The sequence below is a fragment of the Schistosoma haematobium genome, chromosome 6 (genome assembly GCF_000699445.3).
Source record: "Schistosoma haematobium chromosome 6, whole genome shotgun sequence".
Classification (NCBI taxonomy): domain Eukaryota; kingdom Metazoa; phylum Platyhelminthes; class Trematoda; order Strigeidida; family Schistosomatidae; genus Schistosoma; species Schistosoma haematobium.
In genome coordinates this window covers 22,203,598-22,491,955 of record NC_067201.1, presented here as the reverse complement: position 1 = coordinate 22,491,955, position 288,358 = coordinate 22,203,598, and the positions used below count along the sequence as shown (strand labels likewise).

At 36.4% G+C, this 288,358-nt stretch overlaps 10 protein-coding genes across 10 annotated transcripts; 1 reads left to right on the top strand and 9 right to left on the bottom strand.

Annotated features, from left to right (window-relative positions):
- Positions 1–900: 900 nt before the first annotated feature.
- Positions 901–2,876, bottom strand: MS3_00000635 (uncharacterized protein). The gene is made up of 2 exons (XM_051208329.1): positions 2,563–2,876; positions 901–1,472 (listed from the first exon to the last, which is right to left on the bottom strand). Exons 1-2 carry the CDS (start codon positions 2,800–2,802, stop codon positions 1,026–1,028), a joined length of 687 nt encoding a protein of 228 aa, XP_051065784.1. The 5' UTR covers positions 2,803–2,876; the 3' UTR covers positions 901–1,025.
- Positions 2,877–18,461: 15,585 nt separating this feature from the next.
- Positions 18,462–31,750, bottom strand: MS3_00008804 (uncharacterized protein; the record flags this gene model as incomplete). The annotated part of the gene is made up of 7 exons (XM_035733041.2): positions 18,462–19,010; positions 19,414–19,729; positions 24,699–24,763; positions 25,479–25,780; positions 29,765–30,167; positions 31,392–31,693; positions 31,744–31,750. 7 exons carry the CDS (start codon positions 31,748–31,750, stop codon positions 18,564–18,566), a joined length of 1,842 nt encoding a protein of 613 aa, XP_035589859.1. The 3' UTR covers positions 18,462–18,563.
- A 24,678-nt stretch (positions 31,751–56,428) lies between these two features.
- On the bottom strand, positions 56,429–66,857 carry ARL2BP (ADP-ribosylation factor-like protein 2-binding protein). The gene is made up of 7 exons (XM_051217146.1): positions 66,377–66,857; positions 65,037–65,088; positions 64,937–65,003; positions 63,194–63,300; positions 63,020–63,105; positions 61,092–61,188; positions 56,429–56,751 (listed from the first exon to the last, which is right to left on the bottom strand). The coding sequence occupies exons 3-7, from the start codon at positions 64,941–64,943 to the stop codon at positions 56,569–56,571; spliced, it is 480 nt and encodes a 159-aa protein (XP_051065783.1). The 5' UTR covers positions 64,944–65,003; positions 65,037–65,088; positions 66,377–66,857; the 3' UTR covers positions 56,429–56,568.
- Positions 66,858–74,353: 7,496 nt separating this feature from the next.
- MAT1A (S-adenosylmethionine synthase) lies at positions 74,354–97,751 on the bottom strand. Its single transcript, XM_051217145.1, has 8 exons — positions 97,593–97,751; positions 97,478–97,555; positions 97,208–97,443; positions 94,889–95,032; positions 91,318–91,555; positions 89,549–89,712; positions 82,704–82,837; positions 74,354–82,609 (listed from the first exon to the last, which is right to left on the bottom strand). Exons 1-8 carry the CDS (start codon positions 97,672–97,674, stop codon positions 82,507–82,509), a joined length of 1,179 nt encoding a protein of 392 aa, XP_051065782.1. The 5' UTR covers positions 97,675–97,751; the 3' UTR covers positions 74,354–82,506.
- Positions 97,752–141,353: 43,602 nt separating this feature from the next.
- On the top strand, positions 141,354–215,784 carry MS3_00011072 (uncharacterized protein; the record flags this gene model as incomplete). Its single annotated transcript, XM_051219475.1, has 15 exons — positions 141,354–141,433; positions 161,496–161,734; positions 164,506–164,691; positions 173,023–173,372; positions 179,403–179,565; positions 181,167–181,345; positions 186,325–186,630; positions 188,877–189,154; positions 196,723–196,753; positions 200,439–200,705; positions 202,648–202,979; positions 205,301–205,455; positions 207,237–207,443; positions 210,258–210,647; positions 214,949–215,784. 15 exons carry the CDS (start codon positions 141,354–141,356, stop codon positions 215,782–215,784), a joined length of 3,999 nt encoding a protein of 1,332 aa, XP_051065781.1.
- Positions 215,785–225,573: 9,789 nt separating this feature from the next.
- Positions 225,574–226,056, bottom strand: MS3_00011071 (uncharacterized protein; the record flags this gene model as incomplete). The annotated part of the gene is made up of 1 exon (XM_051219474.1): positions 225,574–226,056. One exon carries the CDS (start codon positions 226,054–226,056, stop codon positions 225,574–225,576), a length of 483 nt encoding a protein of 160 aa, XP_051065780.1.
- Positions 226,057–231,810: 5,754 nt separating this feature from the next.
- On the bottom strand, positions 231,811–232,797 carry MS3_00008799 (uncharacterized protein). The gene is made up of 2 exons (XM_051217144.1): positions 232,644–232,797; positions 231,811–232,605 (listed from the first exon to the last, which is right to left on the bottom strand). The coding sequence occupies exons 1-2, from the start codon at positions 232,759–232,761 to the stop codon at positions 232,394–232,396; spliced, it is 330 nt and encodes a 109-aa protein (XP_051065779.1). The 5' UTR covers positions 232,762–232,797; the 3' UTR covers positions 231,811–232,393.
- A 12,119-nt stretch (positions 232,798–244,916) lies between these two features.
- Positions 244,917–245,382, bottom strand: MS3_00008797 (uncharacterized protein). The gene is made up of 2 exons (XM_051217143.1): positions 245,206–245,382; positions 244,917–245,166 (listed from the first exon to the last, which is right to left on the bottom strand). Exons 1-2 carry the CDS (start codon positions 245,321–245,323, stop codon positions 244,970–244,972), a joined length of 315 nt encoding a protein of 104 aa, XP_051065778.1. The 5' UTR covers positions 245,324–245,382; the 3' UTR covers positions 244,917–244,969.
- Positions 245,383–251,847: 6,465 nt separating this feature from the next.
- On the bottom strand, positions 251,848–252,993 carry MS3_00000632 (uncharacterized protein). Its single transcript, XM_051208328.1, has one exon. The coding sequence runs from the start codon at positions 252,878–252,880 to the stop codon at positions 252,503–252,505; it is 378 nt and encodes a 125-aa protein (XP_051065777.1). The 5' UTR covers positions 252,881–252,993; the 3' UTR covers positions 251,848–252,502.
- A 12,553-nt stretch (positions 252,994–265,546) lies between these two features.
- MS3_00008796 (uncharacterized protein) lies at positions 265,547–273,691 on the bottom strand (the record flags this gene model as incomplete). The annotated part of the gene is made up of 2 exons (XM_012937654.3): positions 265,547–266,549; positions 273,496–273,691. The coding sequence occupies 2 exons, from the start codon at positions 273,689–273,691 to the stop codon at positions 265,633–265,635; spliced, it is 1,113 nt and encodes a 370-aa protein (XP_012793108.1). The 3' UTR covers positions 265,547–265,632.
- Positions 273,692–288,358: the final 14,667 nt, after the last annotated feature.

The following is a 288,358-nucleotide window of genomic DNA, read 5'->3' as shown; positions in this document are numbered from 1 at the left end:
ATGCAAGAGCATTCTAAACGCCTACCGAGTTGTTATCTCATATTGCTCTTTTTTATTTCTATTTGGTGGTTCCAAGATTCGAACCAGTAGAAACGTAAGACCTGACATCTGAAGCTCAGGCAGATAACAAACTCTTCATGTTTTTAATCCAGTAGCTTAAGGTGCACCGTGAATGATTTGAGTAATGATGCGCTTGTGTTTCAATTTTTAAATATTTCGTCAACCTATGATCTGACTTCACACTTACATCTCTGCTGCCACTGAGGTTTAGAAATTTTACTGGAACGCCCAACAATGAGTTCATTTCATTATCATATCTCATCTGTTTATTGCAAATAATTTCACAATATGCCGGAGAACCATGACTTTAATGTTACTGTCAAGCCCATGCACCAGGAAACTCCACCAACCTTACGTATAAACGGAGAAATGTAGCAGTCAGAGCTTAACAACGAATTGAAGACGCTGAAATTTCCAGTCAGCGAGTTGATAGCAACAGTGAAAGTCATTTATCCAATGGACGCAAAGTTAGCTCGTAATTAGTGCTATCTATATTCAGCTGATTTACCCAAGTGCTTCAATCTACAATATGAGTCAGTAAATGTTTCGTCTAGTGAGACTAAGTTCATATGGCAAAATTTATAGAATCAATTGTACATGACCATACCAGTTCAGCTTTAAGTTCCAATTTCCATTACCAACAAGTACCGGGTTTGAATAGGTGATGTTCTCTAAATACTACTTTCTGCTCAAGACACTCAAACGTAGTTCAAAAACCTCCTTCTCGTCGTACCTTTATCACATCATTACCACATTCAGTTGTTTGACTGTTATAAACTAACTGGTTTGATGAGCATTATTATGTGTGACAAAAAATAATGAGGAAATTCAAAAGTTATAGTTTATTATACTGACTATATGTTTCACCAATATTACCATGGCTGTCAACAACAAGTAAGAATTCAAAGCTTGATGACAATTTATTTCTTATCTGATAATAATAATAATTTGTGTTTTCTTCAATTTTACATAATTCCTGGATGCATTCTTGCGACTTCCTCAATCGATCCAAATTTAGTTATCAAATCCCTTAGCTTCATCATGTCAGACAGTTGATTCATCTTAGGGTATGGTATGTTAGCTGGTATATCCACATTCAAGAATCTACACAATGGTTCCCAACCATCTCCAAGTCGATGTACCAGAAGACGTGTAGGTGGTATATTTTCTTGAAGAGTTGCAATATGTTTTTCGTAACATTCAAGTAACATTGCATCATCATCAAAATCAATATCTTCCTTCTGAAATGCTAGTTTTAGTGAATCAGTAAGAAGCTTATCCCATTCAATTGGGACTCCTGCAAGTCTTTTCGCCTCCTCAAATTGCTTTTTACTCGGGTCATCTGATTTTGGCATTATAACTTGCCTGAAGCTGTTCAACCAATCGTCCTTATCGCGTACGGTTAGTACAACCTGTATTAAACGAAATATGTAGTGTGTGAAAGTATTGTCGTTATAGAAATAACTCATTTCAAAAGTCATTCAAAGATGTATACCGAAACAGTATTTTGGTCAGTTTTAAATATCACGTTTGTTTTAGCTATTGAGTAACCATTCGTATTAACTTCACTCTTGAACTTCAGTGTTATAAGTCCTTAAATATTAACTCGCAGCACACGAGTAAAAATATCTATCACAGTTTTACAGAGTTAAGACATTCGTGAATTTCGCAGTGTTTAGCTTACAAATAGAGTTGCGTCAGTGCGGTGTCAGTGAGCCCTAGAAATATCACTCACGAGGCTGAATATTTTCGGTACCGATTATCGTCCAAGTTAGTGAAGACTGACACAGATTAATCGGTCATACACAATGAATTGACGTGTGCGGTTGTGCATCTTCCATTCAGTTCTTATATCTTTTCCTATAACACATTGCTCAAGCAATACTCAGCTTGTTCTATACAGTCATCAAAGTAACCTCTGCACCTCGATATCACAGTAGGCTAATTAAGGTCAGGTATCAACCTGAGGTGGAAATTTGGCGTCATATAAGTCACACCATTCCTGTATGACCCTAGATACCTCAACATTGACATAGATCACCGACATTGATGGGTGAAGAGGCTGTTGAGAAGTGAGGAGAATGATATTTGTCAATTCAGGAAGCTCAAAAGTCCTATAACTAATAACTTAATTAACAAGTTATATCTTAGTTGACTTAGATCACGCAACTTCGTTTGCTAAATGACGAAGTAATTGAATTTCCCTGTACTTTGAAGTAAAATACTGTGTGGATAAGTAGGTGGCTACGGTATAGAAAAAATATCAGATGACTGATACCTGTTCTCAAACGTTGTGGTATATATCCATGTAACAAATAAGAGTTTCAGAAATATCAATAACTTGAATTAATGAAATCCAGAAATTATAAGCATCCATATGATCAAAAATCAACCCACCTTTGCATGAGGATATGCAGTAATAATTGTCTTGTATGATCAAAATACGTGTGTATTGAACCATTATCAACAAAAGAACATGTAACAATATAACCGTTATCTTACCTTCGCATATGGATGTATATTCATCAGCTCTCTGTAGAATGCACATGATGGAACATCAGTCACAGCTACATAACAATCCAATATCTCACTCAAATATCTGTGTATTTTCTCCTCACAATGTGTCGTTCGTACCTCGTCGACAAGCATTTGCCATTTAGGAATGTCACATTGTTTTCCGGTCATAATTTCAAAACCATGATAACAAGGTTGAGAGAAAATTGTTTCCAATGCTTTCTTCATACTCATTGTTCCAGTTCTCGGTAGACCAGCTCCAATAATCAACAATGATGTTGGAGTTTCACACATAATTTCAACTGTGAAAGTAGATAGAATTTAAAAACAAATAGACAACGATCAGTGCATCATCATGTTATATTTCAGTTAGAACATCAATCTCATTTTACCGATTAGTGAAACTTATTTTAAACTATCCTTGTAAACAAAGAAACATTCCACACAAAGCAAATGGTTATATACGTTCAACCATGATCACTGTTTATCTATATAATCTGTAATTCATGGCGAACATTTCATGACACTTATTCATAAGAGTGGAGAACAAAAATAACCAGAAAACATTGCAAAATAAGAACGTTCATTATTTCTAGGATATCTATCAGCATATTACTTTGCAACTAAATATCTGACTACGCAATCGCTTGTTGAGAAACTTATATATGAAGAATAATGGCCAAACTAGACTAATTTTTATTTAACTTGAGGGCGTTACTGACGAAAATGAATGAAAGAAGTGTTGATAATAAATCACGGTAACTTCAAAGTGAGAAAAAGCTATTTTTGAACACAATGAGTTATTTTGAGTCTTTTGATATCTGAAACGTAAACAAAGCAATGGATTTGACCCAGACAGCCACAACGTACTTATGTGCTCGGATGACAATACAAAAGGATGACCAAAGTTTATCGAAATGTAAGAATGAGAAATCGGTACCACGTCTACTACTCCTACAATTATTATTATTACTACTACTACTACACTACTACTACTACTACTACTACTACTACTGATCAAAATACGAACAAATCTCTTCTCAATGATAATGATGAAAATTTATTTCAATTTTACTGTGACAATTACGTATCAAATTGACCATCTTTAAAACTTTCTGTATTTGTGATAGAAGCCCTACTACTTGGATCTAATTTCTCCGTCGTACATGACACGATTTCTGATTTATCGATAGATGATCAATTCGGAAGTCTCTATGATCGGTTGCTCCTTGTTGTCTCAATCACTACAGATAAGCGAAATCGGTTTAAGATGAAGTAAATGGTTATTGCACACCACTTCCACGATTCTCGAATACCGGAACATTTTGACTTCTAAACATTTCACCGCTGTTCTCCCAAATGCACAGTGGTAGTCTCTTAATCCATTACGACCGATATTATCTATGCGTGCTTCTCATTCACATTAAGTAGCTGAATGCTTAGTAAAATTTTTAAGCTCGATTCTTAACAAACGATGAAATTTTCCTTAAAAGATACATTTCTAGTAACTGATATTATTGGAGACATTAATATCGAAGATAAGGCTTTGCATTTCTTTGATGTAAACTCTCCTTCTACGAACGTATCGTTAACATAGATTGTGGACTACATTTCTGATCATACATCTGTAGCAGAATAGGTACTTCCTCAAATATTCCTGTTTCACTTTCTCACACTTTTATCTCACAAACAAGTAGCAAACCATCAGCGATAGTTGTAGAAGAAATTGCATGCTACAAAATCAGATGACAAGCCAATTAATGAACAGACATGCATGGACTGTCGTCGATTGCTGACAGTGTTAGTGGTCATTGATTGTAATTCAAAGCGTGAGCGGGTTGGAAATTCCCCTTGAGCTGCTTCAACAGAACTAAGGTGTCTTCGACAGGTAGGTTAATCGAGCCGTTGTTCCTATGGAGGTCAATTCTAGGTGGAAGCTCATGTAACAGCTTAGGTTGATTGGTTAAGAAATGACCTCAAACAACTAAGTATACATCGAAACAATAGAGTTCGAGCATTCATTCACTCCCTTATTTTCTATAGACATCATATTTCCGATTATCTTATATTGAATGTTGAGAAGCTCTGTTCGTCTGAACGGAGAATCTCTTATTTGGTCATCATTGTCGAAATAATCACTTTCGATATGTACTGCAAATGCTCAGTTCATGTTTTAAGGTGGATATTTCTGACAAGTTGCTCTGGGTAGCACTTTAAGGCATATCTAACCTGATGCACATATGTCATAGATTGAAAATATGACGAGTACGCTCATAAGCGAAGGAACTTTGTACAGAATATGCATGGATGATATACAACTTATCTGTGATAGAGATGTTGAGGTTTCTCAGTTTATTGATAAAATCAACGGTGTTCAAAACAATGTCGTCATAACTTACAAAGCAGAAAATAATGATCAAGCGTTTTTTAAAGACATACTTTCGAGCCTGAGAAAAGATGTTATTATAGGACAGTCAGTTTACTGGAAAATAATTTGGATGGGGCGGTACTTACATTTCCACAGTTTCTGCACATTGTATTACAAGTAATGCTTGATTGCGTGTCTCTTTATCAGGATTCAAATAATTTGCACTGAAGATACTGTTGAAAAGGATGAAAAGTTGCTGACTAGCGCATTAATATCATATGATTATTCACTTAAGTTTGTTAATATGTGCAAAAGTCGATGAACGCCATTACCTCTTGTTTATTCGGTTGCAAGGAAATCATTTATAACTATCTACCATGTACATTTAAATTCAATAGTACAGTTTTAAGACAGCAATTAAAAGCAGTCATCGAGTAGATCTATTATGCCGCTCAATTAGTTGTGATCGGAAAGTCTAAGACCATGGTTCCGAATAGACCTAGATAATCCATAAATGATTACGTCACATCCCATTGTATTTGCCAATGTACATGCTTGTGTGGACACGCATACATAGAGCGGAGTAATCGAACAATGCAATCACGGGGCATTGAACATGTGCCTAGATGGCTTCAGAGCTAATTAGTGTCAAATGATCCGATCAACGTGAATGGTGGAAAACCATGTTCATCGATAGCGAAACATATAATTGAAACGGCGTACAAAGTTGACATAGCTAGGGCTTTGAAAACGTTATCAAGTACAGACTCGTAAATTTGAACCTCTGTTATGTCCAAATGCAATTTGTCGCGAAATATTTTTACACAGTGGTCACCAAGTTGATTTATTCTGCAACTGATTTACGTTAATCCTTGAAGTGTTTGTAAATCACATCAGGTTACTTTTAATTATTCTTATAAATAAGTGTTGTCTTAACCTTGTAAGTGTCGATGCATTCGAAATTTACGATTTTTAGTGATCAAGATCATTTCTGGAATTCGGTTATTGTTTTTGTCATCCATCCATTGAAATGGCTTTGTTCTGTCTTACGATCCTCATTCGAACATTTAAACATCGTTGTCGCATAATTAAGTAAATTCTGATGATCTGACTGAGCACAGTACCGTTTGTCTAGACGTCTTATTTTACTAGTCATGTTCATGATTTACTACAAGCTGCATCGACATTGATAACCTGAGGTCATAGTAGGGCAGATTCGTCCATGTATGGTCCTCTCCTGCACTGTGCACACACAATCCAGCGAGTGGGGCTCAAACCTCGTGTGTCCGGTCTTGAATGCGAACGCTTACTCTCCAGACTAATGAGTAAGCATGCTAATGTCCAAATTAAACCAATGAATCCCCGCTCGACCGTGAATACACACAGCTCAGAAGGTTGAGTGAAAGTTATTTTCAATGGCCTCTTCACATTCAATATCCCGGTTCTTTGTAGACCAGCTCCAATAACTAAGGATCAGTGCATCATCATGTTATATTTCAGTTAGAACATCAATCTCATTTTACCGATTAGTGAAACTTATTTTAAACTATCCTTGTAAACAAAGAAACATTCCACACAAAGCAAATGGTTATATACGTTCAGCCATGATCACTGTTTACCCATATAATCTGTAATTCATGGCGAACATTTCATGACACTTATTCATGAGAGTGGAGAATAAAAACAACCAGAGAACATAACAAAATAAGAACGTTCATTATTTCTGGGATATTCATCTGCATAAGTTTTGTCTTTCTCTAATGTATGTCCGTACACCGAAAATTTGCTATTTTTACTGATAAATCCTATTCATGTTATCTCGTTGTGATTGTTGTCATTAACACAATAGAATGGCCTCCTTTCGTCTTACCATTTTCATTCATTCATTCATCCTAACACCACTGTCACATGAATAATCAAATCTCCTTCGTGAAATTTTTTGTTATTTTTATCATTGACCTACTGGAGAAAACTGGTGTTGTCGTACGATTTGCATTCATTCATTTAAACATCACATTCGCATAATTGTGTGAAACAAAATAATGGCCTAAGTGAGAAAATAATATTTGTCTAGATGTATTATTCTTTGAGTGAAATTCATGATTTAATCTAAGCTACATCGCCTTTGAAAACCTGGGGATATTGATGTGCGGTTTTCTCTACGTATGTGTCTCTCAAGAAATGTGCACCGACAAAACAGCATACAGGGCTCAAACGCAGGGGCCCGGAATCACGTGCGATTGCTTAGCTTCTAGGCCACTATGCCGAAATATAAATCTCCCTCTTCACTGTCTCTTTCTTTTTGCGGTAGATTGGATTATGACGACCTCCATAATCAAGAGGAAGCACGAATAGAATGGACAGCTTTGAATAGGCAAAACGATTCGATCTGCGCATATAGCCTAGCTTCTCTATCCCGAATGCAGTGGCTAGTGTAGACTGGGTCAGTCAGTTTATCAGCCGGCCCTTTAGCATCCAGCCTCAATGTCTATGAGGGAAAACCGGGACTGCACCAACTTGAGCAAATCTTGTAAAAAAGCTCTGAAAATGTCGGAAAAATTGAAGTAGCCGGTCAGCATTGTCGATAAACAAGGAGCATCTGATGCACGTGAATACACGAATCGGTAAAGCAAGAACAGCATACCCACATTCGATGAACACATTAGACTCAAATTCACTGTCAGCCAATATCAATCTTCATTACGGCCGTCGAGGTGATTGTAAATGACGGAGTCAAAACTTGAACAACCAATTCATTCATCATCAAACAGGCACACGTATTTATAAGCGAAATAACTCTTAGCTCACAAGGAAATTAGGAAAAGACTCTAGCTGTTGAAAGAACATCAAACCAAACTGCATCATGAGGTAATCACTAGCTAGTATTCCAGAAGACGGAAGTATTGGGGGAACATTCAAGGGCACATTGGGTCGGAAATCGCTGGCACACACCAAATGAGTCGATAACAACCGAAAACAGCAAGAAATGAGAGCTCAGTTTTGATATAGTTGGGGAATCCTGGTCGGCGGCGTATTTTTCTTCGTGAGGGTCGATTTTGGTAAATATCACGCACGATATGTTTATTTAATACAGTTTTGCGTGCTACGTCTATTGCCTAACTCAGGTTGAAGTCCCTGTGTTAATGTATTTATCACATCTCATCCTACAGTCAATAAGTAGTTTATTCATTCTCACAGTTTATATTGGAGTAGTCATTCATATGGTTTGACGGAACAAGTTTTGCTCATAATACTTTATCTAAAATTGTTTGATCAATCTAAGTGTGGTGTATTGCCTCTCAGTTTTGCTGAGCTTCAGACATAGCCTCCTGTCCATACATTAGAATATACAAATATTGCAAATAATAAAGTATTTCTTAGGTTTTGTAAATTCGTTCGTTGTACTTACAAATTCGGCCTGCTTTTGTGTTTAGTCAACCTAGTTTTATGTGTATCGCACTATATTACTCGCTAATTATAAGTAGATTGAGTCAATTTTAAGCATGTAGCTATCTGCGAATGTGTTCTTTGTGATATGTCATATAATTGTGTATTTACATGAATCTATTTCATTCAAATCACTTGTTGATACAATTGAATTCTAATAATGGTTTGATAGTTATTTTATGTTTTGTAAAGTCCTTCAGTGAAGTGCTCGACTCGGCCAGTTTAATGGCTTATACGAACTGGTTTTGTCTGTATCGCTATATTCTACATACACACACTGACAAAATCGATGGGAGAATGTATTAGAGGAATGTGCGACTAAGTGTTCCAGATAAAATTTTCACATAAAGAAGGCTCCACCAGACATATTGAACTTAGTAAATAATGTGAAACTCGAAGATCGATCAAGACACATTAATTTTTCGTGCCTTAAGGTAACCCTCGTGCTATTGATAGAAGAAACCAGACAAGTAGTGAATAGGTCTTTATTTCGATTTTCGCGCAGTCACAGCTGAGCGTGGGATTATCTGTTCAGACAAACAAAGACTCTCAACATTCAATATAAGATAATAGGGAATATGACGCTTATACAAAATAAGGAAGTGAATGAATACTTGAACAATACTGTTTTGGCATATGCTTGGTTGTTTGGGGTCAACTCTTAGCCAACCAACCCAAGCTGTTACAAATTCAAGCCTAAAATTCTTACTAATCTCTGTGTATGCCGAACGTCATTTATAGATAAAGTACAGTAATGTACAGCAAACAAGTCGATATTTTTATCTTTTGTTTACTATATCTAACTGAAGTGTTTCCTACTCCCTATGAATGTCTGGTGCTTAGGAGATAGATGAAACGAAATATTAGAAACATAGTCAACACATTAATTTGACAATCCAAGTATATAGCAGAAAAGAGTGAATGTCTGTTCTGCATACTCACCAATAATTGGCACTGCAAGCAAAGATTTTGAGAGAACAGTTTGTTTCTAACTTCAGTTGAGCAAGTGTACACGAAAATCAATTATTTATTTTATGTGATTATGGTTTTCTGTTGTTTTACGACAATAATTGCTTATCTGACGAGTAGTGTCACGCTTATTAAAAGAAATACCAGCTGAGTTATTCACTAAGTAGTTTACAACTAATTAGATGTAATCTACATTTTAAACTGAAGTTGCTCAGTGAAGATCATAAATTAAGATTTATAAGACATTCGTTTCATCCTGATAAGGAATTTCTCGTAAAGGCCAATCCACATGGTGATCAGTGGTCTAATCGAAACCTTCAGGATTCGATCCGAGTGTAAATTATTTAAACCAATGATTCGATAGGTAGATCCTTGCGTTTTTGCCACCAGTGATACTAATATGCTTTCATGAGGCGGTACTTTCCAGATATCTTTGTTGAAAGTATAACTCGGAAATGTAAATAATTTCGAACATAAATCCACACACCACCTGTCTATCGGTCAACATTTAAGGATATCAGGGATGAGATTGATGACAGAATTCACATGCAATCGTACGATACTAGTTATTGCACGAGTTTTACATCAAACTTTCCAATTATCCAGACAGTGTTAAGACAAACAACTTTTACAATATGTGTAGGGTGTACGACTGTGAATTATAACTGCAACGGGTATACCGAAAGTGTGTGCGGTTGGTATTTAGTACTTCGTAAATGCTTTATCACAAACTTGTATCATGATTACACAAGGTTATTTAAAATTTATAGTCTGTTAGTAATTTTGTGTCATATGTAAACGTAGTTAAGATATTTTGCTGTTTTGAATGACCACAGGAAACATGTGTATGATTCTTCATTTCGAGATTGCTTTCTTCAACAATTCCATCATTTCTTTCATACGCTCGCGATCATTATTATGAGTATAAGAGGTTCCATTTAGTATAACCATACTCATAAATTCACACAATGGTTCCCAATCATCTTGAAGTTGAGATACTTGTTATAACTTGTGAATCGAATGGCTATTGTCTTGGCTCTCTTAGTGATACTTTTTATATCTGGTCATCGCTGATTGTTGTAACGGGAATGCTTATCACTTATACTCGGAACGAGGGATCTCCGCAATTCCCACGACGCGAAAGTAAGAACACATAAACTGGTAAAAGTGAAAAATATACTCATTTATATATTGATTCGTACACCCATTTTGATTAATCATTAGGATGAAATCACATATACAAAAAATACTTAGAGTTATAACAAATCACATACTGAGTACAGTTCATGTCAATTTTCAATACACGAGTATCGTATGTTATACAGAATAAAATATCATGCGAGAAAGGAAAACAGGTACTACAATGAGTAATCATCACATTGAATCAAAACGGAAGTAATCTTGAACAAAACTCATAATTAGTAAATCAATTGAACTTTGACATTCCATCTCATCTCCTCCCCTTCTTTTTTTGAAGACTGAAAGTTGAGATCCATCGTTAAGTTTTATGACTACAACCTTCTCCACGAAATAACGTTGGGTCTTCATATTCTCAAGATACAGTTAGTTTGACTCTATTAAAAACATATTTTCCGCACTGAGAAGAAAGTCCAGTAGAACGGATTAGATGGTAAGGACAAGCGAAACTTGATATCATGTCAATAATGTTTGATTCTTGTGAAACATTTTTACCAAATCTCTTGAAAATCTCATTGAGAGATAATAACTCACCACAATAACCAGCATCTATCAAAATCTTATCAGGTTCTTGATCACCGTTTAATGCATCCGACGACGTTTCCTCATTTTTGGTAGAAATTTAATCAAAAGCATGTGAGTGATTGAGATAACCCATATCTGGTTAAACAATTAGAGGACCCCGATAAGTACGTTCATCAGAAACTTTTGTCGGAGAATAATGGGCTCCAACTAATCCAACTGTCTTCATTATGCTGCTTTATTCATTTTCTGTTTCTTCGTGGGCGGGTACTGCAGTAATTTCATAAGCATTTAATGAGATATCGTCTTTCTGTGAGCTGGACAAATCCGTGGACATTTATGAACTACTTCTCTGCTGTTTTTAAATTCACTAACTTCACTAATTTAGTATAGCACGATCATGGAATCTGTATGGAAGTTTACTTTGCAGAAAAAATTGTGCAGACTTCTCCGTAAGACTTCACTAAGCCCCACACTTAACACCGCTGCCGCCATCTCAAGCCTTGGTATAGTAACTTGTTTGATAGGTGCTACCCTAGACTTGCTGTACAACAAGATGCAGTATGGTGGTTCCTTCAAACAACTAACTCGCGCGTAAGCAACTGCTCCATAATCAATCTGTGAAGCATCACTGAACAAGTGTAGTTCTACTTTTGCCTCAGCTTCGTCGATTCTCTTCTTGATCCCTTGAGCCATAGTAACATGACCTAGCCGACTCATATAATTCATCCAATTTAGTCACGTGGACGTGTATGGCTTATTGAGAGTCTGATCCCAGCCTATTTGGGACTTACAAGAGAAGTTTGACTGTAAGGCATACTGGGGCAATTAGACCCAATGGATCGAATCGAGAAGAAACAACGGATAGAGTCCCTCTGCTTGTCAAAGGCCTTTCCGGTGCATCAAGGTAAAACTTAAATACATGCCTTTTGAAATCACATTCTACACCTTGAGTTCGATGAGCGGTATAGTAGGTCGTTGACATTTTTACCAAAGATCCTTTTTTACATACATCAGGTAAGATAATCCTTACTTTTTCGGAGTTGGAGATCCATTTCTTCAAATTAAAATATCCTCTACGTAATAACTCAGCTATCTGTTTAACAAACGTGTTTGCCGGATCACAAGTAGAAACGCGTGTCAAAAGATCATCAACATTAAAATTGTTCTTGAAAGCATCCACGATATAACGATCATAACCATCAGAGAATGTTTGGGCAAGGTTCGCGTAAAACGGCGATGACGTGACACCATAAGGATGGAAGGTCATTTGGAATCCGGGTGGTTCCTCTAACGTCTGTACCTTGCTAGTATGATTAACAATTCTTTTCCTAAATTCCAGGTATTTGTTAACAGCGTGGTCATCAGAACACATGCTGCATTTAGTTTTCTCTGTCGAATTACCCCCCTGCTCCGATTGCAAGTGACAATTCGTCTTCAAGTTGTGTCCCTTTCTTGAACGATTCGCTAACCGTCCAAATCTACTATGAGCTACTCTCGCACGAGATGCTATAAACTGAGTGAGCTTGTCAAACGTCGGTTCTCTATTGTCTTCAGTCAATTCATCCACCCAGTCCGCTCACTGGGCTTGCATAGATTGAGGCAAAACCCTGACTATTCTCTCTCAAGTAATTAGGGAATTTAAATCGGCTGTATAATTCATCTGTTTCAAGACCATGGAACAATTTTTCATCCTTAAAGCTAGGTTTGAAAGCTGTAATCAAGATTTGCAGTTTTGAATAAGTCCCCTAAAGTTTCTCGAGCAATTACATGTGTCTGTCCGAACAACCGTTTTAGAACTTCTTTGGCCTACTTGTAGCCAACAGAGGCATCCAACATAACACAACCCTCGATAGCTGTTTTCGCTCTACCCTTACATTAATGTATCAAATAAAGCAGGCGTTGTCTATCATCCATGACCCTTGATTCTACATTGGTCTCAAACTCCCTTAAAACCTTTCAGTAACCTCTCGGTTGTCCGTCAAAATAACTTAATTCAACCTTTGGTAACTCTAGACCTACAAAAGGCACCATGAACACTACTCGTTCTTTGCTTGCTTCACATCTAAACTAAGATTGTCTACGCTATCTGCCATTACATCACAACTACATTCACTATCATGACAGTTGTCCCTATTGGAAATTGAACCATGACACATAAACGCATCAAAGGGCACTTGCTTTGTTTGAGGGGATCCATTTTTTGTCCATCTCTCTTAACATCCACGAGCCTTGACCTTAATTTCCTTCGACGATTGTTTTGCATCACAAGCAAGCGACCAAATATTCCTAGAAACGATAATTGGGATCCGCGAAACGAAAGCCAAACGACTTTGACCAATTGATATTTGTTTAGAACAAACCGTAGTTTGGACTGAAGAATAGCCGTTCAGGTAGGTTAGACAAGCACCCTTGCCGGTCAAAATTAAAACAAGTAATCGGGTAAATAGCAGTTCTGTAATTCATCATAAATTCAAATGTACATTGTTACCTAAACAAATATTACCACCCGGCTATCCAGCCAACAATTGTTCAATCAATCAAATCTAAATTACAATAAATAAGGAATTTGATAAAAGATGCAGGAAAAATTACCAGTCACAACAAATGAACGCTATCCTATCCTGACAGGATAGAACACGCACCGCAGGAGGAGGAGCAAATCAATATGGCTGCCGTCAAGAACAAGTATCAAGTAAAACAACATGGACGCAGTTTGGGAAGAAACACAAAAACTTAGTGAAGGCGTAAGAAAAATAAAAACTATGATAAAATACAAATATTAACAACTCAAATGGAATCAAAAAAACTAAAAATGTACAACTACGGGAAACAATAGGGACAAAGTGTGAGTGTATATATGGAGGGATTATCACACACACATACACACAAAACATTCAAAAAGGATCTTACATGTACTATAATGGCTAACCAATTCCGTGAACGATCTCACAGCTTTAATGTTCTCAGAATCTGGTCGTCTTCCATCTTTATCTGTTATGAACCCAAAACACAGTACTTGCTGCATTTAAGAAGCGCGAGAGTCTTAAAATATCACAGTCATGGTCATTCAAAAGACAGTCAGACTAATATCTATGGATATTGATCATGTGATGAATAAATAGAAAACTGGATTAAAGTCCTTGAAAGAGGCAATGGATAAATTCAGACTACATTTGAACTTCAGTTGTTCAGGTATCGTTCTGATAAGCTTACATAAGTAATTCATGAGTAAGGAAAGAATATGCTATCCACTATCCGAACTTCATGAAACCTGTCTTAGTTCATGAAATAAATTTGACCGAATCCACTCTATTCTTAAATTATCGGCATGATTACAATGAAGTGATGAATAACTATTACACGTACTGTACAACAAAGAATTTGATTTTGTGTTTAAAGATATTGATCCTTGTTAACGGTATTTCATCAATCATTCAAACTGACTCAGTACAGATTATTACGATTTAAATGTTAGTTTATGAAATGTCAATTTGAGGCCCACGTTTCTCATGACACCTTTCTCAAAATCACGTTGAATCGATATCTAGATAAGTGTTTGTAGGCGTACATTGTGTCAAATTTGATTTATTGTACTCAATCAAATGAAATGGAATTGTTTCAATAATCATGATGAAGCCTGCGTGATACTTTGATGTAATTCAGAACACGGATGAGTATAAAGGATTTCAAATGCTTTCGTCATGCTCTTTGTTCCATTTCTTTGAAGACCGGCTCCATTCACTTGAATTAATGTCTGCATTTCAGTCATTATTCTAATCGCTAATCATTCATAAGTCACAGAGATAACTGATATTTATACCTCTGATTTAAGTATTATTTCAAATCAAAAGTGCAGTGGAGAATGAATAGTTCAGAATGCATTATGAATGTGTATTAGGACAGATAACTTTCCTGATTGGTCTTATGTAAGTGTGTGTGCGCGCTTTTCTTATATGACTCATCACATATCTGTAACTAATTTTATGTGACTAGAAATGTCAACTAATGCTTGGTTAAGTGAGGTTGGCTTAACCGCCTTCTCCATTGTGTATCATTTTGTCTAACTTTGCATTCCGACCAACGATTGAACAGAATTTGTGTATCCAATATCCGTTCTCGAATTGAGCTTACTTAATTCAATTATTTATTTCACTCAGAAAATATATTCGAGGTTTTGTGACATGCATTTCAATAACAATCCGTCATACCACCTAAAAGGAGTGAGATTTGGGGCCGCTAAAACATTCTGAATAGTTATTAGTCAGTAACGCATGTTACAGCACGTGAATTTTATACGGGAATGGTGACTGTATACCACTAATCGAAGGTAAAATCAGTGTTACTTTTGAAATTTCGCGATAGTTTAAATTGTTTATTGCGATTCATAAATCATAATGTAAATAATGAAACTATTACAACGTCTCTTTGCGTTAAATGCATGGTTATTTGTAATACATTAACTGGTTTACCATATTTGAATAGAATACGTCATCTGCCAAAATTACTCCATTTTCATGTATCAGAAAAGGCATTCCTCAGTGATTAGACAAGAGTCACACGAATATGTGGCAAAGTAATGTTTCATCTTTGCATTTCAGGTGAATACTTGTGGTGTTTTTAAGTCCTATGAGCATAATACTTCAATGGATTATCTCAAATGTTGGTCCGCAAAGCGTCATCCACGCTTACTTCATGTGGTAGTGAACATCTCAGTTGTTCCACTGTTCTTATATCAGTTCGTTCTGGTGAGCTGAACTGATATTTAGTGATTTTCGCGTAGACTAAATGAAAGATGACTGATAAAGTCATTGGACTCTTGAATATATACTTGCTTAGTCAAATGTTGACGAGTACATTAATCTAAGAAATCTATTCATATTGTTAATAACATGAACATAGCATGAGATAGTGTACTGCTTCAAATGTGGTCAGTATTAGATACTGTTATCTTGACACTGTAATCTGTGCAAATTGCATGAATCGAAAGGACAGAAATTCTTTCACGCGAAGTCGTCCATATTCGGACCACTGTGCTTGAATGGTTCCAATCTCTAGTATGAGATTTGGCACGGTTTGTGGAAGTGGCGTTACGACAAGCAATTGATGGTCGATAATGAATGTTGGTTAATTCCAGAGCAGTCAATCAAAGACGTTAACATGAACGTATAAATTTGTCCTCCTCGAAAGTGATCTCACATAATTTCTAGAGGTACAAGCGATAGTGCAGCACAAAGTCGTATGTCCCACAAATGTTTCCGTTGATATAGAATGAGGGTGCTGAAAACGTAAAGAGCCAGGATCGAGACGGACAATGTTCGTGAATAGTGAAGTTTGATCATTTATAGGGGAACAATTACAGTATGACCTCTTAGACATTCATGGGTCCAAGAGCATAATTCGATTTGCTTGTGATATCCCACTTAGCCGTAGGGATCATTAACGTCAGAAACATTACTATCCCTTCTGCTGTGATGTTAGGCTCTCTTACATTAGTGGTATACATCAATTTTGTTTTTATCTGCTTCCAATGCTACACAGCGACTTGAAATACTCTGACACTACCAACTTCATGCTACAAGCAAATCAGACGGCTGAAGCCTTTTTAATGTCGGTCGAACATTGATTAAGTAAATCTTAGTGCCATGAAGCTAACTAATGGTATCAGTTATGAGGTAGCGGTCAGAGTATGCGTGATATAAATTTGATAACAGATCAAAGAATATGAAAGTGGAGCTTAGGGTTGCAAATGTCATGAATAAGACAAGTATATCTGTGTTCAACTGTTTGTTTATGGTACTTTGATGCATTTTTCGATATAAGAAGGACCACGTAATGGCCCATATATGTATTCACTGAACAAGCGGCATTTGGCTGACAATAGATGCAACGTATTAAGAAATGCTGAAGGGCGAAAATATCTATGGTGAATAAAATAGCATCGTCTAACAACTTAAAACCTTCTGGAGAAATTATAGTGTAAACAGTACCTGATTGCACATATATTATTCAGCCCCTAACCTTAAAAATACATTTTGTAGTCATCAATACAGTCTTAAATAAAAAATATCAGGTATGCACTTAGTTTCAGTAATTTCAATACATCATGGATAGACCAGACCAGCTAGAGATCTGAGATTACCCATCTTATTGCCGAAAGAGAGTGAATTGAATAAAACAGTGGAAAGCTGTAAAGGGATAATCACACTAGATAAATCTCCTACCGATTTCCCTTTCGAAAGGTTATTTCGTTCAATGTTGATGTGATTGCGATTTACGGATGATTCTTTATAATAAGTCACTTGTCTTCTGTTGAGAAATATGGTATTCGTTGTAAGGAATAGGGATTCTTCATCCCTAAAATCCACAGGAACAGGTGTAGTAGAACGGGGCGAATGAGCGGATGATTTATTCGCTAATTGTTCGTAAGAGTCAGGCACAGAGCTAAAACAACTGTGAAGGAGCGACAGCAATGTTCTTAAAGCGACGGGATGTTTGTTCCTCGATAGTTTATTTCGCTGAGAACATTAGTTGGGGAAAAACTTAAATGGGCCGGTGTAGTTGTTTGAAGAGATTATTCAGCAAGTAAGGGCGGAAATGCTCTTTAAAATATTTTCTATCCTAGAGTAACTACAATTGTAATCCCGAAGAATAGAAAAAAGTTTGGAAGTGATAAACCTGTTAATATAATATTTATTACTATTTCCTACGCATTTTGAGGGAGAGTGAAGTGACTAGTACTCTGGTAACTTTTGTTAGTTTGAGTGGAAGAAAGGTTGTGACACGAAGTCAGGCAGTGATGGAGATATTTGTGGATAAGATGCGTATGACACTGTCATGTACTGAATCGTCAGAAATAGGGGGTTGCAGGATTTGACCTTTTAGTTGGCCTAGAATTTGGTGAAAATTCTCTTTTACTGGAGCCACTGGACATATTGTGAAGCTGAGTGAGAAGTCCACAGATAAATACGTATGAATGCCAAAGTTTCGTACACAGTAACGAATGCAGATTAGGACAGCCAGTGTATCGGTCACCTCTTTAGCAATTACCACCTACGAACAGAACATCGTCAAACAGATCAGATAATTTTATTTGTAGAATAAACGACTGAATACCTTCGAGATCTATCTTGTTCTGTATAACTTTAATCGATATTTTCATGTCTTTGCTCAAAAACATCCACTGTACCCGCAAATGCTATCAAAATATTTCCTCACAAACCTGAATCTTTTGGTGACGACCTTCATAACATCATTCCTACATTCAGTTATTTGACTGCTATAAACAAGGTGTTTCGATGTACATAGTGATGTGTGACAAGAAAATAATGAATTAATTCAAAATTATAGTATATTATACTGACTACATATTTCACTAACATTGCTATGATTGTCAATAAGAAGATAGATGTCAAAGCTTTATGACAATTTATTTGTTAGCTGATAATAACATCAGGGTTTAACACATTAGGCGTTTAATTCAATTTCATATAATTCTTGGATGCATTCTAGCTACTTCCTTAATCGATCCACACTTTTTTATTAATTCCCGTAGCCTTTGCAAGTCAGACTGATTATTAGCCTCGGGGTATGATATGTTAGCTGGTACATCCACATTCAAGAATCTACACAATGGTTCCCAACCATCTCCAAATCGATGTACTAGAAGGCGTTCGGATGGTATATTTTCCTGAAGAGCTTTGATATATTTTTCATAACATTCAAGTAACATTGCATCATCATCAAAATCAATATCTTCCTTCTGAAATGCTAGTTTCAATGAATCAGTAAGCAGTATGTCCAATTCAATGGGGATCCCTGCACGTCTTTTCCCCTCATCCATGTGTATTTTACGTGGATCATCTGATTTAGGCATGACCACTTGTCGGAAACTAGCCAACCAATCGTTTTTATCGCGAACCGTTAGTACAACCTATATAAAAAGAAATCTGTGATATAATAAGGTATTATAAATATAGAAATAGCACATTTCAAAAATCATTCAAAGATGTATACCAAAACATTATTTTGGTCTGTTTTAGGAATCACGTTTGTTTGAGCAATTGAGTAAATTTTCGGGATAACTTCAATGTTATAAGTGCATAAATAATAACCTTCAGCAGCCGAGTTAAACCATTCATTACAGTTTTATAACGAATAGTCATACACGACTTTCACAATGTTTATAGCTTAGAAATGGAGTAGATTCAGTGCAGTGTCAATGTGCCTTAGTCATAACATTCATTAGGCTGAACATACAGGATTCGTCTCCTCCAACAAACATGAGTATTAACTCTCAAAAATCGTAAATCATAATAGTATACCAATTACCGTACCTTTGAATCAGGATATGTACTCATCAGCTCCCTGTAGAATGCACATGATTGAGCATCAGTCACACCCACATAACAATCCAATATCTCACTCAAACATTTATGTATCTTCCCCTCACTACGTGTCGTTCGTACTTCATCGACAAGCATTTGCCATTTAGCAATGTCACATTGTTTTCTGGTCACAAGTTCATAACCATGATAACAAGGTTGATTGTAAATTATTTCCAATGCCTTTTTCATACTGGTCGTTCCGGTTCTTGGCAGACCAGCTCCAATAACTAATAATGATGTTAGAGTTTCCGACATAATTTCAACTCTGAAGGAAGACATGAAAAAAACAAATAAACAGGAATCAGTGCATTACAATGTTTAATTTCAGTGAAAACATTAATCTTATTTTATCGATCGGTATCACGTATTTCAAAATTTCTTTGTAAACAAACGAGCGTTCCACAAATATGAAGTGATTATGTCCGTTTAACCGTGATCATTGTTTATCTATATAATGTGTAATTCATGGTGAACGTTTTATGGACACTGACACATTCATGGAAGTGGAGAATTAAAATAACACGAGAACAAAGCAAGATAAGAACTTTCAATATCTCTGAGATATTCGTTAGCCCATTACATTACAAATAAATATCTGACTACACAGTCGCTTATTAAGATATTTATACATGAAGAATAGCAGTTGAACTAGACTAATTTGTATCAAAATAATGAGCACAACCGACGAATACGAAATTACTGTAGATAATGAATCAAGGTAGCTTCAATGTGGCTAACTGATCTAGTTTGAATATTTTCATCTCTTTAATTTAAACACACAAAGCATTTGACCCAGACAGCCAGAACTAGAATACGCGCTCAGACGATACTACAAACGGACAACAAAAATTTATTAAAACTATTCAATGAGAAATCGATTAGCAACTCCATTCTATCACAAATTTTTATCAACATTAGTCATTCAAGGAACAACGTATTCCCGATTATCCAAATGATACATTCACAATTTCTCATCAGGGTTTATTTCGTCCCTTGGTTAATCATGTTGGCAAACTTGGCGTTGTGTTAAAACTGGTTCATATATCTCAGTTAGTTCGTTGGTTAGAAGATAAATGACAGACGACAAGACAAACTAGTTCTGTCGTTTTTCGTCTATTTTCACTCATTGATGATGGTCTACATTCCTAAACTGACTAGACATATATTTTATATGAAACATATTTTTACACAACGGTCATTAGGTTCATTTATTCTACAATTGATTTACATTACTCGTCGAAATGTTTGTGAATTTTATCAAGCTATTCTTAATTATTCTTATCATTAGGTATAGTCGTAATGTAAAAAGTGTCAGTGAAGAGAAAATTTACGATTTTTGCTGATAAAACCCACTCATTAAATCCTTTTGTCATTATCATCATTAACACACTGAGATGACCTTGTTTTGTCGTACGATTTGGATTCATTCATTCATTCATTCATTTAAACATCTTTGTCGCATAATTAAATAAAGTCTGATGATGATCTAGCTGAGAACAGTAATATTTTACTAGATGTATAATTTAATTAGTCGAATTCATAATTTTATGTAAGCTGCATCGCCAGTGAAAACTTGGAGACATTGGATAGCCGTTTCGTCCTCTTTTAGAACTCCCCAGCAGTGTGCACCCACAATCCTGCGTGTGAGTCTCAAACACAGAAACCTCGGTTTCGCGCGCAAGCACTCAACCTCTTGACCACTTAGCCGGCATTTTGATGTCGAACTTCGATCAACTCATGCACTCGATATCGTGGATGCGCACTGCTGAGGAGTCCTATACTTGCTTGAAACGACCGGCTAGTGCCTTCACGTTTCCACTTTCTCCTTTTTCTCGTGGTCGTGTTTTGTCAAGATCGATAGAGCGGAAGCAAGATTATAATGGACAGATTGGAAGAGGCGTGAAGATTTGAACTACACATATGACCTAGCTCTGCTATCCCATAAACACCGACAAATACAGCACTTATCCTCAACACGCTTAGGAGAAAAGACGAGATCCTGGAATACAACACAGAAAGCACCAACTACAGCAAATATGGTGAACAAGCTCCGAAATAGTCGAAAAGTCTTAAGTACTTGAGCAGGGTCATCGATAAACAAAGGGTATCTAATGCTGACGTAAAGGCACGTATTGGCAAGGCAAGAACAGCATATACATATTCGAAGAACATATGAGACTGAAATCCACTGTCAGCCAACATCAAAGTCGGAAATTTCATTACAGACGTCGAGTTGGTTGTAATTTACTGATACGAAACTTGCAGAACCACTCCAATCATCATCAAACAAGCAGATGTATTTATAAACAATTGTCTACTCATGACACTACCGATCTGTTGGTCGGATATCGTCAGCAACAACCTAGTAAGCTCTTAGCTCGGAAGGAAATTGTAAAAAGACACTGGCGCTCGACGGGACACACATGGTAGGGTTCAAACTGCATTATGAGGTAATCCTCAGCTTGGAATCCTGGAGTCCTAAGGAATAGAGGAAGACTCAAGGACATATTAGATGGGGAAAAGCAGGTGCACATCAAAACACTGAATAGCAAATGGAAACAGCTAGAAATGAGAGCTCAGTAGAAATTTAATAAGAGAATCTCTGTCGGCGGCTTTTTCTCCTACATGAGGGGCAGTTTCAGTAAATACTATTTACGATAAAAATTCGCCCGAATCCCCCTAAGGTTGTTGCGAATATCAAGACAGTCCTACTGTATGGAGCGAAATCTGGAGAACAGCGAAAGCTATCATCCAGAAGATACAAGTGTTTTTAATAGTTGTCTACACAAAATACCTCGGTCCGCTGGTCAGACGCTATAAGCAACAATCTAATGTGGGAGAGAAGAAACAAGATTCCAGAGGAGGAAGTAATCAGGAATAGGCTCTGTAAGTGCATAGAACAGATATTTAGGAAATCACCCAACTGCGTCACAAGGCAAGCTGTCACCTGGAATCTTCAAGGTTAATCGAGAAGTGGGAGACCAAAGGACAGAATACGCCAAGAAATGGAGACAGACATGAGAAGAATGAACAACAATTGTATAGAACTAGAATGAAAGGCCTAGAACAGAGTGGTTTGAAGAATGCCGGTCAGCGGCATATTCTCCACTGTTGGTAACAGGCGTAAGTAAGTAAGTAAGTAAGTAAAGGTTTCGACTGTAACAAAACTGAACACATCAAGCTGATCCATAGGACAACCGTTCGTTTTGCCACTAGGGATATAACTCCTTGTAATTAGAATCTTAATAATAATAAATTCGATACTTCTATTATTCAGATATAATATATTTGGGGGCCGATATATCCCCCAAACTCATATTTTGTAATTTTATCATATCGATTAAATGTTTAAATATTTGAACGGCAGTCAGTTGATGAATTTATCGATTAAATTTTTAAATAGCAGACAATTGATGACTCATTGATTATTGTTTAAAAAATTTCCTATGACAAAATCGATATATATTTGTATAAATACGCTTGACTTGTATGCTTGATCTGATCTGCCTGACCTGACTTGGTATCTGCTGTTGCTTGTAGAATACACTTTCTACGCCTTACCAAGACTTATTGATCAAGTTAGCTGAGTCGAAGACAACGGACCAGAATAGTCTATTGAGTCTCTAAATCCTGAGCCTTCGTCCCGTTCCGAATAAGTCGAATCAGTAGTATCCTCAAGGTTAACGAACCTAACAAAAGAACACAATTTCGGGTGTTACGTCTGTTGGGTAATCCAGGTTCAACTCTCTATAATAATGTGCTTTAACATATTTCATCGTATAGTCAATAAGTACTTAATTCATTCACACAGTTTGTATTGGAGTAATCAGTCATATGGTTTGACTGAAAATTATTTTGTTTAGAAAACATTTCTTAAACATTGATCAATCTCAATGTGCATTATTGTCTATCACTTGTGCTGAGCTTCAGAAATCGCCTTTCCTCGATACCTTTGGGAAGGACAGAAAACTTGCACATATTAGTTTGTTTTTTATGTTTTGTAAGTTTATTAAATGTACTTGTTAATTGGGTCAGATTTAGTGTTTAACAGATCTCATTTTTTTTGCGTATCCCACCATATTACTTGTTAATATTAAGTAGATTGGATCAATTTTAAGCATATAGCCAACTCTGAGCCTCTTCATTGTGATATGCGCTACTTTTATGTATACAAATGAGTCTATTACATTTGAAACATTTATTAGTGAATTATTACTGACCCATATCCCGAAACACAATGGTGAGAGGAAGATAATCAGAATCACTGTCCTCATATCGATTAACTGTGTATTTCACACAGTCAACATTAACGTATTCTCATGAATTCTGTTTGTGTAAGGGTATTTAGTTATTTTATTCTCAATGTATCTTCCTTTACATTTGTTGTATTCAGTGATATTTACTCGTTAAATCAGAACCTAAACAACTGTGGACGATTTTGCCTCATCTTACTGTGCTTAGCGATCTATATATATATGTTTCAAGACAACATATGTACCTATATGACATATGATCTTGTTTCATATTTAAAATCAAAATAATACATATAATCAAATTTAACTGTTCTCGGTTAGATCATCATCGGACTTTTCATAATTCTGCGACAGTGATTTTAAATGAATGAATGAAGATCGCAAAACCACTCAAGATCATTTTAGCGGGCTACTGATAACCAGCGTTATTGTGTTAGTTGATCATCAGATATCAGTGTTAAATCGGTAGTATACCCAGCATTCTGTATTTGGTTTTAAGATATTCGAAAACGTATTGAATTTAGCTTATTGAACATGGATGCGGATGAGTTGGGATGTCAGCACTTGTAAAAATAAGACCACTATAATGAAATTCTCGACCGAATCAATACGTATGTGTGTTCTTTGACACAGTGCTTACAGAACGTCACAAACACAAACGGATCGTATCTAAATGAATTATTATCATTGTGCCTATGAGTCAGTTAATCACTAATGAGTTAACATGAACAACTGCGAGGTTTTCAACATGGGGGAATGGAGGTCCAATTTTCACTAAAGAAAAAACACTGGGTGAGTGATAAAGAGGTTATCCAGTGTGTTATTCAAAAGGCAGCGGCCAGAACTTCATCGATATCAATGTTCAGATCATTTTTTTGAAAAGCATATTTCAGTGAATCCACGACCATTTTGTTTTTCTCGTCAATAAAATGCAATGCCTGAGTCGCTTTATCTAGTTTCTGATAGTGTGGATCGTTTGACCTTGGCAATACCGACCGTCGTCCACTAGAGAACCAAGCATTTTTATCGCATACAGTCAATATGACCTGAAACAGGCAAAATACCAATACAAAAGTCATAGGCATGTAATTTGCTGTGTATGTAATTTGCTGAATATACAGATATACATAAACATCGACAAACCAAGTATATGTACGTAAGACGTAGTGAAATTATGTTGTCTCACGTCACTGATATTCAGTTATTAATATCAACGGTGGTGGATAACAAAAAACTTACTAATTCCCTCATACCCGTTAACAAGTTAATCTCCAAAACTTTGGAGTTTTGTGACAACTGTCTATAACTACACAATAAGATAAACAATAACTTTTGTAAATTAAGTTAATAGTCGAATGTTGGAGATTTCGACAATCTTTATTTAGCATAATCGACGTATTCATTCGAAAAACACAAATCTGACGGTTCGACAACAATTTGAAAATAAGAAACAGGTCAATCAATCTCTCAAATGGCAAACGAGTGCCCGATTTTCATCGTACTTTCAAAGTTCAATTCAGTGACGGATGTGTGAAGTGTACTGCTGATTCATGGGAGGAAACACAAACAAATCATAAGTTTGTGTGATTGGCAAATCCGTATCATCCAGTTTGTGATTATTTCAGATCGGAATTAAGTCACTCTTGAATGAGACGGTCACACTGAATTGAAATGATAGTATAAAATAAAGAGTCTTTGCTTGTAAATTTGTCATAAATCATTGGATAATCAAACACTTCTCAAAAATACCACTGATCCTACCTTTGCATTCAGATATATAATCATCAGCTCTCTGTAGAACGCACATGCCGAAACACCGCTCAAAGCTACATAACCATCCAACATTTCACCCAAACCTCTGTGTATCATTGTTTCATCGAACGTCGTGTTGAAAGCTTCATCGAATTGTGTCTGCCACTTGCTAACATCACAATGCTTCTTGGTCACAATTTCAGTCACATGATCACATGGTTGAGAGTGACTTATTTCCAGTGCTTCTTCCATACTCGTCGTTCCTGTTCTGGGTAGATCAGCTCCAATAAACAACAGTGATGTTGAATTGTCTGATATCATTTCAGCCACAAAATGTGTTTATTACATGAAACTGATAGCTGATATTTATATACAATCAGAACACTGATGATCACTGAGGACAGATCAAATGCCAAAAACGTGTTATCACAGAGTGAAAACATTCTGAGAGAGAATTATCTGATATACATGTAATTTCCGTTGCGATATCACTATGTATAGATGGATGATGGTCAGTATTGAAGATTAGAAATTTGAATATGCAGCAACTGTACTTTTGTGATCTGCCGATAAACATTATTCAAACTATTACGTAGGTGTAAATAAAGCATTCTATTCAACCAAGATAAATTATCATTATCATGTCAAAGTGTTGAATCACTTGCCAGTCTATCGTCCAGTCAATCGCCATTTCAAAGCAAAAAGTAGTTTTACGTATTTTGATGTTTATTGATAGTACAGTAATTGAATTTTTTTATTTCACCCACTAATTTACAAGTCCCAACCACCATCCATCTGCTTCGAATTACACATTCGTGTACTATAACTTGGCCAAAAATGAATCATGCATCTTAAAATCAGATAAACTAGTCTGTAGATCGTTAATGAATTAATAATTGTGAAAGGTATTTATCTCGACTTATATTGCTAGATATCTACAATTCCCTCTGGTTGATCGTTTGACATTTTTATCTAGATAAGTGATTGGACATAGTTATCAGAAGACATTTAACTCAGGACTAGTCCTATTCAGCAGTCATCAACAAAGGAAGTGATCACAAATCAGTAATCAGTCAACTGTAGGTTCACCATATTGTTCATCACATTTTCTATCCATTTTTTTCAGTTCTGCTTAGAAATCAAATCACATTTTCATCTATTTTTTTCCAAACATGGGATAATCGTTACAACTATGTGTATATGTTGAGGTGATGGACATTGTGCAATTGGTTAAGAAATACGCTTTACCGAAATTTTTTCTAAACTTTCTTTTTCATTTCATTACTATGATCACTCAATGTAATGTTTGTTTTAATTTCAATATAAGTCTGGATCATATCAGTGGGATGTTTATTGAAAATACCAAATTTTCCGAAGTAAATTAACGTGAACGATGTTCAGCATAACATCCATGATCTGACTTTGTTGAAGTTCTTAATATTTTTCATATGTTTCTTAGTAAAAGACTTGCAGTCATTTATATCATAGACTATGATTATATCAAAGATCAGCTTCCCTCCGCTTTATTACATCCTACATGTACACTAGCCAATTTATAGTGCTAAGGTGAATGATAGTGACAAAATGTCAATAAACTACGTCTAACAATCCAATATTCTCATTTGATATCCTACTCACAAGAACAACAAGAACATCAATAAATGATGAACTGACGAGTAATATCAAACCACTTATAAGAAATACTAGCTGAATTATTCATTAGGTTGATTACAATTGATTATATGTAATCTACACTTTAAACTAAAGTTGTCTGCATACCGATCATAAATCAAAACTATTAGACAGTCTTTTTATCTTGGTAAGGAATACCCCGTAAATTTCAAGCCACAAGTTAGTCAGTAGTCAAATTGGAACCTTCGAGATTTGATCTGAGTGTATATTATTTAAACCGATGATTCGACACCTAGCTCACTTCATTTTTGACGTCAGTGATGTTATGGACGTATAAAACACTATCGACTAACCTACTATATACTTATTGGGCGGTGGTTTACTAATATCATGGTTGAATGCATAACTCAGATTTGCAAATAATTTCAAACCACAATCGATAAAACATATGTCTATTGATCAACATTCAAGAATATCCTCTTGTTTTGTGCTTCACTCATAAGAGGCTGTCAATCATGGTATCCGACCAACGGATACTGGGTATCTTGCGTAGACCATTGTTGATAAATACGTGCGCTCGCTTGATGATGGTTGAAGTTGCTCTCCACGTTTCAGCCCAGTTCGAGAGAACTATATTGATGATCGTATTGAAGATATCAACTTTGATACTGGTTAACAGTTGTTTTCAGTCCCACACGTTCTTCATTTGTAGTGATATGGCCCTTACTTTGTCAAAACCTCGCCCGTATGTCTGTAACTGATTCTCCTTGTTCGTCGATGATGCTTCCCAGATACGTGAAGCATTCCAAGTCTTCCAGAGCATTATCATCAAATGTGATTGCGTTGGTGTTCTTCATGTTGCATTTGAGGATCTTGTTTTTTCTTTTGTGTATGTTGAGGCTTACTGATGCAGAAACTGTTGCTACATCAGTTTTCTTCATCTGCACTTGGTGTGTATGAGATAGAAGGGCTAGGTCCAAATCTTCTAACTGGTTCTGAATTGTCAGTCGTATTCCGTGCTTCTCCTCATATGTCGAGGTCTTCATAATCCAGTCGACTACCATAATAAAGAGGAAGGAGGAGAGTAGGCAGACGAAATCCCTTAGATTTATTCAATTAACCAGCCATATGGACTGCAAATTGACAAAGGACATGATGATAGTCAGTAATCTCCAATATTTGGATTGTATCCAGATGGAATAATAAATTCACGTACTGAAAGCATTTGTCAAGCTGATGAACTCTATGAACGACAATCTGTGAGGATCCTTCAGAAATGCGAACAAAAGATCCATAATGATCGAAACGAAATTGTGAAAGATCAATAATTGGTCAGCACAGTAATCCATTACAGATCAAATGACTTTAACATGTTATTGCTTTTCTGAAGATTCATTTTATGAGAAGATAACATTCAGCATAGCGATTAACTGATTCATAATTTTCAGTGTCACTTCAACAGACGTCAAACTTAGAGAAGCTGTAGTCATGTACTCATCTTTCACCTGAGCACATTTTGTTTCCTAAAACTGTGTAATGTAGTCATCACTTGTCTCATTCGGGTATTTTCGTAGTGTAACAATCACCTTACATGACATTTGGTGGTCGTCGTTTACTTAACTTACCGTTATACTTCGAATTCATAAGCTAGTCTCCAGTTAAGTTAAAAGTGTACATTCCAAAGGGGACTTACATTCGAAAAAACATTTTAAGTTCAGTTTTGTAATTTCGTGACAGTTCGTGTCTGGTGAAGTTTACATTTTCCAAAATTCATATTTTGTAACCGAAATCGGTTAGCATGTCAAATATGAAGCACCGTCCAACAAATGAGTTCGTTGTCGAAAATAATCAAACGAAATGTATTCACTGAAATTCTTATGAGCAGTACAAAGTGAAGCCTAATTCCACGTTTCACGATGTCTATTCCACTGCAACTGGTTAATTCTCAAAGTAACTGCAGCAGTTATAAATACTAAGTGTTTGTTGTGTGACTTATAAATGACATGTATAGGTGATTTAGCAAACGAAGTGAACTTTGCAACTAACACACCCAGTGGTGAGTGTGTAGTGGTATTGGGCTCAAACCACACAATCCTCATTGCTGAACACGAGACGACCAGGAAGATAGGTATTCAACATTTATCGCGGAGAAAAACTCAACGATGGAGAACTTGGGAAGAATAAATTCGATTAATTCGAATTGATCGGATAGCATGGGTCGGCATTGCAGGCGTGTTCATACTTAAGTAACAGTTTTTTATCCATATCGAATATACGGTTCTATCTCCAGCCTAAACGTGTTTTTCATCATATATTGATGATTGTTGCAATAAGATGATTCAGGGCAGACAATGCTGTGACTGTCAAGTAAGATCTTATAGATTAGGCAGTTAAATCATGGCAAGTCTACAATTTAAGGATTAAGTCTATTGTTAGAGCAGTACTGATATCGAGGTATACCATTATTCTACAAATGCAATCTTCGTGAATATTTCCGAATGATATTCCGTAATTATACAAAACAAGTAAGATCTCAATGTTATTCAGTCTTTTATTCGTTAAATAAATTTATCTGATCTGTTCGATTATATTCTACAAACGTCTGATAATCAGACCCCACGACTTCTTCTAAGACAACGTGGTCTAATGGTCCCAGAGGATACCAATGTCTTTGAGCAAATCAACACGCTTCTGTGTTTCGTTCCGATCATTGACATGAGGATATGGTACACAGCGAGGTACATTCACATTCAAGAACTTACACAAGGGCTCCCAACCATCTCCAAGTTTATGTATTAGAAGGCGACTTGATGGTATACTCTCAACTACCAATTCGTTATATTCATCGAAACATTCTAATAGCACCGCATCATCATCAAAGTCAATTTCACCTTTACGAAATGCGAATGTCAGTGAATCAAATGCCATTTTAACGAATCGCGCATCAAGTCCCAGTATATGCTTGACTTTTTCCACCACTAGTGTGTGTGAATGACTGGTTTTCGGCAATATTGTTTGTCGTAGACTTGACAGCCAGTCGTTTTTATCACGAATCGTCAATACAAACTGCAGCATTGAATAAAATTCAAGTGAAATAATCATTTAATAGTGTGATATGCAGTAATAAGAGAATAAACGGTTTTAAATTCTTGCGAGCTGCCTAGTTTGTATGCTTATGCATATGAACTGCGTGTGTCTCGGTTTGTTTGGTTCACGTGTGTGGGTATATGCAAAGCGAACGCGCTTGGGTAAGCACAAGAAACTGACAAAATGTTTGCCCTATGTCTAATGAAATTGGCGACCCAGTTTATCAGGTTGAAAACATAAAAAAATTATGGTTGGAAATACTGGGATGAGGTAATTATCAGCCTTCCGAGAAAGAGTGCTAATGCTGATATATATATGTCACAAACTTCAGGGGGCAATGGCTATGTAACAGCGATATCCGTGTGATGAGTAAGTGACAGCCAGATACAGTAAATATGTTCGAAGCGAGAAGTCATCATCCACCCTCTCAAGTGGGTGAATATACTTGTTTGTACCCTCTAAAATAAAACAGTGTGTGTTATTGAGAAAACGAGGAGATAGCTTCGATTAATGTACTCATTGGCAGTTGGGCAAGTGTATATCTTTCCAAGGTTTTGATGCTTTCATCAGTTATCTTTCGTTTAGTCTAGTCAGAAATCATCAAATATCATTCCAGTTCACTAGAACAACTATGAGGTTCACCACTGGTTGAAGTAAGCATGAATGATGTTGTCTTGATAAACATTTACGACTAATCCACTTAAATATTATGCTCATAGGACTCAAGAATATCACCAGTATTCACTTGGACTGGGAATCTTTACCGCCGTTACAACAAACAGCATCGAAACCTGGTGACACCTGGGTTGGCAACAAACTGTTCAATCACGATGGTTTGGAGTTTCAAACGTAGGAATACTGATTACTTCATAATTTTGAAGTCTACTATGATCGATAAATCAATAATGTAGTTCAACGCTTAGGCGCGAAACTCATAAATGCTTCCTAATTTACAAATATGTTGTAAACAAATCAATGAGAACAGTTGACCGAAGGAAAGAAAGGAAGAAAAAGATTCACTCCAAAAATATGAGAGTATTTTTAAAATAATTTTGTAAGTAAACTATTGTATCCATCCAAATGTGATCGACCAGTTGATTTAATACAACACATACAGACTTTGACATAGTCTCATTATTTACATTATGTTACAATAAACAATTCACACATATCATGAAATTTCATAAATAACACTGAATATACCTTCGAGTAAGGGTATACAGTCATTAGTTCCCTATAAAATCCACATGCTGGAATATCTGTCACTGACGCATAACCATTCAGTATTTCATTCAAACCTCTGTGTATCACCATTTCATTTGGGTTTGTCTTTCGAGCTTCATTGAACAATTTTTGCCATCTATCAACATCATACTGATTTTTCGTCATCGTTTCAATTATATGATAACATGGTTGAGAGAGAAGTATTTCCAATGCAGTTTTCAAACTACTCGTTCCTGTTCTTGGAAGACCAACTCCAATAACATTGATTGTTGTTGATGATTCTGACATTAATTTAATTGATAAAAAGGATTTGTGGATTGAATATATTTACTGTTCATATATTTATTAGATTTCTAATGAAATGAATCGATCTGAAAACTCATTGATTACAGTAATAGTTAACGTAGGTTAGTATAGATTACTAAACAACAACATCATTAGAGGATAAATGAAAGTTATTTGTCTTATTGAACATTCATAATATATACTGAATTATTCATTCTACATACATGATACATTTGTGATAACATGTAATCAATTAGATATCAGATTTATTGTATTTCGATAAGGTATACATCAGCTGCTTTTCCACTGAACTTTTGAAATGAAATATTACCATCAACGAGATCATAAATATCAGTTAACAGTATAGCTTATAAATCAATATCGATTGTAAAAATGACTGGAATACAGACATTAATTCGAATTATTTGAGCTGATCTTCCAAGAACTGGAACAGAGAGAATGTAGAGGGCATTGGAAATACTTTAAAGTCAACCGTCGTTTCACACGGCAGAAATCGATTTGAATAAAATTTGTGATGTTGATAAATATCAGAAACTATAAGATAAAACTCAAAAGACAACACTTGATGAAACGATGACACATAGATGTCTGAATGAGATACTGGATTGTTACATAGCTGTAACAGACTCTCCATCATGTGGTTTCTATAGAGAACTGAAGACTGTTTATCGCCATGCTAATGTGAGCAATATAATTGTTGTGAATTTTGTGGCAAACGAACAGTGATGAATGGTCATATTTGATTGCGATAAACACAATGTTCACCCAAGAATTTCCATCGATAGGACTCATTGTCTGAATTTTCGCGAAATGAACACGTACTTCATTAAATTTTCTAAAGGATACCATAGGATATTACATCAACATTTGATGTCGTATGAGATTAGTTCAGGTCGAGTTGCCCTATAACTCACGAGAAACTGGATCGTTACTTTTTTGTTGACTCTCTCCTCTCCCTCCATTTTCAAGATGGTTCACTTAGAAGTAGAGCAAAAATCGGGATTGCTTTATTAGTACTATAATGTGATTAACGGACGACTGTGTTCCACCATAAGAAATTCAAGCAACAAGTGCTTTCCATAGAATTTGAATACCGGAATATCTGATTCATGTTATTTCTAGATGATTTTGGTTCTTTTGAATGAGCGGATCAGATTGTCACCCAGATTATCCACTTCATTCACATACTTGTTCACGCTTGTCAGGTGGATGACAATGGGTAGTTCACTGTTTAGTTGATACATGATGAATTATTTTGCATAAGATTATTCAAGTCTGATTATATATTGTGAAAATACATGACCACTCAATTAATTTGCCGTCTTTTAGCCAACTACAAACAACTTGAAACTGTGCATTTCCAATTATTTGCCGAGTACTACTGATCACATGGAGTGTTTCAATCTGTCGACCAAATGTCGGAGATAAAGAGGTTTGGAAGAACAATGAAATATCACATATGTTCCATCAGTATAATCGATTCCATTCCATTTAAGTTGAGTGATCACGAGGCAACAAAGTTGACACAACGCATTCCAATAAACACTCATATAAATATCAATTCAACGTGATTTTGAGTAAAGTATCATAGAAAACGTGGGCCTCACTTTTACATTTCATAAACCAACTTCAAATCAAAATTATCTGTACTATGAATCAGTTTGAATGATTGAAGAATTACTGTTAACGTTTTTCAATAGTGTTCGGCAATCTCATATGACGAAATACAATCAAAGTAAATCATTTGTGAATTTGAAATAATCTAACGAAATACTTCTAATTCCAACAAGACACAAGCAAATAGTCGAATCTGAATTATGCCGTAAGAGATTTTATTGAAGGATGAGTGCAATAGTTTCTCATCATTTCATTGTAATCATCCTTGTAATTTATGAATAGAATGAATTTGGTCAGATTTAATTCATGATCTAGGATACATTTCGTGAAAATAGAGCGACGGATAGTATAATTTTTAATAAATTATGAATTACTTATATGAGCTTATTAGAATGATACTTGACAAACTGTATTTCAAATATATTCTGAAGTGTTACATTGAATATTTTCATGAATTTTAACCAGTTTCACATTTACTCATCACACGATCGATATTTATGAACTATCGTTTGAATGACGACGACTATAGTATCTTAAAACTCTCACGTTCTTTAAATGATGTTTTGCATACTCAGCGATTAGGGTGAATTTTCAGCTTGAATGAATTTGCCTTGATCGATCAATGAGCTTCACATTATTTACTTAGTTCATTGTGATTGGTAGAGCCTTCCTTTTGTGAACTGTTTAACTAAACACGTAGTCGCTCGTTTCCCTACTATGGACTAATATATGGTTTTCTAATTTGTGCACTACTGTGAACACAAATTAATACTAACTACTTGAAAATCATTGTTCTGTTTGCTTGTTTGTTATCTTATTTAGTTGAATTGATTATACGTGATAAAAATCAGATGATCCATTAAAGTAAGTAGTGAACGGACAGGATTAGATCCGTAATGGGATAATTTTATTATCAGTTCACTGGTGATTGCATTTCTGGAGGATGGTATTGATTTCCATCATCATACTAATAATAATCCAATGCTTTTGCACGTTTCGAAGAATGCCTTCTGATATATCATCTTGAAGATAATTGTGAACAGTTGTGTAGATTTTTGAATGTGCATATACCACGTGACATAGTCTACCACTATATGAATAAACACTTTCAGATGAAATAAGTGATGGAAACCATCATTAAAAAAAGGATCGATTGATCAAAACAGTTGAACAAATGTTTCCAGAACTTATACACAGCGATTGTATTAGAGATGGAAGAAATGACTTTAAACTATATGGTAAAATGCTGTTAAGCTTCCTTAATTCATCGTATTCAAACTCGACCCATTTGATGTGATATCATATATTGAACCCTAGAGTTCAAAATATTTATTATTGCACCGGTTACATTGTAGTTACGTAGAAATATCTACATCATATTGATTACTTGATTCCTACTAATTTAAATATGTTGATTCACTACAAATGGTCTTCACAGATAACACCACTTAGATATTGATTATCTCAAATAAATACTGTTTATTAATAATATATTGAATGAAGAGAGTTGGTTGGTGAGGTTCGCATTGTGAATAACGCTAGTAGTTGATCAACCCACTATTCTACATGTAATTAGACAAAATGATGTTGGATAGATGATTAGTGCTGCATAACTTAAACAGATAGACTTGATGATCAACTTCGAGTGAATACACGATCCTTCATCAATCACATTTCGTACTTGAATATGTTACAGGATGTTCATAAGTTGACGTTAACAAGCATATAAATATTATAAAGAAACGAAGATGTAATGAGTGTATGTTGTTCATCTGTTGTCAGATAGAGAGATAACCAATAACTGATATATGAATGATTTATGGGACTATTGATTTACAGTAACAATCAATTCAATTATGAAGATCAGTGTTTAGTAATCTCTAGATTTGACTTAGTGTATACGTAAGTCCGGATTTGCCTTGAATATTTCATTCAGAAAATGTTTTATACTACTTATTTCATCAGTTTATTGTTCTATGACCTGAGAAAATAATCATCTGAATAATGTTCATTCTTATTGAATACATATTGCCCGCCAGCAACCACGATGTTCATGAATGTACTTTGTAGAGAGAAGGGTCAAAAACTTGTCATAAACAAGCCTGGTTAGATAATGTTATTAAAAGATATGATGATATATCCATATAAACAAAAATAGATAACTTGACGAAATGCCTTGATGTTATGAACAGGTAGCCCATATATTCAAACAGGCCGCCAAACCTTACAGTTCTTACTATGCAAACCGTTATCAAGGAATCTTGACTTATGAAATGACATTATTTGATCCATTTGTTCTATTCAATAGAAGCAAACTGTATCAAACAGGTGGTGATCTATATTTTGTTTGTTATGAATACAATTTTATACAAGATTCATCATAAATAAAAAGATTTAATAGGGATACAGTTTTTCTCTGCATCATCTGAGAATCATTCATATCATGGTTTCAATCCAATATGACGGCACTCCACTCCATATATGGATCATTAACATCGAATAATGCATTCAAAATGAATGATCTGATAATGATGTTGATCCGGTTAGAAGTAGAGGACGACATGTGTCAAATAAAACAGTGGGAATCACAGTCACTGTCTACTAACTACAATAATTTTCAACACAACGATTTCTTGAACATCTTACACGATACAATTCAATCCAGAAGTTTCGCAATAGACACCTCAATCGTTGGTAAAACTACGCTTTAACCAATACCTAGTATAAAAGTAACATCTATGCTTAACCATCGATGATAACTATCCGCATAATTTACAAACACAGAACAATTTACACACCAAAGTATTTCTGTATTTTTTAAATAATACTAGTAATGTAACATAAAATATGATCCTCTGTAATCAACAATTCTCATATTCTAGATGATGAATCTTCTTAAATGACCACTGATCAGTCCAATCACTATCATAGAGATTGATGAAATGGTTATCCAAGACACATTCAGAGAGCCTAAAATGTTCGAGAGAAATAAAACATTTACTGGTAAATAATGAATTTAAAACAAACATTTGGATTAATCAAAGTACAATTAGTTAGATGAATGGCTTTGTAGACTAACAGAGGTTATTCATATTGGCCGGAGTAAACTGTTGATCTTCATGGAAATAACTTCTACTGAAATGAATCTAAAGCTTTTTAATAACTGAGATCATGAGTCAAATGAAGGTAAACCATCATGGAAAACCTGAAAGCACTGGACGGCCGTTACTTCATATTGTGTGACTCCTCAGTAGTGCGCATACACGATCCCGCCTCTTGATATTCCAATCCAGGATCTATCAGTCTTGCGCGCGAACTCTTAACCTCTAGACCAGTGAACTGGCCGGCATTCAAAGGTAATAGTGTCTTACTTCACCTAATCCACGAAATTGTGCCACCGTCGTCAATTGTCAACAGTGAGTTATTACCTCACAACAGACCCGGTTGAAATCCACTGGTCATTGCTTCTCACTAGAAATCCAGGTATAATCTCTTGAAACCAATTACTAGTGAGCATATGTCGAACAGTGATTTTAACAGTTGAGTTCATGAGTCAATTAAAGCTAGACCATCATGGAAAACCTTGAAGCACTGATATTAATCCACAGCTGTTCGCTATGTAATATTTGGGTGATCAACTACTAATCTACTGATGGGTTTGTATACATTCAAAGTGTTCACAAAAGTTATTTCTAAACACGGGATAGTGTAATGAATTGAACAGATAGATTAAATGATCAACTGAATAATTTCTGACATAATCACTTACTGGCTGCAGCCGTAGCTGTGAATAGAGTTGTATGAAGAACAAGGTGAGTTTATACATAATTCATGCTTTGAAAACTTTTCATGAAACTTCAAATTGTATAAAATGAGTATTGATCCATATGTATGAAATGTGTATGATTCTCTGGGCTGTTAATCTCAAAATGGAAGATACACTGTATGTTCTATTTGACAATTGTCTGTTAGATATATGTACTTGTTGATGTCCGTATTCACACAATAGGATTCGAACGCAGTGTCTTTCACTTCAAACACCAGTGAGTTGTGTATTCACTGTTCTACTCAGTTCAGTTAGTCACTTACTTGTTTCGAAACTATCATGTTTATGTCATCCTTCACCGAAGGTGTGAATTCTTCGATTTGTATTATTGAGGATTGAATACTGATCGATCAACTCATACCTTTACCAATAGTGAAATGAGTGAAGATTGACTGATTTACATATAGATTATTCAATTGAGCATTCATTTTGCACACACAAACATACATGTACCCATCTAACTGTTTCATCAATCAAGAAAGACTAGTCTGGAATAACCTTTTCACTTAGCAGAGGGAAAATCACAGGATCCCCATTCGTGTAATAGTTCAAAATACTTGCTTTATGATGTCCTGAATACAAACAACACAAGATCAGATCTCATTGTTAACTTTTCATTTAAAACTTTTCATCAATAACTCCAATCTTGATTAACTAAACAGAACATAAACAATTTCCATAAGTATAATTGGTAACGGCTTAAAACTTACTCGTTGTTGAGGCTGTAATTAAAATAGACTTTCGCTTTTTACTCTATTAATCATAAATAAATGTTGAGTAATTATGTAATTTATTCAAAACTGTGGTAAATACAGATATCACGTTAAATGCATCATGAATGGTACAGAGAGATCATTGACAAGATCTGCATCACTCGACATTATTCCAGAATATGATCCGTTTCAAATGTCTACTTATACGGGAAAACTTTAATGATTAGTAGTCGTAGGAACTTCATCTATGTCAGTAATCTTCTGGGTTAACAGTCTAAAATGTGGTATTATCACATAATGAAAACTCGAATATTCAGTTCGGATCTAAGTCACCATCATACTCGCTCTTCGAGATGAAAGTGTTTCATAAATCATTCTAATACACATGTGCCATCAGTTCCCTGAAAACGTATGTTGGTTAAGAATTCTATTTGTTGTCTGTCAGTGATATGTTCTCTCAAATTCAATGATGCAGTGAAATTCTTCAGTCGAGACAATCTCTGTCCTAGTGATAATCATTCAGCAGCCTTATAAATCGATCCAGCACAACTGTCATCTGTCATAGACAGTTCTTGTAATGCGTTAACTTGGTTATTCATGTTCATCTCAAAATGTTATCCAACATTGTCATATTGATTTACAGAAAATTGAAGTAGACTGTTAGTTATTGACAAGTTAACTTATCAATGATTCCATCTTCTGTGAAATGACAACTTGATTTGTTCAGGGATTTAATCGAATCCAAACGACTGATAAATCAGTCATGTAAGAATCTCATCATAAATAATCAGTTATAAAACACATTCACATTAGAACTCACTTGTAGCTGAAACACAATTTCAATTATCATGTTTATTAGTAGTTAATCTAACAATGATCAAATGTTATGTGAAAGACAACTACAAAGTACCATTCTTGAAAAATTGTCAATCGCAATGTACGTTTCATTATGAAGTGAACTATAGATATGTGTGTGTTAGAATATTTTCTGTGATAGAAATATAAATGGATTAGGAATTGATGAGTTCCTTCTTTGTCACTGAAGATTATATGGACTAATTACTGATAGATGTTGATCAATCTACACAATCATGATTTTGTTTTACAGGGATACTTGTTTAAGTTAGGAAAGCTGTAAAATGAATTATGGGCGTATCCGAGTACGAGAAGGTATGAAACAAGACTATCTGATTACGCTGTTAGAGATAATTCAACTTCACTAAAACTCGTATTCAAATAACAATGACTAAGCACTGAATAATTAGTAGACACATAGAAGAATATCTTTCATATGTTTGAAGTCATTTAGGAAGTACCGATCATTGTTCAAACTAACTTTTCAAAGGTTTATTTTCATCAAGTATTTACAACTACACTTAAGTGTACAATGTGACAATGTAGTAAACATATCTTTGTCATGATGGGCAATTGTAATCTGAAAGTGTTGATATCCACCAAATGTTATTTGTTATTTATCGACTGTAGTTCCATTGTACCTCACTTAACTTATTCGAACTTCGCTAACCAATGACACAATCATCTCCTTTAAATATAATTATTGACCAATACGACTCATTGTTCAGACTTCATCTTACTAGATTGCTCAACATATCATACTTGATGTCCACTTCCTCTTGTTATGAAGTTTTGTCACACATAGAACATCCAGCTGGATGTTCTATGTAACTCTTTGCAACGAAAACAACAATAATAACAGCAATAACTGAATGAAGAGATTTGACGTGAAATGATGAATTAAGCAGTGATCAGTAGAGTTCAACCGGGTTTGTTGTGATAACGTAACTGATGGAAGACAATGGTGGACGGCGGCCGGCTCAGTAGTCTAGAGGTTAGGCGTCCACGCCCGAGACTGATATATTCTGTGTTCGAATCCAGCTGGGTGGAGTCGTGGATGCTCACTGATGAATAGTCCCAAAATAGGACGAAACGGCTGTCCAGTGCATCCAGGTTTTTCATGATGGTTGAGCTTCAACTCATTCATGAACTCAGCAATTAATTTACTATATTATGCACAAAAGCCCTTCTGATACGAACTAATCTTTGTTTTTGTGTAAGGATATGGACAAATGAAAATAAAAATAATCTTAATTACTTTGTGTATAGTATCGATAGAAAATAAATCTCAGTCAAGCTTAGGAAGACTGTAAAATAAATTATAAGTGGATCGACTAGCTTTTGTCAACTTACGTTATTTATGGCGCAGACGAAATATCCGTCTACCAACTAAAGGACGTGTTTACTGACGCAGTAGTTTGTTCCGTCGTACTTTATGGCTGTGAAACATGGCCGGTAGGAGTAGAGGATATTTGTAGGTTACTATTATTTGGTCACAGATGTCTTAGAAATATTGCTCGTATATCCTGAGACCACCCAGTAAGTAACTCAGTTGTTAAGAAACGGGTATTAGGTAAGGATGGCAAATCAATTCGTGAAGTAGCGTAATTTATCATTTGAGATGGCTGCAACATGTGTTACGTATGCCCAATCATCAACTGCCCAGATGAGCGATTTTTTGTGGTGTAGGAGAAGGTTAGAAGAAAGCTAGTGGCGATCACATGAAAACATGGAACAAATCCATGAAGTCACTGACAAGTAGACTGAGCCATGTTGGTAAGTGTAGACTACCTGGTTGGGGACCGCGAGATGATAGCAACCGATGGTTAGAGACCCTGAGTGACATGATTCAAAATCGTTTGCAATAGCGCAAGTGCATCCACTCTTTATGTTCTCTCAAGTTCTAACCTTCTGAATTCTTCGGGTCTTTTTATTTCCCCTTCCAAATTTATTTCAGTGGATTATACTCGTTGAATAACATCTTCAGACCCTAATGTTTCCGATTACTGCTTATACTTTTAGTACCTCTACCACTATGGGATTTGAATCGACAATTGTATCACTGTGCTAATGTGGTATGATAACTCGAACCCATAAACGTATGTATGAATTTCTACGTTGCTGCTGACTGACTGACTGACTAAATCTATTTGACGAGTTCGGAAAGGTACGAAACGAGACTCCGATTAAACCGTTCAACACAATTCAACCTCACTAGAGCTCGTGTGGAAACGACAATACCAAGGTGATTTATTCAAAATGTACAAAAGAAACAAATGTCAGTCAAGCTTACTAGTTTCCTCATCGAATAAACCAGAACCTGAATGTTAGAAAACAGAAATATTCACAATTACAATAACTGTCATTATTCTTCTCCTTCAATGTATTTACATTAACAATAAAACATTCATATTATTCATTAGATGATACATAATTACCTGTTACATCATGTACAATTGTCAGTAATACAATTGTACTGATAAACGTTCCAAGACATTGATGATAATGCATGATTGTTGTGTATATGAATCTCTTATCTTCGAATGGATAGTTCGTTAGTAGTTTTAAATGTTCGTTTATTTACTTTTTATAATGAAAAAAAAGGATATTCGAATTGTTTACTTTTGTTATGTAATCTCTATGTAAATAAAATGAAGGAGAAGAGAAAAAAGCGATTGTAATATGATGTAATGAGATGAATGTAAAACTGATTAATTAAGTTTACATTTCAACTTACATTTACACTGACACTTTATATACTACTTAAATTAGTATAATCACCCTATTAATGCCTCTATGATGCTTTGACGAGCTAACAAACTTTAAAGAATACTGAAAAGAAAAGCTAAATGAATGATGTCAAATAAGAGTGTTCTTTTTTTCAACAAGGAATGTTGTAGAGATTTAGTGGGCCCAGGATCTGACTACCACTCGATTGTATGCTGATTGTCATCGAAATACCCATATTGCCTAACCTCGTTATATTTCATAGGCTTAAATTGTTTTGGTGTGAATAGTGGAATTAAATAAATTGAATTTGAGAATGGATTTATGAGTACACATATTTTTTACGCAGGTTGATCTGGACAGACAATCACAGGGATGAAGCGAAGACAGCGAAACGAGATTACGCGTAGTGGAGATGGCATGATAACCAACTTTATTTGACCAAGCGTTAATCAATATTTATAGCCAAATAATGATAAGTTACAGATATGTAAACAATACGATCATAAGTATACACACACATACGCTCATACAACAACAGTCAGGGTTGATAAGTTGATAATCAACAAGGTTGAAACGTGACTCAAGAAGAATGGATAAATTGGACTGTCCAGAAGCCAGAATAAGGTAAATGGGCTTAACACAGCATCGGGCACTACAGATTAGATACTATTTAGACTTAATTCAGTTTAGACACCACAACAGCAATAACAAATTTCACATATATATAGGGTACTTTGAAACAGTTGCCAACATGATGTGATGGTTGAGTTCACCAATCGTGATAACTCAAATGAGTTATATTAGCTGGAACAGATATTCTTTTAGGTCCCATCTTGCCAGGCAGATTAATTTAAGAATAGTTAGGCTTAAAGCTACCACTGTAGTGTCGGTTATTATGTTAAGCCCATATACCTTATTCTAGCTTTCGGATAGCCTAATCTATTCATTCTACTTCAGTCACATTCTGACCTTGTTATTTATTCACTTATCAGTCTTGACTGTTTTAATATGAGCGCATAGGTGTATGTACATTTCTTATCCCATTACTCATCACATGTCTGTAACTTACTTTTGTGTAACTATAATTATTGATTAACGCTTGGTTGAATGGGTGTTAGCTTACCAGCCATCTCCACTCTCCGCCGCCTCTCTTCTCTCCATTTCATCCGCTTTATATACAAAATGTATGTATTCACAAGTCCATTCTCGTTATTTGACTTATTTACTTCCGTTACTGACTAACGCGATTTAAGTCGATGATGGTATACGAAGATAGGCGACAAAAAAACATTCATATGATCCGACACTAAAAGTCGTGCTGCTGACTGTGGAGGGTTGTGACAACATTAAGTTGTTTCCCTTGTACAACCAGTATCTGCCCTCTCATAACAGAAAGAAAATGCTAGAAAAGATCAACCCTAAACCTGTTACAACTCACCCTACCCTACGGATTTCTGTTTCCGGCGTAAAAGCCTCTTGAACTGTAGAGCCAGCACATGAAAAAATTCCCATGAAAAGTTCGTGTAACAGGCCTCAAGTAGCTGTTTCTTGGGCTCTGTCGCCATGCTCCCTGGTCTCTAGGACCACCACTAACCCAGTTTCGTTTTCAGGTCTCGCATGAATTAATATCTTTCCAGGGTATAAGTAGTTGTGAAGTAACAATCACCATCGTACCTCTGACGGCACTCGAGATCATCTTCCTCACGATCAAATCCCACCCTTTCTTTTTATTATTTATCTCATCCATACGACTAACCCTGCGTGTATACCTTCATCACCACGTGCTACCAATGCCTATGATTTGAGCTCATGAATTGTTATCCTTGATGCTTGAAACCATGTTATAAGTTACATGTTGAGGCTTTTAATGTTCATACCTTTTGTCAAATAAGACAACAGGATTCTTTAGCTATGACTCTTGAATTTAGGGTCGTTGATGTACTTTCCATCACCAAAATACTCATACAAGATCCAAGTACAGTCACTCATTTAACCTCACCTTATCAATACAATGAAACTGGAACGATTTACTCCTCGAGTGTCTAGAGAAACCGCTTCTACTTCTCTTCATCCTGTTGGTGTAAGCTAAACATTAAGTTCAGAACCAGAACAGGCTCTGTTAGACTAGATTCTAATTGACAGTCACTTGCACGCTGTCCGACTAAACACGACCATGAAAACTCGAAAAGATAGGGACACATACCGTTGCTTTTTAGTTTCCTTTACCTACTCTCCCATTGATCCTACCTCATGAGGAATTAAAGATGAATTTTGATAGAAGGCTATCCAACCTCCTACAAAAACCTAAACGCTCTGATATAGTAATCATGATGGATGATTTTAATGCTCAAATAAATCAACTATACCAAACCGAAAGAATCTTAGGCGAATCTTGTAGTGTTTTAGCTCAGCAGACAGATAATAGTCACCACCTTTTGTAACTATACTCAGAAAACCAACTTTAAACATAAAGAAAAACATTGTCTACAGATCGATGGACTCAAATTGACCACATTGCTATTGGTCACAGTTGGAAGGGCTTAACTAAAGTATGTTGTTCATTCTGGAATACATGTTTAGCATTAGATCATACCCTAGTTTGAGCACATAGTTTCTTTTTCTGTGTTTTACTGGACATAATAAAGTCACAACCAGAAAACCATTTTATAATGAAAAAGTTATGAATATATTCCAAGGACTTCTGTACAGTCCCATACTAGAACTAAATGGTTATTCATTACTTTTAGCTTTTCAGTTTCAGTTTGAAAAGGACAGGAGGCTTGATGGCCTGTGTTAGTCCTGGCAATGGTGGTCTCTTAGTTGATCCAACTTTCTTTTAAAAGAATCGACGGATTGAGCCTCAACCACGTGCTGAGATAATGAATTCCACTAGTTGATGATTCGATGGGAAAGTCAATAGTCAGCTGACAAGTAATTTGTTCTAGGCTTGTGAACCTTTTTGAAGTGTCCTCGTAAATTCTCTGTTTTGGAAGACAAGAAAAAAGAGGGCATATCACGTGTAAATTTATCACTAAGCAACTTGAAAACTATAATCAAGTCGCCTCTAGTTCTACGATATGATAACGGGAAAAGGTTTAGCTTGGCCAGTCGTGCATCATACGAAAGCTTCGCTATTCTGGGAATCAGCTTAGTTGCTGTTCTCTGAACCTTTTCCAGAAGTTCACTATCTTTTTTTAAGCAAGGGCTAACCGCTTGTATGCAGTACTCAAGTTTAGGACATACGAACACTGTATACAAAGTCAAAAACGTTTTAGCGTCGACATAACTAAAATCCCTATGTATTAACCATAAGGTTCTAAAACCTTTGACGGTTATTGCACAACAGTACGCAGTAGTCTTTCCAATGATAATCTAACTTAGATCGACTCATAAATTCAACTAGTATAAATATCAGTAAACAAAAATGTAACTCAATATTTACTTTATTTCTTTAAAGTAAAAAAAAATCGTACGTTATGTTTTCTTTTTATCATGAATATATCTATACCCTCATACATTCGAGTATGTGTACATCCATCCATCCATCCATCCATATACACATGCATACATACATACATACATACATACATACATCTAAGATACATCCCTGTATAAACATAAATGTAAACCCGCCAACCCACCCACACACACACACATTCCTATATGAACATGAATACAAATCCAAACGCACACCCACCAACCCACCCAAACACACATTCCTATATGAACATGAATACAAATCCAAACTCACACCCACCAACCCACCCAAACACACACATATCCCTATATAAACATGAATACAAATCCAACCTGCCACCCACCCACCAACCCACACACACACAAACATACATACATAAATTTGTTAGTTTGTACTATAATGAATTAAACAATGAAATGGTTTCTGACGGTGCCAGAATATGTTCCATTTTACCGATCATTCATATCTTAGATTCAACGATTCAAATGTTTATTGACATAAGGATTAAATAACAAAATAAATAAATAAATAAATCGAATAAGTAAACAAACAATCGAAAATATTTAAGAGAAAAAAAGAAAAAAAAAAGAAATTTGTTTCACTTTTTTTTGTATCAACGTAATTGGAAAATGTATTCGATTGATCAAATTAGAAGTACATTGATATCAGTAGTATTATTAAGTAGTATGATTATATATCATGTTTCAGGTATGTTCATTTTCTTTTCTTTTTTTTAAAAAAAATATTGTTTTATTATAATCAATGATGAAACATCAACTCTGAAATGTAGGTCACATCCAGCTGATGAGTCTGAAATAGGACGAAACATGCTTTTTGAATTGTACTGCTAGAAACTATCCATCTTTGCTCATAATGTTTATAAAATAAGGCAATATCGAGACAGACCGGACAGGATGTATAGATGCCAACAAGAGACTGACCGATTAGAGTTCTAAACAACAATGGGAAGATACAAGTGAAACAATAACAAGTGAATTTAAACTTCACCCCACTGCGCAATTAATTAGCTATTTGGACTCAATAGCTTAGTGAATAACATAATGACATTTGAAGTGAACAATACTATAGTTTGAATCATGGAGTGAATATCAATTATAAGATAGAGGTACATATAACTGATAAGTCCCAAATAGAATGAAATGATCATTTAATGCTTCCAAATTTAATTATTAAATTATACTGTTTTGTTAACTATTTTCATTCAGACCACTGAGCTGGCCAGCATCCAACGGTGTTAATGTCTAACTTCAACCATTCCACGAAATTGAGCCATCGTACACTATTGTCTTCAGTGAGTTGATATCTTACAACAGAGCTGACTGAACTATACTGATAACGTCTTCTCACTAGAACTTCAGGAGTATCTCTTGAAGTCACTCACTAGTGAGTGGATGATTATTATCAGAATGGGTTTTGTGGAAAGTTTTAGAAATTTCACTAGTTGAAATCATGAGTCAATTAAAGCTAAACCATCATGAAAAAGCTGAAAGCACTGAATGACCGTTTCGTCCTAGTATGGGGCTCTTCAGAAGTGTGCATCCACGATCCCATCTCTCGACGAGATTTTCATTTAAATGATAATCATTTATTTGTATTTATCAATGTTACATGATTAATTCTTAATATCATATGTTTTATTGAACTTATGTAACACTATTAATTGACTTATATCCTCTTTATATTTTGTACATAGGTGGTTTCTTATTTGACGATGATCATGTAACTAGTATGTGATAGTTCTTTTACAATCTATATATCATATTGGTTAATTATATAATATAATGTATGGAATATAAAGAAATGATATATTTTACTTACTTACTTACTTACTTACGCTTGTTACTCCTCGTGAAGGAGCATAGGCCGCTCACCAGCATTCTCCATCCAACCCTGTACTGGGCGATTCTTTCCAGCTCTTTCCAGTTGTTATTCATCCTTTTCATATCTGCTTCTATTTCCCGATGTAATGTGTTCTTTGGCCTTCCTCTTTTTCGCTTCCCTTCAGGATTCCAAGTTAGGGGGGATTTTGTTAAGATTTTAGTCATTTTAGTAGTTAAATTCATGAGTCAATCAATTTTAGACTATCATTGAATACCTGGAAACAATAAACCGACCATTTCGTTTTAGTATGATATCTGTCAACAATGTTCATTTATGATCTCACATATGAGATTCGAACGTAGAACTTATCGGATGAGCACTATTGAAGAGTGCAATACTGGGACAAAACAGCTTTCCAGTGTTTTATTCGGATTTTCCATGGTGGTCTAACTTTAATTCATTCATGAATTCATCTATTAAATGATTAATGTTTTACAGAAATTGATTAATATCAGATGGGTTTTGTGGATATTATAATAATTTCAATGGTTAAAATCATGGGTTAGTTGAAGCTAGACCACCAGGGAAAACCTGAAAGTACTGGACGGCCATTTCGTCCTATTGTGGGACTCCTCAGCAGTGCACATCTACGACCTCGCCTCCTGCGAGATTCCGACCCAGGACCTATTGGTTTCGCGAGCGAGCACTTAACCATTAGATCACTGACTCGGCATCCAGCAGTGTCAACCATCATTTATTTAGTATCGATTTCAGTAATAATTGTAAAAACGTATATATATGTATATATAGTCAATTAATTTTGTCAACATATTTAATCCTTTTATTTTTGTTACCATAGAACCAAGTGAGTTTCCTACTTTGAACAGTTATTTAACTTATCATTATACTTAACCACCATACTCTTATAATTGATAAATAAGAACAATTCATTTTGATTTCAATAGTTGAGATCATGAGTCAATTGAAGCTAGACTATCATGGAAAACCTGGAAGTACTGAATGATCATTTCATCCTATTGTAGAACTTCTCCTTGGCAGTGTACATCTATAATTCAAACCCAAGATCTATTGATCTTGCGTGCAAACTCTCAACCTTAATTTTGACGAAAAGATTCACATCATATATTGACAATATTCATAAAATAATTCCTCTTGTTAATATGTATCTATTATTCTTTATTCTTCATAATTCAAAGACTGTAATGAAAGAGTGAAAATAATTTAGATTCAAACCAATCAGACTTAAGATAAACAATCTTGAATTTCAGTGTGAGATTCATTCATCTATATAGGAAATTATCATGTTGATCTGAAAGCTTTAAATCCTAATTCTGATTTCTTTCATTCATTTATTACCCTCTTTAAACCACACTAAGTTGGTAGATTTTCTCAAGCTTTCAATAACTACTAATTACTATTTAAGTAGTCTCACTTTCTTATACTAAAATGTTCATCATCATTCGAGACAAATGTTACAATTGTATATTACAAGATCAATTGTAATCAATTCCTCTTAATGGTTAAGAAGATTACGATATGATAATATAATTCCATTCGAAATTATAAACCAAGTCTTGATCTTCATTCAAGAAACCGATATTTCAATTCTGTATTCAATGTATCAATTCCCACCTATGAATGTTGTTGTTATAACGCTCGGTTTTACTTTGTCTACATATATGGGAAGTTAATTTACTTACCTTAGACGGATTTTATTATCTACAAAAGATTCCATCTCCCAATGTCTATTATTCTACAGGACTTCAATACAACTCAGTTCAAGAACAAGTGATTAGCCTGACTAGAGTGTAAATACATTTCCACACCAAAAACCAACATCAATCTGACACAATCCAATAATGTTAAGGATAGAAGAATATATAACTCAACTAACTCCTGCCAGACTATCTACTAATCTGACTAAGCAAACAATCAATCGTTATCATCTTCGTCTACACATCAAATGTAAATATAGAAAGTTCAGAAAATAATTAAGTTAAGTACTATGACAACTATAATTGAGCTTCATAAAAACTGAACTTAAGATCTATGGTTGAACAAATTTCTGATATTCATATGAGCAATTTCAACAAAGCTGACAACATTCAATAATAGCTCCTGTCTGAATTATAGTTTAATAAATACTTGGTAAATATATAGTTCCTTACTAAGTGATTGATTGTGAAGTTGTATGCCCATAACAAACAGTGTAGTGTCCATTGATATATTCAGCTCAGACAGCTTATTCTAGCTTCTGGATAAGCTGATCTATTCATTCTTCTTGAGTCACGTTTTGACCTTATTGATTATTCAATTATCAACCCTGACTATTGTAGTGTGAGTGTATATATGTGTGTATACTTCTTATCTTATTCATCACATGTATATAGTTCATTTTTGTATGACTATAAATATCGATTAACACGTAACCGAATGGATTTGGCTCATACTCCTTCTTCACATCTCACCATCTTCTTCAATAACTTAAATGATCATTTCTTAAAGAAATTTGTCAAATTTGTTACATTTTACTCTCAGTTACTACTAACCACTAAATAAGTAGTTTGGTTTCTCTTGTTAAAATATTAACGGTTATTTTAATCAATTCTGATACTTCTGACACTTTCTAGTGGTTTTGATGACCTATTCATTTCCTTATAATATTTCTTAGTCTGAAGTAGCTTAGCCTCAACGCATTTCACAATTGAACAGCATCATTTATATAGCTATTGAATAGGTGAAAAGCATTCAGTTTCACATATAACACAATATCTCGTGTTAGTCATCTTCAAACTTAATACAAAATTTGGCTCCAAAGTAAATTAAAAGTGAATGCATCATCTAACCCTTAAATGCCTCATGAATAGTAACATTTCAAGCAGTTTAGAAGATAACTTTTCAACAATTGAGATCATGAGTCAATTGAAGCTAGACCATCATGGAAAACCTGGAAGTATTGAACGGCTGTTTCGTCATAGTATGGGACTCCTCAGCAGTGCGCATCCACGAACCTATCAGTCTCGCGCGAGAGCGCTTAACCACTAGACCACTGAGTCAACAGTCATCCAACGGTGTTAATGTCTAACTTCAATTGATACATGAAGTCGCGCCACCGTCCACCATTGTCTTCAGTGAGTTACTACCTCACAACACACCCGGTTGAACACCACTGGTCACTGCTTCTTATTGGAACTCCTGGAAATACCACTTGGAGACCGTCACTAGTGAGCATATAATGTTTATAATCAGAGAGTTGTGTGGATATTATCGATTCATGAATTCAACTACTACATTACTATATTATCCACAAAACCTCCTTTTGATTATCATTTTGTATCTTCTTAATCTTTTATTACACCGCCTCATCTTCATTCACCTTTTTGGTGATTGTTTTCTCCTAGCTCTTGAACGTAAAATGATGCAAAGTAAATCATAGAAAATTTGTATTACATGTTAATCATACTGTTTAATGCATGGCTTATTGATCTATCCTAAAAAAGTGTATACGAATCTTGGTGAAATGTACATCAGTCATCAGAGTGTCACCATCCTTGGAAGTCTTCAGACGTAATGGTTCTAGACTATTGTTATAACGTATACTATTCCGATTGTTGTGACATCATTCTAATGCTTCTTAAAGAACAAATTAGAATTGTTAGAAGTTAAATCTATTGAATAAAGAGGTTTATCTGATGAAATAGTTGAACTGGAAATTATAAGCAATCACTGTGGAATGAGCAGTCTAATTGTTGTCTATTAGACAGACTACTAAATTGATGAAACATATTGGATAATTTCACAACAAAATCTATTATAACTTGTGCCCTGTGTCCTACTAATATATAACGCAATGATACCGGCAATTACAAAACAGTGAATCATCTACCGGATCAATGACACATAAAACAAGTACGAACAGTCTAAAGTCGTTATCGGTCCTGCTCTCCACCTAGCCCAGCCAGTTAAGTCCAGAACATCAATCTCAGCCTTTACAATATCAATCATTTACTTCAAGCATGCGGGGTTTATATACCAACCAGACAGACCACATCGTACCATAATATATGAAATAACATTTGTACAAGATTTGGCTAAATGTGGCTGTGAATGAGGGAGATAGTAATTAATATACTGGGTATAATTCAAGAATAGTAAATCGTATAATAGTAGTTTATAGGTCAAATTAAAGCTTATAATAAGGGGGACACGAATATAAATAGCTTAGTTACTGAACAATTATATGATAAAAATATACGTATAGTATTGGTCCATAAATGGATCCTAAAGGTTACAATTTATTATTCTTATCCGGATATAACAAAATCATTTGGATTTTCAGATAATTGAGAAGATTTATAGCTCAAGTGGTGGATTTAGATGGAGTTTTGTTATTTGAGCTGAATAGTTTGGTTGTGGAGCTTTCATTGTTCATCTGAATAACATCATCACTAGCATAAACTTCAGGTAGAAATGATGTATTCAAAGTTTGTGCTACTGATGATGTCGTTCAGTAGTACAATGAAAGCTCCACAACCAAACTATTTAGCTCATAAAACAAAACTTCATTATAATCATTTGAATTATCCTAATATAATTATTTAAGTAATATAGTAAAACATTTCTTTCATATACTAAATTTAAAATCATATATTTTTCTTCTTTCCAGAACATAACAATTTAGCAGGTCAAAGATTGGCAAAACTATAACTTTCTTAAGTTAATTATATTCTGAGATTTTATTTCCTAAGTTCTTATTTTCAGTTACATAATTCAGCTTTCTAATGTAGTTTCAATTAATGACATTGTCGATAATCTGAGATTCAAGATAATGGCTAGTAGTATGAATATAAGTAAAATTGATTAGTGTGGATGTTCTCTCAGAAGAATTAGGTTAAACACAATTAGATAGATAGATACATAGATAGATAGATAGATTGATTGACTGATTGATTGATTGATTGATTGATTGATTGATTGATTGATTGATTGATTGATAGATTGATTGATTGATTGATTGATTGATTGATTGATTGATTGATTGATATCAACTCAGAGATATACATACATCCATTTGACGTATCCTAAATAAGACAAAATATGCATCCCATATTCCACTGCTAACCATCATCTATCTATGGTTACAATACTTACAACATTAAGACAATCCTAACAAGATTCATATCTGTCAATAATAGAGAGAGACTTCTCAATGAAGGTCGTAAACATGAATGATTAGATTGAAGCAAAACAATATCAACTGAATTTCTTATTCACATTTCTAACCTAATTCATAACTGATAATCAATTATAGATTTAATCTTTCTTTCAGGTTCATTAACTGTATCATGGATCACAATTATATTATATATAGTAACTATTATAAAAATTCCTAATCTATTCATAAGATGGAATATATTCTAATACAATGAAACATAATGAATTATTGAATGCTTAAACATGAAATGTTGATTACATCCATTGAATGAATAGGATGAATTCAATTTGAATTCTACTATAGATAATATAGAGTATATTGTTCATTGTTCTTTCGTATCCACACCAAACATTCTCTGTTCTCGTTCTATTCCATTTGAACTTCTTAACCTTCTGTTGACAGGTATTTCACTTTCGAATGATGATATATTACATACATACATACATACATACATACATACATACATACATACATACATACATACATACATACATACATACATACATACATACATACATACATACATACATACATACATACATACATACATACTTGCTTACTTACTTACTTACTTACTTGCCTACGCCTGTTACTCCTCGTCGGGAAGCATAGGCCGTCCAATGCACTCATCAACCAACGCTGTCATGGGCAATCCTTTCCAGTTCTTTCCAATTGTTATTCATCTTTTTCATATCTGCTTCTCTTTCCCGATATAATGTTTTCTTTGATCTTCCTCTTTTCCGCTTTTATTCAGCATTCCAAGTTAGGGCTTGCCTCATGATGCAGTTTAGAGATTTTCATAATGTATGTCCTATCCACTTTCAACGTCTTTTCCTAATTTCCTCTTCAATTGGAAACTGATTTGTGCTCTCCCACAGTAGGCTGTTACTGATGGTATCCGGTCAATAGATGTTAAGTATCTTGCGTAGACAACTATTTATTAAACCTTATACCTTCTGGATGATGGTTGTAGTAGTTCTTCTCCACGTTTCACCTCCGTAGAGTAGAACTATCTTGACATTCGTATTGAAAGTTCTTCTTTTGATATTGGTTGACAAACAGTTGTTTTGAGTTCCATATGTTCATTGTTGTAAATGTAATGGAGTAGTTATAGTATGACTATAATAAATTATTGTGATTTTTATACTTACTTACTTACTAACGCCTCTTACTCCTCGTGAAGGAGCATAGGTCGCTCACAAGCATTCTCTATCCAACCCTGTCCTGGGAAATCCTTTCCACCTCCTTCCAGTTGTAATTCATCCTTTTCATATCTACTCCTACTTTCCAATGTAATGTGTTCTTTGGCCTTCCACTTTTCCGCCCTCCTTCAGAATTCCAAGTTAGAATTTGCATCGTGATGCAGTTTAGTGATTTTCTTAATGAGTGTCCTGTCAATTTCCATTGTCTTTTCCTGATTTCCTCTGCAGCTGGAAGTTGGGTTATACTAATCAGCAAATCATACTTTTGTACTGACCTACTTTTATCAAGAACGCGATTAATTTAATGAAAACAATTATTATTATAATCAATTGTACCAATGATTTTTTTACTGTGCTCGTTTGTTTAACTGTGCTAAAGACAGCCATATTGCTCTTCCGTTATTTTCCATTACTGTTTCGCGGTTCGTCACCTTGTTCGCACATACTTTCTTCTACCGATTCCGCTTGTACCTTTTCTTGGCACGATCTCAGTATTCATTCGATACCACGAGATCGCCAACGAAATAAACTTGGTTCCAATCCGCATTCGCCTTCTGATTTATTTGGCACGTGTTTCTTTTTAGTGGTGTTCATACTCAACTGCGACTCGACAGCACGCTACACTTTCATTCCTAAGGAAATTGTTGCTACCTAGCTGACTTGAATGTATCACTTGGTTCTACAGTCTAAGAAGTCATCAGTAAAGTATTTAGGTCACTAATACTATTTATAAAATCCCAAGAAATTCGACCTCACATCGTGAACTTACTTGAGTTAGAAAAGTAAACAATTGAATTTACAACTTACTAATTGAAAATATACGCGATACCTGTGATACTAAAGCATCCTGTATCTAAACTCACGCAGGATTTCCGCAGTTCACTTTTAAAGAGCTTGAAACTACAATGAAATACTTGTCTTGTGTCCTATGATTCTCCATCCTTCCAAAGATAATGCGTTCATCTGATAAAATCTCTATTTACAAATAACATTTCTTCTTAAAACAGCATTGATCTCATGGACAGTAGAGTTCTATACTATGACTAAGCAAATCCAGTCAGTCAGTAACAACGTAGAACTTCGTTCGTACGTACGTACATCAGTTCGCGCTGCCATACCACATTAGCACAGACATGCAGTTGTCAATTCGAATCCCGTACTGGTAGAGGTGGTAAGAGTATGAGCAGTAATCGGAAACATTAGGGTTTAAAGATGTTATTCAACGAGTATAATCCAGTGAAATAAATTTGGAAAGAGAAAAAAGAAAGGGAAATGAAGAATTCAGAAGATTGGAATTTGGGCGAACATAAAGAGTGGATGCACCTGCGCCATTGCAAACCATTTTGAGCCATGTCACTCAAAGTCTCTAACCATCGAATGCTATCGTCTCGCGGTCCCCGACCAAGTAGTCTACACCTACGAACATGATCCAGTCCACTTGTCAGTGACTTCATGGACTTGTGCCATGTTTTGGTCTGGCCACCCCTAGCTTTCTTTCAACTTTCTACTACACCATAAAACATCGCTCGTCGGGGCAGTCAGTGGTTGAGCATACGTAACACGTGTCCCAGCCATCTCAACTGATGATGTTTCACTACGTCATCAATGGATTTGCCATCCTTACCTAGTACCCGTTTCCTAACAACTGCGTTACTTACTCGACGGTCTCAGGATATACGAGCAATATTTCGAAGACACCTATGGTCAAATAATAGTAACCTACGAATATCCTCTACCCTTACCGGTCATGTTTCACTGCCATAAAGTAGGACGGAACGAGCTGCTGTGCAATAAACCCGTCCTTTGGTTGATAGACGGATATCTCGCCTACGCCATAAATGACGTAAGTTGGTGAAAGCTAGTCGAGCCTTCTGTATTCGTGCTGAGATTCCGTCACATACCAGACCACAATGGCTGATGAGACTTCCAAGATAAGTGAAGCGATCGACACGCTCAATTACTTCACTCCCTATCATTAGTTCGGGTGTCAACGCAACCCAATCCTGAAGCAACATTTTGCATTTCGAGGGGGAGAATCGCATCCCGAACATGCTTGCATTATTGCTTAGAGTGGTTATAAGACTCTGCATTTTGTCAGCGTCTTCACCAAATAAACTATGCAATCGGCATGTTCTAGGTCAAAAAGTGAATCTCCCGGTAGAAGTTCAAATTTTAGTAAATATCTAAGCTAAAATCAGTCTACCAAATAAAATACAAACAAAAAACAACATACTACTATGGAAAACCTAGAAGCACTGGATGTCTGTTTCATCCCAGTATGAAACTCCTCAACGATGCACACTCACAATCCCACACAACAAGATTCGAACCCAAGACTTATCAATCTCTCAATTATTAGATTACTACAATCTGTCTACGAACTAATCTTTTCTTCCTGTACTGTGTCCTTATATGCAGTCTTTCTTTTACATATTACTACCATTGAATTAACTACTTCCATGAATCCAATTGTTAAGTTTGTCTGACATTCTTCCACTCGCTCCCTTTCCACTCTTTTGTATATTGTCTTACACTACTTACTTATATTCAGTAAGCAGTTGTATTTCGAACAATTTTTACACATATGTTGTGATGCAAGTTGTAGTGTAATATTCTGAAATGTTCACATATACTTAGAACGTTTATTATACTTAGCGTTGTATTTATCATTTTAATTACTGTACCTTAATCGCTGTGGCGGTTATCCACAGTTTCGTGCACTTGTTTAAACGCAACAGTTTCCATATTGTTTCGCTCTTGGTTCGCTTTTCGGTTGCTCATAAACTGTTATCAAATATAGACACAGCTACCAGCTGTCATTTGTACTATCGTATGTTATAATTATTCTTTATGTTACTGTTACAGGAAGCCTTTGTTATTTTCATTCTTGAAGGACGCGTTTAAACTCCCCAGACACCTTACAAGTTGAGGTTTGTAACTAAATTTTGTGTATTATTTAATAAAGAACCGCTTTTGTAGACAAATCGTTGTTTTGGAAACTTCGGTTTTGCGCATATCTCAATCGGATGACTTAGACGCTTCGATAGATCTAACATCAATGTTCATCTTGTTGTGCTAATAAGGTATGGCAACTTAGATCGATGCACATATATGCCTGGTCCTACGTTGTAGCTGACTGACTAACTAACTAATTGACCACAAAACCCTTGACTAAATATATTACTTAATAAGTTTAAAAGTAGTACATATTGAAGTTAAGAATAAATTCATGCAATATAATGAAAAATCATTCAAATAACACAAATGGAAATGAATTTATCAACAAATGCAATCAGTTTAATGAATATGATGTAATTCATTTCACAGATAGGTAAATTTTTGTTTTAAAATTTAATGATCTATTTTATTCTTTCCATTTGTATAGTTTGTTATTGAAGAACAAGAGTTTCTAATTGTACTATTAGATCCATATTGTAATGAATGATCCATTGTATCATTCATTATGATCGATAGATGATTATAATTAGGATAAGAATTAATCAATTCCAAATGAACAGTTTGTCCAGTTTTAGCCTGTTTGTTTTTTTAAAGTGAAAGAAGAAAAAAGAAAAAAGACAAGGAGTCAAATCAGAGATCAATGTTAGTAAAGAAAAAGGTATGTATGTGAGGGGGGGTCGTGGTCGTGGATGCACACTGCTGAGGAGTTCCACAATGGGACGAAACGGCCGTTCAGTGCTTCCAGGTTTTCCATGGTGATATAGCTACAATTGACTCATAATCTCCACCATTTGAATTACTATGATCTCTACAAAACCCATCTGGTATTATTATTTAGTAGTTGACTATTAGTCTAAACCGTGTTGGTGGATGTAAACTGTGAGACTATCATTTATGGATAAACTTAGAGTGATACCTTAGTAACCTTGAGAATGTTCACTTACTTACTGGTGCTAACTGAGGGTTATAGACAAATGGATCAATGAATTTCGCGCCAAAATCTAACATCTGTTATTCTAAATCTGATTGGTTTCTTTTATAAATTATAGTCTCGCCGATAGTTTTCATAATCAACTGAATAAATACTAATGTCAATACTACTAATAATGATATTAGTAGTAATGATGGTGAGACCATAATTTATGGACCACTCTCGAGCGACGATAGACTGAGATTGTCTACCTGATAACTAGGGTCAAATGACGATTATAAATTAGTGTGAGGAATTCGAATTATGAATTACAGTTGATGATTAAGGTTAAGAATTCGATTTGAGTGGTTTTCATAACGAACTAACATCAGATATAATGCCAAGATACTATTTAGCCAAATGGGTGAGTGAATTTCGCGCCAAAATCCGAGACCTGTTATCTTATACATGATTAGTTCGTCCATAAATTATAGTCTCGCCATGCAAAATACTTGATTGGGGTTTATTATTTTTATTATTTATTTTAACATATAGATATTGGTACAAGGAGGCACCAAATACATATGTGCCACACAGATCTCAACTGGTGTGTGTGAGGGCTGTGATAATGCCCGGGTGTCCAGACCGAAGCAGGTGGTTTTCTTAGAGGGCTACACCCAAAGCCTTCGACCTGAACGTCTGATCCACAAGACAGTGGAGCGACGTAAGGAGATGCAGTCCCATGGTAGCCGGTGACCAACGATTGGTTCTTATGTCATTTGTCCCCTCAGGATACTGGAGCCCATGTGCACCATTAGTTTGGAATCAGGGTTTTCTAACTTTTCTAGGTGAATCCTCCATATCTACTTACCCGGTTAAAGCGCCGGATATTCGCTTTTCGTCCTCTCAATTTCGCAAACAACACCTCCGCCACGAGAAGGCAGTGAGTATGACTCCCCTGGCACAGGCTGTATACGCATGGCCATGTGAGAGCATTTCGAGAAGGAGAGCGGACTCTCCCTACTCTCGGCTGTACCAGGGCATTTGGGGGCCATGTTACATACGCAATCAGTGGTTGAAAACATTGTTTAAGACTATTTACAACAGAACAGATGAATTCACTATTTATCTTCCATTCTATCTTGAATTCTAGTACCGCTTCTATACATAACTTTCCACTGTTTTTTTTTAAATCATAGTCCCAAGATTTATTCTTCCTTTTTATCATTGCTATTGTCAGCTACTTATATTTACATAAGTAGTATATAATGTTGGTCAAAAATAGAATGTATTTCAATAGAAGACCGAGAAGGAAAGAATAAGAACGGAAAGCAATTGATATAAAAATGAATCAACAATGAAATCTGAGACGATGGAGTGATATTTCGCAAATTAACTATTTACCATATAGTTCTCAGATTTTAGTGAGATATTCTGTAATTTCATGTTCACATACATTTGATTGTCCCCACTCGTGTTCTTATTTCACTACACTATTACATCATTTCGATCTCTTTTGTTATTTTCATTTTATTATATCAATGTAATATGACAATTTAGGCTAATGCGAATAATTTGTGTTGGGCTCTATGTTGACGATGTCTGTCTGATTGTCTGATTGTTTTCAATTATTCACTATAAAACCAGTGACCTGTTCGAACCCCTTGGATACTGTTTTTTTTTCGAAACAGGCATTTATTACCAAAGATTTTTGTGTTTAGACTTGTTTCCATTCATTAATTATGTCTTTCGAAAGAACATTATCATGATTGTCTATAAAATGTTTACAATCTATCATGAATCCGATTATTGAGAATTTCAACAAATACCACAAGTGTAGTTCATTATAATTTATCCACCCATTCAAAGATAAAGCGAGAAATGAAAGATGCACCTTCATATTGATTCGACGTGAAAATCAAGTTGCAATAGCGTACACCAATCGAATCATACTCGACGGAGAAGATTTGGAAGATGTAAAAACCTTTACATATCTGAACAGCATCATTGATGAACATAGTGGATTTGATGTAGATGTGAAAGCATGGATCAGCAAAGCAAGAACAGCATATCTACAACTGAAGAACATCTGGAACTTAAAACGTCAATCAACCAACACAAACACAAAATTTTCAATACAAATATCAAGACAGTTCTACTGTATGGGGTGTTGTTAAATAGAATGAAGGACTTCGTAGACGCCCAACTTCGAGACCGACAGGCTGAATTCTGTAAGGATCAATCGTGTACGGACCAAATCGTAAAATTATGGATCACTGTGGAACAATCAATTGAATGGAATTCACCACTCATCATCAGCTTCGTTGACCACAAAAAAGCAGTTGATAGCGTGGACAGGACAATACTATAGAGGCTTCTTCGACACTGCGGCGTGCCTCAGAAGATAGTCAATATCATACAGAATTCTTACGATGGATTAAACTGCAAAATCGTGCATGGAGGACAATCGACAGACTCGTTCGAAGTAAAGACCGGTGTCAGGCAATATTGCTTACTCTCACCCTTTTTCTTTCTCCTGGTGATCGACTGGATGATGAATACGTCAACATCTGGTGGGAAGCATGGGATACAATCAGAAGCTAAGATGCAGCTGGACGATCTAGACTTCACAGATGATCTGCCTCTTCTATTGCACATGCAACAACAAATGCAGGAGAAGACGACCAGTTTAGCAGCAGCCTCGGTAGCATTAGATTTCAACGTACGTAAGAGAGAAATAACGATTCTCCGATACAACACAACATGCATCAATCAAATCGCACTCGATGGAGAGGATTTGGATGATGTAAATTCTTTTCTTATCTGGACAGCATCACTGATGAGAACGGTGGGTCTGATGCGGATAGGAAGGCGCGAATCGGCAAAGCAAGAGCAGCATATCTACAATTGAAGATCACCTGAAACTCAAAACAACTGTCAACCAACACAAAGTCAAAATTTCCAATACAAATGTCAAAACAGTTCTACTGCGTAGGACGGAAACTTGGAGAACTACAAAAGCCATCATCCAGAAGATACAAGTGTTTATTAACAGTTGTCTATGCAAAATAATTCGGATCCGTCGGACAGACACTATCAACAACAACGTACTGTAGGAGAGAAGAAATCAGGTCGCGGCGGAGGAGGAAATCAGGAAGAAGCTCTGAAAGTGGATAGGACACACATTGAAGAAAGCACCCAGCTGCGTCACCCAGCAAGCCCTCACATGGAATCCTGAGGGCCAAAGAACACATTACACCGAGAAATAAAGACAGACATGTGAAGAATGAAAAGAGAATGGACAGAACTAGAAAGGAAGGCTCAGGACAGAGTGGTTTGAAGAATTTTGGTCAGCGGCCTATGCTCCATTGGGAGTAACAAGCGTAAGTAAGTAAGTAGGTAAATATTTCATGTAATTGGTACGATTATTATCCTTGATATCATTATTATTATACTAATATGTTATATTAGTCAGTTAAGGTCGGCAAATGATTGAATGAACCTTTAAGTAATTTATTATTCTTTCTAAACAACTTGCAGTGTGAAATGATGGTCAAAATGTTAAGCTCATTCGGACACTTAAATATGATTGTATTCTCTGAATTATACTGCTCAATTGTAAATTCTGAACAACTTCACTAGTGTTCAACATCATATAGAATTCGGCTTAATAATTATTCTTCAAGTATAAGGACATTTGTAGAGATTGTATAGTTGGAAGGTCGTGGATGCATACTACTGAATAGTTTCGTAGTAGAACGAAACGGTCATTCAATGCTTCTAAGTTTCTAATGATGCTCTAATGATGACCAATTCATGATTTAGATGATAAATATTCCATAACTATCAAAACACCAGTGATAAACATGGTTATCAGAGTGAAGTTGATTGTGTCTACCCTCCTAACAGAAAGGAATTTCATTAAGTCTCTTCTGTATTATAAAAAGAGATAGAAAGTAATACAAAGATTTATTTTCATCATTGAAATGTTGACTTTTCTTCTTACCTTCTTATAATCAATCATCATTTCTTTGAATGCAAGAAAATCAGTGAATGTATACAACATTTCAAATACTTCACCATCTAATGAACTATAGTTGGAACTGTGTAAAAAGAGAAGAAAGCACATACACAAACACACACACAAATAAGTAATGATCATAAAAATGGCTTGTACAGAAGAAAACAAAAACGAGGTCATGAATATGACATTGATCATTGAGAAGGTTTCGTTTGATTTGAATATTCATTATCATTATAGATGATCTTACAATGAACTATGAAAGTAGTGTAATCACATTGTAAATGTATCGTAATTAAAAAGTTGTGACGGAGCATTTTGAATGAGATATGCTCATGGACGTTAAGAGTAGAGGATATTTGTAGATTACTAGTATTCGATCGTAGATGTCTACGAAGTATTGCTCGTATATCCTAGGATTACTGAGTAAGTAATTCAGTTATTAGGAAACGGGTACTAAGTAAAGACAGCAAATCAATTGATGAAGTAGTGAAACTTCATCATTTGAGATGGCTGAGACATGTGTTACGTATGCTCAACCACTGACTGCCCCGATGAGCGATTTTTTGTGGTGTAGGAGAAGGTTGGAAGAAAGCCATGGGAGGCCAAACCAAAACATGGCGAAAACCCACAAAGTTACTGATAAGTGAACTGAGCTATGTCGGTAGGTGTAGACTACTTGGTCGGGGACCGCGAGACGATAGCATTCGATGGTTAGAGACTTTGAGTGACATGGCTCAAAATGGTTTGCAATGGCGCAGGTGCATCCACTCTTTATGTTCGCCCAAATTCCAATCTTCTGAATTCTTCATTTCCCTTTCTTTTTTCTCTTTCCAAATTTATTTCACTGGATTATACTCGTTGAATAACATCTTTAAACCCTAATGTTTCCGATTACTGCTTATACTCTTACCACCTCTACCAGTACGGGATTTGAATTGACAATTGTATCTCTGTGCTGATGTGGTATGGCTACTCGAACTGATGTACATACGTATGAAGTTCAACGTTGTTGCTGACCTACTGACTGACTGACTTACCGACTCAATCTCATTTTGATTCAGAATGAGTTGAGAAAAATGTCAGTAACAATCAAACAGTAGTATGAAGTAACAAACTAGTCAATCATGAATAATTCAAACATGAGTATTATGCATTAAAGCAAACTTAATTTATTCTATCACGCTGTTCACCTTTATCCTATAGGCTTGTTCAAGTCAATGTCTGTGTATCTATTTAGAAAGATAATGCAAAATTTTTAACAGATAATAGTTATCCTATTGAAATTTAGTTTTGACTAAAGATATATAAGTGTAAAGTTGATTGAGAAATTAAACTGTCGACGTAAAACTTGAAGGTTCTATGTTCGATCTCAAGCCAATAAACACTATGAAATTATAAATTATAGCGTTCAAACTATTCAACTTACAATCTGTAGGTTAAAGGATCAAACCCTAGTTTGCCTATATCATTTTGAGAAATTGAGTAGTATAGTTAGTATTCAAACAAAACAAGTAATATAGTTCAAACTTCAGTATATGAATAAGTACAAGGATATATAAAGATCACCAATTACAAACAAATCCATAGATCAGAAAGGAATTTGTGGATAATATAGTAATTTTAATAATGGAGATCATAAGTCAATTGAAGCTAGACCACCATAGAAAACCTAGAAGCATTGGACAGCCGTTTTATCCAATTGTGGAACTCCTCCTTGACAATGTGCATCCACGACCTCACCTCGCTAGATTCGAACGAGGAGGTGTAGTCGTGGATGTGCACTGCTGAAAAGTCCTACAGTAAGACGAAACGACCGTTCAGTGCTTTCAGGTTTATCATTGTGGTTTAGTTTCAATTGACTCATGATCTCAACTATTGAAATCCACATATATATAGATAGATACACTTACACTAAGCTATCTGTAAATGAACGCATTGAGAAATGAGGTATTCTTTGACATAATTGCTCTTCTAATACTCTTTCAACTGTATCAATCTATAAAATGATATTTGATCATTAATTTAGATTGAATTGATGATGAAGATGAAGTAAAAGAAGTAAACGAATAACAAATTTCATTTACATATTTTTCATGAATTTCTGTATAACAAAATTTATTCTCTTCATTTTCATCAAATTCATTGTAATTCTCATTCATAAATGTATCTTGGATACTTTGGAAGTGATCACCTATGTTTGTTTTCAAGGATCAGAATATGGAAGTAGAAAAATTTTGTAAATATATTAATATCAGATGGGTTTTGTGGATATTATAGTAATTTCAATGGTTAAGATCATGAGTCAGTTGAAGCTAAACAACCATGGGAAACGTGAAAGCACTGGACAGCCGTTTCGTCTTATTGTGGGACTCCTCAGCAGTGCGCGTCCACGACCTCGCCCCCTGCGAGATTCGAACCCAGGACCTACTTGAACAATAAATAAGTAGTATAAGTTACTTTGTATGAACTTTTGTGCAATAAACTATGGACTTGACTACTACATCCCATAAATATGAGCATTAAGATCTATTATGGAAATTTTAGCCTTAATCATTTTTATGTTCTTCAAAATAACCCCCATTATTGGATAGATACAAGACTCGTCTGTGTTTTCACTGTTGAACAAATCTCTTTGAATCCTCAAAGGTCGGGCTCTACAACTGTTTCATTGTTTAATGTTTCATTATTTTCACATGATCCCTTCTTAAACCGAGACATAAAGAAATCTCATAGTGGATAATTCAAGTAAAGTATAATCTGATGCGAAAATGAAATTGCGGATCAGGAACTATATACAATCATAGTCCACGTACTTATTGCACAGATCACGTGATTGTAGGTAGACAACAATTTTTCTCGATTAGTAGCTAAGTCATAATAAACTAATAGAGTTAGACTGGCTAAAGGTGATGCCCTAGATCATTGGTCGAGTTACAGTATAACTAAGAAAATGATGGTTTCTTAAGACTATGAAGTAACATGAAACGATTTAAAATAGGCAAAATTGGAATATACACGGTAAAATTTTATAAATGTTAGATTATCCGTTTTAGAAACAGATAATCAAGTACACGCTAAATAACGTGATCTAATGTCACCAAATTATACACAACTGTCACATATCTATCATGAAAGGCAAACTGGATACTGCTTTAATACAAACTTGTAAAGTGCTTTATAATTTCTATACGGGTTTGAATTTTCATGGTCTAAAATCACGAGCTAATCTTAGTTAGACAACAGTTAAAAACTGGGAAGCACTAGACAGCCGTTTTGACCTAGTATGGGACTCCTCGATAGTGTACATCTATGACTCGGACACAGGGGAATGAACCCAGGACTTCTGACTTCACGCCAGCATCCGACAGTGTACAAGCCCGACTTTAATCAGTATGTGACGTTGAGTGATAATCTTTTAATACCGGAATACAACAAATCTCGCATCCTCTGGTCACAACTTCCACTAGAAGTCGTGAAACTACTTCTCAAAGTTAGTCACTAGTAAGGATAGGATTAAAATTAATATAAGGAGCTAATGGATATTGTTAAGTTTTCATAGTTAGCCTTACAACTGACCTTAGTTAAATGAACATTAAGAACTAGGACGTACAGAACATCGGTCGTCCAGAGGTTAAGTGCTCACTACGAGACACGAAAGTCTTTGGTAAGGTCACCGGTAATGAGGTCGTGGGTGTGAATTACAAAAGATTCCAGTAATAAGATAAAACAGCTGTTCAGTGCTTCCTGATTTCCAATAGTAGTCTAACTAAAATCAGTTTATAGTGCAAACTTTGGAGTCTTTTATACTTAAATATAATTACTCTTACTCATCATTATCTCCTCTAAATATCCAACAACAACATCGAAATCCGACAATGGTTCTTGTGATCTATCCTAATTATGATAGCTATAAGGTGAAAAACAAACCCAACAAATGGTTCTTCAGACACATCATCATTTTCATTGTTTATTTGCGAATCTGAACAATAAACAAACAAACAGCACAAAGCTTTATAATAATAATAATAACATAAAATTTTCACTAGTAATGACTTCGTTTAAAGACGGGTTCTTAAGCATCTAGTAAAATGTTATGGTTTATGAGGTTCAGTCATATTAATAGTGAAATACTCATCAACATTACCACCGGATAATCGTTGTGTTACATTATAAAAACATTGGAATTGGAAATATTTACTTGAGATACATTACAACTGATACTTTAAGGTAGGAGTATTTCGAAATTTATTCCATCATAAACATTGGTCTGTTGAATCGTATTTTTGTATTTGTGACACAATGTTAACAATTTTTTCGTCTAATTTAACACTGCCTACTACTAACATACATCATCATTTACCAAGTGGTCAAACGCTTAAAACTACTGAGCGCTAGCATTTAATTTGCCACAACGAAATAAGAATGAATAAATTATGGGGTTTTGGGTTTTGAAAGTGCTATGAATGCCTACACCGTAATATGATAGTTGCTGTGAGCAAGTGAGAGAACCTTTATGATTTCAGGATCATTATAGTATTCACAGAAATGAACAAAACTCGTGTCTCATTATTTTGATAGATACTTGTGAGGTTGGAATTTGGATTTGGTATGACTATTGTAATATGCTATAATGGATGTCAATGCTGAATGCATCTAACATTTTCAAAAACGACATATACCTTAACCATTGCTTGAACATATGTTAGGTTTTTTGATTGCATCCAGGTTTGCCGTTCTATCGTAGGCATTTGAGTATTTTGGTAAGCCCTCAACTACATGAGCATCTTCTGAGAAACACTATCAACTTTCTTCTCGCTTGTCATTACTCACGCAGAAAGTTTTGACTTTCTGAAATATGTTCCAACTAGCTCAATAGGAAGAAGCTAATATACTGTGAGTTTTGTGTGATCTACCTAACTCTTCCGCAGGCAGGCTTCTTCACTACATTATTATTTCATAAGCTAACTGGCAGCCCAAATAAATAAAAACTGTGTTACTACTTGTCGTCAAACGTAAAACCAATACCAAGGTACTCAAGATAAGGCACTTGAAAGTTCCAATACATAAATCAGAACTTTTGTATGGCGAATGCATCTTCTTTACATCTCAAAGTGCCCAATCATTAGGGCTGATTTTATTTCACCCGTTGCTAAGTCGGTCACATACATGGTGTAAAATGGTATTTCGCAGCTAGTGAATTAGTTTGGTATACATTCGACGGTGAACCAAAGTTTGGATTTTGAAATACTAACTATATAAAAACTCACATTGATTTTGATATAGTTAGTACAGTATACTGTTCGTGCTTAGTTAAAAGTATCGCCACCATTCAAAGGATGTTGCCAGATCCCTGAAACCGTTCCGAGAACGAAAAAAGAAGCGAGTGCAAAGAAATCAACCGGTTTATATAACCTCGTACTAGCTTATAGTTGACTGAAAAAGCTGGACAAAAAAACAGTATTTCGGCGATTCCACTTGTTTTTATAACACGTTTTTATGGAGGATGTCCTGGTAGTTTTCTGCGAGTTCGCGTTTAACGTCATACAAAACATCAAAATGTCGTTTTGATGTTATTTGGTATTTTTCGGACAGTATGATATACAACCGTTTACTGACCTAAAAATGCGAACTTTATCAAAACATAGCATGCCAACGATGATAGAAGCAGATGAAAACCCACCAATTTTATGAAACTATTAATGTTAAAAACGTGTCGAACTCTTACTAACCGCCTAGCTCCATAGACGCTGAAAAATAAGTATAAGTTGCTAGATTAAAACAAATCTATAATGCAATCCAATGAATAAATTATATGCCTTGAAACTACTTATTTTGATAACATGATTCTACAAAATGAGGATTTTTGACATGAAGGCTGACAGGTTTTAGAAGAATATTTCAAATCTCCATGATTTATAATAACATTCAAGGAGTGGTCTAATTGCAGTGATCTAACATCCAACTGAAAGAAATATTTACCAGATTCCCTAAATCGCTTGACTTTGGAAGTGTGTCTGGTGTTTTTGCAGTCCCTATCAGATTCAAATGGCTACTGATATCAGCCTCTGTTTCTTACCGATAATTAATCGATAAAACCGATGTGAAGCACCAAAAAAATGCATAATCCATCTAGCTTTGTCCTGATGAAACCAGAGGTGGATGCACAACATATTTTAATGTCTCATCCTATCTAAAGTCAGGACGAGTAAGCTATTTGGCTTGATAAATTTTGTCTGCTTCTAATACGTAAAATTCTACTGCTGGTATACAAAATAAACAAATAATACAGTCTATAAAAAAAGAAAATTTAGAAATAAATAACACGCCGTATAGTAACCAGAGAATAGGGGAAATGAATCAAAACCTTATGTCATCTATGATAAACAAAAGAATTGTGGCTAGTTAACAAACAGGGGAGTTAATGTGGTGGTGGGCGTTTCATGTTAACATTGGTGGGTTCGTTTGCCTATCACATGGTCCAACCACACCAGATGTTATGCAAACGAAGACCGTTACAGTAGCTCTGTTCTAACGACTCTTGAATATTTCAGCGCACTGATGAAAGAACTGCACTTTGGTTGTCTGTTGACTGGATGCTGAAACGCTTTCCTCCGTGCTGAGATGCTGGAGAGCTGGTTCCGTGCGGTCGGTTGAAGTTCACTGCCCCATAAACAAGTGTTTAACGTTTGGTTTCCCATTCATTGTAGGTCGGCGTCTTACGGATTTTCAGATCTTTGAGTAGCACTAGAAAATTTCTCCCTCAAATCATATTGAATAAGTAGCTAACTTTAGCATCGATAAATAAAACTTTCAACAGTATCATACACATTATCTCAGTCAACAAAGTGCAGTCTTGTTTGGCCATGCACAAAAAATGGGTTTTGAATGGATGTTACATAATTAGGCTGGAAAGAGGACTTTGTTGGCTATATCAATTTACCAATCACATGAAAATTGAGTACGAAGTCAAAGCGCAGAAAAATTGCAGCTTTGTGAGAAGTTTTTTCAGAGACAAACTCTGAATAACATCTGAAAAATTTAATGGTGAAGAATAACTCAGGTCAGTGGCCTTCGTTTATTTGTTTTCATTACAATCTGATTAAGGATGTACGTGAATTTGAGATACAACTGAGGAGGTAAAGCAGTTTTTGTACCCCATACACAGGTACAGTTTGACAGTGTTCAATGTTTATTCAGTTGGCTAATAATGCATAATATCACTCAAGCAGTGAAACAACCACTGAATCAATGAATTTTTATACTACTATAATGCTGCACACATATGCAAACATCCTCATAAGACTGCTTCAAAATTAAAGTCTAGTATCCGTACTCTTCTGTCTCACTTTATCATCTGGATTTATTGAATGACTTGTATTCACCATGTATAACTTTTCTATACAGGCTTTATTGTGTACATCCTCGATGATTTTAGCCAGCTCCTGAAAAACGATTATGTGGTATTTGTATGAACTAATAATTCCCTTGTACGCGATCGCGCGCTGATTACGAATTCCAAATACAATACGTCCATTTTCGTTCATAGGTCTCTACTTGCAGTAAATTGCACCATTTCGGAATTACTAGTTAGTACATTCACATAAGGCTCGTACTGACAAACAGGAAGAATCTCACACGTTTCAAACTGAAAGCATAAACTGCTTACACATGAACGCCGCAAGTTTATCAAATAAAATGAATGAGCTACGTGAACTTAGCAATGCTAACGATGCTCATCTGATAGGAATGCCTGAAACATGGATATCTTCCCAATTTACAAAGAAGAAGCTAGCGATAGACGGGACTTATTTGTTTCGCAATGACACAAAAGTAGTAATGGGAGGTGAAGTAGCTTTATACTTGCGATTTTGCCTGGAAGCACATCAAGTGCACCACCAAGAGTTTATCAAACACGATAAATCCGTATGGTGCTCAGTAAGATTGTCTACCACCTCGTGTTGTCTAGTTGGAGCTATCTACATGAAGACCATTGCTGACATGGAGTACGAAAATCGAATGTTGAAAGGATTACCCCGCTCTAATTTCCCAAGCCCAATAATATCGTCATTTTCGAAGGATTCACTTTTCCTAAAGTTAAGTTCGCGGAACATACGTTCATTGGAGGTGAAAACACTACTGAAGCTCGCTTCTTCAACTTTAGTGAGGATCTGGGATTATTCGAAATTTTGAAGCCGGCAACTCGTTAGAGAAACAGTCAAACGCCTCCACGCTTAGACTGGGTATTTACAGACGAAGGATCTCTAGTTGACAACCTCTCGATTTTGGCCCCCCCAAAGCAGAGCGATCACGCCGTCATAGATTCTAGTTTTATCAGCAAAACTGGGTTAAGACATCCTGCCAACAACAGGTGCTGAAATTTCAAACAGTTGGATGTGTCAGCTTTACAGGACAATCCACGGCAGGTTGACCCCTAACTTGTTGTGGATGCTCACTGGGATTTCCTACTACACACGATCTTACATGCTACTAGGCTGTCTGTTCCTTAAATGGTTGCCAAAATTTACAAGCAACCGTAGTCTTCACCTTCCAAGCTTCAAATGTCACTGCTGAGCGAAATACAAACTGGTGGAAACGGCGCATACAGGCAATGCAAACAAATAAGGAACATATGCACAAGGGCAGTGAGATTAAACAGACTTCAGTACCAGATAAAGTTTATCGATAAAACGGTTTCCAAACTGCTAGGTCCTAATGGATCGACTAACAGCGACGGTGACGCCGCTTACCTTTTGATTGAACAGTACTCTTGAATATTTCAACCGACACACACTAGCCATATTATTGAAAGCTTCATCTGCAGCTCCTCAGGAATTTCCGAGATAAATCTGAGTACTAGAAACTGCGGCACCTAAAAAAGAGACACTTTTCCTAGTCTGAATATGGTTCATTCTGCTATACTGTAGGAAGCAGCTTCAGTCTTGGTAACACCGCTTAGCGTGACCTTCTCTCACTCGCTAAGCTGAGTCACACTACCGGAAATTCGGAAGATGGCTCACATCACACCAATTTTCAAAGGAGGTCAACTCAGCGAATCTTCCAGCTACCGATCGAGAGCCCATCTAAAAAATTATGGAATCCCTGATATGCGACGATCTGCACGACTACTTACCAACCGCAAAATTCTTTTCATCCAAACAGATAAGTTAATTCTTGTATAACCAACTTGCTGACCACGGAAGACTGATAGACAACCATCCTTGACCTCAAGGGGAAGGTTAATGTCATATATTTTGGATTCCCAATAGCTTTGGATAGGGCCAACCATATATGTCTTATCAATAAGCTGAAACGATTAGTTATCAAATCACCCTTAATTGATTCCCTCACTTCATATCTAAAAAATCGACATTGTAAGGTCAGGGTTAACTTCACTTTCTACCAGGCTATGGAATGTCCTAGAGGAGTCCCCCAGGGTTCGATACTAAGACCTCTTTTATTGATTTATATAAACGATCTTCGATTGACTCATAAATTCAACTGTTAAATGACTATAACATCCACAAAACCCCTTCTGATAATAATGTTATGTTTTTTAATTTTCCATTTCTCTGAGAAAAAAATATCCTAGATTAAGAACAGATATACTGTGCGTCCTGTTACAGATACATGATAAAACAATGAATCATTATTTGACATTTGAATAGACATTAAAATAAATAATATCAATTCAATAAATCTACTTGTATTTATTTTAGTATATGAGTATTTGTACTTTGATCGACAGAATTTGTATTAAAACATAGAATGAAAGATCATATTTACAGAAAGGCTTAGATAAACATGAATATTACGACTTGTATGTAATTAATACTAAAAAGACACATCTCTAATTCTTGTTATAAATGTTATATCTTGTGGCCTTATGCCTCTATCAATGTATGATGTAATGATACTGCCAATTAGAGAACAGTGATTTATCGATCGGATCGATGACGCATAAAACAAGTACGAACAGTCTAGAATCCTTATCGGTTCTTCTTCCTGACTAGTTCTGCCTGTCTGTTCAGTCCAGAACATCAATCTCAGCCTCCACGATATGAATCATTATATTTCATGCATACTGTGTGTATATACTAACCAAACAGCCCACATCACATCATAAAATAGAAAATAACAGGTACAAGATCTAGCCAAAAAGTAGCTGTGAATGTGAAAGACTGTCATTAATAGACTGGGTAGAACTCAAGAACGGCAAATTTCATAGTACTAGTCTATGGGTCAAAATGAAGCTCATAATAAGATAAATATTACTATTCATAGTTTATTTGCTTAACAGTTACACAATACGTATATATAGCATAGTATTAATCCATAAATGGATCCTAACATTTATCATTCATAATTCTCATCAGGATATAACAATATGGAACTGTATTCATAAAGAGTATTCAGTCAAAAGTAGAAAAGTATTAGGATGAAGTAAATTAATTGACTCAATAATTAAGTTATATTTGTCAGTTAAACAGTTAATCTTAACATTTCATATATTGATTAATTAATGTAGATCCCTGTTACGTCTGTAGCGGTAAATAAATCCCCAAAATAAATAGCACTAAGTTTTCGACATTGGATGCTGACCATATGTTTTAGTGGACTCATCTAGCTGAAGGCGCTCGGTCAGGCATCTGCACCAGATCACGTGTGGTAACGCCGTGCTCAACATCAACCGCAATCGCTAGCCAGATTAGATCAGAGAATTCCGATATATTGGTCATCGCCAAATATACTCTTCCGATCTCCTCGACTCTGTCTTTTGATTTCTCTTGGTGGGAACGAAATATATTAGGTGTTACTGGTAGAAGCGTTGTCAAACACTGAATACCTGTGACATCATCATTGGTGAGACCGACGTGATCTGGTACACCTAATTGTAACTGTGAGTCTGTTCCTTTTTGGGATTTTTTATATATCATTGCCTTATTTTTTATTTTTTTTGAACATTGTGATTTTTTTTCGTGTTTTTTCTTGGATATATATATTTTTTCCCCTCGTTCATTATCGTACTTCATACTTCATCATGACTGAACAGACACCTAAAGTACTCAAGCTTAAGACTTTGTCCCCGCCTTCGTTTCAACTGATGCCTTTCTGGCCCGACAACATCGAAGCCTGGTTTTGCTACGCAGAAGCCGACTTCCACGAGCACGGCGTGATCGACACACGTGCACAATTCCTCGCAGTAGTCAAGGCACTACCGCGCGAATTCAACAGGTACGTAACACCTAGTATGTTTACTAGTGATGTTTCCGATCCTTACGAAATCTTAAAACGCTCGATTCTTAAACGAGAAGATCTAACCGATCGACAAAGGTTAGATCAACTCTTCAATAACATCGACCTGCAACACGGTTCTGCGACGGACATGTTGCAACGGATGAGAGAGGTTATAGGCCTAAGAACTTTCGACGAAGGTCTATTCAAACAACTCTTCTTGTCAAAACTTCCCCAACAGGTGCAAGCAGTTCTGGTCTCGTTCCAGAACAACGGCTTAGACGAGCTAGCTGCATCTGCCGACCGCATTCTAGAAATTACGAAACCTACTACCGAGGTATTTTCAGTCAAAGAAAAGCCTCACACGACTCAGAATGATATAACCGACTTATGTCACACACTCACGCGTTATCTTAGTCTTCGTACCGACCGTAAGAGATCGCGCACACCACGTAGAAGCATTTCTCGTAAGCGATCTGTCCCTAGACCACGAGAGACAGATAACCCCGACTGGTGCTGGTATCATAACCAGTATGGAAAGCTTTCCAGAAATTGCAGAAAACCCTGCAATTTTCCCAACACGAAACCGACTGATTCGAAAAACAATTCGGGAAACTTCCAGGCCGGCACGCGTTAACGGCAACCGTAGCCGGCGAACATAGCCGTCTGTTATACGTCACAGATGTGACAACGAGAGTTCGTTACCTCGTCGACACTGGCGCAGAAGTTAGCGTTCTCCCAGCAAATCCTAACGACCGACCTCACGAATCGACCCTAAACTTACAGGCGGCAAACGGAAAACCGATCGCTACGTATGGCAAAAGGTACGTTTACCTTAACGTGGGTTTACGCAAACCCATTCACTGGATTTTCGTTGTTGCAGATGTTTCTATGCCAATCATTGGTATGGACCTTCTACAACACCACAATCTGATCATCGATACGCGCAAACGGAGGCTAGTAGACGGGAACACTAATTTGTCCGTTTGCGTAACTTCTTTTACTGGTTGTAGAGTATCCCCAGTCACAGTTAAACATATGATAGACCCACTCTATCAACCACTACTCGATAAGTACCCTGGGATACAACAAACGCAACCGAGATTACCGTGTGTAACCAGCAATGTTACACATCACATCACGACTACAGGACCACCTGTATTCTCTAAAGCACGACGACTAGCTCCTGAAAAGCTAAGGTTAGCGAAAAACGAATTCGATCACATGATGGACTTAGGAATCATACGACCGTCAAGTAGCCCATATGCATCTCCGTTGCACATGGTCCCTAAAAAGGACAGCAACGATTGGCGTCCAACTGGTGACTATCGGCGATTGAACGCGAAAACCATTCCCGATCGTTACCCGTTGCCTCACATTCACGATTTGACGGCTACCTTGAAAGGTACAACTGTCTTTTCGAAAATCGACTTGGTTAAAGCGTATAACCAAATCCCTATGGCTACTGACGACATACCGAAAACAGCTATCATAACTCCTTTCGGACTCTATGAATTTTTGCGAATGCCTTTCGGTCTAAGGAATGCTGCTCAAACATTCCAAAGATTCATAGACGACGTTTTTCGAGGTCTCAACTTCGTACACGCGTATGTTGACGACTGTCTAATCGCAAGTCCGGACAAAGAAACACATCTCAAGCATCTGGATCTTGTTTTCGAACGACTTCAAAAACATGGCATTACTGTAAACGTTCAGAAATGCCAATTCGGAACCGACTCGTTAGACTTTCTGGGACACACTATCGATGCTCAAGGCATTCGACCTCTTAGGACCAAAGTGGCGGCCATTCTGGATTACCCAGAACCGACCACCGTCAAGCAATTACGCACGTTCAACGGCCTGGTAAGTTTCTATAGACGTTTCATACCCAAATGCGCATTACTTATGAAACCTCTGACCGACCAACTTCGTGGAAATGCGAAATCCATTAATTTGGACGACACCGCACGAAAAGCATTCTCCACAGTTAAGGAACTGATTGCTAAAGCAACAATGCTCGCACATCAGGACACCCGAGCACCCATTAGCATCGCAGTAGACGCATCCGACTCAGCAATCGGAGGAGTCTTACAACAATGGGTTAACAACTCCTGGCAACCCTTGGCATTTTTCTCTAGAAGGTTGCTAGACACCGAATCGAGGTACAGCACATTCGGTAGGGAACTCCTAGCTATGTATTGTGCTGTACGGCATTTCCAACACTACATCGAAGGTCGTGAATTCACTCTTTTCACGGACCATAAACCGCTCACTTTCTCGTTAAGCTCTCCTTCTGACAAGTACTCTCCCCGTGAGTCTCGACAACTGGACTACATTTCGCAGTTTACTTCAGATATTCAACACATCTCTGGAGCAAACAATGTAGTTGCAGACGCTTTATCTCGTATAACTTCCTTGAACAGTTTCCAAGGAATCGACCTTCTTAAACTCGCCGAGCTTCAAAAAGAAGACAGTGATCTTCAGCACGAGTTATCGTCCACAACCCTTAAACTACGCATCAAACAGATGGGAACAGGTAAAGAAACCTTACTTTGTGACACATCTACAGGTAGGGATCGCCCAATCGTGCCGAAACATTATCGACGCAATGTCTTCAACACATTGCACAAACTTTCGCATCCAGGTGTTCGTGCAACCATCAAGCTTATAGCAGAAAGGTTTTGCTGGCCTGGAATGAATAAAGACGTGAGGGAGTGGGCACGCTCCTGTGTAAGCTGCCAAAAATCTAAGGTTTCGACCATGTTCATCTGGATTTGGTAGGACCTTTACCAGATTCAAATGGATACTCTTATCTCTTAACCTGCGTTGACCGTTTCACTCGATGGCCAGAAGCAGTACCTATTAAGGACATCACTGCTGAAACAGTGGCCCGCACCTTCGTCGAACGATGGGTAGCAAACTTCGGTTGCCCTTCAACCATCACTACAGACCGCGGACGTCAGTTTGAATCTGATCTTTTCCGTCGTCTGACCACACTTTTAGGAATCACTCGCTTCCGAACGACCGCCTACCATCCACAAGCAAACGGGTTGGTAGAACGTTTTCACCGACAACTGAAAGCTTCGCTATCAGCTGCAAACGTTTCACAATGGACCGACGCTCTTCCACTCGTCTTACTAGGTATCCGCAATGCAGTGAAAGCTGACATTGGATACACTGCGGCTCAACTCGTTTATGGAACGACACTTCGACTTCCAGGAGAATTCGTGGATCCTTCATCCTCTTCAATGAACATGGATCTAACCTCCTACACGAACAGGCTTACAAACGCAATGCGTTCAGTTAAACCTGCTTCCACTCGACCTCAATCAACTGATGTTTTCGTTCAACCTGACTTACGATATAGTACACACGTTTTCGTTCGTCGATACTCGCATCGACGACCATTCGAATCAGCATACGAAGGACCCTTCAAAGTTCTTCAACGTGAATCTAAGTACTATATAGTCGATAAGAACGGAACCAACGATAGCATCAGTATCGATCGCTTAAAAGCAGCGTATTTAGAAAGAAATCCTATCTACGTGGATTTTCCTTCGGTACAATCGAACGACACGACTCCGACACTTATAATACCTCATCCGACAACCAACACACACGATGATACTTCGACAGTATCCGAAAATAAACTTAAAACGACGCGTTCTGGAAGAAGGGTGAGATTTCCAGAACATTTAAACGACTATTGCACGTAAGGCACTTCTCGAAATTTTATATTTTTTTTTTAAAAAAAAACAATTTTAATATGCTTATATATTTTTATTTCTATTTAAAAAAAACAAAACAAAAAAAACAATTTTTTTTAACGCTATTACGTGTTCATGAGTTTATTTTCCATTTTTTTTCCGCCGACATTGTGTTTTTACGCACATACGAGTGTATTTCGACATGCACTTACATTTTCTTTTTCTTTTCCAGGACGGCTGGAAAAGAACGATGACGTTTATGAGGATCCGAAATTTTCATTGTACATTTTCTTTTTTACTATGTTGTACCTCCGTCCCATATAGTAAGGAAAGACGACCAGACGCTGCTAAATTTAGTAAGCTATCAGAAGAGTGTTTACCAACGACAAACTCGTTGGGTTTAAACTTCTGGCTGGCCACGTCTTAGGGTCGTCACTGCCCCACTAGGGGGAGTGATCTGTAGCGGTAAATAAATCCCCAAAATAAATAGCACTAAGTTTTCGACATTGGATGCTGACCATATGTTTTAGTGGACTCATCTAGCTGAAGGCGCTCGGTCAGGCATCTGCACCAGATCACGTGTGGTAACGCCGTGCTCAACATCAACCGCAATCGCTAGCCAGATTAGATCAGAGAATTCCGATATATTGGTCATCGCCAAATATACTCTTCCGATCTCCTCGACTCTGTCTTTTGATTTCTCTTGGTGGGAACGAAATATATTAGAAGGTGTTACTGGTAGAAGCGTTGTCAAACACTGAATACCTGTGACATCATCACGTCATTACATTCGAATTCATTGACTGAGTAAACATTTACAATGAGATTTATAAATAAGTGTATTTTTTTAATGTTATCTTGATCAGTTTTGAATCAATGGTAAGTCCATAAATAAACATAGATCTTCACTGTTTTTGCATTCCACCATATCAGTCTTGGTTTATTGAAAAGGAGAGCAAATTTCGATTCATTCTACAGTTGTCATAACAACAGACGAATAGGTAGAAGGATCAGCATTTTTTTTCTCATGTCATTACACATACAGTGAACCCTGGAAGTAATAGAAAGCTGCTTCGTCCCATTATAGAACACCTCAGCAGTGCGCATACACGATCCCACCCAGGATCTATCAGTTTCGCGCTAACACCCAAATACTGAATCACTGAGCCGGCAGGCATCCAACGGCGTTAACGTCTAATTTCAACTAATCCAAGGAATTGCGTCACCGTCCGCTACTATCTTCAGTGAGATACTATCTTACAACAGACCAGGTTGAACCCCATTGGTCACTGCTTCTCACTAGAACTCCAGGAAATACTTCTTAAAGCTAGTTACTAGTGAGCATATGCTGGTCAGTATCTGAAGGTATTTTTGTGGATATTATAGCAATTATAACAGATGAGATCATGACTTATTTAAATCTAGATCACTATGGATAATAATAACCAAGATTAATTATTTAGAGTTATGATAAACTTAACCCAAATGTACTTTAATTCAATTATAAGTCAATTAATATAGAATGTAAGATGTTATAATATAATCTAATAGGGTACACTGCATATCTGGCGTAAGGTCAAGATCACACAATTAAGCATTTCATACACTTCACATAAATGTGTGTGTGTGACAAAACCCAAAAACATTCAGAATGAAGTTGTTTGAAACACCACACACACACCCAGAGAAACCAAATCCTTCATGAAATATTCTTTATGATTTTATCAATGTTATTTTCATTATTGTGCAATAGGTTTCTTAAGGTAAACAAAACACAGACTTGTTTTCATACGCTCTAGACATATTTCATTTCTATGCCTAATAATGAATTAAATTTATTAGTTGAATTCATGGGTGCCCAGACCAAAGCAGATGGTTTCCTTAGAAGACCACACCTCGTACTTTTGACATAGAGATCTAATCTATAAGGCAGTGGAGCAGCGTAAGGAGATGCAGTCCCGTGGTAGACGGTGACCAATAATTAGTTCATACGCCATTTGTTTCCTTAGGATACTGAAGCCCATGTACACCATTGGTTTAGAATCGGCGTTTTCCAACTCCCTTAGGTGGATCCTCCGTATCCACCAACCCGGACATTCGCCTTTCGTCCTCTCAATTTCGTAATCAATAATAATCCTGCGAAAAGGCAGTGAGCGAGACTTCCCTGACAGTGACCACATGAACGTGGCCACTTCATAGCATTTGGAAAGGGAGATATGACTTTCTCCACTCTCGGTCGTACAATGGGATTTTGGGATAAAATTACCGGCTCAACCGGGTTTAGAACGAGTTAAAACATCTTCCCAATTGTTTTAAACTTATCTCTAAGCTATACTATTACCATATTATTTCCTAAATAACATTAGTCAACTTGCATATTTTACTGAAATATTCAAGTTAACATTGTCTAATAATAACAAGATCTATTTGAAGAATTACACCATAATGTAAATGTATCACGTGAAGTGAATGTAGTATGGAATTGTTTTTTTCTGAACCTACAAAGTTTATAAATATACAATAAGAATGGAGTTTAATTAAATGAAGAAAAAAAACAACTGATAATATTACATATGATTATGTAGTTATATTCACCATTGATTGTGACTTCATTGTAGTGTTCTAAAGTAAACTGTATTGAGAATGTTTATTGAAGTTTAATACATTCAGTTAGTTAGTGATCAATGTAATACTACTCCTAATAAAGCATATATAGTTCACATCTGCTAGAATCACGTGTCACGTATGCCTGAACACCGATTACCACGACTCGCAATGCTAACTGACTAGTGTTGGAGATGGCTGGAATAAAGTTAGGGGCGGCTAAACCACAACATGGCATCAGTCATTGGAATCACTAAGTTCTGGTCTGAGCCATGTTGGTACATGTAGACTACTCGGTTGGGGTCCGCGTGACTATCGTAACCAATGGTTGCAGACTCTGAGTGCCATGACTCAGGATCGATCTTAATGGTGTAGGTATGGCAACCTGGAACGATGTATATATGTGCCTGGTCGTACGTTGTAGCTGACTGACTAAAGTAGTGGTTAGTGATAACTATATTAAAGATCAATTATTGTCAGTTGTTAAATGAATTCACAAAATTTAGTGTTCAGCCAAATATGAGATGAGTATATAAGATATGTAGGTATTAGGTCATAAAATTATCGCCTGTTGGCTTCAGCTATGTTAATAAATGAAGACCTCTTAGTTGAGGTTCGTGCGATCAGTAGTTAGAGTCGTTAGATAATGTAGCTCAGGACTTAGTAACAGTAGGAAAGCATTATTTACGATTGTATGATAAATCTCGAGTTCTAGTACTATACCATACATAAATAATCACTCCGTCTTCTCAATGTGTAGCCTTTCTCACTATTATTGCTTTTGAGATTATTCCAATTCATTTGTTATTCTTGTTTTGTTGATGTGGTATGACAACTTAAGTTGAAGTAATTCTTTTCAATTATAATTGACTACTATTGAATAGTATGCTTAAATACAGTGTTATCCTCGCGTATGCTTTGAACAACAAAAGAACATAGCTACCAACTCCACATCTTTTTACATTTATCCTTCAACTACGTCCCCTTTGATAGATAGCAGCAGTAGTTAAGAGGAACTATGGACTATGTTAACTGCGATGTTGTCAGGTATTAATGAAGATAGATTATTAAGATCACGAACCAATATAGGTTAGAAAACCATTGACAACCTGGAACAACTGAATAGCTGTTTTGTCCTAGTATGTGAAACTACTGTCCCTATTCCTACAGGTAGCAAAGTGTGATCCGAATAGCTCAGTAGTAACGTATTTGACTGTGAATCTGGGTGACACAGGACTGAATCCGTCGAGAAGCATTACACTCCTGAATTACATGTTGCTAACGGGTGCCAAATATTACAAAAGCTACGTGGAACAGTGCTTCCTGCCATCTACCTAGAACCAGCACCTCAGTATAGTGCACGCAATGCGGAGTCACTCAAATCTGTTATCACACTGAGACTTGATTATCATCAAAGAACTAAACAAACATGATACTGTCCAATAATCAATCAACTGTATATTAAATTTAGCGTGAAGATAATTGACAGAGCAAGTTGTATTTGGTAAGACAACTAACGGAAACGAGGAGTTACTGGATAGATATTCCGTTCTAATTTGAGAATCCTACGAAGTGTGTTATGAACTCAACAAACCGACCGCCCGACAAAATCCCGTTAATCACCCAGCCAACATTGATTTATGTAGCATAGATCACGACTTCTAATATATAGCTAATTTTTTGTATGTCTCTAACTTGTCACATGTATCAAGGTTGGAGGGTCATAACACAAGGATAGGACTGCTGCTGTTAATAACTTATTTATCACCCATCGGCTCTTGTCTTGGTTAGCACAACTTACGTATCCACAGAAGTTATAAACATGTAGTACCAAGTCATTTAGATACGCGGGCAAAGCGAAGATTAAAAACCTGACTTGCACTTAAGACTAGAGAAGCATGAGACTGGCCACTACTCAGAATGTTTATAGATAATAATGCCTTATTGTCTCCCAGAAATTTTGAAATCTAAATGACTTGCTATTAATGACGGAATCATTGAGAAACGGAAAAATAATTGTAATCACATCACATGAAGCTAAGAATAATTTTGCAAACCATTGGTTATTGTTTGTTTACCTATAGACATTTAGCCAGTTTAGGTTCTTTATTTATTTAAACACAAAAACTTTGGTACAAGGAGACACCGAATAGATATGCGCCACATAAATCATTCGATTGATGTAAGGGCTGGGATACTGCTCGGAAGCCCAAACTGAAGCAGGTGGTTTTCTTATGAGGTCACATCCCGAGCCTTTAATATAAATCTCTGATCCAAAACGCAGTCAAGCAAGGTAAGCAGATGCAGTCCCATGGTAACCAGTCACCAACGATTGGTTCATAAACCATTTGTTCCCTCAAGATCCTGAAGCCCATATGCACCATTGGTTTGGAATCAGGGTTTTCTAACTCCCCTTGATGGATCCCTTGTACCCACCAACCCAGTTAAAGCACCGGACATTCGCATTTCGTAAACAACACCTCTAACGCGAGAAGGCAGTGAGTAGGATTTCCCCATCAGTGGTTGTATGCACGTAGCCACTTGAGAGCATTTGGAGAGAGAGCTAACTCTCCCCACTCTCGGCCGTACTGCGGCATTTGGTGACATGACATGTGCCCTCGACATGAAAATGTAATACTATAAACTTACATAAGCTGCTATCACATAAACAAGCAATACTAGCAACATATGTCACACAATAAACGTGTGCATTTTTTGTGATATTAAGACGACTAAGAAGCAAACAAGGTTGTTCATGAGGAAAATGTTGGAAGTTGAATAACTCCAAGGCAGTAGTACGTGAAATTAATGGACTAACACTTGACGATGCACAATACGAGTGAGCTAATTCATAAAAACGGACTGAAAACTTGTTTATGGGGATAAAGTGATTAGAAACGGTGGCGAGACACAAATGGAGTGAAAACAGAAGCATTAAAAATCAAACTGACAATCCACAAGGGAAATATTAGATCGAGCATGATTACAAAGTGGATAGACTATGCCGACAACAAAGAACTGGAAATGAGGAAAGAAGTTTAATAGATTAACTGGACGGTAAAGATAGTAAGAAATGGTTATTATTCTTCTTACAGTGCAATTTTGAGTCATATCCACATAATGTTTAACCAGACATCTGAGATCTTAGTAACTTTCAAGATGATTTCAAGAAACCTCATCATGCAGTGACTTGTTACCATATAGACAATTTAAGAATTCCTAAGATATACTCCTTCCGTGGTTACAGTAAGACGTCAAGTATTTCAGATGATATAAAACTACATGCCGATCGTTTTAAGTAAAATATAATGTAACTCTACGGGATTACGACGACAAGCAAGTGTGACCACCATGTCAAAGAGGCAGCTACGGTCGGACTATCAATATCAATAGAAAGTTGTAAATTTGGTCATTCGTTAAAGAATTCGCACTTCAGATACACACATTGCATTATGTAACTGCTTATTTACTTTTTCCTCAAAATAGACTAAACTACACTTGAAAGCAAATCGACCACAGTACCAGCACCACAGCGAAACAATCACTACCACAATTTTAATTTTTTTTTAAAAAAAAAATCGTACAACATAACCAAGGAATGACAATGATTATTTTAAATACACTAATGAACGAATCAGTTCCATGATGCGATATATAAATATGAGAGAACACTTTAGAGAGTAGAAGAGTGGAGTGGGGGAGTAGTAATAGGTGATTGAAAAGGATGTGACTAGCAAATGCAAAATTACGTAAAGTAGTAAACAAACAGAATTTGTGTCTCCAATTTATTATATATATAAATATATTCACGATTGGGTTTTCAACAAAAAACGGATGCCTTGATCTTTCACAAGTTAGAATGTTAACTTTTTACATTGTTCCCATGGGAATTCCGGTCGACCAAAGTGGCCATAAACAGCAGTTTGTAAATAACGAGGTGTTCGGAGATCTAAGTCTCTATAATTGAAAATAAAATTGAATAAATTAGCCGACATATATTTTATTTTGGGGACAAAGAAAAATAAGAGATTGTGAATGGAAAACTACTTACTTGACTATTACTCCAGGACGTAGATCGAAATTATTCACAATAATATCCAATAATTTCTTATCGCTAATCTTTCCAGTTCCATAACTGTTTACATTAATAGCCAATGGTTCTGCAATCCCGATAGCGTACGAGAGCTGAAGAAAGTGGAGACGACAATAATACTAGGTCAAAACATATGATAAATGTTTGAATGGATCGACAAACATATGTACTTTTCAGATTACTAAACGAAGCTTGGGAACCGACAATATCAGGTACACCATGTTTGCTTCGATTTACTGGATTGTTTACGACAGTCTGGCTCATAGTCAACTACTGTTCGAGGTTATCACTTGAATATTTGGTACTTCTGTGGTGTGCACTACTTACGTGGACAGACATAAGTAGCAGGAATTGGAGTACTCACCAACAGAAGTTTGAAGTGAAGACAAAGGGTAGGAAAACAGAAAGCAATCGGAATACAAACAGGAGCGAAAAAACGATGGAGCATGTAAAGGACAACCCAAGGAAGATACGCAGATGATGTATTAAATGCATGATTTTAAAATTTTGTGAAGAAACATTGATTTTAAATAGAACCATATAATGGTTTACAATACCGCAGAGATTTTTATTGTCGTTGTTGCCGTTAGTGCATCCCGAGACTAAGCGCAACTTGACCTTACACAGCATAGATCCGGCTAACGACAACGACCCAGTATGTGTCTAACACTGGAGTGCTATAAAACTGTTTAATTCCATATGTGGGTTGCTACACACATTTTAGCGGCTTCCGAATTTCATGGCCACCATCCTACTAGCTAGATCACCTAACGGCTTTCTGCGATATCTTGTGAGCGTCGCGTTTGGCAACTGAAACGGACATTCGGTTCATATTACAGAACCAGTTCTATTTTTCCGAAAATCATTTAATTAGCACTCACATTCATTGCAAGACATAAATCAACTTCATAGTTTCAAATAAATAGAGCAATGGGTAGGAATATTGTATTTCTGATGTTTCGTGACTTATTTAAGCTACTTCTTCAGAGTAAATAAGTAACCAAACATTAAATTAACGCGTTTAAATAGTACAAAGAAAACAATGCAAAATATTTTAGTCAAGGTGAATTTGTGTAGCCCTGTCACTGTATTAGTTTGTGTGTCACATTGTGGGTATGAAAACTGTACGCATTTGTGATATGAAGTAGTGGTGAGTTGAAGTTTTTCTTTTTTGTGTGTGTGTGTGTAAAAATATGAGAAAAAAATAAAGTTCAATGTGGTTGTCTGGAAAAACAGTCCAGCTTGGTTGAATATTCAAGTGTTCTTTCCGATTGAGGATAGAGGGAATTAGCATTATGTGAAACGCTTTCCTGAATTATTTTGATATTTTTATTACAATTAGGTGATTATTGAAAATAGCATGTCCTGCTGTGTTGTGTGCTACTGATATCGACAGATATCAGTAGTATGCATCATCAATCGAAATTGAAATGCCTGGAGGTAGAAGGTTAACAAGTTCACAGAAAAGAGAACGAAAACAAAGAAATCTGAGACGACTGATTGATGTTTTGCAAATGAAGTATTTACTGTATGGTTCTCAGATCGAATACGTTCGACTGTCACAATGGATTGATCACTGTGTGGTGATCAATGTCATGTGTGTCAAGTCCTTATTAGTGCAGATCGAATGCTATCGACCATGTTGCAATGTGGCCACCAGTCCAGGTGACTCGACAGTGCGTGCACTATGTTAAGATTAGATGGTGGTTGGAAGAGGTCGACAGGAAACCCTGCACCCGATTTTCGTGCTACTTGGCACTCGTCAGCAAGGTGTATCTGTATTCTTAAAGAAACTGGTGCTCCCTGGCGATTCGTTCGCGTGTCACCCAGCTTTATCGTGAGATAATTTTATGATCTAATACCTACATATCTTATATACTCATCTCATATTTGGCTGAACACTAAATTTTGTGAATTCATTTAACAACTGACAATAATTGATCTTTAATATAGTTATCACTAACCACTACTTTAGTCAGTCAGCTACAACGTACGACCAGGCACATATATACATCGTTCCAGGTTGCCATACCTACACCATTAAGATCGATCCTGAGTCATGGCACTCAGAGTCTGCAACCATTGGTTACGATAGTCACGCGGACCCCAACCGAGTAGTCTACATGTACCAACATGGCTCAGACCAGAACTTAGTGATTCCAATGACTGATGCCATGTTGTGGTTTAGCCGCCCCTAACTTTATTCCAGCCATCTCCAACACTAGTCAGTTAGCATTGCGAGTCGTGGTAATCGGTGTTCAGGCATACGTGACACGTGATTCTAGCAGATGTGAACTATATATGCTTTATTAGGAGTAGTATTACATTGATCACTAACTAACTGAATGTATTAAACTTCAATAAACATTCTCAATACAGTTTACTTTAGAACACTACAATGAAGTCACAATCAATGGTGAATATAACTACATAATCATATGTAATATTATCAGTTGTTTTTTTTCTTCATTTAATTAAACTCCATTCTTATTGTGTATTTATAAACTTTGTAGGTTCAGAAAAAAACAATTCCATACTACATTCACTTCACGTGATACATTTACATTATGGTGTAATTCTTCAAATAGATCTTGTTATTATTAGACAATGTTAACTTGAATATTTCAGTAAAATATGCAAGTTGACTAATGTTATTTAGGAAATAATATGGTGAAAGTATAGCTTAGAGATAAGTTTAAAACAATTGGGAAGATGTTTTAACTCGTGAGGAAATTCATATCTCCTTCTCTAAATGCTATCAAGTGGCCACGATCATACCACCAACGCCAGGCAAGTCTCACTCACTGCCTTCTCGCCACATTATTGTTGTTTACGAAATTGAGAGGACGAAAGGCGAATGTCCGGGTTGGTGGATACGGAGGATCCACCTAAGGGAGTTGGAAAACCCCGATTCTAAACCAATGGTGTACATGGGCTTCAGTATCCTAAGGAAACAAATGGCGTATGAACTAATTATTGGTCACCGGCTACTATAGGACTGCATCTCCTTACGCTGCTCCACTGCCTTATAGATTAGATCTCTATGTCAAAAGTACGAGGTGTGGCCCCCTTAGCAAACCACCTGCTTCGATCTGGGCACCCAACCAGTATCACAGCCCTCACACAAATCTCATATCTATTTGGTGTCTCCCTGTACCAATGTTTATGTGTTTAAATAAATAAGTAATAAATAAATCTAGGCCAATCATGAGATGGTTAGTTGATGTGACCAAAAAAACCCAATATATTGTAGATTATTAACGAATTTCAAATATTTCTCTGAGTTCATAAATCGATTGATTTTCGGTCACTATTAAAAACCTGAAAGCATCTGACGACTGTTTCGCTCTAGTATGGGACTCAGTGTTTCCAGGTTTTTCATGGTGGTCAAGCTTCAATTGACTCACGATCTCAATTAATGAAATTACTGTAATATCCACGAAAATCCCTTCCGATACTAACTAACATATGCTCACTAGTGACTGGCTTCAAGAGATATTTCCTGGAGTTCTAGTGAGAAGCAGTGACCAATGCAGTTGAACCGGGTGTGTTGTGGGATAGTAAGACACTGAAGACAATGATGATAGACAGTGGCGCAATTTCGTGGATTGGCTGAAGTTAGACGTTAACATCGTTGAATGCCAGCCGGCTCAGTGGTCTAGTGATTAGGCGCTTGTATGCGAAACCGACAGATCCTGGGTTTCAATCTCATGAGGAATGAAAGTAGATGGGCACTTCTGAGGTGTCCTACAATAAGACAAAAGGACTGTTCAGTGCTTCCATATTTTCCATGGTGGTCTAACTTCAATTGACTCATGAATTCAACTATTAAATTTAGTTCATTATTAGGCATAAAAATGAATTATGTCTAGACGGTATGACTAGTCTGTGTTTTGTTTACCTTGAGAAACCTATTGCACAATAATGAAGATGACATTGATAAAATCAAAAAGAATGTTTCATGAAGTATTTGGTTTTTCTGTGCGTGTGTGTGTGATGTTTCAAGTTGATATTTGTTGACTGTCCAATCAAACAACTTTATTCTAAATGTTTCTGCGTTCTGAGACACACACACATCTATGTGAAGTGTATGAAACGCTTAATCTTGTGATCTTGACCTTACACCAGATATGCAATGTACCCTATCAGATTATATCAAAACATCTTGCAATCTATACTAATAGACTCCCTGACGGATTCGATCCCGTGTCACCCAGCTTCACAGTCAGGGACATTACCACTGAGCTATCCGGGCCGCCGTCGACTCACCTACACTGGTGGCCACATTGCAACATGGTCGATAGCATTCGATCTGCACTAATAAGGACTTGACACACATGACATTGATCACCACACAGTGATCAATCCATTGTGACAGTCGAACGTATTCGATCTGAGAACCATACAGTAAATACTTCATTTGCAAAACATCAATCAGTCGTCTCAGATTTCTTTGTTTTCGTTCTCTTTTCTGTGAACTTGTTAACCTTCTACCTCCAGGCATTTCAATTTCGATTGATGATGCATACTACTGATATCTGTCGATATCAGTAGCACACAACACAGCAGGACATGCTATTTTCAATAATCACCTAATTGTAATAAAAATATCAAAATAATTCAGGAAAGCGTTTCACATAATGCTAATTCCCTCTATCCTCAATCGGAAAGAACACTTGAATATTCAACCAAGCTGGACTGTTTTTCCAGACAACCACATTGAACTTTATTTTTTTCTCATATTTTTACACACACACACACAAAAAAGAAAAACTTCAACTCACCACTACTTCATATCACAAATGCGTACAGTTTTCATACCCACAATGTGACACACAAACTAATACAGTGACAGGGCTACACAAATTCACCTTGACTAAAATATTTTGCATTGTTTTCTTTGTACTATTTAAACGCGTTAATTTAATGTTTGGTTACTTATTTACTCTGAAGAAGTAGCTTAAATAAGTCACGAAACATCAGAAATACAATATTCCTACCCATTGCTCTATTTATTTGAAACTATGAAGTTGATTTATGTCTGGCATTGAATGTGTCGATATCAGTAGCACACAACACAGCAGGACATGCTATTTTCAATAATCACCTAATTGTAATAAAAATATCAAAATAATTCAGGAAAGCGTTTCACATAATGCTAATTCCCTCTATCCTCAATCGGAAAGAACACTTGAATATTCAACCAAGCTGGACTGTTTTTCCAGACAACCACATTGAACTTTATTTTTTTTTCATATTTTTACACACACACACAAAAAAAAGAAAAACTTCAACTCACCACTACTTCATATCACAAATGCGTACAGTTTTCATACCCACAATGTGACACACAAACTAATAGTGACAGGGCTACACAAATTCACCTTGACTAAAATATTTTGCATTGTTTTCTTTGTACTACTTAAACTTGTGTTAATTTAGTGTTTGTTTACTTAGTTACTCTGAAGAAGTGGCTTAAATTAAGTCACGAAACATCACAAATACAATATTTCTTCTCATTAGGATATAACAACAATATACTTATATTTATGGCTAACGTATAGATATCACATTGCTAGGGATAATTCATTCTAACATCACTAAGAGTTGTACACTTAATGTTCATCTCTTCTGTAAAGTTTATCGGTGTATATAATGAACAATTAGATGTTAACTAAATGTTTTCAGTGTTTTGTATTTTTACCATAATAAAGATTTTACCGCTGGACTTTTAATCTAGCGCATTTTACGAATACATTGAATTTTGTTATCTATTACTCATTATGATCCTCAGTGAGTTGATTTTAGCCATAAGCAATGCTGAATTTCCTATTTATAGATATTTAATAGTTCAATCTAAGATACCTATTTTTACTGACCTTCCTATTTTAACTTTCCTTATGGAGTCTTTTATAAGTATCGATCTTAAGCCTACAATTGTTATATTAGAAGAATTCGCCGTTGAGGGCATGTATTTTTCACTAATTGAACCGTTTTGGTATTGTGTAGTAGTTCAGTAAGGTCACTTAAATAACTACACATGGAATTTGTATGCCGGTTTTAGAGATATTGTAGAGATTCATGATAAAAGAATCCTTGAGGCTTGATTAGTGATGTTTTTAGTTTAACTTAATACAGGGTTCGGACATTAAAGTTCCTTCTTGTAATAATTACATTCCGTTAGCCTGAACCACTTGCACTGGTAACAAATACGGTGGAAAAGAAACGAGTTTGATGACAGGCTAGGTGAATAGCCGTTTCCAATAGCTATTCATATTAAAAGGATGACTCCTTATGGAACCAAACAATCATACTGCACTAGTGACATTCATTGATCTAAGACCTGAAAATTTACTGCCCCTGGTTATACTACTCTGTATTTGACAAGATTGAATTTCGTGAGACAAGAATTTTAGTCAGTAATGCTTGACAATAGGCAGGCCAAACTGCTAGTTGTCTACACTGCACACTACACAGAATAAGAACTTGATATTCGATCCACTGAGACATTTTAAATACCTAGAACTCCTAGTACTTACCCCTAAATAACGTACAAGCATCAGATTTAAATAAAGCGATCTAATAGAATTATCTAAGCTGGGTAGAAATCAAGAAATGAAATTGGTGTCTGAATAGTCGATGAACAGTTCACTACAGTGATAATTAACTAAACATATTTGTGAAAATATGAAGCTACAATGGAAAAAGTGATAGCTTAAATGAGTACAACGACATGGGTTGTAGGATACTTATTAAAACATTCCAGAAAGTAAGCTATACTCATGATAACATAATTTAGTTACCTGGACTAGGACACGGCGACAAAGGCCAGATTTTACAAGGGATTTAGCCACCCAACGTGCTGCATAAGCTGCGGATCGATCAACTTTGGAATAATCTTTCCCAGAAAATGCCCCACCTCCATGTGCACCCCAGCCTCCATATGTGTCTACAATGATTTTTCTGCCTGAGAAAAAATTAATCAACCAAAAACAATGGGAATGAGAAAAAATCTTCATATGTTGTAGTCTAGTTACGAACCGTGTACAATGAATTATCATTGTTATATCCGAGTGGAGATTAAATTACAGGTAACTCCCGAGGACTATTAATGGACTAATATTCTATAAATATTCTTATTGTATAATTATTCAACAATTACATTACGTATATTTATATCCCTCTTATGACAAGCTTTATTTTGGCCTATAATTTATTATTGTACGATTTACGGTTCTTAAGTTATGTTCAGTTTATTAACTACTGCCTCCCACATTCACAGCCACTTTTTGGGCTTATTTGTGTACAAATATTATTTCCTATTTTATGGTACGTTGCGGTCTGTGTGATTGATATATAAACTAAGTATGCCTGAAATAAACGATCTGCTCTGATTCGGAAGCTGGTATCTTGTTCTGGACTCAAGTGGGAGGGCTCGTAGGACATAGGACCAATAAGGACACTAAACTGCCCACACCGGTTGAACGTCATTGGTTGGTCTAGTGTGAAGATTCGTATAAGTCGTATCCGGATTGGTCGATAGGTCGCGTGGTAGCAAAACAAGACATCCAAGGTCATAACAATCATGTAAATAGAAAATACAAAAATCAATGATTAAATCAGTTATAATTTTGTCATAAGCAGCGTAGAACCTAGCATATACGTGCAGTGATTCAAGTTATCCCATTCTATCAGGACGATGAGATGAGACTATCAAGAAAAATATCAGAGGGGCGTGATCAGCAACAATATGAACAGTATGAATTTTAGGTTAATTTATAATTTGGATGATCCCGTTGTTTATATTTGCACCTAATAACATGGCGCCCAAACGCTCTGGTACGAACGAGGGTGGGGAGAGTCAGCTCTCCCTCTAGAATTGCTTTCACATGGCCACCTGTACACAGTGACTATCAGAGAAGTCCTACTCACTGCCTTCTCGTGGCGAGGGTGTTGTTTACGAAAATGAGAGGACGAAAAGCGAATGCCCGGCGATCTAACCGGATCCCAAACCAAATCAATGGTGCACATGGGTTCCAGTATCCTGAGGGAACAAATGACGTATGAACCAATTGTTGGTCATCGGCTACCATGGGACTGCATCTTCTCACGATGCTCCACTACCTTGTGGGTTAGACCTTTAGGTCAAAGGCTCGGGGTGTGGCCCCGTAAGAAAACCACCTGCTTCGGTCTGGGCACCCGGGTAGTATCACAACCCTCACACAAATCGAATAATTTATGCGGTGCATATGTATTTGGTGCCTCCTTGTACCAATGTTTATGTGTTTAAATAAATAAATAATGTTAATTTAAACTACGAAGGAGAAACGCAGAGTTGCTTCGACAATTATATGTAAGTTAATAGACACTATTTGAATTACATGTATTAAGATAACATCGTGTATTGTGAAAGTGCATATTTATTGCGGTTACGAGGAGGTGATGGTCTGGATTGTTTAACTGTCCTATCTACTCAAAGTGTTATACCTTTTTATTATGAAATAACCCAGAGAAAAAGCCGATTTAAATAAAATTATTTAAAATCTCCCAAGCTTTTCAAAAAATAACTTACCAGTTAAACCAGCATCACTTTGAGGACCACCAATTACAAATCTTCCAGCTGGATTTAAATGATATTTAGTTTTTTCATCTAAGAGATTTATAGGGATTACTTCTTTAATAACATATTCCATTAAATCAGCTCGAACTTTTTCCAAAGTTACATGTTCATCATGTTGTGTAGAAATGACCACTGTATGTACTCGTAAAGGTCGACAAGCTCCATGATCATTTAAATACTCTACGGTCACCTAAAGTAAATAAAAGAATCAAGTGTCAGACTATAATAATAATAATAATAATAATAAAAAATAATAATAATAATAATCGTCTAAATTGTACATCTTTCCTACCAATATGCAAAAATGAAGTGAGAGAAAATATGAACTACTATTATCTTAATTATTCATTTAATTTTCTCGTTCAACAGAACAGTTCAGCCAGTCAGTAACAACGTAGAACTTCGTACATACGTACATCAGTTTGAGATGCCATACCACATTAGCACAGAGATACAGTTGTCGACTCAAATCCCGTAGTGGTTGAGCAGTTGATAAAACTGGACTCATTTCGAATAACCACTGATTGGGTTGTCCGAGAATTAGAGTAATAAGATATTATACACATGTTTGATATGATCTGTACTCTTCTGTGCTTTAAATCAGAAATACTTGTTCGATTTATTTGTAGACAGGACTGAGTGGTCACTTATTTATTGAAATGGTGTTTTCAGTTTATTTGTTGAGGATTATGGCTGAGATTATCCCCAACGTTTCTAAGTGTCCTATGTGTGTCGTAGACAGAACTTCCAGTTTTCCGTTCAAACAGTATAAATGCTGCATATTAAAGTGGAAATTTCATTTTAAGCCCGAATCGGTATTGTATTTGTGTTTTTCAACCAACATTTTGAGCTGTGTTACATGTTGGTACAAAAGAAAGTTGTAAATAATCTTATACCAAAATGTCTAATCATGGAACTTGGTAAAAATGAGCACTAAACCACACACTAGATAACTCGACATTAAACATAAGTTTACAAAATCAATTAAAATATTGTTTATAACAGAGGAACATAAATGTCGAATTTCTTTTGTAGTAGGTAACTTTACTTATTTCCTACATAACTCCCCATTATAAAATATTACTAAAATTCAGTAGCTGATGTCATAATTGAACCATTTTTATGACTTGCATGTCATGGAGCATAATATTTTTCTATAAAGGCAAAGCTCTAGCCCTATTTATCCTTAATTGTATTTCCATATGTATTAATTTGCTTTCCTACATATAATGACATTACTCCAACTTTTCACTGGTTACCTTCTAAGTCTGCCGTTACACGGAATTGAACTGTGAGTACATTTAATTCAAGGTTTGGGTATCTTTGTTGTTTACGCTGTTTGCTATAATAGTGCTGAATTTTTAGACAAAAAAGACGTTACTCAATCCTTAACTTCAAGAGTAACTGAGTGATTGGATTCAAGATCCTACTACTAGTGTATGATGTTTCAATCATTTTTGCGGAATAAACAGGAACATTGTGACCACTTTCGATAGTCGACCTAGAAAGTTGAGAACGATGAATAATTTGAGCAACTTTCTACAAATGTAAATAACATTGTGGGACGTGATTTACACCTTCGAAATGCAAAGTACTCTACAAGACTGGCATGAGCTTATTACCTGCACTCACGCCTTTGGTGCGACTGTGACGTTAATCTGGCTGTACAAGACCAGGTTCACAACGGATCAGCGAGTATTATTTTGCTCTATGTTTGTGAAACTTGACCTTCCCGAGTTGAGGTCATTCGGGAACTCTTTTGCTGACTATCATCGTCTTCGAATGACTGCTGACATTTAATTGGAACACCATGTTAGTAATACTGAGGTTTGGAGGTTGTGACCACAACTCAATTAGCGTCACCATCACGAAACACCGGATTTCGGGGCTTGGACATGTGTTACGAATGCCATCCCAGAGGTTTCCACGTCATCAGTTGTTTGCCAACGCTGAGACGAAATGGAAAAAGCAGAGGGGTGGTCAGATTATGACATGATGGAAAGCTGTATACGACTGGTATATCGGTTCATCATGACCACGCCAATTGGAGTACTAGGAATAGTGCAACTCGGTGGAATGAGACGTTATCAAAATCGGTGTAAAACAAGAGCCAATGCGGACCATGCTGTAGTTTTTCATACTCGTCACAGGAGTGAGAGGAAATATCTTGACCGAAATTGTTCCTACTAGCTGTATTTTTATGACTGAAGTGTCCTTCCAACCACAAACTGTTTTTTTTCAATAACCTTATCCATTTATTTATTTTGATTACACCCCACTCTTTCTTCCCATATTTCTCTAAAACTCCATTTCCCTATTTACGTGGCGCATACTTACTTTGGCACCCATTTGTATCAGTATTTGTGTTGTAAATAAACTTAATGAAATGTCGCGAGTCAATGAAACTAGACAAGTTCGTTTATCTTTGCAACTGTGTGTGTGCTAACTGGTGGTATTATATATGAGCCCATTCTATGTAATAACGAAAGGTAGAGCAGTTTATATCAATTTTTAGCTATTCATAGAACTATGCTGTTAGTCTGGCTGTAAAACACGAGTATGCGACGCATCACTGAGACCAGTTATCTGTTCTACTTGTAAAACTTAGTCTTTTATAGGTTGACAATGTTTGGTGAGTGTAAGGTCATTACTGGTCTCCAGAAAATTGCTCATATTTAGTGGTAACGTTGTGTCAATAATACTGAGATCTGTGAACGTTTTTTATAATTATGGTAATCTGATTTGTAACACAGGTGGAACACCTACTCCAGTGACTACTGTTGGTAATCTTTTGTACTGAAATATTTGTCATGAAATGACAAAAATAAAAAGTAAAAACGTTAATACCATATTTTCTACTAGGTTCAAACTACTAATATTATCATCACATTATCACATAAACAGACAAGATACCAATTATTTGAAAAATACGACACACCTATGCTAGTAGAAATATTTAGAAGCATAGCTTAGAAATCAAATGTCTTATGAAATAACCGAATATCCTTTATATAAGAGATTAATGATAGTCAGACATTAACGTAGAGCCTGGCAAAGATGGGCGTTTGCTCAAGTTACTATACCAGGTTAGCACGGTAAGATAAAATTAACATGATGTACGGCATAAGAAATGTAATGTACTGTAATGTAGTACATACGATAGGAAGACTAAGGGTTGATACGGCTTTAAGGGTCAGAAAGGAAAGATATACATAAAGTGATCTTGGAAGAAAGGAGTATAAAAAGTGGATACATCTGCTGTATTATAAACGACTTTGAGCCATGTTTTCTAAAGTCTTTAACCAATGGTCGCAGTTGTCACGCAAACTACAACTATACAGTCTGCATTTACCAACATGATTCAGACTACGACAGTTGTTAACCGTTTACAATGTGAAGTAGGAAACATATTCTGAAATGTTTGAGAATCTTTATTATGAAGATAAACCTGAGCATATACGGGGCATATAGAATACCATGTTAAGACTGAACTTTGATTTTGCAGAATAACAAAGAAACTTACTTGAGTCTTTGAATCAGGACCCGCCCACGGCAAAATACCATTACGCCTACATGTGGCTATGCGTTTATTTAAAGCGTGTGATAGGGTAACTGTTAAGGGCATACATTCTTCAGTTTCGTCAGTTGCATAACCAAACATTAATCCCTATAAGAATAAATGAAGATCAAGTACGAAGTATTAAAAATATCCTTTTTTGTGAGGTAATATACCTAACATAAGTCTTACGACAAATAAAAATATCATCTACTTAAAACAGGCGTCGAAAGATAGAAAGACTGGCATTTAATTTGACAGAAGCAATTGGATAGGGGAACACAACAAAACGATAAAGTTCTGATTTAAATACGATCAGAATGCCTGCTGACTACTGATAAATTTTACACTTTGACTAGCTAGCATATAGTATCCCTAAGGCTATTATCCTACTAGAAAGATTATCTAAAACAATAAGTTTAAATGTACGCTGAAAGTAGTTTGTAGATTACAAGTTGAATCTAACAATGTACGACAATTGCACATTTTGCTTCCAATTAAGATTGGACAAAGATCACAATTCGGTGGCCAGTGAAAACCAGGAAACACTAGATGGCTGCTTCATCATAATACAAGACTCCTCAGTAGTCCGCAATCAAGACAGATCAAGGGATTGAACGCAAGGACTTTAATTTAACGGCTGCTGCTTATTTTTTAAGACCACCTTCTATTACTTCGAGAGGAGAGCTGTCATGCACGAGCTCCCCGAGTTATTCACTGGTGAGATGACCATTGGCAAAGACAGTGAAAATCGTTAAGTTGTCAGTTCACATTATAAATTGTTAGTTAGACAACAACCGACAACTAGGAAGCATTAAGTCATAGATACACGCTTCCGAGCTTCATATTAAGGTGGAACAGCTAACTGATGCTTCTTGGTTTTTAACGGTTGTCTATGACCAGAACGTGATGTAAACGATACGAATTTAACAATTTCGACAAACTCTCGGTACTAAGAACCTCGTTTTCTTAAAAAGTAATTACATATATTTTTGGCCATTATTTTGACTCAGCCGACGGTCTTATTTGATTGCGGAATGTCTTTATCTGAAGATCATCATCCCGCAAGTAAATAAAATGACTAACATTCAAAAGTGCTTAAGGATAATTTTGGATTTACTGAATAAGAATTCCACATCTGATGGGTATTTATTGTCAAAAAACATAAAGTAACCTCTTCGAGTTTATTTATACCGACACGAGTGATGTGAAAGATAAGGATTTGGTTTATATTGTATATTAACTCAGTACAGGTATTAATCCAAGTATTTACAAGATCGCCAGAATATCACAAATATGGATAGCCCAAAGATTTATTAAATTTTATCATTGACGGCAAACTAGATATCTGAACATTCCTTAGATAGATGTCACAGTGTGAGAACATCAGTAATAACTTGAATATTCTAGAATTGACAATGTTAAAGTGGTGCAAAGGTAACTCGGGTAAAGCTGAGACCGATGTAAACTTTATACGACCAAGCAACTGTGTAAAGCCTATTTCTTCGAAAGTAAAGACACACAATTAATCAACTGAAGTGCCAGAATCAGTAAATGGAAATTTTTGCGAGATCGCAGTTTATAGACGACCTTTGCGTGACGTTACATTGCCCTTAATAATGTCCACTTACCTACTGAGTTATAAATTAGTGAGAAATCAGGATTAAAATTTACAGCTGCATGTTAGGGTTAGGAACTATATTTAGTTTTTATCACGAACTGACATCAGCTATAATGCCGAAACGCTATTTAATCTAATGAATAGGTGATGAAATCAAAGACTTATTATCTCATTGGTTCGTCCATAAATTATAGTCTCGCCAAAACTCTAATTACGGCTAGAAGCGTGACAAAAGACGAATGAAACATCGGAAATTAAAATAAAACTAAAACACGAACGACAATCAGCACTATCTAGGCAGATGACTTTTAACACTTCTGGGTTGCGTAATGTCTGAAACACGCATAAAGGGAAGAACAGGATAACTGAAATGGCTTTTGAAGCTAATGACATGCAAGTGGTGCATTATCACTAACAATGGTGGATTTCTCTTAGCGTCAAAATGCTGAGGACGTAGACAAGGTTAACAACACCGATCAATAAGGAGAATAGATCAAGCTGGAGTGCCTATATTGACAAACCGCATAAACCTCAGTGTACACTCCTAAGTGAAAAATTCCAAAAAAGTAAGCCGGACAGTTTACCTGTCGAAGTTGGGCGTTAGAAGACTTCAAGATAAATAAATATACATAAATAAACATCTCGTCAAACACGAAAAAAATTACTTGGTCTCCAGCACCAATATCTTCAATTTTTCTTCCTTCATGTACACCCTTCGCGATATCTGCACTTTGTTGCTCAATTACTGTTAAGACATTGCAATTCTTATAATCTAAACCCTTGTGAGTATCATCGTAACCGATATGCTTCACAACATCGCGGACAGTTTTCTGTATGTCAACTACAGCGTTCGACGAGATTTCGCCCCCAACAAGAATAAGTCCACTTTTTACGAAGGATTCTAATGTAATAATAAACAATTTGGAGAGACATACCACATGCTACTTTAGCCTCAGGATCCTGGCGCAGAAACTCATCAAGTATGGCATCACTTATCTGATCACAAACTTTGTCTAACCCCTAAATATATTATATCAAGTGATCAAATACCTGGATGTCCTTCACCAACAGACTCGGAAGTGAACAAAAATGTATCCGATTCGGCATTCCCACCGTTTGTAAAAGAAGGCATCCTGGGACAGCCTAGTCACACGGCCAGAAATTTAAAAGTGCACAAGTCGAGCAGAAGCAGAATCAATCACGTTAGCGTAACTAAACAATCTGAAAAATAAATAATTGCGCAGATTTTCATGTTCATTCTGGTCAGGGCTGTACTAACTATGAAATTTAGGTGATAGTAATCTGTATAACTGGCGAAGGTTAACAATACCAAATACGGTGTTCTGGTAGAAAACTACTAAGTTATTCAGCATGTAGTATCTTTGTGACGAGCTTGTACAAACCACTTGATTTCCCTGCCTTGGAATCTTGGTGTCTAAAATAATTTTAAGTGTTTCGTTTTGGTCGCCTAATCATTTATTTGCACTAGCCCTAGTGAACTTAATGATTATATTATATAATATGAGTCTCGAGATGTGATGTAATTGTAAGACCAGAATTAGGAGAAATATGGGGGGTGGTTTCAAAGTAATTAGTTTCTGTAAAAGAAGTGCACATATGAATACTTAAAAACGAATAAGTGAGCCCTAAGAGATAGTGTAGGATGGACATATCGCAGTTGCTAAACTGAAAGCCAATATTCGGGACTAAGTATGTAGATCGAAGGGTTCTTTTACCATAAAAGATCAAAAGAGTGTATGGCCATCCAGGATAAGGCTTTGTTACTAAGATTCGCAACAGTAATTTTCCGGAAGTTACAGGTTATATGTTGTAGGGCCAGTGAAATATCACTGAGCACTAACCAAATCATCCGGCAGTTGGGTCACTGAATATTGAACAGATCATCGATCCCTGTCAGGGTCAATGACAACCAACGCGCATAAGTTGATCGTATGCCATGGACTTTCACATGCGGTGGTGGTGTCGCTATCTTCTCTGTACTCATTCTTACTAATATATTTCCTTAATAACGTCCTTTACGTTGAACGGTCTTCAAAGCAGCTTTAGTACTTTGATACTTCGAAGGGGTATTCCACGCTAGATACTGACCACAAAGTGTGACGTTGAAGCTAGCTGGTTCGTCACACCATTCCCGTCTAACTCGAATAGGCCTCCGTTCATTTGACATAAATCATCTTAGTTGATGATTTACAATATGAATGTTTTAAATTAACAGCGATAAGGACTAATACTGACGTTTGTATCTAATATAGTCAGTATAGTCTTCGAAGTAGTAAAACTCCTCTGACGATAAGTTTTTAGGATGCTTAGCAGGCCCGATATTGCCAATTCATTTTTATTTAGACTGAGGGTAATTCTGAAACCATTAAAATGAATCACAATGGAAACCTCAACCTAGTTTCCATAACCACTTCAGTTCCCAACACTTTTCTTCTGATTTCCGTTTCAAATGTCCTCTCCATATTGTCGCAGACAGCTTGATACAGCAGGACCGTTTCACCATCTGTCGCCTGTGTGTGTATACGCTCCGTATCACCAAGCCCTGATAGAGAGCTAGGATTAATCTTGGATTTGTCACAAGAGTCAGTCTCCATACGGCCCAAGTGATGGTCGTGATAGGAATCTACATTTATATTTTGGCGCCCAGAGTGATGGATAAACTCAGAACAAAACTTATGCAGGTATTTTTACAAACGAATCGTTTGCCCTTCTTGGCCCCTGAAATTATGTAGCCACTGCGGAGCCGTAGGGCCAGTTCAACATATGAAATGCCTGCCAAGAATGCATGTTTTCTACTTCTGTATGAACTCACGACAGCTAACATTTCTCTTTGTGTGACTCAGTAACTCTTTTCAGACTGATTCAATGTTTGACTTTCATACTCAATAACATTCTCTTTAACAGTGGGTCTAATCTGGTTCAAATCACTCCAGTTCCTGTTTCGCTTGCGTCTGTTCGGCAGTGTTATCACGAGTGCTGAACATACTGCGTCTTTTGCAGGACTGAAAGTGTTGCTACAACTTTCCAAACACTCGAATTGCATATTTTGATCTGTTAAACGCGTTTGCCGGCTGGCTATTAGGGCATAGTTTTTTCGAAGTTCCTGTAGTAACCCGCCAAATCAGGAAAGTTATGTATTTCATCCGGTGGGAACGGCACAGGCCAATTCTTTAAGGCAGGCTATTTTTTCGGATCACTGCGAATACTGTCAGGCCCGATCATGAGACGCAAAAAAGTTGTTCCTTTACGCAATATGTTGCATTTGCTAGGTTGAACATTCAACCCATCATCACTAAGTGTCAGTAACACTAACTGAAGGTGGTGAAGATGTTATTCGAGCTGGTTGCTGAGATCACTGTTATCGTCTAGACAAATCATGTCCACCTTCAAGACTAGGTCCTTCAGGACTAACTGCATGGAACATCGAAAGGTCGCACGCCTATTGGTCATCCTGAGGGGCGTTGTTCGTAAGGCGCATAACCTGGTTGGAATGATAGGTGCCGTCTTGACTTTGTCCTTTGAATGTGCCTCAGCCTGTTAGCAGACTAACGCTAAATCTGAAGTTGAAAATCATGAAGTGTTCGCTAGCGCCTTCAAGGTTTCTTTAATGATTGGCAAGAAGGATGAACCCTTACGGGTGACCACATTTAGCTTCTTATAATCAGCATAGTCTTACTGTTCTATTATTCTTTCTGCTGAGCACTGTTAGAAATCCCTGTGGAGGATGTGATGTTGTAGTAATTGCCTTATCTTGCATATCCTTTACCACATGTTGCAACCCGGATCGAAATTGAATCGAGATTATACGGTGCCCTTGTCTAACGGATGTGGCACTTCTTGTGTCGATCTAATGCTTTAGCGGTTTAGTCCTTCCTACTTTTGCCTGCCTTCGCACATTAGCCTTAGAACTCGCCTCCCGTAACTTACAAACTTTTCCCCAGCGACCGCTTGGAGATCCTGACAACTGCTCCATCAAGGAGTTAGCAATCATGCTGATAGTTTGATGGAGAGCAGTGCTCAGTTTTCGTTTTTCAACTTTAAACTGCGTACCGAAAACTTCACTGTCGGGCTTACCTTATCTGTAATAATTTTCCTGCGAAGAATACGGACAAATAAGGACGAAAAGTTCCAATTCAATAATCCTTTCTGTATGAAATGGATAGGAGTTATAATCAGGTCCAGGAAACTTAATCAGTCTGGGAAGAGTTCTGATGAAGAACCATCTACCACCCAACTGTTAGGGATGCTGAGGAATATACCACTCATTATCATGTTAAGTCTAATGATGTCCTTGGACTCTAAATGGGCATTCCCCATTGGCCATTATTTATTTCACTCTTTAAATATTGTACAGATGTTGTTTTCTATTTTTATGGTACGATAAGGTCTGTTTGGTTGATATATGAACAGAGTATGTTTGAAATATAACGATTCATAACTCGGAGGCTGTGACTTGCGTTCTAGACTCAACTGGCTGGGCTAGACAGGGAAGTGGGACCAATCGAGACTCTAGGTCGTCCTTCCGTGTTTTACTTGTCACTGTAAACGATCGATATAAACGCTGCGCATCTAACCGTGCAATTCACACGTTACAACACCAACAAAACACTCAGTAACTTCCACACCGTAGCCCCAAGCATTGTGCCTAAAATTCTTTCAAAACTGCCACAATCAGAATCACTCAAACTGATTCGCTAAGAATTCGCGAAATACTTCATTTCAAGGCAGCTAAAAACATATTAGAACAACCGGAAGTATTACATCTTCAGTTCGTAATAAGCGCGCAATAAGTACGAAGTAATCATCAGCAGGTACAAATACTAAGACCTCGACAGCCTAAATGGGAATTCAGATTCCTGCAAACATCTCCCTAGGTCTATCATGTGTCTGTCCGACTGCGTATTGGGTATAGTCTCTTTATGATCTAAAATTTACCCATGAGTATTAGAATTAACTACGAAAATCGGAACAGACTCACTTGGTTCCTGGGGCTGTATACAATCGCCGTGTCGGTTGCGTACCGAAACCACTATCTAGAATTTAAAGCACAGATTTCTCAACACTATCATCCCCCACGAAATAATGTTGGGTCTTTATATCCCCAAGTTATGAATAATGTGGCTTCATTTAAAACATATTTCTAACATTGTTTAGAGTAAACATTAGGAGTGACTTCGTGATAAGAATAAACAGCAGTTGATATGAAATCATCCGAATTGTAATCAAACTCGAGCTCATTTAGTACTCGTGCCTCGCATTGAACAAGTTTCCCACAAGAAATGAACGCGTGATGAGGACAATTAATATTTGGTATGACATCAAGATTTGATTCTTCTGAAATAGTTTCCTCAAATTTATTAAGAATGTAATTGCAGAGTAAAGGATCATTAGAAAATTCAGCATCCATCAAAACTACATCAGTTTTTCGATCATTAATATGTTCATTCAACATATTTTCCTCTGATTTGCAAGGAATTTCGTCAGAAATAAGTGAATCATCAGGAAAAACCACATCTGGTACAATAACATGAGAAATCTGATAAGTTGATTGATTAGAAACTGTTGTCTCGCAAGAATTCTGAGTTTCACTTAACTCTGGACTGCTATATGACTCTACACTGTCTTTTGAAATCGTTGATAAAGATGAATGATCATTAGGAACACTTAACTTAATAGAATCAGAATTACAAGACTTAATATTAGTTGCAGCAAGATGTACAGTAGTATTACAAACTGACTGAATATGTCAAATATCACCACATTTAAAGCATTCAGAATTACGAAGTGCACATGAATTACATAGGTGAGACTTGCCACAGGACAAACATTGATCAAATTTGTGCCCATCTTCGTGAACTGTATCGCAACTCCTCAATGAATCGTTATCTGCATAACCTTGAGTATGCACTGGATTGAGATTATGTGATGTGGTAGAATTTTTGATGTCATGATGAGTCATTTTACGAAATTTCCCTCCTTTACTGCGATCAAAATTTGAAAACTTAACACAGTCCAGTAGTAGTTCCTTGAGATTTGTATAGGGAAGCGAAATGGGCTTATCCGGTAAAGCCAGAGTTTTTAATAAGTTATATACTTCTTTTCCAATGAGTGTGAGGAAATGTCCTACATTATTAACATCTTCATCATCTTCCTTGGTCATAGCCCAAATTTCGAACTTTTCAAAGTAATCCTCAAAAGCATCAAAATCTGAACGTATGTCCAACCATTCCATCACAGGCTCCATCGCGACGCCCAGCTGATGATAAGAAGTATTTGGATTATAGTACGAACTAAGAATTCCAAAAATAACGCAATTGGATCAAGAAATAATAGATAAGCACAAACGAATGTACTGAATTTGGAATTCAAAATCAATCATTCAACAAGTAAAAAGGAATCATTAGTTCATTTATACACCACGCTAGCATTCTCAAACCTACTCTGTCCTGTTCCTTCCTAAATAGTTCTATCCAATTGTTGTTAAATAATGGCATTATTGTATGTAATAAACAAACAAATGACCTTCATAACTCTCTAATACGTACTGTGTGCGTCATGAATGTGTAGCGTGGCGTCGAGTTGAGATTAACTATGAACACCGCTACCAAGAAACACGTGCCAAATAGATCAGAAGGCGAAGGTTGAACGTAACCAAAGAAACCCATAAAATCTCCGAGAAGCCAAATACCAGAAGGCAATTAATGGACCAAGTCGAGTTATATTTGCTGGCGATCTCGTGGCATCGAAAGGATACCGAGATCGTGCCAGGATACAACCTTGGTTACAGAAGGTAACCGAATTCGCGCGAAGTTACAATCGAAGTGTCAGTATAAGAATGGAAGCACAAAATAGCTGTCATTAGCATAGTCAAACAAAAGCACATTAAAACAAACACTGGTACAGTTGGTTATAATAATAATTGTTTTTATTAAACCAGTCGTGTTCTCGTGATAAATGTGAGTCACCACAAATGAACCAGTACATGAAGATATTAAAAAAAGACAAAAAGAACTTACTCTGGTGTATTGCGTTGTAATTCGTATAATATGTTCAGTTACTCAGGAAAAGATTGTCTCCTGGTGTAAAAACAAGACAGATGTTACAGACAGTACAGAATATTCATGACTTAGTGGTCAAATCATGTTGTTTAGTTAACAGAGTATCAAACATACCATGAAGAGACTAGTGATTCAATTTCTTTTGTCAATGAAGCCTATTTTCATATCTATTCATCACTGTATTTATTGCAATGCCATTTCTTATCCAAAATCTTTAATCTAGTCGGTAGTTCGTAAAAATGAGCTACAGTTTACGCTTACATGATTATCTCTTCCAATTGTACATTTTGTCAAATAGTTTATATTTTACACAGTAAATATGTCCAATCACTTTGTCTTACGTTATACACAAAGCTTGTAACAGGTTAAAACCATGTATAAAAGCTTTATGAACGTATATGTCCTTGAAGATGTCAGACTATAATTATTATTCACTAGGTGTTGTTTTACTTTTATCTTCCCATTGTTATTTAGGACTGCAGTTGATCAGTCTCATGTTGGTATATATGCGTCCTGTGCAGATTGCCTCGATAGAGCTTTATTTCACAAGCTCTTTCAGCAAATATGGATAGTGGCTAGCAATGGAGTACAGGATGCGCGTTCCGCCTTATTTTGCGACTCCTCAGTTGGATGTACCTGCGTCCCAGAGTTGATGCTCACTCCGGAACTCAACCCAGTACTTTTCACTTCAAATACCATCGCGTTACCCACTTAGTTACGTCATTTGATTGATTGTTAATGAGCTAGAATAAACTTGTTTATCAACTTCAGTAACCAAGGTTGCAGTATTTGTATTGACAGGTGATTCCTTTGTGTAGAATGTTACTTTGTTGATCTGTCTACCGAATAATATACAGGTAAAAACTTGTCTCGATGTAGGTTTGGACCTTGACACGGTAGGCTTATTGGTTTAACCTTGATGCTAGAAATATGTGAGTCCCAATTGGGATTAATGACCTTGGGCAGAGAAACGAAAACTATTCTTTCACCTTCATTCAGTACAGTTTGTTTGAAACTTCCCATTGATGTTTAAGACTGTAACTGACCAGTCTTTTATTGGCATATGCGTATCCAGTGCGAATTGCTTTGATGTTGGCTTAATTCACAAGGATTATAAACAGATGGATATTTATTAGAGTTGGAATCCAGAACGAGTGTTTCATCCTATTGCACAAGTAATTGTCTATCCAGGACTCAGTAATTAAGTGGATGATGCAATGACGTTTAAAATGAATAGGACTGGGTTCGAGTCCCAGAGTGAATATCAACTATGAGATACAGGTAAATTCAGCTGACAAGTCTCAAATAGAATTAGACGCGCATCATACTGGATTCCACTACTAGTCACTATCCATCTTTGCTTATAATATTTAAAGTTTTAATTTCTTTAACTAAAATTATATTCAATAAGATACTTAATTACGTTTGTCACTCTCAACGGAGTATAGGCCTTTGATCAGTATTCTTCAATCCAATCTATCCTGGACCTTTCTTTCTAGTTCTATCCAATTTTTTTCATTTTTCTCATGTCTATCTCCATTTCTTAGCGCAACATGTTCATTTGCCTTCTTCTCCTCCTTCAATAAGATAATAATAATCTACATTTTAACAATTAAAAGTAGGTGGTTAGATGGTGGTTGGAGGTAGTCGACAGGAAACCCTGGACTAGGGTTTCGTGCAACTTGGCACTCGTCATCAAGGTGAACCTGTAATCTTGAAGGAACTGATGCTCCCTGGTGGATTCGATCCCGTGTCACCCAGCCGAGCCGCGACCAACCTCCTGTAGGAGTGAGATGTAATCACGATTGATTGATCACTGGGTGGTGATCAATGTCATGCGTGTCAAGTCCTTATTTAGTACAGATCGAATGCTATCGATCATGTTGGTTAAGCGCCTGGCACGCGAGACTGATAGGTCCTGGGTTCGAATCTCGCGGAATGCGGGATCGTGGATGCGCACTGCCAAGGAGAAGTCCCATACTACAACGAAACGACCATCCAATGTTTCCAGGTTTTTCACGATGGTCTAGCTTCAATTGACTCATGATTTCAATCAGTGAAATGAAAAGTGAATCTATTCAACTTATTCTAAAGTCATTAAATCAACTTGACTAATGTTAATTTATAATTCTCTTTTTTTTTTCTTTTTTTTTTAATAAAACGTGGTTTATTTGTTTGATTTTGTCTTTGTTGTTGTTTGTTTGTTTGTTTGTTTGTTTATTTGATTTGAAGAAATGGATGAAAGAAAAGTTAAGTAAAGAAAAGAAAAGAAAAAAAGAGAAGAAAAACAACTATCAATATCAAAGTAACATTTGTTATGGTCAATTAAAGGCGTTAATTTAAAATAGTAAACAGATAAATTACAGTTTATTATGTTTGTTTGTTTGTTTACTTTAATTGATTGTTTTATTAGAGCTCATCAAATGAATAATGATTAAACGTTTCATTGATTAAGTAAACATGAAGTAAATAGTTAATGAGAAATTGTGATCAATGAAGTTTAAACGAGTCTGCTGTAGAGAAGTAATTCACTGAAGATAATAGACGACGATGTAGCAATTTGTTGGATTAGTTGAAGTTAGATATTAACATCATTGGATGCTGGCTGGTTCACAGTGGTCTAGAGTTTAAGAGTCCTGATAAGAGATCAATAGGTCTTAGATTGAAATCTCATGAGGTGGGATCGTGGATGAGCACTTCAGAGGAGTCTCACAATGGGACGAAACGGTCGTCCAGTGCTTTAAAGTCTTATATGATGGTCTAGCTTCAATTGACTCATGAATTCAACTATTAAGTTAATAGCTGATTGATTAATTCAATCAAAATTCATTAGAAAATCATTTCTTAAAAGTGTGAATTTCATTTTTGATAGGTTTTTGTCATAATCCGACGAGAATGATAAATGGTAATATGATAACTTGTTGGTTTGTGCCCCTATCAATATATAACGCAATGATACCACAAATTAGAGAACAGTGATTTATCGATCGGATCAATGACTCATAAAACAAGTACGAGCAGTCTAAAGTCTTTATCTGTCCTTCTTTCTACCAACCTCCGCCTGTCTGTTGAGTCCACAACACAAATCTCAGCCTCCACGATATGAATAATGTATTTCAAACATACTGGGTTTATATACAAACCAAACAGACCATATCACTCCATGAAATAGGAAACAACATCTGTATGAGATCAAGCCAACAAGTAACTGTGAATGTGGGAGACTGTCATTAATAGACTGGGCATAACTCAAGAACGGAAAATCGTATAATACTAGTCTATGAGTCGGATCGGTAAAGCAAGAGCAGCATATTTACAACTGAACAACATCTGGAACTCAAAATAACTGTCAACTAACACCAAGGTCAGAATTTTCAATACAAATGTCAAGACAGTTCTACTGTATTGGGGCGGAAACGTGGAGGACTACGAAAGCCATCATCCAGAAGATACAGGTGTATATTAACAGTCGTCTACGCAAAATACTTCAGATCCGTCGGCTAGCGAAGGAAGAAATCAGGAAGAAGCGCTGGAAGTGGATATGACACACAATATAGAAAGCACCCAACTGCGTCACTAGGCAAGCCCTCACTCGGAATCCTGGAAGTCAAAGGAGAAGAGGAATAACAAAGATCAGATTACACCGATAAATGGAGACAGACATGAGAAGAATGAACAACAATTAGATAGAACTAGAAAGGAAGGCCCAGGACAGAGCGGGTTGGAGAATGCTGGTCGGCGGCCTATCCTCCACTGGGAGTAACAGGCGTGAGTAAGTAAATAAGTAAGAGTTACTTATAGTCCTGATATAGTTAAATCGGTTACTTAAAGGTATCATTTCAACACATTCAGGATTGATGGAAGAGTCAGTGATACATGGGCTTAAGTATATAAGATTTACTATTAGTTTAACTAAAGTTATGGTTATTCTAAGTAGATGGCAGATTTGTTATCTTGAAGAGAGGCAAATTCGAAACTAATCATAAATAGATTTGCAAGTCCTTCGATGACATTACATCTACAAGAAAATAAAAAATAAAAAGACGAAATACCACTTTCGAATGTATTACTAAGCAAAACAAACAAAGAAACGCTGAAAATACGAGTATATAGGCATTCATCTCATACTGATGAAATACTCACTTACAACGGCAATAACCTAATGGCCAACAAGCTGAGCTGCTGACAAACACTATTCCAAATAAGGAAAAAACACAACACCACTCTCATAAGCTGAAAAACTGAAAAAGATTCTTTTTCTGCTTATCTTCCGTAGAAAAATAACTACCCTAGCAACTGAATCGAAAAATTTCTAGGAAATTCACGTATCATCTCAAAATCATCCTAAAAATAGAAGAAATCGATCATGTTATTACATGAGTAAAACATCTCAACAATTACGATGAGGATTCTAAGTCCCTCTGGAATCAAAATCACACATTGACCAACTTAATCATTTCACTTCATTTTATACAGATCAGAAGACACAATACAAAGATATGAAAAGAATAGAAAACTGTGTATATTTCAGAATGAAATGTCTCTACTGGTTACAATTCATTGATCAGATACAAGATGAAACCATCACTACCCAAAGTGTGATTTAAAGTCTGGCATATAAAATAATTTTATTAGTTAAATTCATGAGTCACTTGAAGTAAGACCACCACCATGGAAGCACTGGAAGGCCATTTCGTCCTATTGTGAGTCTCCTCAGCAGCGCGTCATCCACGATTCCGCCTCGCGAGATTCGAACTCAGGAACTATCGGTTTAGCGCGCAAGCGCCTAACCTCTAGATCATACCAGTTCCATACTAGGACGAAAAGGCGGTCTAGTGTTTTCAAGTTTTCCATGGTGGTCTAGCTTCAAATGACTCAGGAATTCAACTATTAAAATGACTAAAATCTACACAAAACCCCTCACTGAACATAAATTATTAACTAATAAGTGAAATTGTAATGCGCAAATTAGTATTATACCGCTGTTTTTTGTAATAGGATGAACAGGTTGTTCAGGAATTCAGCATACAGTTCGAATCCCACTTGACATTCATCAGTTTCGGCGCTAGGTAGTATCAATGCCCCTTAGACATAAAATATAACTCATAAATTGTTCATTAAGCATATAATTCTTGACTTGTGATTACATACTTCATGACTATGTAACAAGGAAGACATTGTTTCCAACAAAGAATTTACATTAAAATGTATCATATTACTAAATACTTAAATTACAACTAATCAACACTTTATATACAAACTATGTTGACGTAAACATGTTTTCCATAAAACTAACCTTATACTTGATAAAAAAATTACAATTTAATAGTTGAAGCTAGGCAATCATGAAAAACCTGGAAGTACTGGATGACTGTTTCGTCCTATTGTAAGACACCTCAGCAGTACTCATCCACGATCCCTTCTTGCTAGTTTCGAACCCAGGATCTATTAGTCTCACGCGTGAACTCTTAATTTCTAGACAAGTGAATCGGTCAGTATCTAACAATGTTGATATCTAACTTCAAGTAATCCACAAAATTATAATTTCTATAATGAAGATTTATTTTGAATACAATCATCATACTGATCCTCTAGAAAAGCTTTAATGAAATCATACTGTGGTGCGTGCTACTTATATCGACATAATTAGTATATGACGTTACTCGTGAACAGAATGTCTGGCAACAGAGAGATAAGAGAATCGAACAGTAAAGAATGAAAACAAAATGCAATTTGTATGAAAATGCAAGAACGATGAAATCTGAGTCATTCTGAGACGATTGGTGGACATTTTGAAAATTAAGCATTTACATTATGATTGTTAGATTTCATTAACAAGTCCTGTAGTTTTGTGTTAAATGCATTCGACTGTTCCCACTGGTGTTCTTGTTCACTACATTTGATGTCGCTTCCAACCAGGAAGAGTGGGGTGCTGTTCTGCGAACACCGTTGCGGATCTGGAGCTGAGGTGCTAGTTAGAGCAGTCTGGTGCGGAGAGGTGGCGTCGAGTGGAGTGTTTCGGCGGAGTGGCGTCGGCTGTAGTGGGTACTGTCGACGGAGAGGAGCTGTGGGACGTGCGGCTGCTAGGCGGACATCGGATGTAGATGGCTCAGCAGGCCTATAAGATAAACAGATATTCTTAGTAATCTCAGTTGAAGTGAATTAGTTAGCTTAATGTTACAAATACATTTGTAATATGATAACAATAGTGGGTGTAAATAATAATAATAATAATAAAACTCTTTCTTCATAAATAGAACATTTACAATTGTAGAAAAACAATTAGTGGGCGGTAATGATAATTCGTTTCTATTGAGTAATTGTATATTACTCTCAATTTATTTACATAAGAATTATGTAACAATGTAAACATTCATCTATATTATACAAATAGTTTAGTATTTATTATAAATAAGGAGACAAATGGCCAGTATTATAATATAGAGAACATTTAGAAGAGAATAGTAGAATCATAGTAGAAGGCATTATGTATTACCGTCTATATATATTAACGATTATCAGTACAATTGTATTGTCCATAATGATGCAATATGTAACAGGTAATTACATAATCATATAGTTGATTAAACTAATGAATCATTACCATTCTTAATACTTTTCTATTATTTAATATTATTTAGGTGGTTCATTATTTGGAGATGATGTGCCACCCAGTAAGTGTACTTGAATACTGATGAAGTTTTCATTCTTTGACTTGGATCGTTTTAGATTGTGAAGTTTTTCATTGTGATCCTAATATGACATCATCAGTACAAACTTCTATACTACTGCCTGTTTGAATAATCAGTCAGTTAGTCAGTCAGTCAGCAACAACGTAGAACTTCGAAAGTACGTACATCAGTCCGAGTTGCCATACCAAATTAGCACAGAGATGCAGTTGTCGATTCAAATCCCGTAGTGGTAGAGGCGGTAAGAGTATAAGCAGTAATCGGAAACATTAGGGTTTGAAGATGTTATTTAAAGAGTATAATCCAGTGAAATAAGTTTGGAAAGAGAAAAAAAGAGACAAGGAAGATTCAGGAGATTAGAATTTGGAAGAACACAAAAAGTGGATGCACCTGAGCCATTGAAAACGATTTCGAGCCATGTCATTCAGGGTCTTTGACCATCGGTTGCTATCATCTTGCGGTCCCCAATCAGGTAAACTACACCCACAAATATGGCTCAGTCCACCTGCTAGTGACTTCATGGACTTGTGCCATGTTTTGGTTTGGCCGCCTCTAGCTTTCTTTCAACCTACTCCTATACCATTGAACATCGCACGTCGAGGCAGTCGGTGGTTAGGCATACGTAACACGTGTCCCAGCCATCTCAACTGATGAAGTTTCACTACGTCATCAATTGATTTGCCATCCTTACCTAGTACCCGTTTCCTAACAACTGCGTTACTTACTCGATGGTCCCACGATATACGAGCAATATTTCGAAGACACCTATGATAGAATACTAGTAACCTACGAATATCCTCTACCCTTACCGGTCATGTTTCACTGCCATAAAGTAGGACGGAACGAACTGCTGCACAGTAAACACGTCCTTTGGTTGGTAGACGTATATCTCGCCTACGCCATAAATGACGTAAGTTGGTAAAAGCTAGTCGAGCCTTCTGTATCCATGCTGAGATTCCGTCACACACCAGACCACAAGGGCTGATGAGACTTCCAAGATAAGTGAAGTGATCGACACGCCCAACTACTTCATTCCCTATCATTAGTTCGGGTATCGATTCGACCCAATCCTGAAGCAACATTTGAACAAACCTAACAGGAATGGATAAGATCAATCTTTTTAGTCATCCATTCTCAACCTAGTACATAAATAGTGATGAATTCGTTCTTTTATGTTAAATCTTCTTATCGGTTTGGGTAAAGCTAGTTATTTAATGATGGAATTCATAAATCAATTGAAGCTAGACGATCAAGATGAAAAACCTGGAAGTATTAGATAATCGTTTCGCTCTGGTATGATACTACTCAGCAGTACGCATACACTATCCTGCCTTGTTAGATTCCAACCCAGAACTTATCGGTCTCCCATGCGGACACCTAACCTTACTATTATAGAAAACACTTCAACACATATATCTATAGTTCACTTCATAATGAAACGTACATTGCGATTGACAATTTTTCAAGAATGGTACTTTGTAGTTGTCTTTCACATAACATTTGATCATTGTTGGATTAGCTACTATTAAACATGATAATTGAAATTGTGTTTCAGCTACAAGTGAGTTCTAATGTGAATGTGCTTTATGACTGATTATTTGTGCTATTATATTCACAATATATTTAGTTTAGCTGACATTCCTACATGACTGATTTATCAGTCGTTTGGATTCGATTAGATCCCTGAACAAATCAAATTGTCATTTCACAATAGATGGCATCATTGATAAGTTAACTTGTCAATAACTGACAGCCCAATTCAATGCTGGATAACATTTTGAGATGAACATGAATAACCACCTTAACGCATTACAAGAACTGTCTATGACAACCTATGGTTGTGCTGGACCGATTTATAAGGTTGTTGAATGATTATCATTAGGACAGAGATTGTCTCGACTCAAGAATTTCATTAAATCACTGAATTTGAGAGAACATATCACTGACAGACAACAACCAACACGACAAGATACTTTTCCACAGAACTGATGGCACATATGTATTGAAATGATTTATGAAAGATTGTCATCTCGAAGAGCGAGTATGATGGTGACTTGGATTCGAACTGAAGATTTAAGTTTTCATTGTGTGATAATACCACATCTAAGACTGTAAACCGAGAAGATTACTGACATAGATAAGGTTACTACGACTACTAATCACTAAGGTTTTCCCGTATAAGTAGACATCTGAAACGGATCGTATTCTGGAATAATGTCGAGTGATGCAGATCTTGTCAATGATCTCTCTGTACCATTCATGATGCATTTAACGTGATATCTATATTTACCACAGTTTTGAATAAATTACATAATCACCCAACATGTTTTTATGATTGTTAGAGTAGGAAACGAAATTTTATTTTAATTACAGCCCCACCGACGAGTAAGTTTTAAGCCGTTACCAATTATACTTATGGAAATTGTTTATGTTCTGTTTAGTTAATCAAGATTGGAGTTATTGATGAAAAGTTTTAAATGAAAAGTTAACAATGAGATCTGATCTTGTGTTGTTTGTATTCAGGACATCATAAAGCAAGTATTTTGAACTATTACACGAATGGGGATCCTGTGATTTTCCCTCTGCTAAGTGAAAAGGTTATTCCAGACTAGTCTTTCTTGATTGATGAAACAGTTAGATGGGTACATGTATGTTTGTGTGTGCAAAATGAATGCTCAATTGAATAATCTATATGTAAATCAGTCAATCTTCACTCATTTCACTATTGGTAAAGGTATGAGTTGATCGATCAGTATTCAATCCTCAATAATACAAATCGAAGAATTCACACCTTCGGTGAAGGATGACATAAACATGATAGTTTCGAAACAAGTAAGTGACTAACTGAACTGAGTAGAACAGTGAATACACAACTCACTGGTGTTTGAAGTGAAAGACACTGCGTTCGAATCCTATTGTGTGAATACGAACATCATCATCAACGTATAACCAACAGACGATTGTCAAATAGGACATACAGTGTGTCTTCCATTTCGAGATTAACAGCTCAGAGAATCATACACATTTCATACATATGGATCAATACTCATTTTATACAATTTGAAGTTTCATGAAAAGTTTTCGAAGCATGAATTATATATAAACTCACCTTGCTTTTGATACAATTTTAGCCACAACTAAGAGTTCAGCCAGTAAGTGATTATCTCGGAAATTATTCAGTTGATCATTTAATCTGTCTACTCAATTCATTACACTATCCCGTGGTTAGAACTAACTATTGTGAACACTTTGAGAGTATACAAACCCATCAGTAGATAAATAGTTGATTATTCAAATATTACATAGCGAACAGTTGTAGATTAATATCAGTGCTTCCAGGTTTTCCATAGTGATCTAGCTTCAATTGACTCAAGAACTCAACTGTTAAAGTCATTGACCAAGATAAGCTCACTAGTGACTGGCTTCAAGAGATATTTCTTGGAGTTCTAGTAAAAAGCAATGACGAGTGGAGTTTAGCTTGGTCTGTTGTGACATAGTAACTCACTGAAGATAATGGTCGGTGTGTGGCACAATTTCGTGGATTAGTTGAAATAAGAAATTAACACCGTTGGATGATGGCCGGTTCAGTGGTCAATTGATTAAGCGTTCGGACGTGAGACCGATAAGTCCTGGGTTGGAATCTCGCGAGGTGGGATCGTGTACGCGCACTGCTGAGGAGTCACATACTGTGAGACGAAATGGTCGTCCAGCGCATCCAGCTCTTCCACGATAGTTTAGCTTCAATTAACTCATAATCCCAATTATTAAAAAGTTGCAGATTTATTAAAGTAGAAGTTATTTCCATGGAAATTAACAGTTTACTTGGGCCAATATGAATAACCTCTGTTAGTCTACAAAGCCATTCATCTAACTAATTGTACTTTGATTAATCCAAATGTTCGTTTTAAATTCATTATTTACCAGTAAATGTTTTATTTCTCTCGAACATTTTAGACTCTCTGAATGTGTCTTGGATAACCATTTCATCAATCTCTATGATAGTGATTGGACTGATCAGTGGTCATTTAAGAAGATTCATCATCTAGAATATGACAATTGTTGATTACAGAAGCTAATTGTGTATGTGACATTATTAGTATTCTTTGAAAAATACAGAAATACTTTGGTGTGTAAATTGTTCTGTGTTTGTAAATTATGCGGATAGTTAACATAGATGGTATTGGTCGACTAGGAGTGTAATCTTCCTTTAAATTAAGCATAGACGTTACGTTAATACTTGGTATTGAGAGAAGCGCATTTTTTTCCATCGATTGAAGTGTCCATTGAGAAACTTCTGAATTGAATTGTATTGTGTAAGATGTTCGAGAAATCGTTGTGTTGTAAAGTTTTGTAGTCAGTAGACAGTGACTATGATTCTCATTGTTTTATTTGATACATGTCGTCCTCTACTTTCAACCAGATCATTGTCAGATCATTCACTTTGAATGCAGTAGTCAATGACAGTGATTCATATGTGAAGTGAAGTGCCGTCATAATGGATCGAGACTATGATATGAATGATTCTCAGATGATGCAGAGAAAAACTGTATCCCTATTAAATCTTTTTATTTATGATGAATCTTGTATAAAATTGTATTCATAACAAACAAAATATTGATGATCACTTGTTTGATACAATTGGCTTCTATTGAATAGAACAAGTAAATCAATTTTGTATCCCTCTAAGATACATAACTGACTGAAAGACTTTGTCAACAATGGAATCTTAAATTTGATTCGATCACTTTTGTTTAAGAACAACAGAGATTATGATTAGCTTCACGGTCATGATGATGCCTTATGTTGAAATAGAATTGTCAAGTGGGATTTCAGTTGTTTCCAAAGATTCTGTTCATTGTACTATAGACCTCTGAATAGTATAATATTCTGTTAGATCAGAACATAACAAAGATCGCTTTTCAGTTCAATAAGATACACATGAATTTCTTAGTCTGGCCACCAAATGATCTGATACGGCGGAGAGTGAGGAGAGTCAGCTCTTGCTCTGCGCTTACATGATAACGCGTATACAGCCACTGACAGGGAAGTCCTACTCACTGCCTTCTCACGACATTACTGTTATTTGTGAAATCGAAAGGACAAAAAGCGAATGTCTGACGCTTTGAACGGATTGGTGGACACGGAGAGTCAAACCAGGGGAGTTGGAAACCACTGATTCCAAACCAGTGGTGTACATGGGCTCCAGGATCCTGAGGGAACAAATGGGATATGAGACACTTATTGATCACCAGCTACCATAGGACTGCATCTCATTATGTTGCTTGACTGCCTTTTGGATCAGACCTTTGGGTCAAAGTCTCAGGGTGTGGCCCCCTAGGGAAACCACCTACTTCGGTCTGGTCACCCGAGTAGCATCACAGCCCCCACACAAATCGCATATCTAGTTGGTTCCTCCTTGTACCAATGTTTATGTGTTTAAATAAATAAATAAATGAATAAATAAAATCCTTTTCCAGTTGTATTCCAACTATTTCATTGATGGATGAAATTCATTGATTATAAATCAAATACCCCCATGAGATCTGCGTATAAATGATCATGTTTGGTTGATGAATTGTCGTTGTGTTTTTGGAAGGTGAATGAAATCATCACTTATCATCATTCTTCTGCGTTGATTCGTACGAATCTTATGTCTTCGTCATGTCATGTTGAATGTTATTCGGTTATAATTCATGATCACAATTATGATAGGAACACATTTGTGAAGAATCTTATCCTACATTCACCCTTCCCTCCCAAACCATGTACATTTAGGAAATATTTAGATTATTAACATAGTACTATCATAAAAAGAAGAGCTACATGTTAAAGGATATCAAACTGAATCTAATTCTTGCTTAAATAACTCCGGTTGTCAATATGTAAATCGTTTATTCAGTATCTGGGAAAAAACCGATCATAAGATTTTTCCCTGTTTTTAGTTCAGAAGAAATAATAGTAGTTTAGCTTCAATTGACTCATGATCAGCACGAAAGAGTACCATTCACTAGACAAAGAACTCCGTTGAAGTTATTTTTTATGAGTGCTTAAACCAGTGTTGAGGAGTCATATGATAGAACGAAACTGTCGTTCAGTGCTTCCACGTTTTCCATAGTGGTCTAGCTTCAATTGACTCATGATTTCAACTGCTAAAATTACTACAATATCCACAAGAACCCCTTCTGATACTAACCAACATATGCTCACTAGTAATTGGCTTCAAGAGATATTCCTTGGAGTTTTAGTGCGAAGCAGTGATCAGTGGGGTTCAAACGGGTGTGTTGTGAGATTGTATCTCACTGATGACAATGGTGGATGGTGGCGCAGTTTTGTGGATAAATTGATGCTAGATATTAACACCGTTGAATGCCGGCCTGGTGGTCTAGAGGTTAAGCAGTCACGTGTGAGACTGATAGGTCCTGGGTTAGAATCTCGCAAGAAGGGATCGTGAATACACACTACTGAGGAGTTTCGCACTAGAACGAAGCAGCCACCCAGTACTTCCAGGTTTTCCATGATGGTAAATTGATGAAAACATCAAAGAGTTGTGTTTCTTTAGCACTACTTCCAAAAACCAAACATCAGCATATAGTGGAGATGATAGGGAGTCATTTAGATCAGTAGCCACGTTGTGATTTAGTAGATTCAACCTAAGAGCACTCAACAAACTTGTTTCTAGCCATTACTCACTCAATGATCACTCAATATAAATAGCTTAGTACTAATCCAAAGACTCATATTAACTTAATAATAAAGTCTTAGATGATGAAACTGAATGAATAGAAGTATCAGTTCCTTCAAGATTTCAGGTATGACTTCTTGATAAAAAATGAAGTTTTCTATAGACTATTTATATCTATTTAGGTACATGTGGAAAGTATTTAATCGTAGTAATTTCTTTGTTTATATTAGAAATATAATGATACTCTTGAGGATTGTTCTTATCAAACAAGACATTCGTTTGTCTATTCACCGTAACGACTTATTTCAATAGACTAAACCATTCAATAGAGAGAGAAAGAGAGAAAAAGTAAGAGACATACACACATACACAGAGTATAAGAAGAGATGTGCAATTTGTCAGTTTCCATTTACTTATTTTGAAGATACACAACGACAATGAATCAGTTCATAATGATAAATATCTATCTTAAATAAATTCCCTTGGTAGGGTTGTTCAGTGATTAGTTTGTTTGTTTTTTGGTGAAATTTAAATTTGTAGAAAAGAGTAAACGATTTAGTTCTCATGCGAAGCTAAAGGTTCTACGTTCGAATCCCGTGAGTAGAATCATGGATATGCATTACTGATGAGTGTCATATTAGGACAAGACAGTCGTCCAGTGCTTCCGGGTTTTCCATCGTGGTCGATTAATGAATTCAACTATTAATAATCCGACTACTATTAAATTATTAACTATTACACATTAATACCGTTAGATGCCGGTTTGGTGGTCTAAAGATTAAGCGTTCGAGTGTAAAACCGAAGGTCCTATATTCGAATCGCGCGTGTAGGATAGTGGATGTGCACTAGTGAGGAGTTCCATACTAGAATGAAGCTCTTGTCCAGTGCTTCCAGGTTTTCGATGGTGATATAACATCAATCGATTCATGATTTCAATGAATTTTACTACATATTGAGTTTTATTGCTTCGTTCGTTTTATGTATATCATAATAAATGAAAACTATGACTAACAATGAAAACTTCTTATTGGTTGATTTTAGTATTTACAATCGTCATTGGTGAAGTTCAATCATATCAGAAGTGAGTCAGTTAACCGCCAATTGAACTAATTGATAACTGTCCATTGTATCAAATCAGAAGGGATTTTGTAGAGAATGTAGTAATTTAAACAGTTGAAATCATGAGTCAATTGAAGCTAGACCATCATGGAAAACCTGAGAGCACTGGACAGCCGTTTTGTCCTATTGTGGGACTCCTTAGCAGTGCGCATCCACGACCCCGCCTCGTGGGATACGAACCCAGGACCTATTAGTCTCGCGCCAAGCGCTTAACCAATTCAGTTGACGTTAGAAATGTGGATCAGTTGTTAAAAGTTTATACTCTTGCCATGCATCCTGACTATTCTGATTTCAATTCCTGGCAAAATCAAAGCCACGCACTAATTTTATTCAAATATATATTTAGAAGTTACTGTTTTGTTCATGGTAGTATAGCTGATTACGTTCGATGTTCATAATCTGCAAATGAACTAGACTTCACAAAACATCATAGATGAAAATATGTTTCATAATCTTGAGAACATTTCATGATAGACATTAACACTGTTGGCTGCTGAATCAGTGGTTTAGAGGTTAAACGTTCGCGTGTGAAACCGAACGCCTTGTATTCGAATCCCACGAGCGGAATCATAGATGTGCTATATTGAGGAGGAGTCCCATTTCAGGATGAAACGACCATCCAGTGCTTCCAGGCTTTCAATGGTGGTCTAACATCAATCAATTCATGATCTCAATCAAAAAACTTAACTATATCCATAACCCCATATTGATAATTTCGTATATGTTCAATAAATTAATAACTATTTGAACTCAGTCGTTTAATGAAAAACGCATTAACATTTGAAATAATAAATGAATATAGGATATTAGGTTAGGGATATATTCAGCTGATTAGTTACAAATAGGATGAAACACATAACATCAATTCCGTTGATAGTTACAATTCAAATGTCTTGGGTAATAATCAAATGAAAAGATAACATGAATCATGTTTGTTATGAAGCATGATTTAACTTCCATGTTTATTTCATAATGAAAAGTGGATTAACTTTACAGCAATGTATAGAATTAGGTGTAAACATTTGTGTTAAGCATTATTCATCATTGAGTCAATTGAAGCTAGACCAACATGGAAAACCTGAGAGCACTAGACGACCGTTTTGTCCTAGTGTGGGACTCCTTCTTGTCAGTGCTCATCCATGACCCTGCACACAGGATTCGAGCCCAGGACCTATTGGTCTCGCTATTGAACGATTAACCTCTAGACTACTAAGCCGGCATAAAAAATATTAACACTTCATTATTTAAGGATTTTCTTAAACAATCTGATTTCATGGATGTTACTGAATAGTTCAAGGAATGAGATGGATATTTTATTCTAGAATTTCAAAAGATATGAAACATATTTTTACAGTTTGTTAAATAACTATCTTTAATCAATTTCGTATAGATTTAAATGATCATGGATGCATACTGCTGAGGACTCCCACAGTAGGACGAAACGGCCATTCAGTGATTCCAGGTTTTCCATAGTAGTCTAGCTTCAATTGACTCATGATCTCAACTATTAAAATGACTATAATATCTACAAAACCCCTTTTGATTTAAGTATTAATTTGGGTAAATTTCAGCACTGACTATTATCTGAATAGACTGATTTCAAATTATAGGTAAGAAAAGACTAATTCAATATAGATTATTTCTTGTGTCATAGTTAATCATTTAATAGTAACTGGATTATTAATAGCTAAACTGATGAGTAGATCTAAGCTAGATCACCAATGAAAACCTAGTCACACTGGATGGCCATTTCGTTCTAATATAAGACACAAGATCATGGATCGAGTAAAGTTATACATCACCAGCATCGAATACCAACCCAATGGCTTATAGATTAAGAATTTGAGCGCGACACTGGAGGTCCTTGATTCTAATCTCGAGTGCAGGACCATAGATGTTCACTACTGAAGAGTCCCAAACCAGGACGAAACCATCGTTCAGTACTTTCAACTTTTCCATGGCAATCTGACTTTAATCAACGCATGAATTCAACTATTTAAAAATAACTACAATCTTCATAAATCTCCATTCTCATTAAGTTTTATTTTAATAATCCATTTCAATAGAATCCACCTGTGAACAATCTTTGTTCAATGAATAATCTGTTTAAAATACAAAAAAATTGCCGTTGTCAGGGCTACGAACATACTGGAATGGAAGAAAAATAAGAAAATACAAGCAATTCAATTTTCTTCTTTCTTTTCTGTTTAAAAAAGATGATATCAATGACATAATTTGATCTTAATGATGTTAAAGAGATTACTATAATCGAATCTGTATTCGAAACTATAGAAGATATGAAGTATTTATAGTACACTTTCGACTAAATGAGAATGAAATCCTTTCTCATTTGATTTGCAGCATCCACCATCCACCAGCATTCTCCATCCAACTCTGTCCTGGACAATCTTTACCAGTTGCGATTCATCCTTTTCATGTCTGATTCCAATTCTCGGATCAGTGTGTTCTTTGACCTTTCTCTTTTCCACTTCCCTTAGGGATTTCATGTTAGGACTTACCTCGTGAACAAACCAACTTCCATTTGAAGAGGAAATCAGGAAAAGACATTGGAATTAGATAGGATTAACATTGAGGAAATTATCAAACTGCATCACGAGGTGAGTCCTATCATGAAATCCCGAAGGGAAGTGGAAAAGAGGAAGGTCAAAGAACACACTGAACCGAGAATTGGAATCAGACATGAAAAGGATGAATCGCAACTGGTAAATATTTTCCAAGACAGAGTTGGATGGAGAATGCTGGTGGATGGCGTATGCTACTTCATGAGGTGTAACAGGCGTAAGTAAGTATGTATGTATGTAAGTGAGTAACATACCTAGTATCATATCAATAAGGATTTTTATAGGAAACATCGATTATAAATATGAAATAATAATGAAAAAATACCCGAAGGAAAATTCTAAAAGCAAATGGAGATAAGTTTCTGGAAAAATGAAGATTGATCATCAGTGTCAAGTACTTCAATGTGCTGATTTAATTCTCTTAATCAATTGCAATGTGGTTACTAGTATGATTTAACTCAACATCACACGTTCACTATAGTGAGATGTAAGGTGATGGTTTGAGATAGTCGACACGAAGTTCTGGATCCATCGTCATAGAATTGAATCCATTGGTGAGCATAAGTTCCATCAAGATTACAAGTACACCTTGATGTGTACCAAATAGCATGAAAATTAGACCATTCAGGGTTTCCTATTGACGATCTTCAATCACCAGCTTAAATGAAAATTGATTGCATAAATTACGTAATAACAACTTTGTAAATGAATCGATTAACAAAATGTAATGAACAATCAAGATCCAGCTTCATTTTTTAAAGGAAGGAACACGCTGTTCGTTGGAAATGTGACCTTATTTTCTTAGGGAATGTAGTGTGTATTTATTGATTAGTGATAAATCACTAAGGCATAGTTCAAACTTTCTGCTTTGTAGCTAGTTTAGATGAACGTATAGAAGAAAACTTGTATATCACTAGTAAACTGGGACAAAATCATGATCTAAGAATGAAGTAAATGAATTAACCATGAAACATGACATTACATAATTAAATGTTAAAATTTGAAGTTGTAACGTTGTATCATGGCGTCGAGTCGCAGTTGACTATGATCACCACTACACTGAGACTACGTGCCAATTATTAGGTTGGATCCCCTCATAGGCTAAAATCCGGATAGCAGTTGATGGTTGTAATAAGATATATTTGTTGGTAATCTCGTGGTATCGAAAGAATACCAAGATTGTGCCAAAGAGTACAAGTGGAACTACTGAGGCGTAACCGAAAGCGTACAAGGTCATACTCAACGGAAGAACGAATGTCATTAGTACACTTAGACAAACAAATACAGTAAAACAATCCCTGGTACAATTGGTTATAATAAAAATTGTTTCCATTATACCAATCGCGTTCTCTTCATAAAAGTACGTCACTACAAAGTCATCAATATACAATAAGATAACAGCCGATTACTGTTGAGAAGGCAGAATTACATTATTAAGAGTATGACAAAAATAATGCATTAGTGTAATAATATATGATATAATAATGCTCTTAACACAAGGGGTTGTGTGGATACTTTAATGAGTTTATAGTTGAGTTCACGAATCAATTGAAGCTAAACTACCACGGAAAACTTAGAAGTACTTGAAGGCCGTTTTGTTCTAATATTAAGACACACGATCATGGATCGATTAAAGTTAGATATCAACACCGTAGAACATCGACTCAACGGTCTGCAGGTTAAGAGTTCGCTTGTGAAACCGAAAGTCATAGGTTCGAATCGCGCATGTAGGATCATGGATGTACACCACTGAGGAGTCTCAAAATAGGACGAAACCATCATTCAATACTTTCACGTTTTCCATGATGATCTAACTTTATTCAACACATGAATCCCCATTTATTGTTCAATCATAAATGATTCAAATTCAATGAATATCTTAAGAGTTAATTCTGTCTAATACAACTTAATACTTGTATCATTCCAATGAACAATTCTTGTTATCACTTCATTATTAATGAATCATTATTTTTAGTGAAAAGAAAACGGTGAATATAAGAAAGATAAATAATTCATACAATGATAATCATATTGTATTTCGCTAAAGAGATCATTATGAAGATCAAAAGCCAAACATGAAAGAATATTCTTTCATTTATCATTTTTTTTACATGAATTATATATAATAAACATTGAATAAACATAATAGATATGAATGTGAATCGATTGATGGTAAGATCACCATTGAAATCTAAAAGCACTTAATGGCTGTTTCGTCCTATTGTGGGACAACTCCTCGGCAGTGCGCATCCACGATCCCGCCCACGGGGTTCGAATCTAGGGCCTTCAGTTTCGTGCGCTAATGCTTATCCTCTAGACCACTGAGCCGGCCGGTATCCAACGGTGTTGATGCCTAACACCAACCAATTCACGAAATTTAGCGAAAATCTTCCATTGTACTGAGGTCAATATCTGTTTCTATCATACCCAGATTAACTCCACTGGTGACGGTTTCTCACTAGAACTCAGAGAATCCAATCATAAAGCTAGTCACTCGTGAGCACATAATAATTATCAGTATGAAGCTGTGGAGATTATTATGGTTTTGATTGAGATCATGAATTGATTGATGTTAGACCACCATTGAAAACCTGGAAGCACTGGTTGGCTGTTTCGTCTTATTGTGGGACTCCTCCTCTGTAATGCGCATCCACGATCCCGCTCACAGGATTCGAATCCAGGGCCTTCTTAAAATGACGTAGTTGCCAGCCTGCTTAAATTTTTGGTCTACCTGTTCATGTCATCTAGATACTTGGACAAGTTATCTGTTTTTGTTTGTTTGTTTTAATACATCATTATGTCAGTCAGTCAATCAGCTACAACGTATGACCAGGCACATATATGCATCTGCCCAAGTTGCCATACCTCATTAGCATAGCAAAATGAACACTGGATTCATAGAAGTAGTTACATCAATGGGGGGTAATATATAGAAGAAAGATTGCATATAAGGACATAGTACAGGAAGAAAGAATTAGTTCGTAGAAAGATATGAAGCGATTTTAATCTCTTAGTTTAAGGGGAGATAGAGAGTGTATACACCTAGGCCATTATGATCGATTCTGAGCCATGTCACTAAGAGTCAATTCATCATATAACCTATCCAGGCATGTTTGTCAAAATTTTACGAACTTTCTCTATACAACAAAAAAATTACAATTAGCGACTTTGTGATGGCTGACAATATTCATTGAATATGAATGAACATAATTCAGATGTCGATTCCTGACTTGCTAACATGATCGTCAGGATCGATCAATTAGTAAGTAACAGAAACTTGTTAAAATACTTTATTCTGAGCATCCTATTTCGTACCAAAAAAAGTGAATAATGTAATTATTTATTTGCTTATTTGATGACTTATTTACATACATTCGAACATATATGCAAATATGCATACATACATTAATAAGTACATACTTAATCCGTGTCGGATAGAGATAGGTATCTATGGCAGTACAATGGAAGATGGTCGCGCAATTTCGTGGACTGGTTGAAGTTAGACATTAACACCGTTGGATACCAGCCAGCTCAGTGGTCTAGTAGGTTAAGCATTCACGTGTGAGACCGAAGACCCTGAATTCGAATCCCGCGAGCGAGATCGTGGGAGTCCTACAATAGGACAAGACAGTTATCTAGTGCTTCCAGGTTTTCAACGATGGTCTAACAACCTCTATACTTAATTACTTACTTATTTACTTATCTACTCATTTATTCAACCACCCACTCATCTACCTACTCACTCACTCCCTCTCTCCCTCACTAACTTTGTCAAATCGCATAATTACATAATTAATTTATTCATCAATTAAGTTAAGTTTAATTAACCATACAAAGAAAACTCTTTAATTTGTTCCACATGTTTATAAATATAGATTCCTATTGAGATAAGTGCCCCAGTTTCTTTTTTTTGTGTGTGTTTTTTAATAAAAATACAAATTTAATTACTTACGCCTATTACCCTTTCATAGAAGAGTATAGAACCATTTACTCGACCACCTAGTAATTAATTATATAAATGTATTCAATTATTGCCAATTCAAATGTTGTAATATTAATAGACAAGTGTAGATATATGTAGGGTAAGTTGTTTTAACACTCTATTGAATCTGTTCATTTAAACATATATTGAAGATAATGAGATTATATATAATATTGTCCTATTTACAATCGAGGTTGTCAACACCTGGATGGTAACAATGATAATGTCTTTGATTGTAAAACTGATTGAAGCTAAGTTTAGAATCTATCAAGGAGTATCAGTTCTTACGATCCCGCCAAGGGAGATTTGAACCTAGGACCTATTAGTCTCGTGCGCGAACGCTTAACCTCCAGACCACTTAGCTGGCCACCATCCAACAGTGTTAATGTCTATCTTCAATTGATGCAAGAAATTGAACGAAACATCCATCATTGTCTTTGGTGAGTTATTATCTCATAAAAGATCTAGTTGAACTCCACTGGTCACAGCTTTTCAATAGAACTTTAGGAAATACCTTTCAAAGCCAGTCACTAATAAGCACATGATAGTTATTATTAGAAGAAAGTTTTGTGGAGATTATGGTAATTTAATAATTGAATTCATGAGTCAATTGAAACTAAACCACTATGGAAAATCTGGAAACACTGGACGGCCGTTTCGAGACTCGAACCCAGGATCTATCATTTTCAAGCGCCAGCGCTTAACCTTCAGACGAGTGATCCGACCAGCACCCAACGGTATTAATATCTAATTTCAATTGATCCACGAAATTGAACGAAACATCCATCATTGTCTTCAGTAAGTTAATATCTCACAAAAGAATCGGTTGAACTACACTGGTCACTGTTTCCCTTTTTTTCATGATGGTCTAACTTCAATGAACTCATCATTTCAACAATTAAAATCTCTATAATATCTACAAAACCCCTTCTGAGAATAATCTAATATTAAACTGTTAGAAGGACTCATCTGAGAACTCTATTTCAAGGAGAGAAATAATTCCATATTGACTAATTCTTAAATAGTTATAATGAACAACTATGAACAAATATATGATACAAAATCAAAGAATTCAAGTGGATACACTTCTTTGACATGGTTTAAAAAGTTGTCAAGATTAGAAAGAGGTTCAGAGGTTCTAAAATCATAATGCATACGATAAAAGAACTCATCCATATGGCTCCATTATAGTAGGCAACTCGAGCCACATAGCTTCCATATAACTTGTAAGCACTCCGGTTGTCAGGTCCACAAAACGCCACTTCTGGATAACGACATGATACATATATCTAAGTCTACGTAGGCATCTGTATTCTCTCCAATCATCCATATATAATGTAGTAATTGGCTGCAGCCAGTTATTGGTGCCTTGATTATCCAGTTCGCAACAATTGTCGTAATTTGCCTTAGTTTCAATCTGGATCGAGCGAAAAAATCCTATTCTAACAGACTTCTTCCTCCAACATATATTACATCGAAAGATAACATCATCACGGTAGTCTGCACAAGATCATTTGATTATCACAATCACAAATAAAAGAACTTCCCAGTAGTCGCATTTGTTATAGCCATTCAACTATCACGTTTTCTCTAAAAATTCGATGTGAACCGATCGTACGTGAACATCAGGAACTGAAATAGGCGCTGTGACCTTGAAATTTCTCAAACGCTTCTGATTGGTTCGTCCATAAATTATAGTCTCGCCGGTTTGTTGGTGGGGAGGGGGGAATCTACTTGACATATGCTTTATCTTAGTTGACAATCAACATCAAGTTGTACTTGCCATCCTGAGAGAAATGATACACTATGTGGAATTTCAGCTATCATTATCGAATGTTATAGTTACAAATGGTATTACTAAGCTACACAGATCACCAAAAGCTTGCAGTTGAGATATTTACACTAATTGTGAAGCATGTCATTTAAGAAGTTAATAGAATTCCATAGGTCCCCGGTTTTGATCTCCATATTAGAATGAAATACCTACTCAACACTTCTTACACTTTATATGAATGTTTAACTACAATCATTCGGTTTTGTTAATGATAAAATATTAATCATCATCTATTATGTTTAATCGACAGTCGTATAGAAAGTACAGAAATGACATTGTTGTTTTATCATTCTAACTAATGAATTATTAATGTGACTTTCCTTTTTTCTTATACTTATGAATCTGCAAAAGTTTGAAGTAACTTACTGACTTGGTTTTTTTTCATTGTTTTGCATGAAATTTTTAACTATGTCATAACCAGTGGAGCTAATTCGTGTCGGGTAGAGACAGATATCTACCTTAGTACAATAGAATATACTGGTGTAATTTCGTGGATTTATTGAGGTTAGACAATAACACCTTTGAATACCGGCCGTCTCAGTGGTCTAGTAGGTTAAGTGTTCGTATGGAAGACTGAAGGCCTTGGATTCGAATCCTGTGAGCGGGATCGTGGATGCGCACTGCCAAGGAGGAGTCCCAAAATAGGACGAAATGACCGTCCAATGCTTCCAGTTTTTCAACTGTGGTCTAGCATCAATCGATTCATGATCTCAATCAAAAACTTAATAATCTCTACAACACTATACTGATGATCATCTTTTATAGACTAATTTATTTATGGATACAGATCGAAAGACTGAACTTGTTTTCATTTGAATGTTTTACAAATGTAATCGTTGAAATTCATGAGTCAATTGAAGCTAAACTACCATGGAAAACATGAAAGTACTGGAAGGCCGTTTCGACCGATTGTGAGACTCCTACTTGGCAGTGCGTATCCACGATTCCGCCTTGTGAGATTCGATTTGCAATTAGTTCAACTTGTGATCTGTCTAAACTTCACAACATGTGAGACGTCTAGATTTATCCTTACTCTGATCAAGAGATATGTGGAACTGGTACACCAAGTCAAAAATACAATGTCTGGGAAATACAGTTAAAGGGGAATACATCAAACCAGGTAATATTATGAACTGATTGGGGTTAAAATGGAGTCTATGAGTATCGTACCTTCCTTGAGAAATACTGTTAGTAGATTATGTCACTTTCGGTATTGTGAATTTGTTATTCTAAGGAGTGTGTCATACAAGAACAGAACATTTGTCCATAATCCTCTGGATAGGATCAAATCTTAATAAAACTATAAATAAGAGAATTATATCTGTAATTTTTCATACCATGATCATATAATATTGCTAACGATCAGTATAAATTGATAGAGGTTCAGCTCTATTAACCATGAGATCAATAGTTTCGATTCAAGTTGTTTATAATTGACTAAGCCAAAATTATTAGTTTTATGAGAAATTATATGCTTATATTCTTGTTTTGTTAAGAACTTAGATTGATATCATGAATTGATCAATGTTAGATCATCACTGTAAACCTTTAACTACTAGACAGCTGTTTCGTCCCACTATCGGACTCTTCACCAGTGCCCACCCATGATCCCACACCAAGCGGGTTCGAACCTAGGACCTTCAATCTCATGAGCGAACTCTTTACCTATAGACCAGTGAATCGACATCCGACAGTGTCAATGTCTAACCTTGATTGATCCACGAAATTTCAAGATCATCATCCATTGTCTTCGATGGGTAACTGGTTAAACTCCACTGGTCATTGTTGGGATATTCAGAAAAATATACCGAAAATTATCCTGTTACGTCTAATGCTATCCTTGAACTTACCAAAATGGCATCATTTTCCTATTGGTCAATTTTTATTTTACGTGTCGTTTCCCTACTGGTCAATATTTGTTTCCCGTATCATTTTCCTGTTGGCCAAATATTGTACAAATGTTATTTTCTATTTTATGGTACGTTGTGGTCTGTCTGGTTGATATATAAACCGAGTATGTTTGAAATAAATGATTCAGATTGCAGAGGCTGAGTTGGTGTTCTGGACTTAACTAGCTGGCCTAGGTAGAAAGCAGGGCCAGTCAGAACTCTAGGCTGCTCGCGCGTGTTTTACGCGTCATTGTTACGATCGATGAGTCACTGCTCTCTAATCAGCGGTCACAAGTTATGACAGTCACGAACATTCACTATAACTCTAAGAATTACTTCTTGAACCTAATCACTAGTGAGTACTTGATAATTATCAGCATAGGGTTAAGTAAAAATGTTAGGCATCCATTTGAGACCGAGTATCCTAGGTCCGAATTCCTTCGATGTGAGATCGTGAATACTCACTACTCAGGAGTTCCATACTAGAACAAAACTGTCATTCAATATATTTTCAGATTTTCAGTAGTACTTTAATATTGATCCATGTTTCAATCTCAATCAAAACTTAACAATCCCCATCACCTCCCCCCTTTCCAACCTTACCGATCATTAAAATATTTCATATTAACAATTTTAACACTATCTTCATTTGTAGCTCAGGTGGATGGTTTTGATGGAGTTTCGTCCTTTGAGCTGGATGGTTTGGTTATGGAGCTTTCATCGTTCTTCTGAACGCCATCATCAGTACAAACTTCAGATAGAAGTAGACATAGAAGTTTTTGCCGATGATATCGTTCAGAAGAACGATGAAATCTCCACGATCAAATCATCCAGCTCAGAGACCTATTTTCATTTATTTGTTTCGTCCAAGTCAAGTCATTTCTGTTCTTTTTGAAAAAAAGAAAACAAAACACAAATGAATATAAACATAGTAACAAATGAATTGGAAAATAGGAGGGAAAAACAAAGAAACAACACTAAACAAATAAATGTCATATCAATATTTGTGTTTGTGTGTATATGTGTGTATGTGTATGTATGTATGTGTGTATGTATGTATGTATGTGTGTGTATGTGTGTATGTATGTATTACTTTTTCTTATTAAATAGTTACTATTGTCTCAAACTGATTGATGATGTAATAGAAATAAAGGAATAACACAACAGGTGAAGATGAAATGAAAGAAAAGAATTTCACTGTGTTAAACCAAAACAACGACAACAGCAACAAAAACAACAAACAAACAGTCTTGAATACTTGTGACATAATTTATTTCAATGAAATATCCAGTCATAGTGAATACATTGATAGATCAAGGAAACAACAACAACCTGATATGGTAGATTAGTCAAGTAGACAGGAATTGACAATCGTTTCTCTTATTGAAAACTGGATAAAATAAAGGGTTATTATTATTATTATTATTATTATTAATCATATTATTCAAAGGGTTAAAGATTGATGACATTTAATGTTTTATCTAAATTATTGAATTTAAACTGTTATATCTTTTACTCTGTGACAAGATCGTTTATTAGATCATCGACTTATATGTACTTGGCTTTATGCCAAATCAATGATGCGTTAACAAATATGAGCAGGTTCAAGTCAATTCTAGCCTTCAAATGTGTCTGTTACGGCCGAGAGTGGAGTGAATCAACTCTAATTCTTAAAATGCTCCAATATGGCCACGTGCATAAAACCATTAACAGGAAAATTTTACTCACTGACTTCTCACAGCATTACTCTTGTTTACGAAATTGAGAGGACGAAAAGCGAATGTCCAGTGCTATACCGGATCAGTGGATAAGGAGGATTCACCTATGGGAGTTAGAATACCCCGACTCCACACCAATGGTACACATGGGCTTCAGTATCCTGAAGGAACAAATGGCGTATGAACCTATTGTTCGTCACTGGCTTCGATAAGACTGCATCTCCTTACATTGCTCTACTGCCTTGTGGATCAAAGCATTACATCGAGGGCTCCGGGTGTGGTCTCTTAAGAAAACCACCTGCTTCGATTTGAGCACCCGGGCAGGATCTCAGCCCTCTCACAAACTCAATAATTTATGTGGTGCATATGTATTTGGTGCCTCCTTTTACCAATTATTATGTGTTTAAATAAATGAATAATAAATATCGACATGGTATGAATCACCAACGAGTAGATTATTTCGTAGCATACTGATGAATAATATCATGAACTGAAATGTAAATGTAAATCACTGAATGATAATTTACACACTAGCCTATAAGCATAAAGGTTTTGTGTCTTAACCCTGTCATGAGTTGTAGAAGTATACTACTACTGATGAGTATGACAGTGGGACGAAACAACATTCCAGTACTTTGAGCTCTGTTCCACTGATGCATTGATAAGTATGGAGACTGAAAAGTTTAAAATCTACATGAAACCTTCTCGAGAAACTGGTTATGAATGTATGGTAATCCAGAGGAACAATTAACCCGGGAATTATTTAACCATCTAACACAGTATTGATTATTATATAGTAACTAATCAATGGATATACCTCTATATAAAATATTGAACACAAAATCTAGTCAATTGAAGTTATATATGTATATATATATATCATTGGATTCCGCTTCAACGGTTTAGAGATAAGACGTTTCTGTTTTATACCAAAAGACCTGAGTTCGACTCCCGGTAGTCAGTTCGTGGGTGAACACTCCTAAAGAGTTTTACACAAAGACGAAATAGATGTCTTCTGATTTTTAATGATAGTCTAGCTTAGATCAATTCGTCACATATTAAGTAGGTTACTTAATAACATTACCAAAACAAAATCTGAACATTCGAAGTTAATTCTAATCGCCAATTATATTTCAGTATTTTATCATAGTATAGAAAGATTTTTCATTTCAATGTATCACAGTATAAATTCATTTGGTGTTGTTTGCTTGTATCTTCCGATTGTTGTTAAAGACTGAAATTGATCAGTCTCTTGTTGACATATGTGCATCATGTGCCAATTTCTTCGATATTGTTTTAAGTAACAAGCTTTTTAAATAAAGATGGATAATGGTTAGCAATGGAATCTAGGAAATGCGTTTCGTTCGACTCGGGACTCGTCAACTGGATGTATCTGTATCTCAGAGTTGATGATCACTCTGAGACTCGAACCCAGTGCCATTCGTTTTAAACGTCACCGCATGATTCACACAGCTACTGAGTCCTGATAGTCACTCACTTGTGCAATCAGATGAAGTTTAAATTCATTTCATATTGTTTTATTTATATCTTCCCATTGTTGTTTAGGTCTACAATTGATCACTAAAAGAGAAAACACTTTCTCCTCTTAAATCTATTTACAGTAGTTTTACTTAACATAAATGTTGATCAGTTTTTTATTTCTTTTTTGTAGAACACAACTGTGTCGGTTAATTATAATTCTAATTAAAGTGTATAGTGACTACCTAGGGTTAAACCATTTCGTGATGCATGTCAATTATTATTGTCTGGCTCTAGATGAACAAAATCTGACGTCATTACATCTATCATTATCATTGTTATTATTATTAATACTAGTGGTAGTAGTAGTAGTAATAGTAGTAGTAGTAGTAGTAGTAGTAGTAGTGGTAGTAGTAGTAGTAGTCGTAGTAGTAGTCGTAGTAGTAGTAGTAGTAGTAGGAGGAGGAGGAGGAGTACTATTTCTATTATTAACACTGTGGAAGTAGAAAAAATTGTCAGATTTTGTCCATGAATACTTGAAATAACCAGATTTTTTTCGATAATTAGAAATAGACTATGAATTAATATTAGAAAGGGACTTTTGTGGATATATTAGTGCACATCCGATAAGACCTGTGTTCGAATCTCGCGAAGAGGGATTATGAACGCGTATTGCTGAGGAGTCTCACAATAGGACGAAACGGTCGTTCAGTACTTTCAGGTTTTCTATGGTGTTTTAGCTAAGATCAACTCATGAATTCAACTACAATTTCCACCAACCCCTCCCTTTCTGATATTATTTACACTCTTGTTACACTATATTGATCATATGAAGTTTCAATGGAACTCTTTCAGGTAATTCGTTTGAAACCATTTTGTAATTGTGATTATTAAGTATTACAGAATTATGCGTATGTAATTGACATGTTTAGTTGTACAAGTACAATACATTCTATTATTAGGCTACTTATCAGTTAGCTAGAAGAAGAAGAAAAAGACTGGACAGTTGTTGTTCCACTTTATCGAGAGACTCCAAACCAGGCGCATATCCACGACCCCACAAAGTGATTAAACACAATAAACTCATTTTCCATAGCAAGCGTTTATAATTTGCATTTAATGTCTTACATTTCTAAATCCAGTCAATTCATATTATTGAAAAAATATCTTTTAATATCCCATGGTATGATGGATGTGCGGATGCGCGGATCGGCAAAGTAAGAGCAGCATATTCACAACTGAAACTCAAAACAACTGTCAACCAACGCCAAATTGAGAATTTTCAATACAAATGTCAAGAAAATTCTAAGAACGCCATCATCCAGAAGATACAAGTGTTTATTAACAGTTATCTACGCAAAATATTCCAGATCCGTTGGCTAGACATTATCAGCAACAACCTATTATGGGAGAGTACGAACCAGATTGTAGCGGAGGAAGAAATCAGGAAGAAGCGCTGGAAGTGGATATGACATACAGTAAAGAAAGCACCAACTGCGTCACAAGGCAAGCTCTCACATTGAATCCTGGAGTTCAAAGAAGAAATGGAATACCAGAGGTCACATTACACCGAGAAACGGAGACAGACATGAGAAGAATGAACAACAATTGGATAGAACTAGAAAGAACACATATAAGCGAATAATTGTTTTCAATTAGATCGTCATCAGGCTTTACTCCAATATACATGAATATTTATACCAAAATGTTTAACCAATCAATGCAATTCGGGTCAATAATCAGAAAGGAAGACTCAAGACAAAGTGGGTTTGAGAATGCTAGTTGGCGGCCTATCCACTATTGGGAGTAGCACTGTTGAAAAATCTCAAACGGATAAGCTACAACATTCTAACAATTCATGGTTTTTATTACTTATATTACTGAGATGAATTTATGATATATTCAGTAGGACTCAACAATTTCCATAAACTCCATATACTACATCAAATTGTATTATTTTATCATAATTACCATTGATATTATCGCTGCTGGATTGTTGTACTTAGACTATATTTCAGTAGTAAATTAACGTCAAACGCAAAATTGTTCAAATAATAAAAATGACAATAATAATGGTGTAGCTTTACAACCTAAAAATCAAAACTATGCATTCATAGAATGATTACAGTCGATTAGAATATTGAAGTATAGAACTCATAACCTTGTGGAGCAAGATATATTGGTCATAGCCAGTGATCACTTTCAACTTGGATACGGGAACACATCCCCAGTTTAGTTCTACAAGGGTGAAAGGAAGACAGTTAGGAGTTCTATACTTGAACACCGAATAATCATAGTGATCAATGGAGTTCAACTATGTTTCAAATGACAATTTATGATGATTTCTGACTATCACAAATTGATTGAACGTAAAAATTATGAATGATGGATTTGAAGATTGTGAATTATATCTCGTTTAATGTTTAACTTCCATCGATCATCCAATGTCTGAGATAGATATCCCTCTCTATCCGGCACTGAGTGAATTTCACTGGTTACAGCTTCTTACTAGAACTCCAGGAGATACCTCTTGAAGCCAATCACTACTGAGCATATGATGATTATTATCAGAAAGAGGGTTGTTAATCAACTCATGAATTCAACTGTTAAATTACTACAATCTCTAATCTTCACAAACAAACTAATTGAATGAAACATTTCATACTGGTTTGATAAAGTGAATGTTACACTTGAATTCAGTTCTTAATGTTCTAACCTTGAAAGTGATTATTACTAAGCACAATTCTTAAAAAGAACATTGACAGGTATATTCAATGAATAACTCTTGAACACTATCACCACTGGATGCCGGCTCAGTGCTCAAGTAGGTTAAGCGTCCGTGCGCGAGAATGAGAGCCCTGAGTTCGAATCCCGCGAGCGGCATCGTGGAGGAATCCCACAATAGGACGAAACGGCTTTCCAGTGCTTCCAGGTTTCCAAAGGTGGTCTAACATCAATCGGTTCATGATCTCAACCAAAAAACTTGATAATCTTCACAACCCCTATACTAGTAATCCAGTAAAAGATTAAGTTAACACTTTCAGTCATGAAAAATTAATGAGAGAATGGAGAATAAAACTAAAAAAAGAACGAAGCATTTCCCTAATTCTTCTTTTTTATTTTCCTAAAAAATAAAATAAATTCTTTAATAGAAATGGTAAGATTAACGTACGATTCAATGACTTTTCATGTGATAGATTATACTTCGCGTTTTATGTGCTAAATGAAAAGCATCCATGTTTTCGAGTATTAGTGTGTTATGTGTGCGTATGAAGGAGAGGGAGAGAGAGAGAGAAAGAGGTTCAATAGTTTTCAATGTATGCAGATCTATGATTCTCTTCCTCACCCTACCCCCCTCTCTCCTTCCCTCATACCTCTTTCTCTCTCGTTGCCATACTCTTTGTATATGTCTACCACCAACATATGGTCTCTAATGGTCTTATTTGTATGTTTATGTCAGCTTTCATTTGTCGTAATGAATAAGTCCCTTTTCTATTCCAAAAAAAGAATTCTATTTTCTTTTTGGATATCGTTTTATCATTTTCGTTTTCTCAAGTAAAAAACAAATGGGGTGATAGGGGGTAAGGGAAATTCACAAGGTGAAAAATTATGTCATTTCCAGGTTGAGATAAAAGTAAGAATGGGAGAGATCAAACATCAGTAGTAGTAGTAGTAGTAGTAGTAGTAGTAGTCGTAGTCGTAGTCGTAGTGGTAGTAGTAGTGGTCGTCGTAGTAGTAGTAGTAATGATGATAATAATAATGTTTTTCCCTTATGGAAAAGATGACCTAATTATTAAATGTGTTTAATTTAAAACCTATAGAAGTGGGAAATATAATACTGAACAAATGAAAATTGATTATTATATCCTATCTTGATATGAAATGATGAATACATTATTTAATATCAGATGGGTTTTGTGGATGTTATAGTAATTTCAATGGTTAAGATCATGAGTCAATTGAAGCAATTTCAATTTCATAGATTAAGAGAAGACAAAGAGTGTATACACCTACACCATTGTGATCGATTCTGAGCCACGTCAACCAGAGTCTCCAACCATTGGTTTCGATAGACACACAGACTCCAACCAAGTAGTCTACATCTACCAAAATGTCTCAAACTAGAAGTTAGCGACTTCTTCTCTGCCCCTAACTTTCTTCTAGTCGTTTTCAACACTGGTCAGTATTGCACGCCGTCGTAAACAGTATTCAGGAATATGTAACACGTGACCCAACCACCTCAGTCAATGAAGATTTACAACTTTATGAACTAATCTACCATCAATCCCTAATACCGTGCGTCTGACTTCATTATTACTTAAACGGTAATCTATTTATGGACTAATACTATGCGTATATTCTTATTGTATAATTGTTAAGTTAATAAAGTATGTATATTCATATTCCTCTTATTATACACTTTATTTTGACCCATAGACTATTATTATACGATTTGCTGTTCTTGAATTATGCTGAGTCTATTAATGACAGTCCCTCATATTCATAGCCACTTTTGGCTAGATCTTGTACAAATTTTATTTTCTATTTTATGGTATGATGTGGTCTGCTTGGTTTGTATATACACTCAGTATGTTTAAAATACATGATTAATATATCAGAGGCTGAGATTGATATTCTGGACTGAACAGACAGGCAGGGCTAGTCAGGAAGAAGAATTGATAAAGACTCTAGACTGCTCGTACGGTTTTACGCGTCATTGGTCCGGCTTTCTAACTGACGGTATCATTACGTTATATAAATTGATAGGGGCACAAGGCCACAAGTTATAACATAGATTTGTAGAGCCAGTGAAATGTCATTGAACCCTAGACAAATCAACCTGAATTTGAATCACTGAATATTGAGCAGTTGATTGATCTTTTTTTAAGGTCAAGGACAACCAACGCCATGAACTGACCCATGCGGTGGTGGCCATACTTTCACTTGTACCTGCTCTAACTAATATGTTTCTGTAATAACGTTCTTTGTGTTGTACGCTCTTCAAAGCATCCATAGTATCTTGATACGACGAAGGGGAAAACCTCGTTCGGCGCTGATTGCGAGGTGTGTCTGCGAATTTACCTGTTAATTACACCATTCCTGTCTGACTTTCGACAAATATCATCTAAGTTAGTGACCTACCGATTACACGTTTGTGAATTTGTAGCGCACTCTCAGTTTAATGTATCTGATATTCAGCTCTGTTAACTTCTAGTGTAGACTTCATTATATATTAATTGTGATCAATTTCTTCTTATAATCAATTAAAATGCATCATATATGTCTACTGGGTTAGCGTTTTATTAGCGAGTTAATTTTCTACCGAATGAGGTAGCTAACCCCATGCCCAACCCTCTTCCTTTATCTGGGTTTGGGACCGGCAGTAACCCAAGGGAGTCTCCAGGCGGAGGAAAGGAAGGATGTACACTCTGAGACTCAACCCAGTACCTTTCATTTAAAACGCCATCTCGTGATCCACTTAACTACTGTGTTCTGAATTAGTTCAGTGTTATTTTTAAAATTAAGACTCAATTAAATCAATTCATTACTGATATATTGTTTACATTGCAGACTCAATATAGTTCAATGGCCCTCAAAAACTAGAAATCATTTAGCAGTTGTTTCATATTATTAGGAGACTCCCCAGAAGTATGGATTAGGGAATTCGTTAGAGGTAGATAAATTATCTGTTTTGGTGATTTATTTACTTTCGTGAATGACCAATGAACAACAGGATTTTATTACCCATCAAGAGATTTTCAAGTTCCTGGACAGGTTAAAGCGCATTTTATAAAATCATTGATTACAATTGGGAATTCATGGCAGGAAATATGAGAACTTCCTATAAAACTCTAGTTTCATAAGTATTCGACTTGTGAATATTCTAACGAAATGTATAGGAAAAGTTTCTAAATAGTGATTAGATACCATTCATATTCATCTTTAAATGTCTACAATTAGTTCTGCTATCATGACACGATATACGATTACTTAACTATGTGGTTTTGTTCAGTAAACAGTGGAAGAGTAAAACTTACCGACCTATATAGTGAGAATTCTTAGGTTCATGACAGATTGTGGATCTTTTACAAGAGTTCGTAACAGACAATTAAGAATTAAAACAAATCTGAATGAAATCAAGAGTCAGTTGACGCTAGACAACCATTGAAAACCTGGAAGCACTGGACGGCCGTTTCGCCCCAGTATGGGACTACTCAGCAGTGCGCATCCACGAACCCGCCTCCCGCGGGACTCGAACCGAGGACCCACTGGCTTCACGCGCGAGCACTTAACCTTTAGACCACTGAGCCGGCATCCAACGGTGTTAATGTCTAACTTCAAGCAATCCACGAAGTTGCGCTATCGAACACCATTGTCTTCAGTGAGCTGATATCTCACAACAGACCTGGTTGAACTCCACTGGTGACGGCTTCTCACTAGAACTCCAGGAGGTTCTCCTGAAGTCAGTCGCTAATGAGCAGTTGATTATTATCAGAATGAGTTTTGTGGAGATTTTAGTAAATTTCACAGGTTGTAATCATGAGTCAGTTGAAGCTAGACCACCAATGAAAACCTGGAAGCACTGGACGATCGTTTCATTCTAGTCCTGAGTTAGAATCCCACATGTGGAATTGTGGACGCACACTGCTGAAGAGTCCCATATGAGGATGAAATAGCCATCCAATGATTTCAGGTTTTCAATAATGCTCTAACTTATATCAACTATTTGAAATAAGTTTTTTTCTTCTATTTTTATCCCAACCATAAATCTGATTGGTCAATTTATTAACAACCAATCAAATTATGGATAAAAATGATGAATGGGTAAATAAATTAAACTACACTCCCATTTTAATTCCATATAGAAATATATTCATCATCTAATTATTATTACTAATCATTGACAATCTAATCACTATCCAATTCAATTATTCAATCATCATCAATTGTATATAAAATACTTTTCTTCGGGGGGGGGGTTAGAAAGGAACTATACTTATCCTACTACTCATATGTATATATCAGCAGTATATTAGACAAAACAAAACAAACATATTATGTAATCAATCCTAATTGGTGTATATTCTTCAATAAGAGATAAGAATAAACATATTTATATAATAGAAAAGAAAATTATACATTTAAAGATGTGGTTCCTGATACAATGTATTCATATTTACTTAATAGTACAATGTAATACAGATGCTGTTAAAGGTAATTTTATGTATTACATTTGTTTCTAAGCGTTTTGATAAGTAGTATGTATTTTACTTTTTCTTTATTACAAGAAAGTATCTAAATGCCCTAGTATGACCGAGTGTGGGTAAAGTCAGTTCTCCCTATTGAAATCCCAAGCTCCCGATTTTGGGGAAAATTTGGCCCATTTTGGGGAAATGGCACAAAAACCCCCAAAATTTCCCCAAACGTTGAGCAAGTTTCCCCGAAATTCCCCAAAATTTCCGCAAAGTTGGGAGCTTGGGATGCGTTCACACGGACATGTGTATATCTCAACATGTGTATATAGTCACTGCCAAGGAAGTCCTTGGGTGTTGTTTACGAAATTAAGATGATGAAAAGCGAATGTCCGGTGTTTTAACCGGGTTGATAGATATGGGCGAGTTAGAGAATCGTCATTCCAAACCAATGGTGTAACTGAGCTCCAGGATCCTGAAAGAATAGATGGTGTATAAACCAATTATTGGTCACTGAATACCATGGGACTACATCTCCTTACGTTGCTCCACTGCCTCGTGGATCAGATCTTCAGGTCGAAGGCGACGGGATTTTCTCCCTATATAAACCACCTGTTTCGGTCTAGTAGCTAGGGCAGTATCACAACCTACACCCACAATTGAAGTGACTTGTATGGCACATATCTATTTGGTACCCCTTCGTACCAATATTTATGTGTTCAAATAAATAAATGATAAATATTACAAGAAAACCCTTCATTCGAAATATACATGTCTAATGACCTAGTTGGAAATCAATTTATGAAGTTTTAATGAGAAGTTATGAATGGTATTCATGAAAATTATTGAATAGCTTATTCTTCCTACTTTTCTGCAATGGATATTCACGATTTCACCAAGGGTAAAGGTCAGACATTTCATGACTCATAGTAGTTAAATGTTAGTTCTCTGGTCAAATTTTCTATTGTACAACTCAAATTTCCATCAATTTGAAGTATAGCATGAAGACTATACAATCCAACTGATGACAACTCTTTTTTATTCCGAAGTTGTCCGAATAAGTTGAATGAGGTGTACCTTGTAATCGGTTGAGGTTATTTTCTGACTGAAACAGATGGTTTACTTAGGGGGACACACCTCATGACTTCAAACTGAAGGTCTGATCCACAAAGCACTGGAGGAATTCGAGGAGACGTAGTCCCATGTTAGCCGATGACCAATAATTAGTTCACACACCATTTGTTCTCTCAGGATACTGGATCCTATGTACACCATCAGTTTGGAATCAGTTTTCCAACTCACCTAGGTGAATCCTCCATAACCACTAAGTCGATTAAAGCACCGGACATTTGCTTTTCATCCTATTAATCTCGTAAACAGCAGTAATGCCTCGAGAAGTTAGTGAGTAGGGCTTCCCTGGTAGTGGCTGTATGCAAGTGTTCATCTGAGAGCATTTCCAGAGAGAGAGAGAATTGAATCTCCCCACCCTCTTCGAATCGACTTACCAATATTCGTTACTTCCAGCGACACGGTATAGAAAATTCTTCTTATGCACGAGCGGAAACATTTGCATAGTTGGGTCGGTATATTCATTCATACTAATCAACTTAATGAGTCCCAATCAAACATTTATTTATTTATTCATCTTGAAAACATTAGTTTCCAGATTAATTATTGTTCAGGGAATAGCTTTCTATATAGTGTTAAGAAATAGTTTATCTATAATCAATGGAATTTGGGACAGTATACATATAAAAACTAGTAAGTTGATCATAAAATTTATGATCATGCATTCCATTGATTGTTCTTCATATCAGAAGGGTTGTTTGTGAATATTATAGTAATTTCAATGATTGAGATCATGAGTCAATGGAAGCTAGTCCACCATGGAGAACCTGGAAGCACTGGACGGCCGTTTCGTCCTATTGTGGGACTCTTCCTAGGTTCGAATCTCACGAGGCGGGATAGTGGATGCACACTGCTGAGGAGTCCCATAATAGAACAGTGGTGAAACATCATACGTAAACGCTAGTGGACAATGGTGTAACTATTATGTGGGACAGTAATTCCTTCATACTATCAGTTAAACATGCTAGAAATCTAGGTTCAAGGGGGGCTTTCGACATATTTAACATTAGATATTCATATTATCAAAGAAGGCTCTTATGGATATTATAGTAATTTAATAGTTGAATTCATGAGTCATTTAAAGCTAGACCACTATAGAAAACCTGGAAGCACTGGAAGGCCGTTTCGTCTTAGTATGGGACTCCTCAGCAGTGAGCATCCACGATCCGGTCCCGAGGGATTCGAACCCAGGACTTATCGGTCTCGCGTGAGAACACTCAGTGGTCTAGAGGTTATTCGTCCGCATGCGAGACCCATAGATATTTCTATGCTTGGATAGTTTTTCATTTTTAATCGGATTATTTAAGCGTGATCTAGTAATATTGATTAAACATTTTTACTCAAACTTTTCATTGATCTGAATAACATAACTCACTACTACTTATAATACTGTTTATTGATTAACTTTCAGTTGTTCATCCACCAACGTTTATCAAGATGCCACCGTCTATAGCTTATATTAATCCAGAAGAACCTTTATTAATACCTTGTTATGCAAAAGCCAATCCAGAACCAAGGTAAGTAAATGTTGAATTATTCAAGGTACTGATCAATACATTTTTTTATGGATGTGTTTAATCCAGGTAATTGGAGATTATATTGATTCAATAGGAGCATAATTTCTTATAAGAGAATCTAGGTATGCCTTGGAAATTCCTAACGGAAGAAATATGATGCTCAAGCTATGCCTCATCTGGCTAGTCGGACAGTACGGATGAAGAGTTTACATTTGCTTGACATAGTTGTGATCTGTAATTCGATTTATTAATACAAGTTGTCCATAAAATAAGGGAAGGTTGTACGTGAAAACATGTATTCACAATATGAAACATATCTTTTGTCAATGGTAAATAGAAATTAGTCGATCCCATACGTTTGAAATACTTATTCAAGATATTATTAGTTTTATCAGTATAAGGTTATGGAGATTATTATGGTTTTGATTGAGATCATGAATCGATCAATGTTGGACCACCATTGAAAATTTGTATGTACTGGACGGCCAATTCGTCCTATTGTAGGACGTTTAACCTATAGACCACTGAGCTGGTCGGTATCCAACGGTGTTAATGTCTAATTTCAATCAATCCACGAAATTACGCCATCATCTTTCATTGTACTGAAGTTGATACCTGTCGTTACCCGACACGAATTAGCTCCATTGTTCATGGCTTCTCACCAGAACTCCGAGAACTCCTTCACGAAGCTAGTCACTAATGAGCACATGGTAATTATCAGTATGGGATTAGGGAGATCATTAAGTTTTTGATTGAGATCATGAATCCTTTGATGCAAAATATCACCTATTTTTCCAAAATTATTTTAAATTATCTTGGTTCTGAACGATTTGAAATATATTTCCAATTAATCTGTCCGACCTTATGAAACATGATAGAGGACATTAGATATCTCACCGTTAAGTTAAGCCATACATATATCATTATCCTATAGCACAATCAGTTAATCCTGTTTAGATAACCATTGAAAAAGCAGAAAGAAATACGTAGTTGTTTCGGCCTAGTATGGAGTTCCATGGCAGTGAGCATCCACGATCCCGCTAAACATCAAATTTAGTACATTCAAGTCTCTCAATAAGTCCATCGACCAATGAGATAACTGAGTAGTAATTGTCTCACTTCTTCCATAGTTGAACTTGATTAATCACAACTTTTCAGTGGAACTACAGGAATTATTTTATATCAGTTTGGAGTTCTAGAGATTGTTTAATTTTTATTGAGAATATGAATCGATCAATGTTAGACTGATATTAAAAACTTGGAAGTACTGGACGGATATATCGTTCTAGTATGGGACCCGTTAGCAGTGCACACCAACGATCCTACAGCAAATAGACTCGAACCCGGGATCTTCGATCTCACACAAGAACGCTTAACATGTAGACCACACCCGACAACCAAATGTGTTAATGTCTACCTTCAATCACTCCAAAAAATTGCACCACCGTCCAACATTGTCTTTATTGAGTCACCATCTCATAACAAACCTGGTCAAACTCTACTGGTCATGGCTTTTCACTAGAACTTCAAGAAATATCTTTTGAAGCCAGTGACTAGTGAGCACATAATAATAATTATCAGTAATGAGTTTTGTGGAGATTTCAGTAATTTAATAATTCAATTCATGAGTCAATTAAAGCTAGACCAGCATTGTAAACCTTGAAGCACTAGATGGCTGTTTCATCCTATTATGGGAATCCTAATCGACAGTGCATATATACAATCCTGTTGGCGGGATTCGAACACAGGGTTTTTAGGCTCGCGCACGAACGCTTAACCTACTAGACCACTGAGCTGGCCGGTATCCAATGGTGTTAATGTCTAACTTCGAACAATCCACGATATTGCGCGATCATCTTCCATTGTACTGAGGTAGATACCTATCTCTACCTGACACGGATTAGCTTCACTAATCACAACTTCTCACCAGAACTTCGGGAATTTTCTCACGAAGCTAGTCACTAATGAACACATGGTAATTATCAGTTTAGGGGTTGTGGAGATTGCTAAATTTTTGATTGAGATCATGAACCAATTGATGTTAGACCACCATTGAAAACCTGAAATCACTGGACGGCCGTTTCGTCCTATTCTTCTATAAACTAATGAAATCAAGCACATTTTCCAGTGTTATCTCTCACTCACTCTTTCTCTCTCTCTGTCTGTCTCTCACTCGGTCTCATTTCAATTTCCCCTTCATAATGATAATTATTTACATGTTATTTGTCTAATTTATATGCTAATAACATGATATTAAATCATGTAATGACAAATCATTTCATCATGGTGATAAATAATGTTTATCTACCTTTAACAAAAAACAATCTAGTACCTTCTTCTCTATTATCAATCTATCTCATATAAATCAACATCGAGTCTTATTCAATTCAATGTTAATGTTTATTTAAGTAGTATTAATAAGTAGACATATATAGTTTAGACTAATATTAACATAAAGTAAATCAACAATGATATTCATTTGTTGTTTCTTTTTTCTTTTTTACAATACTAACTGATAGATTACAAGATTATGATTGTAATTTGTCTAGACGTATATTAAATGTACATAGAATAAGTTAAACCAATATAGTGTGTATGATTTATTATGAATAATAAGGTCAAATGTATGAACTTAAAAACAGCACAAGAAAGTAATTATTAAGAATCAGTAGCTAGGTGGATCATATGATAGAGTTTGAAGCGAACGGTACTACGTTCGAGTCCCCCGGCTGAACATCAAGAAGACTGAGATACGAGTACATCAAGCTGATGAGTCCTAAATAAGACGTAACATGTGACATCAATTCTACTGATAGCCACCTTTGCTTATAATGCTTGTGAATTAAAACAATAACGAGGCAATATGCATAGGATGAACATATGCTAATAAGAGAAAGACTGATCAATTACCATCCTAAACATCAATGGAAAGATTCATATCAAACAATACTAAGTGCATTTGAACTTCACCCCATTGCACAAACAAGTGTCATCAACACTCAGTAGCTAAGTCGATCATATGATGGCATTTGAAGCGAATGGTACTAGGTTCGAGTGTCAGAGTGAACATCAATTCAGAGATAAAGGTACATCGAGCTGACGAGTCTCGAATGCGACGAAACGCGTGTACTGAATTCCACTGCTAGACACTATCCACGTTTACTTATAAAGACTCTATTCTTAGTATACTTTTAAATACTTATAGCGAAACTGATATACGAGACGGAAGAAGATTGGCAGTTACACTTAACAATAGTTAGTACATTCATCTAGTGAATACAGTTGATGTCACCAACATATATATATATATATGATGGACATGCAATTACAGTGTTTCCTATACATAATGATCATATATAAAGTTTTCTATAAACGATTTAAGAAATCGATAACATTGTTTACTATGATACTTTTTAAGATTATACAACCCATGGTGCTAAGATATATAAGAATATAAACAGTGAAAGATAGAGTGACATTTCTAGTGTCCAATTCGTATTAAGTTTTGCTTTTTTATTGTTTAACAATGAATGACGAATATCATGGATCCTAATGTTTCAAGAAGTACAGTCTAACTAGAACTTATTTCTCTCCTGATGGTATTTAATCCACATGAATTGTAAGTTAGAATAATCGTTCAGTTTAAGTATTTGTATATTATAAACAGTTCTCACACAACTATGGTATATGAATTTGTCATTGATTGATAATTATTTCAATGGTTAAGATCATGAGTAAATTGAAGCTAGATCACCATGGAAACCCTGGAAGCACTGGATGGCCCTTTCTTCCTGTAGGTTATTTGTATATGAGATCGCATATGTTACTTATTTAGGAAGTTTGGAATAATTTTTTCAAGTCATCCGTTTTCTTCATTAAACATATAGGATAGACACTAACAAATCCTATGTACATAGTAAACCTGAAACAGCTTAATATTACAAGAATATTTTTGACGAGTATCGGTTGTATTAAGTGTAAACTAAAAGGCTTACGTCTGACTACCATGGAAAACCTAGATATAATGGATAATCATTTCGTTCTAGCATAGGATTCTTCAGAAGTGAGCATCCACGATCCCGCACGTGGCACTCGTACTCAGGGCCTTCAGTCTCAAGGGTGAATGTTTAACTTCTACACCACTGAGCCGGCATCCAATAGTATTAATATCTATAGTATAGTATCAATTATTGATATTGCTCGACATGCTAATGAGAACGAGACTGATCAATTGCAATCCTAAACATCAATGGAAAGATTAAATAAACCAATACAAAAAACAACAAATTTTTTACTTGATCCACTTGATGTGGTTTTACTTGTATCTTCCAATGGATGTTTAGGACTGTAATTGATCAGTCTCTTATTGGCATACATGCATCCTTTGTGTATTGCTTAGATATTGTCTTAAGTCACAAGCTTTATATATGCAAAGCTGAATGCTGGCTACCAGTTGAATCCAGGACTCGTGTTTCTTCCTATTTTCGGACTCATCAGCTGGATGTACTTGCATTTCACTTGTATATTAAACTATTCTATTTCAATTCATCCTTGAATCCATTATAATTTTAACAAACAGAATGTACTACACAACTAATTTCTATCAAAGCATAGTTTCAATGTTTGAGATCGTGAGTCTATTGGAGCTAGACTACCATAGGAAACCTGGAAGCACTGGATGACTGTTTCGTCCTATTGTGCGACTACTCACAATATTCAACGGTTTTAATGACTAACTTCAATTAATCTATGGAATTGAGCGACAAATCTACCATTGTCTTCAATGAGTTACTATCTCAAAATAGACTTAGTTGAACTCCATTGGTCACTACCTCTCATTAGAACTCCAGGATATACCTCTTGAAGCCACTCACTAGTGACCATATGTTGATTAATATCAGATGTTTTGTGGATATTATAGTAATTTCAATGGTTTAAATCATGAGTCAGTTGAAGCTAGACCACCATCCGCTTCGCGAGATTTGAACCCAGGATCTATCCGTCTCACACGTGAACGCTTAACCTCTAAAATCCAACGGTGTTAACGTCTAACTTCTATCGATCCATGAATGGCTATATAACTATTCGTCCATTGTCTGAGATAGAAACCTGTCTCTATCCGATACGGATTAACTCACAGCTTTAAACGACAACTCCAAGAATTATTTCTTGAATCTAATCACTAGTAATTATATGATGCATACTGCTGAAGAGTTACATCCTAAGACAAAACATCCGTTTACTTCTTCTAAATCTTCAATGATAATCTACCTTAGATCAACTCATCAATTCAACGATTCAAATTACTACAATCTCCACAAATTCCCCATTCTAATCAAACTATGTAAAGAATAACAAAAATTGATGATAAGTAGTATACATGAATTTTCATTTACCTCACTTTTTGTTTTTTCATGTTGTTAGAAAAAAAGAAAATAAGGAAAACATGCTAAACTAAGTTACATTTCTTCACCCTTGTTTGTTCATTTTGTCATGATAAAATGGTCATTGAAATTTGAGATCTATTCAATGTTTATTTTTATAGTGAATTGTGATATGAATAAGTTTAACAATTCATTGGATATTGTTATTTTACTTGAATCTTCTCCCATTGTTGATTAAGGACTGTAATTGATCAATCTTTTATTGACATGTGTACATACTGTGAGTATTGCTTTCGATATAGTCTTAATTTACAAGTATTATAAGTAAAGATGAATAATGGGTATTAGAGTGGAAGCTAGGACGCATGCTTCGTCCTATTTGGGATTCGTCAGTTAGAGGTACTTGTATCTCACAGTTGATATTCACTCTGGGACTCGAACTTAGTATTGTTCGCTTCAAACACCATCGTGTGATCCACTTAGCTATTGAGTCTTGATGCCATTTGCTTGTGCAATAGGGTGAAGTTTAAATTCACTTGGTGTTGTTTACTTGAATCTTTCCATTGATGTTTAGGGTATGCAATTGATCAGTCTCTTATTGAGATATGTGTATATTGTGCGTACTGATTCGATACTGCTTTAATTCACAAGCATTCTAAGCAAAGATGGATAGTGGCTAGTAATGGATTCCAGGATGTGTGTTTTGTTCTACTTCACCCTATTGCACAAGCATATAGCGATCGGGCCTCAATAGGTAAGTGGATAACGCGATAACATTTAAAGCGAACGGTACTGAATTCGAGTTCCAGAGTGAATATCAACTCTAAGATGCAGATACATTCAACTGACAAGTACCAATTAGGACGAAATGCGGTTCCTGAATTCCACTACTAGCCAATATCCAATCTTTACAATTGTTAGAAATAATAAAAACAAATTATGATGGGTAGTATTGTGAATTGAGGTGATGAAGAAGATTCGTAGTTCAGGTTAGTTTGCTCGTGGAACTTTCCTTGTACTTCTGAATAATATTATTAGCATAAACGTCAGGTAGAAGTCAAGTGTTTATATTTCTCCATATATGGTTCACAGCTTGTCCTGTCGACCTCGATTTTGATTGACTATTATTGACCTATGATCTGTCATTGTTTACTTCTTTATTTTGATTGTATCGCCCATGGATTTGATATTTGATCCTGTTCATCAAAATATGAACTGTCTTTAGTTAAATAGTTATTGAAAAGTCGAAAGTAACAAATGATAACCATGTAATATCATGACTTCCTAAAGTTTGAAATTCATTATGTTGGATTCCAGTTCATAAGCGTAACATAATCATCACTAAACTTGAAGATCGTCAACTGTTCCATAAAGCAGTGGAGCAACGTCATGAGATGTAGTTCCACGGTAGCCGATGAACAACAATAGCTGTATACACCATTTATTCCTTCTGCATACTACAAATCATGTGTACCATTGGTTTGTAATTTGGGTTTTCCAACTCACCTAGATGAATCCTTCATATTCACCAACTCGGTTAAAAACATCGAACATTCGCCTTTTCGTCCTCTCAATTTCGTAAACAACAGTAATGCCATTAGAAAGCAGTAAGTAGAACTTCTCTGGTAGTTGTTATATACGCGTGTCTATGTGAAAGCATTTCAACAGAAAGAGTGAACACTCCCTATTCTTATCTGTACAAACGCATTTGGTGGACAGCTAATATATTCACTTCTACATAATTTAAGTATGAATAATGTAGGTCATTCAAAGAGAACAACATCATCAAAGGTGTTTAAATGAACAGTAACTCTTTTGTTCCTTACACATAAACACATATATGTGTATAATATGGTATAATGTGTTTTTCATTAGGACTTTTTAGGCGTGAGATTTTACCTTCATTCTCCTTTGTGTTACCATGATTTTATATGCCTCTATCTATCTAACTATATATGCATCAAATGTTTGATGACTAATTAGATTAGACATAGTTATTAGAATTCTTTTATATTATAGAGAATGATAAACAATGGAGGTTTGGTTTATGTTAGTCCTTTGATTAGAAACTCAGTTTTTGTGTATGTAAAAAGAAAAAAGAAACCCAAGTATTATTCATGTTTAGCTTTGTTTTTAGCCCCCCCCCCGCCTCTATAAAATATCTATCTAACAAAGGTATGTATTCGAATTAGGTCACTTTATATTATCTATATATACATTAAGAGTAGTGTTATATCGACAAATCGACAAATTTGTAACGATATTTCTTCTTTGTATGTGGATTTGTTAAGTAAAAGATTAATTTCACTGGTTGAAATCATGAATCAATTGAAGCTAGACCATCATAGAAAACCTGAAAACACTAGACGGCTATTTCGTCCTATCGTGGGACTCCTCACTAGTGCGCATCCACGACCCCGCCTCGCGGGATTTGAACCCAGAACCTATCATTCTCGCATCAGGCACTTAGACAACTACTTTTAATTGTTAAAATGTAGATTATTATTATCTTATTGAAGGACGAGAAGAAGATCAATGAACACATTACGTTGAGAAAAATGAACAAAAATTGGATAAAACTAGAAAGAAAGGTCCAGGATAGATTGGGTTGAAGAATACTGGTCGGAGGCCTATGTTCCACTGATAATAATAATCATGTGCTCACTAGTGACTAAATTCAGGAGATACTCCTGGAGTTCTAGTGAGAAGTCGTTACCAGTGGAGTTCAACCAGGTCTGTTGTGAGATAGTAACTCACTGAAGACAATGGTATACGGTGGCGCAACTTCGTGGATTGGTTGAAGTTAGACATTAACACCGTCAGATGCCGACTCAGTGGTCTAGTGGGTTAAGCGCCTGGCACGAGACTGATAGGTCCTGGGTTCGAATCTCTCGGGGGCGGGGTCTTGGGTGCGTACTGCTGAGGAGTCCCACGACGGGACGAAATGGCTGTCCAGTACTTCTAGGTTTCCCATGGTTATCTAGCTTCAATTGACTCATAATTTCAACCAGTGAAATTTCTGAAAATCTCCACAAAACCCATTCTGATAAAAAATTAATTATTGATTGAGATCAAGAACTGATTGATGTTAGACCATCATTGAAAACCTGGAAGCATTGAACGACCGCTTCGTTCTATTGTGGGACTCATCCGTGAAGAAATTCTCAAAGTTTTGGTGAGAAGCCGTGATTAGTGAAGCTAATCTGTGTTGGGTAGAGATAAGTATCTACTTCAGTACAATGGAAGACGGTCACGCAATTTCGTGCATTGTTTGAAGTTAGAAATTAACACCGTTCGATACCGGCTGGCTCAGTGGTCAAGTAGGGTAAGCGTTCGTGCGCGAGACTGAAGGCCTTGGACTCGAATCCCGCGAATGGGATCGTGTATGTGTACTGTCAAGTAGGAGTCTCATGACAGGACGAAACAGCCATCTAGTGCCTCCAGGTTTTCAATGATGGTTTAAACATCAATCGGTTCAAGAATCTCAATTAGTAATTTAATAATCTCCACAACTCTATACTATTCATCTTTCATGTATGTTGATGTTCAGTTCAGGACTCGAACCAAATGCTTTTCACTTCAAATGCTTAACATGTTATCGACTGAGTTATTGAGTTCAGATAACTATATTTTGATTAGAAATGATCAATTGTCATGTTTGCTTTACAGACTATATTTAGTTATGATGAGATCATGAAATCGATCTAAGTTATACAATCATTAAAAATGTGGGATATTGGACTGTTATTTCGTCTTAGTATTGTGCATATACGATCTTGTCACCAGAGATTGAGTGTAAAGTTTTCGTTCTAGAGAATAAATTCCTTAAGTCAGTCAATCTTCGATATTGTACAAACATCTTTCATTGTCTTCGATGTTTATTTTCCTTATACTAGTTATAGTTTTTTCATTAGAATACTGGGAATTTCTTCTCCTTAAGCTAGTCAACTGTGAGTTTTCGTTTGTCTAACTTAGATCATAGATGCTTATTGTTGAGATATCTCATACTAAGATCAAGTAATCGTCCAGTACTTCCAAATTTTCCAATGATAATCTAGTTTAAATCGACTCATGAAATCAACTATTACAAGGGGTTTTGTGGAGATTGTAGTAATTTCAACAGTTGAGATTATGAGCCAATTGAAGCTAGACCACCATGGAAAACCTGGAAGCACTAGACAGCCGTTTCGTCCTACTGTGGGACTACTCAGCAGTGCGCACCCACCCTCGCGGGATTCGAACCCAAGACTTGTCAGTTTCGCGCCAGGCGCTTAACCAACTAGACCACTGAGATGGCATCCAACTTAAACTAATCAACTATTCACTTAGATTTGTTTATAATCTCAATATCATGTCTGTATAGTTAGATATGAATGATAAAGAATACTTAACCTATTAATTTGTTGTCAATCTGTACCATTTAATGTAAATATATTTTGATCATTGTTGATTTGTCATCAGATATGTAATACTTATACAAGATATATTAATTGATTTATTCAGTTAGATTTATTACCATGGCAAATTATAAGTTGAGCTGTAATCAGTAAGAATCTTTAAAAAAACAAACAAATGATTACGTAATTAGTTACTAGTCGAAGAAAAAAAACAGATAAGGAGATTTCAAAAAACTAACATTGTGACATTTAGTATTGATTTTTTAATGTTACTTGACATACTAGAAAATTTAGGACCAAGAGTCAATGATTGTATTGATCAATGTTATCAATCAATTTGCGATTTGGCCACTAGTCTAGGTGACTTGACATTGGGTGTACTATGTTGAGATAAGATGGTGGTTAGAGGTTGTCAACAGGAAATCCTGAGTGGTGTGTACCTGTAAACTTGATGGAACTGATGCTACTTGACAGATTCGATCTCATGTCATACAGCTTCATAGTCAGAGACGTTGTCACTGAGCGATCCGGGCCGCGACCAACCTTCTGTAGGACTAAGATGTATGCACGATTGATTCATCTTTAGTTGATGATCAATGTCATGTATGTCAGGTCCTTCTTAATGAACATTTCAAAACAACTGTTGTAGACTGTTTTATGTAAATTTATTAATAATAGATATCTATTAAAATTGATGTCTTCCGGAATGCTGTTGGAATCTAGAAAGCACTAGACAACTGTTATATCTTTAAGTTCACACCTTTGAATTAGCACTAAAATATTCACATTCGTCAACTAGCTAATTACGTTAGTAAAATAATGTTAAGATCCAATGATTCGCATAGAATGTGGTAGTCTTTAGTGATGTTAGAGGTATGAGGGCGGTTATCACGTTCCGGTTTCCCACACTGTGGGAGGGTTCTTCTAGAGGTACCTGGAAGGGTAAATGGTTTATAGTCTTAGTGACCTGAAGGTGTGACCGCAGTGTCTAAGGGAAAACTGCTTGAGATCGGTCGCACACGACCATTATTAAGGCAATTTTTATGTTACCTCCGTACCTGTTGAGACCTTACCGCCGGAAACGGATATCCATAGGATAAGGCGAGGTGTGCACTTTTCGGGTCAACCTTTTCTAACCCCACCCTTCCTTGTGGGAAGGCAGCATCGCTGTTATATTGTTTGTCTGATGGAAACACCTTACTGTTGTCACACCTCTGTACAGTCAAAAGTATGACTCCGCCCTTGGACCTTGGGTTTACTGCTTTTAGTTTTGCCGTTTTGCAATCGATCTGCTTGGCATGACAGAACTTTGAGGAACGATTGTTCCAACCACTAGCAGAAACTATCGGAAACGGTTGACATTTCCTAATTCGACCGGTTTATAATGAAAAACATGGGTCATCCAATTTCATTTCTTTATAGTACCTTAATAAACGTCTGACTAAAATGAATATTAACTAAAAACTGAAAAAAATCCTAACAAAACCTCATACATAAACCTCCTTATGTTGATGAAACAATTTTGATTTGTATCTTTGAATTTCTAATAATAAAATTTAGCTAATAGGATTTGTAAGGTTCCATGAAGGTTACAATGAATTGATTTTATCAACTATGCAACTATTGTCAAGATAAATATAATGTATATATTTAAACTTGAAAGAGCCTAATGACTGTTTCGTCTTAGTATGGGACTCCTCAGCAGTTCACATCCACCATTCTGCATGTAGGGCTCGAACCCAAGACCATTAGCCACACGCGCTAACGCTTATCTTCTAGATCACTGAGCCGACATCCGATTGTGCTAATGGATGAAGGGTTAGGCATGATCATGAATTAATTGAATTTAGACATTAACACTACTGGAGGCCAGTTCAGTGGTCTAGAAGTTGAGCGTGCGCACATGAGACCAGAAGGTCTTGGATTCGAGTCTCTTTGGTTCGAGATCGTGGATGTGCACTACTGAGAAGATTCAACTCACGGATTCGACTATTAAGATGACTACGATCTGCACAAATCCTCATTCTGATTGAAATCCCTATTTATAAGCAAATGATTTTGTTGGAAGGACAATTTTCTTCTCAATGAATTATTAATTTGTTGATTGAGATCATGAGCCGATTAATGTCAGACCGCCACTGAAAATCTGGAAGCACTAGATGGCCGTTTCGCCCTATTGTGAGACTCCTCAGCAGTGCGCATCCGCGGGATTCGAACCCATGTTTGATTCTTTTTCATAAGGTATTTAGGTATAAATTAGTAAATAATCTGAAGTATTAAAATTACATAGAGACAGACTTGATGATCTGTGACTTCTTGAATTATTTATTGTAGTAAACCAATGAACAAGGATTAGGGCTTGGTATTACAAGTTGCACTATAATTATAAGTTATATGGCGATTCTAGGTGTTCAGTGGTGGCCTAGCTTAGATCGACTCGTGAGTTCAACTGTGAAGATAATTGTTTATCAATCTCAAGGATTTTTAGAAGGAGACTATAATTTATGAACGAACCAGTCAGATTTACGATAACAGGTCATGGATTTTGGCATGAGACTGATAGATTCTGGGTTCAAATCTCACGATGCGGGATCGTAGATGCGCACTGATGAGGAGTTTCACGATAGGACGAAACGGCCATCCAGTGCTTCCAGGTTTCCAACGGTGGTCTAACATCAATCCGTTCATGATATCATTAAAAAAACTTAAACTATGTTCGAAATTTCAAGAATCCTAATATCTAGTCCAGTTAGTTAGGTATTTGACTTCGAATCCCGCTTGTATGAGTGATAGTAATATTACCCAGTGAGTTTAATCATAATAAATAGCTTGAATTTCAAATCTACGATTAAATAAGCCACTGAAGAGGTTTATTCCATTTTTCACATTACAAACTAATAACACTCATAAATTCAACTTAGTATTGTTTGTTTTGAATATTCCCAATGTTGTTTAGGATGGCAATTGATCAGTCTCTTATTGGCATATGTGCATACTGTCTCTATATTACCTAATTCAAAAGCATTCTAAGCAAAGAGTGAACATCAAATTTGAGATCCAGGTAAATCCAGTTGACGGGTCCGAAATAGGATGAAACAAGCGTGCTGGATTCCACTACTAGCCACTATCCATCTATGTTTATAATGCTTATGAATTAAGGCAATATCAAGGCAATCCTCACAGTATGTACATATGCAAATAAAAGAAAGACTGATCAATTGCCATCCTAAATATCAATGGTAATATTCATATCAAACAATACTAAATGAATTTAAACTTCACCCCATTGCACAAGCAAGTGGCATCAACACTCAGTAGCTAAATCGATCATATGATGGCGTTCGAAACGAATGTTACTAGGTTCGAGTGTCAGAGTGAACATCAATTCAGAGATAAAGGTACATCGAGCTGAAGAGTCTCGAGTGTGACGAAACACGCATACTGGATTCCACTACTAGTCACTATCCATCTTTGCTCATAATAACACTTATCATTATAAATATTAAAAAGACAGTGGAGAAGACTAACAGCAACTAATCCATTTAAAATAAACACTTATTTCATTTGTGTTGTTATCAAACAAGTTTATAATATTTACATGCAAGATTTATTTAGTTAAACACATAAACATTGGAACAAGAAGGCACCGGATACATATGCACCACACAACTTGCTTGATTTGTGTATGTTCCATGATACTGCATAGGTACCCAGAGCAAAACAGATGGTTTTCAAAAGGGGCCACAGCACGAGACTTCGACCCGGAATGTCTGACTCACAATGCAGTGGAAAAACTTATGGAAATGTAGTTCCATGGTAGCCGATGACCAACAATAGGTTCATATACCTTTTGTTCGAGTTAGTATGCACCATTGGTTTGGAATTAAAATTTTCTAACTCACCCTAGATGGCTTCTCCATATCCACCAACCGGGTCCTCTCAATTTTGTAAACAACATTCCGGCAGCAAGACGTTAGTGAGTAGGACTACCTTGATAGTAAATATATACTCTTGTCCATGTGAAAGCATTCCAAGAGAGAGAGAGAGCTAACTTTCCCCACCCTCCGCCATACCACGAGGATTCGTGAGCACATGCAAAATTAAACATAATTCATTATTACAACTGAGAAATTCTATGATATTTTAGTCAATTTGACATACATAACATTTAAGAGAAACTCCGCCTGTAGCTCTTCTAGAGTTACTGCCGGTCCCAAGCCCGGGTAAAGGAGGAGGGTTGGGCATGGGGTTAGCGTCCCCATCCCGTAGAAAACTAACTCGCTAAAAAACGCGCTTACCAGAAAAAATAATTCAAACCATTTTAACTCTGCCCTGAGAGTTAGAAGGTCTTCATTTAGAAGAATTATGACGCTTCATGATGAAAGCCGAATTCCTTCGGAAGCCACAAGGCCGATGCCCCTTCTAACAACCAGAGCAAAAATTTTTATAGGTACATGGAACGTTAGAACAATGTGGGAAACCGGGAAGACCAGCCAAATAGCAACGGAAATGAGGAGATACAACTTGGCAGTACTGGGAATCAGCGAAACCCACTGGACCCAAGCTGGACAGAAAAGGCTAGCTACGGGAGAGATGCTGCTATACTCCGGTCACGAAGAGGAAAATGCTCCACACACACAGGGAGTTGCTCTTATGCTGTCCAAAGTAGCACGAAATGCACTTGTAGGATGGGAATCTCACGGATCCAGAATCATCAAAGCATCATTCAAAACAAAGAAGGAGGGGATCTTAATGAATATTATCCAATGTTATGCACCCACCAATGATAGCAACGACGACATTAAAGATCAATTCTACGAGCGGCTGCAGTCAATCATAGAGAAATGCTCAAGAAAGGACCTCACCATTCTGATGGGAGATCTAAATGCCAAGGTCGGAATAGACAACACTGGATATGAAGATATTATGGGACGACATGGACTGGGAGAGAGGAACGAAAATGGAGAAAGATTTGCAAATTTGTGTGCATTCAACAAATTAGTCATAGGAGGCACAATATTTCCACACAAACGTATACACAAGGCTACATGGATCTCACCAGACCACACTACAGAGAACCAGATAGACCATATTTGCATCAACAAGAAATTCCGAAGGACAATGGAAGATGTGAGAACCAGGAGAGGAGCTGACGTAGCTTCAGATCACCACCTAGTTGTAGCCAATTTAAAACTGAAGCTAAAAAGAACTGGACAAGTGGACAAACAGCAATACAAAGGTTCAATACAGCCTTCCTTCGAGATACTGACAAACTCAATGAATTCAAGATAGCTCTCAACAACAGATTCCAAGCCTTTCAAGATCTACTGAAGGAAGAAGAAACTACCATGGAGGACAACTGGAAAGGCATCAAAGAAACATTGACTTCAACGTGTCAAGAGGTTCTGGGCCTAAAGAAACACCATCATAAGGAATGGATCTCTATAGAAACACTGGACAAGATCAAAGATAGGAAGAACAAGAAGACAGCAATTAACAACAGCCGAACACGAGCAGAGAAAGTCCAAGCACAAGCTGAATACATAGAAGCAAACAAGCAAGTGAAAAGGAGCATTAGAGCCGACAGGAAGAAATACGTGGAAGAATTAGCAACGACGGCAGAAAAAGCTGCTAGAGAAGGAAATATGAAACAGCTCTACGATACAACGAAGAAACTATCAGGGAAATACAATAAACCAGAGAGGCCGGTCAAAGACAAAGAAGGCAAGCCAATCACTGAAATTCAACAACAGCGAAACAGATGGGTAGAATACTTCGAGGAACTCCTGAATAGACCGGCTCCAATGAATCCACCGAACATCGAAGCAGCACACACAGATCTTCCTATAGATGTCAACCCACCAACGACGGAAGAAATTAGAATGGCCGTCAGACAAATCAAGAACGGGAAAGCAGCAGGACCCGACAACATACCAGCTGAAGCACTGAAATCAGACGTCGAAGTAACCACAAGCATGCTTTACCCTCTATTCAAAAAGATTTGGGAGGAGGAACAAGTGCCGATGGACTGGAAAGAAGGACACCTCATCAAGATTCCAAAGAAAGGAGATCTGAGCAAATGTGAAAACTACAGAGGCATTACACTACTGTCAATACCAGGGAAAGTCTTCAACAGGGTGTTGCTGAACCGGATGAAGGATGCAGTAGATGCCCAACTTCGAGATCAACAAGCTGGATTCCGAAAGGATCGGTCGTGCACAGACCAAATTGCAACACTACGGATCATCGTCGAACAATCAGTTGAGTGGAACTCGTCACTATACATCAACTTCATTGATTATGAAAAGGCATTCGACAGTGTAGATAGGAGGACATTATGGAAACTTCTTCGACACTACGGAGTTCCTGAGAAGATTGTCAACATTATCCGGAACTCATACGACGGACTACAGTGCAAAGTAGTGCATGGAGGACAGCTGACAGATGCATTCCAAGTAAGGACCGGAGTCAGACAAGGCTGTTTACTCTCTCCATTCCTCTTTCTTCTGGTGGTCGACTGGATTATGAAGACCTCGACATCTGAAGGAAAACACGGAATACAATGGACAGCTCAGAACCAATTAGACGATCTGGACTTCGCAGATGACCTAGCCCTCCTATCACGTACACGTGAACAGATTCAGATAAAGACAGCCAATGTAGCAGGAGTCTCTGCATCAGTAGGCCTCAGCATACACAAAGGGAAAACCAAGGTCCTCAAATTCAAAGCGGAGAACAGCAATCCAATCACCCTTGATGGCGAAACTCTGGAAGATGTAGAATCCTTCACATATCTGGGAAGCATCGTCGATAGACATGGAGGTTCAGATGCAGACGTAAAGGCGAGGATTGGCAAAGCAAGGGCCGCATTCCTACAATTGAAGAACATATGGAACTCAAAACAACTTTCAACCAATATCAAAGTGAGAATCTTCAATACGAACGTCAAGGCAATTCTACTGTATGGAGCTGAAACTTGGAGAACTACAACAACCACAATCAAGAAAGTACAAGTATTTATAAATAGCTGTCTACGCAAGATACTCAACATCCATTGGCCGGATACCATCAGCAATAGCCTTCTGTGGGAGAGAACAAACCAACTTCCAGCTGAAGAGGAAATTAGGAAAAGACGATGGAAATGGATAGGACATACATTACGCAAATCGTCAAACTGCATCACAAGGCAAGCTCTAACTTGGAATCCTGAAGGGAAGCGGAAAAGAGGAAGGCCAAAGAACACATTACATCGGATAATAGAAGCAGATATGAAAAGGATGAATTACAACTGGAAGGAGCTGGAAAGGATTGCCCAGGACAGGGTTGGATGGAGAATGCTGGTGAGCGACCTATGCTCCTTCACGAGGAGTAACAGGTGTAAGTAAGTAAGTAAGTAAGTAAGTAACATTTAAGAGAATACATTTAACAGAAAACAAGTAATACCATTTAGCTAATATATATTTACTATATACTGAACTATCTATTAATTTATTCCCCTGATACTCTGTCTGGTTACTACGACTCCCCCTCCTCCTCCTCCTACTATTAATAGTATTATTCAGTAGTATGTATATGTGATTACAGTAAGGAACTCAACGGTATATAATATATAATCTGCGAAATTCCTGTCTTGTAACTATCCAAAATAGATATGTAGGTATAAACGTAATCTCTGATTATGATTATTATTATTATTAGAACTGATCAAATGTCATTTATCATTATCCGCTTCATATTCTATTCCAATAGTTTGATGAACTGTTTTTGTTTTATGACTATGATGAATTGAATAAGAATAGTAAAGATATCAAATACATTAGTGAATGATTTCAATACAATTATACTACTAACTATACTACTAACTAACTAACTAACTCACTCACTTTGACATCAGTTGAAAGCTCCCGCCTTTTTTATAACATGCAAAATACAATATTCTGTAATTAACTGACATTATTAATGAGTTAAAATAAATAAAGATTAGAAATAGTTAAGCGGCGTTTGTAAATTTGAACAGACCGCCATATTGTTCAATTGTTCGTTTGTTTGCTTGTTTTTCTCTCTCTCGAAACTATTAAACATTTAAATTTATGTTATATGTTATATGAGATCATGAAGGCTTTGAGTTCGAATCCAGCAAGGCGGGATTATGGATACGTACTGCTGAGGAGTCCTACAATAGGACAAAACGGGCGTCTAGTGCTTCCAGGTTTTCAATGATGGTCTAACATCAATAAATTCATGATCTCAATGTTATAACTTGTGACCGCCTATTAGAGGGCAGTGGCTTATCAATCGGATCAAAGATCCGTAAACACGTGCGAGCAGTCTAGAGTTCTGATTGGTCCTGCTTTCCGCCTAGCCCAGCCAGTTAAGTCCAAAACACCAGTCTTAGCCTCTGTGATATGAATCATTTATTTCAAGCATACTGGGTTTATATACCAACCAGACAGATCACATCGTACCAATAAAATAGGAAACAACATATGTACAAGAATTACCCAGATGTGACTGTGAATGAGGGAGGTAGCCATTTATATACTGGTTATAACTCAAGAATGGTAAGACGTATAATAATGGTTCATAAGTCAAAGTAAAGCTCATAATAAGCAAAATATGAATATGCATAGTTAAGTTACAATTGAAATATACGTTTAGTATTGGTCCATAAGTGGATCCCAAAGTTATCATTCATTATGTTTCTCGGATCCTAACACTCAATCAAAAATCTTTATAAAATCTCCACAACCCTATACTGATATTTAGACTTATGTCATATGTTGCATAATTTTATATGGAATGTAGCTATAAAAAGTGTTTAAACTTATTGTTCTTTTAATTATTAATCATTTGTAGATTACTGATATAGAAATTGATAATGTGTTGCACTAGTTAGAGTAATAAGCAGTGTGGTTACTATCAGATCATGTGGTTGTAAATGTTGATATCAGTTCGAATTCTACTTGGATCCAAATGTTCTGGTACGGTTGAGGGTAGGGTGAATCAACTCTACTTCTTGAAATGCTCTCACATGAACATGCGTAAACAACAACAACTATCAGGGGATTCCTACTCACTACCTTCTCGTGATAGAAGTGTTGTTTGCGCAATTGAGAGGAAAAACAGTGAATATCCTCTACTTTAACTGGATTAGTGGATATGGAGGATTCATTTAGAGGAGTTGGAAAAGTCTGATTCAAAACGAACGGTGCACATAGGTTCCAGTATCCTAAATGAAAAAAATGGCGTATGAAACTATTGTTCACAGGCTACCACGGAACTACATCTCCAAAAGTTGTTCCACTACCTTATGGATCAGACCTTGAGGTCAAAGTCTCAGGATGTGGCTCCTTGAGAAAACCGCCTGCTTCAGTTTGGACACCTAGGCAATATCATAGCCCACACACAAATCAAATGACTTGTGTGTCGTATATGTGATCGGTGCCCCTTTGTACCAATATTTATGTGTCCTGAAAACCCTAAGTTATGACTTACCTTGTGAAGCAATTAACTTCTGCCCTATCCACTCTTAGAGTCTTTTCATAATTTGCTTCACAACAGGAGGTTAGTTCATTATGTAGCAAAGTGACCGCCATTTCATATATATATTAGGCTTGTGTTGATGTAAATTTATATTTAAAACAAACTTTTCAGTCAGTCTAGTTCTATTATATACCATTTTGGTGTCAATCAGTTTTTATTATGACCAACAGGGTTAATAAATGTAGTATGAATTGTTTACAATCTATGATTGATAATGTGACTTTCTTTTGATTGCTTCTGATTGGTCGATAGGATTCGATCTACACTAAGAAGGACCTGACATACAATGATATTGATCACCACACAGTGATTAATCAATTTTAAATACATCTTAGTCATACAGGAGGTCAGTCACGGACCGAATAACTCAGTGGTAAAGTCTATGACTGTGAATCTGTGTGACATGAGATCAAATCTGTCAAAGAGCATCAGTTCCCTCAAGATTACAGGTACACGTCATCGTACTGACGAGTGTCAAGTAGCACGAAACCTAGATCCAGGGTTTCCTGTTGACTATCTCCAACCATCATCTTAGCTTTCAACTATTGTATATTCACAAGACAAAAATAAAAACCTGAAACGTTTCGATGCTGAATTGAAAGGATGCAGTTTCGATCAACATAATGTTAATACAATTAAACTGAACCATGTTTAACACAGATCTTTTTTCTTCTTTTAATCTATCCACTCAATCTCAGATATTTCTAGTTTTGCCCCTTTTGCTTTATAATTAATTAGGTATTATTGGACATTGAATGGAAAACAAGCCAACTGGATTAAGCCATACAATACAATGTTATCAAAGAAATTAATACATTCCAATGATTCATATCACTTACATTCTATGGATGAATCAGGTTTATGGTATTTTGGTATTCAACGAATATCAAATCATTTGATAGCTGGATTATATCAATGTATTGCTATTAATCCATTTGGTAAAGCTTTATCAATTCCATTGAAATTAGAAGTGGCAAGTAAGTTTCAATTAGTTGATTGCATGATAGCTCATTATGACATAATATGTAATTCTTCTTCTTCTTTTTGTTCCGTGAATTATAAAAAAACAACAACTGATATCATAAAAGAAAAGATAGATAGTGGCTAGCAATAGAATTCAGGATGAGCGTTTCGTCTTACTTGGGACTCATCAGCTGGATGTACGTGCATCACAGAAAGCTTTCTACTTGAAGTTTGTGCTGATGATGTCGTTCAAAAGAACAATGAAAGCTCCAAAACTAAACCATCCAACTCGACGGTGGACTAACATTTATCAGTTCATGATTTCAATGAAATTTAAGGATCTTCACAACTCCAAACTTAAAACTTACATATGCTCACTAGTGACTAGCTTTGAGAAGTAATTCTCGGAGTTCTAGTGAGAGGCTGTGACCAGTTGAATTCAACCGTGTGGGGCATGAAGTAATTACCCACCGAAGACAATAGAAGATAATCGTGCTATTTCGATGACCAATTATGATTAGACATTAATACCGTCAGATGCCGGTTCAGTGGTCTAGAGGTTCGGCGTTCATATGAGACTAAATTTCTTGTGTCCAAACCCCTTATTCAGTATCGCAGCTACGCACTACTGAGGAGCCCCATACAAGAACGAAACATCCGTCTAGTGCTTCTAGGTTTCCGCTGATGATCTAACATTAATCGGTTTATGATTTCAATAAAACTATCCAGTATTCTCACATTTTCTGTTAATTTTCCATGGTATAAATTATATTTAAAATGAACAAGTATCATAAACATCCATGCATGATCTACCTTCAATCGACTCATGAATTCAACTATTAAATTACTAAAATATCTACAAAATCTACCTCCGATTACAATCATCATATGCTTACTAGTGACAGACTCCAAGAGGTAATTCCTGGCGTTCTAGTGAGAAGCCATGACTGGTGGAGTTCAATTGGGTCTGTTGTGAGATAGTAACTCACTGACGACAATGGTAGACAGTGGCACGACTTCGTGGATTAGTTGAAATTATACATTAACACCGTTGGATGCCGATCGGCTCAGTGGTCTAGAGGTTAAGCGTCAGCGCGCGAGATCAATAGGTCCTGAGTTCGAATCTCGCACGGCGGGATCATGGATACTCACTAGTAAGAAGTCCCACGATAGGACGAAACGGCGTCCAGTGCTTCCCGCTTTGCCATGGTGGTCTAGCTTCAATCGAGATATAGTGTGATCGTTTAACCTTCATCTTTATATTTATAATGTTTCAAATGATGTAATCATTGATAGGGCTATCAAAAAGTTCGTTTCTGTGTACTTTAATGTAAAAGTTTTATATTCCAATTGTTTTAAAGCTTCATGACATCATCATCATTATCTACAGTGTACTTTTAGTATTAATGATATCGGATCAATAAAATAACAAAATCTTAAGTGACGTAATCATGTTTCAATCTTTAACTTTAAATAGATGGGAAAATCATTGTTTATCAAAAGGTTTAGCCTTTTATCATCAATGACTTAGATATTAGTCTCATTTATAAGTTGTAGTCATCACTTGGGATTACGTTGAAACCCATGTATGTATGTATGCTACATTACTTGTTACCTTGACGATCATTGTTCACGGAAGTAGTGGTACACTGAAAAAAGAATGCTAAAGGCAACCCATTAGTCCATGAAATCATAAACTAATGAACTAAAGTGTGTTGTTATGTACAGAATAACTAGTTCGTTTCCACACGATAGATGTGTTTGGGGATTGTAGACGTTGGGTAACATCACCCAGAATCAACCACAGTACGGATACGTTCACTATTTATCTCCTATTTATTTATAGGATTCAACATTACTGAATACTTTATTCCTTCTATTTGAGCCGTATTCTGCAATTTAGCGGCTTTGGATTATGAGTAGCTCTAGAATTAAGGATGAGGTGATGCATCTGCATCTTAGTGTTAATGTTCACACTGGGAATCGAATACAGTAACCTTCATTTTAAATATCACTATGTTATCTACTTAATTACCGGGTCCAAATAACCACTAGTGTGTTTAACAGGGTGAATTTTAATACATTTGTAAAGGTTGTTTGAATATTCTCGTTCTTGATACTATGGACTGAAACTGATCGGTCTCTTTCGGCATACATGCATCTAGTGCAAATCACCTTGACATCACTGTCAGATAACAAGTATTTTAAACAGAGTTAAATAGAGGCTGGCAGTACACTTCAGGGAGTACATTTCGTCCTCTTTGGTATTCTTCAGCTGGAAATACTTGTGATATTTGATTCTTTTAATTAATATTGATACTAATATCATTTTAATTCTTTTGTTACTGATCTTGTGGTGTAGCATGTTATTGATTGAGATCATGAGTCGATTGATGCTAGAACACCACTGAAAACCTGGAAGCACTGGATCTCTGTTTCATCCTAGTATGAAGCTTCTGAGTAGTGCACACCGACGATCTCACAAACAGGACTCGAACATATGACCTTCGATCTCTCTCGCGAATGTCTTACTTCAATCGTTAAATGCTGGTTCAGTGGTCTAGAAGTTAATAGTTTGCGTGCGAGACCAAAGTTCCTGGATTTGTGTCTCGAGTTTGAGATCGTGAATATACACTGCTTAGAAGCTCCATAATAGAATGAAACGGTCATCCAGTACTTCCATACTTTCAATGGTACTCTAGCTTAGATCAAGTCATGAATACAACTATTAAAGTTGCTACAATCTTCACAATATATATATATATATATATATATCTTTTCATAGGAATTGGTACATTTCAAGATCTTAATCCAAAACTAATTCATATAAAACCGAATGAAACCAAAATTTTAAATTGTTCCGCAACAAAAAGTATACCAACTGCTAAAATCCAATGGATGATCAAAGATGATGAAGATGGTTCAATAAATTTTATACATGAAGATCGTAATCATGTTATTGATGATGATGGTAAGTGATGATGAATTTTTTTTATATTCCATGATGATTTTATATGTGTTTGTTTTGTTTGGCTTAGTTCTATTCCAATGGAATGCATATTGATCAGAAGGGGTTTTGTGAATATTATACTAATTTTAATAGTTGAGATCATGAGTCAGTTAAAGCGAGATCATCATGGAGAACCCATGTACACCAACTTACCTAGATGGACCCTATGTATCCACCAACCCGGTTAAAGCACCGGGTAAACAACACCCGAGTGACGAGAAGGAAGTGAGTAGGACGTCCCTGTAACTGGTTGTATGCACGTATCCACGTGAGAGGATTTTGAGGGGGGAGAGCTAACTGTCCCCACTCTCGGCTGTATCAGAGCATTTTGGGGCCAATTTAATTGTCAATGTGGTCTGGAAAAAATATATGGTATACATCAAAGCATTATCACTATGACACATTTCTTGTACCGAATATTTGCCTATCTTCTAAAGTAAATGTCAGACTTTTACAGAATTCGGTTTCAGTTTTGCTTTCTCCCTCCCTGTCTCTCTCTCGTTAGGATTTCTTTCCTATACAATCTATTGCTTAATTCATTAATCTAGTTTACTGGTTTTTCATAATTTTATATTTCGGTTGTTAGGTTTTTGAGGCCAACAAACATTGGATTGTAATTTTCCACCAGAAATATATGTGACATCATATTGAAACAAGTTATAATGATAATAATAGTCATTATTATTATTATGGTGAGATCATCATTTATGGATGACCTTTGAGTGAATCTTCATCGACTGAGGTGTTTGGGTTACGTGTTGTGTATGCCTGAACACCGATTACCACGACGAGCAATGCTGACTAGTGTTGGGATGGTCGGAATAAAGTTAGGCGAGGCCAAACCAAAACATGACATCAGTCCTTGAAGTGATCAACTTCTAGTCTGAGCCATGTTGGTAGATGCAGACTATTTGGTTGGAGTCCGCATGAATATCGTAACCAATGGTTGAAGACTCTAGATGGTACCGGTCAGAAACGATCACAATGGCCTAGGTGTATAAACACTTTGTCTTTCCTTAAACTATGAGACTAAAATTATTTCATATCTTTCTTTCTACGAACTAATTCTTTCTTCCTGTACTATGTCCTTATATACAATCTTTCCTTCATATATTAAACCATTGAGTTAACTGCTTCTATGAATCCAGTGTTCGTCTTGCTGTGCTAATGAGGTGTGGCAACTTAGACCGATGCATTTATGTGCCTGGTTCTACGTTTTAACTGGCTGAATGACTGAACGGAACAGTAGGTACCCTTGTCCTTCTTTTCATCTCTTTCATATGTTTGTCAATGAATTTTATTCGGTATCCATTCCTATTAAGCATGTTACAAATATTAACCAATTCAGTTACAATCATATCATCCAAGCAAATCATTCTAGCACAATGAATCAGGATCTTTATCAAGTTTCTTTTTGTATCTGATTGGAACAACACTATAGAAACGAGTACATTGTCCAACTGTCTGTGGAGAAGATTTGTAGCTTAGGTGGATGATTTTGATTGAGTTTCGTTCTCTGAGCTGAGTGGCTTGGTCGTGGAGCTTTCATTGTTTTTCTGAACGACTTCAGATAGAAGTTTGTGTTGATGATGTCGTTTAGAAGAACGATGAAAGCTCCATGACTAAACCATCCAGCTCAGAGAACAAAACTCGATCAAAACCAACTGTACGTATTTCAACAGAGTATATACACTATGTGATGACTTATTTCTTCTGAGTTACTTCTTTCTCTTTTTCTTCCCCCTTTTTTAAAACAAAAGAGGAAAAAAAGGGATAAGAAAACTTGACAACAGAAATCAAATAAATCCTTAGAAGTTCTACGTGAAACTTTCTTATTAACTCTAATACATACACTCCATATTTATGTATTTAGAGAGATTGATAGAATGCATTGAGACAATTAAGAACAAGGGGGGGAGGGAAGGGGTATTACTACATTGACAATACTTATCTTATATTCATTCCTTCATAAGTTGTCATAGTAGTTTATGTAAAATAAACAGAAAGCAACAATTATCTCTATACTATTACCTTCTATTAACAAAGAAATCAAACTAGTGTAATACATTCTTCCGGTTTCCTATAAGACAGATATAAAGAAACAACATGACTTGATTTCAAGTTTATATACTTTCTGTTTCCTGTAATGAAACTAATTCAATTACAGTTATGTGATGTCTTTTTACTAATATACTCTTGTTATATCACTTTTATAATTGTTACATTCCAATGGCTATCTTGCTTTACACACACACACACACATGTGTATACACTTCGTTTATATGTATGTACTTCCTTCCTATTGATTACTGTGATAGTAACTTTCTATATTGTAAAATTATGTATGTAATCAGTTTCATAGTTGAACTCATGAGTTGATCAAGGCTAGACCACTATTGAAAACATGAAAGCATTGAATGGTCGTTACGTTCTAGTATGGGACTACTCAACAGTGCAAACATCCATGACCCCACCTTGCTAGATTCGAACCTAGAACCTATCGGTCTCGCTAATGAAAACCTAACCTCTAGAAAACGGCATCCAACGGTGTTAATGTTTAACCGTGAGCGGGATCGTGGATGCGCACTGCCGAGAAATCCCACAATAAGACGAAACGGCCATCCAGTGCTTCCAGGTTTTCAATGGTGATCTAAAATTAATCATTTTATGATCTCAATCAAAAAGAAATAAACTTCATCTACACCAGAAGTTGTACTTTTGAATATGCAAAGAAGAAATGAAGCCAACTAGCGTATTTTCATTCGTTTTCGAAGTTAGGTATCTTCAGTTGTAGAATAAGATTACAGTAGACAGTTCTCAGCCCCAAAACATGTAACATTTTTACAAAATCTCTCTTTTTATACACATTCAACTTGTGAAGATGTTTAAAGAGTCTTTAAATAATGATTAGTTACCGTTCATCTATTTAGCATATGCTACATCATTCATTGATTTTAGTTATACAATCAGTAAAGATCAAGGAGAACTAGACAGCTGTTTTATTGTAATTCAAGAGTTACTTACTTACTTACTTACGCCTGTTACTCTTAATGGAGCATAGGTCGCCAAACAGCATTCTCAAACCCACTCTGTCCTGGGCCGTCTTTTCTAATTCCATCCAATTCTTGTTCATTTTTCTCATGTCTATCTCCATTTCTCGGAGTAATGTGTTCTTTGGTATTCCTCTCCTCCTTTGGCCTCCAGGATTCCATGTGAGTGCTTGTCTTGTAACGCAGTTCGGTGCTTTCCTCAATGTGTGTTCTATCCACTTCCAGCGCTTCTTGATTCCTTCCTCCGCTGGGATCTGGTTTGTTCTTTCCCACAGTTGGTTGTTGCTAATAGTGTTCGGCCAACGGATCTGAAGTATTTTGCGTAGAAGACTGTTAATAAACACCTGTATCTTCTGGATGATGGATTTCGTAGTTCTCCAAGTTTCAGCCTCAATACAGTAGAACTGTTTTGACATTTGTATTGGAAATCCTGACCTTGGTGTTGGTTGACAGTTGCTTTGAGTTCCATATGTTCTTCAGTTGTAAATATTCTGCTCTTGCTTTACCGATTCGCGCTTTCACATCTGCATCACATCCACCGTTTTCATCAATGATGCTGCCCAGATATATAAAGGTTTTTACATCTTCCAAATCTTCTCCTTCAACTGTAACTGGATTGGTGCATGCTGTGTTGTATCAGAGAATCTTGCTTTTCTCTTTGTGTAATTCAAGAGTACTTGTCTACAAATGTTTACAATGACACTTACCCCTATCATATTTCTTTTTATCTTCGAATATATTTAAAGTTTTAATTCAGTAGTAACTATCTCTCTTTTCTCCAGAGAACAGTGGAAAATATATGTATCAACAAGGTTGTATGGCCTAGAGTGGTAATAGTCAGCTCTCTCTCTCTCTCTCTCGTATGCACTCACATGACCACGTATATACAGACAGTGACAGGGAAATCCTACTAACTACCTTCTCGTGGTGAGAGTGTTTATGAAATTGAGAGGACAAATAGTGAATGTCCGATGCTTTAACCGGCTTGGGGGATTTACGGGATCAAGCTAGAGGAGTTGGAAAATCTGGATTCTAAACCAATGGTTCCCATAAACTCTAGGATCCTGAAGATGCATATGGTATATGAACCTATTATTGGTCTTCAGATACCATGGGACTATGTTGTGGATTAAACTTTTGATGAAAGGCTCGAGATATGACTCCTTGAGAAAATCAACTGCTTCAGTTTGGGCAACCGAACAGTATTCCATCCTTCACACAAATCAAATGTATTATAAGGTAGCAGTAACAGTTGGGATATCAGAGTATACTCATCATAAATTCAGGGAGGAAATCCATCTGTAACGACAACAGTAGATTACACGTCCGAACCCATTTTTTAATCTTTTTAAATTTATTGTTAATAGTCAGTCACATCTAAAACCCAACATTTTATTAAACAGCATTGTATCATCAAATAGTCGAGTACATTGTAAAAGAACTCGGGTTGGTTTCTGTCTTCATTTGTTAGCAACTGATAAATCAAATAGCCCCTGCTCTAAGTACCAAGTACATTTTATATACATACGAAACTATATGATTTTTGTAAAGACTAACTAGTCAGATAAGGTATACATCTAAGAGATTGACATTAACACCGTTGGATTCCGGCTGGCTCAGTAGTCTTGAGGTTAAGTGTTCGCAAACGAGACTGATAGGTCCTAGGTTCGAATCTTGGATGTGCACTGCCAAGCAGTCCCACAATAAGACGAAACGGTTAATCCAGTGCTTCCAGCTTTTCTATAGTTGTCTAGATTCATGATCTCAACTATTAAAATTAATTGATCTTCATCAAATGATACATACTCATTTTGATAGGATTTTGTTCTCTAAGCTGTATGATTTAATCGTGGAGCTTTCTACTGAATAGCAACATCAGCACAAACTTCGAACACTTCACTTCTACATCAAGTTTGTGCCGATGATGTTGTTTAGAAGAACGATGAAAACTTCACCATTAAACCATCCAGGTAAGAGAACAAAACGACATCAAAAATCATCCACCTGAACTACAGATACTTACTCATTCTTGATCAAATTTATGAGTGTTTGTATATATATATATATATATATATATATATATATATATATATATATATATATAGATTAGAACATTAGAAAACTCAATCATCCATTATGTTGTATCTCTTACATTCAAGTAGGAATCATTTCACTAATTTGGTTTTCTTTTTCTCCTGTAAATGTTTAACATATATATATATATATATATATATATATATATATATATATATATATATATATATATATATATATATATATATATAAGAGAATGTATAATAGTTCATTATGGATAGTATACAACTAACAAGAATGATGATGAAGGCTAATGTATAGAATATCCATTTTGTATTCATATAAAGAACATAATTTACTCAATCAATTAGTTTAATTAATTTCTTGTCACTAGGATAAGAGATAAGGAGAGAGAGGGGGGAAAGGGAGAGTCAAGAGGGAAACACCAGGTAACATGGGAAATAGAAAGAAAGACATCTGAATTGAAGAAACAAACAAAAATATCACACACATATACACGTAATTCGATTATTTAGTTGTTGTAAGCTTTTCAATTCTTCATTTGACTTAATAATGAATGACTTACCTGCCTATGAATCTTAGTATTCTATTCTTAGGTTCATTATTGTTATGATTATTAACACAATGTGATCGATCCATCAGTTGATTATTTCGAAGGTATATACTTGTTCAGTAAATGAGCTAATCGAGATTATGATGTTAGATCATTAGTGCAACTAATCCGTGTTAGGTAGAGACAATTATCTATCTCAGTACAATGGAACATGGTGGTGTAATTTCGTGGATTGTTTAAAGTTAGGCATTAAGAGCATTGGATAGCGGCCGGCTCAGTGGTCTAGTAGGTTAGGCGTTTGTGTACGAGACTGAAGGCCTTGGGTTCGAATCCCGCAAACTTGATCTTGTATGTGCACTGTCAAGTAGGAGTCCCATAATATGGCGAAACAGTCATCTACTGCTTCCAGACTTTCAGTGATGGTCTAACATCAATTGGTTCAAGATCTCAACCAATAACTTAATAATCTCCACAACCCTGTACTGACAATTGAGATTAATTGGTTAATAAATGAAAGACAAAACATGCTATCAATTGAATAGTAGCGATTTGACTTTGATAGGTCACTGGTGTTTAGAGTAAACATGTGCTGAGTTCGAATCCTAAAGAGCTTATGAAGATTGGAAAGTGACTATATTCATCTGACGAATACTAAATAGGAAACAATAAACATTCCAATATCTATTTCACATACTTCTGGTTGGAGTTTTTTGGCAAGATTTTCTTCTATGGAATGGGGTTGCCGACCCCATGCCTAACCCTCCTCCTTTTTCTGGACTTGGGACCGGTAGTAACCCCAGAGGGGCCCCAGGCTGAGTTTTATTTCACATCAGGAAAGACCACTTGTTAAATTGAGTAGATTTTTATTTTCTAAACAAGTAGTAATTTTAGCATGGTTACTAAATAAGTCAGGCTATTTTATAAAGAAACTAGAAGAACGCTTAATACAGTTCCCTAAATGTTATTTCTTAACTCAATCCTTAATGTGTGAGGAAAGAAGAGTGAAGCCAAGTTTCTATTATGGTTTCGAAAGACGGTGATACAGTATTTACTGAATAAATGTATACAGTTCTTTTTTCAATAGCTGAGTCAATCTAATCTAGACCACCATAGACAACCTGGAAGCAGTGGGCAGACGTTTCGTCCCATTATAGGTTTCCTCGTCAATGCACATCCACGATTCCACTCACGGAACACGAACCCAGTGACTTCGGTCCCACGCGCGAGCACGTAAGCTATTGAAAGTTATGAGTTTGAGTCCCGCATGCATGATCGTGGATGTATACTGCTCAGGAATCCTATACTAGAACGAAACGGTCTTCTGCTACTTTCATGTATTCAACTATTAAAATTACTAGTCTCCACAAGCATCCATTCTGATAGTATGCAGTTCTAATTTTGGATGTGAAAAGAATAAAATGTACATCAAAGTTATCATGATTGACAGTATTTTTGCAAATTATCCAAGTGAATAATTGCCCAAGTTTTACAGTCAGTCATCATCAGTGTAGATTTTGGCAAAACATGAGTCAGCTAAACTTACAACATCATAACAGCAATTCTAGACGAATACCAAAACCGTGAAAATAAGCTGATCATAGAAGATCAATTTTCGAGAAGAAAAGATGATTTTGGCCACTGAAATGTACATAATATTGAACCTGAAATTTTACAGAAGGATAATAAGCAAAAATGGATAGTGCCCAACAGTGCAATACAGGACACGCGTTTTGTCCTATTTGGGACTCGTTAGCTGGATGTACCTGATCAATTGCAGCCCTAAACATCCATGGGGAGATTCAAGTAAACAATTCCAAGTGAATTTAAACTTTACTTTAATGCATAGGCACGTGGCTTGTGGATCAGGCAGTGGCGTTTGAAGCGAACGGTATTCATTCATGAATAGATTTAATTTATAAACTTATATGGAGTTTTATTCTCTGAGCTGGATGGTTTAGTCATGAAGTTTTCTTTGTTCTTCTGAACAACATCATCAATACAAACTTCAAGTAGACCATTGATAAGTGAGATTCTATCACTGATCCAACTATAAGTTGACTGTCATCATATTTTGATTAAGACATGAGCTGTACTATTCAGATTGTAACGTTAAAGCTTATACGGTATCTGGTTCTCCTGTAAAGCGGGATTGAGCTGTACTACTCGGTTTATAAAATGTAAGCATGAGTGGTGTCTGGCTCTCCTGTGAAGCGGGCTTGAGCTGTACTGTTTTGGGTTGTCACGTGAAAGTCTGGTTCTCCTGAAAACCAATGTAAGATTACCCTGGCCCATAAGGGTATATTATATAACTGTGAATAATAACTATAATTTATTGATTGAGATCATAAACCGATTGATGTTAGACCACCACCTTTGGAAACCTGGAAGCACTGGACAGCTGTTTCGTCCTATTGTGGGACTCCTCAGCATTCCGCATCCACGATCCCGCCCATAGGACTCGCATCCAAGGCCTTCAGTCTCGCGCGCGAACGCTTAACCTACTGGACCACTGAGCCGGCATCCAAAGGTGGTCTAACACCAATCGGTTCATGATCTCAATCAAAAACTTAGTAATCTTCACAACCCCTATACTAGTAACTATAATTTACTTTACATCTTCTTTACTTTCAACAGGTAATTTACATTTATTCAATATAAACTCATTCACTAAAAGAAATCTTACCTATACATGTGTTATTAATCATTTAATTCTACATACTATGAAAACTGGCCCAGATATAAAACTTCTATTTGATTCAAATACCTTAGCAACAAATGAACATGTGAATAAAGAATTAACTAAAATTGAAAAGAGAAGTATCCTTTATCATTCATCTATACAACAAATTGTTTTAATGAATGAATCTTTATCTATAAAATGCGTAATACATGGTAATCCTTTACCAAATATTCATTGGGAATTTATGACGGCACATCAGATTGATTCAAATGGAGATTCGCATCAATATAAAGATGTTAAATTGGTAAAGTTGATCATTTATTATTTATTTATTTTATTTATATGAACACATAGATATTGGTACAAGGAGGCACCAGATATATATGCGTCACACAAATCTCATTCGATATGTGTGAGGGCTGTGATACTGACCAGGTGACCAAACCGAAGCAGGTGGTTTTCTTAGGGGGCCACTCCCCTAGCCTTCTACCTAAAGGTCTGATCCACAAGGCAGTTGAGCATCGTGAGGAGATGCAGTCCAATGGGAGCCGGTGACTAACGATTGGTTCGTACGCCATTTGTTCCCGCAGGATACTGGAGCCCATGTGCACCATTGGTTTGGAATCCGGTTAAATCGCCGGACATTCGCTTTTCGTCCTCTCATTTTCGTAAACAACAGTTATTTCGCGAGAAGGCAGTGGGTAGGACTTCCCTGACAGAGGCTGTATACGCGTGGCCGTGTGAAAGCATTTCGAGAGGGAGAGCGGACTCTCCCCACTCTCGACCATACCAGGGCATTTGGGGGCAATAATAATCATTGATTTGTTAATTATGTTTTATTTTTATTTGTGATTATAATTTAATAATTTCAATAGTTAAGAGATCATAAGTTCATTGAAGTTAGAACACCACCATGGGAAACTTGGAAGTACTGGATAGCCGTTTCATCGTATTGTGGGACTCTTCAGGTATGCGTACCTGCCACCTCGTCTCGCGGGATTCGAAACCACGACCTATTAGTCTCTCGTGCGAATACTTCACCTTTAGACCATGGAGTCGCTCGGCATCCAATGATGTTAATGTCTAACTTCAACTAATTCACGAAATTGAGCGACACATCCACCATTGTTATCAATGAGTTACTATCTCACAAATGACCCGGTTGAACTCCACTAGTTTAATAATTGAATTCATCAGTCGATCTGGGTTATAGAGAACTATTAAAAATCTGGATGAACTAGACGGTTGTTTCGTTTTAGTTTGGGATTCCTCAGCAGTGGGCAACTACGATCCTGCTTCGCGAGATTCGAACCCAGGATTTATCAGTTTCGCGTGCTAACGCTTAACCTCTAGACCACTGTGTTGGCATCTAATAGTGTTAATGTCCTTAATATTCTGCTAGCCATGGATTCCAAGATGAATATCTCATCCTATTTGGAATTTGCCAAATGTTTATGCCCGAATTCTAGTGTTGATATGCCACATTTCTATCTAAACACTTATACTTTCTTCAAGTCGTTTTTTTCTTAACAATGAAATTGTATTTAATTCATTTGTATTGGTTGTTTGAATCTTTTCGCTAACGATTCAAGACTCATTAGTCAAGTAGATAAAACTGTGGTGTTTGAAGCCAACGTTACTGGATTTAAATCTTGAAGTGAATACCAACTCTGTGTTACAGGTACATTCATCTGACGAGTCTCAAACAGGACAAAACGTGTGTCCTTGATTACAGTGCTAGCCATAATCGATCTCTGCTTACAATGATTTCGTCTAATGTCTGGTAGGATTGGATACATGTTTGAGAATCAGTAACGCATCTCCTTCTTAATGTTCAATATATATCCAATATCTAGTATTTTCCTGTTCATTTAGTGCGACTTCTGGTATCGTGCAAGAATGCCTAGTCTCTAGACTACTGAGCCGTCATCTAATGATGTACATGCCTAATTTCAATCGATTCGCGATACTGAGCAACCCTTATCCATTACTTGTAGTGGATAACGATCTCAAGTGTGAAACGGTTGTGCCCCACAGATTAAGAATTCTTACCAGAAATCCTGGATGTGCATCTTGTAGCTGATCATTAGTGAGCACTGGATTATTTTAAATATAGAGGAATTTATCAGTCCGTCAGTGGAAAAATATCACCTGATACGTGTGTATATAAGTTCAAGTTTCGATACCTTAATAACATAGCGAGCGAATCCCATTGTAGTAAAGGTAATGACGGTATTAGTGATAATAGTGTATACTAGCCATCAAAGATACGATTCAAGAAAAGAATCTATAAATTAGTGAAATAACAAAAACATTGTAAAGAATTCAGAAGCTGAGACCACTGGGAAAAACAAAGGATAGATGCACATATGCCATTGTGAACGATTTTGAGCCACCTCATTCAAAATCCCTAAACTTTGGTTGTGATAATCACGTAGACCACAAACGGATAGTCCACACCTATCAACTGTCGATCGCTTCATTAACTGGTGATAGTTTTTGATTTGGCCACTCTTAACTGTAAACCTGCTCCTACATCAGATAACATGACCTATCGATGTAGACGGTTGTTTGGCATAAGTAATACATGTTCAAATCAACTCATTTGACGAAAATGTACTAACTCATTTTTACGTAGTAGCTTATTTCTAACTTAGGCATTGCTTACTCACTGGTACCAAAATACACGAACAATGCTCTGAACAAACCCATGATCGAATGCTAATTACTTATGGACATCCTCTATTTTTTAGTGATCATGTTTCGCACAATAAACTTATCCTATGGTTGACAGACTAACATCTTGCCTATGCCATAAGTGAATCAAACTAGCAAAAGCCAGTCGAGCTTTATGAATTAGTACAGAGATTTCTTCAGACACCAGTGCATCAGGACGGATAAGACTCTCAAGATTAATGAATCAGCCGATATGCTTAACTCCTCTACTCCATCTCATTAGGGGATTCATATAAAACTGTAGAATTTTCACATCTCATGAACTAGAGATTATATTTGCACATAGGACTAAATGTACTTAGTTCTGTCCTCCATGGCTGTAGGAGGGGGTAAGGGTGAAAAAATTCTTACATCAAATTATAAACTATTAACATAATGAAAACGACATAGTAACAAGAAAAAATCAATGAATGATTTATTTCATTTTTCATTATCGTTTATTTAATAATTCCATAGTGCAAATAAATCATAAAAGTATTAAATTAAGTATTACATAAGTGGTATTTCTGTTGATTACATCATTTGAGTAATTAAAAGAAACAAACAAACAAACAAAGATCTTGTGTTTTCAAGATGGTTCGAGACGATTTTTTATGACGGAATCAATTGGGGTTTATTTTCTTCCCTTAGCTGATAGTTTGTTAATGTTCTTCCTATTAGAGAAAAGTTTGTATTATACTACATCTATCTATCTATCCACACATCTATCTATCTATCTATCTATCTATCTATCTATCTATCTATCTATCTATCTATCTATCTATCTATCTATCTATCCACACATCTATCTATCTATCTATCTATCTATCCACACATCTATCTATCTATCTATCCACACATCTATCTATCTATCTATCTATCTATCTATCCACACATCTATCTATCTATCTATCCACACATCTATCTATCTATCTATCTATCTATCTATCCACACATCTATCTATCTATCTATCCACACATCTATCTATCTATCTATCTATCTATCCACACATCTATCTATCTATCTATCTATCTATCCACACATCTATCTATCTATCTATCTATCTATCCACACATCTATCTATCTATCTATCTATCTATCCACACATCTATCTATCTATCTATCTATCTATCTATCTATCTATCTATCCACACATCTATCTATCTATCTATCTATCTATCTATCTATCTATCCACACATCTATCTATCTATCTATCTATCCATCTATCTATCTATCTATCTATCTATCCACACATCTATCTATCTATCTATCTATCCACACATCTATCTATCTATCTATCTATCTATCTATCTATCCACACATCTATCTATCTATCTATCTATCTATCTATCTATCTATCTATCTATCCACACATCTATCTATCTATCTATCTATCTATCTATCTATCTGTATAATAAATCTTAATTGTATCATTCTTATGATTTTTGACAGAGAAGAATGTTTGTATTGGTCAATCTATTGATTTGGTCATATCTTTTATTGTGGTGATGAATTGTAGTCTATAGATGAAATTCTTTATAGTGAAAAAGGATAAGATTTTAAACACCTACTGGCTGATTAACAACATCTTTGATTTCATCAAGTTCACAATGGAACAGGAGTCAAATGACAACCAATAAGGTGCCTACCCTGTCGTATGCCCTGATAGTGTCCTCTTAACTTTCGGGTTGCCCGATCTACCAAGCGCGATGGAACAGTGCATGATGCTATTGTTGTGTGCTCGGTTCAAAAATAATTGTATGCTATATGCATGCGAATCCGCCCCGTTATTGTTCCTACATTGTCGTATTGAGTATAAATATATTCCTGTTAGTAAAATCATCTCAATGACATTATAAAGCATTGTAAATTTTAGTCAAGATTATTGATATCAATGGAAAAGGTTGTATGATACGATAAGATACCGGGATTCGCATCTTAATCGAATATTAGTCGTATACTCATTGTCAACATGCCTAAAGAGGAATTTTTGTGATTCTGAGAAATATCCGTGATCAAAGCAGTTGATGAACAAGGATGATCGGATGCAGACGTAAAGGCGAGGATAGGCAAAGCAAGGGCTGCATTACTACAATTGAATAACGTATCGAACTCAAAACAATTATCAACCAATATCAAAGTCACAATCTTCAATATGAACGTCAAAACAGTTCTACTGTACGGAGCTGAAACTTGGAGAACTACAACAATCACCATCAAGAAGGTACAAGTATTTATAAATGGTTGTCTACGCAGGATACTCAACATCCATTCACCGAATACCATCAGCAAGAGCCTTCTGTGGTAAAGAACACATCAGCTTCCTACTGAAGAGGAAATTACGAAAATCCGATGGAAATGGATAGGACATACATTACGAGAACCGCCAAATTGCATCATGAGACAAGCCCTAACTTGTAATCCTGAAGGGAAGCGGAAAAGAGGAAGGCCGAAGAACCCATTAACTTGGTAAAAAAAGCAGATATGATTAGGATGATTAACAACTGGAAAGAGCTGGAAAGGATTTCCCAGGATAGGGTTGGATGGAGAATGCTGGTGAGCGGCCTATGCTCCTCAACGAGGGGTAACAGGCGTAAGTAAGTAAGTAAGTAATGCAATGTTATAGAATTAGTCACTAGCGATATTGTATGATGTCATTATATGACATAAGCCAGTTAATATTGGAAAGACAAATTAAAACTTCTAAAAAAACACCATCGACGATTTCGAGTGATACAGTTATCTATCTCAAGTAATGGAGGACAGCCACAATATATCTTGGAGAGATTGTAGTTAGATATCACATGCTGACTCAGTGGTCTCGAGGTCATATACTTAGTGCAAAATCGAAGGTCCTACTTTCAATTTTTGCCGGGGTCGTGGATGTATACTACTAATGTTACACACCGTGACGATACAATTATCCAACACTTCCTAGTTTATAGTGATTGCTTAAGCGAGATCAGTTAATTCACTAAACTAACAAAACTCAGTAGTCTTCGTTTATTATTATTTTATTTATTTGAACACAAAAATATTGGTACAATGAGGCACTAATAACATATGCTCCACACAAGTCACTTGATTTGAGTATGGGCTATGAGACTACCCCGGTGCCCAAACCGAAGAAGGTGGTTTTTCTTATAAAGCTACACCCGGAGTCTTCGACCTAAAGGTCTAATCCACAAGGCAGTGGAGCAACGTAAGGAGATACAGTTTCATGATAGCCGGTCACTAATAATTGGTTCATACACCATTTGTTCTCTATGGATCCTAGAGCTTATGTTCACCACTGAATCAGGGTTTTCCAACTCATCTACATAGATCCTCCACATCCACTAAGTCGATTAAAGCACCGAACATTCGCTTTTCGTCCTCTCAATTTCGTAAACAACAGTCCGGCCGCGAGAAAGCAGTGAATTGAATTTCCCTGTCATTGGCTGCATACACATGTCCACGTGAGAAGATTTCAAAAGAAGGAAAGCTGACTCTATCCACCTTCGGTCGTACCAGGGCATTTGTGGGCTTCATGAACTTCTATACTATATTTATATATATACTTATAATATGACTAATCATCATATAATATTCTTATATCGTTTCCATTGATTATATAGCTTCCAGAAAAGTATGGAATCAAATTAAAAAATCATGGAATGGAATTATACATTCCAACAGTTCAAATGATTAATCATGGTAGTTATCGATGTAGTACAATTAATATGGATTATATGATCTCAACATATGATCTACATGTTATATTCAATGTAACTGTTGAAAGTAAGTTTATTGCTTCATTTTAATTCTAAGCTCTTCTAATAACACCAGACTAAGTCTATACAACAACTGGAATACAAAAGAGTAGGAGTGAAATATGGAAAGAACGCTTTATTCCAAAGTTAGTTGATGTACAGAAAATTGAAGGTACTTATAGCATGTCAGATGGTCTCTAGGCTTCTGAAAGGTTCTGGAACCCTACGAAACATAATAGCAATATAATAAACGAGAACATAAGCTGGGACAACTGAATGTATTTGAATACAAAATGACAGAGCCATATGGTGAATAATTCATATCCAAAATGTCAATGAGTCATCTTACACTTCATTGTTCTTTCATTTCCACATCAATTATTCTTTGTTCTTGTTCTCGTTCTTTTCTCTTCGATCTTCGTAACATTCTGCCGCCAGACATTTCACTTCGACTGATTATACATGCTATTGGCATCTGTCAAAATCAATAGCACACTACTCGACAGAAAGATAGGTAATCACCCAATCAGAATTGTGATACATGACTCTTTAATTTTTTGTTGTTTCACAGGAACATCTATTCAATGCTACCCGGGAAAAAAATCTTTCGTAATGTTTTCAACGTCTCTCTTTCGGTTTTGTTTTCAAGGAATACTTTGGATCTATTCAACAATAATACATAACCGTACATTCTTAAGTACTTAAGTTCTAATCACCTACTATTTGCAATCTATAACATCGCATAGTTAAAATAGTAACATGGGAATAAAACGTCATTATGGAAGTGAATTTATTTAGAAGTTTAAATGAATGACTATAAATTTGATATGGCATAGATCCAATTAAAACAAAATGAATATTCTGGAACTAAATATTTTAGGAACAGAACATCAAAGACCTATATATAATTGAGGGAAAAGATGGGTAGTGGTTAGCAGTGGAATTCAGTCTGACGCACATTTCGTCCTATTTAGGACTCGTCAGCTGGATGTTCCTGCATCCCAGGTTTGTTGATGTTCACTCCGGGACTCGAACACGGTATACATTTAGCTACTGAGTTTGGATAGCTACCTGCTTGTGCAATCGGGTGAAGTTTAAATTCGCTTGGTATTGTTTGGCTTGTATCTTCCCATTGAGGTTTAAGACTGCAATTGATCAGTCTGTTATTGGCATATGTACATACTGTGCTTATACCTCAATATTGCCTTAATTCACAAGCTTTTTTAAGCAAAGATAGATAGTGGCTAGCAGTGGAATCCAGTTTGACGCGCGTTTCGTCCTATTCGGGACTCGTCAGCTGGATGTACCTGCATCCCAGATTAGTTGATGTTCACTCCGTGACTCGAACCCAGTACCATTCGCTCCGAACACCATCGCGTTATCCACTTAGGTACTGAGTTTTGATAGCCACCTGCTTATACAGTCGGGCAAAGTCATAGCCACTATCCATCGAAACAATCCACACAAGATGTACATATTCCAACAAGAGACTGATCAATTACAGTCCTAAACAACAATTGGGAAGATACAAGTAAAATAACACCTTTTTATGTTTTTTTTTATAATTAACCCGTGAACTTGTCAGTTTTATGTGTATAATATACATTTTGTTTGTTTTTGTTATCCCAGGTAAACCCCATTTTGCTGAATATCCTAAAAATACTATTTTACCAGAGAATAGTAGTATAGTACTACATTGTAGTATCAATGAAGAAATTACAAAACCATTAGCAACATTAAATTGGTTAATGAATGGTGAACCGATTGAGAAATACTTAAATGGTTTACGTAAAATTGGTCGAAATAATGTAAGTGTTTTAATGAATTGAGTTAGTTTCTATGATTTCTACTAAAGTCTATTGTATATTATTAGGTAGCTATGAGGTAACCATCAAGAAGTCTTGATAGTTTAGGCTTCATAAAATGACAGTATCCATGGTGAGTGAGTAACTCAATGTTGTCTTTGATTTGGTTTGTGCTTAGTATTTTTGAATGAACATCACAACTATTTAATTATTTGGTAGTTATCTGAACTTAATAGCCTAGTGGATATCGTATCAGTGTTTAAGACGATAGATACTCACTTCGGTCAGATATATCTGGTTAGTGTTTAAATAATTTTTTCTGGTTAGCGTCTTTTTAGCGAGTTAGTTTTCTACGGGATGGGATCGCTAACTTCATGTCCAATCTTTCTTCTTTAATCGGGCTTTAGACCGGAAGTAGCCCCCGGAGGTACTCCAGTTTATTTATTTGAACACATAAATATTGGTACAAAGGGGTACCGATCATATATGAGTCACACAACTTACTTGATTTGTGTGTGTACTGTGATACTGCCCGGGTGGTTTACTTAGGAGGCCACACTCCGAACCTTCGATATGAAGGTCTAATCCACAAGGCAATAGAGCAACGTAAGGAGATGTAGTCCCATGGTAACCGTTGACAATCGATCGGTCCATACGCCAATTGTTCCTTCAGGATCCTGGAGCCCACGTGCACCATTGATTTTGAATGAGGGTTTTCCAACTCCCTTAGGTGAACACTCCGTGTCCACCAACTCGGTCAAAGCATTGAACATTCGCTTTTCATCCTTTCAATTTCGTAAACAATAGTAATGCCGCGAGAAGGCAGTGAGTAGGACTTCCCTGTCATTGGTTATATCCACGTGTGAATATCAACTGTTTGATGGAGATCATTCAACTAATGAGTACCAAACAAGACAAAACTCATGTTCTACATTCTAGTGTTAGACACAATAAAAACGTGTTAAACTGTTCGTGGAGTTCATACGTGTGTATGATCCTGATTTATACGTTGTTGTTCCATTTTTTTTAGTCTTACAGAACCTGATTCAACTGTAGTAAACTACAGGGAACGTCAACCAGTCCACTTTTCAATTATTATCAAAAAGGATCAGTCAATATTACTTAAATCATTAAAATCAATAAATGGATATTTGCTTTCTCAAATATACTTTCTCTCTCTGCTTTTAGAGTATATAAATCGATATACTACTCATAAACATTAATCAGTACGCTATTATTATTAGTTTGAAGAAATATTCACAGGAATTTAATATTCTAAGCTAATTTATGAATAAATGATCCCTATTCATACATATAACAAGTTAGGGGGCGTCTAAGCCAAAACGTTGAGTCAGTCATTGAAGTCACTAACTTCTAAGCTGAGCCATGTTGATAGATACAAACTACTTAGTTGGGGTCCGCATGACTATCGTAACCCCAATGATTAGATACTTTGTGTAACATGGCTCAGAATCGATCATAATGTCCTAGGTGTATACACTCTCTGTTTTCCCTTAAATTGTTAGATTAAAATTACTTACAGCAATAATATACATTAGAATGAAATCAATTTCTGTCATCTATTCTTCTATAATAATATTACCTAATTACGCCTGTTAATTCTAATGCACCATAGGCCGCCAAACACCATTCTCAAACCCACTCTGTCCTGGGCCTTCCTTTCTAGTTCCAGCCAATTCTTGTTCATTTTTCTCATGTCTATCTCCATTTCCCGGAGTAATGTGTTCTTTGGTATTCCTCTCCTCCTTTGGCCTCCAGTATTCCATGTGAGTGCTTGTCTTGTGACGCAGTTCGGTGCTTTCCTCAATGTGTGTCCTATCCACTTCCAGCACTTCTTCTTGATTTCTTCTCCCGCTATAATCTGGTTTGTTCTCTCCCATAGTAGGTTGTTGCTAATAGTGTCCGGCCAATGGATCTGAAGTATTTTACGTAGACAACTGTTAATAAACACTTGTCTGTCCTGGATGATAGCTTTTGTAGTTCTCCAAGTTTCAACCCCAATACAGTAGAATTCTCTTGACATTTGTATTGAAAATCCTGACTTTGGCGTTGGTTGACAGACCGTTGTTTTAAGTTCCAAATGTTTTTTAATTGTAAATATACTGCTCTTGCTTTACCGATCGGCGATTTCACATCCGCATCAGATCCACCATGTTCATCAACAGTTCATCACCAGTTCTATAACAATATAGTTAAATATATAACTGAAATGTGACTATAATTCATGAACGAACTAATCAGATTTCAGATATCAAGTTTTGAATTTTGGCGCAAAATTTATTCATCCATTTGGTTAAAGAGTGCTTTTGCCAATATCGTTTGATGCTATTATGTAATGAAAACCCTAAATCTCATTTTTAACCTTAATCATCAGCTGTATAAATCATAATTCTAATTTTTTTTACATTAATCTAATAACTATAGTAAGTAGTTGGACGTTCCAAGGTTGTCCATAAATTATAGTTTCACCGAAATTTGGAATTTAATATTGGTATTGATGATGATGATGATGATGATGATGATGATAACAAGATGAGTTAAGCAAAGACAAATGAGAAATTCTAATGTAACATTCTTGTTTCTTGTTTGTTTGTTTATTGCTTAATTGAACAATGAAAAGTCATTAATCTTAACTTCATTGTTATACATAAAATTTATTTTATTTGAACACATAAATATTGTTACAAGATGGCATTAAACTGCATCATTCGATTCGTGTAAAGGTTGAAATACCGTCCGGTTACCTAATACGGAAACAGGTAGTTTCATTAAAGGGCTACACCATGAGACTTTGACCTAAAGATCTGATTCATAAGGCAGTGGAACAACGTCGTGAGATATAGTCCCATGATAACCGGTGATCAACAATAGGTTCATACACCAATTGTTCCCTCTGGATCCTGTAGCCTATGTGCACCATTGAATTAGGGTTTTCTAACTTTTTTAAAGGGAACCATCCATATCAACCAACCCGGTTAAAGCACCGAACATTCGCTTTTCGTTAATTCAATATATACGAATGATTAACAATCCATGTGTAGTTTGTTTAGTTTGTATAGTTGCACAAACGAAAACTAACAAACATTATTATTATCATAAAAGATAGATTAGGTGATTGATACGAAGATTTCATTGCTCCTCCTCCCACACTTCTAGCTAAAATCAACTTGATGAAGCCTAGTAGGCCTTTCTAGAAAATCGGTTACATCGAAGCATGGCACAACTACCGGGGCGAAATAGATGTTTTTGCAGTTAAAGTTGTGCCATTTTCTCTTTGTAACACACATTAGCATTTATGGGTGTTGGTCGAGTGGGTGATTAGTCCTATCTCTACCATCCAGTTTACCACTCGTGTTAATTCATGGGACTACGTCCCACTATCCAGGAGGCACGACGAAGATGTGTGAGTTAGGTATTACCTCCCTCATTCAGACAATAATAATAATGATTGTTATATCCAACAAAAAAGTGACAAATGAGATAATGATACATTACTGAATCGATCCTAACATTAATATAAAGAAAACTGATTTATCTTCATTATGAAATGAATACTTTCCAATGTCAATCTGATAATTAGATGATTATGTTTCTAGTTTGAAGTTTATTTAAGATAATGATAGATATCTTAATAGTTGAATTCATGAGTCAATTGAAGCTAGACTATGATGAAAAACCTGGAAGCTCTGGATGACCGTTTCGTCCTAGTATGGGACTCTTCAGCAGTTCGCATCCACAATATTTCAATAAAAATATGTTGTATATATAGCGAGATAATAATTTATAGTTAGTAATCACTAATCTTCTATTGTTTACAGTAAATGTGATTAAAAAGTTATCCAGTTTCAGTATTACCGATCTGACTGTTGAAAGATTGTCAGATTCATGACTATGAATAAACATAATGCCCCAAATGCCCTGGTACAGTCGAGGTTGGGGACAGTCCGCTGTCCCTCTCTCTCTCTCTCTCTCTCTCTCTCTCGAAATATTCCCACATGGACACGTGCATACACTCACTGCCAGGAAAGACCTATTCACTGCTTTCTCACCACTGAGGTGTTGTTTATGGAATTGAGAGGAAGAAAAGCGACTGTCCGACGCTTTAACCATGTTGATGGACACGGAGAGTCCACCTAGGTAAGTTGGAAAACTCTGATTCCAAACCAATGGTGCACATGGGCTTCAATATCCTAAGGGAAGAAACGACGTATGAACCTATTGTTATTCACCGGCTACCATGAGATTGCATCTCCTGACTTCGCTACACTGTCTTATGGATCAGACCTTTAGGTTGAATTCTAGGGGTGTGGCCTCCTAGGAAAATCACTTTTTTCTGTTTGGGCACCCGGTTAGTATCCCAGCTCTCATACAAATCGAATGATTTATGTAGCGTATATCTATTTGATGCCTCTTTGTCCCAATGTTTATATGTTGAAATAAATAAAGTTCTACTCCATATTCAGACATGTTACTACTGGATTATCCGGAGTATCAGTTGTCTCAAGATTACAATTATACCTTGCTGATGAGTGCTAAATAGCATGAAACCTATGTCCAGGTTTTCCTTTCGACTAATTCCAATCAGAATGTTATCTCAACACAATACATGCATTATCGAGTCGCCTAAACTAGTGATCACATTATAACTTGTTCGATAGCATTAGACCTATATTAAGAAAGATCTGACATACATAACATTGATCACCATCCACTAACCAATCAATTGTAAATCTTTAACTACTAATTTATGATCAGAAGGGGTTTTATGGAGACCGATAAGTCCTGGGTTCGAATCTGGCGAGGTGGGGCCAGGATCATGGATACGCACTGCTGAGGCATCCTTTACTAGGATGAAACAACCGTCCAATGCTTCCAGGTTTTCCATGGTGGTCCAGCTATTGAATTTACCAATTTATTATCAAATAATTTCTATTTTTGTTTTTTGTTTGTTTTAATTCAAGGCTTTATATTTATACAATTTAACTGTTCATGATTCAGCAGTTTATCAATGTATTCTTCATAATATCCATGGTATTAATATTATCAATGCATATATTCATATATGGAATCAACCACCAGCATTTATTAATGTGATCCATGGTATACAATATATGATTGAAGGTCAACAATTGATATTACCATGTGAAACATTTGGTTCACCTCATGCAATAATTCATTGGTATCATAATAATAAACAATTAAATACAATTGATCATATTATGAAAGATGATTACATCATAGAAACGAATGGTAATCTTCATATTTTTGTAAGTTCATTGATAAGATTGATGGTTAATATGAGTAATCTTGAAGGATAAATGATAATGTGGTATTAGTCTATACAATCATTGGATTAAGTCATATAGATATGTACAGATCACAATTGATTGATCATTGGGTGGTGATCAATGTCATGCTTGTCTAGTCCTTATTAGTGCAGATCGAATGCTATCGATCATGTTGCAATGTGGCCACCAGTCTAGGTGACTCGACACTGCGGGCACTATGTATTGAGATTCAGATGGTAGTTGGAGGTAGTCAACAGAAAACCCTGGACCCGGGTTTCGTGCTACTTGGCACTCGTCAGCAAGGTGTACCTGTAATCTTGAGGGAACTGGTGCTCCCTTGCGGATTCGATTTCGTGTCACCCAGCTTCACAGTCAGAGACGTTACCACTGAGCTATCCGAGCCGTGACTAACCTCCTGTAGGACTGAGATGTAATCACAATTGATTGATCACTGGGTGGTGATCAATGTCATGCTTGTACAGATCCCTCAGTGATTATAGTATCCAATGATTGGAGATGTTGGATGATATTAGTCAGAATCGTTTGTAATGGGGTAGTTGTGTTCAATCTTTGTTTAAGGTCAGATCTTCAGAATCAAAATCTGTCTATACTTTTTGCTATATAAATCTAATCACTTCTATGCATACTATCACAACCTCTTTCTCTACGAATTGTGGGAATTCGAGCCGATTTACATATATGCTAGGTTCTAAACTATGCAAATCTTAAAATTCTAGTGAAAGGTCATGATCATTGGAGATCAGTCAGGTCATTTTTGAGAGTTATTCACTATATTTTATAAATGAGTCTACTGTAATATCGTGAATTGATTGAAATTAGGCATTTCTGTCAATAGAGACTGCATCAGTGCTCTAGAGATCAAGAGTTCGCATGCGAAACCATATGTATTAGGTCCAATTCCTAATGGTGTGATCGCATACGCACACTACTGAGGAGTCTGGTACTAGCATGGAATAATCGTCTAGAGCTTCTCAGTTGGGGAATGTGTATCTCAACCGCTGACATATTTCATTAATATCTCATAAGAAAACAATACTTTAAATAAATAGTAAAATTTAACAATAGGTGTGTAAGAACAAATGGAGGACTAATTACATCATGTTATGATCACGAACTGATCTAAGTTAGACAGCAAGCGTTTGTATGTTGTCTCATCCCAATAAGGGACCTCTCACCAGTACGTATACTCTTGTGGGTTAGGATAATTTTAAATTGGATTTCAGGAGAACCGGACACCATCCAAACTTTCACGTGACAACTCAAACGGTACAGCTCAATTCAACTTGCAAGAAAGCCAAACAATAAATAGGCTTAAACTTTATAATCCTAGCAGTACAGCTCAATCCCGTTTCTGGGAGAACCAGACACCATCCACGCTTAAATTTCATAACCCAAGCAGTACAGCTCAATCCTGTTCACAGAAGAACCAGACACTATATAAGCTTTAATGCTACAATCTGAATAGTACAGCTCAATCCTGTGGCACAACCACGCAGGTACCGAGAACCCTGGCTTAACCATAACAGAAGATACTTTTATTGATCCATAATTAAATTCGTAGAGATACTTTGAGGTCATTTGCTCAGGATTCACTTATATCAATATAGACCGTTTAATCACAGTTCCGAATATACTTATTTACTAATACCTGTTAACCCTCGTGAAGGAGCATAGGCTGACTACTGCCATTCTCTATCCAACTCTGTTCTGAACGATTCTTTTAAGTTGTTTTCAATTGCTATCCATCCTTTTCATGTCTGTTTCCAATTTCCGATAAAGTGTGTTCTTTGGCCGTTCTCTCTTCCGTTTCCATCCAAGATTTCATGTTAGCGCTTGCCTCATGATTTAGTGTGATGATTTCTTTAACATGTGTCCTATTCACATCAACTACTTAACATCAAACTTGTATTACATAATACAGATATATTTTAATTTAAATTTCATGAATACAAATACTTCTCTTCTTGATTGAGATTATGAATTGACTGATGTTAGACAACCATTAAAAAAACTCGAAGCATTGACTGGCCATTTCGTCTTATTGTAAGAATCCTCTTCAGCATTCCACATCCATGTTCCCGCCCACGTAATTCGAACTCAGGTCATAAGTTCATGTTTCCAATACTGATCTAATATCAATCAGTTCATGATCTCAATCTCCACAATTCTACACTAATACTTCTTTTCTCATTTTAACAATATAGCATGCTAAATTATCACATAGTGGTACATATATATGTAAAGCATCAAATATATTTGGTATATCTCAATCAAAAGGGAAATTATTCATTAGAAAACGGACCCGTATTATATCTGGTCCATTAATTGAACAAACTATCAATACAAATACTACTTATAATACTACTTATAATAATAAGAGAATAAATATGAAGTATCTTATAGAAGGATCTAAAATTCATTTAACCTGTAAAGTTGAAACGGATCCAATACATGAAAATCAATTGACAATCATATGGAAAAAGTAAGTTCTATACATTTAAATAGAAGATTATTATTGTTATGTCTAGAAGCTTAAATGCTTAATATTGGTTAAGTGTTCACGCGCGAAACCACTATGTTCTGAGTTCGAATCTCGCAGGGGGCGAGGTCGTGGATACGCACTGCTGAAGAATCCCACAATAGGACGAAACGGCCGTCCCGTGCTTCCAGGTTCTCCATGGTGGTCTAGCTTCAACTGACTCATGATCTTAACCATTGAAATTACTATAATCTCCACAAAACCCATCTGATATTAAGATAAAAGAAGACTAAAAATAGTGCTTATTGAATAGTTATAGATAATAACGTTTGTTAAATCAACATTAGAATTCAACCAATCCACAAAGAGGTATCTTAATGCTATTGACCAATTAATAGAATGTCACATTGATATTCTAGAAAGCTCCATTACATTCTGATTAGATGAAACTCTTCGATTCTTTTAAGGCCTCTAGAGGCTCCTTTGTAATTCTCGGAAGCCAACACAACAATTATGATTGAATAATATTAGATCTTTTCTATTCATCTTTATTTGGTCCACCAGGGTGCTTGGTACCTATGTGGTTGCGCCACAGGATTGAGCTGTACTATTCAGATTGCAGCGTTAAAGCCTATACGGTGTCTGGTCTCCCTGCTAAACGGGGTTGAGCTGTACTGTTTGGGTTTTTACGTGAAAGTCTGGATGGTGTCTGGTTCTCCTGAAAACCAATGTAAAATTACCCTGGCCCACAAGGGTATATTATATTATATATAATTCATCTTTATTGATTAGATTACATTCGTTATAATTGAAGTATCTTGTAATGATTTATGTTTTGTTATTCAGGACTGAATGATAAATGAGTTCTTATGTGTTCGAAATAAGATAAAACTTGTGTACATAGAATTCCATTGGCTAGCACAATCTTTCTTTAATACATTAGTATCATTGAAGTAACTCCTTCCATGAATTTGGTGTTCATCTTGTTGTGCTAATGTGGTATGGCAACTTAGACCGATGCATATAGATGTTTCTTAAATCTGATTTCAAATAGTACTAATACTAGCCCATGATTGCTCATAATTCAGAATAATCATTTCATCATCGTTTATTGTATCTGACTTTCAGAGATAATTTAACTTTTCAAGATGCTTTTGAACATAGTGATCGTCTTAATATCACTTCATCAAATAATGAAAGTCTAATGATTTTCAATTTGATACCAAGTGATACTGGAATCTATACATGTATTGCTAGTACAAAATTGGACAGTGTGAATTCTTCCATTCATCTTATAGTTCAAGGTAATCAAATATATTTTGCATTATTTTTTCTTTCTGAGATTTTAAAAGTATTAACAGTGAAGTATTGAAGTTCTGAATTGAATATAAGTTAGATCACCATTGAAAACCTGGAAGCATTAAATGGCTGTTTCGTTGTAGTATGGAATTCTTGAATAATGCCAGCCACGAATTTCCACCAAGGGGAATCGAGTCTAGAACCTTTGGTTTGTCACGAGACAATGGTGGATGTGTCCCTCAACTTTGTGGATTAGCTGAAGTTAGACGTTAACACCGTTGAATGCCGGCCGGCTTAGTGGTCTAGAACGTTCGCGCGTGAGACTGACAGGTCCTGTGTTCGAATCCCGCAGGACAGGATCCTGGACGTGCACCACTGAGGAGTCTCGCATACTATGACGAGATGGCCATGCAGTGCTCTCAGGTTTTACATGATGGTCTAGCTTCACTTGACTCATGAATTCAACCATAGGATTATTTATTTTTTGAGTCACCTGGGTATTGGTACAAAGGGGTGCCGAAAACATATGCTCCACACAAGTCACATGATTTGTGTGTGGGCTGTGATGTTGCCCAGGTGCCCTGACCGAAACACATGGTTTTCTTAGTCTAAGGCAGTGGAGCAACTTGTGGAGATGCAGTCCCATGGTAGCCGGTGACCAACGACTGGTTCATACGCCATTTATTCCCTCTAAATCCTATAACTTATGTACACCATTGGTTTTCCAACTTTCTTAGATGGATCCTCTATATCCATCAATACGGTTAAAGCACCGGACATTCACATTTTGTCCCTTCGATTTCGTAATCAACACCCTCATCTAATTTCAATTGTCTCATGATCTCAACTATTGTAAATACAAATAGTATCCGTAAAAAACCCCACTTCAGTTAGTCAGTAACAACGTAGAACTTCGTACGTACGTACATCAGTTCGAGTTGTCACATCACATTAGCACAGAGATGCAGTTGTCGATTCAAATCCCTTAGTGATAGATAGAGTAACAGTATAAGCAGTAATCGGAAAGATTAGGGTTTGAAGATGTTATTCAATGAGTATAATCCAGTGAAATGAATCTGGAAAGAGAAACAAAAGGACACGAAGAATTCAGAAGATTAGAATTAGGGAGAACACAAAGAGTGGATGTACCTACACCATTGTAAACGATTTTGAACCATATCTCGGTTACTATCCCAACCAAGTAGTCTCCACTTAGCAACATAATTCAATCTATTTGTTAATAACTTCATGAACTTGTTTCTTTCTTTTTCTATTCCTTTTTCAGGTCGTCCAAAACCTCCAAAATCAATAAAATTATTATGTAATTATCATAATCCATTATCACCATATATTATGTTAACATGGGGATTTGATGAACTATATTATACACCAATTAATAAAGTAATGATTACTTATATTACAGGATTTTATCGTCCTATAAATGATGATTCATTAGCAAATCAATATAATCAATCAATCAATAATAATCAATATAATCATCATAATCATATTTATTGGTTAAATCAAACAACATTATCTATCGCTCAATCAATCATTAATCAATCAATCATAAAAAATCAATGGAATATTATTGATCTTATACCAGAAATGGAAATTATTGATTATTTAAAAACTAAAAATCAATCATTACGTCATCATCATTATCATAATCATACTACTGATAATAATAATAATAATCTTAATAGTAGTATCATTGAATTACCTAAATTACCATTGAATATAGGACGTGCATTTCTACAATTAAATTATGATGTTATTTATCATTTTCGTATTGAATTAATAAATTCTATTGGTAAATCATTACCAAGTGACATAATACCAAAATTATCAATTGAATCTAATGAATTATGTATATTACCACCAATGCCAACATTCATTAATCCAGATTATTTAATAGTATATGGTAATAAACCAAATAATTTAATTATACAATGGAAGGTAATCTATGTGATGTAATCATTTTGGTGTATGGATTAGATCAAGATCATTCAGTGTGAGATTGTAGATATGTATACTGATGAAGAACGTTCTATTCTAGGACGAAATCATCTTTTAAGGTTTTAAGGTTTTTAATGAAGGTCTAGCATTGATTGACTGTATGATTCATAACCCCATACTTACTTACTTACTTACTTACTTACTTACTTACTTACTTACTTACTTACTTACTTACGCCGTTACTCCTCCTCGAGGATAATAGGCCGCTCACAAGCACCCACTATCCAACTCTGTCATGGGCAATTGTTTACAGCTATTTTCAATTGTTATTCATCTTTTTTATATCTGATTCTATTTCCCGATGTTATGTGTTCTTTGGCATTCCTCTTTTCCTCTTTCTGTCACAATTCCAAGTTAGCGCTTGTTGCATGATGCAGTTTGGTGATTTCCGTAATGTATGTTCCATCTATTTCCATCGGATTTTCCTAATTTTCCTGATTTGTTCTCTACCACAGAAAGCTCTTGCTGATCGTATCCGGCCAATGGATGTTGAGTATTTTGTATAGACAACTATTTCTAAATACTTGTACCATCTAGATGATGTTTGTAGTAGTTGTTCAAGTTTCAGCTCCGTAGAGTAGAACTGCCTTGACGTTCGTATCGAAGATTCTGACTTTGGTACTGGTTGGCAGACAGTTGTTTCGAGTTCGATATGTTATTCAATTGTAGGAATGCAGCCCTTGCTTTGCTAATCCTCGCCTTTACATCTCTTTCTGATCCTCCTTGTTCATCGATGATGCTTCCTAGTTATGTGAAGGATTCCATATCTTCTAAAGTTTCGCCATCAAATGTGAGTGGGTTGGTGTTCTCCGTGTAGTATTTGAGGGTCTTGCTTTTTCCTTTGTGTATGTTGAGGCCTACTAATGCAGAGGCTCCACCTATAGCTCTTCTAGAGTTACTGCTGACCCCAAACCCGGTTAAAGGAGGAGGGTTGAGCATGGGGTTAGTGACCCTATCCTGTAGAAAACTAACTCGCCATAAAACACTAATCAGAAGAAATACGACCCCATACTGATTAGGAAATAATTAGGTTCTATTTTGGATAGTGGAGTAAACTGAGATTCTTATTTGGTACTTAATAGAAGGATCTAAGATATATATTTCATTTCAATTAATATTCATCAACTTTATGTACCTAGATTTCAGTGATGATATTTATACATGGTATATATCAATACTTTATCTAAGTAAGCTTCTGAATCAATTTACTCGTTAATTTGTTTAGTTAATATGACATTTTCATGATTCAGAAGGGTTTGTTTACTATCCATTTCAATGGTTGAGAACATCAATCAATTGAAGCTAGACCATCATGGAAAACTTGAAAGCACTGGATGGCTGTTTCATTCTAGTAGTACGCATCCACGATCGCCACTCGCTTGATTCGAACCTAGGACCTAGAAGTTTCGCGCGCGAGCCAATGTATGATTTTCTTATTAACTGAATAACTCAGTATTATCTTTGATTACAAGTTGCATTACATTTGTAGAATGATTAGTTAAAAGAAACTAAGAAATGTTTAACATACAATTATAAATAGATTAAAATCAGTATAATTTCTTAGATGGTTGGAAGTAGCCTACAAGAAATCTAATTTCATCTAAGTTTTTATGAAAGTTGGTATTCGGTTGGCATGGTGTACCTGTGATCTTGATATGGTGTTCCATTTGGAATTCTAACCTACATCACCTAGTTTCATAGTTTGAGACGTTGCTACTGAGCTTTTCAAAACAAAGCTAATCTTTTATGGAACTGAGGTATTTAGGTTTGTTAATCACTAAGTAGTGACTAATTCCCTGTTTTGTTTTTAGTCCTTAACATTGATCAGGTTCAAATGACTGATTTCCAATGTGGGAAATTGTTTAATCGATTTAGCATCCTGTACATAATGCTGAGATGTTAGTTGGTTGATAGTACTCAACAAGAAACTATACAAAATTTGAACTGGATTCTCTCACTTTTCTGATGACCATTTTCAAAGACCTAACAATTCCATATGTTACTTCGGTTACTCTCAATCGAGCATAGGCCGCCAAACAGCATTCTCCAACCCACTCTGTCCTGAGCCTTCCTTCCCAGTTCTATCTCACTGGTGTTCATTCTTCTCATGTCTGTCTCCATTTCCCAGCGTAATGTGTTCTTTAGTATTCCTTTCCTCTTTTGGCGTTGACGATTCCGTGTGAGGGCCTTCCTTGTGACGCAGTTGGATGATTTTTTTAATGTGTATCTTATCCACTTCCAGCACTTCTTCCTGATTTCTTCCTCCGCTACAATCTGGTTTGTTCTTTCTCACAGTAGATTGTTGTTGATAGTGTTTGGTCAATGGATCCGAAGTATTTTGCGTATATAACTAATAATAGACACTTGTATCTTCTGGATGATGGTTCTCATAGTTCTCCAAGTTTCCATCCCATACAATAGAACTGTCTTGATATTTGTATTGAAAATTCTGACGTTGATGTTAGTTGACAGTTGTTTTGAGTTCCAGATATTCTTCAATTATATATATGCTTCTGCATCAGATCCATCGTGTTCATCAATGATGAACATTTCGATATAGTGCTCTGAATTTCTAGTAATTTAGACCAGTATCCATAGTGAAACTTAATCGATCCAATTCAATCAGTATATAAGGAACATGAAATTGGTCACTACTCGGTGATAATCTAGTTGTAATTATAATTAACTGGTCAAACACACACTATGACAGTACTATTGACATTAATCAATATACGTTACAGAATAAAGACAAAAAGGAAATAATGCAATGGGAAAGTAAGAATTTTTTCTGTTTCCCACGTTATACTACTCATATATACTTCCACGATCGATGACCAAGACTGTACTACCACTAGACTGAATATTTGACCAATACCTTAAATACATACACCAGATACATGATTCTAGACCAAAGGTAGCGGAACAGAGTATACCTTAGATCACACTTAATTCAAGCAGTCTACATTCAAGAGGAGTAAAATCATACATAATCTATGTCTGTCAGTTCACACTCAGTAGCAAGTTACATCTTGTTTTGGCTGGACACGTATCAAATTGTGACCAGATTTAGATCAGTTTGTTTGTTATCAAGTTATCACATCATATATAAAAAGTGTATTCATTTCTCAAAACGAAGTTTATAATGGAACTAGAAATATATAGACTGTCACCATTGGTATCGATAAAACTTGTTTAACTCCATTATGACAAGTATCATGTAATCACTAGTAACGGGCTTTGAGAGATAATTCTCGGAGTTCTATTGAGAGGCTGTGACCAGTGGAGCTCAATCCGTGTCGGGTAGAGACAGGTATCTAATCGCACCGTTTCCTGGATTGGTTGAAGTCAAACATTAACAGTGTTGGATGCCAGCTCAGTGATCTAGAGGTTAGGAGTTTGCGCGTAAGACCGAAGATCCTAAGTCCTAATCCATTTGGTGTGAGATCATGAATAAGCACTACTGAAGAGTCCTGTACTAGGACGAAACAGCCATCCATTACTTCCAGGCTTTCAATGGTGTTTTAACACTGATCAATTCATGATCTCAATCAAAAATCAACAATCTCCATAATCCCATACTGAAAAAAAGTGATGTGAGAGAGGGATAATGAGTAATATAATATAGAATTAATGAGATGTCAAGTGAAGACTTTCGTACATTCTATTGATTTCAGTAATAATAGTAATATGAATACCTATTGAAGATGGAATGAATGCATTTTTTGTAGTATTGAAAGTATTTGCATATTCTTTTGTGTGAGGCAATACACTTATCCAGTAATTGTCAGCAACACGCAGTATGCACATATGGCAATAAAAGACTGATCAACTACCGTTCTAAACATCAACGGAAAGATCCAAGTAAACAATATCAAGTGAATTTAAAACTTCAGCTCATTGCACAAGCAGGCGGCTCTCATGACTCAATAGTTAAGTGTATAACACAAGAGCATTTAAAGCGAACGGTATTGAGTTCGAATCGCAGAGTAAACATCAACTGTGTGGTGCAGATACATCCAGCTGACGAGTCTCAAATAGGACGAAACGTCAGTCTTAGATTTCACTGTTAACCACTATCCATCTTTGCTTTAAAACCTTTTGTTCTTTTGCTTTTCAACACAGCCTTTGGATCCTATTCAACATAATGGTCCTGGTTTAATATATCGTTTAACTATTCATTGTATGGATTGTATTCATGGTCCATCAAAAGATGTATTCAATTACACAATCATTAAAAATTGGTCTAACGATAGAATAGAATTAACTGAATTAATCACATCAAAGGTATCATCAAATATGAATGAACTAAATCAATTTGATAAATGGAATATAGAAGTATTTCGTACTTATCAGGTAAGAATTAAATTTAACGTAGAGTTGATGAATAATTGAATAGATTGAAAGAGTTTGAAAAGAACAATGTTAAATCATACTATAGTATGATGACCGATATGTTGGGAAATTCTTCTTCTTCGTCTCCTGAACCCATAAACAATTTTCATCTAACGGTTCGTGTTCTGATATATTGGAGATTGAGGAACAGTACTGGGGTCGTACTGGGATATCTAAAGGGATACTACCCCTAACTCAGGGTCTGAAAAGTCGGAAAAATGAAAATTTTGCAAATGCCATAAAAATGACCTTGGTAGTCTAGTTATAGTATTCCAGCATCAGAGAGTGGGTTTTAAGCATTATTTAAGCAATAACGCTTCAGGCTGGGTTATTAAGCTTACTACCCTACATATGTGTTGTATGCAGTATAAGTTATATGGCTATGTAGAGCTGAAGGTCTCATATGAGGCTGGAGGTTCGCCATTGTTATTGTGGATGGTTTGGCATTGATTTGGAAAGTTTTGCTGGCTATTCATGCAAAAAATTGGTTTGCTGGTTGACCGATTTCATTCATACTGGTAGTTGCTTTTCAGTGTTCCCAAGGGCCATCGTCACTGGGACATTGTAAAGCATTTCACCATTGCTAACATTAACGAGTTTGACTGTCATGTAAGCGGAATAAGTCAAATTTGGCCTATTTGTGCTGTGCATAATTGATTCACGCGATCATTGATCAGAATAACTATACATGTGATGTGAATGTCTATATGCGAATGGTCCACCAGGGTGCTTGGTACCTATGTGGTTGCGCCACAGGATTGAGCTGTACTATTCAGATTGCAGCGTTAAAGCCTATACGGTGTCTGGTCTCCCTGCTAAACGAGGTTGAGCTGTACTGTTTGGGTTGTCACGTGAAAGTCCGGATGGTGTCTGGTTCTCCTGAAAACCAATGTAAAATTACCCTGGCCCACAAGGGTATATTATTTATATAACTGGGATATCTGAAGTTGATCAATCGGTAGAAATTAGAAGAGACACCCCACGATCCACAATACGATATGATTATTGAACTAGTGGAAGAGATAAAGTAACATAATATTTCTATATTGAAGGAGTATAGAATGAATCGAAGTTGAAGATATGGATTCGTAGATATCGATTTTAAGGTTTTAGTAGTAATATACTTACCAAGATTCTTGGCAGTTATGAGATAAGATACTTAGGAAGGTTATGAATTTTAAAAAAATAACACTAGTAAACATCTGACTAAGATGAACCATTATTGATTGTCCTTAAGATTTTAATGATTGTCCGGTGAGACTATCGTAACCAATGGTTAGTGACTCTAGATGGCATGGCTCAGAATCGATTACAATAGTTTAGATGTATACACTCTTTGTCTCCCTCTAAAATATGAGGCTAAAATCACTGTATATCTTTTTTTCTACGAACTAATTCTTTCTTCCTGTACTATATCCTTATATGCAATCTTTCTTTTATATATCACCACAATTGAATTAACTACTTCTATGAATTCACTGTTTATGTTGTTGTACTAATGAGGTATGGCTACTTGGACCGATGCATTTAGGTCCCTGGTCCTACGTTGTAGCTGACTGACCGAAATTTTAATTTATGAACGACCTTTGAGCGACGTCAGACTGACTTTGTAAATGTCCACCTAATAACCAGAACCAAATGAGGGTTATAAACCTATGCCATGGATTCAAATTACGATTTACGGTTGATGATTAAGGTTAGAAATTAGATTTAGGGTTTTCATCACGAACTGACATCAGCTATTATTGCCAAAATTCTATTTATCCGAATGAATGAGTGAATTTTGCGACAAAATCTGCGACCTGTTATCTTATTCGTGATTGATTCGTCCACAAATTATAATCTCGCCGTTGTCCATTGGCCACTGATCTTTAAATCAACAATAGTACATAGAATTCATCCTGATTTGATATGCTTTATGTTATTATTTATTAATTTATGCATTTGAACACACGAATATTGGTACAAAGGGGAACCAAATACATATGCGCCACACAAGTCACATGATTTCTGTGCGGGCTGTGATACTGTTTGGGTGCCCAGACTGAGACAGATGGTGGCCACACCCCGAGCCTTCGATCTAAAAGTATGGTTCAATGGAGCAACATCAGAACATACATGTTCCTTAGGATACAGGAGCTCATGTGCACCATTGGATTTGAGTCAGGGTTTTCCAACTCCCCTATGGAGATCCCTCGATATTCATCAATCTGGTTAAAGCACCAAAAATTCTCATTTTTTCCTCTCACCTTCGTAAACAACAGTAATGCTGCGACAGGGTAGTGAGTAGGACTTTCTTGTTACTGGTTGTATGCATGCGTGAACTTGTGAGAACATTTTGGGTAGGAGAGCTGACTCTACCCACTCTCAGTTGTGCCAGGACATTTGGGAGCTCAATCTTATGTTACCAATTTCATCAACGCTCACAGTGTGTCCTCCTCACTATTCTAACACTTTTCATTCATCTACTGTACATTGGAAACATCTGTACTGTAGTGAAACCTTATACTACTTACTTAATCCTGTTACCTCTCGATGACATATGTAAGTAAATAAATAATGATACTACACTAGACATAAGCAAAAATGGATAATGACTAGCAGTGGAATCCAGGGCGCGCGTATCGTTCTATTTGAGACTCCTCAGCTGGATGTACCTGCATCTCAGAGTTGATGTTCACTAGGGGACTCGAACCTTCTACCATTCACTTCGAACGCCATCGCGCTATCCACTTAGTTACTGAGTCCTGATAGCCACTTGCCTGTGTAATGCAGTGTAGTTATATTCACTTCAGAAGATACAAGTAAAAAATCAAGTGAAAACTGCACTAGATATGTTTATAATGGACAATTACAGATAACTTAAACCTCTTGAAGTAAAATGTTTGGTGAAAATCAAACTCTGACGTTCAACATTCACCGAATACGTAAATAAACGTGAGTAGGACACCCAATAAGTGGTAAGATGGTGGTTGGAGGTAGTCAACAGGAAACCCTGAACCCGTGTTTCGTGCTATTTGGCACTCGTCAGCAAGGTGTACCTGTAATCTTGAGGGAACTGGTGCTCCCTGACGGATCAGATCCCATGTCACCCAGCTTCACAGTCAGACACGTTACCACTGAGCTATCCGGGCCGTGACTGACCTCCTATAGGACTGAGATGTACTCACAATTATTTGATCACTGTGTGGTGATCAATGTCATGTATGTCAAGTACTTCTTAGTGCAGATCGAATGCTATCGACCAAGTTGCAATATGGCCACTAGTCTAATTGACTCGATATTGCGTGCAGTATGTTGTGATAAGATGGTGCTTGGACTAATGGCCACATTGAATCTTGGTCGATAGCATTCGATCTATACTAAGAAGGACTTGACACACATGACATTGATCACCATTCAATGATCAATCAATTGTAGGACAATAAGTGAACACTATAAACTTTGATGACATTGGTAACATTCAAAGACTAATCAATTCATTTTAATACTGTTAACATTGCAAACATTGAATTATAACTATGATACTATTTACTTCATACATATTTATGGAAGGGTATTATATTGTATTTTATAGGTTACTTTACAAGCTGAAAACTATTTAGGTTCATCTGGTACTAAACCATTAATATTTACTGGTCGTTCAGGTGAAGATATACCACAATTAATACCAATTCAATTAAGAGTTCTATATATTGGTTCAAATCATTTATTACTCAGTTGGAAAATGATCAAAGATTCTAATTTCTTATTAAAAATCAATGGTATATTTCAAGGATTTCGAATTGAATGGTGTAATGCTGATTTATCAAATGATTCATGTGAATTTTATAAAAAAGTTCAGGTTAGAAACTTTTTTGGTTCGTTTTCATTTTCATCAGTATAAGGTTGTGAAGATTATTAAGTAATTGATGAAGATCTTGAGCCGATTGATGTTAGACCAACATTGAAACATCATGGAAACACTGGACGACCGTTTTTTCCTAGTAAGGGACTCCTCAGCAGTGCGCATTCATGATCTCGCTTGCAAGATTCGAACCCAGGGCCTATCGATCTGGTGCGCCAACGTTTAACCTTTAAACTCACTGATCCGGCGGGCATCCAATGGTGTTAATGTCTAGTTTCAACTAAACCACGAAATTGAGTGACACATTCACAATTGTCTTCAGGGAGTTACTATCTCATAACAGACCCGCGAGCGGGATCGTGGATACGCACTGCTGAGGAGTCCCACAATAGGACGAAACGGCCGTTCAGTGTTTCCAGGTTTTCAATGGTGGTCTAACATCAATCGTTTTTTTCTTCAACTGACTCCTGATATTCAAATCATTTTGTGATGGTGGAGAAGATTTGTAGCTCAGATAGATGATTTTGATAGAATTTTGTCCTCTGAATGGGATGATTTATTCGTGGAGCTTTCATTATTCTTCTGAACAACATCATCAGCACAAACTTCAGGTAGAAGTGAAGTATTCGAATTTCTCCACATATAGTTCACAGCTTGATGTTGATTGGTTTTTGTTGACTTTAAACCTGTCATTGTTTACTTCTTTGTTTTGGTTGTATCTCCTAATTGGTTTGATTTTTGTTCCTATATTTGTGCATCATTTCCAATCCAATTTATCAATCAATGGTTAAGAAAAATGATGAAAGCTCCACGAATAAACTATCCAGCTTAGAGAACAAAACTCCATCAAAATCATTTTGTAGTTAGATGAATTGTGAAGAATAATTCAAACTGTTGTCGTTTTCTTTAAGGGTGTTTAGTAGAGTACAGAAAGAATTGAACACCTTGATATATAAGCGTTTATTACTTATATTGGAATCGAGAATCGAACATGTTTAAGCAACCATAAGAAACTTGGAGGCAGTGTACAACCATTCTGCTCTAGTCTGATACTTTCTAGCACTAAGAATTCTCAACTCTGAATCTGGGAATCAAACCCAGACTCTTAGGTTTCGTGAATGAACACTTAACCTATAGAAAATCGACCTGCTTCATGCAGTGCTTCCTAAGTCTAACTTTAACCAACACACGACATTAAGTATCTATCATGCATTATCTTCAATTGGTATCTTCCTCACAGCGAGTTGGTAATCTGTTTTATACTATGATGAAACTGAAGTCAAGCACTTCAAGGTTATTGACCTAGGATCCCAATAAAACTGAACGATCCGGTTAAAACTTTACTGATAATTTATTAATTGCTATAACACAAAAATGTTTTAGCAGGATTTGATCTGCAACATCGTTATTACACATGATGTTAATCTCATCCTATTTAGGACTCGTCAGCTAGATGTACTGGCAACACAGAGTTGATATTCACTCTAGTACTCAGACCCTATCATATTATTGACTTAACTACTGAGTCCAGAAATTCATTAGCTTGTATAATGATGAAAATCACTAATTAGTCTTTTATAGACAATTACCAGATCTGTTGTGAGATATCAACTCACTGATGACAATGGTGTATGGTGGCGCAACTTCATGGATTGGTTGAAGTTAGACATTAACACCGTTGGATGCCGGCCAGCTCAGTGGTCTAGGTGGTTAGGAGTCTGAAGCGAGACCGATAGGTCCTGGTTCGAATCTCGTGGGGTGCGGGGTCGTTGATGCGTACCGCTGAGGAGTCGCACACTAGGACGGAACGGCCGTTCAGTAGTTCCAGGTTTTCCATGGTGGTCTAGCTTGAATTGACACGTGATTTCAATCAGTGAAATTATCATAAAATCATTATACGTTTAGTCATAAATTCTTTACTTTTTCTTTCTATTTCAAGGATTATATTCTTGAACAACCTCCATCTTGGTCATTTCCAAATCTACGTCGAATGTCATCTATAACATTGATAGATAATGAACTAATGAATAGAGATATTATTCATAATAATAATAATAATAATAATAATAATAATAATAATAATAATGTAATCAATACTAAAAGTATCCCAATAACTAGGTCATCTACATTAGAACATTTACATACAATGAAAAATTCAAGTATTCAATATGACAATGATTATTATAAAGTTTATTTAAATGAATTACCGGGTAAAACAAAATTAAAAATATGGGTTCGTATACTTAATATACAATATGCTGGACCAGAAAGGTAATATTTAAAGTAATTTATAAATTAATATGAATACGGTTGAATGTTGGCCGACTCAATGGTTTAAAGGTTTAATGTTTCACATGCGAGATTGATAGGACTTGGGTTTGAATCTCGCGGTGCGGAATTATGGATGCACACTGACGAGGAGCTCTATATTAGGACGAAACGGTTATCAAGTGCTTCTAGGTTTTCTATGATGGTCTAGCATTATTTATATGATCACATAGATATTGTTACATGGGGGGACCAGATACATATGCGCCAAACAAATCTCATTTGATTTGTGTGAGAGCTGTGATAATGCACAGGTGCCCAAACCGAAACAGGTGGTCTTCTTAGGGGGCCACTTCTGGAGCCTTTGACCTAAAAGTCTGATCCACAAGGCAGTCGAGCAACGTAAGGCGATGCAGTTCTATGGTTGCCGGTGACCAATATATGGTTCATACTCCATTTGTTCCATCAATATACTGGAGCCCATGTGCACCACTGGATTTGAATCAGGGTTTTCCAAATTACCTAGGTGGACTCTTTCTGTCCACCAACCTGGTTAAAGCGCCGTACATTCGCTTTCCATCCTCTCAATCTTGTAAACAACAGTAATGCTGCGAGAAGGCAGTGAGTAGGACATCCTTGGCAGAGGCTATGTACGCGTGGACATGTGAGAGCATTTTGAGAAGGAAAGCGGACTGTCTCCACTCTCGGTTGAACCGGGGCATTTGGTAGTATCTATATATCTATCCACACATCTATCTATCTATCTAGCTATCTATTTATCTATCTATGGAATCGTGTAGCACTACATTGAATAGTACATTGAATTTTAAAAGGCCATAGCTAATCTGAAACGAGGAAGAGCACATGGTCCAGTTTTAGCGATTAGGTTGACTAATATTTTAGCTAAAATCTGGGAGTTGGACGTAACGTCATCTGACTGGTCGTAATCATTGATTTTCCCAATACATAAGAAGGGGGAAAACATCCTGTGATAATCACAGAGGGACTAGTTTAACTAATATAGCATCTAAAATACTAGCCTCAATATTTATCGGACGCTTAACAAAGACTCATGGACTACAAACACGAGAAAACCAGGCTGGCTTCACACTTATTCGAGGCTGCATCAACCACATATTCACTATTCATCAGATTCTAAAACAGAGGCACTTTTATCGGCGTCCGATAATGATAGTTTTCCTTGATTTAATAATTAGCATTTGACTCTGTGGACTCACAGATTCTGTGTCTGTCATTGAAAGGTGTACCTCAGAAGTTCATAAACCTTGTGAAAGCACATTACTCGAACACTACAATTTGACTCGGAGCTTGTGGAGAACTGTCATCTGATTTAGCAACCTCAAGTGGTGTCCATCAAGGTTGTCAACTATCTACACGTTTGTTCAACTTCGTCATACAAATACTGATGGAAATAACGTTCTCGTCGACTGAATTCTCGTGCATTGATCTCCTTCCAGGAGGTCCACTTATCGACTTAGAATACACAGATAACATAGTGCTGTTTGATGAAGGCGCTGATAAAATGCAGAGTCTTTTGATAGCATTAGGCAACAATGCTAGAATGTTTGGAATACGTTGTTTCCCCCTCTAAACCTAAGTTGCCACTTCAAGACTAGCCTACATCAACACCTGAACTGAGGAGAGCGGGTGGAGTAGTCGAACACGTCGACAGCTTCACTTATCTTGGAAGTCTGATCAAATCTAATGAGTTGGTGTCTGAAGAAATGTTTGCACGGATTCAAAAAGTTCGTTTGGCTTTTGCCAAAATACGTCACCTATAGAGAAAACGAGATATCGGTCTGTCAATTAAGGGACGAGTATACTGCGCGGCAGTTTGTTCTGTTCTACTTTATGGTCGACCAACGTGGCCCTTAAGAGTACAAGATACTCATAAGCTTATAGTATTTGACTACAAATGTCCTAGAAATATTGCTTGCATCTGTTAGGATCACCGGGTAATTAATAGTGAGGCTAGACGCAATGTATGCACGACGCGCAACGCTGACTAGTGTTGGGGTTGGTTGTAGGAAAGTTAAGGGCGGCCAAACCAAAAACGTGGCATCAGTCGTTGAAATCACTAACTCCTAGTCCTAGGCATATTGGTAGATGCAGACTACTTGATTGTGTTCCTCATGACTATCATAACCAATAGTTGGTGACTCCGCATGACGTCGCTGAGAATCGATCACAATCTCGTCGATGTATACACTCTCTGTTTTTCCATTAAACAGTTACATTGAACCACAAAATTTTTCTCTTATATTTTATTGTAAATCTATTTTCAATTTTCATTTCTTTTATAGTGATGCAATCATTGTAGAAACTGAAGAAGGTGTACCAGAGAAAGTATCTGAATTAACTATTACATTTATTGGTGTTAATCATATTGAAGTATCATGGATTAAGCCAATGATTTTAAATGGAAATTTAATTTCATATGATTTAGAAATATACTTAAGTATGTTAAATTGTTTTAGTTGCCTGATTTCCCATTTCTCCCACCCTCACCCTCTCTTTCATTCAATTTCGTTCACACATAAACATTGATACAAGGGGGTACCAAGTATCTATGCGCTAAACTGTGTCATTCAATTGTGTAAGGGATGGAATACTTCCCGAGTGCCCAAAACCAAAGAGATAGTTTTCTTAGGAATCCACAGCCTGAGACATTCACTTACAAGTGTAATCCATAAGGCAGTTGAGCAACACAAGGAGATGAAGTTCCATGGTAGCCGGTGACCAACAATAGGTTCATACACCGCTTGTTCCCTCAGGATTCGGAAGATCATATACACTATTGAGTTGGAATGAGAGTTTTCCAACTCCCCTAGGTAGATCCTCTAAATCTACCAAACCGGTTAAAGCGCTTGACAGTCGCTTTCCGTCATTTCTATTTCGTAAACACCCCCCCCCATGAGCAGCCATTGAGTAGGAATTCCCTGACAGTGACTGTGTACGTGTAGCCATGTGACAGCACACTCGACCGAAGGTTTAATCTTTAAGTTCACCTTCGAAGTGTTATTTGAATGAGTCAGTTCCTACTACAACAATCAAGCGATTCAAATTTGAAATATTCTTAGTAAAATTTGGTACTATGATTTACTCAACAAGTTCACTGAAACCATGGACCTATGAAAACTAGAAAACCGTTGAAAAAGCTGAATGAACTGTACAGCTGTTTTAGTACTTGTACGGAACTCCATTAATACGAACGGAACCCAGGATGTTCTGTCTCGTGAAAGAACGTTTAACCACTAGTTCAGTTTGTTGATATAAGAGTGTTTAGGAACAATAAATTATATTAATTTTGTAGTTGAGATCATGAGTGAATTGAAGCTAAACCATCATGGAAAACATGGAAACACTGAACAGTTATTTCGTACCATTTTAGGACTCCTCAGCAGTACGCACTCACGATCCCGCCGAAAATGAAGTTAGATTCTGTCCGTATTCCGTAGAATTTTAAGAATCTGAATCCTTAGAGAGAAGGAGCTCGCAATTGAATGTCAATATATCTTCCGTATAAGTATGAAGTAGAATGAATCTTATAACCTCTAAATTGTTGTATCCACTTGTATTTCTCAGTATGGGGTTATGGAGTGTTATAACGGTTGAGCTTCCACGTTTACACGTATGGGACGTTAATGTACCTCAGACGAATATCTACAGTAGATTCCCTCCCAGTGTCTATTCTACAGGACTTTAACACAACTCAGACCAAAAACGCGTGATTAGCCTGACTAGAACGTGACTATATTTCCACACCAAAACCCGACACAATCGAACAACAATCAATAACAATTATAAGGATAAGGGAATATATAACTCATCTGATACCTGTCAGACTATCTACATGTTTGACTAAGCAGACAACAAATCATTATCATTCTTGCCCATATATCATGGCGATTATTAGGTTTTCCATTGAGGTCATAAACCGATTGATGTTAGACAACCATCGAAAACCTGGCAGCACTGGAAGACCGTTTTGTCCTACTGTAGGACTCCTCAGCAGTGCGTATCCATGATCCCGCTCTTGGGATTCGAACCGAGGACCTCCGATCTCGCGCACTAATGCTTAACCTCCAGACCACTGAGCCGGCCGGCATTCGACAGTGTTAATGTCTAACTTCAACCAATTCACAAAATTGCCCGACCATCTTCCATTGTACTGTATTTCATAGAATTCCTTTTATTCAAATTTCTTAATGAAACATTGTGTTCTTTCTTAAATTTTAGATAATTTAACTGATACAATTGAAAGAATTTCAAAGAAAACTTCTCAAATGATCTCTTCTATAACAATTGAAGATCCAGAACAATGTGCAACACGTATATCAGGTTTAAAAATGAATACTAATTATTCATTATATATATGGGCTAAAACAGCTGTTGGACGTGGTGAATCAACTTTTGTAAATTTTCGTACAGCAACTCTTAGTCATGGTAATAATATAATATTTATATTATTTGTTATATATGTATATATATGTCAATGGTTGAGATTATGAGTCAGTTAAAGCTAGACCACCATGGAATACCTGGAAGCACTGGACGGGGGGCGTGGTCGTGGATGCGCACTGCTGAGGAGTCCCGCAATAGGACGAAACGGCCGTCCAGTGCTTTCAGGTTTTCCATGGTGGGCTAGCTTCAACTGACTCATGATCTTAACCATTGAAGTTACTACAATCTCCACAAAAACCCATCTGATACATATGTAGTTGGAAATGTTCCTTTTTTGAAGATATCATCACTTGAAAGTTGGATCAGATGTATAAATCGTTCCAAGATCATGATGTACATATCAAGTCAACATGTTAGCTATCGAGTATAGACAGTTCTAATGATCAAAGTATCAGTAGGTTCTTAAATTTAGTGTTAGTATAATGTATACTACTGATGTCGACAGATGGATTAAACCGCAAAATTGTGTATGGAGGACAATTCACAGACTCATTCGAAGAAAAGACCGGTGTCAGGCAATATTGCTTACTCTCACCATTTATCACTCTCCTGATGATCGACCAGACCATGAAAACGTCAACATCTGGGTGGGAAGAGCATGGGATACAGTCGACAGCTAAGATGAAGCTGGACGATCTAGACTTCGCAGATGATCTGCTTCTTCTATCACACACGCAACAACAAATGAAGGAGAACACGACCAGTGTAGCAGCAGCCTCAGCAGCAGTAGGTCTCAAAATAGACAAAAGGAGAAGCAAGATTCTCCAATACAACACAGCATGAACCAATCGAATCTCACTTGATGGAGAAGCTTTGGAAGATGTGAAACCCTTCACATGTCTGGGCAGCGTCATTGATGAGCATGGTGGATCTGATGCAGATGTGAAGACGCGGATCGGCAAAGCAAGAGCAGAATATCTACGATTGAAGAACATCTGGAACTCAGAACAACTGTCTGTCAACCAACACCGAAGTCAGAATTCTCAATACAAATATCAAGACAGTTCTACTGTATTGAGTGGAAACTTGGAGAACTATGAAAGGTATCATCCATAAGATACAAATGTTTATTAACAGTTGTCTACGCGAAATACTTCGGATCCGTTGACCAGACACCATCAACAACAACCTACTTCGTGAGAAAACAAACCAGATTGTAGCGGAGAAAGAAATCATGAAGAGGCGCTGGAAGTTGATAGGACACAAATTGAGGGAAGCGTCCAACCGCAACCCAAGGCAAGCCCTCACATGTAACCCTCAATACTAAAGGAAACGAGGAAGACTAAAGAACACATTACGCTGGGAAATGGAGACAGAAATGAGAAAAATGAACACCAGTTGGATAGATGTCGACAGATATAAGTAGTATGTATCATCAATTAAAATTACAATGCCTGGAGGCAGAATGTTGAGAAAATTAAGCGAAAACGAGAATAGAGAGTGATTGGTGAAGTATTTACTGTGCTCAGAGTTTACCGAGATATTCTGTAATTTTGTATTCAAATACATTTGGTTGTCCCCATTTATGTGTTCTCATTCACTACATTAGGATTAAGGGTTCGGTGTTAGTATTACGGTCTAAAATAATAAAACCACCCTCTATTTACTCTTGTTTATGCTATCAAATTGTATTATCAAACCTTGCAGTTAAGGTATGAATGATAGTCAAGTACACGGGTCTGATATCTATCAGTTGAATTAATAATTAATGCTTTGAATTTGGTTACAATCTTGAAGATAAATGATTTCTTTATCCTTCACTAAATCTCAGACAATTGTGTACGATGGTTCAATGTCGTGGATCGATTTAGGTTAGGCATTAACGTCATTAGATACCAGTTCAGTGATCTAAAGAATAATCATTCACAGATGAGACCAGGAGTCCTGGATTTGAGTCCTACGTGTTGAATCATAAATGCGTACTGCTGAGGAGTCCAATGAAAAGATGAAGCAACAGTCTAGTACTTCTGTAGTGAGCAGAACATGGGTGGGGACAATCGAATTTATTTAACACAAAATTACAGGATTTGTTAATAAAATCTAACAATCATAAAGTAAATGCTTAACTTGCAAAATGTCAATCGATTGTCTCAAAATGACTCAGACTTCGTTGTTCTTGAATTTTCATACAAACTGCATTCTGTTTCCATTCTTCACTGTTCGATCCTCTTGTCTCTCTGCTGCCGAACCTTCTGTTCACGACTAACATCATATACTACTTATGTCAATATAAGTAGCACACAGCACACTCGTCCCCCCTCTGAAGCAGTAATTCTTGCGGTGGTTCATGCTCGCCATGCCCCATTCTTCGTTTCCGCAGTCTGTGCTACGCTTTCCGTCGAAATGTCGAATCTGCGGTGAGCTGACCTCCATAGCTCCGTCGACCTGCCGGGGCAACAACATCCGACATTCACTCAGCACCTGGGACACTTAACACCCGTTCTCCGACGGTCTGCTGAGCCATCTACATCCGATGTCCGCCCAGTAGTTGCAGGTCTCATCGCTCCTCTTCATCGACAGAAACCGCTGCAGCCAACACCACCCTTCCAGAACACTCCACTCGATGCCACCTCTCCGCACCGGACTGCCTCAGCTAGCACCTCAGCTCCAGATCCGCAGCGGCGTTCGCAGAACAGCACCCCTCCCCTCCTGGTTGGCAGCGACACCAAATGTAGTGAACAGAACACGGGTGGGGACAATGGTTTTTTAGTTTAGATCAACGCATGTATTTAGCTAATAAAATTACTACAATCTCTATAAGTTTCCATTCTGATTATTCAACATTTATTTTTACAGAATATGGTTATATCCCTTTTACAATCACTTCCGTCCAAGGTCGTGTGAATGCATTAAATTTAACATTGATTACACCATTATCTTCATCAATCTATGATTTAAATCAATCAGAGTTGATTAATGATAGTACAGATTCTTCTGTTACAACAACTACTACTTCTTCATCTTCGCCTTCTTCATCGTCGTCTTTGTCTTCGTCTTCAACAATTCCATTCATAACTGAACAAGATACGAACAACAACTTTAAGATAAATAATAATCAAAAAATTGAAAAATTTAATCATCCATTTATGTTTTATGTACAATTTCGTCAATTAGATACAGAGATATGGGAAGAAACTCAAAGACAATTACATAATTCATGGATTGTATTAAGTAATTTAAATAAAGGTATAGTTTTTATTGATTTTATTGAATACATATGCGTCACATTGAATCACTTGATTTTGTGTATGGGATATGATGCTGCTCGGGTGCCCAGATCGAAGCAGATGGTTTTTTTAGGGAGTCACACTTAGAGCCTTTGACCTAAAGGTGGAGCAATGTCAGGAGATGCAGTCACATGGTGGCCGGTGACCAATATTTGGTTCATATGCCATTTGTTCCATCACAATCCTGGAACCCATATGAGCTATTGGTTTTGAATCAGAGTTTTCCAACTCACTTAGGTGAATCCTACATATTCGTCACCTCAATTTCTTAAAAAAAAACTCCCACTCCGCGAGAAGTCAGTGTTTGTATGCACGTGGCCATATGAGAGGATTTCAAGAGGAAGAGTTGACTCTCCTCACTCTCGGTTTTACCGGGGCAATTGATAGTTTGACTGTAAAGAAGTGTATAATTTTTGATTAATTTGCATTATGATCACTAGTTTTATTGACTTAACTTCACGAGTAGTATAGTTTGATATTGATTATAAAAGGTTAAGGAAACGACAATAAAGTAGATCTGTTTATGTTGATGGAATCGTATGATCACCAGTGACTTATTTTGAGAGGTAGTTCTCAGAGTTCTAATAAAATGCCATGATCAGTGGAGTTCAGCAATTTCGGTAATCAATCAGCCACCCATCAAACTCGTTAGAAGATGGGAGCTCAATATTCGAGAATGTTTAAAGCTGGAAATTTACAACCATTTAATAGTTATTTAGTTATCTAAATATTAAGCGCCCTCCATGAGATCACGAGACCCTGATGGAGTTGTGAATGGGCACTACTGATTAGTTCTACACTAGGATAAAATACATATCTAGTGCTTTGTCATGTTCAATAACTGTCTGAAAAAATTCAGTCCATGATATGACCTAGAGAACCTAGCCCCTAAATGCGCTGGCACGATCGAGAGTGGGGAGAGTCAACTATCCCCCTTATAATGTTCTCACATGGCCACGTACATACAATCATTGTCGGGGAAGTCCTACTCACTGGCTTCCCGCGGCAATACTGTTGTTTACGAAATTGAGAGAACGAAAAAAGAATGTCCGCTGCTTTAACCGTGTTGTTAGATATGGAGAATTTGTCAAGCTGAGTTGGAAAACTATGACTCCAAACCAATGGTGCACATGATCTCCAGGATCCTAAGGAAACAAATAGAGGACGAACCTATTGTTGGTCACCGACTACCATGGAACTGCATCTTCACAAGTTGCTTCACTGCCTTATGGATTAGATCTGCAGGTCAAATTCTCAAGGTGTGTCCTCGTAAGTTAACCACCTGTTTTGGTTTGGGTACGCGGGCAGTATCCTAGCCATCACATAAATCGAATGACTCATTGTGGTGCATATTTATTTGGTACCTCCTTGTATCAATGTTTATGCGTCTAAATAAATAATCCTCACAGTTAAGATTCTAAAGTGACCAAGGTAATTTTCTAATCTTAAACCGAATTCATATCAATGAAAACTTCTCTAAGAAATCTAACCAATTAAATTAATGTAATTTATTTCATTCATTGAATTCATGAATCCATCATCATAGAAAACCTAGATACACTAAACCATCATTTCGTTTTAGTAATTGGGACTCCTTTTCAACAATGTACATCTACGATTCTACTCTCTCACGAGATTCGAACTCAGAATCTATTGATCTCTCACATGAACGCTTAATCTCTTATAAAAGCTCATATGCAATTGAATTTGTTCACATTTAATTTGGTTAAAAGCTTTTGTTAACTTGTTCAATGGATAGAGTCATGAGTACTATAACAACTTATCTATATCATTGTACTTTTATTATTGTTGCACTTGTATGAGTATGTATACTTGAGTATTACTTACTGCCTACTCATATATTCATTCGGATAGCTTCACTAGTAATCGCTTAATTGATTCAATGTTCTATTCATTTGACTAAATATATATATATGTACATATGAATCATGTTCATTGTTTCGCTGACTCTTACGCACACTGGCTTACTGTTAGGTCCCGACAAGCATAGTGAATGGTAACTTTTGGGATCCATTTATGGACCAATACTATACGTATATTTTTATCGTATAATTGTTATGTAACTAAACTATTAATAATCGTGTTTCCCTTATTATGAGCTTTATGTTGACCTATGAACTATTATTATACGATTTACCATTCTTGAATTATTCCCTGTCTATTAACTACATTCTGCCACATTCACAGCCACATATGGCTACTTCTTGTACAAATGTTGTTTCATATTTTATGGTACTATGTGGTCTGTATGGTTGTTATATAAACCTCAGTATGTTTGAAATACATGAAATACATGCAGAGGCTGAGATTAGTGTTCTGGACGTAAATAGCTGGGCTAATCAGGAAGCACGACTGATAAGGACTCTAGACTGCTCTAGACGTGCTTTATGCGTCATTGATCCGGTAGATGATTCACTGTTCTCTAATTGGCGGTATCGTTACGTATACATTAGCAGAGCACTCAGACTATACTGTACCAGTTAAATATGAAACAGCATTTGTACAAGAATTAGCCAAATGTGGCTGTGAATGAGGGAGGTAGTAATTAGTATACTGGGTATAACTCAAGAATGGTAAAACGTATAATAATGGTTCATAGGTCAAAATAAAGCTTATAATGACAGGAATATGAATATACATAGTTTGGTTACTCAATAACTATACAATAGAAATATACTTTTAGTGTTAGTCCATAAATTGATCCCAAAAGTTACCATTCACTATGCTTGTCGGGACCTAACACTTACTCCCCTACCTGTTAGCTTTACGGCACTACTCTTTCATGCTTACTTAACGTATCTATAATTTTGATTATCTGTATGTGATGAGAGGACAAACATGTGACAGAAGGAAGTTTTAAGTATACTAGTTCAGTAATTGTTTAGGTAGTACATGTATATTACAGCAATCTAATGCATCAGTCGGAAACCTTTAATTCTTCTTAAATGGACAGCCTGTTGATTTATGAACGATGTAATTAAGATCATTTCCTGTGCCAGATCAAATGAATGATAATCATCTACAACTAGAGAAAGTAAAATGGAAACAGAGAGTATGGAACAACAAAGCAATACTTACTAAAATACGTCAATCAACTCTACCATAATGTATATGTCATATGACTCAGTGATATACTGTTCATGTCAGATATTATTCAGATTATTTAAGGTTGCCAGAGACGGTGTTAATGTAAAGTATCAGCAGGTAGGTGATTTTACTTAGGGAATTCACTGCTAAGAATAGTTAAACATTTAAAGTTCCCATAATACTACTTGTGGAATAAGATACACTTACAGGTGGTTAGAACATTTAATGCATTTTCAGAGGAGTAATGATTGGATTTAGCTTGAGTCACCTTTTCTATAAAGAGTCGAGTCCAAGTTTATTATATCTGGAATTATAATTCATGATACAATCAGTTCCAAGAATCCAAAGTGTAAATCGTCTCTGTACTGATTCCAATCTTAATTTATTCTTTATCCACACACAACTAAGGATAAATGTGCCGTATTCTAGGACTGGTCAAACACAAACTTTATACATCAAAATATGTGACTTGTTGTTATAAAGGTTTGAAGTTATGCAATCTATAAGATGTTAAGACTTGGAGGTTTGTTTCAATACCTATTCTGTAGACGACAAGTCGTAGGAGTACCTAAGTCCTAAGCTTACTATTGTATGTAACCTAGATAACACTTCTTCATTTATGGTAAGATCTAAGTTGAGTGATGTGTCGCCGAAGCATATCCGTCTACAATTAGCTGTGTTAAGCTTCAGCTGCCATTTTTAGCATCACTACACTACTTTGTTAAGCTCCATATTGATGCAATTTTGCATATTGTTCAGCTCATATGGAGAAAATGAATATACTACTTTAAGATCATCTGAATATAGAAGGGGCTTACCGACACAAAAACTTTCACAAATACCATTGATAAACACTAAAAAAAAAGCAAAGGACCTAAGACACTACCTTGTATGACACCACTTCTAACAGAGACAACATTAGACAATGACGAGTTCATTTTAACTATTTGATATCGACTGCTATGAAAGAAGGAATCAAACTAAACTAGTTATGGATTTTGAACTCCACAAGATCCGTGTTTACCTATAACAAGTTAGTAACTAACCATATCGAAGGTTTTAATGATGATTATCATCACAAATAATCACCACCACCATCACTTTAAACTCTTTTCTGTTCATTGTTTATTTCTATATTTCTAATCTATTTAGATTCACAATATGAAATTAGAATTGTATATATTACTCATAATGGTCAATCAATTGTAAGTAGTTCAAAAATAATTCATATTCCATTAATCAATAATCAAACATCAATTATCAATAATCAATGGAGATTATTATCAAAACATAATCAATATTTAATTACTGTAATTATATTATGTTGTTTATTTTTATTGATTAGTTTAATAAGTAGTATGAGTTTATTGATTTATTGGTTAAAACAAAAATTTACAAAAAAATTAATTACAACTACAAAACAGAATTATTTACAAACATTTCATTGTAAACAATCATTACAATATGAATTACCTATTGAACAACAATCACCAAGGCAACAACAATCACCACAGCAACTACAACAACAATCTATGGCATCATATCCAAATCATATAGATTATATCATTGATCCTATGACAATGATGATGATGACAACGTCGACGTCGGCGACGACGATGAGGATGATGAATAATAATAATAATAATCCATTAGATTCTTCATGTATATGTCAATCAAATGAGATCTATCATGATCATGATCATTATGATTGTAATAGTATAACAACTAATAATCATTCTATTCCTCCTTTATTACATAATTCATTTATAACAACTTGTAATTCACCATTTATAACATTTTTAAAATTACCACAATCTCAAACTAGTTCATTTACAGAAGAGAATTTCTATAATCCATTAATCAATATTGATACTGCTACTACTACTTATACTACTAATACTAATTATACTACTACTAATACTACTGATAATAAGAATAATCAAAGTAATCAACATACATATATAAGTAGTTTATTAAGTAGAGTATAAATGTTAGTTCTATGTATGTTTCAAGTATAGTTATGTAATAATACATATTCTATTTTTGGGGGGGTTGGGGGAAGGTTAAAATTACACTTTATTTTTATGAATTTTTTTTGTATGTCACGCATTTAGATTTCACTTTTTAATATGCATATAATACAGTATGTTTTGTTTTTAACAAATGAATCTTCTGATTTCAAATGAGTGAAAATGTATTTAGTTACAGTTTAGATTGAATGTTAGATCATCATTGAAAATTCAAAGTACGAGATGATTGTTTCGTTCTAGTATGGGACTCTTCAACAGTGTTCAATCAAGATCCTACTTCGTGAGATTTAAACCTAAAGAGTTTCAGTCTCGTTTACGAAGTAGTTACTCATTGAAGATAATGATGAAGGTTAAGTGTTTGCTCGTAAGACTGTGAAAGTCCTGGGTCCGAGTCCTTTTGGTATGGGATCATTCATTGAGAAGTTCCATACTAGGATGAAATAGCCGTCTAGTGCTTTTAAATTTTCAATGGCGGTTTAACGTTGTTCTATACATGATATCAATCTAAACTCAACAATCTCCACAATCTTCTACTGATATTGTTTTTCACTTCAGCTTAACAGTATGTTAATGATGTTTTATAATAGTCAGTCAGTCAGCAACAACGTAGAACTTCGTATGTACATACGTACATAACTTCGAGTTGCCATACCACATTAGCACACACATACAATTGTCTATTCAAATTCCATAGTTGTAGAAGTAGTAAAAGTATAAGCAGTAATCGGAAAGATGAAGGTTTGTTGATGTTATCCAATGAGTATAGTCCAGTGAAATAAATTTGGAAAGAGAAAAAAACAGACAAGGAGGATTCAAAAAGAAGGGACATGAAGAGTTCTCAAGATTAGAATTTGGGAGGACACAAAGAGTAGATGCACCTGCAGGTTTAAGTCAATGGAGCAACTTGTGGAGATGCAGTTTCATGTTAGCCAGTGACCAACAATTCGTTAATACGCCATTTGCTCCATCAGGATCCTGAAGCTAATGTGTACCATTTGTTTGGAATGAGGGTTTTCCAACTTCCCTTGATGAAAACTCCATATCCACCAACCTGGTTAAAGCATCGGATATCCGCTTTTCATCCTCTCAATTTCATAAACAACACTCCAGTAGCGAGAAGGCAGTGCTTTACCCGGGTTGGTGAACACGGACAGTCCACCTAGGTGAGTTAGAAAACTCTGATTCAAGACCAATGGTGCACATAAGCTCAAGGATCCTGATGGAACAAATGGGGTATGAACCAATCGTTGGTCACCGGCCACCATGTGACTGCATCTCCTGACGTTGCTCTACTGCCTTGTTGATCAGACCTTCAGGATGACTTCTCCACCGAGGGTCGAACTGATTTCAATCAATTGGCGATATTGCATAACCGTCATTCGTTACATTTATTGAGTACCTCTTTCACATCTAACACCATTGATCACGGTTTCTATCTAAAACTCCAGAAATTTCTCATAGAAGCCAGCCGCTAGTGACCATACCATAATTGTGATTACTCTAGTTGTGGAGACTGTTAATTATCGCGTATATCACAAACTGTTTTAAGTATCCACCAAAGACAATAGTAAATGGTAGTGCAATATCTTTGATTGATTAATGCTAGATTTATACACTATTAGATCCTGGCCTAGTGGTCTACAGGTTAGGCGTTCGCGTGAGAAACCGACGGTTGTAAATTTCATTCTCAGTGGAAGGTTCGTGGATATAATCTACTGAGTAGTTCCATACTAAGAAGAAACGTCTATCAAGTCCCTTTAATGTTTAACTGGTTGTCTAACACAGGAAAGTAACGCCAAACGGTACATTTTCAAATATTTAAATGTACGGGTCATGGGAGTTACTATAAATGGTCAGTGAACTTATTATTGATAGAGCTATTTGTATTGTCTATTCAAGTATTTGTAAGTTAATCAATTTGCTACTATAATATCATTACTTACACCTGTTACCCCTCGTCGAGCAGCATAGGCCGCCCACAAGCACTCACCATCCAACTCTGTCATGGGCAATCGTTTACAGCTATTTCCAGCTTTTTTTCATCCTTCTCATATCTACTTCTATTTCCTAACGTAATGTGTTCTTTGGCAACCCTCTTTTCCACTTTCATTCACGATTCTAAGTTAGTGCTTGTGAAAGATTTTACATCTTCCAAAGCTTCTCTATCAAGTGCGATTTGATTGGTTCATGCTGTGATGTATTGTAGAGTCTTGCTTTACCCTTTGTGTATGTTGAGACCTACTGCTGCTGAGGCTGCTGCTACACTGGTCGTGTTCTCCTTCACTTGTTGTTGCGTGTGTGATAGAAGAAGCAGATCATCTGCGAAATCTAGATCGTCCAGCTTCATCTTACCTGTCGACTGTATCCCATGCTCTTCCCACCCAGATGTTGACGTTTTCATGGTCTGGTCGATCATCAGGAGAGTGATAAATGGTGAGAGTAAGCAATATTGCCTGACACCGGTCTTTTCTTCGAATGAGTCTGTGAACTGTCCTCCATACACAATTTTGCAGTCTAATCCGTAAGACTGTCTTCTCAGATATGCTGTAGTGTCGAAGAAGCTTTATAGTGTTTTTCCGTCCACGCTATAAAATGCTTTCTCGTAGTCAATGCAGTCGATGTAAAGTGATGAATTCCATTCAATTGATTGTTTCACAGTGATCCGAAGTGTTGCGATATATTCGTACACGATCTATCCTTACGAAATTCAGCCTGTTGGTCTCGAAGTTGGGCGTCTAGGGAGTCCTTCACTCTGTTTAACAATACCCTGCCGAATACTTTGCACGGTACTGAGAGAAGAGTGATGCCCCTGTAGTTATCACAGTTGCTGAGATCGCCTTTCTTTCGTATTTTGACTAGAAGTCCTTCTTTCCAGTCTTTTGGTACTTGTTCCTCATCCCAAATCTTATTGAAGAGAATGTGGAGTATCTTTGCAGTGACCGTTACGTCTGCTTTCAGTGTTTCTGCCAGAATGTTGTCTAGTCTTGCTACTTTGCCGCTTTTGATTTGTCTGATGGCTGTGCTGATCTCTCCAATTGTTGGTGGGCCAAAATCGATTGGGAGGCCCGTGGGTGCTACTTCGATATTGGGTGGGTTCAGTGGGGCTGGTTTATTCAAGAGTTCTTTAAAGTGTTCTACCTACCTATTTCCCTGTTCTTCAATGTTGGTGATTACTTTGCCTTCTTTGCTTTTCACTGGTCGTCCTGGTTTACGACAATTTCCAGAATATCTTTATTGTATCATACAATTGTCTCACGTTCCCTTCTCTTGCAGCGTCTTCCGTCGACATTACTAAATCTTCCACATATTTTTGCTTGTCGGTTTCGGTGCTTCTCTTCACTTGCTTGTTTAGTTTTGTGTATTCAGCGTGTACCTTTGCTTTTTCTGCTCTTGTTCGGCTGGTATTGATTGATGCCTTTTTGTTCCTCCTTCATGCGTTAACTACTAACTACTAATTAAGTAGGCAAATTATTTGTGCTAAATTCGTAGACATTTTACTACCTACTTCAGGTAAATGTTATCTACAACATTTCTATTCATGACATTTCTTACAAAAATGAGAATTATTAATTTTTTAGATGAGGCTTTTATTATCACTCAATTAAACTGAATATTAAGTTATACTTCAATATCTTTCTTTATGACCCAACTTTGCCTAGGACAGTTAAATTAGGAAACAATAATCGACTATTGTATTTCACACAGAGGAATCAGAGATAGTAGACTACACATAATGTAGTGATCAAAACAGAAAGAACATTTCCAATCATTCCATTAACAGAAGAACAGAACAACATTTTACATTTGTCAAGAATTCAATTAAGTATTCAAGTGTACAGTGCTAATAACTGGTTAAATCTGTAAATTTCACTGATTGAGATCATGAGTCAGTTTGAACAACTTGGTGGATTGGTTGAAGTTAGACATTAACACCGTTGAATGCCGGCCGGCTTAGTAGTCTAGTTAGTTAGGCGCCCGGCGTGAGATTGATAGGTCCTGAGTTAGAATCTCACAAGGCGGGATCGTGGATGCAAACTGCTGAGGAGTCCCATACTAGGACGAAACGGCTGTCCAGTGGTTCCAGGTTTTCCATGGTGGTCCAGCTTCAATTGGCTCATGGTTTAAATCAGTGAAATTTCTAAAATCTACACAAAACCCCTTCTGATAAAATGTATAAATGTTGAACAAGAAATAAACTCATATTAAAATTATATTTTAGCTAGTTATTGTGTTATTTCATTCCTATCCATGTTACAACTAGTCTTTGTGAAAGCAAAAAGCCAATAACCATAATATTTTTTAACTAAGATATTTGAAGAGATATTAGTTGTCATAGAAGGTAAAGCTATTCTTTACAATTAAGTTTGATCTACAAAAGCATTCTAAGTATTAGCTATTGAATCTATGAATTAAATTGGATACTAACTGATATTGAAATCTATGAATAGCGTTTCATCCTATTTGCTACTGTTTAGAGTTCAGGTACAAAGTAAAACTTGACCAGTGGAGCTAATTCATGTCGGGTAGAGACAAATATCTACCTCAGCACAATGGGAGATGGTGGCGCCATTTCGTGCATTGGTTGATGTCAGACACTATCACCATTGGTTGTCGGCTCAGTGATGCAGTAAGTCAAGCGTTCGCGCACGAAGACGAAGGCCCTGGGTTCGAATCCTGCGAACGGGATCGTGGATGCGCACTGTCAAAGAGGAGTCCCAAAATTGGACGAAACGGTTGTCCAGTGCTTCCAGGTTTCCAAATGTGGTCTAAAATCAATCGGTTCATGATCTCAATTGAAAACCTAATCATCTCCACAGCCCCTGAAATTGTTGAAATCGAGTCGTATTATTTAAAATTAACACTGAAAAGTAGATACATTTAACTTAAAAGATCAAAATTACAGCTTAGAAGCAGGTAATAATGAAACACTTAAAATTTTTTTATAACTTGTGGCCTTGTACCCTTATCAATTTCTATAATGTAATGATACCTCAAATTAGAGAACAGTGATTTATCGACTGGATCAATGACGCATAAACCTGTACGAGTAGTTTAGAATCCTTATGGGTCCTTCTTCCTGACTAGCCCTGCCTATTGAGCCCAGAACGCCAATCTTAGCCTCTACGATATGAACCGTATATTTCAAACATACTGGGTTTATATACAAACCAAACAGATCACATCGCACCATCAAATTTAGAACAACATTTGTAGGAGATCTAGCTAAAAGTGGCTGCGATTATGGGAGACTGTCATTAATAGACTAGGCATAACTCAAGAGTGGTAAATCGTATAATAATAATCTATGGGTAAAAATAAAGCCTATAATAAGAGAAATATGAATATTCATAATCTAGTTGCTGAACAATTATACAATAGGACTATAACTCGAGTGCTTCTAGAGGTACGAAGGCGGTTATCACATCCCGGTTACTCACACTGTGGAAGGGTTCTTCCGGAGGTACTTGAAAAGGGAATTGGATTAAAGGTGGCCATAGTGACCTGAGAGCGTGATCGCATTGCCCAAAGGATCACCACTTGAAGTCGATCACACACAACCATTTTGGGAGTAGTTTTTATGTTAGCTCCGCACTTGTTGAGACCTTACCGCTGGAGACGGATATTTGTGAGATAAGGCGAGATGTGCATTTTCAGGGTCGATCTTTTCTAACCCAACCCTTTCTTTGTGGGAAGGCAGCGTTGCTGTTATGCTGGTTGTCTGAAGGAAACATATTACTGCCGTCACACCTCTGTACAGTCAGCAATACGACTTCACCCTCAGACCTTGAGTTTGCTGCTTTTAATCTTATCACTCTTCAACCGACCTGTCTGGCATGGTAGGACCTTGGAGAACGATTGTTCCAATCAGTATAGCTCGACTAGTTCATAACGATAGGAAAGCCCGACCACCATGTCAAGGTAGCAACAACGGTTGGTATAGGAGTATATATATGTAGTATTAATCCATATATGGATCCCGATAGTTACCATCCACTATTCTCATAGGGATATAACAAAAACATATTCTTACTTTTTTCACATCAAGTAAACTTCAACAATACTAAAACAAATGGTTACTACCAACAAACTTTATTCATTTCATATTGACAATTGCTTAACTAATATGAATGATGATGATAATAATACACATCACTTGTCAATTCTCAAACAAACAAAAACAACAGGTTTCTTTCTTTATCATGAATTAACATGAATTAACATCATTAGAAGGTGTCTATAGTTTGAAGATAAAACAACAAACAAACGAAAGTTGCTTGATAAATCATAACAAGTTATATCTTGACATTTACTGTTGAAAACTTTAAAAAAAAGGAATTTTCATGAGTAAAAATCATAATATAATCGGATGTTCTCACCTATGTTCTCCTTCACTACATTTGGTGTCATTACCAACCAGGAGGTAGGAAGGGTGCTGTTCTGTGTACGCTGTTGCGGACCTAGATCTGAGGTACTAGATGAAGCGATTTGTCGCAGGGAGATGATGTCGAATGGAGTATCCTGGAGAGTGGCGTTGGTTGTATTGGGTTCTGCTGGCGGAAAGGAGCGGTGGGACATGCGGTTGTTGGATATACATCGGATGTAGATGTTTCAGCAGGTCGCTGGAGCTCAGGTGTTGAACGTCCTGGGTGCTGGACGTTGGTCGGATTTTGATGGCCCGGAAGATTGACGGAACTATGTTGGTCAATACTTCGCAGACTCGACATTTTGATGGAGAGCTTGGCACAGACTATAGAAAATAGGAAAGTGACATGGCGAGCAGAACCACCACAAGAATGACTGCTTTAAAAGGGGCAGACAAGTGTGATGTGTGCTACTGATGTGGTCAGATATAAGTAGTATGAGTGATCAATGGAAAATGAAAAATATCATTTGGGATAATTGTTTTACTCCTGACATCTCTAAACTCTATCAGTTATGATTAGCTATTTGAATCCAGAAGAACTCGTTTAGAAGAAAGTTAATAATGAACTTAAGGTTATAGCTTGAGTAAAGTTACTTTGAACAAGTTTGTTTTATTTATGGTAGTGTTCATATGTCACTTGTGGATATGTGACAACTAACACGCACCTAATATTCATCAGAATGTCTACATTCCATTGTCTAATATACTTGTACACTAACTACCTCTTACATAAAAACATACATACATACTTACTTATTTACGCACACTACTCCTCGTGAAGGAGCATAGGCCGCTCACAAGCACTCACCATCCAACTCTGTCATAGGCAATCCTTTACAGCTATTTCCAGATCTTATTCATCCTTTTCATATCTGTTTCTAATTCCCGATATAATGTGTTCTTTGGCATTTCTCTTTTCCGCTTCCCTTCAGGATTACAAGTTAGCGCTTGTCTCGTGATGTAGTTTGGTGGTTTTCGTAATGTATGTCCTATCCATTTTCATCGGATTTTGCTAATTTCCTCTTCAGTTGGAAGCTGATTTGTTCTCTACCACAGAACGCTCTTGCTGATGGTATCCGGCAATTGGATATTGAGTAACTTGTGTAGACAACTATTTATAAATACCTGTACCTCCTTGATAATGGTTGTAGTAGTTGTTCAAGTTTCAGCTCCGTAGAGCAGAACTGTTTTGACGTTCGTATTGAAGATCGTGACTCTGATATTGGTTGACAGACAGTTGTTTAGAGTTCCAGTTGTTGCAGCCCTTGCTTTGCCAATCCTCGCCTTTACATCTGCATCTGATCCTCCCTGTTCATCGATGATGCTTCCCTGATACGTGAAGGATTCCACATCTTCCAGATTTTCGCCATCAAGTGTGATTGGATTGGTGGTCCTTGGTTTTCCCCTTGTGTATTTTGAGGCCTACTGATGCAGAGAATGCTGCTACACTGGCTGTGTTTACCTGCATTTGTTTGTGTGTATGCGATAGGAGGGCTAGGTCATCTGTGAAGTTCAAATCGTCTAATTGATTCTGAGCTGTCCATTGTATTCTGTGTTTTCCCTGAGATGTGGAGGTCTTCATAATACAGTTGACCACCAGAAGAAAGAAGAAGGAAGAGAGTAGACAGTCTCGTCTGACTCCGGTCCTTACTTGGAATGCATCTTTCAGCTGTCCTCGCTGCACGACTTACCTCTGCTAATATTATATTCTTTTTGTACAAATCATAAAATGTGACTTATTTCCAACTTGGTATATTTGGTTAAAAACTTTCGATCTTGCATATGAATACAGGGAAATACAATGAAGTAAGGATTGTATCTAAAACTTTAAGTTACATTTCATCCAAGACCATACCATTGATAATTGAATTCAAGATCATCAGTTTTGTGGGCGAATCAAACAATATCAGCTATAGGGAAGTTATATATAGAAGAATAATGACACAGATGAATTGAAGTTAAACATCTATCTACAGAATACGATGTCAGCTCATTAGTCTTAATATTTAAAATTCTCATGTTAAAGTGATCATCATGAGATCGATCGTTTGTGATTATAAACTCTTGAACAGTCACCTTACTAGAATGAAATATCTGTCTAGTGCTTCCAGATTTTTAGTGGATGTCTAACTGCTAACCAACTTATGCAACAATGCAAGCAGGTTCGGGATACAATTCTCCCCTTCGAAATGCAAAATTTTGCTTCAGGATTGGGTTACATCGGCACCTCAACTGATGATAGGGAGTGAAGTAGATGAGCGTCAGTCCTCGTCAGTCCTTGTGGTCTGGTGTGTGGCGAAATCTCAGCACGGATACAGAAGGCTCAACTAGCTTTTGTCAACTTGCGTCATTTATGGCGTAGGTGAGATATCAGTCTATCAATCAAAGGACGGGTTTACTACACAGCAGCTCGTTCCGTCCGGCTTTATGGCTGTGAAACATGGCCGGTAAGAGTAAAGGATATTCGTAGGTTACTAGTATTCGATCATAGGTGTCTTCGAAGCATATTCTGGAACTACCGAGTAAGTAATGCGGTTGTTAGGAAACGGGTACTAGGTTAGGATGGCAAATCAATTGATCAAGTAAAGAACCATCATCAGTTGATATGTCTGGGATATGTGTTACGTATGCTCAAACACCGACTCTCCTGACGTGCAATGTTTTATGCTGTAGGAGTAGGTTGGAAGAAAGCTAGAGGTGGCCAGATCAAAACATGGCACAAACCAATGAAGTCACTGGCAAGTGAACTGAACCATATTGGTCGATATAGACTACCTAGTTGGGATCCGCGAGATTATAGCAACTGATGGTTAGAGACCTTGAATAACATGGCTCAAAATCGTTTACAATGGTGCAGGTGCATCCACTTTCTATGTTCTCCCAAATTCTAATCTTGAGAACTCTTCATATCCCTTTCTTTTTGTCTCTTTCCAAATTTATTTCACTGGATTATACTCGTTGAATAAGATCTTCAAACCTTCATCTTTCCGATTACTGCTTATACTTTGACTACTTCTACAACTATGGGATTTGAATCGACAATTGTATGTGTGTGCTAATGTGGTATGGCAACTCGAAGTTATGTACGTATGTACATACGAAGTTCTACATTGTTGCTAACTAACTGACTGACTGACTGTGGTTGTCTAACTTAAACCAGTTTATAAATTGGATAGATTAATATAATACAGAAAATTAGTTAAAACAAAATATTAAACAACAAATAGGTGATATGAACTAATTTATTATAGTTTATCAAATCATTATCATCAATTTATCATTCTCTATTGAAGATGCTTTGATTATTTGAAAGTTTCATAGAATTATTTTTTCTTGTTTCTTATCTTGTTGTAATCAGATTTCTTGGCAGATCTATACTTTGGTGGTATAGTGTCTTCGGATTCACCAAGTTTAGATATCTTTTTTGGTTTGATCAGTTTTTGTAGGGTTTTAGGCTTGACAACATCGTCATCATCATCATTATCATCATCATCATCATCATCAGCATCATCATCGTCATCATCACCAGCAGCAACAGTAGTAACAGTAGCAGTAGCAGCAGTAACATTAGCATTAGCAGCAGTAACAGTAGCAGTAGCAGCAGTAACAGTAGCAGTAGCAACAGTAACAGTAGCAGTAGCAGCAGTAACAGTATCAGTAGCATCAGTATTATCAGGTTTTATTGAATCATTTGATTGAATGGTGGTTTCTGATACTTCAGTAACTGATAAAGACTCAGTTACATTTTCTTCATTAGATAATGAATCATTTTCATCAAGGTTTAGTAGTATAACCAATAAAAACATGTAGAAGAATGCTTGAATTCTAAGGTTCATTGTCATGATCAACATGGTAAAATGTACTATGGGCTTCTATATATATACATCGGTACAATATCATAGGATTTGCCTTGACAGATAAACGATTTCATGTCGTTTCCTGGATCATTCAAATGAGTATGACATATATGACAAATCTATGACTTTATGTCATTATGTAATTTAGATTATAGATTAGTTTATAAAACACTTCTGTGGTTTAATGAATATGCATAATCTAATGTGAATGGAATAGGACGTACATTGAGGAAATCACCAAAACTATATTACAAGGTAAACGCTAATATGGAATCTTGAAGGGAAACGTAAAAGAGGAAGATCAAAGAATAACACTGCCTTGAGAATTGGAAGCAGATATAAGTAGGATAAATAGTAATTGAAAAGAACTAGGATGGATTGGTGAGGACAGAGTTGGATGAAGAATGCTAGTGGGAGGCCTATGCTCTTCAACAAGGTATATTAAGTGTAAGTAAGCAAGTAAGTAAGTAAACAAGTATAAGTTCACTTTCATCTCTGACTAGCAGTGGAATCCAGGACTCACGTTTCGTCCTAGTTGGAATTCGTCAGTTGGATGTACCTGCATTCCAGAGTTAATGATTACTACGGGACTCGAGCTCAGTGCCATTCACTTATTCCACTTAGCTACTGATTCCTGATAATCACTAGATTGTACAATGGGGTGAAGTTTTATTTCATTTTTTGTTTTGGTTGTTTGAATCTTACAACTGATGTATAGAAATGCAATCGGAGCGAATGGTACTTTGTTTGAGTTTCGAAGTAAACATCAACTCCGGAATGCTGTTATATCCAACTGAAGGGTCCAAAATAGGATGAAACATGCGTTTTAGACTTTGCTGCTACCCACCGTTCATTGCTATTTATAATGATTATGACTTCAGGTAATATCGAAACGATTCGAACAGGATGCACGTATACTGATAAGAGACTGGTCACTTGTAGTCCTAAACATAAATGGAAAGATTCAAACAACCAATACAAAAATGAATTAAAATATTGAGATGGTGGAGAAGATTTGTAGCTCAGGTGGATGATTTTGGTGGGGTTTTGTTCTCTGAGCTGGATGGTTTGGTCGTGGAGCTTTCGTCGTTCTTCTGAACGACATCATCAGTACAAAATTCAGATAGAAGTGAAGTGCATAAATACAGGAACAAAAATCAAACCAATGGGAGACAACCAAAACAAAGAAGTAAACAATGATAAATTTAAGGTCAATAAGAACTACTCAACATCGAAGTGCACAGAACAAGCTGTGAAACACATATGGAGAAATTCGAACACTTCACTTCTATCTGAAGTTTGTGCTGATGATGTAGTTCAGAAGAACGACGAAAGCTCCACGACCAAACCATACAGCTCAGAGAACAAAACTCCACCAGAATTTAAATATTCTTGATTGCATACCTAACTTGGACAGAATAATGTCAGATTTGGCCAAAAAAATATGTGTATCTTGCCTAGAGATTGTCATTATGTCACAAGTTTATATAGGATGGATGATAATCCTCATAGGATTCATTGATGCCAAATGATACTAATCAACTATAGTCCTTAACGCCAACAATGGGAAGATCTAAACACTTAAAATTGATTTATAACCCATTTCGATTGGACATAACAATGCTGAATGAATAGCCTATTCTCACTTAAGACTTCAGGTACCAGGTTTAAATCCCAAAATAAATCTCAATTCTAAGATGCAGGGAAACCCAGCAGAGGATTGTCGAAAGGACAAGACATGTGTCTTTATATCTGTTGCTAATCACGTTACATCCATTCCATGTAATCATATAGGTATAGATTACAATATTTCTTCAAACAAAAAGTAGGTATATTATGTTATTTCAAAGAGTCAACAATAACTCATTTATAAATGAGGTTAAAACTTAGTCCAATTCTCTTAGTATAAATGACCAACCGATCTGAACTAGATCCTCATAAAAAAAAACGAACAAACACTAAACAGCTATTTCCCACTAATTTGGGCTCTTCAGCAGTACGTATCCACGGTCCTATCACATACAGTCGAGCCCCGAAATTTTGATCTAACCAACCAACGCTTAAAACCTAGACCAATCGGTTAGTATCTATTCTTTTACACACCCGACTTCAAATAACCCCTTATATTGTGCAACTAACCTTCATATCCTACGACGGATTACCGTCTCACATCCGATATAATTGAACTTCATTGCTCAAATCAGTGATCAGTTGATGATTTAGGCTATCGAAAATATAGGTAAAGTTTCAATGAATATGATATATTGTCCTAGTATGGTCGAGCGTGGAGAGAGTCAGTTCCCCTACTCAAAATGATCTAACATAGCCACGCGTATACAGTCATTGTCAGGGAATTCCTGCTCACAACGTTCTCGCTACTGCGGTGTTGTTTACGAAATTGAGAGGACGAAAAACGATTGTCTTGTGTTTTAACCAGATTGGTGGATATGGAGAATCCATTGAGAGGAGTTGGCGAATTCTGATTTCAAACCAATAGTGCATATGGGCTCCAGGATCCTAATGGCGTACAAACCTATTGTCGATCACTGGCTACCATGGAACTGCACTTCCACAAGTTGCTTCATTGTCTTAGACCTATAAATCAAAGGCTCGTAGTGTTTCCTCCTAAGTTAATCACCTGTTTTGATTTGGGCATCCCGTACAGTATCCCAGCCATCACATGAATTGAATGACTCAGTTTGGTGTATATCTATTTGATGCCCCCTTTGTACCAATGTTTACGGGTTTAAATAAGTAAATAAATCCATCAAAACAGTAACCATTGTAATTAGATGTAATAAACTAGTAATAAAAAAACATGAATTTTATGATGGAACCAATCGTTCTATAAACAAAATAAACATAAAAACAACGACTTGATAAACAAAAACAAATAGGTAAAAAGTACTTATCATGGATATTGTAGTTGCCAAACAAACAAACAACCAAATGTATTCATATTCCCTTAGTGTTGTCTGCTTGTATCTTCCCAGATTACCATGGAAAACCTGGAAGCATTGGATGGCCGTTTCGTCCTAGTATGGGACTCCTCAGCATCAACGACCCCACCTCGCGAGATTTGAACTCAGGACCTATGAGTCTCGCTATACGTCCTATATGAGGACAAAATAATTATAGGCGAGACTATAATTTATGAACGAACCAATCAGATTTATGATAATTGATCTTGAATTTCAACTGGAGATTCATTCATCCATTTGTCTAAATAGCGTTTTGACATTTTAACCGGTGTCAGTTCGTGATGAAAGTCATAAATCTAATTTTTAACCCTAACCATCAATGATAAATCATGATCATTATCCTTTAAACAGCTTTATAAACACCGTTCACTCCTAGTTAGTAAGTGGATATTCTTGTGAACACTTTAGCATCACTCAAAGGTCGTCCATAGATTATACGTCTCATCACCAATTGAATCTCTTATTATTTGTTCTGTCTTGTAGAGTCATTCATTCAAGAGTTGACACTAGTTAAGACAGAAACCGTTCAGTAGAGGTTCTATACTTAAAAACTGTAATATATGAAGACCAGGTTATGATCATGCAATTTATACTATTAATGCGCCTGAAATATGACTGACATTCAATGTACTATACTCCCTGATTTTGTATCCTATTCTAATTGATATTAAACTTTCACCAATAGTAGCCTCAAATATCTAAGTATCTTCATTATTTACAATTAGTCTTATGAATTAAAGCGATTCGAAAGTCTATCCGGACAGTCAATTGTCTTTGAGATAGTTACATGCATCGAAACAAAAAAAAGGATTCAGTATTCAATCGATTAACTCAAATTATTCAAACAATCCATTAATCTCACTGGTTGAAATCATGTGTCAATTGAAGCTAAACCACCATGGAAAACCTGGAAGCACTGGACGGCCATTTCGTCGTAGTATGGGACTCCTCAGCAGTGCGCATCTAGGGGGACGTCGTTACCAGTGGAGTCCAACCAGGTCTGCTGTAAGATAGGAACTCACTGAAGACAATGGTATACGGTGGCGCAACTTCTTGGATTGGTTGAAGTTAGACATTAACACCGTTGGATGCCAGCCGGCTTAATGGTCTAGTCGGTTAAACGCCTGGAGCGAGACTGATAGGTCCTGAGTTTGGATCTTGCGGGGTGCGGAATCGTGGATGCGCACTGCTGAGGACTCCCATACTAGGACGAAACGGCCATCCAGTGCTTCCAGGTTTTCCATGGTGGTCTGGCTTCAATTGACTCATGATTTCAACCAGTTAATTTTTTAAAAATCTCCACAAAACCCATTCTGGTAATAACCCATCAATCACTCTGAAGTTTAGACTTAAAATACTTGGTATTCAGTCGTACTTTGTTATGTACTACTGATGTCGATAGATATAAGTAGTATGTAATATCAATCGAAAGTGGGATATCTGACAGCAAAAGGTTGAGAACGGGAACAGAGAGTGATTTGTATGGAAACGAAGGAAGAGAGTGAAGTTTGAGATGATTGATTGACATTTTGTCAATGAAGTATATACTGTATAGTTCTGAAATTTCACTAAGAAATCTTGTAATGTTGTGTTCACATGCATTTCGTTGTCCCCATTAATGTTCTCGTTCACTACAGTATCTTACTTCGTGATTATTGTATAGATTGTATAGGATTACACATGACATTGACTTACAAATGTCAATATGAACTAGATAGTATTACCGTGGTGAACAAGAACACTGATGGGGACATCCATATATTTTGGAATACTAGAACTTGTGACCAATACAGTAAATACTTCATTCACAAAATGTCAATCATTCGACCCAAACGTCATTATTCTTTTGTTTTCACATTAATCATTCTCTGTTCATCGATCTTGTTAACTTTTCTACCACCAGGCATTTCAATTGATGATATATACTACTTATATCTGTCAACATCAGTAGCATATACCACAATACTATTTATAATCTTGATATATTTGATCGATTAGATTATGATTCAATTAAATCTAGACCACCATGGAAAGCCTGAGTACACTGGAAGGACGTTTCGTCCTAAAAGTGGGATTCCTCAGCAGTTCGCATCCACGGTCCCGCCTCGTGAGATTCGAACTCAGGACCTATCACTGTCGCACGCGAGCGCTTAACCACTAGACCACTGAGACGGCCGTCGTCCAACGATGTTAATGTCTAATTTCAACTAATCCACGAGATTGACTGAGACATCCACCATTATCTTCAGTGAGTTACTATCTCACAACTGACCCTGTTGAACTCCACTGGTCACCGGTCCGATAGTAGGACGAAATGGCTGTTCAGTGCTTCCAGGTTGTCCATAATGGTCGAGCTTCAAGTAACTCATGATCTCGACTATTAAAATTACCTAATATAGCTGATACACATCTATATACTGTGACATAGCGTATCCGCTTTTATAGATAGATCTCATCACTTGAATAATACAGTTGTTTGCGGTTACAAATGTCATTTTTCAACATATTTTTGGCCGAGTGGTACGTAGCTACATCTTGAATTCAATAAATACAACCGAACAGGTAACTCATAATGTACTGAACGAGAACACAACTGTGGACAATCAAATATATTTGAACACGAAATTACAGAATATCTCATACAATACAATACTTAATTTGCCAAAATATCAATCGGTTTTCTTGACTTGACTATTTCTTTCATAAATACCAGTCATTTATCCCAGACTTCATTACTCCTGCATTCCCATACCAATCGCTTTCTGTTCCCGTTCCCGCCCTTTTACAACCTACTGAAATACATTCTGTTCCTGACTACAATCATGTACTACTTATGTCGATATAAGTGGCACAAACCACACTTATAACAAGTTCAAAAGTTCCAGGCTCACATCAAGATCCGCAGAACAGCACCCTTCCCCCTCCTGGTTGGCAACGACACAAAATCTACTGATCAAGAACATAACTGGGGACAATCGAGTATATTTGAACACGAAATTACAGAATATCTCAGTAAAATCTAAAAACCATACAGTAAATACTTCATTTGCCAAAATATCAGTCCATTGTCTCAAACTTGACTGTTCCATTTGCAAATATCAGCCCATCGTCATACCAATTACTTTCTGTCCCCATTTCTGTCCTTTAACGACTTTCAACTGTAATACATTCTATTTCTGACTATCATTTATATACTACTTTAATGGATATAAGTAGTTCAATCACAATAACAAAAAACTCATTCGTAATGTATATGTGTATTTTGAAATTATTCATAATTATAAACATCTTTGATAGTAGTATCATCAGTATTTTCTAAATATTAATATAAGTGTTAGAATAATATAAGAAATAATGCAAAGATTTGATAATAATCCATTATGTAGAGGCTTATTAGCTGAACTTGAAGATGATATAATATTTAGTTTGGTAATCAAATTGTCAACCATTGATCTCATTACTTTAACCTCGTCTAATGATAGTATTAGAAGCCTAATCGGACTAAGTGATGTTATATCTGGAAAAGTACATTATTAATTCAAGAATAACAGTTACTAGTTTCAGGTTGAATGAATACATCTTTAGTATCATCGCTTATGTAAACTGGTTCCGGTTGTGATGAAATCAATTCAATAATGAAGTATAATACAAAGATCCTGCAAATCATTAACATTTAAAATGATATTCCACGATTACTACACGAATGATTAATCAGAATATACATTGGATATTCAATTCTTATTTATAGGCACCCAACAGGTATGTGCTCATTTACACGTACACACACACACACGCACATACGCACACACAACTTGGGTGAAATATGTCATTCCATATACATTGAAAAGATATTTAGATGTTCATATTGCCAACAACCAAACATGTTTCCATTCATCATCTATTGTTAAAATGATTTTAGTTTCTTATAATGAAAACATGATTGAAAATTAGGTGATAATGAGTAATTTTGATAGAGAAATGTTGATTTCAGAAGTAGGTTAGTAGTTTTAATCGTTGGACCCATGAACTGATTGAAGCTAGGCCAACCACAGAAAACCTCATTGAAGACAATTTATATATTTATTTATTTGAACACATAAATATTGGTACAAGAGAGCGCCAATATATATGCGCCACACAAAACAATGAGAATTCGAAGAGAAAGAAAAAAAAGAGATAAGGAGCGTGAAAAAAAAGGAACAATAACGAAGAGGTTGGTGTAAGGTAGTGTAGTAATAATAATGGTAATAATGAGGAAACGGAAAGGTACAATCATAAGAAGTCTTTCAGTTAAGGGAGACACAACGACTTATTATGAAGAAAGTAAAAGAAGGTTACAGCAGGATCGCCACTGGCTTCTATTCTGAGCCATATCTGATAACGTCTCTAGCCACTGCGTATCACCATCTCTCGGACCCCAGCCAGGGAGTCGTGAAGGACCAACGGAAACCAGTCCTTTGCAGCTTTCTTTCATACCACGACACCATGTCATGCACTGATCACCTCTCCGCTTCTTCCAACCAGTCCCAGAGTCGGCGAATAATGCACGACGTGGAATTCTCTGGGACGACATTCGGAGAACATGTCCAAGCCACTGAAGTCGGTGTTTCAAGATGGTGATATCGATTGCATTATCATCTCTGTGCCCGAACACACGATGCCGAACCTTTGCATTACTGACATGGTGTTGCCACTGGATGTCAGCAATCCTTCGGAGACAGCGACCATCGAACACTGAGAGTCTTCTAACGTCCTCAACTCGAAGAGGCCAGGTTTCACAAGCATAGAGCAAGACTGCTCTCACTGACGCGTAAATAATGAACTCTCTATATCTATGGGAACTCTCTATATTGCGGACAATGATCGATGGTGATTTAATTTCTTGGATTGTTTGAAGTTAGACAATAACACCATTGGGTATCAACTCAATGTTTTACAGGATAAGTGTTCACGCGCGAGACGGATAGGTCCTGAGTTCGAAACCGGCGAGCGGGATCATGGATGTGTACTGTTAAGGAGTCCTATACTAGGACGAAATGGCCATCCAATGTGTCCAGGTTTTCTGTGTTGGTCTAGTTTAAATCGACTGATTTGTTATTAACAAATATCAATTAAATGAATTTCTAGTTGTTCAATGTAAAGGAAATCCTTCTATTTCGTTAAAGATTTTTGTTAAAGATTGATGCAATTTATGACTGTTGAAGTTTAACCATATTTGGAGTGATGTGGTTAACATAACCGGTATTTAATGACCATCGTGGTACTTGACGAATCGACTGGATCTGGGTAATGTGATTGATAAGTGGATATTGTGAAACCTGATTGGTACAATTTCCAATTCTTTAGTCGTCAAAGATGTACACTGATCAGAAATACGAAACTATATTGAAAGGACTCCGTGATATTCAATGGTCTTCGGTGAGACTGTAATTTATGGACGACCTTTGAATGAGCCTTGAGTGACCTTGAGAACAATGGCTCCATAACTGTCGGCTTCTAGAGACATGATAACATCGCAAAAGCTCTTTCAGCCTCGACCAAATAGCTTCAATATTGTTTGTGTGCACTCCTGTTGTAAGGTTCACGAAATGGCGCTCGTAGACAACGACAGGATGCACATAACCAAATCTATGCAGGCATCGGTAGGCTCTTTAATCATCTGTATATATTGTAGTATCCAGCTGCATGTATTCCAGTATAATTGGTATTATTATCGTTCCTTATCGGTTTCTCACCCTTTACAAGTGTCCATTTTGAGTTGATCTGTCGTAAATTTCAATTACCTGTGAGGTATATTTATTGAAATGCTACTTACCCAGTCTTCTTTAATATTACGTCCTCTGTTAAGTTTTCGCTTTCTGACTACTGTTTCGTCTATTTCAATGATTTTCCAAATCCTCCGAACGACTCGTGTAAACTTGTCATTTTTATTACACATATATCTCTATATTACTAATACCGCCGATCAGTTGAAGCTTCAGTAATGTCTGTAAATGTTGCAGCCAGTGTTACCAATGCTTTTATTATCGAATTCGCAACAATTATCATGATTTATCTCAGTTTCACTCGGGATCGAGCGAAGAAAGTTCCTGCTCGAGCAGACTTCTTCCCCCAACACATATTACATAGAAAGACAACATCATCACGGTAGTCTGTACAAGGTCCACAAGTCATTTCATTACTACAATCACAAATAAAAAAACTTCTTAGTAATCATGTTTGTTGTAGTCCGCTCAGTTATCACGTTTTCTCTAAAATCCGCTGTGAACCGATTGTATGCGAGCATCAGATACTGAAATTAGCACTGTGACCTTGAAATTCCTCAAACACTTCTGATTGGCTCGTATATAAATTACAATCTCACCGTCTACGGGGGGAATTTATTCAACCTATTTGACTGAATTAATTAGTTTTATTTGTCATAGAATTTACTGATTCCTGGTCATTTGGGGTTTAGGAAATAAGCGGTACTAATATCTTGGAGATTAAGGAAGACAATAGTACAACATCTTTTAGTGAAGTTGAATTCAAAGTATTGTAGACCTAGTTAGTCATACAACAAGCAGATTTCGAGATACTATGTATGTTGTTGTTTACTTGTATCTTTCCATTGTTATTTAGGACTGCAATTGATTGGTCTCATGTTAGTATATGTGCATCCTGTGTGTATTGTCTCGATATAGCTTTAGGTCATAAGCTTTTTAAATAAAGAAGGCCAGTGGCCATCTTAGACAATGGAGCAATATAAGGAGATGCAGTTCCATGTAAGCCGATGACCATCAGGATCCTGGAGCCGATGTGCACCAATGGTTTGGAATGAGGGTTTTCCAATTATTCTCCGTGTCCACCAATCCGATTAATACACTGGACATTCATCTTTCGTCCCCTCAATTTCATCAACAACAGTAGTGCCATAAGAAGGCAGTGAGTATGACTTCCTTGACAGTAGTTGTACGCATGTGACCATGTGTGAATATTTTGAGAGTGACAGCTGACTCTTCACACCCTCAACCATACCAGGGTATTTGAAGGCTTAACCTTCAGACTACTATGACTAGGCCATCGTCCAATATTTCCAGGTTCTCAATGATGATCTAACAATGATCAGTTCATGATCTCAATTTAAAAAAACTCAACAATCTCTACAACCGTAAACTTACAAATTCTCTCCAACATTCAAAACAATCCAGAAAATAATTGTATCATCTAATCTCTTTACTTTAAATTAACAAACGAATATCATTATCATTTCATTTGTTCATGCCATATTGTCAATAACATATCGACTAGATTGTTTTGAATGTTTTATAGCTTTCAATAGATAAACAATTTCAGTATTGAGTGAATTATTGTTTATGTAAAGTTATGTTCTATTGCTTCAAGTAATCTCAGCACACAGGTATTGGTACAACGAGGCAACAAATGAATATGCGCCACACAAATCTCATTTGATATGTGTGAGGGCTGTGATACTGCTTGGGAGCCCAAACCAAAGTAGGTGTTCTACTTAGATGATCACTCCCCGAACCTTCGACCTGAAAGTCTGATCCACAAAGCAGTGGAGCAACGTAAAGAGATGCAGTTTCATGGTAGCCGGTGACCAATAATTGGTTCATACGCCATTTGTTCCTTCAGGATCCTGCAGCCCATGTGCACCATTGGTTTGAAATCAGGGATTTCCAACTCCTCTAGGTGGACTCTCTATCTCTACCAAACCGGTTAAAGCGCCGGACATTCGCTTTTCGTCCTCGCAATTTCGTAAGCAACACCCCCGCCACGAGAAGGCAATGAGTAGGACTTCCATGGCAGAGGCTATATACGCGTGGCCATGTGAGAGCATTGGGAGAGGGAGAGCGGACTCTCCCCACTCTCGGCCATACCAGGACATTTGGGGGCAATCACCTGATGATTTGTTGAACTATAATGTAAGTTCGATGTCAAGTGATTAGAGACAATCGTTAGTTAGTTATATTGAACATGATTTCATAGTAGTTGATAGTTATCATGAAGTAGTATCAAAGTTCACTTCTAAACATCTCCATACAAAGAATGAAACAATTCTGCAATGTTTCGATGCTTCAATTGATTGTCAGCATTTGATCTAATAGAGATATTAGTAACATTCATAAATCTTTACGTGCTTGGAAAGAAAGTTTCCGAACTTCTAGTCATGACTATTGGAGTCCAATTATGCCAAGTATGAGAGAGAGAGAGAGAGTTACTCACTAACAGGCATTTGATATTTAATTATCAATGTATTCAGATAATGTATAATTCCTATAGTGTAATCGGTAAATTTGACGGTACCCTACGGTGATTTCTAATTAAGAACAATTGAAATGTTCTTCACATACGATATTAAATAAATAGAAACACATTAGGTTCATTCGGATTCCAATGTAAAGATCAACACTGCGATGAAGATGTATCAAACTGATGCCATTTATATATTACGAAACAAGCTTTCTCGATTCCACTCTAAGCCACAACAAAACTTTACTATTTATTAGATATGTAAATACTTGAATAGTCAATTCATTAATCCTTCAAAAGTATCTGTTTAAGTAACAGAATGTCTGAAGACAGATATTAGCCAACAATGCCCTAGTACGGCCGAGAGTGGAGAGAGTCAGCTCTCTCTCACGAAATCCTCCTACATGACCACGTGCATACAACCATTGGCAGGGATGTCCTACTCACTGCCTTCTCAACACTGGGATGTTGTTTACGAAATTAACAGGACGGAAACCGAATGTCCGGCACTTTAACCAGGTTGGTGGATATGGAGGATTCACCTAGGTGTGTTGAAAAACCCTGATTCCAAATCAATGTTGCACATGGGCTACAGGATTCTAATGGAGCAAATGGTGTATAAACCAATTATTTATCACCGGTTACCATGGAACTGCATCTCCTGACATTGCTCCACTGGCTTGTGGATCAGACCTTTAGGTCGAATGCTCTATGTGTGGCCCGCTAGGAGAACAACCTGCTTCAGTTTGAGCAACCGGACAGCATCCCAGACCTCATACAAATCGAATTTTTTATATGTCGCTTAACTATTTGGTGCCTCCTTGTACCAATGTTTATGTGTTTAAATAAATATTACAACAACCTTTAAGTGTTGTTGTGAATGATAACTAAGTAGTGACCATAATCAAGTATATCACACTCTTCTTAGTGCTGATCAAATTGTATCGATAATGTAGTAATATGGCTACTATTCATGGTGACTCAACATCACGTGCACTATATTCAGATGTAAGGCAGTGTTTGGAGGTAGTTGACAGAATACCATGGATCTAGTTTCTGAGGTGTTTTACACTTGTCAGAAAAGTGAATCTGCAATCTTGAAAGAACTGATGCTCCTTTCAACATAATCGATAGAATTCGGGTAGAGATACGGAGGAATTGACATGTATTTCATAGGTCACTACTTATTGACTAATCAATTGCAAATATATCTCAGTCCTATAGGAGGTCAGTCTCATAGTAAAAATGCGTTGAGGATGAATAGAAGGTACATTGTGGAAATCATCAAACTACATCAAGAAACAAGCGCCAACTTGGAGTCCTGAAAGGAAACAGAATTGGAAGCAAATGTGTAAAGAATGAATGGCAATTGGAAAGGAATAATCGGGACGGAGTTGAATAAAGAATTCTGATGATCGGCCTATGCAGCTCCACGAGGGATAATCATCAACCACTAAATATATCACAATATATGAAGCACTTCAAAAATAATTAACGTTTAGAGTAGTATACTTGTAATACTGAAGTCGAGTACATTTTGTTTTAAAGTGGTGTCATCAAAACATTTTTTCTATGCTTACCGGTATTTACATACTTACTTATGCCTCTTGCCCCCATGGAAGAGCATAAGCCGCTCGCTAGTATTCTTCATCCAACTGTGTTCTGAGCAATCCTTTCTAGTTGCTATTAATCGTTTTCATGTTTGTTTCCACTTCTTGAATGTAGTGTTTTCTTTGATCTTCCTCTTTTCTGTTTCCCTTCAACATTCCAAGTTAGCGGTTAACTCGTGATGCATTTTGATGATTTCCACAATGTGTGTCCTATCCACTTTCAACGTCTTCGCCTAATTTCTTCCTCAGCTAGAAGTTGGTTTGTTCTCTCTCACAGTATATTGTTGTTGATTGTTTCCAACCAACGGGCATTGAGTATCCTGTGTAGACAATTGTTTATAAATACTTGTACCTTCTTGATGATGGTTATAGTAGTTCTCCACGTTTAAACTCCACACAGTAGAACCGTCTTGACGTTTGTATTAAAGATTATGACACTGATATTGGTTGATAGACAGTTATTTTGTGTTCTATGTGTTCTTAAGTTGTAGGAATTCTGTGTCTGTTTTTCCAATCTATACCTTTCCGTTTGCATCAAATCCTCCTTATTCACCAATGATGCTGTCCAACCAAATACATAATAGATTCCACATCTTCCAGAGCTTCTCCATAATAAAAAAATAATAATACTTTGACAATATACTTGAATATAATATATTGATCTCGGTAGATCCTTGGTTCGAATCTCTTGAGGCAGGATCTTGGATACTCATTACTGAAGAATTCAACAATAGGACGAAACACCCGTCTAATACTTTCAGATTTTCCCTAATGATCTAACTTCGATTGACTCATGATCTCAACTATTAAACTATTAAACAAACAAACGAATAGTTCTGATCCATATATATATGTATTTATATTGAACTAGATTTGTACAGGTTTATTTCAAGGTAATGATAGTGAATAATGCAATTGAAGTACTAGTCAATAATCCATTCGAAATCGATTTCTTTGCGGAGCCTGTGATGTCAGTTACCAGTACTTCTTTCGTTAGATTATCAAGTGTATCTTTCATTTGTTGATATATTTTACTAAGATTATCTGAAATATGATTCATTCCATAGAAACAAGTGTTACTTACCAAATCGATCAAATGCATTTATATATTGTTCAGCGGTTATTTCAATTCTTCCATTTGTAATGAATAATGATATAATAAACCAAATAGATATTAATATTCTCCGGAACATATTCAGGATTCAAATCAATAGTCAATCAATTTTGTTTTTATAATAATAATAAAAGAATAGGAGAACATACTTCACTTATTTATATACCTCTTAATATTTTTAGTGTTTATTTATATACTACTTATTTCAACATGCATCATCGACTCAATATAAACAAACCAATGAAACATGTTTGAAGTATTATTATTATGATTTACTTGTTTAAAATTTGTTTTCCATTTAAGAAAAAAAGAAACATGATTGAAATGAATGACAAAATGATTGAAATACATCATAGATATACTTTATGTATGATTTGTTGCATTTGGTTGTTATTGTTGTGGTTATTGTTGTTGTTGTTGATGTGAAGGTACAATTCAATTGTTTTATTACTTGATTATTCATGTGATTATTGATATGATTTATGATTAAGGAAGTTCTTTACTGATGATATGATGTATGTAAATAACTTTAAATTATTTGGTCAACATCATTGATGAGCATGATGGATCTGATGAAGATATGGAGGCGCGAAACGTCAAAGCAAGAATGGGATATCTACAACTGGAGAACATTTGGAAGTAAAAACACCTGTCAATTAGCATCAACGTCAGAATTTTTAATGGAAATATCAAGACAATTCTATTGTATGGATGTGGAAACTTAGAGAACTATGAAAGGTATCATCCAGAAGATACAAGTGTTTATTAACAACGGTCTACGCTAAATACTTCAGATTCGTTGACCAGACACTAACAACAACAACCTACTATGGAAGAGAACAAACCAGATTACAGCAGCGAAAGAAATCTGGAAGAAGCGCTAAAAGTGAATAGGACACAGATTGAGGGAAGCCTCCAACTGCGTCACAAAGAAAGCCCTTACATGGAATCCTCAATACTAAAGGAAACGAGGAAGACTAAAGAACACATTACGCTGTGAAATGAAGACAGATATGAAAAGGATGAAGAGCAATTGGATAGAACTAGAGAAGAAAGCCCAGGACAGAGTGGGTTGGAGAATGCGGCTTGGCAGCGTATAATTGATTGAGAGTAACAGTCGTAATTAAGTAAGTAAGTAAGTAAGTAAGTAAGTAAGTAAGTAAGTAAGTAAGTAAGTAAGTAAGTAAGTAAGTAAGTAAGTAAGTAAGTAAGTAAGTAAGGAAGGAAGGAAGGAAGGAAGGAAGGAAGGAAGGAAGGAATTGAGGTATCATCATTCGAAAGTGTAATACCTGGCAACAAAAGGTTAGGAAGTTTGAATCGAAGAGAACGAGAACAGAGAATGTCTGGTGTGGAAACGGAAAAACAATGAAACCTTAGACGATTGATTTACATTTTGCAAATGAAATATTTACTGTATACTTCTCAGAATCTAGTAAGAAATTTTTTAATTTTGTGTGGAAATATATTTCGTCGTCCTCACTAGTGTTCTCGTTTATGTTTATCTATACTCCTCTTATTACAAGCTTTACTCTGGCCTATAAACTATTATTGTATAATTTACCATTCTTCAGTTATGTCCAGTCTATTAATGACAATCTTCCACATCGACAGCCAGTATTAGCTTGATCTTGTACAAATGTTATTTTCTATTTTATGGTGTGATGTGGTCTGTTTGGTTTGTATATAAACCCAATATGTATGGGAGACATGATTCATATCATAGAGGCTGAGATTGGTGTTGTAGACTCAACAGGCAGGCGGGGCTTGGCTGAGAGAAGGACCGATAAGGACTTTAGACTGCTCGTACTTGTTTTATGTATCATTGATCTAGTCGATAATTCACTGTTCTGTAATTGACTGTATCATTACGTCATATATTGATAAGGATACAAGGCTGTAGGTTATAACAAGTACTAAATTGTGTAAATAGTGTATAGAAAATTCATCAACATTTCCTTTTGGCAACTTTGTCGAGAAGTAAACAATAATCACTGGTTACTTCGTTTTAACGTTTTAAATTAACAAACTCATCGATGCTTTACAAGAATACAGTGAAAAACTATCAGCTCAGGGGTTGTAGAGATTGTTGAGCTTTTGATTGAGATCATAAACCGATTGGTGTTAGACCACCATCGAAAACCTGGAAACACTGAACGGCCATTTCGTCTTATTGCGGGACTCCTCAGCATTCCGCATCCACGATCCCGCTCACGGGATTCCGACCCTTCAGTCTCGCGCGCGAACGCCTAATCTACTGTACCACTGAGCCGGCATCCAATGGTGATAGTGTCTAAGATCAACCAATCCACGAAATTGTGCGACCATATTCCACTGTACTGAGTTAGACACTTGTTTCTACCCGACACGGATTAGCTCCACTGGTCACAGCTTCTCACCAGAACTCCGAGAATTTTCTCACGAAGTTAGTCACTAGTGAGCACATGCTAATGATCAGTTTAGGTGTCGTGCAACTTCGTGGATCGGTTGAGGTTAGACAATAACACCACTGGATGCCGGTTCAGTGATCCAGTAGGTTAAGCGTTAGCGCGAGACTGGACACCCTGGGTTCGAGTCCCGCGAGCGGGATCGTGAGTGCGCACTGCTGAGGAGTCTCACAATAGGACGAAACGGCCGTCCAGTGCTTCCAGCTTCTCAATGGTGGTCTAACATCAATCGATTCATGATCTCGATCAAAAACAATGATAAATGTTCAAAATAGAGAGTTATATATCAATTATAATCTGAATACTAATGAATATGAGATTTTTAGAGTAGAGAATTCATATAAGAAATTATAAGAAATTTATCGTAAAGTAGTGAGTCGTAAAATCAATAATAGATAATGAGATTATTGTTATCATAACATCGACTTGGAATCGATAAGAATCCCTAATTTTCCAAACATCATTTCGGGTAAATCTGAAATATGGATGATTTAAAACAGATAGTCAGTCAGTCAGTAATAACGTAGAACTTCGTATGTATGTACACCAGTTCGAGTTGCCATACCACTTTAGCATACAGATACAATTGTCGTTGGCTCAAAACAAACTAATGTTAAGTTCCTTGAGTTTGACATCTGATAACAACGATCCCATTTTTTATGATCAAACTTATTCATATCAAGTATATAGATATATCCAGTGAATGAGTTCCAACAAACAGCTAACTTGGTTGAAGCGAAAATGTCTATTGGCTTAATCTTTCAGCATTACATGTCAAAGGAAAGAAGAAGTGAATTTCGATGTACGTAGAGTAATGTCTACATCACAAATTATTCGACAGAATTGAATCATTCCCAAATATTAGGCGATCATGACAGTGAATACCTAATCAAAGTAAAGTAACGATACTATGAGTATTAATATCTTGTGAACTAAGAATGATGCATGCCCACTTTTTTTGTGTAGTTGCGTGTAGTTATTTATCATTCATTTGAACACATAGATAATCGGTACAAGGGGGTATCTTATATATATATATATGGGCCACACAAATCTCATTTGATTTGTGTGAGTGCTGGGATACTGCCCAGGTTCCCAGACCGAAGCAGGCGGTTTTCTTAGGGGGCCAAACCCAGAGCCATTGACTTAAAGGTCTGATCCACAAGGTAGTGGAGTAACGTAAGGAGATGCAGTCTCATGGTAGCCGGTGACCAACGATTAGTTCATACACCATTTATTCTTTCAGGATCCTGAAGATCATGTGTACCGTTGGTTTAGAATCAGGATTTTCCAACTCTATTAGGTGGACTCTAGCGCCGGACATTCGCTTTCCGTCCTGTTAATTTCGTAAACAACATTCTCGCCACGAAAAGGAAGTGAGTAGTTGCGTGCACTAGAATGTGCTGTAGAGGAGGACCTTATCGTGATCAACAAGAAACAAACATGTCAGAATTGTTTATGTGTACCTTTATGATGAACAAGATGAAATATCCATAATGTATTGTGTTATAAATAATTACATATGAACTCAGTTATTTGCTTCAAGTTCAGCTTACTACTTAAATGTTATCAAAACTGATATTGTAGTGTCAGTTACTATGTTAGGCCTACATAGCTTATTCTAGCTTCCCGACAGGTTAATCTCTTAATTCTTTTTGAATCACATTTTCATCTTATCACTTATTTACTTATCAACTTTGACTGTTGTTATATGAGGACATGCATGTGTACTTCTTATTCTATTCATCACATATCTATAACTTGCTTCTGTTGGACTATAGATATCGATTAACTCTTGGTTAAATCGAGTTAGCTCATACGCATTCTCCACTACGTGTCATTTCACTTTTCTGTCCTCTCTTCTCTTTGATTCCTTCTGTTCGTCCTTCTGATTGTCTGTTCAGATTAATGACTGCATAAAACATACATATTCAAAACTTCATTCTTATATTTGACTTATTTCAATCCCATTATTCACCAACGCCATTTAAGTCGATAGTTATATACGAGGATTGACGACATGTATATTTCAATCATAATCGTTCTTACAATCTACCTGAAATCAGGTATTCGAGGGTCACTAAAGTGATGGGATCTAGAGGTCTAGAAGTTAAGCGTTCTCACGTGAGACTGAAGGCCCTGGGTTCGAATCCCACGAGTGAGATCGTGGATGCACACCGCTGAGGAGTCCTATACTAGGACGAAACGACTTTCCAGTACTTTTAAGTTTTCGGTGATGGTTTATGATCTTAATCATAAAGGTTATACAAACTGTAACCTAGGGTAATGTATTCGAACTCAGACGAATAATCCCCTTGGTAACACATTTGTTTTTGATCATAATGATTGATAATGCTATCATATCTGCTTGATGAATACAATCATATAGACTATTGAAAATGACAGATTCTTTTACAATATATCTTTATTTCAAAATGGTTAATAATAGTAAGCATATGATTAAGATTTCTGTAAATGGTAATATACTATAAGTATAATACATATACTAGACAATAATCCATTATGATTGTATTTAGTTGCTATACTTGAAGGTGGTATAGCGTTTATTTTATTGACTAAAGTATCAAGGACTTCTTTTAATTTGGTAACCTCATGTTTTAATTCTAATACGATAGGACGTGGATCTATATCTTCATCTGAATAAACAAAGTTATGAATTAGTGAATACTAGTTACCACGATCAGTTTGAATGGATACATCTTTGGGATCATGGTTTACTGGAACAAGTCCCATTTGTGATGATATTATTTCAATAATGAAGCATAATACAAAGATCCTGCAAATCATCAACATTGTAATGATGTTCCACAATTATTACACCAACGATCAATCAGAATTTATAATGAATAGTCACTTCTTATTTATAGACGCCAAGCATCTACATGTTCATTTACACACACACACAGTCACATACGCACGCACGCGCACACACACACCATTTGACTGTAACATGTCATTCCAAATAATATTTAGATGTTCATATTGCGAACAAACAAACATGTTTCCATTCATTATCTTTTGTATGGATGATGTTAGTTTTTTTATTATTTTAGTGAAAATCTGATTGAAAATTAGTTGGTATTACAAGTATTATAAGCAAAGATGGATAGTGGCTAGCAGTGGAGTCCAGGACGCGCGTTTCGTCCTGTTTGAAGCGAACGGTACTGAGTTCGAGTTCCAGAGTGAACATCAACTATGAGATGCAGGTACATCCAGCTAACGAGTCCCAAATAGGACGAACCGCGCGTCCTGGATCCCACTGCTAGCCAGTATCCATCTTTGCCAATAATAATGCTTGTAAATTAAGGCAATATCGAGGCTTACGCACAGTATGCACATATCCCAATAAGAAACTGATCAATTTCAGTCCTAAAACATCAATTGGAAGAATCAAGTAAAACAATACCAAGTGAATTAGTTGGTATTAGTTGTTATTTTCAGGAGGGAGGGGGGTCTTGTGGAGATTTTAGTAATTTTAATAGTTGAATTCATGAATCAATTGAAACTAGACCGTTCGTGGAAAACCTAGAAGCACATGACGACCGTTTCGTCCTAGAATGGGACTGCTCAACAGTGTGCATTCACGATCTCGCTAGCAGGATTCGAACCCAGGACCTGCGAGCCCATAATAGAACGAAGAGTCTGTCTAGTACATCCAGGTTTTCCATGGTGATCTAGCTTTAATTGACTGATGAATTTAATTATTAAAATAATAATTATGATTGAGATTAGATAGACTGTTGCATAATACCACACAAGTGAAGTGAATTATGAGTATTTCAAACTTACCCATTTTTCATGATTCCTCGAATGAATCTGTTTCATCTAAGCGTCATTTACATAAATTACAGTTTATAAAATAGAGTGAATGTGTGGTGTAGGCTAATTATATCCACGTAAGTAGTATATAACGATGGTTAGGCATAGAATGTATTTCAGAGGAACGGTGGGACGTGAGGCTGCTGGGCGGACATCGTATGTAGATGGCTCGGCAGGTCTCAGGAGTGTAGGCGTTGAACGTCCCAGGTGCCGAGTGGATGTCGGATGTTAGTGCCCCGGTAGGTCGACGAGTCTATGGAGGTCAGCGCGCCGCAATTTTTAATGAAAATGAATGAAAAATGAAATCTGAGACAATGGACTGATATTTGCGAAATGAACAGTGAAGTGTGAGACGATGGAATGATATTTTGCAAATGAACTATTGACTGTATAGTTCTTAGATTTTAGTGACATGTTCTGTAATGTTAAAATACCGTAGATTGTCCTCCCCCACACTCGTGATCCTGTTCACCACAAGTGTTTAGGCATGCAGCACAGTACAAAATTCATGCTTGTCTTCTTCAGTTGTGGATTGTACTATATGAATTTAACACTCAACTAACACGGAACAAAATGATCACGTTTTTATTATATGATTTCCGATCACCTGCCTACATTCACAATCGTGTAGAAAATATGATGTAATAAATAATAATAGACATAATTGAGCAATGATGGATAGTGACTAGCTGTGGAATCCAGGATGAGCGTTTCATCCTATTTGGGACTCGTCAGCTGGACATACCTGAATTATATAAGTTTGTCAAGTAAACAGATTTTAAATTCATACTAATTGAATATTTTCATTTCAGGTTACTACTGCATTTTTTGTTGTGATTTTGCTGGAATTCATAGGTCGTTGGCATAGAACTCTCATCTACACTTCAGTTCGTACATGTTTAAGGTTAGTAAACGTTTCAATTAACCTATATAATACATGCTTCACGATAAAAAATATATGGAACGCTTCCAAATACCCCGGTACGACCTGGGGTGGGGAGAGTTCACTCTATCTCTCCAAATGCTCTCACATGGATACGCGAATAAAATCACTATCAGACAAGTCCTACTCACTGCCTTCTCACTACTGAGATGTTGTTTATGAAATCGAGAGGACAAAAAGCGAATTTCCAGTGCTTTAACCCGGTTAGTAGATATGGAGGATTCACCTAGAAAAGTTAGAAAACCCTGATTCCAAACTAATTCTGCACATAGGCTCCAGGATCCTGATAGAACAAATGGCGTATAAACCAATTATTTGTCACCAGTTACCATGGAACTGCATTTCCTGATGTTGCTCCACCGCCTTGTGGATTAGACCTTTAGGTCAAAGGCTCCGGGTGTGACCTCCTAGGAAAACCACTTGCTTCGGTTTGGGCACCCAGGCAGTATCACAACTCACACACAAATCAAGTGACTTGTGTAGTGCACATGTATTTACTTTTACTTGCCTTCTAATGTTTGATTCCATCCTTCAGCTGTTCATCTCATGAAAGATATCTATGATACTTATTCTCTTGTACTAAGCTTCAATTATCCCTAGTGTCATCGTTCCGTGCATTAGCAAATTGTAACGCTGAAAAGTAAAAAAAGAATACTCATCCCAATGGTAAATACTATCCAAATCATCGAGGTTATTCTCAGAATTAAAATGAATAGTAAACCAGAACTGCTTATTTCTAGAATCGGGATGGTATATGCTACTTATGTTGGCAGATATAAGTAGTATGTAGCACCAAGCAAAAGCAGTATACCTGAAAAGAATGAAATGAAAGAAAAAAAAGATAGAAGAAAATTGAAAGCAATCAAAATAATAACAAGAATGAAGAATCGATAGAGTCTTTAAGAGACAACTGATGGAAGATCCGTATAGTTTTCATATTTTATTCATGTTCATTGGCTGGATACCATCATCCAAAACAACCAACCTACTGTAGGAGATAATAAATCAGCTTCCATTTGAAAAGGAAATCGGAAAAAGACAGTAGAAGTGGATAGGACATACATTGTAGAATTACATCAGATTGCATCACGAGGCAAGCCCTAACTTGGAATGTTGAAAGGAAACGGGAAAGAGGACGATCAAAGAACACTCTACAGGTTGAGAATTGAATGCAGACATGAAATAGATGATCAAGGACAGAGTTGAATGGAGAATGCTAATGGTTAGTCTATGCTACTCAATGAGGTGTAACAGGTGTACATACATAAGTTCTCCAATCGATCTTCCCATTACATATATCAATAGCTTAATATTGGCATGTTTACTTACACCTTACATAGTTCAATACCATGTTAGTTACTATATAACTCAATATCCATCATCGTCACATTTTGTTGTTCAATTCAGAAAAAATAGTAAACATGTTAAGACAATGATGACTTGTTTGTTCTGTTTTTATCAACAACAAAAAAACATGATTGGAAATACAAAACAATGATATATGTGTCATAGATATAGTTCATGTCTGATTTGCTATTTTCTTTCTAAAAGCCTCAATCAATTCCTTTTGTAGTGGTTTCTCACCCCCCCCTCCACCATCTTCCAGCCTAAATGAATTTGGTAAGACTTAGTGGGATCTTCTGAAGAAGTGGCTATATCGAAACACGGCACTATTACAGGAGGAGGGATAGCTGAGTTTGCAGTTAAAGATGTGCTATTAATTTTCTTTGTAGCACTTGTAATCGTTTATGAGTATCAGTCGAGTGGTTGATTAGTCCGATCTCCATCACCCAGTTTACTACTCATATTAGTTCATGGGATAAGTCTCACTATCCAGGAGGTATGAAAAGGATGTGTGAGTCGGGTTTTATCTCCCAGTGGTTTACAGAGTGTGATATAAATTATGACTAGTGAGGTTTGTTACTGATATTATTCAATGTTTGTTGATTAATGAAAAACTCGACATTAGTTCAGTGAGATCAAAGTATGTTACATAGACAATTGTTTATCAATAGTTGTACATTTTTGATGATGGTTGTGGTAGTTCTGCACGTCTCAGCTTCATACAGCAAACCTATCTTGACATTTGTATTGAAGATTGTGACTTTGATATTTGTTAACAAACAGCTGTTTTGAGTTCCATGTGTTCTTCAACTGTAGGACTACTGTTATTGCTTTGCCAATCTTCACCTTTACGTCTGCATCAGATCCTTCAAGTTCATAGATGATGTTACTCAGAGACGTGAATGTTTCCACCTGTTCTACAGTTTCTCCATCGATTGTGATTGGTTTGGTGTCAGTATTTGATGAAACCCACTGAGTTAGTGGAGAAACTTTGTAAGAGATGAGAAGTTTCACGTACCTAGTTAACATCATCGATAAACAAAAAGGCCGCATACTATCAGCAACAGCCTACTGTGAGGGAGAACAAATTGGCTTCCAATTGAAGAGAAAATTAGGAAGTACATGACAAAAATCACCAAACTGCATCACGAGGCAGGCCCTAACTTGGAATCCTGAAGGGAAATGATAGAGACGAAGACCAAACAACACATTATGTCGGGAAATAGAAGCAGATATGAAAAGGATGAATAGAAACCGGAAACAACTGGAAAGGATTACCCAATATTGGGTTAAATGGAGAATGTTGGTGGTCTTCCTATACTTCTCCACAATAAGAGATGCATTTCCATAGTAGCTAATGACCAACAATAGGTTCATACGCCATTTATTCCTTCAGGATACTGGAGTCCATATGCACCATTAGTTTGGAATTAGGGTTATCCAAGTCCTCTAGGTGAATCCTTCATATCCACCAACCCGGTTAAAGCACTGGATATTCACATTTCGTCCTCTCAATTTCATATACAACACCCCAGTGCTGAGAAGGCAGTGAGTAGGACTTCCCTGTCAGTGTTTGTATGCAGGCGTCCATGTGAGAACATTTGGAGAAGGAAAATTGACTCTCCCCACACTCGACCATACCAGTTCATTTAAGGGCTAGAATAATCTTTATGGACTCAACATAGGATCAGCCACTACAACCTGCCGATTCCGAATCCCAATCACATTAAGTTCATTTGTGCTTTTCTCGATCTGTCTTGCTTTAATTACACTGTTTCGGGAATTCCTAGTAAGTACATTAATTCAAAGATTGTCATACCTAATTTAAAATCAGTTAACTACTCATGTAGTGTATACTACTTATACTGACAGATAATAAGTAGCATGTAGCGGCAATTAAAAGTGGAATATCTACCAGCAAAAGATTGAATTAAAGAGAACAGCAAAGAAGTCGGAGAGAAATCGAAATAACAACAGAATTAGAGTTATACTAAGTAAGTTAACATGTCACAAGATCGAGGCAGCATTTCCTCTCTCTTTCTCTCTCTCTCTCTCTCTACGTATTAAACATAGACTAGTAAGTAGACAAATCAGGGTCGTAATGGTGATTTCGTTGAGAAAACGAAAGCAATACATTGTCGTTTCTTCCTAATATGTGACTCCTCAACAGTCACAAATGATTGATCACTGGGTGGTGATCAATGTCATGTGTATCAAGTCCTTCTTAGTGCAGATCGAATACTATCGACCAAGTTGCAATGTGTCCACTAGTCTAGGTGACTTGACATTTTGTGCACCATATTGAGATTAGATGGTGGTTGGAGGTAGTCAACAGGAAACCCTGGACCCAGGTTACATGCTACTTTGATAGCCCAGTGGTGACGTCTCTGAGTGTGAAGCTTGGTGACATGCAATCGAATCCGTCAGGGAGCACTAATTCCCTCAAAATTATAGGTACACCTTGCCGACGAGTGCCAAATAGCATTGAGCCCGGGTCCAGGGTTTCCTGTTGACTGCATTGAACCACCAACTCAACTCCTCAACAGTGTGCATCTACGATCCCGAACGTGACACTCGAATCCAAGACCTTTGGTCTCGAGCGAGAACGCTTAACTTCGACACCACTGAAACCGGTATCCAACAGTGCTAATGTCTAGCTTCCATTGAACCATGATCTTGCTCAACTCTTCATCGATTGTCTGAGGCAGACAACTATGTCATACCCGACACGGATTGAATTCCACTGTTCACAGCTTCTCACTAGAACTACATCAAGTCCATCTTGAAGCTATTCAGAAGAGAACACGTGAAAATTATTATCAGAAAGAGGGTTTTGTGGAGATTGTAGTAATTTTACTCATTATATTCTCAAAGCGATTCTAATGAGGACTACTCAATAGATCGGTATCTGATACCAATTATAATCTGTAGTGACCTACTTTTATCAAGTGAACGCGACTGGTGTAATGGAACGATCTCGGTATTCTTTCAATATTACGAGATCACCAGCAAATACATCTCGACTACAGCCATCAACTGCCTTCTGATATTTGGATTACGGGGATCTTATCGGTTAACTGGCACGTAGTCTTCCTGTAGTGGTGATCATAGTCAACCGCGACTCGACGCCGTACTAAAAATCTATGTGTGATTATAAATTACCTTTAAAATAATAAATGTGTATAAAATTCTATTATATTTCATTATATTTGACAGACGATATACTTCAAAGGATCTAAACAACTTATTTCAATTTAACTAATTAAGTTTTTGATTGAGATGATGAACCGATTGATGTTAGACCATCATTGAAAACCTGAAAGCACTGGACGGCCATTTTGTCCTATTGTGGGACTCCTCAATAGTGCGCATCCACGATCACGCTCGTGGAATTAGAACCCAGGGCCTTCAGACTCGCGCGCGAACGCTTAACCTACTGAACCACTGAACCGGTATCCAATGTTGTTAATGTCTAACGTCAACCAATCCACGAATGGTGGTCTTACATCAATCGATTCATGATCTCAATCAAAAACTTAACAATCACCACAACCCCTCTACTGATAATTATGTTTTATAAATAGAAATGAATAAGAGCTAAGTCATATAATTCCCCCCCCAAAAAAACAAAATTAGAAAACAATATTTTAACTACTTATTATTAAGTATTTAAGTAGTATAAAAATACAATTATTTAAGGGTGGGGAAAAATCATGATTTTATTGAAATTACAATCATTTTATCCATTATAATAAAAGAAAATCACATTATGCATTATAATCATAACTTTGCTAATAAATTATATTCAATATTACAACAAAGCAAACATAAACTACTTATAATCATCATAATAAGTAGTTTTATATTTATACATAAATAAATAGATTCAATGAAATGATACAAATACTCATGAATAATATATTCATCATATATGTATTTGCTGAATTGGGAATTGATCTTAATTTTCTAGTTAATTCATCTAATATTTGTTGAAATTGTTCAAGTTCTTTACGTAGTTCTTCTTTCATTTCATTAGATGCTTGATTCAAAAGTTCATATTCATAAAGTTCATCATCAGTCGAGTTTCCATGGAATACTACTGGATAAGGAGAACTATCATGATGGTCTCCATTTTGTTCAGTACTTCCATTGTTGTTGTTGCTATTCTCTTCAGATTTTATACGTTTTAATGATAATAATTGTAAACTAATAAAGATAATGATCCAAATGTTTCTATGATTCATGAATGATTCAATAAATCAGTAATATCAAATGATAAGTAGAAGGTATCAGTTTGTTATTGTTATTTATATACCCTAAATGGTTACATGTTTTGTTGACTCTATAGTGATTTCTGTTAGTTTTGAGACAGATTCATGAAATGAAAACATGTTTTCTTTTCTTCTTTTTTTCTCTCTTTTTTTTCTTTTTTTTCACTGTTTTTATCGTAAATCTGGTAAGTTGTTTTTTGGTTTGTTGTCTTTTATTTTGTTATAAATGAAACAAAAAAATGACTAGAAACGATGCCATAAAGTTAACTTGTATGTTATATGAATGTGTATTTAAATGATTCGTTTATTATCAGTCCCCCCCCTTCAAACGCCCTGGTATGGCTGAGAATAGGGAGAGTCTGCTCTCCTTCTCGAAATGTTCTTACATGGACACTTGTATACAACCATTGACAAGGAAGTCCTACTCACTGCTTTCTCGCACCATAGGTGTTGTTTATGAAATTGAGAGGATGAAAAGTGAATGTCTAGCGTCTTAACCGGGTTGGTGGACATGGAAGGTTCACCTAGGGGAGTTTGAAAACATTGATTCCAAACGAATGGTGCACATGGACTCCAGTATCCTGAAGGAACAAATGGCGTATGAACCAATCGTCGGCCACCGGCTACCGTGAGACTGCATCTCCTTACGATGCTCCACTGCTTTGTGGATCAGACCTTTATGTCAAAGGCTCCGGGTGTGGCCCCCCAAGAAAACCACCTGTTTCGATTTGGTCACCCGGTCAGTATCACAGCCCTCACACATATCAAATGAGATTTGTGTGGCGCATATGTATTTGGTGCCTCGTTGTATCAATATCTATGTGTTAAAATAAAATAAAATAAATAATCACCGCATTATCCACCTAACTATTGATTTCTGATAGTTACTAATTTGTACAATGTGGTGAAGTTTAAATTCACTTGATATTGTTAACATGAATCCTCCTATTGATGTTTAAGTCCACAAATGATCAGTCTCTTATTCCCAAATTTTTTCTTCTGTTTATAACTGAATCAAATATTAAAGTGTAGGTTCTTCTAAACTGTTGGTCTAGTGATTGAGCATTCGCTCAGAAGATCGAATCTCCCAGGTTCTAACCCCTCGGACAGGATCGTGGATGCGCAATACTGAAAAGTCCCCATAATAAAACGAAACGGTCATCCAATGCTCCCAACTTTTCAATGATCGTCTAACATCGATCAATTCATGATTTCAATATAAAAAAAACATACACTTGAAAACTTTCTGACTATTTCTAGATGAATTCTATCTAATTAGATACATATTAGTCCCTGGGTTAATGCATTCATAGGATGTTCTATAGAAATTGAATACATTTGATACATATGATGAGAGATCTGTGAATATCTCTCAATAGTGTATACAGGATGAAGTATTTTTATTACATTTTAACAGAAGTTTCATTTTTCCATTGATTCATTTATCCTTGTTTACACATGATTTCAATTTTATATTTATTTTTCAATGGTTAAGATTATGAGTCAATTGAAGCTAGACCACCATGAAGAACCTGGAAGCACTGGATGGACGTTTCATCCTATTTTGAGACTCCTTAGAAGTGCACAACCACGATCCCGCCTCTCGGGACTCAAACTCAGGACTCACCGGTCTCGCGCGCGAAGCACTTAACCACTAGACCACTGAGATGGCCGGCATCCAACGGCCTTAATGTTTAACTTCAACTAATCCACGAAATTGAGCGACACATCCACCATTGTCTTCAGTGAGTTACTATCTCACAACGGACCCAGTTGAACTCCAGTGGTCACTACTACTCACTAGAACTCCAGGATATACCTCTTGAAGCCACTCACTAGTGAGCATATGTTGATTAATATCAGATGGGTTTTGTGGATATTATAGTAATTTCAATGGTTAAGATCATGGGGTTCTCCATGGTGGTCTAGCTTCAACTGACTCATGACCTTAACCATTGAAATTACTATAATATCCACAAAACCCATCTGATATTGATTTTTATTGAATATCTACGTATTAAAAGTAGAATAACTACAAGAGGTCTAATTACAATTATTTACTATGAATATTGGGGATATTTGAAGATTGTAGTACTTTCAAAGTTGAATACATGAATTAATATAAGCTAGACCACTGTTGAAAACCTGGAAGCACGGAAAGGCCGTTGCACCTCAGTACGGAACTCCTCAACAGTACACATCCACAATCATGTACGTAGGAGATTGATTCAGTTTTCAGGTTATATTTATTACAGTTTTACCTCAGATGGACCACCATTATAAGCTTGAGGAGACTAGAAAGGTGTATTGCTCTACTATGAGAGTATTCAATAGTGAGTATCCACAACCCCATCTCCTGGAATCATACTCAGGAATTACGATTACTTTCATGGACGCTTAGACTTTAGATCACATCTGGAATTCAATACTGTATATATGTCTAACTGTAATCGATTCTTAATATATGTGACCATATTCCATTGTCTAAGCTCCATTAGTCACGGCTTCTAACTAAAAGTTTAAAACTTGTCATTTATTAGCATATAATTATTGTGAGTATACGAGTTTTGTGATGTTTATAAACCGCACATCCTAAATCTGGTTCTCGTTTAATCGGCCTTTATCTGACTCCAGTCAAACCGTATGCTGATTATTATCAAAATAAACATTCCAGCTACCCTTATATATAATTATCGACTTAACTGACGTTAGAGAATAACAGAATAAAATAAGCCAAATAAGAGAATGGATTTTGAATTTGTATATTTCATACACTCATTGATCAGAACAGATAATCAGAGAAACGAAGTGGACAAGGCAAAGTGAAACGAAACGAAGTGATGCGCAGTGGAGAAGGCGAATGGATCAGCTCATTTTCATCAAGCGTACTCCAGACAAAAATAAGCTAGAGACACGTTATGAATAGGATAAACGTCTAACACCCATACACTCAAATAACAACAGTCACGGTTATGAAACAAAATATCAACTAGGTTAAAGTGTGGCTTGAGAAGAGTGTATAAATTGGTCTGTTCAGAGGATATAATAACCTATATGAGGTTGACATAGTACCAGCCACTTCACCCTAATGCCTTTTATCACTCCTTACAATAATGAAAGCTCCACGACTAAACTATTCAGTTCAGAGAACAAAACTCCATTATAATCATCCACCTGAGCTAACAATCTTCTCAACTATTATTACTGTTGGTTATTCAAGTTAGCGATCATATTTTATGATTGTATTTGATTGGATATGAAAATTAATTAAGAATTAATACTTCGTGTTCAATCATATTTTTCATTTTCGTCCAATAGTGAAGAGTAATAGTACCCTCTATACAGCAAAAATTATTTAGTTTATTTTTTTATACTACTCACAAGTAGCATAATCCGTAACACAAAATCTGTAAGCGTCTATGTTATTCAAATTCAGTTATTATTATTATTATTATTATTATTATTATTATTATTATTATTATTATTATTATTATTGTTTTTGGCCAATTTAACACTTAATTCGTAGGAGGAATATTCAAATAAAAATAACATTCAGTAACGGAGTTTAAAGTTGATTAGTTGCCATTAGTAGGAAGAACACCGGCCTTAGTCTCTTTCATACCGGTTAACCACATATCAACATTGCCTATCTGTAATTTTGTGAGATTTGAATCATTGTGACCCAGTTCAACGTTCCGAAACACTAATTTTGGCCAGTCTTATTATATAAACTTTCATCTAGTCACTGTACTTTAATCAAAGTCTTAGTACATTTTTGATCATGGGTAGCAGTGGAATCCTCCTTAGAATTCATTAGCTAGATCGATCTGCATCTCAAGCTAATACTAATCGCTTCAAACCCTCACATATCAACTACCAAGCTAGTGAGTTCATTGTATTTGGTCAGATGTGCATGATGTTTAAAACCAAACCCTGGTCTAGCCAATTTATCTGAATTTGTGAGTAACATTACTTAAGAATTCTGGTAAAGGTAAATGATAACTGTTCACTAGCTGTTGAAAATTGAGACTATTGACTTGTTTGTATTCATTTATAGATGGCCGTCTGAAGTACTGTTTGAGTATTAATCACGAAAGAGAATGTTTCATGAGAACAATATAGCTTGTTCCACAAGAATAGTTTATACGATGAATGTTTATTTTCTGGAAGATGTGAAATCCTTCACATACTTGAGAAGTATCATCGATGAACAAGGAGAATCCGATGCAGATGTAAAGGCAAGGACTAGAAAAGCAACAACAACATTTCAACAATTCAAGAACATATGAAACTGAAAACAACCGTCTGTCAACCAATATCAAAGTCACAATCTTCAATACGAATGGCAAAACAGTTCTACTGTATGGAGTTGAAACATAGAGAATTATCACAGCCATTGTCAAAAATGTACGAGTATTTATAAACAATTGTCTATATAAGATACTCAATGTCTGTTGGTCGGATATCATCAGCAACAGCATACTGTAGGAGAGGACAAATCAACTTGCAGTTGAAGAGGAAATTAGGAAAAGACGTTGAAAGTGGATACGACAAACATTACGGGAATCATCAAACTGCCTCACGAGGTAAGCGCTAACTTAGAATTTTGAAGGGAAGCGGAAAAGAGGAACGCCAAAAAACACATTACAACGGGAAATAGAAGCAGATATGAGAAGAATGAATAACAACTGAAAAAGTTTGGTCTGGACAGAGTCTGATGGCGAATGCTGGTAATCAGCTTATTCTCCTCGACGATGGATTACAGGCCTATGTAAGGAAGCAAGTAAATTTCAAAGTAATGAACGAGAGAACTGCTTGTCGCTTAGTCAATATTGATAAGGTATACATCGATAGAATCTATAGTTTAATTCTACTATTCATTCAACTTGAAAACCATATGTATATGTTATGTCGCGATTAGCATAATCAATGGTAACTGTTGGAATCTATTTCTGGACTAATACTCTACGGATACTTTTATTGTATAATTGTAAAGTGACTAAACTATTCATATTCGTGCTCCTCTTTTTATGAGCTTTATGTTGACCTATGAACTATTATTATACAATTTACCATTCTTGAATTATTCCCTGTCTATTAACTACTACCTCCCTCATTCATAGACACATTTGGCTAATTCTTGTACAAATGTTGTTTTCTATCTTATGGTACTGTTCATTGTATTCCGTGCTTCCTCTCAGATGTCGAGGTATTCAGAATTTCATCAGCCATTAGAAGAAAGATAAGGCAGGAAATTAAGCAGCTTATTCTGACTCAGGTCCTCAATTCGAATGAGCCTATCAGCTGTCCTCCATGCACCACTTTGCACTGTAGTCCGTCGTGTGAATTCCGTATGATGTTAACAATTTTCTCAAGTACTCCATTCTGTCGAAGAAGCCTCCATAATGTTCACCTGTCTACACTGTCAAATGCTTTCTCATAGTCAAAGAAGTAGATGTACAGTGACGAGTTTCTTTCACTTGTTTGTTGAACGGCGATCCGTAATGTCGCGTTTCCGTCTGTGCACGACCGATCCTTATGGAATCCAGTCTGTTGATCTCGAAAGAGAGCGCCTACTAAATCTTCCATCCGCCTGACCGACACCTTGTTGAAAACCTTTTCTTGGTACGGATAGTGGTGTGATGCCTCTGTAGTACTCACATTTGCTCATATCTCCTTTCTTTGGTATCTCAATGAGGTGTCCTTCTTTCCAATCCGTTGGCATTTGTTGTTCCTCTCAAATCTTTTTGAACAGAACGTGGAACGTATTTAAAGTTACTTCTATTTCTGACTACAGTGCTTTAGGTGGTACATTGCCAGGTTCATCTCCTTTCCCACTCTTGATTTGTCTAATGGACATTCTTATTTCGTCGACCGTTGGTGCAGCGACATCTATAGGAAGGTCTGTATGTGCTGCTTCGATATCTGGTGGATTCAATGAAGCTGGTCTATTTGAAAGTTCCTCGAACTATTCTACCCATCTGTTTCTCTATTCTTGAATCTCAGTGATTGACTTTTCTTCTTTGTCCTTGACTGGCCTCTCTGGTTTACAACATCTCCCTGCTAGTTTCTTCGTTGTGTCATACAATTGTTTCATATTTCCTTCTCTTGTAGCTTTTTCCGCCGTCGTTGCTAGGTCATACACGTATTTCTGCTTGTCAACTCTAATTCACTTGTTTGCTTCTGTGTATTCAGCTTTTGCCTTGACTTTCTCTGTTCTTGTTTTGCTGGTTGTTGTTAATTGCTGTCCACTTGTTCTTACTTTCTTGAATCTTGTCCAGGGTTTTTGAAGAGATCCATTCCTCAATATGATGCTTCTTAGTGCCCAGAAATCCCTGACAATTTGAAGCTACTGCCTGTTTTACCCCTTTACAGTTGTTCTACATAGTAGATTCCGCCTCTTTGGGATCTTACAAGGCTTAGAATTCGTTGGTTAAAAACATCTTCAAGAATGTCGTATTAAATGTCAACATTGATTTGTGGAGATTGTTGATTTTTTATTAAGATCATGAATAGCTCAAGGTTATACTACTACTATCAAAAACCTGTTATATCTAGGCGGCCATTTCGTTTTACTATGAGATTTCTCAACAACGCATATCTACGTTTCCGCACGTGGGTATGGAACCCACAACCTTCGGTTTCGCGCAAACGCTTAACCTCCAGACCAATGACTCGGGAGCTAACGGTAATTTTCGGGGTTTTAATGAGAAGCCATGACCAGTGAAGTTGAGCATATCAAATGTGAAGACAATGAGTAATAGTCGAGCAGTATCGTAGATTGATTGACGTTAGATATTAACACCATTAAATCCCAGTTCATTAGTCTGTAGTTCAGGCGTTTGCGTGTAACTGATAATCCTGTATTTGAGTTCTACGTGTTAGATCGTGGATGAACATTTCTAAGGAGTTTAATGTTACAAATCAACTTCTAGTTAATCACTTCATCTACTCTATTACGGATCAGTAACACTGGAATTACACAACAGATAATTGCTAATATTTGGTGAGTAGTTTAAAAAAAATCAAATCAAGATCCTCAATGGTTAAGATCATGAGTCAGTTGAAGCTAGACCACCATGGAAAACCTGGGAGCACTGGACGGTCATCTCGTCCTATTGTGGGACTCCTCGGCAGTGCGCATCCACGATCTCAGCCCCTGCGAGACTCAAACCCAGAACGGTGTTAATGTCTAACTTCAACTAATCCACGAAATTGAGCGACACATTCACCATTGTCTTCAGTGAGTTACTATCTCACAAGAGATCTAGTTGAACTCCACTGGTCACTACTTCTCAGTGGTCTCAGTGGCTCAGTGGTTTAGTGGTTAAGTGCTCACGCGCGAAACCAGTAGGTCCTGGGTTCGAATCTCACAGGGGGCGAGGTCGTGGATGCGCACTGCTGAGGAGTCCCACAATAGGATGAAACGGACGTCTAGTGCTTCCAGGTTTTCCATGATCTTAACCATTGAAATGACTACAATCTCCACAAAAGCCCACCTGATATAAATCAAAAACCATTGAATAACAAGAACACTTAGTTGATTGTAGTGTGTACTACTGATGTCAATTAGTTATAAGTAGTATTTATCATCAATCGAAAATGTAATGCCTGGTAATACAAGGTTAAGAAGATCAATGAGAAGAGAACGAGAGCAGAGATGAATTGGTATGGTAACGAAAGAACACATAAGTCAGAGACAATTGATTGACATTATACCAATGAAGTATCTACTGTATGACTCTCATATTTAACTGTAATCTTGTATCCAGGTATATTTGATTGCCTCCATTATATTAACAAAAAGCATATTTTCATTCTAGAGAAAAAAACAAAAAAAATTATTGATTTTTATGTTACCATTATTGATTAGTTTGTAACCATTGTCAATCACAATGGATCATAAGATCACAATAAAAAAAAAGAACTAGATTTATAGTTACTATGTTTACTAATTGAAACTATGTTGATCAATCATTGAGATGATCTATTTAGTTCCATATACTTAACTACTATTTATAGTAATCATTAAATTCATTCTATGAATAGTATGGAAGAAAGTATCAGAGTATGAAAGTATGATCTATTAATGAGTGATTTATTATTTGTTATATCATGGAGGGTATAGTTTCATATTGAAGTAAATTAAGAACTCTTTAACAGTGGAGAAGTTTTGTAGCTCAGGTGGATGATTTTTGTGGAGTTTTGTTCTCTAAGCTGGATGGTTTGGTCGTGGAGCTTTCATCGTTCTTCTAAACGAGATCATCAGCAGCACAAACTTCAGGAGAAATTCAAACACTTCACTTCTACCTGAAGTTTGTGCTGATGATGATGTCGTTCAGAAGAACGATGAAAGCTTCACGACCAAACCATCCAACTCAGAGAACAAAACTCTTTAGCAGTCCACATTGATGATCTTGCCTCGTAGGGATTCGAACCCAGAACCTATTGCCATTGTTGAGGTGTTTCTACAATAGGATGAAACAGTCTTCTAGTTGTTGTCTAGCTTTAATAGATTCATGATCTCAACTATTAGAATGATTACAATCTCTACAAAACTTCCTTCTGGTTTAAATCTAGAATACAATGAAGGATGTTACTTATGAACTATTCGGTTTGTAACCTACGTTGAATCAAACAAAAATGATCTAAACTAAATAGATTCTATTTAGAATAGAAAGATATCAAATAGCAGTGTGTGGTGTGTGCTACTGATATCGAAAGATATGAGTAGTATATACCACCAATAGAAAGTAAAATGCTTGATTGTAGAAGATTAACAAGATCGAAGAAAAGAGGACGAAAAGAGAGAATAACTGCTGAAGTATTTACTATATGATTTTCAAATCTTACTAAGAGAATCTGAAATTTCGTATTACAATATATATTTGGTTGTCACCGCCTGTGTTCACACTCATTATAACAGGAGGATCCAGAACTTGGGTTTTTTTACCAACTGAAATTTGTCGACAGCAAAGACTGATCAAAATTCAGATTCTAACATCATCAATGAAGTTAGTTGTCTTAAATAGAATCAGTCATGAACCAAATAGATCAGTGCTAATACATCAGACTAAGAAGGTAGGTGAATCGCTTTCGAATCATATTAGGAGCATCCATCTCACCCCCAAATAGTACAGGGGCATTTTCTTAACAAATTCTCATAAGCATAAAAATGAGGTTAATGGGTTTCCGGTCAATTAACTCCAACCACCTAACACATAAACCTGGTACAAGTGATATTGAGTCGTTTAGACTGGTAGTAATTACCAAAAAACATTACACTGTTTACTACTTAATGATTAATTAATTAAAATCAGAAGGGATTTTGTGAAGATTTTAGTAATTTCATAGTTGAATTCATGAAACAAATGAAGCTAGATCACTATAGAAAACCTGGAAGAACTAGACGACTGTTTCATTCTAGTATGGAACTCCTCAGTAGTGCGCATCCACGATCCCGCCCCGCGAGATTCGAACCCAGTACCTATCAGTCTCGCGCTTGAACACTTAACCTCTAGATCATTGACCCCATAGCAGGACGAAACGGCCGTTCATTATTTCCAGGTTTTCTATATTAGTCTAGTTTCAATTGACTCATGAATTCAACTATAAAACGAATTATTGTTGTATAACATTTAACTAGTACACATATATCAGTCAGTCAGCTACAACGTAGGACCAGTCACATATATGCATCGGTCCAAGTTGCTATACCTCATTAACACAACAAGATGAACACCGGATTCATAGCAGTAGTTAATTCAGAGGTGGTGATATGTAAAAGAAAGATTGTAATAAGGATATAGTACAGGAAGAAAGAATTAGTTAGTAGAAAGAAAGATATGAAGCGATTTTAATCTCTTAGTTTAAGGGAAGATAGAGAGTGTATACACCTACGCCATTGTGGTCGATTTTGAGCCATGTCACCAAGAGTCTCCAACCATTGGTTACGATAGTCACGCGGACCCTAACCAAGTAGTCTGTATCTACCAACATGGCTCAGATTAGAAGTTAGTGACTTCAAACACTGATGCCACGTTTTGGTTTGGCCACCCCTAACTGTCTTCCAACCGTCTCCAACACTAGTGAGTATTGTGCGTCGTGGTAATCGATGTTCAGGCATACACAACACATGACCCAACCATCTCACAACTTCATCAACTGATTTACCATCATCATTCCGTAATACCTTACGTCTAACCTCACTATTACTTACATGGTGATCCCAGAAGATGCCAGCAATATTCCTAAGGCATCTGTGGTCAAATATTGGTAGCTTACGAATATCTTCCACGTTTTGCAGCCGTAAAGTAGAACAGAACGAACTAACGCGCAGTATACTCGTCCTTTTATTGATAGACAGATATCTCTCCTTCGCTATAGGTGACGTAAGTTGGCAAAAGCCAAACGAGTATTTCGAATCCGTGCTTACATATGAAATGAATGAATATACAAAAGTTCACTGTATCTGACTTTATATTACGCCGTTAGTAAAATCAAACTAAAAGTGGGATTAACAAAGTGAGATACATGATCCATTCAATATATATCGTGAACTTATTAGTTATGAGCATTAAAAATACAAATGACCAATCATACTCTTTATATTAGTTTGACTTAGCGTCTTCTGGTGACATTGGTTTCTAAGGAGTGAAGTTGTTGACATCATGCCCAACCTTCTTACTTTATCTGGGCTTGGGATTGATAGTAACCCTAAAAGAACTACAGGTGGAAATCATCAAACTAAGATAACATAGAATCCTGAAGAGGAACGGAAAAGAGGAAGACCAAAAACACAATGCCTTGAGAATTGGAAGTAGACATCAAAATGATGAATAGCAACTGGAAATAACTTTTTAGGATTGTCCATGACAGACTTGGATAGAGAATGTTGGTGAGTGACCTATTCTCCTCATCGACGGATGATAGGCGTACGTAAATTGATGATTATGGTGATGACCGACAAACTTTGAATTATTTCCATGAGTATGACTATCAATCCTTAGTGTGTATCACTGATTAATCTTTCACTTTTGTTCAGTATGTATATCTTACCTTCTTCTTATGAATGAATATTGTGATTTCTACTAATTCATCAGCTAAATCCTCAAAGATTCGTGAAAATGTTATACCTATAGCCTTGAAGCAATTTCTTCCTATTTTTATGAACGTACATTCATCAGTAATAGTTCGACGTTTTCAAAATGATAATTCGATCACAATATCAATTCATCAGTTCATCCCGCGAGCGGGATCGTGGATGCGCACTGCTGAGGAGTCCCACAATAGAATAAAACGACCGTCCAGTGCTTCCAGGTTTCCAATGGTGGTCTAACATCAATCGGTTCATGATCTCAATCAAAAAGTTTTAACCAAACTTGATACCCCGCTATGATTGAGGTGATATAATAAGAAAAAATGAAGAAACGTCTGAAAAAGCTTAACTCCTAGTAATTTTCATAAACATATTGAACAGTAAAATCCAAGACAAGATAACCTACTGACGAGTCTTAAATAAGACGAAACAATCTGACTGAATTTCATTCATCTTTTTGCTTGAATGTATCGGTTTATATGTGAAGTTTCTAGTCATATTAGGAGCATCCACCTCACCCCTAGATGGTACCGGCTTATTTTGCTGACGAATGGAACTGGTAGTAACCATTTGAAGAGCTACAAGTGGAAATTATCAAACTGTATCACGAGGTAAGCGATAACTTGGAATTTCAAAGGGAAATAGAAAAGACGAAGATCAAGGAATATAATGCTTCAGAAGTTTGAATCAGACATGAAACTGATGAATAGCAAATGTCGACAACTAGAAAGGATTGATCAAAATGGAGTTGAATGGAGAATGAAGAAATGAAGAAACATCTGAAAAAGCTTAACTCTCAATAATCTTCATATATATATATTGAACAGTAGAATCAAAGAGCCATCATCCAGAAGATATAAATGTTTATTGAAAGTTGTCTACGCAAAATACTTCGGATACGCTGGCCAGATACTATCACGAATAACCTGCTATGGAAGAGAACAAATTAGATCCCAGTGGAGGAGGAAGAGGAAATCGGGAAGAAACGCTAGAAGTGGGTAGGACACACATTGAGGCAAGCATCCAACTATGTCACAAGGCAAGCTCTCAATCGGAATCCTAGAGGCCAAAAGAAAAGAGAACGACCAAAGAACACATTACTCTGAGAAATGAAGACAGACATGAAAAGAATGAATAACAATTGGATAGAACTAGAAAGGAATTCCCATGACTGTGTGGGTTGGAGAATGCTGTTTGGCGGCCTATTCTTCATTTGAAGTAACAGGCGCAAGTAAGTAAGTAAGTAAGTTGGTAAGAATCGAAGATGGGATATCCAACTGACGAATGCTAAATAATAGGATGTATCACCCAATTTCGTGAATAATTGAAGTTAGACATTAAACTATTGAACATCGGCCAGCTCAGTAGTATAGAAATTAAGCGATAAGTACTGAATTCCCATCCAGTGAATTGAATTGTAGATGTGCACTATCGAAGAGTTCCACAATCGGACGAAACACTCATCTAATCCTTCCAACTTTTCCATTATGATCTAACTTCATCATCTCAACCACTGAAATTCGATAAAAAACAACCATGAATGATGAAAGAGATGAGTTTATTTCAAGCATACAAATAATAATCCATATGTAAGTTATCAAATCAATAAACAAACAGTACAGATACATTATGGTCTCTTATTGTTTTCAAATGATAATCTATCTAAAATAGGATTTATATTCCCATTATATTGTCTGATGATATTACTTAAATAGATATCACTTTGTTGAAATCCCATATGACGTAATCGTATAATAATAGCCGATATATCGATTTGATGTTTACCATTACTATTACTAATATTAGTAATATTCGATTTGGTTGCTAAGTTAATACATGATCTTGTATATGGATTATTTCGTTTGTTTAAATGAAATGATGAACTAGGTAATTGTAATATTGTATTATATGTATTGGTTGTCAACCGTTTCTGATCATTCATTGAATAGGTTTGAAGACATGTCGACAACGATGATGATGGAGATGGGGATAGGGATAGGGATGATGATGGTAATTTACTTATATTCATTTTATTATATAAATAATATCCTTGTGTACATGGTGTATAAGTAGTATATGTATGAACATTTTGTGGTATATTCATATAATTCATATTATATTGTGGTAATTGTAATGATGACCATAATAAATCCATTGTACTGGAATCCATTAATGTTGGTGCACTAGGTACAATAGGATGATGATCTAGATCAATTTCATTCGTTTTTTTATCGAATAATATTGATTTATCGATTAGTGATTGTTTTGTATCTAATTTTGTTTCTATGTGATTTAGATCAGTGTTACTATGTTTAACATTTTCATCAATTTCAAGTTTATCTAATGTTTCTGGTAAATCGGGTAATTGTAATTCATTAGGTTGTTTTTCTTTTATTAAACTATTCAATTGATTCTTGAATTGTTCACAATCATTTGTTGTTATATAAAATCGGATACTTTTTTCATTACCATTTAATCCACCTAATGTTTGTATAGCATCATGAAGATGTTCTGTGGAAATAATACGACATAGATCTTCACCATCTAGAAATTAAAAGAATTGAATGAATTCAAAAGATGAAATTAGTTTTATTTTGGGACTTGAACAGGAGGTGAAACCTTATTCACACATCCTTGTCGTGCCTCCAAATGCCCTGGTATGGCCGAGAGTGGGGAGAGTTCGCTCTCTCTCTCCAAATGCTCGCACATGGCCACGCGTATATAGCCTCTACCAGGGAAGTCCTACTTACTGCCTTCTCTCACCGGAGGTGTTGTTTACGAAAATGAGAGGACGAAAAGCGAATGTATGGCGCTTTAACCGGATCCCAAACCAATGATGCACATGGGCTCCAGTATCCTGCGGGAACAAATGGCGTATGAACCAATTGTTGGTCACCGGCTTCCATGGGACTACATCTCCTTACGATGCTCCACTGCCTTGCGGATCAGACCTTCGGGTCGAAGGCTCCGGGAGTGACCTCCTAAGAAAACCACCTGCTTCGGTTTGGTCACCCGGGCAGTGTCACAGCCCTTACACATATGAAATGAGATTTGTGTGGCGCATATGTATTTGGTGCCTCCTTGTATCAATATTTTTGTGTTAAAATAAATAAATAAACATCCTTGTCGTGTCTCCTGAATAATGGGATTCAATCCTATGAACTAACGTGAGAGGTAATTCAGGTGGTAAAGATTGGGTTAATCAACCATTCGAACGATATCTACATATCGAATGCGAAATTCATAAAGAATCACAGCATAATTACTCTTGGATCGAAAAACGATTTAAAAAATTCACAAAAGTGGTTCATGGAATGTATGAGGTTGATCCCTACGGGTTAAACTCCAACCGATTACATAAACAGCTATCCTAGCCCCGGTAGTTGTGCTGTACTTCGGTGCGGCCTGTTTTTCTCCAGAAGAGTCTACTAGGCTTCATCAACTTATTTGACTGGAAGGGGGGGGCAACCTGAGAGTCGAACACAATACTGTTTGCTTTACACTTCACTTACCTAATGAGATTAATTAATAACAGTCCTTAATATTAATGGAAAGATTCGAACAAATAATATAAGAGTGTATTTGACAGTTTTTTCATCCTAGTATGAAACTTACGAAGGATGTACATTCATGATTCTGCCACAGACAATCAAAGATAAGACAATTATTATAGCACACAAACGTTTGAACTTTAGACCGCTGAATCACCTACCGACAGTGGCGATTTCAATAAGACATTTATTATGTATGCATATGTGTTTCATTCTATTCAATACTCGTCAGTTAGATGCACCTCCACTACAGTACTACCAAACAAACGAAAAGACTTTCGTTTATTCATCGAGTTACTTGGGATCCAGTAACAAGTCACTTGTATCATGTTTATACTATGAATCATTTCATTGTTGATATTGCAGTTCGAGATTCAGTCACCCATTGTTAGTATGTCCACATTCTGTCTGTATACAATCACTCAATCCACCTGGTTTTCTAAGAACAAAATAGTTCAAACCGTCAGTCATAATGAGATATTTGATGTTAACTAACCAGTAGATTCTTAACTCAGCTTCATTTATATTTATGGTTGGTTATTGTTGAGATGAGATTTAATCACTGGAAACTGCATTATACTCCTTCTCTACTCTGCAATGATTGTCTTTATCAACTTAGTTTATTAGGTAAACTGCAAATAGGTATTGTTAATTATGTTCACATAATTGAATTGGGTAAGCATGATTCCATAGTTTTTCCATCACTGACTGGTGTTAGTTCTAATGCTGTTGGAAACCAAGAAACACTGGATATCTGTGTCTTTTCAGTATGGGACTCCTGAGAAGTGAGTATATACGATTGTATCACAGGAATTCAACCCCAGAATTTTTGGTCTCGGGCACTGAAGCTCAATCTCTAGACTACTGAGTTGGAGGTCATTATTGTATATTTATAAGTTCAATCAACCAATTCTCGATACTGGGTGACCATCCTCTGTTGTCTTCATTGAGTTCCTTTCCATTTTATACTCCGGCTCATCAGTCTAGAATTTAGACGTTCGTACATGAGAATGAAGGTCCTATATTCGTGAATTCACACTGCGACAAAGTAGTTGTCAAATCTTGTTATACAAATAGCTAAGCTTTCATTTCATACTGAGCTTAGTATTGTAACATTAAAAGAATTGTTTGAATTTGTTGATTTCACAGACGATTAAAATGCTAACTAGCTCAATTGCTGATCTTAATTGTATATGTTTAAGTACTGAACGAGAAGTTTCTACATTTTGTAAGATCAAAATAGGGGTTTATGGAGATTTTAGTATTATAACAGTTGAATTTGTGAGTCGGTCTATGCTAAGCCATCATTGAAAACCTAGAATCTTTGAACGACTGTTTCATCCTAATATGTGACTCCTCAACAGTATGCATCCACGGTCTCGCATTCAAAACTGACTGAATTTATACATAAACAGTGTTGAATCGCGGCTCAGTTGCCTAGAGGTCAAGCGTTCACTCACGAGATCAATGATCTTTGGTTTGAGCCGCACGTGCTGGATCGTTGTTGCTCACTATTGAAGAATTTTGTAAAAGTCATCTAATACTTTAATACCAATCAATGAAACTATGTTCTATTTGTTCTTACTCAATAATCAGTCTTTTCATTTTAGTCCAGTTTTTATCAATATTTCCAGGATAAATGTAGAACCAGAAGAAATTTCTTCAGTAATGAATAGGTGTACGTAATTGGAACCAACGAAATAAACCATAATTGTATCTAAGACTATTTACAATGTTTAAATTCACTTGTTCCAGTGTGAACATCAACACTAAGATGTAGGTACATCCAGCTGATGAATCCCAAATAGAACGAAACACGCATTTTGGATCCCTCTACTAGCCACTATCCATCTTTGCTTATAATGCTTGTAAATTAAGGTAACATCGAGGTAACATGCACAGTATGCATATATATCAATAAAAGACTGATCAATTGCGGTCTTTAACATCCATGGAAAGATACAAGACAACAATATCAAATGAATTTAAAACTTCACCACATTGCACAATGAGGTGGTTATCACGACTCAGTAGTTAAATGTATAACATGATGACATCTGCAGTGAATGGTACTGGGTTCGGGCCTTGGAGTGAAGATCATCTCTGTGATGCATGTATATCAGGTTGATAAGTCTCAAATTAGGACGAAATGAGTGTCTTGGATCCCACCACTAGACACCATCCGTCTTTGCTTATAAAGTTTCAATCGTTTAATATGTCTGTTGAATTCAGTATTTTCAGTTCCTTCCCGTATTTGTTTTGGTACATGAACACGGTATATTACAGTATAGTTTTGACGGAAGATTTCATTTGATGTCGTAAATTTCACTATGTTAGTGCTTTTTTTAATTTAACATATTAGATCCAACTAAACTGATCTATTCATAGAAGGTTAGATGATAATAACTTCAAACTCTTGAAATGAAGTGTTTGATGAAATTTACACTTCAGTATGTTGAATTAAATGAAATAGTTATAGGTGATTACAAGTCATATTGGCCATCTGAAGCTCATCTCAAACAATGTGATGAAATTTGTTTGGTATTGATCCACCGATGAACACGGTGGATCCGATGCAGATGTGAAGGCATGGATTGGCAAAGTAAGAGCAGCATAACTACAACTGAAGAACATTTGGAACTCAAAATAACTGTCGGTCAACCAACATCAAAGTCAGAATTTTCAATACAAATGTCAACGCAGTTCTACTGTATGGGGCGGAAACTTGGAGAACTACGAAATCTATCATCCAAAAGATACAGGTGTTTATTAACAGACTTCTACGCAAAATACTTCGGATCCGTTGGCCGAACACTATCAGCAAAAACGTACTGTGGGAGAGAATAAACCAGATTTCAGCATGAGTAAAAACCAGGAAGAAGTGCGACAATTTGATAGGACACACATTGAGGAAAGCACCCAACTGTCACAAGACAAACCCTCACATGGACCCCTCAAGGCTTAGGAGAAGAGGTAGATCAAAGGACATATTACACCGAGAAATGGAGACAGACGTGAGAAGAATGAAGAACAATTGGATCGAACTAGAAAGGAAGGCCCAGTACATAGTGAGATGGAGAATGCTGGTCGGCGGCTTATGTTTCACTGGGAGTAACAGGCGTAAGTAAGTTAGTAATTGGAATCTTCTGATGATGTTAAGGGTCGCAATGAACCAGTCACTCTCTTTCTCTTATTGACATTCTATAAGGATTGCCTCGATGTTGTCTTAATTCACATGAATTATAAGCAGAGATGGATGGTGGATAGTAGTGGTGGAATCGAGGACTCACGTTTTTTCCTATTTAGGACTCGTTAGTTATCAGAACACCGTAGCTAAGTGGATAACACGATGGTATTTCAAGTAAACGGTACTGGGTTCGAGTCATGGAATGATTCAGGTACATCCAGCTAACGAGTTCTAAATAGAACGAAAAGAGCGTCTTTGATTACTCTACTAGCTAAAATCCGTCTATTCTAGATAGGTATAGTTTTGTTTTAACTTAGTTTTGTTCCGTTTATCAGAAAAATGAATCTTATTTACTCTTTATGCTACCAAAGACGTAGGATCTATGGTTAAATATGGGTTGAGGAAGACTTTGACATTCTCAGAAAAAACATTGTCTATTCAAGTCATTTTGAAGAGAAAGATATGAAATAAAGTTGGAGAAAGTAGTATGAAAACGTAAGAATCGGCTATCGATAGCTATTAATAGAAGTATACATGGATGGTGGCTAGCAGTGGAATTCAGCACACCCATTTCGTCCTATTTGGGACTCATCAGATGGATATAAATTCACTTCCGTGTTGATGTTCACTACGAAACACGAACCCAGTACCGTTCGCTTCAAAGGCCATCGTATTATCCACTTAACTACTGAATCATAATATCCACTAGCTTGTGAAATGGTATGAAGTTTAAATTCACTTGAATCTTCCGTTTGATGTTTAAGACTGTTGAATTGCAGGATCATGGGTGATCACTGTTGTGCAGTCCCATACTAGGACGAAACGGTTGTTCAATGCTTCCTGGTTTCTAATGGTGAACTTTTTATTTGAACATACACAATCCTTTATCGTTCCCAGGACAGAGTGGGTTGGAGAATGCTGGTCGGCGGCCTGTGCTCCATTAGGAATAACAGGCGTAAGTAAGTAAGTAAGTAAGTAAGTAAGTAAGTAAGTAATCCTTTATCGTTATTATTTACATTACGTAATCGATCATTAGAATCTGTCTATGACGTCAACCTAATTATATTTCCTTACTGAATAAACGAGTAGATCCTTTCATTGAATTCCGTGGTTTGGAACTTTTCAAATTATGGATTATTCCAATAGTAGGATATAATAAATAGACAGATTGAATATACCCCTTTGGAAGTCATTTTTTATAGTTGATCCTAAATGTTTTTTTGATGAAGTTTTGTCCTCTAGACTGAATGGTTTAGTTATGGAACTTGCATCGTTCTTTTAAACGAAGTCATCAGTACAAACTTTAGTTAGAAGTGAAATGTTCAAATTTCTCCACGTATAGTTCACAAGTTCTCCTATAAACCACGATGTTGATCTGTTCTTATTGATAGTTCTGAGAACAGAACTTCATAAAAATCATTCACAAATCTTCTCTACCATCACAAGATCTTAAATGTATATAGAGAGGCAGTAGTTTTTCATCGTCTACTTTACTGTAGTGAATATGGTTGATACAACTAATATCTTTGTAATTCCTTAATCCTACCATTTTTATTATTTATCTGAACACATATATATTGGTACAAAGGAGCACCATTTACTTATGCGTTACACAAATCAGTTGATTTGTGTGTGGGCTGTGATACTACTTGGGTGTTCAAACCAAAACAGGTGATTTTCTTAGAAGGGCTACACCATGATCCTTCGACCTAAAAGTCTGATTCACAAATCAGTGGAGCGACGTGAGGAGATGCAGTCGCATGGTAGCCGATGTCCAATGATTGATTCATACACTATATATTTCTTCAGGATCTTAGAGCTCATCTGCAACATTAGTTTGGAATCGGTGTTTTCCAACTCACCTAGGTGAATGCTCCACATCCACTAACCCAGTTAAAGCACTGGATATTTACTTTTTGTTTTCTCAATTTCGTAAACAATACTCCAATGACAAGAAGATAATGAGTAAGACTTCCGTGGTAGTGGCTGTATACACATGGCCATGTAAGAGCATGTAGTGTCAGTTATTATGTTAAGCCCATATACCTTATTCTAGCTTTCGGACAGCGCATTCTATTCATTCTACATGAGTCTTATTCTGACCTTGTCATTTATTCGCTCATCCAGTCTTGACTGGTTTTATATGAGTGCCTAGGTGTGTATACACCTCTTATCCCATTACTCATCACATGTCTGTAACCTATTTTTGTGTAACTATAAATATTGATTAACGTTTGGTTAAATGGAAGTTGGCTTACCATCCATCTCCATTGCGCGTCGTTTTGCTTTGTTCTATTCCAGTCATTTCATATACAAAATATATGTATTGAAAAGTCCATTCTCGTTATTTGACTTATTTAATTCCGTTATTGACTAACGCGATTAAATTCGATGATTTTATACGAGGATAGGCGACATATATATTTCAACAACAATCATCATTACAATCACATTGGAGTCAGATCTAGGGCCACTAAAGGGGAGAGCCCTTTCGACAACATTGTCCGACTTAAACGACGCGAAATGACGGGCCCATACTAAAAGCATTTCATGAAGGAGAGCTGACTCTCCCCACCCTCAGCCGTATCAAGGCATAGTATCAGTACATGTTTATGTAAGTGCAAGAATAAGACCTTTTAAATACATCCCAAGTAAATAGCTCCACTTGAAGAGGGAGGGGGAACATATCTAATATATGTATCTATGTGACTATAGTGATTAGATGAATCCATCATGAACAATATCAACTTACCATACCATAATACTTGAAACTCTTTGATGAAATCATTATTATTATAAGAATCCAGTTTATAGAATATACTTTGTATTCTCTCATTTAATTGTTCATATGTGATATCATCCATAGAATCTTTAACAAGCCAACGAAATATATTTTCACATTTTTTATGTTGATTTATTGTTGGTATTATGAATTTAAATAGGGGCATTTACTATGGAATACGTTGTGTTCTTTTTTTTTGGTGTTTTTGTTTTTGTTGCCAGGTTTGTTTAATCACTATGCTAATTCAATATCTATCTATTATATTACATAGAACAATAGAATCAATTAAATAAATAATCCCAAATTTCATATGGAAACAATAAATATCACTTCATTGAAATGGATATTTATATATTTTATTCAATTCGTTCTATCATTACTACTTACTAATACATACTACTTACTACTACTACTTAGTATCATATGATTTGTAAAGAACAACTTAGAAACGAACACAATGAAGTCTAAATGAATTCACGCATTGTAGTACATCGATGTGACAAACAATTTGATATGTATTGTGTTACTATGGTATGTAGTATGTATATAAATATGAGAGAGAGAGAGAGGGGGGAGAGAGGGAGAGTATACATTTCGGTCTGAACTTAGATAAATTTTTTTTATCCTACTTAAAATAGTAGTGAAATACATTGAGTAGCTGTTTTTTTTTCTTGTAATGGAAAAGAAAACATGTAAGATCATATGTTATGTAAATTTATTTGGCATTGTTGAGTTGGATTTCTTTTTATAAGTCAGTGATTATCAAGAATCTATAGTTAAATGAATAAATTGATAGTGTTTTGAAACGAACGGTACTTTGTTCGACTACTAGAGTGAGCATTAACTGTGAAGTGCAGGTATACCTAGCTGATGACTTTCAAACGGGATGAAACACACATTATCGATTCCATTGTTTAGCCATTATTCATCTTTGCTTAGAATCATTGTGACTTAAGGCAATATCGAGGCAATTCGTAGAGAATGTACATATGCCAATAAGAGACTGGTCAATAACAGACCTTTACAACAATGGTAAGGTACAAACAAACAATACCGAGATTAGATGGTGGTTAGAGGTAGTCGACAGCAAACCCTGGACCCGGGTTTCGTGCTACTTGGCACTCGTCAACAAGGTCTACCTGTAATCTTGAGGGAACTGGTGCTCCCTGACGGATTCAATCTCGTGTTGGTCGATAGCATTCGATCTGAAATATGAAGGACTTGACACACATGACATTGATCACCACCCAATGATCAATCAATTGTGATTACATCTCAGTCCTACAGGAGATCGGTCGCGGCTCGGATAGCTCAGTGGTAACGTCGCTGGTTGTGAAGCTGGGTGACACAGGATCGAATCCGCCAGGGAGAACTAGTTCCCTCAAGACAACAGGTACACCTTGTTGACTACCGACAACCACCATCTAATCTCAATATATAGTGCACGCAGTGTCGAGTTACCTAGACTGGTAGCCACATTGCAACATGGTCGATAGCATTCGATATGCACTAAATAAGGACTCGACACACATGACATTGATCACCACCCAGTGATCAATCAATTGTGAAAACAATACCAAGCTAATTTAAAATTCCATAAGTTTGCTCATTTACGTGAGCATTTAGAGCGAACGTTACTGAGTTCGAGTCACAATGTTAGCATACTCTACAAGATGCTGGTACATATTTTTGTCTGAATTCAGTTAACTTTTTTCTTTAAAATAGTAGTTAAATACATTGACTAGCGATGGTGTTTTGAATAAAACGATACTGGGTTCGAGTCATGGAATTAAGATCAACTCTGTGATTCAGCTACATAAAACTGGCGTGTTTCAAAATTAGGACGAAACGCACGTCCTGGATTCTACTACTAGCCACTATCCATCTTTTCTTAGAAGGTAATATTAAGACAAACTGCAAGAAAGAAGTGGTACGACATGCAAAACCACCGCTTTAAAGGGGGAAGGGGACAACTATGATGTATACTACAGATGTCGATAGATATAAGTAGTACATATCATCAATCGAAATTGAAATGCCTGGAGGCAGAAGGTTAACAAGATCAAAGAAGAGAGAATGAGAACAAAGAGTGATTGCTATGGAAACAAAGAAACAACAATGTCTGAGACAATTAATTTACATTTTGTAATTAAGGATTGTACTGTATAGATCTCAGATTTTACTAAGTGATTCTGTAATGTTCTATTCAAACACATTTGATTGTCTCCTATTGGTGTTCTCGTTCATGACAGTATTATTGATTATTATGCATAGATTTGTTTTTTTCTGTTCAAGACCACTCAAGATAGTTTACTTACTATTTGGACCACATTTGATCAATTACTTCTAGACATCACTTCATCAATTCACTTAATATAAACACTCATTGATTGGTAATAAATTATGTAAACACTAAAGTTTGAGTATGTGTGTGTGTGTTATCCAGTGGTACATAATAGAATTCATGATTTTCATTATATAGTCAGTCAGTCAGCTGCAACGTAGGACCAGGCATATAAGTCAGTCAGTTACAACGAAGGACCAGGCATATAAGTCAGTCATTGTATAACTGCTTGCTAAAAGATTGGTAGATGATGATAACAATACAATCTTGTAGTACTTCCTTGTAAAACCCCCTAGAGCATGAAGTTAATCATAAATTTTTTTATTTGTTTCAATAGATTTGAAGTGTTTGTTTTACTTAGGGGTATATTTTTGAAGCATTTAAATAAAACTATCAAATCCAAGTCTTGAATATAATGCCGTCACTGGTCTGGGTTTAAGGTGTTAGTTGGTGCTGTCTGGTATGGATAGGTAACATCGAGTGGATAGTTCCGGAGGAGTGACGTTGTCTGAGAGGGTGCTATCAATGAAGATGGGAGGCGTGATGTACGACTGCTGGGCAGATATCGGATGTAGATGGCTCGGCAGGTTGCTGGAGCGCAGATGTTGAACGTCCCAGGTGCTTGGTGTACGTCGGATTTTGATGGCCTGGCAGCTCAACGGAGCTTTGAAAGTCATCGCGCCACAAACACGACATTTTGACAGAGAGCATGGAACAGACTACAAGAAAGAAGTGACACGACGCTAAAATGGACTTGAGAATGTTCAACTACTCACTAGAACTAAATGAGGGTTATAAATCTCCGTGAAGGATAAGGATGGTTAGAGATATGGATTAGATTTAGAGTTTACATCATGCCAAGATGGTATTTAACCAAATGCATGAATGAATTTCGCGCCAAAATCCAAGATCTGTCATCGTAAATCTGATTGGTTCGTGCATAAATTATACAGTCTTGCCACTCAATTTGTTGTCGAAATGCGAATCACTATTTTAAAAAAATGCAAAATTACAGAATAAACATATTTTTCTTGAAAAAAGAGTGAAATATTCGTACTGAAAGATAAATGGTGTAGGGCCAGTGAAATGTCAGTGAGCGCTAGTCAAGTCATCCGGAGATTGGGTCAGTGAATATTGAACAGATCATCGATCCCCGTCAAGGTCAAGGACAACCCATGCGCATCAGTCAATCGCATGTCATGGACTGACCCATGCGGTGGTGGTCTCACTCTCTTCTCTGTACTCATTCTTACTAATATATTTCTGTAGTAACATCCTCTGTGTTATACGGTCATCAAAGTAGCCATAGTACTTTGATGCATCGAAAGGGTAATCCACGTGAGATCCTGACCGCGAGGTGTGACTTGGGAATTAGTTGGTTCGTCACATCATTCCCGTCCAACTTGATTTGGCCTCCAATCATTCGACATATATCATCTACGTTGGTGATCTATAATGGTAAGTGAGAACAAATGAAGAACTACAAGAAACAGCCATCCTCACATTTCGTCTGGATTTTCACTTAAACAAAGACTAACTACAATGAGGTAAGATTGAGTTACAGTAACAGGTATTTTTAATATAGGTTTTCTGTTGAGATTATTAATTCTTCTACATGTACTTACTGTTAACTAACTTCCAGGCTCAATTCTAGGAGTTTTAGTGAGAAGATTTATTCAGTGAATTTCGATCATTTCAGGTGTAAGATAAGTATCTACCATAAACAATGGAGACTGTTCACCAATATCACGATCTGATTGAAACTTAACATGTACAAAATTAGATTTGGAGGTTATGCGCTTATACTCACGACCTAAGGTTATGGGTTTGAATTCCTGTGGTAGAGTCGTAAATCCTCACTTCTCAGGAGTCCTATACTAAAAAGACACAGATATTCAGTGTTTCTTGGTTTCCAACGGCATTAGAACTAACAACAGTCAGTGATGGAAGAACATGAAGTCATAATGTACATAATGAACATATCTATTAAACTGGATTGATGAAGACAATCATTGTAGAGTAGAGAAGGAGTATAATGCAGTTTTCAGTGATTAAATCCCATCTCAACAGTAACCATCCACAAATATACATGAAGTTGGATGACTGTTTGAACGAATGCTGGATAATGATTCAATGATCTAGAGGTTAAATGTTTTCACGCAAGATCAATGTTCTTGGTTTCGAGTCTCATGTGTGTGATCGTATTTATGCAATATTGAAGAGTCTTATACTAGAACTAAATGGTCATCCAGTGTCTTCGACGTTATCAATAGTGATCTAGCTTAGTTCAACTCATGAATTCAACCAATAAGATTATTACAATTTCTACCTATTCTCACTCTGAAATTAATTTTCTCAAAAAAAAGAATAAAAACACAATGATAACATTAACAATCCCGTGAACGGAAGCATGGATGCACACTCTTGAAGAGTCCTACATTAGGACGAAACAGTCGTCCAGTGTTTTCCAGGTTTTCAACATCACGATCTCAATCAATAACAACAATTGACTAGAGAAACTGATCAATTTTCTTGCCTTTTTTAGTTTTCATATTGATCAATTTGTTGATTACATTCAATAATGAATAATACTGTCCCCCTTTTGGTTCTTTTCTTCTTTTTCTCCTACTTTGAAATGATATGTGACATATCTCTGATTTGTCTAAATAATTGTTTTCTCGTTATGATCAATTGTTTATGCAGTAACTAATGTTTACTCTAAATGTTTATTATTATTATTATTTTTATTATTATTGTAAGGAACTCTATTATGATTGATGGAATTTTGATGGAGTTTTGTTCTCTGAGCTGGATGGTTTCGCCGTGGAGCTTTCATTCATTCTTCTGAACGACATCATCAGCACAAACTTCAGATAGAAGTGAAGTGTTCGAATTTCTCCATATGCGTTTCCCAGCTTGTTCTGTACACCTCGACGTTGATCGGTTCTTAATGACCTTAAGTTTGTCATTGTTTTCTTCTCTGCTTTGGTTGTGTCCCCCATGGGTTTGATTTTTGTTCCTATATATGTGCATGATTTTCCTGATTGCTTGATAAATTGGATCGAAATCAATGTGCTTGTTGATTGCTGATTGACCTGAGTGCCAGGCTTCTAAAAATTCTCTAGCGTTTTTGGAATTTCCTCTGTCCAAGATTTCCACATTTTTTCAATCGAATGAGTGTCTGCAGTTGTCCAGGTGTGTTGATATAAGTGAGTAAGCATCATGGCGTTTGACTGTTAATTGATGTTCATGTAGGCGAAGGTGAAGGGGGCGTCCGCTTTGTCCGATGTAATGTTTTTCGCAGTTGGCACAATTTATTTTGTAGACGATATTCGATTTGTCTTTCTTTCTTGTTTCATCCTTTGGTTTGCATAGGATTGATTGTGGTGATTATGTCGGTTTTTGTGCTATACCTATCCCGAAGGTTTTGAGCAGTTTCGTTGCTGTTTCTGATCTGCCTTTCATATATGGTGGGGCGATCCTTTTGTTGGTTTCTGTGCTTGACTTAGGTTCTGATGCTGCGTGCTGTTCGTATTTTTTGATGAAGTTGATTGGGTAGCCGTTCTTTTTAAATACGTCCTTCAGGTATTTCTCTTCATTTTTTCGTGCTGCCAGTTTGCTGCTGATGGAAGTAAACCCGGCTAGTTTTGGTTGATACCTCATTGGTTAATAGAAAAGAAGCGAGGTTTAATGTGCTTTTTTTTCATTAATTTATAACTTATCTAGTATATAGTATTCAATGTTTTTGTAGTATTAAGACGTTTCTTACAATGTCACGTTCGTTTATCGATTGTATATATTCTTCTGTGTTGTATACTACTTATATTGAAAGATATAAGTAGTATGTAACATCGATCGAAAATAAGAAAAAAACACTGTTGCAGAATCCTAGGAAGATCAAATAGAAGAGAAAAAGAATAGAGAGTAACCGGTATGGAAATGAAGGAACAATAATTTCTGAGACAATTAATGAAGTATCACACGTATATGTTAGATTTGAAGCGGTTACGAGTTCACTTCATCTGGCAACGGAACAAAGACTCGGTGACCAAAAACCAATAAGCTAGCTATACGATGCGTCTCAGATTCGCTAACTAGAGGAAGAAGTCTAAGCTTGGAATAGGGAAGTATATTTCGCAAAAGCCAGAAAACGACAATAGATACAAATTAAAACGTATATATACAGCATAAAACTGTCCTTGGGGAGAGTTACAAAATAGCATACTAAGAATACACAGTGGACCAATCGCATTTAAGATACTTCCCAAGTGGGAAATATGACATGAAGGTGAAAAGAGCGCTTTTTGCCCGAAAACAAAGAAATTCAAGTGTTCTAAACAGAATTTCAAAATTAGGTCCTTTTCTCAAGTGAGTTCTGGGGATTCAACTGTCCCCAACAGTATGTTAAATTACATTTTGTCATCCCCATATATGTTTTCGTTCATTACACCGCATATAACATTATAATCTTCACTGAAGATTACATTTCAAGTCCTAACTTCCATCTCAACTGGGTTTTTTTTCCAGTCGATGAATTGAAGTGAGTCACATTTGATTGTTCATAGATAACGAATATGGATAACTTTAGATGAATGACATTAAATCCTTAGTAAAAATCATGCTCTTATACATAGCATTCACCCACTATATGGCATATATGCTGACTGTGTGTATTGCGATATCGAGGCAAAACGCTAACAACTCATGAGGATTTATAAGCAAAGATGGATAGTGGTTAACAATCGAATCCAGGGCGCTTGTTTCGTCCTATTCGGGACACGTCAGCTAGATGTATCTGCATCCCACAACTGACCAGAAACCAATAGCATTTGCTTCAAACGTCATCGCGTTATCCACTTAAGACAGTATCGAGGCAATAGACACAGTATACACATATGTCAATAAGCGACCGATCAACTGCAGTCCTAAACATTAATGGGAAGAATCAAATAAACAATAACAAGTGAATTTAAAATTCACCCCTTCGCACAAGCACGTGGCCATTCGGACTCAGCAGCTAAATGGATAATGTGATAGCGTTTGAAGAGTCGAATTCCATAGTAAAGATCAACTCTGAGATGCAGATACATCCATCTGACGAGTCCTTAATAGGACGAAACATGCGTTCTTGACTATTGCTAGCCACTATCCATCTTTGTTTATAATGCTTGTGAATTAAAGTAATATCAAGGCAATGCACACAGGATGCCCATTTGTCAATAAGACACTGATCAATCTTAGTCCTAAGCATCAATTGGAAGATTCAAGTAAACAATATGATTTTCAAAGGATCTTGCTGTTATTAGTTTTAATTAATTATTATTCTTTATTACAATGGGAATCTGGACAATTAATACAATTTTAACATTCAACACATTTTAGTTAGAAACTAATGACTTAGTTCTCGTACAAGTAGCGACTAGTCAACGGAGTCTACCAGCTATGCTGATGGAATTGTTGTTCCCTGTGGGGTTTGATCGTGTATCATTCAGTCTGTCTACCTGAGAAGCTAGTCACATTGAGACTTAACTCTTGCAGAATTGGAGGATTCATATTGATCCGTTACTGAATAGTAACTTATATTATATTTGTCTTTTCTTCAATCCTAAGAAACTTCTATTATACCGGTATTTTTAATAATTTAACACTATGGATGGTTACGCCTTGCTGATGAATGATAACTAACTCGAAATTTAGATCAACCATTGTTTTCTATGACATTCACTTCAGTTATCCAACATAAAAATATAATTCATGAGATATGCAGTCATTTAGACTATTGACGTTATAGCTAATCAGTCGATAGAATTCAATCAACTTGATGAGACTATAATTGTTGAACGACCTTTGAAAGGAATCTCAAATGGACTTGAGAAATTTCAGCCAATCAGAAATCAGTAGGTATAGAATAAGAATATTGCTAGGTTTGAAGCTATCACGAGTTCACTTAATCGGTGAACGAGAACAAGACACGGTGACCAAAGACCAGTAAGCTAGTCATTGATGCGTCCCATCCCCGCTAACTAGAGGGAGAAGTCCAAGCTTGGGATGGGAAGTATATTCCGCAAACAGCCAGAAACGAACGATAACAACAAACATAATTCAAAACACATATATATATATATATATATATATATATATATATATATATACAGTGCAAAACCGTCCTTGGGGCGAGTTACCAAATAGCATACTAAAAGACGCAACGGACCAATAGCATTTAAAATATTTCCCAGTGGGAAATACGATATGAGGGTGACAAGAGCGCCTTTGGCGCGAAAACAAAGAAATCAAAATTTTCTAAATACAATTACAAAATTACGTCCTTTCCCAAGTGAGTTCTGGTGGCCTAACTTCCCCAACAAATATATCATACAAAACATGATTTAAAAGCTTTTCAAGTTTAGAAAGAGGCTTTGTAGCTCTGAAATCTTAATGTATACAATACCGGAACTCATTCATATGACTCCACAATAGTCGACCTATGAAGCTGTGATCGCATAAATTCTTTTAGCTTCGACCATTTTGCTTCAACATTATTTGTGTGGATTGAGGTGGTTAGATCTACAAAATGTCACTTGTGAACCATGTACGATATATGTAATCGTATAGTTGATATAACTGATATTTCCAATAGAAGCTTGTTAGTTTCTGACACTCTGAAAGTTTCCCATTAATGTTCAGGACTGTAATTGATCAGTTGCTTGTGGAAATATGTGCAACCTGTGCGGTTTGCCTCGATATTGTCTTAAATCACAAGCATTATAAGTAAAAATGAATAAGGGTTAGCAGTGGAGTCGAGTTCACGCGTTTCATCCTATTCGGAACTCGTCAGCTGGATGACTTGCATCTGTGTTAATGTTCACTTTGTGACTCGAACTCAGTACCGTTCACTTCAAACGCCATCACGTGATCGACTTAGCTACTGAGTATGAATAGCCACGTGCTTTTGAAATGGGGTGAAGTTTAAATTCATAAATCATAAGTTTTTTAAGCAAAGATGGATAATGACTAGCAGTGGAATCTAGGACTTATGAATTGTAGTTATTTCAACAGTCCATCGACTGATATTAACTAACCACATGTGTATTCAAAGTGTTTCCAACAAAAATTATTGGTGTTCAATGAAAAGCTAAACAGAGTACTATTTTTTAAATAACTGTTTATCTAGATGTTCCTTGACGACGAATTACCAAATATATCTCAGTTCAGAAATTATTGACATGAAATCCTTCAATAGCTGATGGCATGTTAATTAATGTTCAGTGCGGAAAAGATGTAGAAGCGATGCAAACAAGTTTTGTCGAATTCTTTGCTTATGAAATATGATATAAGATGGTTGTGAATTTCATCAAGCAATAGTTGATCGACCTCCGAATTCTATCATAACGAGGTTGATTCATATATATATAAACTCCGCCCTATAGCTCTTCTTTGGTTAATTTCCGTCCCAAACCGGAGTAAAGGAAAAGGGTTAAGCATGGCTGTCAGCAACTCCATCCTGTAGAAAACACTAACCAAAATAAACACATATATCACACCTTTAGATTTGAAAAATAATATTGTTCATTTCAGTTTACCATAGTCAAAGATCGAGTTTCGACATATAACATCACTTATGTTTAAGGTGTTTGACATATTTATAGACTAAAAACTGTCTTATGTCAGTTTAAATTAACACTTTGATAAAAATGGAAGACTATGATTTTAGTAATTTTAGCAGTTGAATTCATGTGTCTACTAAAGCTAAACCACCGTGGAATACTTCGAAGTACTGAACGGCCGTTTCATCCTGGTATAGGACTCCACGTCAGTGCGCACCCAAGGTCTTTCACGCAAGACTGGACCCTGAAATCTTCGATCTCCTATGCTAACGCTTAACCGCTAAATCTTTGAGCCGGTCGGCATCCGATGGTGTTTATATCTAGCTTCAACCAATTCATGAAATCGCACCACCGTTCACAATTGTCTTCACAACAGACACGGTTGAACTCCACTGTTCATGTCTTCTCACTAGAAATCCAATAAATACGGGCTCAGTGGTCTAGACCTTAAGCTTCCGTGAGAGAAATCGAAAGCCATGGCTTTGAATCTTGCTGAGCGGAGTCATGGATGTGCACTGCTAAGTCTCATACTACGACGAAATGACCGTCCAGTACTTCCACGTTTTCCATGGTGGTCTAGCTTCAATTGACTCATGATCTCAACTATTGTAATACTATAATATCAACAGAACCCCTTCTGTTATTAATCAACATATGCTCACTAGTGGATGGCTTCCAGAGGTATTTCCTGGAGTTCTAGTGAGAAGTAGTGACCAGTGGAGTTCAACCAGGTCTGTTGTGAGATAGTAACTCACTGAAGACAATGATGGATGTGTCGCTCAATTTTGTGGATTAGTTGAAGTTAGACATTAACACCGTTGGACGACGGCCGGTTCAGTGGTCTAGTGGTTAAGCTCTCGCGTGAGACAATGATAGGTCCTGTGTTCTAAACCCGTGACGTGGGATCGTGAATGCGCACTGCTGATGAGTCCCACAATAGGACGAAATTGCCATTCAATGCTTTCAAGTTTTCCATGGTTGTGTTCTAACTTCAATGAACTAATGGTCTCAACTAATGAGATATGCATATGTATATGTGTAACTAGATTATTCAAAATGTATAGCGCAAATATACATCATATTTTACAGATGAACTACAACTTCTCATTGTTGTATATAAAATTGACAACTAAAGTATTCAACAGATTTATATGTATAAAGGGATTCGAAAAAGGAAATGAATGAAATCTATTTTCAAAGATGTTTTTGGTTTGTAGATAGGTGAGTAACTGTCAATCTAATCGAACTAAGCTCTATTCTCTTTTAACTGGTATATACTCTAAGAAAAACATTGACACATATATATATATATGTTCATAGGAAATATGCAAAAATAAGACAGACAGTAGAATAACATGATAGTTTTGTTTAAAAACTATATGATATATCCCGATGGAAATAATGAATGGTAACTGTTGGGATCTATTTATGAACTAATACTATACATATATACTTATTGTGTAATTGTTATGTAACTACCTCCAACCACTATTCTGTCTAAAACAAGTTCATCTCATTCTTTTTGTATTTCAGACAAACTCGTTCGAAGTAAAGACTGATGTCAGGCACCGTTGATTACTCTCACTCTTTCTCTTTTTCCTGGTGATCGACTGGATTATGAGGACGTCAACATGGGGGGAAGGCATAGAATACAGTGGACATCTATGGTGTAGCTGGACGAATTAGACTTTGCAAATGATATGGCTCTTTTATCTCACCTGCAAAAACAAATACAGAAGACGACAACCAGTGTAGCAACAACCTCAGAAGCACTAGGTCTCAACGTACACAAAAACAAATGCAAGATTATCCGATATAACACAACATTCATCAATCAAATCACACTTCATGGAGGAGCTTTGAAGGATGTATATACTTTTACATATATGGGCAACATCACTGATGAACACGGTGGATCTGATGCAGGTGTGAATGTGCGAATCGGCAAAGTAAGAGCAGCATATTTACAAATGATGAACATCTGGAACTAAAAACAACTGTCTGTCAACCAACACCAAGGTCAGGATTTTCAATACAAATGTCAAGACAAGTCTACTGTATAGGGTGGAAAGTTGGAGAACTACGGAAGTAATCATCCAGAAGATACAAGTGTTTATTAACAGCTCTCTGCACAGAATACTTCGGATCCGTTTGCTAGACACTATCAGCAACAACTATAGGAGAGAACAAATCAGATTCTAGCGGGGGAAGAAATCAGGAAGCAGAGCTATAAGTGGATAGGGCACATATTGAAAAAGCATCCAATTGCGTCACAAGGCGATCCCTCACATAGAATCCTAGATGTTGAAAGAGAATTGGAACACCAAAGAACATATTACTCCGAGAAATGGAGACAGACATGAGAAGAATGAAGAACAATTGGATCGAACTAGAGAGGAATGCCCAGCATGGAGTGGGATGGAGAATGCTCGCCGGCGCCTATTCTCCATTGAGTGTAACAGGCGTAAGTAAGTGAGTAAATATCAACTAGAAGGTTATATCTAAAATAGAATTCTATAAAAATAAAATCAGTCACACACACACAATATGAATATAAATCAATCGTTAAAAATGCCGCCAATTTTTCCTGATCCATTTTCTCTTTTCAAAAAGAAAACAGTGACAACATTATTGAATAAAATATTTAAAAAAATAATTGTTACCAACATAACAAATAACCATTATTTTTTATGACTGTGAAAATTTCCTAACACCCCCCCCTCAACACCACCACCACCACCATCAACATACCATTTGGATTGTAATAAAATGCGAATCTGTTTAAGAAAGATAGGAAATATATGTTTATGTTCGTGTGCATGTGTGTGTGCTTGCGTTTGTGTGTAGAGTGATTACATAGCGACTAATTTCAGGCAATTTCATCATATAAACTTTAGAAAAAAACTGTTATCTAACTATAATAAACAATTCATTCTCTTATTGTTGATAGGACAAAAATAAAATAAACATTATCCAATTGCAAAATGAAATGAATCGATTTTATTCCTTAATACTTACTTGCTTACTTACTTACTTACGCCTGTTACTTCTCGTGAAGGAGCATACGCTGCTCACCACCATTCTCCATCCAAACTTGTCTTGGGCAATCCTTTCTAGTTCCTTCCAGTTGTTATTCATCCTTTTCATATCTGCTTCTATTTCTCAACGTAATGTGTTCTTTGGCTTTTTTTTCCACTTCCCTTAAGGATTCCACGTAAGAAATTGCCTCGTTATGATTCCTTAATACCTGGATAAGAAATAAAATGATATTCGTCTACTTGTCACCTTTTTTTTCTATCAGCTTTGATTTGTTATTGAATGTGCGTGTAACAATCTTCTTTTCTTTTTTTCTTCTTTTTTCTGTATCCAGATACAGAAATAGATAAGAAAGTATTAGGACAAGTTTGAGTATGATTTTGAAGCCACTATTTTTAGACAATAAATGAAAATAATGAAACCTATTCGAGTTTAATAGTATTAGGAAGTTTATATGTTGGTCAAAGTCTAATATCTAGTTTCTGGATTGTAATTTGGGAAGCGTGTTACATTCTATTTAGGATTCGTCAGTTGGATGTACCTGTATCTATGTGAATGTTTCATCTGGGACTCGAAACCAGTACCATTCACTTTGAATGCCATAGCATTTTCCAATTAGCTACTGAGTCCAGATAGGCACTAACTTGTTCAATGGGGTGAAGTATTAATTCATTTTTGCATTGGTTGTGTGAATCTACACACTGATGTTTAAGACTGTATTTGATCAGTCTCCCATTGGAATATGTGCATCCTGTAAGAATTGGCTCGATATTGCCTTAAGTCACAAGCATTATAAGCAGAGATGGATGGTGGCTAACAGTGGAATCAAGGACGCCTGTTTCGTACTATTTGAGATTCGTCAGACAGACGTACTTGCATCTGTGTTAATGTTCACTCTGACTCAAACCCAGTACCGTTCACTTCGCATTGTCCAATTATCTACCGAGTCCACATAGCCACATGTTTGTGCATTAGGGAGCAGTGATAATTCAATTTTGCATTGGTTTTATAAGTTTTCACATTGATGTATAGTATTGCAATTTATCAGTCATGGAGTAGACATCAACTGTGGGACGCAGGTGCATCCATCTGATTAAACATGAGTCCTTGATTCCACTTCTATCCATCATTCATCTTCATTTATAAAATTTAATAAACTATTTGTTATTGCTTGTAACTTACTCCTCGTGAAGGAGCATAGGCCTCTAACCAGCATTCTCCATCCAACCCTATCCTGGTTAATCCTTTCTAGCTGTTTCCAGTTGTTATTCATCCTTTTCATATCTGCTTCTATTTCCACACGAAATGTGTTCTTTGGCCTTCCTCTTTTTCTCTTCTCTTCAGAATTCCAAGTCAGGGCTTGCCTCGTGATGCAGTTTGATGATTTGCGTAATGTAAACCCATTGGTAATAAATTTTCTAAAGAATTAAAGAGATAAAATTGTAGAAGAATCTACAGTTGTCTGTGGTGAAAGTCAAATGTTATTCATTTTTTACATTTTGTGTAAAAACATACACAGTAGACTTCATGATCCTGATTAGTTAGTCCCTATGCTATAATTTAACCGAAGACAGTATTGGTGTGATGTGTGCTATTTATATCGACATAAGTCAGGAATATATTATCTGGCAGCAGAAGATTGAGAAGGTCGAGAAGGAAAGAACGGGAATAGAAAGCGTTTGGTATGGAAATGAAGGAACGGTGAAGTCTGAGACGAATGATTGACATTTGCAAAGGAACAATCAAGTTCAAGGCAATTGATTGAAAATGAAGTATTTACTGTATGGTTCTCAGATTTTAGTAAGATGTTCCGTAATTTTGTGTACAAATGCGTTCGGTTGTCCCTATT

Coding starts and splice junctions, on each gene's coding strand:
- MS3_00000635 (XM_051208329.1), bottom strand. CDS start 2,802: ATGAAGAAAGCATTGGAAACAATTTTCTCTCAACCTTGTTATCATGGT. Junction 1,473..2,562: donor ATATACATCCATATGCGAAG/GTAAGATAACGG, acceptor CGTTTAATACAG/GTTGTACTAACCGTACGCGA.
- ARL2BP (XM_051217146.1), bottom strand. Junction 63,106..63,193: donor CAGAAATTCATGAAAAATAT/GTAAATGAAATT, acceptor ATCATTTTATAG/ATTGATACAGTTGAAAGAGT. Junction 61,189..63,019: donor TCATTTACAGATAGCTTAGT/GTAAGTGTATCT, acceptor CTTTTTACACAG/TTCCAACTATAGTTCATTAG.
- MAT1A (XM_051217145.1), bottom strand. CDS start 97,674: ATGCCTTCTTTTACAAACGGTGGGAATGCCGAATCGGATACATTTTTG. Junction 97,444..97,477: donor TGAGGCTAAAGTAGCATGTG/GTATGTCTCTCC, acceptor TTATTACATTAG/AATCCTTCGTAAAAAGTGGA. Junction 89,713..91,317: donor AAGTGATGCTGGTTTAACTG/GTAAGTTATTTT, acceptor ATTTTTTCTCAG/GCAGAAAAATCATTGTAGAC.
- MS3_00008799 (XM_051217144.1), bottom strand. CDS start 232,761: ATGTTAATGATTTGCAGGATCTTTGTATTATACTTCATTATTGAATTG. Junction 232,606..232,643: donor ATTCATTCAACCTGAAACTA/GTAACTGTTATT, acceptor GTACTTTTCCAG/ATATAACATCACTTAGTCCG.
- MS3_00008797 (XM_051217143.1), bottom strand. CDS start 245,323: ATGTTGATGATTTGCAGGATCTTTGTATTATGCTTCATTATTGAAATA. Junction 245,167..245,205: donor ATCCATTCAAACTGATCGTG/GTAACTAGTATT, acceptor TTGTTTATTCAG/ATGAAGATATAGATCCACGT.
- MS3_00000632 (XM_051208328.1), bottom strand. CDS start 252,880: ATGAATCATAGAAACATTTGGATCATTATCTTTATTAGTTTACAATTA.